A 214681-nucleotide genomic window follows, 5' to 3' on the forward strand; every position below is an offset into this window, starting at 1 on the left:
TACTGACTTTCCTCATTCTATTTTGACTTTTTTCAAGTAACACAACCCCCTTTTTATTTTTTTTTTGAAATGTGTTTTATTTATTTTTTTGACTTCAGGCTCAATTTTTTTAGTTTTTGTTCCCCCCCCCCTCCTCTCTTCTTCCCTCCCCTTCTTCAATTTTGACTGTGTGAAAGGAAACCAAATCCAGGGGGGGAATGGTCTTATTTTATCAGACCATTTGGACTAGAGAAAACCAAATATATTCAAGTAGGTGAAAATTAAACGCATATATTTGATAATAGTATAGTAGCCAGTTACATGCAGTATGACTTCACCCACCCAAAGACTTGATTTTACACACCCTCAAGTTACCTCGCAGCGCTCCCAACGATGCATCCTTTCTCTTTGTCGTACTAGTTTCACGACTCCACCACGAGCACTTTAACGGCGCAGAAAGAACTTTATCTCCAAACGACGTCAGCCAGAGCAATAAGTCGCGTTCACATCATCACTTCATGACTGGTCTTAAAAACAAGGACGGTTTTAACGGGAGCCTTTTCCACCCACTAGGAAAGCTGTTCTAAACTCATGATATACTGTACTTACTACTACTAATACTTGTCTTTAAAAGGTTGTTTTGACGGCATTTCCTGTGTGAAAATTATTATTTTTGATATACATTAAATGGAAAAATGTACATATACAAATATATAATGTGTGTATTAAAAATGTATAGTTCTAATGTATATATAAAAGAAAATAATTAAGCGTGTACTTCCCTGATGATTTGTTATTTTCTTTCGGCATTCCATCCCTGTATGAACAATCCCTGTCGAACTAACACCTAACAAAATATATACCAAAATAAAGGTTTACATTCTAACCCTGCTGTCACCGTGTCGTCATTTCATGATGTTTGGATCTTTTATTTGTCCAACACAAATGAAAAACAAAAGACAAAACAGCTATTTTTTTTGTTTGTTTGTTTTTTACTACATTGTACACTGCAAAACTGCAAAATCTTACCTAGGGAATTATTTATTTCTAGTGAAAACATCTTACTGTATTTATTTTTGAGACTGTTTAGACTTTTTTCAAAATTTTAAGCAAGAAAAAAAACTACTCAATTGTCATACCATTACAATTTATTGTCGTAAAATTACAACTTCGTCTCAATATTAAGACTTCATTCTCCCATTACAATTTTATTGTTGCAACCTTGCAACTTTATTCTCCTAACATTTCCAATTTTATTGTTGTGAAACCATAATTGTATTGTCCTAACTTTAAAGGACTTAGTTCTTGTAACATTCCGACTTTTGCTTGTAACATTGCAACTTTCTTCTCTTAACATTCTGATTTTATTCACGTCGCATTCCAACTTGCTCTCGTAATATTACCAGTTTATTCTCGTAACAATAAAACTGTTCTCAAAAGTATCTGACCTTTTTCTGGTGGTAATGTGATTTTACTGGAGTAAGTTTACAATTTTATTGTAACATTGCAACTTGTAACTTTGTCGTAACCTTAACTAATACCTTTTTTTTTTTTTTTTTTTGTAACTTTACAACTTAATTCTAGTAATGTTCCGATTTTGTTGTTGTGACATTTCGAATCTTTCTCAAAGCATCACAAATTTGTTCTCCGAACATTCTGATGCTATTGTCATAATGTAAGGACATTTTTTTCCTCATAATATTCCAATTTAATTCTTGTAACGTTACGACTTAAATTACGAAAGCATTAAAAAATTTTTTTTGTAATATGACTCCATAATGGTAACATTACAACTTTGTTGAAATAATTTTATTTTTTGTTGTCATTTCTTTTATTATTGCAGCTTTTCATACGTTAATCTTGTAACAATACAAATGTGCTGTAACATTACTATGTCAAAACATTACGACTATCTTAACAACACAGCTTCTTTTTCATATTTCTTTATTATTGCCACCTAAGCATCTTTTGTATAACATTGTGACTATTCTCATAACATTACAATTTTATTGTTGTTAGCTTACCACTTCTCCAAACATTATCGCTACTAATAGCTTATTTTTTTTCTTGTAACATGACTAAAATAGACAAATTTGTTGTGCTTTTCACAAAACTTATCGTAACATTACAATTTCAGTGTAATGTGACTTTTTTTCTTGTATTACAGTTATGACTTTCATCTTGCAACGGTACGATTTTATTTTCCTAACCTTAACACATTTTTTCTTGCAACTTCACAACTTTATTTTGGTAAGATTACAACTTAAATCACATATTTTGACTCTTGTTACATGAGTACTTTTTTCATAACATAACTATATTTGAAACAACACTATTCTAAAACCCTTAATTTATTTTCCGAACATTACATTTTCTTTAAATTTACAGAATTTTATAATTATTTTTTCTTTTCTATGACTATATAACACAGCTGCTTAAAAAAATACTATAATGAATCATATTAATATTTCTATGAAATGTTCCATTGAACTTTTGTCTTTAATTTCCTATAGAATGTCAAATTGCCTCGTTCATGTCAGTGCTAAAGTAAGAAAACATCCCATGCCTCCCAAAAAGCAAACATTTCGAATACGATGTTTTTCGGCACTCGACACATTTTCCAATTGCATTTGTGGAGTGTAATAACTGATTGTTTTGCCTCATTCAATGTTTTGTCAGTGCTGCCAAAAGAGCTTAGCGAGGAAACGGCTTCCATTTGAGTCTAATTCCAACTCCCAATGACTTGTATTGTGTTTCTTAACTGGCTTGGCAAACACTCCACATAAATAATATTGTTTGCAATGGATATGATTCCACCTCACAATGTGGATCATGCAAATGTGTTGCATTACTTCCTATCAGACCCTCTGGGTGGCATATTGAGTTCAATAACTTCTGTACTGCAATCATTTAAAAAAAAAAATAGTAATAAATCATTGGTCTACCTATAAAATGGGCTGCATTAAACTGTCAACACGGTGGTGCAGTAAATGGACTCTTTTTTATGTGACTTACACTTAAAAGATTTTTTTCTTTAATTTTCAACCTTGGAGGACAGAAGATCGTTTTCCTTCCCTTGCAATGCCCTTAACAAGCCTGCAGATGGCGATGTGTGGCCACGATAAAAACAATTCCCTCCTTTAAGTAGAGGACGAAAAGCAAAGCGGCGTGTTTAATCAGCGTGTGTCATTGGCCTCCAATTGCGTTTGTTTAATGGCCTGTTTGCTGTTGCATCCACTCTCATTTACATGCACCACGGAATCCTCCAAGTACGCCACTGATTGATGGCTTTTTAGAAGTCTTGTATGCACCATTGAAAGGAATGTTTTTCTGTACCTAAATCAAGGTATATTGCTATTCTATTGCACTGTGAGATGCATGGAGAATAGAGGCTAACCCGTACTCACTGCCAGCCTTGTATAAAGTACGGAAGTTAAAGGTACAGGTTCCGTAAAAGATAATTTTACTAGACATTTAATTCATCTTGTAGAATATTATTTGTGTAAAAGTCTTAAAATATCTGACATTTGCTGTACGGAAGTGTAAAAGGTCATTTTCTGCTGTCACGTGAATTTATTAGAAGTAAAAGTACAGTGGTGTCTTGAGATATGAGTTGAGTTCCGTGACCACGCTCGTAGCTCAAAACACTCATCTCGCAACTCATCTTTCTCCATCGAAGTAAATGGAAATGCGTTCCAGCCTCCCTTAAAAAAAACTCACATTTTTTGTACAGTAATGTTTTTAATATAGAATATCACATTCTACCAGTCATCAGCAACTCGTCTACGAATAATATAGATCTGCGTATCTGTTATAAAAATGAACAGTTTGCCGACCACTGGGTTAGAAGATGTTGCGTTGAAGTACAATGTGTAAATAATAATAATAAAATACATAATCATTAATGATTATAAACAAATAATTGGTAAATAATAATTAAATTCTAAAAGCAATTTCAAAGTGAGTTATTTTCAACTAATTACATAATTATAATAATTTAGTTAAAATAAAGAATTGTATGTATTTTACATAGACATTTGACCTGTAGCTGTTATAAAAATTGACAGTTTGCCGACCACTGGGTTGGAAGATGCTGCGTTCAGGTGCAACATGTCAATGAAAATATTAGTAACAGTAAAAACATTTACATATACGCTATAACAATTTTATTTACTTTATTTACCCATTTTATTTTAAAATAATAAATACAATTTAAAATTGAGTGACTTAGTTTTATTTTAAGTAATTGCAATTGAATTAAAAATAACTTTCACATTTTACATTATTATTTTTTTTTTAAACTTCATCATGAATGACCTGGCCCATTTGTCAGATTCAAATATAAAATGCGGTCCCTTGAGTGAAGAATTTGCCTTTCTCTGCTTTGAAGTGTTTCTTTTGGGAGCGATGTGTAAAACCCGGTGCTCCCGGCTCCTCTGGTTTACTATCACGTGCTAATGTACAGCAGAAACCAGGGCCCCACAGGGAATATTATTGATCTTCCTCCTCCTCCTCCCTTTTTAATGCGAGCATGTTTGCAGAGCCGACTAATGGCGAGCCGACTTTAGAACAGTAGGTCGTGGAGTGAAAGTCGAGGAACAAAAAAAAAAAATCAAGCATCACATAAAACTGAGGCCTCCTGGTGGACTGTATCCTTCTTGGCCCCCGTATGCGTCCTGCTAATAAACTAGCCTGCCGTTACACACGATCAGTTGCGCCACCATGTCTACATGCGGACGCCACGTTGTCAACATTCGGATTAGGCGCAAGAATGATCGGAATTATGGATTGTGGATGTCTGCATTAAAACTGTAGTGTGTTATTGTGAAGGACACACTTTGGGGCAGGGGGGGTGCAGGCTCAAATTCTTGTCTCGTCTGGCATTAGGTGCACTAAAGCAGGGGTTCCTGGGATCCCTAAAATAACACATAACAAACTAACATGTGTTATATATTGTCATTTTAAAGAGTGTATCCCTAACGGGCGGACAAATCAAACGCTAACCAATTGAGCCACTGAGAACTGGAGTGGGGTACCTCATTTTTGTCATTTTGCAGGAGAGCGATTTAAAGTTTTATGGCTGCAATAAAATCTGTAGGATTTCTATTTCAGTGATTTATATGGCAATGGTTACTTTTTTTGAATAGTTGTTTTTACAGAAATTGTGGTTTTGCTCAGATCTGAGGATTTGCCCAAATAGAATTATTTTGGACTTGGATCATATGGCTTGCACTTTTACCCACAACTGAAATACTGTCATCATCATTACTTTCATACGTTGGATCATCTATGTAGCCTGAAAGAAAAAAAAAATAGGGGTCTAAGTCCTCATTGCACTGGCAACCAGCCTAAAACACTACTTACTTTCTAAGTCTTCTATCAATCTCTGAACTTCACTTTCTGGGATGTTCAAGAGGTAAAGTCTGGTTTCTTGGGCTCTGCCGTCTTTGGATTGGGAGTTGGCCCCGTGTTGCACTGATACATCAGGAAAAGTGCCGAGTGCAATCAAGGACTGCCTATCTGTTAAAATTGGAACTAAACCTTGTTTTAGACAAGTATTCATCTGGAAGGGAAGCCTTTTCTCTAATCATCGCTGCATTTAATTTCAAAATGGCACAAGTGGAGCTAGCACTCTTTATTTCTCAGCGGCTCAGTTACTACCGTAGCTTCTGGCTGATTAAAAGATCTACAAATAAATATAAAATCCGTCCATGAATAGTACCCCCCCCCCCCCCCCCCCCACCCCCCCCAAGAACAAATGGCATATTTTTAAAAAGTATTTAGTCAGATTTTCTAAAGAGAATAAATTCATCTTTTTCAGACTGAAAGACACACAATTACGAGGATAAAGTTGTTTTTGGAATTCTCTTGTTAAGATGTAACTTTTTCCCTTGGTAAATTTGGACTTTAATATAATATTGTGACTTTATCTTACAAAAATACGACTATTTCTGTCAGATTACGACTGTTCATCGTAATACGTCTTTGTTCTTGTCCGTATTATGACGTTTTCCCCTTGAAAACAAATCTGACTTTATTCTCATACCATGAACACTTTTTTGTCTATAAAGAATAAAAAAAAATTGTTATCATAACAAGGAATTATTTCTCAAAAATGGGCAACTTTTCAGGGACAGACAATGGTTTCTTTGTTTAAGTGGCATTAGCATTATGAGGGGGTCCTTGGAAAAAAAAAATCAACCATAAGGGGTCCCTGGACCATTAAACACCTGCACTAAAGTCTTGAACGGATGCACCTGCTAGTTGCTACATGAATACAGGAAGTGCAAATGTGGACATTAAAACCAGTTATGATAATATTAAGAAAATCATGTGCACCTGACGATTACCAAAGCAACTTTCACTCTTGTTGTCTGGGTTTTATACTGTAAATTTGCCACCATTCGCAGGGATAGGGACAGAGCCTTCCCCTGTAGAATGGAAAGCTGTGAATAATAGACACTAACTACAACGTTTTTCATTAGAATTGCCTATATTAACAGTTTTAACTGTAAATGCACCAAAGCTCTTTAGTTCCCATTGGCCAAACACACAGCGGTCCTCGAAAAGCTCCCAGTTCCTTGGTAAAGTTCCTGCACTTTCAAGAGTCCGGGAATCTTTGGGACCTGGTCTGCAGACCTCCAATATGTCCAATTGGAACCTCTTATTTCCAGGAAGTACCAAGAATGAAAGGTGCCTCGAAATGGAACTGCAGCCCCCTTTCACAAGACTTAACCACACACACACACACACACACACACACACAAAGTCTGTGAATAAATAATAATATCAAAATAGTTGCAGGTGCCCTCAGGGGGCTTCTGGTGAAGTTTGTAGCCGCACGCCAACAGTCATTGAAGAGCGTTTTCCGTCTTTGTGACCAGCTGAAGGCTGTGTGACTAATGGATTTACACAAATGTGACATAATGAACATTTGTTTCGAGGAAGAAAGTCTCCCTCACAGTTCAGGATTCTGGGTTCGAATCCAGCTTTGGGAAGCAGGAAAGCTAGTCAGGAAAAGGGCCAACAAGGTAGGTCGGAACGGGACAAAGGAATCGGTGATAGAAAGCATTCAGGTTACGTCTGCCTCAAAGTTCTCGGTTCTGTGTTTGAATCCCGGCTCGGGAAGCAAGAAAGTAGCTAATGAGGGAGATTTAAGGAAGAAAAAGGACAAAAAAGTAGGTCATGGGGAAAAGGGAATCAATTAGAAGTGAAAAGGAAGGAATGGGGGGGGAAAAAACAATAGTCTATGTTTTTATTATTATTATTATTTTTTTTTTTTTTACTTAGTGTTAAGTTTTTGACTCAGGCAAATATAATTGTTTTGAGTGGGATAAAATGTAAGGTTACATAAGTATAAATTAATTTAGCTATTAGAAAATAGTAATTTTTAAAAAGTTGGTCTAACCAGTGTATTTTTTAAATATATATATATAGTTAGAGCCTAGATTATTTTGCAGTTCATCGTCACACACTTGTATTTGTATCTGTCTTCCTTCTTCCAGCATAAAAGCATATCTCTCTCTCTCTCCCTCTCTCTCTCTCTCCCTCTCTCCCTCTCTCCCTCCCTCCCTCCAGCGGTGAAGGGAATGTGGATGCTCCGGAACCCGAATCAGAACCCTCCTCCGCCTCCTCTTCTTCCCCCGGCTGTGTTGTGATAAGCCGCTGCGTGGATCCATCAAAGGCATCCGAGCATCCCACTGGATCACTGAGTAAAGGAGGAGTAAGGGTGGGCTTCAATCCCCCTCTTCACTCGCGCTCTCTCTCCTTCTTCTGCTGCCCCAGCACCTGAGTTTGTGCAGTGTTTTAGCTCCACATCCTCCAGGCGAACCTCAGCGGCGCGAGAGAGCCGAGCGAGGCGCGGCTGAAGCGGCTACGAGCAACGGCGTGTCCCCCGCCCCACAGAGAGCCTCTGGAGGGGTTTGGATATTTTCCCTTTTTTGTCGTTGTTGTTGTTGTTGTTTATCGAGTCGGATAAGTTACGGTGGGACTTAAAAATGCAGGCTTTCTTCCGTCATTTTCTCCGTTCCGTACCATCTGGCTATCGGCTCGCCGCGGCGTGCTGACGCCGGAGAAGGAGGGCGAAGAGCGGCTTGGCGACGAGGAGGACGCGCCCCCCCACCACCCCTTTCCGTGAGCTCTGATGCTACAGCTGGATTCATATAATCGTGGAGGGATTATACACCGATGAGAGTTTGTTATTGATAATTGTGCGTGTGTGTGTGTTTTTGTGTGTGTGCGTGCGCGTGCATCATGCATCTGCACACAACTTTGTCCACGTCTTCTCTGGTTCTGTTTTATTAAGACAAGACAGAGAGAAGCTTGCAAGAAACAAACAAACAAACAAACAAAAACAAAACAAAAAAACGCCGGTAGCATGCACCAGAGACGCTGCAGCCCGTCACTAAAGAGAGCCCGGGGCGGTGGGCTTGTGTTGCCAGCTCATTGCTAAAAAAGCTCAAGTGTTGCCTGGAAGCCAGGCCTTGCGCACAACCAACCAGCTGTGTGGTGAGAAAGAAAGAAAAAAAACAAACATCTGAAGACTCCCAAACAGAAGAAGAACAAGTTGAAGCAGATGGTGTTCCGAAAGTTGCCCGGCGTGTCTGCGTCAGGCATGGGGCTGCGTCTGTCGCAGAAGTTCGTCTTCTTGCTCTTCCTGTCAGGCCTGGTGACCCTTTGCTTCGGGGCGCTCTTCTTCCTGCCCGACTCGGTGAGGCTGAAGCGCATCTTCCTGTCCAAGAGCGAGAGCCAGCCGGCGACAGCGGCGGGTTCCGGCATGGCGGAAAACGATGCAGGCGAGCGCCCCAAGCGGCCCCGAGAGCAGGACCGCCCGCGGGGGGTGACCTCCACCAAGGGGGAGAGCGGGGTCGTCGTGGCGGTCGGCGGCGGGACGGGCGGCCGGGGCGGCGGCGGAGGAGGAGGCCTCGCCAGGTTTAAGGGTCTCGCCCGAAAGATGCCCCCGTCCTACGAGGCCACCGAGGAACGTCTGGCCGGCGAGAAGGCGCAGGAGGACCAGACCCCGGGGTCAGAGAAAGCTTCCTTGCTCGACTCGGGCGCCGCTTTCACCTACAAGAAGTTCCGCAGGTGTCTGCTCAAGCCGCCCCTCGGGAAGGATGGCGGCAAGCCCGGCGACCCAGAGACCAACGAGCGGCGGGAGAAAGTCAAAGAGGTGAGAGCCGATGTTTTGTGTGTTCACGCCATCGGACGGGTTTCTCTCCATGAGCTGTCAAAACAACACAGCAGATAACATAATTAGTAATTACGATCCTGTCAAGGAGGAGGACGTACTGTACGTCTTTTGTGGACTCTGTGGGCCACCAAAGACTTTAAGCGGTCCGCTGCCAATTCCTGTTGCGCATCCAATAACGGAGCTGCAAGAGAGATGATAACAGTCCCCAAATGATCACAAACAGCATGTGACCAACCTCCCAAGGATAAAACATCCCAGATTGCTATTTTTTTCTGGGTTTCTTTTTTTTTTTTTTTGGAGGGGGAGGGGGGGGCGGGGTCATTAAGCTCTTATATTTAAAAGTGACATTGAATTCTTGCCACTAAATAATTGTTAACAGTGAAGTAAAAACAAAACCAAATTGACAGCAGCTGAATGCTTCTATCTTTCGAGCAGTGGCCGGCAGCCATGTATCGCTCCAGGGACCAAATCCAGATATCAGGTACCTGATATCCCCACAGGTTCCATTTTGGGACCCTTGACATTGAATTTATGGATGTGTAATATACTGTACAATGAGTCCCTCAAAGGTTCCACTTTGGTACACCTGTCGTTACACTTGTACAGCTAGGGAACACACCTTTTTACTATTTTTGGAAAAGATACAAATGCTTGCCTTAGAGTGCAGTACTTAGTCCTGTGTGGTACATCGGAGTACAATGTACCTTGAGGAAGCTTGTAGTGTACCTCACTCACGTCAGTGGGCAGTGGCAAAGGTGCAAACTGTTACCAATACTCAACCCTAGGGCCTCAATTTGTGGTGATTGTTTGCCAAAACAGCCCCCCTACCGTACCCCTCTTAACAAAAGTGAACACTCACGTGTACTTTTACGGGTACTCCCCCTCAATGGTTCCACTTTGGCACCCCTGGGAACATACTTTTGACCTTTTGGGCCGTGGAACAGGTACATATGGTTACCTTGTAGTCCAGTAATTGGACCTGTAGGGAACACGGGTGTGTAATGTACCTTGACGGACCCCGATTGTACCTTTGTTTCGGACACCAAAAAGTATGCTTTTAGGCATTAATAAAAAGTACAAATGGTTTCCTGTAATTAACTCTGTGGTTTAAATTTGTGCCAATCCACTATATGTGGAAGGTCACTTGACCAACATGGAACACGGAATAGCTGACTTCCTGTGTATGCATTGCTAGCGATCATAACTAGGATTGATTACATGACTGTTTGAAACCGAACTTGCTAAAATGTTTGTTTTCTTTATGACTGTTGTCTTCGGACAAAGTTAAATACATGTACTGTATATTATTTATTTATACAAATATGACCTCACGCATGTAAACATGAAGCTCAAACAGCGTCTATAGTTATCGTTGATGGCTCTGTGGTGACATCTTTTGTGTAAAAAAAAAAAAAGAAAGACACTGTAGCTGTTTAAACTTCCTACAGGTGTTTTGATACGGTCCCGTTCCGCACTGGGCCTCGGAAAAGGTACAAATGGTTACCTTGGGGACCACATCGGTCTGTAGTGTACATTGAGGCACCTCGATTGCATCCCTGTTCTTGTCACCCGAAATACTTTTGTCATTGGGCACGAGGAAAAAAGCAATAACCAAGACTTTCCCCTGTGGATCGGTGTTGGGTTTGTACCCTTAGACACAGAAAGGGAGCCCTACTTGTACCATTTTGAGCCCTGGAAAACGTACAAATGATTACTGGGCGTAGATGGTACCCAGAGGGGCGGAACAGGACCCCGAATGACTCCACATCTGTACCTACTCAAGGCCGAGCGAGGGGCTGGTGGGGGGCGGTTTCACGGGGCGGAGGGAGGGTATTAGTTTGAAGGGCAGCCATTGGCTGCCGTGCAGCCTTGTGACTTGGCTAAAAGCCGGCTTTCTCTGCCTGACACCCTCTCCCGCAGCGACACATGCCTCTCTCGCCCAGCGGGGACGGGGCAACGTGATAGCGGAGGTGTCGGCGGATGGCAATGGTCCCCGGACCCCTCCTCGCGTGCGCCGACCTCTCGGTGACTCAGAGCTTCTCCTTTGCACATAAAATGTCAGCGTGACTTTGCCCGTTAAGCTGAGCTCTGCACAAGTTTTTCGTTCAGCCGCCGGCTCTGGTCATCTGAGGCTAAAGTGATTTTTCTACCCCTGCACTTCTGTTGCCAATTACATTTTTTGTTTTTTGGAGTGATTTCAGCCCCTTTTCGAAGACACTCTGCTTGCTTACTTGCGCAACTTTCTGTAGTGTGCAAATCGCAACATTTTCCCTTCTGTCTGTCCTGATTCTTTTTTTTTTTGGTTGTCTCTTTGAGGGCTTTGCCACAATTAAAAACTCACTCAACAACGTGAAATTTGGTAGCCATGTCGATCATGAGTAGACTCACAAAAAGTGTCAAGAAGCCATGCCCCAAAAACACAAAGGAAGTCTGCCAGGTTTTTTTGAAGCAGTCATTTTCTCATTTCCAGGGCTCCTACAAAAAGGGAACTCGTCCTCCAGATTTACTACCAAAGAGCCTGCTTTACCTTTGTGAGCATATCTAACATGAACACACCCACAAAAAAAAGTCATGAAGTCATGCCTGAAAAGACAAGACCAAACATGAAAATTCTGCCATTTTAGTTTAAATCTGCCATTTTAGGGCAATTTTGGTCATCACCAGAGGTCCTTCAAAACGGCAACACGTCCTAGAGATTGTGTCCAATTGCTACAAAATTTTAAATGGACAGATAGCAGATGCTAGAATGTCAACTGTTTGAGTTATCGTCATTGCGTGAGGGCAGAGCATGCCAGTGTAATTTGATGAGTCACTGTAAAAACAACAAGTTGTCATGCCTCCACTCTAAAATTCAGCTCCCAAAACCTGTTTCACTAATCAATATGAAATTTGGTAGGCATGTCTATCATGAGTACACCCACAAAAAGGTATCAAGTAGGCATGCCCGAAAAAACAGGAAGTCTGCCATTTTGATTTGAATCTGACATTGACTAGGAAAACCCTTTTTATTTAAACTAGTGCTATGTACAGGTCTTCTTTGTTTCTTGTACATCCGGTTTTACATTTGCCGCTAAGACATTAGGAAGGATTCTAACACTATTGGCTGCCACCAGTTAGAAAGCAGCCCCAACGCTTTCCTCCTCCATGTGTGAAACAAGGGACATTAATGGCCAGCTCACACAAAGTGACCGCCCGCCGCCAGCTACCCCAGGGGGATAACGGGCCGCCGCCGCCAAGCGACTATTGTGCAGTTTGCAGGTTATTTGCTCAAAAACCGGATGAAGATGAGTTAAAAAAAAATCATTTCCTGTTCCTGTTGATAGTCCTGTGATGCCCACAAATACAGTAGTACGTTGAAGGTTGAAATTTTGCCTTAATGTGTCTGCCGAAGTTGAAGCCGCTTTTTGTGAACAAACAATTGAGTAAAAGTTGTAGACTGCGACCTTAGCCTTAGTTTTACATGACATTTGTAGTTGATTTTGTGTGACATTAACATACACAAAACTGTGGGCCATTAAATTTTAATGGTTTAATATAGGAGTGCTTTCTTGAAACGTTCCCTGTACAAGCCTTCAGGCCCTCATTGTCCTGCGACAGTGTGTTGGAAACACACACACACACTGAAATGTACAAAAACACAGAAATACAAAGTGTGTTGGTACACATTACATGATACATTTATTTTAAAATAAGAAAAATCCCATTATTTTCTAGAGATAAATTGATGTATTTTTAATGTATTACTCATTTTATTTCTATTTAAATTTTATTATTTTATTGATATTTTTATTTATTTTACTTATTTGTTTGTATATATTAACAGATATCTCTATTAATAAAGCAATAACTTCAAAATGATGTATTAATTTAGTACATTGTTTTATTTATTCTTCTTTTAATGTATTGATCTTGATAAATATAGTTGATATTTTATTATAGTTTTATAATATATTTAATATAATTAATAAACACATTGAATATTAATAAAATACATTTATAAATGTTATCATTTTATATATCTTTTTTTTTTATTATGTAGCTCTATACAAAAAAAATAAATTCAAAATAATCCGATATAGTTGAAGTGGTGTTGTTATAATCGTCTACTTCACTTGGCCTCATTTTTATGAGTGTTTATGATTTACTTCACATGCAACACTCTGGAGGAGGTCAAAGTGTAACCCAAACAATATCAACAGAGATAAGATGGCCATAACTTGAAAACTACGGTCTTAAACATCCCCCTTAAACAGTCGGAATAACCAGCCAGGAAACTTTTTTTTTTTAACACTGTGACTTCCCTGTAACCCTCGTTCCCCACGCTCCCGCTGAGCCGGAACACATTGCCGCTCATCTTCTTTTTTCTTTTCTCACCCTGGCTGTGCAAATGTCAAGGCGTCTCAGAGGGCACCCGCCTTGTTCTTTCTCGCCTGGGCCACAACTGGGGGGATTGGGGGTCTTAGCAACCTGTCATGCCGTCCACAGCTGCCTCACAAGAAGAAATTGACCATTAAATCTTGTTTCTGTGTGCAATTAATGCGTCTCTTCACACCTCACGGTCATGTGTGCACATATTCACGCCTGAGGTTAATAACATGAGCAGTATGTGGTGTCAAGTGGAATGCAAATTGTTGATATTAAGGTGTAATTACAATCAATTCTGTGGAATTGATTGTTGATGAATCATGTCTTGGAATTCATGGATGTAACTCAACTAGTTTTCTGTCTAAAGAAGCAGAAATCGGTGACGGGAAGCTGCTACATGGCAGTGTTTTTCTGCTTAATGCCATACTGGTATAGAAACAGGAGTTCAGAACATTCCGAGAGCACTTAAAGATGAACAATAATCGCGCAAAAATAGAAGTCAATAATTTATTTTCCCTTTTAAGGCCATCAACGAAAGTTGACCTCACATGAAATGACTGATAAATGAATGGTCTTAGCATTAGCATTAGCTAGCTTGCGTTGCAGTTCAGTTTTTGTATTTATTATTCTCATTAGCATAGAGACTAACTTGAAGGCCTCGCTGTGGGAAAAAGAAAATTCTCAGCTCCACCTATAGGAAAAGTGTAATGGGATGCCATTTAAAGTTGTATTTGAATTTCCATTTGTCAGCACGATGGAAATTGTCGAATTGATCGTCAAATTGTCAATGCATTAATCCGTTGGTTATCATTTAAATTTTTAGCATGTGCGACAATAAGAAAAGTGCAACTGAATGCCACTTCAAGTTGGAATTTCTATTCATCTGCACAATGGAAATTGTAAAATTATCACTCAATCAATCAGGTGACTGTATTTTTCTTTTTAGGACTCCTAACTATTGGGAAAAATGCAATAAGATGTTACTTTATTCATAATTTATATTGGTCTGCACAAAGGAAAAACTGAGCACCCAATTAATTAGTTAATTTTCTTTGTCGGGCACCCGCCTGTAGGAAAAGTGAAATGGAATGCCACTTCAAGTCAGAATTTGTATTTGTCAAAACAATGGAAATCATCAAGCTGCGTCTCAAATTGTCAGCAAATGAATCATTTAGTTGTAATTTTCTCAAGCACTTGAAATATTTATTTGATATTACTTTAAATTGCAGAAAATGCTAAGAAGGTTGTGTTTTTCCCTTGTTTTAAATGTTCTGAACTCCTGCTTCCACGCTCACGTCACTATTAATCCCGCCTGTAGTTCTGCCATGGCGGAGGTCTAATGTCGATGAAGCCCTTAGCTGACGCCAAATTAGAATCCAAATCAGAATCATCTTTATTTTGCCAAGTGTGTCCAAAAACACACAAGGAATTTGTCTCCGGTAGTTGTAGCCACTCTTGTACGACAACAGACAGTCAATTGACAGAGAATACTTTTGAGACATAAAGACATTGAGAAAAACACTGAGCAATACATGCATATAATATAATATAATAAATACATCTTTGGAGCATAATCGTTCCCACAAGTAAAGTCCTCTTTCATTTTCCAAACGAGACTCATCAAATTAGTGCTGAGTAAAGAAGAAAGATGAAGTGGATACTTGTTTTTTTTTTTTCATGGCGTCGTGTGCTAATCAGTATGTGTAGGTGGAAATATGTAGGGGTGGGGGAAAGAGGACACAGTTGGATAAACATTTGTCTGTTCTTTCAAGCAAACATGTACTGTACGGCAACGAGTAACCTGCACGTATGCAAATAAATGGATTCAGGTTGTTTGTTTACACAGTGCAGATCCGAAAAGACCCCAAAGGCCAAAATGGTCACTCTGTGTCCTACAGTAAGACATTTTTCCCTGTTTTTCTATTTCAAATGTTCCCTTTTTTAGATTTTCATATGTATTATATATTTAATTTGTATATTTTTAACATTCATTTTAATATTATATATGTATTTATTAATATTGTTAATTTGTTTCAAACAAGAATGTATTTATGTATATGTATATATATATATATATATATATATATATATATATATATATATATATATAATTTGTTTTTTTAATTTAAATTTCTTTCTTTATTTGTATTTTAAAATTATTGAATGAATTGCGTTATCTTTGTTTTTAATAGTTTTTTTTTATTCATTTACTTTTCATATTATTTTTGTATTATTTTAAAAACAGTTAATTACTATTTTGTCTTGACAATTTATCATTGCATATATATATATATATATATATATATATATATATATAATTTGTTTTTTTAAATTTAAATTTCTTTATTTGTATTTTAAAATTATTGAATGAATTGCGTTATCTTTGTTTTTAATAGTTTTTTTTTATTCATTTACTTTTCATATTATTTTTGTATTATTTTAAAAACAATTAATTACTATTTTGTCTTGACAATTTATCATTGCGATTATTATTATTATTATTTTTGTAGTATACACAAAGTAGTATCTTCAGCAGCAGCCCTGTACAAAGAACTTGTTTGGCTGATGAAGCGCTATCTTGGCGTAGCGGGCCGTTTCCTGAGGCGTTTGTTGTTGGGTGACATTGGGACAGGAAGAGGAAGTACGTGGGTGTCGGCTGACATCTTTTTTTAAAATTTTATTTTGGCTATACAGCACTTTTCACCCCAACCAGCCCGCTCTCTTCGCCATACAGAACTAATTTCAAAACATTTTTACCCCATGGGAAAGAGTGTAACATGAATTAATCCTGTTTAAATTTTAACGTTCCTAACAGCTATACAAGTATAGAAGAGAAGTTAACCACTCAATAATAAGACTAAAATGAAGTAAAACTACTCAACCTTTTGTAGCCAACATTTTTGTTGTCCTTTTCATCTGCCGTTACCCTTTCAGCTATGTGCTATGTATGTTAGCATCTGCTTACTAAACTTAGTTTGTGTTTTTATTTTTTAGAATCAGAGAGAATAAGAAATTGAAGAGACAATACAATATCCCATAAATACAAAAAATATAGGGCGGCACGGTGACAGACTGGTTAACACATCTGCCTCTCAGTTCTGAGCAAGAACTACGGTGACCTTAAGGGTACAGAATTGCTACTTGAATGGATTTAAAAAAAACAAAATGCATTAGTCAATCCTCGGCCCCGCCTGTGTGGAGTTCGCATGTTCTCCCCGTGCCTGCGTGGGTTTTCTCTGGGCACTCCGGTTTCCTCCCACATCCCAAAACGTGCATGGTGGGTTGATTGAAGACTCTAAAAATTGCCCGTAGGTGTGAATGTGAGTGCGAATGGTTGTTTGTTTAAATGTGCCCTGCGATTGGCTGGCAACTCGTTCAGGGTGTACCCCACCTCTCGCCCGAAGATAGCTGGGATGGCCTTCAGTACGTCCGCCACTCGAGTGAGGATCAGTCGTTTGGAAAATGGATGGATGGACAAAAAATATATTGTCTTTATACGTTTTTTTTTTTAAATTTTATTTTTAGACTATATATTTAAGTCATTGTATTGCTCATGTTGTACTGAGCAGCTGAACACTTTCCCATGTCGCAGTTCCCCTGACAACCTAGGAATCTCAAGAAACCCTATATCCTGTTCTATAGTTCTCGTGATACTTTTCTTCTTTGCCATTCCTTCTTATGATGGCAGTACCTTAAAAAAAGCCAAAGAAAAAGCAAAATTCAGGAGCTTTTATGAAGTTTTAATTGACTTTTGAAGCCTATTTAGCCAGAAAATGTTCCCAGAAAATCCAAATTGTACTACTTTAGGTTGCGTTTTGCTTTGTTTTGGGTTTTTGTTGCACATGCTCAGATTGATGGCTCATAAAATGTCTGGCAAGGTCAACTTTCTCTGCAATATGAAAAACACATTGGTGTTTTTATTTTTACGTCTTCCACATCGTTTGGGTTGTTGTAAGCATTGCGTCACGTAAGCAGCTCGCAGCCTTTTCCTGGTGACGAGGCCTGGTAAACAGATTGCAGATGTTCTTCCCTTTGTTTCCCCCCAACAATAAAACATTTTTTCCCCCCACAAACTTCTCATTTAAAATCCGGCCTCAGCAGTTTGTTTCGTAACTTGCAGCCTCCCTCCTGTTTGCGATTCCAGCCTGAGGACTTTTTTTTGCGTCTTACAAGGCTTATATAGGTGCAGCTCGGATTTCATCACCAAGACTCCCCCCATCCCCGCCACACTGTGATGTTGCAATAAGTTCCACGCAAAAGCCAATTTCTCGAGAGGGGGTGTCTCTTGCTGACATAATGGGGTCATTGTGAGTAGACCACCTAATCCCTCCACCGCACCTCTATGTCTGAAGGCTCTCCATGACGCTTTAAAACAACATGTTTGATTGTGGTCCATCCTCTCTGCTAAGATGAAGCCTAAAATATCTTTCATCCATCCATTCCTCCGCTTATCCGAGATCAGGTCGCTGGGGCAGCAGTTTCTTTTTTTATTATTATTTTTTTTATTTTGACACTTTTCAGTTTTGAAGACTATGCAACCAGGGCATGGCATCACGCTCGTGCGCAGCCTAGAACCGAGGAGAGAAGTCCCGAGTCGGCATTTTGGAAGTTCTCGGAGATGACGGGAGATAAAATATGCACAAGTTAAAAAAAAAAAAAAAAAAAAAGTCAAAAAGCTTTATTAGCTGGAGCATGTGTACCTAATAACGAGTCTCACGTACCTAATAATGTGTCCCGTGAGTCACCCAAGCATCAGATTGGATCGATGGTCAATCAACAGTTTGCACATACTCATTAATCGTGTTTAAAGACCTCGCGACACCGACCAATCGTGTCCTTTTTCTGCCACCGGTGCGACTATCTGCCGTCCGACCTTGGAAGAAGAAATCTTTACGGGACACTAATGATTGGCCAGCGCCACCATTTGATTAGCCGCCTAATTGCTGTAATAATGAGCAAATACACCCAGTGATGACTGAAGCTCCCTTTATACGCGCTCGGCTAATGAATGGCTATTAACTCGCTGGTGCTGAAAAAGGAGGAAAAGTCCACTGAAAGGGGAGAAACTGAGCTGTGTGGCTTGGTTTTGCGGTGACCACACTAAAGATAGTCAAAGGCCTAGCAAAATTGTCACGGTCTGATGTCACAACACTGTTATCATACAGTCCAATGACCTGCCATGGCCTGGCAGCTTACTCGAGTGCCGCCGAGAATCAGAGAAAGTCCCAAGCCTTTGTAAAAAACAAAACAAAACAAGGGTGACCACATTAAAAGAAGGTGTTATCTGATGTGGTTGAAATGTTAACCAATAGCATGCTCAAGCACGGCCTAGAACCCAGGATAGAAGTCAAAGCCAACGTTCTAAAGGGTTTTGTCCTTGATTGTAGGTTAATGACTTCAGAAAAGTGTTGTGGTCTGATGTCACAACACAGCAATCATACGGATCAGTGGATATGGACGCGGTTGCATGGTCAAGCGCAGCCTTGAACCCAAGAGAGAAGTCGAGAGGCAGCGTTAGTGCATTCCAAGGGGAAAGAAAAACGATCAAGGGGGATCACATACAGTAAAAGGCAAAAAAAACAAAAAAACATACCAGGGCATAACAGTATGCTCGAATACGGCCTAGAACACAAAAGAGAAGTTGAGAGCCAGCGTTAGTGCGTTATTTACAGAAATAAATAAGAATGACCACCTTTAAGTTTAAAAAACAAAACAAAAAAGGAGAAGATCCTAAGAAAAGGAGCTACCAGGGGATGGCAGCATTCTAGACATGACCTAGAACCCAAGAGAGAATCCTGATACAATGTGTTTTAAAGGGCTTGTAAAGGGGATTCGTCTTCCATTATAGGTGTAACACTTAACTAAAGTGCTGCAGTCTGAAGTCAAAATACAGTAATCATACAGACTAGTGGTCAACCAAGACCTGGTTTCATGCTTGGCATTTTGGAAGTCTGCCTAGAAAAAAAACAAGAGACAAGTCCAGAGTCTACATTTTATAATGGGTTCTTCCTTGATTGTAGGTCAATGGCTTAACAAAAGTGTTGTGGTTTGATGCACAACACAGTGATCATACGGACCAGTGGCCATGGCCCCGGTAGCATGCTCAAGCGCAGCCTAGAACCCCAGAGAGAATTTGAGAGACAGCGTTAGTGTATTCCAAAAGAAAAACAACAACAACAACAGCAAACAAACAAGGACAATCACATACAGTCAAAGGCAAACACAAGGCACATAAAAAAATGCTACTGGGCATAGCAGCAGGCTCCAGCACAGCCAAGAGCCCAAGAGAGAAGCTCCGAGCTAGTGGTCAAAATTCAAAAACTTAACAAAAGTGTTGTGGTCTGATGTCACAATTCAGTAGTCATACGGACTAGTGGTCTACCAGGACCTGGCATTGTACTCGAGCGCCGCTTAGAACCCAGGAGACAGGTCTAAAGTGAATCTTCCAAAGAAAATCAAGAAGTACAGATATTGTGCTAGAAGTGCAAGTGAGAACCAGGCTAGCCCCCCATGTCCCCTCGCCCCCTTTAGGCCCACTCTTGCCCATTGAACACAGCCATGCATGTTGTTTTCTGACCAATTAGGCATCCATAAAAGCAGAGCGGTCCGGACCCGCCGGCTGGGGGGACTCGCAGTGTGTGCTGCTTGCATCTAGGCCAACTTCTTCCTCGCCTCTCTCTTTTGTTGACGGGGGCCGCAAACAGGGGGGGGGTGAAGTAGTGGGGCGAGTGGGAGTCAGTATTTTTTGCTAACATTAATTGTAAAACAGCGAGAAATAAAGGACACCCTGCCAAGGTATATGGCAGAATGCTCGAGCGCGGCCTTGAACCCAAGCGAGAAATCCAGAGTCGGCATTAGGTCGTTCTAAAAGTGTTCATTTTCCATTGTAGGTCAAAGACAAAGTGTTGCGTTGTGATGTCACAGCCTTGAAAAAAAAAGTCAGGAGTTTAGAGCCAGCGTTAGTGCATTCTGAAGAAAAAAATGAACAAACAAGCGGGACCACATTAAGATGAAAAAGGTAAAAATGAACAGTAACACACTACCAGGGCATGGCAGTATGCTCGAGTGCAGCCTAGAACCTAACAGGGAACCCCAGATCCATCGTTCAGTGCATTCTGCAAAAAAAGAAACAGACACGGGTGATCACATTAAAGGTGGTTAAAGGCAAAAACTAAAAAAGAGAACTCTACCTAGGCATGGCAACATGCTCAAGCATGGCCTGGAACCTGAGAGAGATTCAGAGCCAGCGTTGTGCATTCTAAAAAAAAACAGCAATTAAGGATGACCACATTAAAGGTGAAAAGGGAAATGCAAAGCCAAAAAAGACTTTTGTAAAAGAACACGCGACCAGGAAATGGCAGCATGCTTGAGCGTGGCCTAGAACCAGAGAGAGAGAGAGAGAGAAAGAGAGCGAGAGAGAGAGAGAGAGAGAGCGATCCAGAGCCAGTGTTAGTGCACTATAAAGAAAAAACTAACAAGGGTGACACCATTAAAGGTGGGGGAAAAAAGCAACAAAAAAAGGATACATTTTAAAGGCGCACAGCAGCATGCTTGAGTGTGTTCTAGAACGCAAGAGATAACTCCAGACCCAGTGATTGTGTGTTCAAAGGACTTCTTTCTAATGTCACAACACAGTCATCCTACAGACCGCTACTGTATATTTAAGGGAAATACTCCACAGTCTCCGCTTCACTGCAGCGCTTCCGTTTTCTCGCTGCCCTTAAGCTCCTCTAGGATATAGTTTGCCTCGTGTGCTTGTTAGCTTCATGCGTTCAATGCGGCACGGGTTTTGCAGTTTGAACGTGTGTAATGACACAGTTTCACAACAGGAAGTGGGTGGTTTCGGGGAGGAATTCAAGTGTCACAAGGCATCAGAGGTGATGTTTCATTTAAGCAGATGTCAGAGCCGCTCAACTTCTTGCCATACTCGAGTCTTTCTGGGCTAAATTGGATTTTTAAAAAAATTTTTTTATTGTTTGCATGTCGATGCGTTGTTTCTGTGGAATAATGAAGCCACTGGTAACCAGACAAAACTTTTGTCAACATTCGGTACTGTGGTTAGATTAAATAGATTAAAAAGCGATAAATACAATTCATTTAAATTTGATTCTGCTGTCAAAAATATTTGTTCCAATATAGTAATAATATGTGTGTGTGTCTATGTGTGTATATATATATATATATATATATACACACACACACACATAGACACACACACATATTATTACTATATTGGAACAAATATTTTTGACAGCAGAATCAAATATAAATGAATTGTATTTATCGCTTTTTAATCTATTTAATCTAACCACAGTACCGAATGTTGACAAAAGTCAGAGATAGAAAATATATTTTCCTCTTGTTTGTTAATCTGGAATTTAAATAAATATATAATTGTATACATTTGCATTGATTAAAAAAAATGTGCATTGGTTAAATTTTTTTTTTGCCTTAAATCAGATAAGCAGTCATAGTTTATTAATCAATTATAATTGTAAATTTAAAAATGTCCAAATATAAAAATTTATAAAAAATAGATAAAATATATGATTAAATATGAACTTCACCAGCAAAAATAGTGTATTGGCCTCTGATATATTTTATTAATTCATTAAAATTATAGATGAACAAATTAAAAACCAATCATCCATTGACTTAACTGTCAAAAGTGTCAATGAATCAACTTGCAGATGCAACCTGAAATGTGCACTAACCTGCAGGATGCGCGGTCTCTCTCTGCGTCTTGGCTTTGTGTTCAAAGTGGTCCACATGAGAGCCATGCAAATGATCCAATTAGACGTTTTACATGTTAAGCGGAGCCATCCGTCTTGGCGGTAGGAGAGGACCTCCCCCCGAAACACGCCAGTCAGGTGGGCCAGAAGCTGTGCTATAATGAGCTCTTCTGGACTGAAATGTATCTCCACTAATGACCTATAGAGCAGAACCAGGTCAGGGTTTTTATTTTTCACGAAAGCGATCAAGAAACCCTCAGTATGTTCTCTTACAATGGAAAAGTTGAGAATGCTTTGGTACAGTATATTTTTGCTCTTTTCGAAGGTAAAATGACAATTGATGTGTTATCCAGAGAGGTTGGAGGGAAATTAAATGGTCCCTGAAAAAGGGTGCCTTCAAACCAGAAGCTTTTCAGTGTTGAAGCTAAACGCCTGGAAAAACATACAATTTCAAGCACATACTGGCGCGTGTCCTTCATGTGACTACCATGTTATTCATATGCCTGGGTTATGGGGTTGGGTGGAAAAACAGAAGCCAGCTTTTTTTCTTTTTTAGCAAAAACATATGTACAGAGATTTCTGGCACATATTGGCTATGTCTCATAATTGACTCCTGTATTCCTCATAAAACATATACGGGGTAGGGTGGTAATACGGAAGGACGCCTTTTCTTACAAAGAAAACAACATTTAAAGCCTTTCCAAATATTTGCAAACATCCATGTAGGAATTTCTGACACAGAGGCTACTTGCCAGTCATGTGTGTGACAACAATCTGTTATCTGTTATTCATACTGTATGCCAAGGCTACAGCCTAAGGTGGCAGGATGGGAAGGAAAACCTTATCTTACAAAGATTAGCATTCAAGCCTGGCAATTTTTTATTTTTTTTGCAAAAACATACATCCAGGAATATGTGGCACATAATTGGAATGGCCTACGTGTGACAACAATCTCTTGTAGTTTTTATAGGGCATATGTGGTACAATGGAAAGAAGAAAGGAAGCCTATTGTTCGAAAGAACACATTCAATCCCAGCAAAATGTTTGCCAAAACATGCATGCAGAAATTTATGGCTTGTACTGGCTCTGTCCTACATGTGACAACAGTCTCCTGTAGTTTGGATGTGGTGTAGAATGGCAAGACAAAACAAAGCCTTTTCTTACGGAAGAAAAACATTCAAGCCCATTAAAATGTTTACCAAATCATGCATGCGGAGATTTCTGGCATATGCTGCATTTTCCTGTTGAAAGAGGCTGCGTTTAGCTTGTTAGCCAAAATGCTAAATGTTATGTTACTATCCATGGTGCAAGATCAATCTGAACCCAAACAAAGTTTTTACAGTTTTTTGACTGTGAAGTCTGAAGAATTTGCATGGTAGTTGTTCGAAAAAAAGGTCACATTTGTTATCTGTGAACCGAAGGCAGCGCGATAGATCGCAGTTATCGACGCATGCGTCGGGCCCCCGAGGCATCGGATATCGATAGGTTTGGCCTGGTTGCTAACCGACGGCAGGTCCCGACTTGTCTGTAGCCGCGGCGGCTAAACGTTTAGCTACTTTAGCTAATTAGACAATGTCACATGCCGAGATAGAGGAGATATAATGTAGTGTAATGATTCAGGGTTTCAGCGCGGTCGCCTCAGTGTTCTCCATTAACGCAGCAGTGAGCATGCTTTGAAGAGCTGGATGCAGCAGAATAGGGAGGCGGTAGCTAACAGATGTGTGCAATTAAGTGTGTGCTCGTGTCAGTGTGCATGTGTGTTGTTTGTCTACCACGCGGGAGTTTAGAACTTTAGATCGTCTGCTGACTGGAGTCATTGAAACCTTATAGAGGGGATACAAAATGTACATGGCCCTGTTAAAGTATCAAGATTCTGTTTTTTCCCCACCTTTAAAGTCTTCTAAGACCAGTCTGTGTCCAACCCGTGACAACAATCTCCCATGTTCTTCATATGTCTGGGCTACAGGGTAAGGTAGAAAGATTGAAGGAAGACTTTTTCTGGTGAAGAAAAACATCCAAGCCCTACATGTGACAACAGTCTCCTAAATGTTAAACTGGTAAAACAATCAGTGGTACTGCTAGAATGATTAACATCCATTTCATCCAAATAGCCAAAAACATACATGAATCAGTGGTAGTGGCTGTGTCCTACACGTGACAACAATCTACCAGAAGTGGAGTAATACATTCTGACTGAGGAGTAAGAGCTCCATGAAAGGAAGCTATAAGAATTTGGATTACAAAGACATACAAGAAAGAATTTCTAGCACATACTGGCTGTGACCTACATGTTATAACAAACTCCCTGTATTCTTCATATTTCCGTAGCTAGAGAGTATTGCGGCAAGACGGAAGAAGGACGTTTCTTACCAAGAAAAACAGAAGCATTAACATGCATGCAGTAATTTCTGACAGACAGGCTCAGTCCTATATGTAACAACAATTTCCTGTATTCATATGTTTGGGCGACAGGGTAGGGTGGCAAATGGAAAGGAAGAAGCTATTTTCTTATGATATGGTAGAATGGCAAAGCAGACATCTTAAAAACAGCCAAACCCAGTCAAAGTTTGAGTAAAAAAACACATGCAGGAATTTCTTGCATGTACTGGCAGTCTCCTGATTTATTATTATTCTAAAATCATACAGTGTATAGCTATCTTTAGGTAGGTTTTGTTCTGTCACTATCTGGATTACGGGTTACCCCGGCAACAGCCCTTCAGACAGCCCGAGAAGAATGTGGCCGCCAGGCTGCGATGCGACTCCAGCGCTTTGGAAGCGGCACGCTGGCTGGCATGAATTCGAATGGCGTTTGCTGTCACCGAGCCAACTCCGCCGTCATCCGCGTTGGCCCGCCCTCCTCTGCCAGTGGCAGCTCGTCTCCATCAAGAGCCCTCACTCTCTCTCTCTGTCTCTCTCTCTCTCTCTCGTTTGTTTTGATCGAAGCTTTCTCTTTTTTGCTTTGTTAGCTTCCTTGGCTCACTGCGCTCACTTGTGTGTGAAAAGTAACAACACAGGTCCTGCTGCTGGGCAAACAAGATAAACAAAAACACCTTTTGCATATGCTTAAAATCTCTAATGCCTAATGTGTCCAACATGTGACAGCAATCTCCTGTATTCTTCATATGCTGAGGGTCTGAGTTAGGGTAGCAAGAAGGAAGAAAGCCTTTTCTTATGAAGAAATAGACCCTAGCCCGCTAAGTACATGTGACAACAATCTCTCGTATTTTTGCTTTTAATTTATATCTACGAATTTGAATCATGTTGGCTAAATAAAAAACCCATTCTGATTGAATGATGAGAAGAAAGCTAATGAGAGATGCTGCAAAGGGTCCTACAGCAGCATGAAACAAGTTGCAGGAATTTCTGGCACATAACGGCTGTGCCCACATGTGGCAGCAATCTCCTGTATGCTTCATATACCCACGCTACAGGGTCGGGTGGCAAGACGGAATTAAGCCTTTTTCTCTAAAGAAAAATATCCAAGCCCTGTAATTTTTTTCCCCAAACTCTACATGCAGGAATTTCTGGTATGTACTGGCTGGGTCATACATGTGACAGCAATCTCTCACATGCTTCATAAGCCTGGGCTACGGGGTAGGGTAGCAATCCTGAAAGAAGCCTTGTCTCCCACAGAAAAGAAAAAAAAAATCCTCACCTGCTAAATACTGCCTTGTTCTATGTCGTTGTGACAACAATCTCCTGTATTTTTCATATGTTTGGTTGACAGAATAGGGTGGCAAAATGAAAGCATTTTTCTTCATGAAAAAAAGCATTCAAGCCCAGCTACATTTTTGCAAATCGATACATGCAGCAATTTCTGCAAATGTTGATTTTGACTGGAATGTGAACCTTTTGGCTCTTTATTTGTATTGCTCAAATAATAAGTGCATTTTGCAGAATACAAAAACGTAAATCTCATGTGACTTCCTGAAATGTCACATGTATTGCTCGTATAATACAGAGCAGCCTTAACCTATGTTGCAATGTGTTGTGTTTTTGGTTCTGCTGTTTGGTGGCCTTACTGTTATTCCTGCAGGGGATTTTGACCGCCAGATAAACTTACAGGGAACTAAAACAAGGCAGTTGGTTACCCCTGCCCACACACACAGAGGAGTGTAAAGGTCACATGATTAACCCTGATCAGATGAGCTGAGTGTGATATTAGCTCTGATGATTCAATTCTTGCGTGCGTGGTAAAGCTCCTCGTTTTCCTTTTTTTTTTTAAAGCCTCACGCGGCTTGACATTTCAAAGTTTGGCGTCCTTAAATATCTCCGTGTCTCTGCGTTACTGCCATGGCACGAGGGTCAAAACGTGTAGGACTCAGTAAAGCGCCGACCTCAGTCGAGGCAAACAAGTGTACATCTTCATAGATGGGGATCTGACACCTAATGGCTTGGTCCTACATGTGAAAAGTTGGCCAACAATCTCCTGTGTTCATATTCCCATGCTACGAGTAGGGTGGCAAGACAGAAGTATTTTTCTTACTGACTGAGTGAATAGAAGAAGCAGGGAGACTTTCAGCAGCCTGAAAATAGGTGCAGGAATTTATGGCAAGTAATGGCTCTGTCTACATGTAACAATAATCTCCTGTAAACTTCTTCTATGCCCGGGTTACGAGGTAGGATAGCAAGTTTTTTGGAAGGAAAACATCCACTCTCACATTAACACTGTAGGGCCAGGAGGAGGTAAAGATTTCTTGGATCCTGTACTTTCAGGCATTTTTTTGTTTTGTTTTTGTTAGACAGACGCTTGAAGTAAGTAAGTAAATTAAAAAGGATTTATTTCAGTAAGTGTGTGAATCGTGCTGAGTGAGCGGCTTTATGGGGAGTCTCACTTGAAAATATAAAGCTGAATAGGATATGAACACGCCTACAAAATAGGCCTCTTACGCCCAGTATGGAACAGGAAGCATCATTACTAATTTGCAGTTCCAGAGGTGGCGGCACGGTGGTTAGACTGGTTAGAACATCTGCCTCACAGTTTTGAGGACCGGCGTTCAAATCCCGATCCGCCTGTGTGGAGTTTCCATGTTCTCCCCGTGCCTGCGTTGGTTTTCTCCGGTACTCCAGTTTCCTCCCACATCCCAGAAACATGCATGGTAGGTTGATTGAAGACTCTAAATTGACCGTAGGTGTGAATGTGAGTGTGAATGGTTGTTTGTTTATATGTGCCCTGTGATTGTCTGGCAACCAGTTCAGGGTGAATGAGTTCCAGAGGTTTTGTGGTAGTTCACACATTGTTTGCAGCTTTTTCTAGTGTAATTGTTCACATTCAATTCCCCAAAGTTGAATAAAAAAAAATGTGTGGATGTGTTATGTTTTAACATTTTACATGACATTAGTTCTTGTCCTTTGTGTGGCAACAATCTTCCCATATTCTTCATACGCTTTGGTTCACGGGGTGTCGTAGTAGTGTGGCAGGGCGGAAGGAAACCCTTTCTTACCAATACAAACGTCTGAGCGTCTGAAAAGACAGCCAATGAAGTTAGTCAGTTATGTGACTTTAGTGGGTGTGTCCTTACACATGACAACAATCTCCTGTTCGTTTTAAATGTGTTTAATAGGTTTTTGCAAAGAAAAACATCAAAGCCAAAAATGTCACTGAAAAAAAAACAGGCCAATGACAGCACAGTCAGACAGATTTACTTGACTATAGTGGCTTGTGTCCTATGCGTGACAAGAATCTCCCCATTTCTTCATACGCCTTGGTTCACGGGGTGCAGTGGCAAGACTGAAAGAAACCTGTAGAAACAATACAAACATTCAAGCATCAATAAAAAGTTGACCGGAAACCTATTCTTATGATTATACAAAACCAAAAGTACTGGCTGTGTCCTACATGTGACAACAATCTCCCATATTATTCATATGCTTGGGCTGTGGACAACAATCTCTCATGTCTAATATGCGTTTACAAAAAAAAAACCAACAACATATTTTTCATCACTGTAAAACCACCCAATGATGGTGTCGTCAAAACGTTTTTACATGACTTTTCTGGCAGTGTCCTACCCATGACAACAATCTCCCATTCTTCTTCTTCGAGGTAGGGAATCCTTTAATTGTAAATAGAAACATCAACCATTACTAGCTAAGTCCCATATGTAAAAACAATTTCCCATTTCTAAAAAGTCAAATGAGTTTTTTTTCAGCACTATAAAACCACCCAAGAAAATACCGTCGGACAGATTAGAAACCCAAGCTACAGAGACGGGAGTAATATATGATGACTATAAGTGATATTATTATGAGTTCTGGATGGATTTTTTTGTGTTTTTTTGTTTTTGACAAATTGAGTTGTGATATGGATAAATTGTGAGCGGGTGTTCACATATGAGGGCGTTATCTTGGGGGGTGGTCGGAGTGGTTCGTTGTTAAGATTCCCCTACATCATCATGGCCTACGTGAATAATTCATGAGCAGGCAACACGACGGAGAGAGTGTACGCTCCTCACCGATCCAATTGCACACGTCTCGCTTTGAGCTTTCGCATCACTGCCTCGTCGGTTCTTCCCGACTCGTCCTTCTCCTCTTTTCTCCCACCCCGTCTGTCCTTCTCCATATCGCTCTCTTGCCTCGCCGCTTTCATCCTCCCTACGTCTTGTTCGCACTCGCCGGAGCATATTGGAAAAAACGCAAAGAAGAGAGACGGATCGTTTTCTTTCATGTCGACCCGACTCGCGTCATTCGGCCCCCGACAAAAGCAGACGGACGGCCCAGGCGAGGTTGCGCTGTTAAGATTGCAGATTAGAGGCCTACGCTGACTCATTCTCTAATGTTGTAATGTGGACCTTTATCATCTCGCCGTGTGCAACACGTCAGGTTAAAAGGTGGCAAAAACGTTGCTGTGTAAGGCTCTGCTTGAGTGTTGCTTTAAAGGCCACGTTACTTTCCATTTTCATGATCTCAGGACATTTTACCATTTTGAACACGAATGAGGTGTTTTGTACTGAATTCAACTTTTTAATACCCAAATTTTAGGAGTGAGGAAAAATCTCCATTCATTTATTACTGGATAGTGCTTGTCCTCATCAGGGTGACGGGTGAGCTGGAGCCTATACCAGCTGACTTCGGGCAAGAAGCAGGGTACACCCTGGACTGGTGGCCAGCCAATCGCAGGGCACACATTGTATAGACAAACAAGCGTTCACTCTCACATTCACACCTAAGGACAATTTAGTCTTCTATGAACCTGTTTGTGGAATGTGGCCGCAAGCTGGAATAACCAGAGAAAGAAAACAAGCAAGGAGTGACCATGCAAACTTCATACATTAACGCAAGAGCTCAAATGTGTTTTCATGGTGAAAGAAAAGAGTCTACTCTTTCTTTTGGTGCGTTCGGTGCTTATATTGGCACAGAACACAATATTCTGTGGGTCTTGAATGAGCAGTCAAAATGCTCTAAAACTTCTGGCATTATAGAAGCTGGAAGATAATGTGTAGTTGTGACTTTCGGCTTCAGTACGTACAAGAATTCGAGTGCTATCTTTCTTTATTCTTTTTTTTTTTCTGTAAGTCAAGGTCCCACACTACCTGTTTCTGCCAATTGGAAACGCGCCAATGCTGAACTGACTAGTGCAGTGCGAAAGGCGACAGTCAGTAGTAGCAGCAGTAAAGGCACATTCAATAGCTTCTCATCGCATCTCCATTGTGTTGTGTCGGATATCGCAGATAGCGAGCTGCTGATCAATAAGCGCTTAGTAGGCTAACACTCCCACGCTGCTGCTAAAAGAAACGCTGAAGAAAAAAGAAAACAAAGGGCCAAATGGAGGACGAGTCGTTGCCAAAGGCTTTATCTCCTATCGAAATATCCCAAAGTAGCAACTCTCACAACTGCTATCTTCCTGCACACGCGCTCCTTAGGCTGACCTGGCAACATCTTAAGCCGACCACTCTGTTTTCTGTTGTTTTCATTCAATAAGGCCTCTGATAAAAGTTTGTCATCTTCTTTTTGGAGGCCTCAACATGCCCGAAAGCTCACCAGTTTTTGCAAGTGCGTGTATCCTGGTTAAAAAAAGAAAAAAAGTATTTTAGCGGTCGTCATCTAAAAGTCACTCAGTGGGACCCATGTGTGAAGTTGAACTAGACTGCAGCCATTTTGTACGGATTCCAGGGCTCGCACTTTGACAAACAGCTACCAGGGAAGGGAACTCGTCCAAATGAGCCCCAATCAGAAGTGGGTATCCTAGACAGATGGTGGCCGGTCGAGGGCAAATACTTTTTTTTTTTTCTTTTCTCTATGCCATTAAATGTGGCCAGAGCATGGCTTCAAAGTTGGATGACTTTGCAGATTTTTTGCAGAAAAAACAGCCCCCAACGCCTGTTTGACAGATCGACAAGAACTTGGGTGGACATTTCCATCATAACAGGACAGCTCTTATGAGCTCCAATCGGAAGCATCCTAGAAAGATGGGTGATGCTAACTTACATAGCTTTTTTTGCCTATGCCATCTAATGTGGGCTGGGCAGTGTCAAAGTTTGATCATTTTGAGTATTTTTTTTCCCAAAAAGTAAAAAAAAAAAAAAAAATAAAAAAATAAGTAAGGTCAGACACCAGTTTGGCCGGTCAACATGAATTTAGTTGGACGTCTATTAAACATTTCAAGAACGCATGATGAAGATGCACATTTTTGTTTCAAGTAGCCATTTTGGGTGAATACTTTTGCTTTGACGAACTCCTATGAGCGAAGAGTAGTGATGTCTCCTGAAACAGAGAGCAGAAAAAGCCTAAACAACGTTTTTAAACAAAAGCTATTCAATTGGAAATTGCATTTTTTCCCGGGTTTCCAGTCAAAATTCACGATGAGAAACAGCTAACATCAACAGAAGAAGATCATTTTGTTAATGTAAACAGCAGGAGTGTCGTGATTAGGATGCAAAAGTACGTCTGGCAGCGCGCATGTCTGCACAGGTTAAAAAATAATAATAATAAATTAAAATAATAAAAAAAATTAAAAGTCTGCACATATGTCTTGGATGTAGTTTTAGCTTGAGGAGAGCCACCTCAAAGTGTTGAGATCAGGAACGCGCTGCAGGGCAAAAGGGTGATCTTGTAGCTGCACTGGTAGTGGAATTCAGGAAAAAGACATATGGGGCATAAACAAGACTGTTACCGTGGCAACCGCTGCTCGGTATGTGCCCCTGACAAAAGAGGGAGCTTTATATGCAGATGAACCAGGACAGCAATATAGTCATTATCCAACACAGAAGGGAAAATACAATTTTAGTTCGTGTCAAGATTTTGATTTTAAACTCCAGTTTCACCTGACATGAATAGTACGTACCGGTCACATTGTCCAATATTGGGCCAAAAATGCCAAATTAGTATTGGCACGATACCAAAATTGTGACTAAACTACTATACCCGCATAATGTACCGCGACACACGTACTGAAACTAAAACTTCAGTAAAACAGTGTAATAATAGCAGACAAAACAACTTCAAATAATTTTTATTTTTTGATCTATTCAAAATAATAGGATACTAATTAGGATACTCTCTATAAAATAAAATACAAACCGTACTTTTTAAACATTTTAAAATATTTTTGCACAAAACATTGAACACTTAAAAAGTATTGAACATTTGAAATATATATTTTATGTTTTATTTGTAGAGATACGGTTTTACATGTGTATACAGTATGCAATATATAGGTAAATATACGTTCGATTATATACCCGCAGGAGCGTGACAACTTGTAGGCATTTTTTGCCCGTATGCCGAAAATGGCGCTGCCCACTTTATACACAGAGTTAGAGAGTAGCTGCATTAAAAAAAAAAATTGTTTTAATTTATTTACTTATTTTTAATACCAGTACTGAATGTACCGCGGTACTTTTTTAGTACCGGTACACTGTGCAACCCTATTCCAAATAAAGGCCTCCCCCGCCCTCATCTGCATTTGAGTTAAAAAAAAAAAAAAAAAAAAAAACACCACCAGCGGCGATAAGAGGTTTAAGGTCTGCTGAGCTCCCAGCCAAGCAAGAAAAGAAAAATCACTGTTTTGTTCATTTTTACTATTCAGTAGCACTTTGGCTTTCATATTATCACATGTACATGACTTAACAACTAATTTCTCTCATTCCGACTCAAAGATCTCCTAGCTCGAAAAAAAAAACATCAGCTAACTCTTACTTAACATCATAAATAGTGACTTATGATTAAAATGTAGCAAAAATTAGAACTGGTAATGATAACAGTGTGTTTGTATTGAGTGGTTGAAGTTAAGAAATGTGCCACTGCGACATATTCTGGTTCTAGCCAAGTACTTACGTCTTATCACTTGATGGCAACGTATTTCTCTGTGCAGGTAGAGCGTTCAGAGGCCAGCCAGGGAGAGGTGGGAGTGATTAGGTGATGGGGCAAATCATTTTTGAAACAATAGGGAGCTGCTTGCTGTATTATTATTATTATTTCTTTGTTAAAATAATACGTTTCAACCAAGTACTGTATGGTTTTACACTTTTCTAGGTTGTTTAAAAAACAACACACTGTTTAACCTTTTTTTTTTTTTGGTCTCAAATTTGAGGGATGCTGGGATTCATTTTAGGGGTGCATCAGCACCGCCAAAAAAAAGCGGTAAAAAAAACACCTATTAACGCCATTATTTGTGCTTTTGATACGGCGACCGACTCATCAAACGACCTGAAAGTGGAAAGAACTGGTCTAGTCGTTCTCATGTCTGGTGGCAGGAAACAGGAAGTTGAGTCAGCATGGTCAGCACCATCGCTCGTTTATCAGGGTCGGAGTTCACCTCGCAGTAGCACCCGTCCAAAACAAAAACAATACAAGGATCAGGAGTTTCCCACCGCCTGTTATTGACGCTGCAAAAATGCTTTGGAAAGTGTCCACTCAGCCCTTCCTAGTGGTTGTCCCACCCCCCAACATCGTCCCCCAGGTCTTCTTTTATTGGACAACACGGAAAGCGATGGAGATTTATGAGTCATGTGTCGGCGTGGAGAAACATTCCGCATTTCTTAGCTAACGGCGACCTGTAAGTCACTGCTCCTTAAATCTGTAATCGTTCATCACTCCAATCTCTCTCTCTCTCTCTCTCCTTCACTCTCTGTCCCTTTCTCGTCGACCTCATAAAGAGGCAGGCTTGATAACCTTGCACACATTTAATAGAGTTCCAGTTACTCTTTGTCCAGAAGATTGTGTCCACTCTCAACTTGAGGCCGTCTTGTAAAGTGATAAGAAAGTTCGGTCAACACAATATAGCGCGGCACGCAAGAGGTTATTACCTCCGCCGAAGGGACTCCTGTTAGTTTGGGTTTTAGTTTGCAGGATTCTAAACGCGATTGCAAAAAAAAAAGGGCTTGACCCATTGTACAAAACTTTGCACAGGGAATACATTTTTGTATCTTTTTTCCATACAGTTCGTTCACTATTTAATAAGTGGCAATGCACAGACATCCGTAAAGGCTGGATCAATTTCATACTAATATTTACCCCCAAGTTTGGTCAGAAATTAAAACAATTCAACAGAAAAAGATATCTGCGTGATTTGTTTTTCAATTTTGCTGGATCTCTGTGATATTTTTGCAAATTATGCAATATCCATCCATCCATTATCTGAGCCGCTTCTCCTCACTAGGGTCGCGGGCGTGCTGGAGCCTATCCCAGCTGTCACCGGGCAGGAGGCGGGGTACACCCTGAACTGGTTGCCAGCCAATCGCAGGGCACATTGAAACAAACAACCATTCGCACTCACAGTCATGCCTACGGGCAATTTAGAGTCTCCAATGAATGCATGTTTTTGGGATGTGGGAGGAAACCGGAGTGCCCGGAGAAAACCCACGCAGGCACGGGGAGAACATGCAAACTCCACACAGGCGGGGACGGGGATTGAACCCCGCACCTCAGAACTGTGAGGCTGACGCTCTAACCAGTCGACCACCGTGCCGCCTAAATGAGGAACGCTTCACAAATTTGCGTGTCATCCTTGCGCAGGCAAATTATGCAATAATGATAAAAATTATGCACTTTTATGTGTTAAAAGTATTATTTATTTATTATATATATTTTTTATTCTCTGTTAATTATTATTTTTTTTCAAATTACCAAGGATATCTGTGTGAATTTTATAAAATTCTCCGACTGGCAAATATTTTTTCAATTTTTGGGATTCTGTGTAAAAGGTTTTCTTCATTTTCTTTTCATGATCCCTGAGTCAAAATATGCTCTTTTCATTTTGCAAGATCTCTGCAAGATTTTTTGCAGGATCTCTGCCAAAATAAAAAAAATAAAAAAGTATCGGATCACTTTGTGAGAAATCTTCCCCCCAGGATTTCTGTAAGAAAGTTCATTTTTAAAATTATTTTTAATTTTACAGGATCTCTGTATGAAAGTATATTCTTTACAACATTGGCCTCTGCTGGATACTGATTGGTCCACTCAGTCGTGACCAGATGCCTACAGGCAGTAACAGTAATAATGTTCGTGCAGATTGCAGAAGCAATTCAAAGAAAAATAAATGGAGGGAAAGCCGTAAAAGACAAGTGGTGTAGCTTCCTTGTAGGCGTGTCGGTTAAAAGCATGTGTCATGCTCTCCTCTGCAGGCATTACAGACTGATCATATCGTGAGCGCGGGGAAAGCAGGAAAAGACGCGTCTGCCCCGACTTGTTTGATTGTGGAGCGTTTTCATGAGTCAGCGCTCTAAGACATTGTTCACCTTCTCAGCACAAGAAAGACCATGACTCAGCAACACGCGCTCGCACATTCGCTCACACAGGGGGCCCAATTTGGTCTGATCGCCGTCCAGTTCCTTCTTTGAAGTCGCTCCGCCACAAATGTTTCGGCGGCGGCGCTGTAAAAGTGGCGGCATGAATCAATACGACAATTTTCGGCCGTCGCCGGGCTGACACTCAGGTTATTTACTCAGGTGGGATGCGGATGAGATTGTTGGTCGATACCTAATCCTTCCTTGAAATGCAACCCTTTCATGCTTTCACTACCTCACTTTCGCTCTTAAAAGGCAGTCAAAATGGATGATTACCTCCACCAAGCACAGAGTTAGTGACTGGATTGTGAAGCTACTCCACGGGCGATTTTCACGCAACTTTGTAGAGTGGTGCCAAATGTACCAAGGGAGAGTCGTTTTTCCATTTTGCCCACGCCCCATGATCCAAATGGTTTAGTCCTAACCGTGAATAATTAGTTTCAATTCTGTAGGATCTCTGCATGACAATAATTCCTTTCCATTATGCGGAATCTGTTTGAAACCTTAAATGCAATCTTTCGGAATCTCTGTGAAAGTTTAACGTTTTTCATGTAGGATTTAAACCCTACCCCAGAATGCAAATGGTTTAGACCCATCCATTAACAAAGAAGTAGCCTGCTAACTTATTATGAGCTAATTTCTTTCTTTCCTTTTTTTGTGTGTCCTGTTCGGCTGTCAAGCAGAATGGAAGATCTGTATCCGTTTTATGCAGTTTTGCTGTGTCACAGTGGAGTTTTTAAGCTTCCGCTGTTGTTTCTTAGTATTATAATTGAAGTTTATTGAGAATCAGAGTCGAACAGAACACATTTTGGAGGGGAGAGAGAGAAACGAAGACAAAAGACAAAGCACTAATTGTAAACAGGATGAGAAAAGTAAGTCATTACATGATCTACAACAATGAAACATTAAATATGAGTGTTGCTTGTCCTGTCCTTCCCTCACAGGGAAGGACCGGACAAGCTAGAACAGGACAAGCTAGAACAGGACAAGGGTCGTGAACCCCATTAACAGAATGGGAGAATTTCTCTGATTGTTCTGATTTCCTGCTTCCATGTTATATATTGAGCAGTATAATGCTGCCACGGAGGAGTTAGCAAAGCTTATGTAACTCAAAGTTGTTGCCTTCCTTTGACAGCAAATTTCAGATACATAGCTATTCCTGGAAGTTTCCGCCATCCCGGAATTTTAAAACCCCTCCTGTCAACTTATCTTTATGTCAACGGTCCTTTCAACTTTGGATTTGCGTTGACGTATCCTGCCAATTGTCCGAGTCGCCGTATGTCAGCCTTCCCAACCTCCTGGGGGATGATTTGGTAGCACCCGATGTCAGCACAGTTTACGCCGGATTGACTGCCACACCCACGCTGAAGCACCGTTGTCATCTCCGTTGCAATTACGACGGCAAAGTGGCCCATTTGCTTCCCGGCCGGAATGACTGACAGCCGGGACGGGGATGAGGAAGTCGGGTGCCGCCGCTTCTTCCGGCGACATGCCAGCGCAGCTAAATTGGCTAATGGATGTTGTCAGTCCATTTTTATGAAGTGGTGCACGGCTGGCCCGTGAGCTGAGGTGGGCGAACAGATGTTATGCGCATGCAGCCAGATGCTCTCACATGAACTCCACTGTTATTTCTGACCTCTGTGCTAACACTCCCCCCCCCCCTGCCCCCATTTCATACAGTGGTAATTGCAAGTCAGGAGCGTACGACTGACCCAAATGTATTGGCTCAGGCACTCACTGGGACCGATTGATTGATTTGATTGGTTTATCAATGGCGATTTATTTCTGAGCCGATACAACCGTTCTTTGCTCGAATGCAAGTCAGAAAACGATGAAAATACACACTTGAAAAGCTGGAATTAGTGGCTTTCCAGTTGTTTTTCGCAAACGATGACAACATTCAACGACCGCTACAGTTTTATTCCCACTTTGAAGGACATAAAAACCTACGTGAGTATGTGTAATTTCACCTGAGAGCGGCAATGCGCTTAGCCTGCGTCGACCAGTCGTGGTGCCCGATTCTTCTTTGTCATCTCCTGAAAGCAGGCCTGCTAACCTTGCTAAAACGTTATCAGAATGTTCTGAAACATTCCCTGGCAGCAGAGGTCCCCATATGCCAACCATTTTAGAGCGTTTTGACTGACCTTTCAAGAGTTTTGTGTTCTGTGACAATATAAGCATTGAAACTATCAAAGAGTAAACTTTCTTCTTTCACCTGGAAAAAAAAGTTTGTTTCGAACTTTTTCTGTACTTTGCAATCAGCAGTAGAACACGGGTGGGTTTCACTAAAAATACCGGTTTCTCTCCAAAAAGTGGAGAAAACGAGCTTTTTGCGAAAAGGAGGAACATGTCAAGCAGAACAGTGACAGTTTCACTTTTGTGACTCTTAAAATGACAAAACAACAAAAAAAGACAGACAAAAGGCTTTTGATGCCAAGATCAAAAATGTTCAAAGACTCTATACGTAATCATGTGGCACGAATAGTTCAATGTCCGGTGTTTCGCTTGCTCGCCCGATTCACGTGGTGTCACACACGTCTTTGGTGTTGCCTGCTGCCATTTCAAGCCAACTTGCACCGTCTTTATATATAATCAGGTCGCGTGGATGGGTAAATTCACGTCCGGCGTGGACGTACCATTAGGGTAGAGCCGGCATTTATTCATTTGTGCCTTTCAGAACTGGGCAGTCACACAAACTGTTGCGGCTCAGCGCATTTAGATAATTAGATGCATGGGTGGTAAACTATGGCTGTGGCCCCTTACACCTCCATTGCCCCTCTGTGAAACTGCACTCACACACAGCAAGACGGCTGAGATGGCCGTTGTGAAATGGGCTTTCGGTAAATGTTTACGCTGCAGCAGCCATGAGACTCTTATTGTGCTTGTTAATGCCTCTGGCCGTCGAGCATCTCATCAGCAGCCTGAGCCGTTTGATAAAGTCCATTGTCTTCTTATTTGTGGCCAAATCGTGGCATTTGGATGGACACGGGCGGAAGGACGCGACAAGCTGTTGAAACAGCCGAGTCTCTGCGAGAGGAAAGATAAACACGAGACGGGGCCGAGATGACGAGGCCGCTCCGTCTTTAAAGAGCCGCCGTCGCCCGCCTTTGTGTCCTCTCGGAGACGTCTCCCTGCGGCGTGAACGCGCTCGTTACGACCCGACACCGTTTTCTCGTCTGCGCCTGTCAGCGTCCAATCGACAGAGCTGACAAAGATGGTCTTTGTTTTACTGTCTGCTCAGAGAGGAGTGGAGGGGGTACCAGCGGGGCTTACATAGCCAAACAAAAAAAGCAGGGTCGCTTCAGCATGGGCCTGACACTGCAACCCACATATTAGTGCAAAGGACTCTGGGAAATATCACGGGGAGGAGAAAGAGGAGTGTTAAAGTCCACGGGCCTCACATCACTGCTGCTTTTGTTGCGACCAACCCCCTAGCGAGCGACATTTAGCTTTAGCTCTTATTTGTGGTGGTTGCAGGGCAGCAGATGGCACTAGCGGGCTTAAGCCCCTTTCTCACTGCCTGTCAAAGCTGACTTTTCACGTGTCGCTGGGGTGTTGAAGTCCACCCACAAAGTTTCTGGATTCTAAAGTAGATTCAGAGGTGGGTTGGCAGCTGTCTGAAAGGGGCTTTCAGCTATGTATTTATTTTTATCGTGTTTTTCAATTGTTGCTTTCGTGTGTGAAAGGCGCTGCTAGCTGTTGCAGATGACCTGTAAATGCTCCAACTTCTGAGGTAATATCGGAGGCATTACAGAGGCGGAGAGCGTCAGCCTCACAGTTCTGAGGACCGGGGTTCAATCCCCGGCCCCGCCTGTGTGGAGTTTGCATGTTTTCCCCCTGCCTGCATCGGTTTTCTCCGGGCACTCCGGTTTCCTCCCACATCCCAAAAACATGCATTAATTGGAGACTCTAAATTGCTCGTAGGTGTGACTGTGAGTGCAAATGGTTGTTTGTTTGTATGTGCCCTGCGATTGGCTGGCAACCAGTTCAGGGTGTACCCCGCCTCCTGCCCGATGACAGCTGGGATAGGCTCCAGCACGCCCGCGACCCTAGTGAGGAGAAGCGGCTCAGAAAATGGATGGATGGATGGACAGCCCCGCATACTTGCGGTTCGACATTTACAAATTCCTCTGCTCCTGGAGGAACATATCCCATTATTTGCAGAAATCCCTGCTTATTTGCAGTTTAATTTTATTTTTTTTTAGTTTTTTTACCTGGTCACTTAGGTATTCAGGTCTTTTTTATTTTTGTATTTTGAATTTTTCTTTACCCGATCCAACGCTTAGCTGCGTTATGTTTTTTGTTTTTCAAAAAATTTTGGTAGCGTCAGTTATTCAGGGATTTTGGTTTGGATTTTGGCTCTTCGTGGACGGGCTCGGTCCCTGTACCCCGCACAGAGCGGGGGTCCACCGTACTTTCACTTGAGTACTTATTAAGTACCGATACTTGATAATACTATCACGTTTTGAAACTGTTTTATTTTGATCAAATATTGTTCAGAAACATAAAACATTTTGTAGCCTAACATGTCATTGCTGACATTTTAACATTCAACTCCATGTTTTTCTAAATTGTAGCCTGTAACCAACAAGGCACGTCAGTTATATGGTGTCTCAGTTTGAACACTAGGGGGCTCTATGTAAAACAAGCACATGCAGTACATAAGAGACAAAGAAGAAATCAGAGAGGAAGAAAAACAGTCTGGTGGCTCAATACTGTGCAAGTCAGAACATGAATGCAATGTTACCTTTGTGAGTTATAGAATAAAACTGTGAGAGGACAAGTGAAGTTATAGTGTATCACACCAACGTTTACTTCTCTTTTCTTGATGGGCCGTGCTTGATAAACTTGGTACTCTCCGGACAACGGAGTTGATCATCCGGTTTACAGAGCATAATTTACAGTCAGTTAACAAAATGTTGTCATGCGTTTTTACTTTATTATTTTTTTTTATTTCAAGTCAACCCACAAATGTTGCGGCTTCTAAGGTAGTATCAGAAGCGTGATGGCAGCTGTGTAAAAGGGGTTTGAGACTGGATTTTTTTCACATCTTTTGTCCTCATGCTGATGTTCTGTGTTAAAGCTTGTCTTCCTTTTCTGTGTGAAAGGCACGATCACAAAGTGGGTTGTTAAAGGTCAACCTGCAGTTTTTCTGATTGCGACCATCGCCGCTTTCACACTGGCTTTTTCCCACCCCATGTCGTTGTTCTTTGTGTAAGGCACTGTACAACCCACACACATGCCTGCTCGTCAGGTTCCCCGATGCAGAACTTCGCCCTGGACTGTTCTCCAGTCATTCGTAAAGGAATAGTAATCAATCCCATGGCACTACACTGCAAATTGCCCACTATCAGCACATACTGTCCAACCGCTCTCATCCCTTCATTGTGGCTCCCGGTCATGTTTGGCTAACGTGACGACCGGTCGCTAAAAGGAGAGTCTACCACGGCGGCTCTTGGCAGGATTTACAGGCGGACGTGGGGATAAATGTGTGAATGAGTCCGTCTGGAGGACTTTCAGTTAAGCCCTTTCCACTAGGCCAGTGGCTATTAGTCTGGATGTGTTTTGTTTGTTCTCCTCTTTTTGGCCCCTGGGTACTGAACACCAAAGCCACAGATAGGAGCAAACATTTCGCCTTAATAAAGGTGGTGGCGCGATATCACTGGAAGATGATAGCACTTAGTCACAATGCTCTCATCCACTACGGAGCCTGTTTGCTGGGTATCTTGGTATCTTGCTGTGATATGCTGTGATGTACAGTCTTGGATACAGTACAGTAAACAATATACCCTACGTACAGTAGTTAATTAAATTCAATTAAGAAAATGGATAAAGGTGTGGGGAGAAATTTATTTTCACTGTTTAGAGTTGTCATGACATTAACGGAAACCATTTTATTTTATTTATTTAATATATTTTATACATTTATGAATTTTTTTTGCTCTTCGAGTAAAGTAAATGAAGAATGCAAATGCAAAAGCCGTCAATTGCCATTTAGGCGAAAATAGAGAGAGATTGTAGTTCTAGTACTCTCACCTGTTATTATTTTTTTATTCACAAAGCATATTACTTATCATTATCAACGTGATTTTGTAGTTATATGAAAATGTTGGACTTCTTTGTTTTTGATTTTGCGATTAAATGAAATGAAAGACCTGTTTGCAAGACCTTTTCAATAAAAGTAGGTTTTATCCAAATTTGCCCTTTAATTGCTTAATACATATTAACTTACCATTAACCTGTAAACAGTAATTAAAAAAAAGAACAAATTCATTTTAATCAATGCATGAAAAATTCAAATGCGGATTGAAAGATTACTACTGGATTTTTTTTTTTTTGTCTTCTGCTATTTTAAATTCTTCAATTGTTTTATTTGATTTTCACTTATTTTATTATTCTTTGCTTGATGCAATTTTAAATGTTTAAATTATCTTATTTTAATCATGTTTTTAATTTTTTTTATTTCAAATTAAATGTATTTATGTATAATTTTGCCACCTAAGCAGAGTAAATACAGATTGACAGGTTTTTGTAATGTTTTGCCTGATGCTATTTAAATGTTTTCATGTTTTAATTCTTTCAATTTATAGTTATTTTTACATTTTAATTTGTATTTGTATTTTCATATAATTTGTATTAATGGTATTATATCTTTTTTAAATTTCATTATGTTATTAGTATAATCATTTTGGAAATTAGGGTTTTTATTTTTTTTCCCATCCATGGAAAGTAAATGCAGATTATTTTTTTATTTTTTATTATTGATTTAATTTAATCAATTTATCTTAAATTCTGATTGACAGGCTGTTATTGTCTTTTCTCTTGACAGGCCTGTAAGGGCATTGAGAAGGTGATTACATGATAATCTCCGTTGTGTATTGTGGAGCATTTGTTGTTAAGATAGGCTTTTTTGAGGACGCTTGTGGGGGCGGGACGTGACAAGTTTCACGTTGACAATAGGCATATACACGGAATATGTTTGCAATACTGTGATCGTGTTTCCCCCTTCAAGCGGCCTGTTTGTGCACAAATTAAAAAGTGGATGCTTCTCTCCGGGTGGGCTTGAACGTTTATCCTCTGCGTGTGCAAAATCATCACTTGAGCCAGTTACGCCTGAAATCCGCCAAGATTCAGCTGCTCCTTTTTGCGTGTTTCAAGACGGAATGCGTCGTAATTAAGGGGCTGGATTGCTGGATGTTTGCACAACATGAATATTGATGAGCGTGGAAAATAACACGGGCGGCAGTTCATTTATTAAAGCGTCATGGCAATTCGTTAAAATGTGATATCAGTATGGGCGCTCACTGCGTGAAACAGCTCACGGAGGAGTGCTCTTTTATTTTTATTTTTAGATACAATCTGCTTGTCATGCGCACGCAAACGTTGCTCATTCTCCTGATTAAAAGAAACGGGTCACTGCTCTTGAAATTCCCACGGTGCTCAACGCTAACTCGCTCTTCATTTTGTATGACGCCTTTGATTCTGATGTGCACTCATCAAGTGCGATTAAAATGAATCAAATTTTGAAAGTGTTTCCCAAAGGAAATTATGGCGGTAATCCGTTACAGTGTCAAACCGTCGCCCGTCTGAAAACATTGATTATATAGCAAAATGTAACATTCCAAACTGTCACTGGAGATATTAAATAAATTTAAAAAAACATCAATAACACAAAAATCTTTGTTTTGATTTTGCTTTTTTCTTTCGGGAAAAAAAGCTAAAGAAATGTCACCCGCTCAGTACAAATAAACGCCACCCTCAAATAGTTAGGTACATTATAGGGTTGACTGTGGAGCTGATTTGAACTCTGATGCTAGCCAAAACAGCACCACCTAAACAGTCTCTCAAAAAGTCACAACAGGCTGAAGAAAAAGCACAAATACTAACGTAGATTCAATCTTTCGATGCTCGATAAACTGAGGCTCAAATTCAACGGCAATAACGTGTTTTCCTCAAATTATGCTGGTCCCTTTAACAGATGCTCTGCCCCAATTAGTTACCAAGTCATCTATTTCACAATAATCCCCACTTCCGAATCAACGACTCCCCTTTTCCTTCAAGAAAAAAATTAATCTCAGATTATAGATGTGTGGTTGGCTGTGAGTGTGTGCATAAAAAAGGTCCCAGTTAACAGCTAGCGTGTGGACTAGGGTTTCGGGCTGATGTGGCCGCTTTAGAGTGCCTCATTGTCGGCAATGAGTGCGCGCATGTCGCGGAGAGATCGTGGAAGAGCAAGGGTAAAACAAAAAAGTTTGATGTGACAGCTAGCGTGTGGGATGGGGCTTTGGGCCACTTTAGAGCGCCTCGTTGTTGCAGCGTGGAAAAGCCCCGCGACAACCCAGTGGGATGTATTCCAGCCACCGGGAGGCTTTAAGCCGATATATTTTCACAGCTCAATCATGTAGTTGTGTGTAGACATAAGAATGATTCTAGACATAGCAGCATCCATTTTTCCATATTCGTCAATTAATTTTTTGACCGCTATTTGATTTACAGTTGGCAGTTGAGCGCCCGATTTTGAAGCCTTGGTTTATATGCAGTACTTAGCGATTCTTCCTTTTTTTTATTTTATTTTTTTAACATTCAAATTGGCGGCACGCTGGACGACTGGTTAGAGTGTCTGCCTCACAGTTCTGAGGAGCGGGGTTCAATCCCCGATCCCGCCTGTGTGGAGTTTGCATGTTTTCCCCCTGCCTGCATCGGTTTTCTCCGGGCACTCCGGTTTCCTCCCACATCCCAAAAACATGCATTAATTGGAGACTCTAAATTGCTCGTAGGTGTGACTGTGAGTGCAAATGGTTGTTTGTTTGTATGTGCCCTGCGATTGGCTGGCAACCAGTTCAGGGTGTACCCCGCCTCCTGCCCGATGACAGCTGGGATAGGCTCCAGCACGCCCGCGACCCTAGTGAGGAGAAGCGGCTCAGAAAATGGATGGATGGATGGATCATTCAAATTTGGAAGGGTTGTTAACACTCTTATGGTGTGTCATTTAGAAGACGCATGTAAACATTTTGACTGTACAGGGACTTTAAGGCTAAGGGGTTAGGATTGAGTAGTTAACGGTTAGGCTTTATGGTTTCAGGCCTCTTTATACTCCCGCGCTCGCGCGGCCGCATCGCATCACGTGACCAACGAATTGGCCCGCGCGGCCCCTCTGCGTAGCTTGACGAGCACACGGCAAAAATTGTTGCTGCGTGTCGAATGCCGCGGAGATCATCTCTCGTGATTGGTCCGTTTTAGTCACATGCAGTGATGACGTACTCAGCGTGCGCCTTGGTTCTACATACCATCTACGTCGCCGCCTTCTCGATTTTCTAGTCATCTAGGTCAATTTGTTCTGTTACGGTCGCCATTGTTGTTGCTATGTTCCTTGTTACTGAAAGGAAAGTAAAAAACGACTACCGGAAATGGCCAAAAAAATGCAGAGGAAACTCCATCCTGTGGTGTCCTAGCCAATATCAGCCGTAGCGACCCCCCCGGCTTGGAGGTGAACTGCAGTACATTTTCAAAACTGTGCGCGTGTCGGTTGCGCTCGAGTATAAAGGCAAACTACGCGCGGGACAGCCGCAGTGACGTCAGCACGGTTGCCGTCCGCGCGAGTATAAAGAAGCCTTTAGGGTTGCGTTTCCGGTTGTGGTTTGGTGTTAGGAGCAGTACCATCACTGAATTAACATCTCCCACTATCACTTGTCCTTGAAGAACACAAACTAATAGCATGTAGCTGCACCTCCCACACATATGGCCACACACTTGGGCTGGCTGCTCACCACAATTAAGTGCAGCCTGCAGCCTAACCAACTGCTCGAATCCCCCGCATGCCCCCCCACTCACAACATAAAACATGACAAACGGCAGAGGCCTTTCTCTTCATTACCTGGGCTCACATCAAACATATTGACTGATAAGAAAGGTGTTACGGCGCACTCGCTTATTGACAGCCTTAACTGTGCACATCGAGCGTCTGTGCTATCGTGTTTGATCCCCGACAAATTGCAGATGCCGTTGATCGCTGCACTTTTGAACCCCCCGCCCGCCTACCTACTCTGTGGTGGTGGGCGGCCGCGGAGATTATCCGACAGACAGCGCAGATGATAGCGTTATGTTGCTGCACGATGCGCTCGTTTGCATCCAAATCTTCATGACTGTCAAATGTGTCCCCACGCTCGCTCCCAGGTTGCACGGTGTCTGTTTTCAACTTTTCTGACCCAAAACACAACAATATGGTTAAATTTGTCACTGAAACAAGAACCCTGCAACCTAGGTGTTGAAAATTTCCTTGTTGTTTATCAGGCATCATGGTGTATAATTAATTTTTTGGAAGGCATGTAGGCCACGTTTGCTATCGCTGGCGGAGGTTTTGGGCCCAGACATCGTAGCCAAATGCAGAAGTTGTCGCTTACGCTTTCAACCTCCTTGAACTTTTGTCTACGGGGGTGCAGTTTCATTATCGTTTGGCCATTTCATTTCCTGGAAGTTGTACCTTGTTATGCGTAAAAAAGCCTGCTCGGGCTTGTTGGCTGCTTTCCGCTTTCCCTTCTTTTTTCCAAGCGTGATGCATGGAGCTTGTCAAAGACTAGAGTGAAGGGGAGGGAGTTGGAAATAGAAAAGATGGTCCAGATAACCTCGAGTTCAATCTGTGCTTCAAGATGTGGCGGATTAAGGAAAATAGAAGAAGAAGGAGAAGAGTTCCAGACGCTGACATTTGGTTTATCTTTGGCTTCTTTTGTTGTCGTTCAGCACTCGAGAAATAATTCAAGCTGCAAGCGGTGATGAACCCGGCCGGCCCTGCGCCGCCTTTTCATGGCGAATCCTCCAAATGTTTAGCGAACGTTGAGGTCACCCACATTAGATTAAAAAAAAGCTCCAGCATTTAGCGCCGTCCATCTGCCTTCTTCTGATTGTGTCTCAATTCCGGAGGGCACCGGTGTCAAAACTCAAGGCCGATAGCTGTTCCTCTGCTCAATGAACAGGCGAGACATTTTCAAATGGCTGCCTCCCTTAATTTGCAGATTGATGCCACCACCAGACAGTCATTTAACGTAGTGACAACTATGTACAAATCAACAAAATATCAGTTCCAAGATCAGGATGAAATACAGTGAAGCATTCTGTTGTTTTTTAGAAGCACAAAGAAAATTGCGTCGTTCCGCTTGACAAGGGAGCTAATCTAAGATTCAAAATTTCAGCTCTTGTTTCTTCTTTCTGAAGCTTTGGCTTGGTTTGCCTTGAGATCCAGGACTTTTGGGTGTTTTTTTTTTTTTTTTTTTTTTTTTTTAAAATAGGTCAGTTATGTAAATGTTTTTGTTGTGTCCTGAAGCTTTCTTTCCAAAGGCTCGGATCAGTAATAATAGTATTAGTCGTCGTAGTAGTAGTAGTAGTAGTCATAGTACTTTCTTCCTAGCTTGAAAGTGAAGCTGTGTCAAATGGAGTGCATCATTGCAGTGTGTCTACTTCATGTTGCTTAGTAAATGCGTTTGTTATTTTCATTTCAGGAGAAAATATTTACAGAAATTGGAATTTTCCTTTACTTGAAACAGAAATTACAAGCATATAATTTCAGTCAATGTCTTACTATAAATTGAAAAATAGTTGTTTACGATGCACCGACAGCCCGGGTCAGATCCCGAGAAAGAACCACTTTCCTGAAGGCGTCTGTCTCCCTTCAGCGCTTCATCTCATTAAATGGACTCTTATGCTGTTTTAATTAACATTGTTCAGCACCATGCTATGTGTGAAATGTTGCAGACGAGGCATCCTTTTTTTCCTTGCCCGTTTGGGCAGTGAGTTAAGGGGATGTCGCCGATATTTGCCAACTGTGGGCCTGTGAAGCTCTTTTGTGATTAAGGGCTATACAAATAAACTTGACTTGATCTGACGATTATATTTGGTCTATAACAATATATAAAACAATCAATTGCCTCAGACAAGTTTCCGTCTGAATTTCGTGTTGATTAGCTTATCTAATATTAGGTCCAATTGACTGAGCTTTGTGGGGGTCATATTCGGGACCACTCAAATACATCCACTTTCACCAAGATAAATTTGCTTGCAATAAATGCAGCATGTTGGGACTCGCCAAAAGGCCATTCATTTGTTGGGAGAACTGCAATAAAAACGATTCCAAGAAGTGTTGAATAAATGTCAACACCACATTTACTGCTCACATATTCTGCAGTTTTTATCAGAGGAATGACGCATAATCTTGTCTAATTGCGCCTAATCTACCGCATGCAGTTTACTCGACAGAAGCTATTTGTGACCGTCTCCAGGCCACGCGGTTAATGCGATGCTCCTTGTGTAATATTGCTCTCGTTTTATCCTGAGCCTCCATCACTTCCCCATGTTAATATTTTATAGTGCAAATGCATTCAAGGGAAGGAAGGCAGTAGATTTACATATTTGCATTGATATTCTATTCCCCTGCAAGCAATCTATCTTTTCTCTTGACTTAATTGTGTGACGTCTCTAAGGTATCAGTGTAAGTATGATGCTCTTTGGGTTGAGGTTAAAACTATTCATTAGGGCCTGAGCACCAGGCAGTGTTTATTATTATTGTTACGATTAACACAATCACACATTTGTGTGTATCTTTATGAAAGACAGTTTCACCGACTGAAAGGTTGTAAAAAAAAATGTGTCCATTTACATTTATAGGAGCCATTTCCATACTGTTTTGGGCCGGTCCCTATTCCACTTCCAGATAGTACCAGTATAGAGACTAGTGAATTTACAAGGAATTCAATGCATCAGACGCAAAGACAGTAACAAACAGCAAAACCAACAGAAAAAAAAATGAACATCTCCTACGTTTAGTTTAAATTTCATTCAAGAAGAGACTTAGGGCAGCAAGGAAAACTGAGCGCTGCAGCAAAGCGCAGACTGCGGAGCATAGTACTGCGGCGTCCAGCGCAAAGGCACAGCTAAGCTAACATTAGCTTGTTTATTTTAGTTATACGAGATCAGGTAACTCTTCAAACACCCCTCTACAAAGGTACCCAAGTGTATTTTTGTAAATCGCATAGTTATGGTTGAATATTTTGGAACATATTAAAATGCAATATAATCCATGCAAAACGTAAGTGGACTGTAGCGCTTGGGGGAATCGCACCCATTACTCTTGTGACTCCAATAGCTCTGATTGAATCACATGTCCGCAACATAGCCAAACCCGAGCTATAACCGCTAACATATTGTAGCAGGATGCGCGACCAGACATAACGAAAGGCTAATTGTAATTAGCAGGTTAGCCGGTTGGATGAATGGCTGTTGTTGGTCACAGTAACACTTTCCTGTGGGGAAAGTCTGAGGGTAACCACTCTGGAGGCATCATCAGCATACAGGAACAATGAGAAAATGAGCGTGTGTGTGGGCGAGCATATTTTCCTTGCATCACTCATTCTCTCTTGTGTGTGTTTATGTGTGTACTACTTCACTCCTTCCTCGAAAACCCTCCAGGGTGTCAAGTTCATCCCTTTTCTTAAAATCAATTACAGAACGTAGTTATTATTATCAGAGGTGGTTGCAATCACACAATAGATACTCTGCAGTTAACTTAGCTTAAGGAGAAGTAAACGGCTATCCTTGGGTAAGATTATTTGAGCATGAAATGGTTTCAGAAACACAAATTGAGACCAAAGCATTACAATACAGTATAGTTATCGAGCTACTGAATAGGGCTGCTAACAAAATGGAGGGAAAACAAAAAAACATGTTGCTGCATCCGGCGCAGGCTGTCTTCAACTTACTTCTCGGTTCTTTGAGGATGACGAGCATCCATCCATTTTCTATGCCGCTTATCCTGTTCCGGGTCGCTGGGTCACGCTGCCTGCGCTGTCAGTTGAATGTAACAGACGGAAGTAACACAATTCCTAAATGTGCACCTTTATCCATATCATTACCAATTACGGTGTCAAACCTTTATCTAGATCTGGATCAGGGGAAGGGACTGGGGGCGTCGTTTTAAGAAAGGATGTCCAGACTTGTCTTATGCTCAAGTTCCACCAGTGGGACACCGAGGCAGACGTAATGTAGGCCCCTCCAGCATGTACTAAATCTGCCTTCAGGCATCCTCTTGCTTCAGACGTACCCACAACAACAAACCGAAGCAGCAGAGGTCTAGGAGACATCCATTATGAATAGACGCCATGCTTTCAGCAACGTGGAACTAAACTTTTTTAATTATCCCGTGCAGTGATCCCGAAATTTCCATCCACGTACACGGCAACAACGACAACAACAACAACAATCTGCCAGCATGCTGCTGTGTTTACCCCAAACAACAACCTCTGCTCCATTTTTTGCTCAGATTAGCATGTTCTCGGCGGCAGGTTATGCTTCATATTCATTGGAAATATACAATACTGTGGGAAACCCCCAGGCTGTGTTGTTTTCACGACTGTAGCAGGATTACGCTTGGGCCAAGGACCCCTTGAATGTTGTGGTTAGGATAGTAGAGCTTATTTTCCTTGTTTGTGGGTATCAATTGAACTGTCCATCTCGAAAGGATTAAGATGGTACAGTCTGTCTGTTCTAACACGAAGGTGGCTCGGTTACGGGGTTTGATTTGCTGCATTTGGCACAGGGTGTTTTGATGCACAGGGATGTCTTGATGATTGCTTTTTTTCATCCAACGCAGGGTGTATTGAGGCTCAAGTAACACTCCTAGCGTTTACACTAATCACAAAAGTTGGGCATACTTGGCTTTCAGGTGACATTTCAGAATGAACCTAAAATGCATCAACCAATACATTTCCTGGTTCAATTACAATTGATATTGAAAGTCCTCTTCGTCATGTTCTTCACGTTATGACATAATGAGACCGAGACGACACCTAACAGTTGATCAACAGTCCCTCGCCATTGCAAGGCATCAAACGGGATGTTCTCAGAGGAAAGAGGCCACTGAGCTTCGAGTTGTAAAGAGTCATCAGCAGGGTGCAACCCTGACACAGAGAGACTAGAAGAGTCACAGAAAAGCATAGAAGTGGGCATCAGTGCAAAATTACAAGACCTGAGAGAAGGTCAGATTAAGTTCACCTATAAAGCTCATAGTGCACTTTTGGTTCATCCTGAAATTTCATCCCAAAGCCCAATATCCCCAACTTTTTGTGAGTAGTGAACAGTATATAGTGTAAAGTAACGCCAGCATCGTGTGTGTTATTGCCATTAGGAAGGACTTGATGAAGTGTCTTCTTAGGCGAACGTGGCAAGTCTTTAACCTGGACCTGGGTGATGAACCGTGATGCACTAAAGCAACTACCCCCACACACACACACACGACTATCACTATCGACTGCTCGGTCTCAACTCAAGTCCTCCTTAGCGAGGCCGTGGTGACCCAACACACATTCACACCCTCGCCCTCTGCACCTCCCTCTGCCATAAAGAGCCCCCCGACTCGAGCAGTCTATTCCCTTGATGGATACGGTATTGACTTTACGGCCTCTTGCTCTGTCTGCACGAGAGCCGACATGGTTGGTTTCTCGCATTTGGAGGAAGTTAGCTAAAGCAGATGGATGGGAGCAGGCATCCATAACTCTCATTTGGTGTCTGTGCCCCCGGAAGTTTTATGGCCGCCGGTTTGATGGGATGCTGAGGTGGGAGGTGAGGGCGGGGGCGGGGGTACTCAAAAATCCAGCATTCACATTTTAATGTGTCAGCCGTGGATGAGGAGCAGCTGGATAAATATAACGTTTCTGGCTCCCAAAATTTGGAATGGAGATGTGATTAGATGGAATCAAACTTTAATGATGCCCCAAAGCAGTTTGGATGATGCTAACTAGTGCAGGCAGAACCTTTGCTTGTTTTAATCTTGTTTTTGTGGACGATTTCCTGGGAACACACACCTGTCGAAAACCCGTCTCCTTCCTCGGGATTTCTGTCAATCACGGCAAGAATGATATTCATTTTGGAAAATAACCTGGTGTTCTTTTATAACACTGGTGTCAAACTCAAGATCCCACCCACTATGTCACGGCATGGCCCACGAGGGACCGGAAATGAGGGTGCAACTTTGGACCTTTTTTTCCAGTTCAGGTCGCACCCCAGTTTTGTGTTTCGGTGCGGTTTTCTGTCCCTCCGCTATCTTTGAATTGCAGTTTATTTCTATTTTGCAAGGCGATGAGAGGAACAATCAAGTTGATTATTCAACGTCATGGTCCTACCGTGCTGAAGCACACCTCTTAAGGTAATCACTTTCCTGACTTTGTGTCGTATTTCTAGCCATTGAGTGCATTTGTATTTTGCAAGATGGCTGGAAGAGCTACTGCCTTGATTATGCAACAGGAAATTGTTCTGTGCCTGAGCACGGCAGGGATGGCTCACGCTCCATGCCGATTTTAGGTGTGGGCTAAAACTCGTTGCAACTTTGAACTGGTTTCGTGAAAATGTAGGCCTTCCACCGTTTTTTATCGGTCCTTGCTTTGGCACAGTTCCACCTCCCTACCCTGTTTATCGATACATAAAAAATCTTCACTTTCAGAACTAAAACGACAGCAATCTGTACTAAGATAACAATCTTTAAAGCAGCGCTTGCTCGAGGTACACTAATGTGACGTTTACAAATCAGACCATAACATCGAGTGGAAAGTGAAACAAACCAATTCTGCTTGTGAAACTGAATCCTTTATTCACAGGGATGTTATGAAGAGAAATGTTACTATTTTAGTGGGGCTGAACTTTAGACACCCCTGATTTATAGGGAACTGTGCTGTACTTGAGCGTAGCAGAGATTTAGAAGTATAAGGAGTTGCTGCTGTTTGAAATGCTCCTTTTAGGGTAACATGAAGTTTTAATACTGAGTATTTGCTTGTGTGAGCCTGCCGGCGCGTTCACACCCACTGTTCGACTATCAACACTGCTTACCTGCCCGTCACGCAACTGATAACTTTTCAGAGCCTGCTTCACTTTTTAGCTTGCCAAAACTTCCCCCGTGTGCGCTTTGTAACAGCCTTTAATCGACTCATTTGTCTAAATAGCAGTGTGTCCCCTTTAACGATATTGATGGAAGCCGGCCGAGGAGGCACAGGCTGGGCATTTGCTTTTTGATTTTTTGTGCGGCTCACACCAACTCTTAATGGTCTTATTGGATCAATTAGAGGGCCATTCTCTAAAGGCGCTCGGTAACTCATGATTTAGACAGCCTTCATCAGCTTATTGGACTCGTTAATAGGTTTAATCAACCTGCCTGTGTGTGTGTGTGTGTGTGTGTGTGTGTGTGCGTGCGCACGCGCGTGTGTGTGTTTATAGTACTTATTTATTTTGGGAGAGAGGGGTGGTGAATGATCAATACACATTTAAAGTTGTAAAGGTGTGAAAATGTTTCCTTTTAAGTGGCATGCAGGAAGGAAACACTTGCCTGGATTGGTGTTTTTCAATGATATTTGTCCTTTTGGTCGACTACTTTTTTTTATTGCTTTCCCGTGTGTATTTTGAGCTGAATACAAAGTAGTGATTCAATTTATTTGTGTAAATAATTTTAATATAGGGAAGGTTTGTAGTAATTTCTTCACTTTTAGTTTGATTTCTATGATTTCTAGCTCTCCTATGTGATGCAAAACGTTCTTTTGCAAAGTTCAACCTGCTGAATCATGAGTCTAAAACAAATTTAGACCTTAATACTAAGCTAACACGTGATAAATGTTGAAATAATTAGTTTAATGCTAAAATGTTCATAGAATGGTTGTAGCCCTAATTGCGTAAACATGTCAATGTTGATTTCTATATAACGTTAATATTATGCTAATTGCAATTTATTTTGGCCTCCATGTCTTGGTGTTTGATATTAATGTATCAATGTTATTCTGAAATTAAGAGTCAACTGCTGAACTCTTTCTTCCCCCCCTATGTATTATTCTGTCATCTTGTAAGGTTAATGGGGTTTTATGATTTCAAAAAGACCTGTTCCACCAAATCCGCCTAGCAACAAATGGTCATGTGACATCACCATGCAAAATACGAGTATACGTTTTCTTTATTTAGTCCTCTGAAGATCACATGGTAAATAATGTGACTGAGAACCTTAGCTTTTCTATTTAATGAGTTTCTTTTTCTGCTCAGGGGTCACTGGGCGGTAGTTCGACATGAGCGAGCGAGGGGATGCATGTTTCATCATTGTTTGCACTGTCGAGGCTTATCTCCCTCTGTTAAAAAGCCTGGTGTGTCGGCGTGCAACGCTGCAAACAAGATGAGACCAATTCAAAAACGGAGCTCATTTATTGCGTGCCAACTCCCACTCGCCTCCCCCGTGACTTGACGTAGCGCCTTGAGAATTAGCACCGTTTTGGAGTTATTGCATACATTTTCTCTGCTCTTCCCATTCGTTGTTGTTTTGATTTAAAAGTGCCCCGGAGTCAGTGTGTATACTAAAGCAAAAGTACAGTCGCTCATTCCTGTTAAGAAGGTGTTATTAAAAGCCAGTGGATGCGTGATGTCTCTGCATGTTTGTGCGGTGCTAAAGCGCCTTCGACGGCGCGGCGGGATCAAGGCGCTTTTCGGTTTCCTACGTTCTTTTGTACCGCGCATTCCGGAGCGGTGACTCACATTTCTTTTATCTTCCGTATGTTGGAAATGTGGCCAGCTAGGATCCAGACACTTTTGGGGATCTTGAGATTTCCAAATGGGTGCCGTTTCCAGGCCTGGAAGGCATCTTTTGTCATCATTTAAAAGTTCAGACAAACGAGCGAGATAGAAGGGAAGAAGAAGGCGAGGAGGAGGAGGGAGGGAGGGAGGAAGGGGCCCATGCATGTTCACAATTCATTTGGCTCATCTTCACGCACCCGCAGAGGGCCACAGAGGCTAGTCCGACCTGCTTGTACCCTGTGCGATGCGAATGAAAGTAGACACGAACACCCAGCATGGACATTTTGGATCTGTAGGGAGGCGAAATAGCCTCATTTCCCCCCAAGCGGTTTGGTTTACTTTGATACAGTATGTACTTTTTGACTTGTTTCATGGCAGAGTACCGAAATATCAGACCTTTCCTACTTTTCAGCATGCTTGTGCTGTAGTAGTTAATTAGTAGTATTCAATTAATCGTTGTGTTACTTACAACTAGGACTGCAACTAACGATTATTTTAATAATCGATTTATCTGTCGATTATTTTTCGATTAATCAATGAATCTGATAAAAAAAATGTAATTGCTTTCCATCCCTTAATTGAAAAAAAACAACATTATTTCAAATGGACAATGCAGAAAATGCACAAACCTATTGATTATGACTGAGTTACTGGTTTCGTGCGTAACATGTCAGAAAATGGGCAAAAATGTTGATGATTGTTTTCCAAAGTAAAAGCAGATGCTTGCAAAAGTCTTATTTTGATTAAACACAAAGATAATCAGTCTACTTTCATGGAGAACAACAGAAATCTGACCATATTTACTGTTGAGAGTCTTAAATTTAAGGATTTAGACAATTTTAAGTTAAACAAAGTCTCTAAATGATGGCTAGAATATCAATATAGTCGATTAATTTTATAATGGATTTATGTGTCAGTTAAATGTTGCACCTTTATGTTGTACCAATGACATTCTGAAGGTCCCTATTGTTGTCCTTTGTTTGCTGCGTGGCCTTCCTTTTCCTTTGTTTGAACTAATCCACTGTGTCAAGCACCCTATGGTGTCATCACCTACATACGTTGTTTGTATAGCACAACCTACTGTACAATAGAAGGGTCAGCTAAAAGTGTAGCACGAGGTGAATGATGATAACTGCAGGCTTCTTTTATTTACCGCCTCACGAATGCTTCCCCGCGCCTCATTTTTGCGCTAATGTGCAGCTGGCTAATGTACCACGCGTGCGTGGACGCAACCCTTTTGAGAACACGGATGTATTGGGACTCCTTTCCCGTCATCCATGTCGGGCTCATTCGTCCGCATTGACTATACAAACTCTCTCTGTTTACCCGGCGCCCTTCTGGACTGTAAATTCCAAACAGCTTTCATACGGTCCAGTACGTGCCGCCAGCAAAACTGAGAGAATGCCCAGGCTGTGTGCGTTGTAGCGGGTGGACGGAAATAGCCGCGGAAAGGTCAGCGCTAGCGTGCAAGGCGGAAAAAATGGCTTTTTTTAATGTCGTTACTCTTTTGTTTTGCTATAATTGTGTTGAGCCGTAGTAGTAGTGGTAGTTAATCAAGTGGATGCGCCATTACCCTTCACCCAGAAGAAAATGCCTTGATGGAAAAAACTGATTCATCTGGAGCATATGCCCAAGTGCTTTGTTATTAGTGCTTATCAATTTGAGGTTTTGTGTGCGGAACATTTTGGTTGCATTTTTATTAGGAAGAAATTCACATTTTGTGTGTTTATTGAACTAGTCCGTAGAGTAAAAAGTCCACGGCACGCTTGGTCAAGCACGATATAGGTGTAACATGATGTGATCACATCTCTCAATTATTAATCGAGGCCTCAAGCTGTTTGTTGCCACAGTTCAACACTACTGTCAAACTGAACATAAAACGAAGGGAATTACATGTTGTGCATTTAAAACGACCACTTCGGTTTACCGTATGATAGTCCATTTACAAACAATGCAAAAATGCCATGAACGGGCTAACAAATGGCATTGGTGTCACAGTTTTATAACTCTTTAAACAACGGATAGTTGAAAATAAATGATGGAACAACACGTAGACCAATAATATAACAATACCCACAGGCAAATATTCTGTATTCTCTGTGAAGAACAAGTAATATAACTACTTCTTGCTGAGGTGTGACCGTCCCCCTGTATATCTATAATGCTCCCAAGTGGCCAAGGCGCACACATCAGCACAATGTCCATCGAATTAAAGCAACATGCGTGCTTGAAATGCACTTTCATATAATAACTGTGATCGCTTCTCTTACCAGTAATTAATGACAACCACCACCTTGCACATTCAAAATCATTTTTGAAGCTCTGCAAGTTAAATGTGGGAATTGAGGGAATATGAGAATTGGACAAAATAACACTCTAGAATATTGTCCTCGATAAAAACGTAGTAATAACATAATTAAATGGAATGTGCAGTTTGTGCATCATGATTTATTCATTGTGGCTCCGTTGGGTTGCAGGACTTGATCAGGGGGGAAGTATAATACAGTCATGCAGACACAAATAAAGAAGAGTTTCACACCACATAGATGCTAGTCGTTTAGTCCGTCTATGATGTTTTGTATTGTTTGTTAGCATCAAGCTATGCAGACTTATTATTATTATTCACTGTCTCTACCAAACTGCCGCTAGTTGTGAAGTGAGTCAAGTTGAGTTCACTGCCACAAAACTGTGCTTGCATCTCAATTTTTTTTTTGCAAGTCAAAGCAAGAAATGGCACGTATCTTGAAAAACTCAGTCGGGTTACTTGTTTCTTGAGGAGGCACCACTGTACTGTAATTCCTTGTCATTTATTCATAATGACCGCCTCCTTGCACCATAGAAATAAACAATGACTAGAACGAATCCAGAGTCTAAAAATAAACCACGGCACTGCTTGTTCCCATAAAGGCACATGCGCAGTCAATCAATGTATGCATCAGATGATTGTGCTTACGCCTGTTGCAATAATTACTAAATCGACTTATTATTCAATAAATAAAATGGATAAATAAAATGGACAACGATAGTTTTTCTGGGCTGAATAAATGGTCATTGTTGTGGTTAGCCGACAGAGTTGGACGGCTTTGTTATTAGCCGCTAGTGGGCTCATGGAACGCCAACAGACCGGTCCAATACTAAACGGCCTTGCTCCATGTGCAGTGCGTAGATTCACACAACAGAGACACTTAAGGGAAAGTTAAATGTTTGTTATATTCGCTAGCCTGGCTGCGAGCTAACGAGCTAGCCTGCGAGCTAACGAGCTAGCGAGTTAAGAAGCTAAACAGCTCGCTCCACCGCAATAAAGTCGTTTAAAACGTCAGTGCCTCTTAGAGTTTTGTGTATGTTAGTCCCCAATTAATACAAACATGGGAACGTTTGCTTTTTATTAGTCATTACCTCAGTGGCACATGTCATTCAGCCAGTAGTTGACTACAGCGAACGTCAACGTATATTTGATTGACAGGTGAAGGGCTCGTCTTTAGCGGACCAACCACGCAGTAGCCAGGTTTACATGGAGACTTTTTTTGTCATTCTGATTGAAGATCTCTGGTCAACTGTTTACATACAGTATGACGTGATCTATTCCGATCCGGTGTATACATGATGTGCACTACATTGAATTGGAACATTTAAAAAAAAACTTGATAAAAACAACTTATAAGTAGTTAAAAACAAGATGTCTGTCGCATACGAGCTCCCGCGGGAACCGCCACATTTACGCCGTGGGTAAACAATGACATCGCCACACTTTTACGTCCAGACGAAGCCTCCGAAGACAGAGCTTGTCCCGACAATTCTGAATGACATCTACATGGCAAAAATTTACTTCTGATCTGTTTGTCAAAAAGAATATTCCACCCCTGTGAAACTGAGTGAAATTCCATTTGGATTCGGCCTGTTTATTCCGATTGAGGTGTTTATGCATTTTCATTTGGTTTGACCGATATAAATCGATTATAATTGGAATAGAAGGCACCATGTAAACCAGGCTAGTCTTGCAGCTCTTTATTCTTGATTTCAGACACAGGCCGATCCATATCTCAGAGTAATGAAAAAATATTTCAAAGGCAAACAAGAAAGGAAATTATAATAACAACAACAATAATGATTTAAAAGCAAAAAAATAAAATATGATAATAATAGAAAATAATAAGAGCGGGCTTTATTTTTCATGATTTCAGAGGCATTAAAAAAACAACCATAACAATTTTGGGAAAAAATATCGTCTTAGAAATGTTTTTATCGTGACAGGCCTAATTATGCAGTTCCACATTGTACCAGTTATTAATAATAACCATCAACTTGGGCAATAGAAATTACCAGAACAATTCCAAATGATCCATAGATCCATGGCGTCAAATAAAAACGTCCAAGGCGCACATGGTCGTACGCAATGTACGTGTCACGTGATTATGCGACCTCTCGCTAGTTATTTATTACCTGCTCCTTGCATAAAAGAAATTAACAGAAAGAGTAGAAATAATCCTCAGTGTCTGAGATAATCAATCTGCTCTAGAAAGAAAACCTCGCTTTGTCTCATGTAATGACGTATATGTGTGAGTGTGTGTGTATAAGCTTGTCGCCATGTGACTCTGTGTTAGTGTGTCGCCAGATGCTCATTCTGTTGCGACATTTGGGCATATTTTTGCGGTGGCAGTGGTCAAAGCAAAAACATGTGCTGGCTTGATTCGCATGTTGCTCGACGAGTACCAATCGCCCTCCTTTTAATCCGCACGGGCCCATCTGGTGTACGCATGTGTGTGTGTGTGTGTGTGTGTGTGTGCTACGCTGCCCTCATTCAAAACTCTCCCTCCATATTTCCTTAAATCCTCCCAGCTTGCTGTTTGACGTTGGCCTCCCTCCCTCGCTCTCGCCCCCTTGTGACATTTTCATCAAGCCACACTTTTATTGTCTTTTAAGCCGCCCTCTCTCTTTATTACACTAGTCCCTCTTTGACCTCCCTTTTCATCCTCGCTAAGAAGGTCGCCGTAGGCTGAACGACCCCCGGGTGTCCCTCGTAACGCTCTGGTGCCATCACATACTATCCCACTGTGGCAAAGCATATTTCACATATGTTCACTCAAAGAAGGTATTAGGGAAGGGACAAAAAAGGTAACTGCCTCACGCTCGAGCCACACGTAAACAATTTGAAATAGCATCAGACTAATTTAAAATCAAAGCAGAGCAATAACAAACGCTATTGTGATTAGCATAGCATATCATAATAATTGATACTGTTCAAACTGTTACTGTACTAGAATAAAATAGAATGCCTTTTAGTGTCACTATACTCATGTACAGTGAGATTCAAAGCAGCTCCTTCTCCAGTGCAGACATGTATGTAAAATATAAAAGAAAAGAAAAAATATAACAAAAATGAAAAACATAAAATAACAACAACAAAGACAACAAAAAAAAAGAAATAAAGAATAGAATTGTGGTCGAAGTACACTGAATATTGCACAGTAGGTGGATAAAGGAACCATGTGGTCTGTGTGGTTGTTTCCTTGAAAAGAAGACACACTATTGAATTTGCACTTTTCTAAAAAGAAAAGATTGTTATAGATGGTTATACTGTGTATTATTAAATATTTATTCTGTAATGTACTGTACATTTTGGGCAGCACATTGATGGCGTGGCTGGCACAAAGGCCTCACAGATGTGAAGTTCTGGATTGGAGTCTCTGTTCGGGCCTGCCCGTATGGGGTTTGCATTTTCTCCCGGTGCTTTTGTGAGTTTTCTCTGGGTATTCCAGCTTCCTCCCACAATTGTAAAAAAATGCATTTTAGATTTATTGAAGACTCTAAATCAGGCGTTTCAAACTCATTGTAGTTCAGGGGTCACATACAAGCCTAATTTGATGTCAAAGGGGCCGGCCCACTAAAATTATACCATACTTAATATAATAACAAGGAAAACTATTTTAAAACATTTTCCTTTTGTTTTTAATGTTGAACAAAACAAGTTCATTACGAAAGTCTTCAGATTTAAGGACATTTTTAAAATCATTTTACAAAACAACCTCAGATGTCTTTTGCTTCAGTTTGTCACCTACATGTGTGCAAATAAGGCACAAAACAGGTATTTGGAACTGAAAAAATAGTATTGCACTTTAAAATGGAATCCATTTCGGAAGATCTAGGAATTATTGTCATTTCATTTTCCACATGAGCATAATAATTCTCCAAATCATCCATAGTCCCCACCACCACAATGTCTTATGTATTTTTTTCACTTTCAAACTCATCCTGTGGACTGGACTGTACACCCGAGCAGTCTTGGCCCACGGGCCCTATGTTTGACACCCCTGCACCCATTGGTGTGAATGCTTGTGTGCCATGCGATCAACTGGCGACCAGTCCTTGGTGTACCCCACTTCTCTTACCACAAGTCAGCTGGGAGAGGCTCCAGCTCAGAAAGAAATCTAGAATTAATTATTAGTCATGTAATGCTATTAAAAAAAAAATCATCGGTACATACCTTGGTTTTAAGGCCATGGTTCGGTAAGGGAACAAAATATACAACCACAAACCTTTCATAGCATAACAGCTCAAAACATAAATAGTTTGTCTTCATCTTCGGTAATGAACAATGCAGACAAGTGCAACAGCCTGAGGGAACAAAACTACTCTAATGTGTCTGTCCCAAAGACAATAACTCCTTTGAGAAAGTAGTGACATGACACTTAACTCACTGCTGCAGGTTTATTTATGCTACATATTAAAGGGTTAACTGTATGCCAACAGTCACGGTTTTATAATCATGGTCCAGTTCACATTGGGTAAATCCAAAACTTTAAAATTCCAAAACATGTAATCTTTTCTTTTTAGAAAAATGCAGCATGAATAGTTTGTCTTCTTTTAAGAAAATGAAAAATTGCAACACGAACAGGTTGAATAACAGACTGACTTGTTATGGTATAAAAACACCATTCATTGTCATTTGTTATTGCTTTGGCAATCAGACGTGTAATCAAGTTTGACGTACAACCAAAAGCATGTTGGTAGCCAGAGGCTGAGCAGCACTGTATTCGATTACGGCATAGACGTGTGACGAAAGCGCCATGGAATTACACTTGCTGTCCTTCATCAAATGTTTTCTATGTGGGACCTCAATACGAAGGAGTGCTTTCCGACGGAGAGTGGGGAGATTACGGACTGATTCATACGTCAAGGGGGATGAGGTTAATAGATCTCGGAGGGCCGACAAAGGAGGAGAGGCAATAGCCGTAAGGTAAAACAGTGGGATTATCCAGATTTAATGAAGCAAATCAAGCATCCCACGGTGTGGCAATCCGCTTCATGTCCACCGCATAGATTTCCATCACAATGATGTGCAGCGGGGTCATCTCGGACAAGTGGTTCAGGCCTTGAACATGCTCGTATACCATGTCGTTTTAATGGCATGCACTGTAGCTGCTGATGCACCTTATGAAGCGATGCAGTGGAAGCGCCACGGTCCAACACAATCCCTTCTGGGGCACTTTGTTTGCCATCTTGATGTCGTCCATATCTTCAAAACGGGTCCCTTTCATGAAATCACACAGAGCCAGGTTTGGGGTGTAGAGTGGTTGCTCCGGCATGACGACGTTCAGGAACTGTCAGATGCTCAGGGCATTGTGGGCAGGTGCGTTGTCGTGGGGAAGGAGCCTTCCACAACTTTCACCTCTCTTTGTAAACGAGCTTGCTGATCGACACTGAAGAAGAAAACTCGTAGTTTGTAGTTTGAGTTTGAAATATACCTTTTATGACACCTCCTGGAACTGTTCTGGCACACCTCTTTGCCATTAGTCATCTTTGGTGGCATCGCTTAAAAATAAAGAAAGAAATAAAAAAAGCCAAAGAAGAAGCATACACTAAATTTTTCCAATAACTAAGCTGAAGTCTCCACAGTGGTCGGAGTGAAGTGTTTTACTGTACACAAAGGATCTCGCACATATGCTGACTCGCAGAGAAAACAAAAAGCAGGAAGTTTAACTGTCTTCATATTTATTATCACCTGTTCAGCAAATGTGTAAGCGAGCGACAAATTAAAAACTGCTAGTGGAATTTTTGGCATCTTATGACTTTGCCAGTGTCTTTTCTTTTTTTTTTTTTTATTATTCTGCATATGCGTGAACTTAAATCAGACATTCTAAATTCACCGTGTTAAAATATCGTCATCAAAGCAGCGGGCTACTTTACTACAGGGAGAAAAATGTTGGATTTTAAAATTATTTTAAAGAAAAGCACACATAATTTATCTTTGAAAAAGAAGGTAGAAGCAGGTCACTTGTTAAATATTCATCAACCGAATTTTTTTTTTTCCCTACCCCCACGGCAACAAGGTTGTAATTTAAGGCTGGAACTGATTAAATGTAAGATTAGAATTAATTTTGTAACCCTAATTGTTGCAGTAGCTGACATTTAAAAAATGTATAAGAATGGCCCATTATTTTAATTAACTAACCCTAACCCTATTAAAAAAAGTATTTTTTCCCAAAAAAATTCAAGCTAAATAATATTTATATCAGCATCAACCTAAACATGTTAACAAGAAAACAAGAAAATGACTGGATGTTGCAGTTATTATCTTACTATACGATTTTGTTTAGTTCTCTAAAGCTACGCCTCCAAAACTTTTAGCTAAATTATTCTGTTTCATGAAAAAAATGTAGTTGGATTTTTTTTTCTTTTAATGTATATAAACAAAATGTGCCGGGACGGTGGGCGACTGGTTAGCACATCTGCCTCACAGTTCTGGTGACTGGGGTTCAAATCCCGGCACCGCCTGTGTGGAGTTTGCATGTTCTCCCCGTGCCTGCGTGGGTTTTGTCCGGGCACTCCGGTTTCCTCCCACATCCCAAAAACATGCGTGGTAGGTTGAGTGGAGACTCTAAATTGCCCGTCGGTGTGAATGTGAGTGTGAACGGTTGTTTGTTTCCATGTGCCCTGCGATTGGCTGGCGACCGGTTGAGGGTGTACCCCGCCTCCCGCCTGAAGATAGCTGGGATAGGCTCCAGCAGCCCACAACCCTAGTGAGGATAAGCGGTAAAGAACATGGATGGATGGATAAACAAAATGTGATGACACCAACTCAACTGGAATACGAACAAGAAGTATGTTGGCCGTTAAAAGCACCAAGATTAGTCCGTTAGTTTATTTTTTTTTTTTTTTTTTTTACCCAACCGTACAATAAAAGACTAACTTAATAATTTAAAAAATATTTATTAAAGAGTTAGTGTGAGAATTATTTTTAAATATTTCAAATAGATGATTAAAACATAACAAAAATCAAGCTCCTTTAATATTGTTATATGTGTGGCTATTTAATAAACCCAAGCTATCAACTTAAATTTGATTTCAAACAAATTAGTGATGTTAGCTGTTACCCATTTTAAAGCACCAGTAAGTAAAAACGTTTTGGTGCTCTGATGCTCCCTCCAGTGGTGAATGGTAACAAAGACATAATAAACGCTACCTTATCATAAAACATTTATTCTTAAAAGTGATAATAGTCTCGTAAGCATTGACGCTATGACAACCAAATGTTCTAGAAAGACCTTGGTTGCCATGGCAACAACAAAATCCTCTTCTTTTATTATCAGTTTTTAAGGTCATATTCCAACATAATGCTGAATCATGAAGAAAATATCTTTCTTTCTATCTTCTATCATTTTAACATTGTTGTTTCTCCGCGGATTTATGCGACCGGCCATCGATCACAGAGGACAGGCCTCTCTCGTCCTTCAGGCCGCGATGCCTATCACGTGTAAACCAACCTGAAAAGGTTAGTTACGCAACGAGACGCCTCCTTGATGAATGCCGCGCCGCGCCGCGCGTTAATAAGCCAAAGCAGCCTGCTGACCTCCTTTCCTTTCGTCAATATGTGACGCTGCTCTGTCTGACGGGAGGCCTTTTTGTTTGTGTGTGTCTGGGTATGTGTTTGTTAATTTGTGTGGATAGTGGAGTGGGAGTTCTGCACATTTTACACCAGGAGTCATTGCAATCAACAGTCAGGATGATTACGTGGCGTTAGAATCAGGGATTCCCAGACTACCAGGGGTAAGGCTATAATCTTTTCAGGAAAGGGCTACATCAATAGTTTGTCGTATTCTTAGGAAACAAAGTGCAACAGTAACAGTTTGAACAGTCTGAATTGTTGCGCAATTCAGCACCACTCTGTTAGTTTACCGAGTTGACGTTATACTTGACCTTCCTGATCTTCTTGGCTACGGTGGCCCGAAAAGTACAAAAATGCTTTTGAAAAAAATTAAAATTAGTCCATGAAAGGTGGCACGGTGACCGACTGGTTAGAGCGTCAGCCTCACAGTTCTGAGGACCCGGGTTCAATCCCCGGCCCCGCCTGTGTGGAGTTTGCATGTTCTCCCCGTGCCTGCGTGGGTTTTCTCCGGGCACTCCGGTTTCCTCCCACATCCCGATTGTCTGGCAACCAGTTCAGGGTGTACCCCGCCTCCTGCCCGATGATAGCTGGGATAGGCTCCAGCACGCCCGCGACCCGAGTGAGGAGAAGCGGCTCAGAAAATGGATGGATGGATGGATAGTCCATGAAATATCTTATTACAAAACGTATGTGACTATACTCGTGTGACAAATTGATGACACAGACTCAATTCGTAGACAAGAAAGCACTACGGCAGTTCTAAAGTCGCTCTATCACGATATCATTGTTCGGAAAATATCGCAATGATATCACAAGTTACTCTGCGATTCGCACCTCGAGTAAACAGCCCTTGAAAGGATTTACGATGTTTGACGGTGTGTTGACGGTGTTCTGACATGTTTTCCTATCCTCGGCAAAGCTTTGAGTCCCAAAACAAATTCTTGTCCCGTCGTCTCCCAAACGAGGAGCCGCGCAAGCGTGTCCGCCAATTACCGCTTATCTCCGACGGCCCTCCATTTTGTCACCTGGAAAGTGTGTGTTATGAAACTGAGCTCAGCATTTTCACCACCAAACAGCTGCTCGGGGAGGAAGGTCCTGGATAAATTTCCCAGGTGTCTCTGTGTTTCCCGATGCAGAGCGACCGTGCACCCCCACCAATCCTCAATTCTCAGCACTCTTTAATTAGCGGCCTCTATAATTGTCTTTGTTTTACTCGCCCCAAAAAATGTTCCTAACCTTTTTTTTTTTTGTTGTTGTTGAAAATAATTTTGCGTAGGTGTGAATGTGAGTGCCCGCGGCACGGTGGTCGGCTGGTTAGAGCGTCAGCCTCACAGTTCTGAGGAGCGGGGTTCAATCCCCTTCCCCGTGCCTGCGTGGGTTTTCTCCGGGCACTCCGGTTTCCTCCCACATCCCAAAAACATACATGCTAGGTTTATTGACAACTCTAAATTGCCCGTAGGTGTGAATGTGAGTGTGAATGGTTGTTTGTTTGTATGTGCCCTGCAATTGGCTGGTGACCAGTTCAGGGTGTACCCCGCCTCTTGCCCGAAGATAGCTGGGATAGGCTCCAGCACGCCTGCGACCCTACTGAGGATAAGCGGTACGGAAAATGGATGGATGGATGTTAGTATGAAATCAATACTTCTTAATGACACAGACTGAACTTGAAGATGAGTAACAACTATGGTGTTCCTACAAGTCCAAAATAGGTCTCGAAATTGATTTTAAGTCAAAATTCATATATAATATGACAATGAGTTCCCAAAAGTTTTGATCAATATGAGCTAGAGCGACAGTGGCCCTTAAGCTGCAAAATTATTCCTCAAGTTGATCTAAAAAATGATTTTGTTAGTTTAGGGAAAATAATTAACATTTTTATGAATATGTTCATTTGACTGTTTGATATATATATAACTACACAGATTACATAAGTAAGAAAAATGTGGGCCCAAAATTTCCAGAATTGGTCTTTTAATTGATAAAAAAAAAAAGCTAAATTAGTTCATGAAGGACTTTATTTCAAATAATTTTTGAATATTCTAATTTGACAACACACTATTGTTTATTAAACAAGTTCCCAACAGTTTTGACTACACAAATAAGAACTACAGTGGCCCTAAAGGTAGAAATCATCAAATTTTAGAACAGTCATGATTTAAAAATATGTGCCATCATGACAATTAAAAAAAACAAAGCGTCATGTTAATCAGTCGGTGACCATAAATAACAAACAAGCGGATTCCAAGTTTAGAAACACTTGACTTCGGAAGTAAAGTTTTCTGCAATCCATTTAACAACAAAACAAAGTCATCATCTTGACCTTGTTTGACCATCTTGCCGTTTACGTGTTGTTCAAGGATTTTGGGAGCACATTAACGTCACAGTGTGTCCACACAACAGGGTGGCCCCATGATGAATGGACTCTGTGTGCATTCGATGCCATTAACGAGCACAAAAAGCAGCCTGCTGACCTCATTTTTTGCACTGCTGAGGTTCCTAATGAACATCTGACCCTCTGTACGCTTTTTTTTTTTTGCCACCTCACGTTGCATTGGAACGGATTGGTTGCGTACTTTGTGTTTAGTTGAGTCTTCAAGATGCTTGTTGTCGTCCTTGGTTTGCCGCCTTGACTGATGAAGGCAGAAATAATTCTAAGTCGGGAGTAGCAGGGGTCAAGAACCAATGCAGTCTGTGATGGGATCAGCCTGGTGGGTGGGCTGTATTTTGGCATGCTACAATACGTCACCTGTGTCACAGGATGTGATTGAAAAAGCTTCTGATTCGGTTGCGTGCGTGTGTCGTCGTGAAAGATGGCCGGCAAGGGAGAAGGCCGTGCAGATTTACCGAGGGGGGAAATCAATACGGTGATTGAATGATTGACTGTCATCTCGGCCTGTCCCTCCCGAAGGTGGAATCACCGGGGCGGAAAAAAGTAGCGTGCTGTCGCAGGTCATAAATCCCAATCACTCTCGTCTGTATTCACCGCATGTGTTTGGTATGCAAAGAACCCTTACAACCAGCTTCGGATATCTTTAAAGTCAGTGTGGGGTATGGCTTTGAGGTTTTGGTTGCTTTGAGTAGCACATCAGCTTTTTCAGTATGAAGAGATGCAAAATTGCAGCATTATTTAACTTCCCAATGGAGTGAGGAGAAAAGTATGGAAATTAATGCTGCTTGGCAATGAAAATAATTGAACTTACCAGAATGATTTTTTTTTTTAATGTAAGATAATTTACAGAAAAAATGTGAACATAATTCAGAGTAATTAAATGGACTATACAATTATATCATTGAATTTACAGGAATTAAATGGAATAAAACTCAATAAAGGCATTTACAGGGAAAAAAGTGAATAGAAATGTGATTAAAGGAATTTACAAAAACGAGATGGAATACAAATGTCAATATAGTGGATTTTACAGGAACTAAATGGAATTCAAATGTCATAAGAATTGATTGATTTAAGTGAAGGCGGCACGGTGGTCGACTTGTTAAGCACATCTGCCTCACAGTTCTGAGAACCAGGGTTCAAATACCGCCCCCGCCTGTGTGGAGTTTGCATGTTCTCCCCGTGCCTGCGTGGGTTTTCTCCGGGCACTCCGGGTTCCTCCCACTTCCCAAAAACATGCATGGTAGGTGGACTGGAAACTCTGAATTGCCCTTAGGTGTGAATGTGAGCGTGAATGGTTGTTTGTTTCTATGTGCCCTGCGATTGGCTGGCAACTAGTTCAGGGTTCGGGGTACACCCCGAACCAGTCGCCAGCCAATCGCAGGGCACATGCTCTTAAAAACGAGAACATTGTCTGCGACCCTGAGGTTTTACGGCAGGCTGTTTCACAAACGCGGGCCATAGAACTGAAGCCCCGAAGATAGCTGGGATAGGCTCCATCTATTGTCTTTTACCGCTAACCCTTGTGAGGGTTAGCGGTAAAAGACAATAGATGGATGGATATATGGATTTAATTGAACATATGAACACAGAACAGAATTCTTTAAAATAATAACAAAACAAAAAAATGAAACAATTGAAAGAAAGGAAAAGAACAAGAATTTATAGGAATCTGTGGGACTATAAAATGTGAAAAGAAGAGAATTAATAAGAATTAATAGGAATAAAAATGTTACTTAAGCAATTTACAGGGATTAATTGGATTTTTCAACTTCATATTAATGAATTAACTGGAGTAAAAATTGAATATAAAGGAAATTACAGGAATGGATGGGACCCCCCAAAAAATAATGGGCTTGGTTTAAATTTAAACTATGAATAAAAGGGAATTTACAGGTATGAATGTCAATTTTTTTAAATGCATTATAACGGAATAAATGTTACGGTGCCTGTTTGAATGATCGGTGTGAAATAGGAGCACGTCGTCGCAGGTCTTAAATCCCACCGAAATGGTGACCATGAGTGGTGGTGTTCAATATTATTTGTGGAAGAGCTGCAATCAGATCTCTTTTAATCCACTCACACTGGACACTTGAATAAGGACCCCTCTATCTCACAATCTCTTGCTGATGTGGTTACCGGGGCAACCTTCCTGTAGCTTTCCATAGATCACACGCGTCTGTGTCAGCAGTGACCGCCGCTCCCTTGGGGAGGGTGGGGAGGATGCACGCGGAGGTCGTCACATTTCGCTGACATTTCCCAGCTGGTGGTCGCCACATCTTGTTTTTGTCAGTTTCAAGGTTCAGACGCTGATGAAGGAGAAACATGAATATAATATTAACTCATCCTATTCAAGGTCTCAAATATTTGCCATTAAATGTTTGAATAAATAAAAATTTAGCATAGAAAAGATATACAGGTAACTGTTGTTTATAGCAGAACTTGTAAAATGTGTAGTGAACCTTATTTTTTAACAATTATTTTTTTTGGTGGTATCGTAATCATTACACATCTCTCAGAAAAAAAGCTGTATTTGTATTTAATGGCAACCCATTAAACTTTGCTGCCATGCGCCACCCACATGCATCAACAAAACATCCAAGTCCTTGCAATTTGATGTCACCCATATGTCAGTATTTGAAGTTTAAATTTGGGAGCAATCAGACAAAATCTCTCGCAGGGGTTCTTTGTAGGACCCCTAGAAAAAAACATAACAACCCTAAAATCACAGCTTCAAACCAAAATTGAAGACTTTCTGTCTCTTTCCAGGCAGGGATTCTCGGGACTATTTTGTGGGTCTACTCAAGCTAGACCTGCCGACCAAATTTCATGTTCCTAAGGGAAACTTTGCTGACTCATCTCATCGACACAACCCCGGTCTACGACCAGGCACATACAGTGTCTGGTTTCATTCTAGAAGGGCACACAAAGCAATTAGCAATAACTGTGTTATTTTCCTGCCATCACATAGCAATGTTATTTTACAAGCTGCTAAACCACTCTGGCTTTTTTCCTTTTTTTACAACCCCCCAGGAAGCTATCTAAAGTGGCAGAGGTGACCCCCCCCCCCTCAGTGACAGGGGGAGGCATTTACGCCTTAAGAAACCCTTCAGCTTGCAGCGTCCCACCAGCCATAAAGAGGCAAACATACGTGTACGTCTGAGGGCATGGCGGTGAGCACTAAAAGGATGAAACGTGTGTTGCATGCAGGACATTTATTTGGTGCCGTTTATGACACTAAAAGGACGCTTGAGGTGTTTGCTAATCACAGCAGGGGATGAAGGTGATCGCACTAGTTTATGCAAGGGTCTTTAAAACGACATTGCACGCCACTAAACTGTCACATTGGCCTTTATGGATAACCCACATCATGCCATCTTTCTTCTTGGAGTCTGCTTTAATGTGTCAGGAATGCTGCCATTTATTCACTGCATATGTTTAATATGCAAACTCGTGCCACTGCATGGCTTCAAATTCAGTATGGGGGCGCAGGGCTTTGAGGGTGTGTTGCTTTGATTTAGTCAAATTTAAACTGGATTGACGGGATTATTTCTATCTTTTTCTAGTTTTCTTTCGTACAAGGTGGCAGTTATTAATTTCTGGAACGAGTGGTAAAAACACATGAATCATATGACAAGAACATTAAGCTTTTCTATGTGCCTGCCTGTATGTGACCATGTGTGCATTGGAGTTCAATCAATCAATCAAAGTATTTGTAAGTTCTTTTCGTGCAAAAAAAATAAATAAATAAATAAACAACACAAAGGGGTTTACATAAATCAGAATTTAAAAATAAATAATACCAGCCTCTTGCTTGTCCTCAAGGACACAGACACACATGTACACACATACAGCTTAAAAATACTACCGTAATGACCGAATAACCTGAGGCTTAGTACAGAACATTCAGGAGAGGAAACACCATCCCAGGGAGCTGTTGCACCAGGACTGGACCGTAGGCTGCGGCAACAGGTCACCGGAATGGAGCCCCCGGTGCAGCCGTGAAGCGAGAGCTTGGGGACCCCAAGAGGCAGGACCACGACCACGGCCCATCACAGCTTCCAGTTCAGAGGGCTCCGTCTGAGGAAGCACTGGAAACAGTAAAATATGAGTAAAAGATGTTCATCAAACCTAAAAATATATAGACTGAAATGGTAAAACATGAAATAACAAACCTAAAAATATAAAAGCTGGTTAAGTTAAGATACAATAAATATTAATGAAAGAATGAAGAAAAATGAAAAAATAGATGCTAAAATATAAGTAAGTAAGATGTAGGTGTAAAACTACTAAATTAAAAAGGTGGGTCTTGAGCTTGCTCTTAAAACAAGAACATTGTCTGCGACCCTGAGGTTTTACGGCAGGCTGTTTCACAAACGCGGGCCATAGAACTGAAACGCTGCCTCACCGTGAGGGCATTTCCTGACGAGGGTTGACTAAAAGGCCAGAGACCTGGAGGACCTCATTCCTCGTGACGGTTCGTATGGTAAAAGGAGTTCTGAGAAATAGGAAGGCCCAAGACAATGAAGACATTTAAAGACCTAAAGAGAACCTTCAAATCAAGCCTGAAACACACGGAGAGCCAATGGTCCCGCCTTCTGGTCTTCGCCAGGACGTGCTGCCGAATTCTATAGTAATTGTACACTTGAAATACTCTTTTTGAGAAGACTAGAAAGCAGGGCAATACAGTAATTAATCAGATTACTGATAAAAGTATGCATTAGTATTGGCCTTAGAGAGCAAGAGGCGGACTGTGGCTGTATTCTTCAATTGATAAAATCCTTTTATTCAATTATTATTTTGAATGTGAGGGATGAAAGTTAGCTCAGAGTCTAAAATTACACCCAGTTGTTTCATTTGCGGTGTGGAATTTAAAGATAGTTCCCGTACTTTGGTTAAATGTTTTCTCTCTGGGCTTCAGGACTGATGACTAAAACTTCAGTCTTCAGCCATCCATCATTTGTTGTCTACAGTTTAAAAAAAAAAAAAAAAAAAAAAAAGCATCCCCTGGACTGGTGTCATCAGGAGACACAGAGATTACAGCTGCGCATCGTCAGCGTAGCTATGGAAGTTCACTCAGTGACTCCTGATGACAATGCCAAGAGGGAGCATGTACAAATTGAAGAATAAAGGGCCTAAAATTTAACCCTGAGGCACACCATGTTACTTCATAGACTTTCGAGCAGTATGTATCCAAGCTTACCATAAAGGTTCTCTCAGTGAGGTAGGGCAAACGTTATTTGACATGATTATTTCTTATCTTTTGATTTATTTGTACTACGCAGAGTGGCTGTTAACATGAATAATTGTCCCTGACTTTTAGCTGTGGATTATTTCTATTCATTTGTATGACTTGTCTCCGTTACGCACGATACAGCGACTGTCGATTATTTCTTGCCATTTAGTTTATTTCTATTGTGCAAGTCCGCGGTTAGTTAGTACTTATCAACCATGTTTTTTTTTTTGTCCATTCGCATCAGGCCTGCAGGTTTGGAAGAAAGAGTTGAGCTAAAAGATTGCATTTCTCTTTGTCTGTGACATTTATTCCTTGCTGCACTGCAGAGTTTTGCTGTGTCGTCGGTTGAGGTTCAGGATGGCGCCTCTGTCATTATGTTGCTAAGGACACCTCTGCAGGGTGAAATATGTTTCTTGCATTTGAGATTTTTTTTCTTTTCATCTCTGTGTTTGTGCAAGTTTCTCAAGTACCACCCAACAACCTCACTCTCTGTCTCTCTCTCTCGCTCTCTCTCGCTCTCTCTCTCTCTCTCGCTCTCTCTCTCTCTCTCTCTCTCGATATATATATATCCTTTTTTAGTATAAAGTGTCTGAAGGATTCTCAGCGATGGCACAAAAGCACACAGAATGAAACATTGGACAAGTAAATCAATAGAGAAATGTGCTTAGAAAACGTGCTGTTCATGTGTGTAGATTGCATTGGAAATAAACACCTACCAGGAATCAAACAACTGTTGTAGGACCATGTTCTGCTACATGTTATGTTTTAATGCTATCAAAAAGGTTGTTCGACTTTGTGTGCTAACTAAACAGCAAATGATCAGAATCAGAATCATCTTTATTTGCCAAGTATGTCCAAAAAACACACAAGGAATTTGTCTCCGGTAGTTGGAGCCGCTCTAGTACGACAACAGACAGTCAATTGACAGAGAACACTTTTGAGACAGAAAGACATTGAAAAAAACAGTCACTGAGCAATAAAGGGTTGCTCATTTTAAAAAAAGAAAATGTAATAATTTATCAGTTTATAGATCAGGACTGAGCTTTAACTTTGTAAACTTTTGCTTTGGAGGCCATTAGACAGTGCAGGTGTACCCAATGTTGAGTCCTGTGAGTGTAATATCTTTCCAATGTATTGCACGCTTTCACATGCATGACCCATGGGAACATGCTTTTGTCCATACCAGCAGAGCCAGGGCATAAATCTCAAGCAATGTAGTCACCTGCCGGCAAGATGGATAACACTTTGCCCTCCATTTGCCATAATGCTTCATTCTTTTTCACTCACACTATACTGTGGCACCCTGTAGGCGTGATCACAATAGCCGCATCGATGGCTGTGATATTTTTTTTTTTTTTCTTGAGGCTTATCAGCTTTTTGCAGGAATACAACGCCGGGAAGAAAGGATGACAGATACATCCGATATGAGAATTGACAATTTTGTAAGAAGAAGAAGGCGACGGTGGGGTGTTGCTGACAACAAGTTTTCAAGCTTTAGTCACCTAAACTATGTTATTCAACCACACTGAACTCAAACTCAACATGAGGACTACGTATTTAGATTAGCCATTGACATTGTCATAGTTTTCCCTAATAAGCCATGGGAAAAAATTGCGATCAATTTATGAATATTAAGTAAAGTGGTATCTTGAAGTTCGTTTTTCTTTGGTGCCCTAAAGTTCAAGCAAAGACTGTCATCGTAACTGTCATTTTAGCCAGCAGCAGGGTGTATTCAGGCTTTTTGTTGCTTTTCGCGACACTTTCTAAAAGTCAGAGTTAGCCTTACGGGCAGAAAAGACTCCGGTGGTGTCCAGGTTTAGAGCTGTTATAGGATTTATTTTGGTAGTTTTCTCCTTCCCGTTTCTGTTCCATTGTCGTTGGCTTGAAAGGACTCTCATCCAGACTCGGAATTGGCTAGCTTTTTGTTGACAAACGACTTAGATATAGATCATCACATCCGTGATGTTCGGCAAGATTTAAAATTGTACATTCTTTTTTTTTCAGCTGCTTCGTCATGCAGAATGGAGGATCTGTATACCTTTTTATGCCGGAGCAGTTTTTCTGTTACAGTTTTATACACTGCCTCTGTGGTTATTTGTATTATGACGGATATTTACTGAAAATTGCGTTCGGACAGAACAAGCGTTGAGAAGGGACAGACAGAGACAAAAGAGAGGACAAAGAGAAAAACAAGTAAATACAGGAAACTAGTTGTAGGAGAAAACATACGACAACTACATCGTTACCGTGGAGTTGGGTTTTATGCTTAACAGTAGTGCTACACCGTGAAAATGAGGGATAAGACCATATAGAATAGGACAGGACAGGACGGGGACAGACAGGATGCGAGCAGAAGAGGCCAGGGGTGGTATTTTACACTGCTGATGTTTGTGGTCATGTCCTACATGTGACAACAATCTGCTGTATTCTGCATGTGTGGGCTACAGGGTAGGGTTACATTAGTGGTCCGTTTTCTTTTGGAGTTCTACGTCTGTTCAGTAATTCAGGTTCAGGATAAACTTGTGCATGGAGTCCTAGTTAAATAAACAAACCACAGACCTTTATGGGGTGTTACCTCTAGATATACGTCATTAAAAAAAATAAAAATACAAAAATAAAAATACCAACAAAATCAACACTAATAAATAGGGAATTTGAAATAATCTATTTGCTTGAACAATTTACGTATTCAAAATAGAGAATGAGAGCTTTAAACGATTTGATTCATGCTTACAAGCACTATCGCATACTGGAGGGCAAAAGTTCATATTGCAGAAAGAGGAAATGTGAGGAGTCCTCTAAGAGTCTATGCGCTTGCTTGACCGCACTCTCTTGAAATACAAAAGGAACGGATTTATTTGTTTCTATTCTGATCACAACTTTCCCCACCTTTTCAATTTTTTTCGTAATTGTTTTGGATAGAGAGGGGGCCAAACCAGGATTTTAGACAATATCTAATCAATCTATCTAATCTAAGATGCCAACAATAGCACTGTGAACACAATCACATCAAATAATCTCAGTTGGCAGATTAAATACAATCTTGCAACACAATTTTGCACACAAAAAGTGAAAGTGCTCACTTTCAACTTCAGTAAATGATCTATTTGACCTGTTTTGCCAAATGCAGACGTTCATTGTGCATATGCCCTATTGGCTAAAACATGGATGGATCCTTCATAGACCATTAACGAAATAGACGGACAAATGATGGCAATCCAGGAATTCTTGTTCAACATTTGTGCTTTCCGACTCCAACTTGAAGAAACTTCTCACAGAAGAGTGGAAGCTATGATTCTTCAATGTTCACCTCTGATCGGTGTTTTGTCCTTTATAGTACAAGGCTTACCAAGGAAACCGACCAACAGGAGATGAAACAATCGGGAAGGAAATCGGAGCTTGGGGGGGACGTCAGGGGAATCCCAAGGGAAAAGGAAAAGCGGACACGCGCAACGAGCACAAAAAGGAACAGGAAGCAGGACAAAGCGAAACACTCAAACAATTGTCGTGTTAAAAAAGGCAAGGCGGACCCCTCTGCTCGTCTCTATGGGTCTTCTTTAATAGCGTTGCCCGGTAAAGCAAGAGCCTGCAATTTCTAACTTATTCGGCCACGCTCCCAGGATGCATTTTAGGGGCTAAAATGGATTGAAACTCAGGCACAGGAAGCTTTTCCTAGACGCCGAATGGATTTAGCGTCTGTTGGGGGAACTCGGCAAGAAAAGGCGATGGATTTTCTGTGCCGTAAAAGTTGTGATTCTTTTACAGTCATCATTTAAAATCGCATTAGTCGTGTCCTCTTTTATTGTTAACTCAAAGGGTTCATTAATAGCGCCATCCTTAAAAACCGAGACACTTTTTCAGCGTCAGGCAGGCTGAATTAGCAACCAATCAAATATTTCCTTGGTTTGTCTGTGGTCAAGTCCGTCCATGCAGGAAAAAAAGCTAAAGAAGCATTTTATGATGTTAACTTTGACAAGAGGGAGTTTCAATTAAAGTGATGGCACTCAAACACGGGCTTACAAATAAGACAGGTCTCTGTTGACTCGCCTTTCGGGTTCAAATGGAATTCGGCGGATGCTCGGTGATCTCAGGAATCAGTTATTAGAAAGTAGAGTCCCAGAGTGGCTTCTATTGCTGTGAGATAGTAGGTACCACAGAGTCTTGAAGGTGATTGGTTTTTGGGACATTCACAGTAAGGAAAGAGTCAGCCTTGTAGTTTTCAGATTTTTATTGAGGACAGTATCAAATGTGTTTGTAGCCCGTTTCACACCCCCTTCCTAGCAATTCCGCTCATCAAAAATGTAACAGACAGCGGGTGGTTAGCAAGTCAGCCTCACAGCTTGGAGGGTTTGGGGTTCAAATCTTGACTCCGGCCTGCCTATGTGGAGTTTCTGTGTTCTCCTCTTACTTGTCTGGGCTTTCTCTGTTTTCCTTCCGCATTTCCCCCCCCCCCAAAAAAGTAATCTTTCCAATATTGTGGCATTCTTCCCATTACTGGCCTAAATATATACAAATAATTATTTGTTTGCAAAGTTGTTAATGAGTTTGTGGAGAACAAACTTAACTAACTCATCAGTGGACACCCGCTCCGCTCTATGCAAACTTTGTAGACAAACAAGCGAGTCCATTGCTCGAGCATAAAAAAAACCCAAAAAAAAACGGGCTCTTTTCCCTGACTTCGGACTTTGCGAATTTCATTAAAGTGACAGAACGGTGCTGTCAAACAGCTGCGACAGGATGACTGATGTCCTCTGTCGCTTCAAAGGTGACGAAGAGGAAATTTAAGGAAACTTTCCTCCACCTGCGTCCACACAGCTCAGCAAAAAAAAACAATGTGATCTTGCAGTTTTATATTCGTGCCATCTAAAAGTGATAATAAATGTAAGAAGAAGGGTTCCTTCAAGAGGATATTGCTTCTTGTCTGTGCATGCAAAAGGCTCCATTATCTAATTAGACTTCTGATTTGTTTTGTTGGTTTTTGTGCTTCAAACAAAGGGAAGTAGTTTGTTTAGAAGATGAGAAATTGTGACAACCTGAGGCACGTTCACACCAAGTGGTTCAGTTCGGTTTGGTTTGCCACATTCAGAAATCCTGGTCAGAGATGGTAATAAGTAACAAAGTACAAATATTTTGTTACTGTGCTTAACTCGATTATTTTTTTTTTTTTAGGTATATGTACTGATTTGGTGAATGAGTTAAGGTAGATCGCTATGCCTACACCCCGGAAATGCATCTTCCCTTCAAATGGTCTGCTGGTCTGGCTGCTTTAGACTGCCTTGTTGTCAGTCATAAGTGTACGCATGCCTTGCAGAGAATGGCGGAATAGCGAGATTAGTGTGTCGACAGGGGCTTGGCGTTGGCATGGCCGTTTTAGAGCGCCTCGTTGTTGCGGGGTGGAAAAGCCCTGTGACGACCTGGTGGGATATATTTTAGCCACTGGATGATTTAAGCGATATATTTTCGTAGTTTAAACGTAGTTATCTGTTGGCATAAGGAAGATGCCTTTATCTTCTGATCTAGCATCTTTCTTGAGCATCCATTTTCCCAGGTCGTAGTAGTGGTTACATTTGACAGGTGAGCGTGGCGTGGTTTCAGCGTAGTTTCAGCAAATTCAGCAGACACGCCATCAGTGTCAGAGAGTGGAGAGAGCGACTTGATTTTTCACAATTTTGAAGCGTCCTTTTATATACTATGCGATTTTATTCAGAAATCAGGAATCGTTTATTGCCATGTTATATACATAATAGGAATTTGTTTTTGCAACGTAAGGGTTGTGTATACATACTTACTGTACGTCACAAAAATATAGTGCAGACAAAATGTGACAGTAATAACAACAACAATTCGTGTAATGGGAATACTGTAAGTGCAAGTGCCAAAGATTGATTAATCATTCAAATTTGGCAGGGTTATTATCAACACTCTGTGGCGTGTCAAATTTAGAAGACATTTTCACTTTGAGGAAATCAGTACTTCTACTCTTTTTTTTTTATTTTATTTTATTTTATTTTATTTTTTTACAGTATCTGTACAGCTAATTAAGTACAGGCTGTGAGTAATTTTGTCACTCTTGGTAGGTGAATCGGAATATAGTCGGGAAAGTCTGTATTTGCACCTTACAGTATATAAAAAATAATAAATATACTATATACTGTATATGAGTAATGGGCAGTCAAAGAACGAGCATGTTTTTTTCTGGACACTGTCTAATTGCTCCGTGTGTTTGAAAGACTGAAAAGGACAAAAAGGTGCGCTAAGATTTGGACAGGCGAGTTTAATGCAGCATGTTGCTGAGTCAGAATGGCCTTCAGAGACCCACTCAGTGCTGTTGTGGGTTGATCGGTCAGGAAATAGCAGATAGAGTCCGAGTACGGGGAATGGAAGGCGACATGGGTGGGTAAGTTCGTAGCCGCAATAGTTGGGCAAAGCTGATTGTTTCCTTCCTGCAGAGCTATTTTGACAGTACCCCAGCATGATTTATAGTCTTACCATCCACCCTCGGATAAAAGGGGCCTGTCTGGCTTGTAGCAAACATAACAAGCGCATTACAGAATGTTCCGGCGATTGTCAAGTGCATGAGGGCTTGATAAATATTCATGCAGCACCCCTCGTTCCAGTGGTAAGAGTTGACCCAGGAAGTCAACGACTCAATGAAATGCTCGTGCGCCTTGCGCAAAGTGATGCCTTGAACTTTCACAAACGGATTTATATGGTTTATTATTTTTTTGGGTGATTTATTTTCTCACTGATTTATGTTCTCATGCAGTTATTCATAGTAGATACCAAAAAAAAATAATGGGGAGCTGTTGTGCAAACATGTTTATATCACAATTTAAAACAGTTCTGATGTCTTAAAAACATGACTGTGACATACATTTATCAAAAAACGAATAAAAAGGATTACCGGTAAGAATTCCAGTACACCTTTCACCAGGGTTGGCAAACTTTTGTGTAAAAAAAAAACATATGCATTTTTAAAAAAATAATAATGACAAAAAAATCAATATACCAGACTATAGACCTATCCAGTGACTGTCGGCCATTCCAGAATGACCGTCAACCTAACCAGACTGAAACTCATTATGTAAATTAGCCAAATTGTGATGTCATGTTCAGAGCGGCTTGGTCACTGACAGATTTTCAGAAATATGCTGATAGTAAAAGATATAATTTCACACTTGATGGGTGGGCATGCTCTCCAGAGACCTAACTATCTGTGTAGAAGACATTTTTAAAAAGTACATTTTCATCATATGTATCCCCTTTAACGCTGATAAACTCCATCGTTGGGCGTTAAGCACGTAAGATGTGTTTTAATTAGATGTCCAGAAAAATGCACACTGTAGTAATTTTGCTCTCCTGGGAGTGTGTGAGTGTTTGTGTGGGAGCCCAGCTGTCAGTATCATGCTGACTGTACACCAGCACAGATTCCCACACTGATTGCTTTGGTCATTAGCAAGAAGCAGAGAGTGCGAATCATCCAGACTGTTCCAGCAACAAAACGTGTGAAATTCATCAACATCTTTTATTATTTGATGCAATTCTTTATATTCTGACCTAACAGGATTCCTCTGGGAATATTGCGCTATATTGAGTGTGGCTGTTGGGAAGCTGAACAAACTAAATGATTGTGTATTCTTTGGGTGACACTGATGGTGTGAATCTTTTCAAATTTGAAGGCCGTGTCAAGATAAAAGTTGTCAAACTATAATATGAAGGATTGGAGGACGTGACACTTGCGGACCAGAGTGGCTGTGATGTTTCCTAAAAATGGAACTCTGGAGCCACGCTGACTTTGGCAGGATAGGAGAGGGCCAAACCTGAGATAAATGTGCCCGCCCGTCGTGTCGTTTCTAACCTTGACTGGAGAACAGCCACGTTTACTGAATACCAAAATCATAGTCATACTCATTTCTCATATTTGGAATTCAATGATGGCTCAAAATGGAGCTGTAAAAGATTTAACATTTACAGCTAATTCTTCACAGTTCTACCAAAGTAATAATTTTCTGCATTCAGTGACGTTTGATATGCTTTATGTTCAAGATGACTCTTTAAATAATAAAGGAAAGTCTGACCTTTTCTTACAGCTCCAGGATCCATTCTGACTCTGGATGTCCATTGACCATTACAGACACATCTAGATTGACTGGTTACCAATCCAGACTCACTGGCAACCAATTTAGACAAACAGACGACAGTCCAAAATTGACTGGCCACCAGTCAAAATGGACTGCCAACCAACACAGACTCAATGATGAGCTTTCCAGATTAACTGGAAACCAATCCAGACTCATTGCAGATTTATTCACTGACTGGCGACCAATCTAGACTGACTGGTGACTAATCCAGACTAACTGGTGACCTATCCATCCTACCTGGAGACTGTTCCATAGTGCATGTTGATAATCCAAATTGACTAGTGACCTTTATCCTGGCCAGTGACATTTTTTAGACTCATTGGCGAACAATCCAGAAACACTGGTGACCACTGACTGGGAACCAGTCGACACTGCTTAGTGACTAATCCAGAGTAATTTGATACCAATCCATATTGACGGTTGACCAATCTAGATTCATTATTGACCAGTCCAGACTGAATGAAGATTAATCCAGACTGACTGGTGACTATTCCAGACTCACAAATTGCGTTCTCGTTCAGAAAATTTCATGTGAGAAATCCCGAGTTTCTCTGCAATGCCTATCGCTATTAGAGACTGGCTGGCTGCACTCCTGAGCATCATTAATCGTCCTTTGACTTAATTCATTTGCAATGCTGCTTTGATGCGTTGTCTTTCATCTGGAGATCGGCGGTGCGTGACTTCCTTCGGTTTGAGTTTGTGATGATTCATTTTAATGACCGCCACTATGTTCTCTTATTGATCCACTGCAGGCCCGACGAGCAGCCAATTAGTTTGAGCGCAGCGCTGTCGGGTCACCTCTGCGGCGGTTAGTGGTGATGATCCTCACCCGCCCTCACTATGATCTGCTATCCTGCAGTGGTCGGAAGTAACAGAGTACAAATACTTTCTGTCCTTAAGTAGATGTTCCAGATATCTGTACTTTCCTTCAGTATGTATTTTTTGACTACTTTTACTTTACTTTTTACTACATTTGAGAACAATATCTTTATTTTCTACTGTTTACTTTGTTAAAATAGACTCGTTAGATCTTTCAACCTCCGCAGTTATGATACGACGTAAATAGAGAGAGATGAAGTTAACTGTTGTTGAGATCTTGTTTGATTGAGATCTTGGCGACTTATAAGGCGAAATGTGAAAGAAGGAGAATTAATAACCATGACGCGACAGATTCGGATAATGGCCTAATTTAAGAGAATTGTTTGAAGTTATTGGTTTAAAGAATGATTCCTAATTGGCAAACAAGACAGACATCGATTCCATGCTCACGGGAAACCATTCAACTGACTGGTGACTAGCAATGCTGACTGACTGGCAACTACTGTAGACCAACTCGGGGCCAATCAAGACTAACTGAAAGAAATCCAGAGCGACTGCCGACCATTTAGACTCAACGCTTGACAATCCAGATTGACCGGGGACCAGATCCAGACTCAGTGGCAACCAATCCACACTAAGTATCACCCAGTCCAGATGGCCTGACAACCATTTCAGACTCACCACAAGTAACAAATCCAAAATGGACTGGTGACCAATTCAGACTGAACCTTGTCAAAATAGGCTTGTTACTTTTTTCGGTCTTCACAGATGATAACACAACTAAATATGACAAACACAGAGAGATAAAGTCAACCACGATTGAGAATTTGATTGATTGTGATCTTGAGGGCTTATAAGGTGGAATGGCGAACCAGGTAGGATTAACAACCATGACACAACAGATTTGGAGATGCAAAATATACCTCACCCATGGCCTTATTTAAGAGAATTGTTTGACGTTACCGGCATCAAGAATGATTAATGGGTTATGCGTGAGCTTCTGGCATTTAAAAATTATCTTTCAAATCTCCAAAAACAAGTAACGCAAAAGTGTATTTTTTCAGTTCTTGTCATGAGCTAATTTAGCATCAGTTAGGTTAGCAAAGCTATGGGAACACATTTTTATGACACAAAAGCTTTTTTTCCCCCTCTCAATACAAGCACTATGAAAGTTAGAAGGAAGCTTGTGTCAAGTTATCAAAACAGATAGTATATACAATTAACAGTAAAATGTCATCTTTACACTTTTTTTACTTTTAACTTACTTCAAACTTTTAGAGTATTTTTGTATTTCTACCTAAATACAGAATGGGAGTAGTTTTGGCACTTATTATTACCGTATTATTTTCCCACCCAAAGACGATCAAATGCCTAGCCCTAATAATGATCGATTTCATTTGCTGCTTCAGTCTTCTCTGTGATGTGCACTCGGTAAGGACCTTCAAAGAAAGAACAAGATTTCTGACATTTTTTTCTAATCAGTTTTTTTGGTTTCTGTTTTTAAAGCTGCCAGAAGGCTTGAAGACAGGCTGAGGATATATAAAAAGAGAAATTTGACATTGTGGTGTTCTTTGATTGGGTGAAGCAGAACATTGTGTCGGGACGCCGTCACACTCGCTTATGTTTTTTTGTCCCCATCTGGCACCTCCCGCAGATGAGGTTATGAGGTTGTGGTTTCATCTCAGTCTAGTTGTTAGTTCGTATGATTATAAAAAAGAAAGAAGAACAAGCATTGCCTTTTTTGTTTCAAATTTTTCTTAAGATCATCATAAACTGCAAATTAAGAAGCTGATTTGAGCTCAGTTTCAAGTTTCATCGTGTGATATTTGTCACATAGTTTATTAGGGGGTAAATGAGAAGTTATTGGCAGAAGATGAAGATCTGATCCATACAGTATGATTCCAGACGGACTGGTGACCAATTCAGACTCACTGGCGACAAATCCTGAATTTCTGATAACCACTCTTGACGGACTTGTCACCAGTCCATATTGACGGGCGACAAAAACAAATTGACTGCTGATTATTCCAGACCCATTGGTGACCATTCCAGAGTGACTGAGGAACAATCCAGACTAACTGCAACAAATACAGATTGACCACAGGCCATTCCCAGGCTCACTGATGACTGACTGACTGTGAGAAAAAAAAAATCGAATAATTGCTAAATCAACTTAGAAAATAGGTTGACACAACATTTCTGCCTCAAAGCTCCGCCAGGACCCCAAAAGAAAAATTTCTGGAACCCCGAACCATGTTTGTGCCAACAGAACCCATGTTTCACATGGACATTTGTTGCAGTGTTGGGCCACTGATAAAGTTTGCCAAAAACGTCTGTAAGTGATTTTTGAGACTGTTAAATGTGTAATGTAATGTGTAATGAGTGAGCTGAATGGTAGTTAGCATTTTCTTGACCTAAAATGGTAATCGTTAGCGCGCTAATGCTAATCATGATTGCTAACCATCTAGCGTTTAGCATTTTGCTGTCAAATTCTGCAGACCAAATTTATACCATACCCTGTACCAACATATGCAGTTTAAGGATTGAAGTCCATCCCTCTTAAATAGGAATAAAATGCATGTTAGTAGTGGGGGAAAAAAAACAAAATTTTTTATTTGTATTTTTATTTTTAGTGATAGTGGGGAGGAGGCGATTATTATTTGATTAAGCGATCAATAATCAATAGGAGAATCGATTCTGAAAAGATTCGATAGTGACAGCTCTACTGGCGACCAATCCATACTTAGTGCCAACAAATCCAAATTGACTGACGGCCTATCCACACTCATGGCCAACCAGTCCACACTGATCTGGATTTACAACCAACTCACTCCAGGATTCAGTCAGTCTTGGGATGTTTTGAAGTGACGAACCATGAAACATTCCTGCGGTGAGGCGCACACCGCAGGTAATGAAGCATCACTCACCCGGTGTGTCGATGCCGATCGGCATCACCGATTGTATAATTTTGACAGGAACGGAAGATTAGAAACGGTTCAAAACTGATCTCCCATCTTGTGTGGACCAATTAAGTGTTGCCTTTAATCAAGTAATTTCGAGTGAAGTTTTTAATGGCTTCGGGATGAATGTCAGTCCTACTTTATTTCAGAATGCGGCATAATTGCACGCTTGTCCTCGGCAACGCTGATCAATAAACTATCATTCCTGTCGCCTGGAGCTCGACAAATTTAATTACATGTACGCTTCGTCATTTCACTGACGTGTGTGCGTACGTCTTTGCTTTGCAGATGATGAAATTTGCCTGGGACAACTACAAGCAGTATGCCTGGGGCAAGAATGAGCTTAGGCCTTTAACCAAGAATGGGCACATTGGCAACATGTTTGGTAAGTGTTCTTTTTTATTTATTTATTTATTTTTTTTACCTGTCCTCTTCAGCTGCATGGCCATGCAGAATGATGGATCTGTATGCCTTTTGTGCTGGAACAGTTCTGCTGCGCAACAGGGGAATTTGAAATATTTCCTCTGCTTATTATTATTATTTTTTTAATCATTCTGATGTTTATTGAAAATGCAGCCAGATAGGAAAGGGTTTTAGGGAACAGACCGAGGGACGGAACGGACAAGGGGGATAGGGGTGCGAAACACAGCAGACCAATAGTTAGACAGTCTGGATATTTGACTACAAGTAATGTTACAAAGTCAAATGGTGTTCTTATTTGTGGACGGGATGGACACCAGGTGAGGACATAAAACAACTAACCAATAGGACAAGATAAGAGAGGACAGAAAAGGGCAGGGCAGGATGTGGGAAATGAGCAAGGCAGTGCTACTGGATGAGTGGTACAGTGGGATTTTTCACTTTTATAATGTCTAAACACCTGTAAGAACCTGTGAGTTGATATCTTACCACAACCTGTGTTATTGGTAGTGGTCCCAGCACAAGCAATTCAAGCCTATACTCTAGGGTGTCTATGGAACTTGATCACCATATCACATGCATGTTAGTCAACTAGGGTACGGAGTTGCTGTGCCAGTAACTTGTTTTTTTTTTAAGTGTGGAATGATCTTTTCAGAATGTGTTTTCACTCACACTCACTAATTGGTTCACATTCCCAAAAGAGAGCTCATGTCACAGCAATTCCAATGAGACAGACTGAGAAGATGACATGCAAAATAGATCTTTAGTAGCTTTTAGACTAACACTAAAAGTAAAAGAAATTAAGAGGAATTTAAAACTAATCAAATAACAATGTTATTTGACTTTTTATTTATTATTGACTTACTTTTTTCTTTTAGCACTCTTAATAAATACAAATATAGGACTGATCCTTTGCAAGATTTAGACTTAAAGTTATTTAAAAAAGGAAAACAAATGGGGCAAAATCTAACATATATTTTGCATGTTTTATGTTCAAGGTTTAAATAAATAAATCAACCGCAGCCTGATGTGCATTTTTTTGTTTTACACAGTGTAAATTGCAATCAATCAATAAATACATAACTAAATAAATGTCAATTTGGGGAACTTTTATGAGGATTCATGCAGGAAAAAAAGTAGAAAAAAATAGTGAAAATAAATAAATAAATAAAAATTGCATTTTTGTAGTGCTTAGTAAAAATGCACAATATGTCTTTCCAATGTTTCCATTGCTGCATATTAACCATTTATTGACACTGTTCTTGTGGAAATTTAGTAGGAGATATGCAAATAGAATGAAGCACAATTAGGGCAATACTACAATATTTTTGGGGGGGTTGGGGTGGGACCAAGGGGGCAGTTAAATAAAAAAAAAAAATAATAATAATAATAATATTTTTTAATGAAAAATATAAAAGTTTTCCGCTGCAGCTAAGGATTTAGTATGATATATTTGAAAAACTAAAAAGACCAATCAATTTGGATGAAAAAAAACAAAAGAAATGAAAAGAAGACTGCCATATTTTTAGCGCTTAAATTAAAAAAGTAATAATAATTTAAAAAAGGAATTTATTTTGTTCCAAATGTTGTAATGGGATTCAGTGGGATTCATAGTGGAAGTTGAGTTGTCAGAAGAAAACCAAGTGGGGGGTCGAATCGGTGAGAAATCCCTCAATAAAAATCATTTAAGATGATAATAAGATTCTTGAAACCTGGAGTCTTTTTGTCATTTTGCCAGGATTCTGATGCTAGAGAGCATTCACCTCGGGTAAATATACGAGTGGAATATTTTGGTAATGCAGTGGACCATCAAAACAACTTAAAACGTTATTGAATTTGAGTTATGTTGAAACCTTTGAAAACAGCTCTTAAGACGTAGGTTACCATACCCGTCTAAACATAGAATTTTTTTTTTTCTAAAACAGGTCTCGAAGAAGAGGTTACCATACAAATCTCAACAATGAAAATCTGTTTTGAAAACAGATCCAAACACCAAGGTTATACCATTTTAACACTGAAAAACGCTTTTTGATTAGATGAGTATGTACCCTGTTTAAAAAATTCATCATTTTTGAACAGTGGAGAATACCATAGCTGTCTAAACCCTGAAAAATGCAGCTACTTTAAAAATGGCTCTAACAGTAGATGTTGCCATACCTGTCTAAACACTGTAAAAAGCAGCTTTTTCTTTTAAATGTTTATAAATGTGGAGCATGTCACAACCAGGACCAGGAAGCTTTTCTTGCCAAGAAACTCTAACGATCTTTGGCCAAACGTAGGCATTTGTTTTTGTACCAAAAAATCATTGAAAATGGCTCCAAATAATTGCTCTCTTTAACACCAACAAAAGAGGCAAGCCGAAATCGAAAGCAATTAAATTAGCCTCATAGAGTTTTTACATTCTTGCCTTGTTTATGTATTCATAAATTGACTGATCGATGGATGTCTTATTTTGAATGTACGAAAACAATTTCACTTTTGATGGGTCCAAAGGTTTCACTTCTTGTCTTCTAGCTGCTAATTGTCACAGTCGACAACGTGTCAAGCAGCAATAAAGTCAGAATAGCGCATCTATCCACCATCAGAACAATGTGTACTTCCATAAGCTGTTGTTATATATCTGAATAACGCATCTTTTTAAAAACGCATCTTAACAGCAGAGGTTACATACTCGTTATTACACTGAAAACAGCATATTCTTTTCAAAAAAGGGTGTCAAAGGGAAGGTTATTACACCATTCTACAATCAAAATGCATAGTTTTAAAAAATGGGTCTACTGGCGGTGGTAATACAAATACTAAATACTGTAAATGCATTTTTTTTCCCAAACAGGTTTAATAGCAGAGGTTACCAAACCTGTCTGAATACTAAAATCTTTTTAAAAATGGGTCTCAAAACAGATGTTACCTTGCCCATCTAAAAACTGAAAATGCATCTTTTCAAAAATAGGTTGAAAAGTGGAAAAAGTGGATTTATCATAACCATCTAAACACTGAAAACGTAATGTTTTAACACAGGTCTAGTGGTAAAGTTAACCAAACCTGCCTACATACTGAAAAGTGCTGATTGTTTTCTTTTTTTCTATAACGGCTGTAAAAGTGGAGGTCATTATACCCATCTAAACGATTGAAAGCCACAACTTTTTTGGAAATGGGTCTAAAAGTTCTGGTTGCCAAACTCATCACAACACTGAAACGCATCATTTCAAAAATAGATCTAAAAGTGGATTTAATGTACCATACTAAACTACGCACTGAAAATATTTGTTTTAAACACAGGTTGAGTAGTGGTTACCAAACCTGCCTAAATACTCACAAATGCATCTTTTCTAAAATGTATTCAAAAGCTTAGGTTAACATACCCTTTTCAACACTGAACAAGTTTTTTTTCAAAAAATCTAAAAAAGAGATTGTCATACGCATCCAATTGTTTAAATAATCGTTTGTTTTTTAAAATGGGTCTAAAAGTGAAGGTTACCAAACTCACCCAAACACTGGAAATTCCTCGTTTCGAAAATGGTTCTAAATGCAGATTTACCAAATTCGTCTAAATACTGAAAATGTATTGTTTTTAACATGGGTTTAGTAGCAAAGTTAACCAAACCTGCCTAATGACTGAAAAGTAAATCTTTTCTAAAATGAGTCAAAAATATTAGGTTACGATACCCTTGCCTACAGTGAAAAACTATTTTTTTTCTAAAACTGGTATAAAAGTGGATGTTATCATAGCCATGTAAACCATTTAAAAACACATATTTTTGAAAATGGTTCTAAAAGCAAAGGTTACTCAACACATCCGAACACTGACAGCGCATCGTTTTAAAACTGCATCTAAAAGTGTAGGTTATCATACCTGTGTGAACATTGAAAAACACATTTTGGGAAAAAAAAGGTACAAAAGCTGTGGGTTCCGTGATCATCTAGACCCTGAAAAACATCGTTTTCAAAAACGCATCTAAACAAATCGTAAGATCAAAGTTTTCACCTCTCATCTTTTAGCTGCGAATTGCTTTCATTGACGAAGTGTTAATCAGCAATAAAAGCAGAATCCATCCACCATCAAAACAGTATGTGCACTTGCATAGGCAAATGACTTTTTTTGCACTTTCCCGCTTGTTGTCGTGTCCCCGAGAAGCGAGCGACAGATCCAAGAAAGGCCATCATACTACTTAGCAAATGTCACATTGAAGGCGGCGGAAGTTGGGGGGACGTTGTGGCAAGTCAGGCATAAAATATGCTCCTGTGTTCTTAAATGTAATCCTCGAGAGTAAACACGCAAGCGGGATGATTGGATTCCACGAGGAGCGACAGAAGGCTGTCGATACGCAGATAAAGACGCCAAGAACATTCGCGCCTCAAAAGAGAAAAAGAAAAAAGATGTTCGCCGCAGCCTGTCGAGCCTCAACCTTGTCTTCTTCTCGCACGACTTCCTCTTTGCATTGCTTTGCGATGTAACGCTCCCGGCCCAATCTTGTTATCCTCCCTCGGAACAAAAAAAACGTAAGAATACGTTGACTATTTTGAGTACATTTTATCTTGGTAGCGTATTAAATATTAAGTTGTGCTTCAGGCACCTCCAAAGAGGAAAGGAGGTTTAGGTTAGCAGTGGAACGTTGGGTGGAGGGACAGTTGCCCTGTGTGCCAAATTTTTAGGACTGCAAAATTCCAAAAGTACAAAAAAAAACAATAAAAAACTGTTTTGGGCAATATAAAAGTTTAAATGCACACCTTGATGACTTTCTTTTCTTCTGAAAAACATGCCTAACAACTGAGTTTATCATACCCGTCTGAACAATGAAAAATCCATCTTTTAAAAAGAGAAAAGAATAACGTGTCATTGAAAATGATACGTTATTCTTTTAAGTCTGAAACAAACTTACCACATCCTAAAACGGTTCTGAAAGTGGAGGTTACCCTATACAGCCTAACACGAAAAAAAATAACGCAGCTTCTAACAAACAGGTCTAAAAGTGGAGGTTATTATACCCCTCTAAACAATGAAATGTATCATTTTCGAAACTGGGTAACCATACCTTGTACAAACACATTTAAGTGAAATTAAAAGTTGCAATACCAGTCCTCATTTAAATGATTGGCGGGGCACCAATGGCGAGGAGGTCATGTTGTACGAGGATTTATACCCTGTACAAAAATCCAATCAGTATGTTTGCCGTGTACGCTGAGCTCTGACGGTCATTTCTTTATATTTAACTTTCATTCCGCATAAAGACTATAGAGGTCATGTTTTAATCTGTTTCTGATGGATTGTCTGTCTGTACGTCAGTGGGATTATGAACGGAAAAACAAACAGATCAATTTTAAAATGAGCTTTGGAGGAACGGTGAATTTGAAATACATTGAATTAGAGATGTAAAAAATTAACAGACTCATCAAATAAATCAACAACTATTTTGATAATTGATTAATTGTTTCGAGGCATTGTTTTAGCTTGTCCAAATCCTTTGATTTCAGCCTTTCAACAGTAAATCTCTGAATTCTGTAGTTCTTCATGAAATCAGTGATTATCTATGTTTTTAATCAAAATCAGACATTTGTAGACCATGATTGATATTTTTACCTATTTTCTGACATGTTACTATAAATAACCTGGAGCCTAATTGACATGTATTTGACCCTGAAGCAATCTCAACTAGTAGCCATTCGCATTAATCAGTGCTCAAAAAGTAGCTCTCAGTTTGCAAAAGGATGGTGAGTACAAATCACTCCCTCTTGTGTGCTTAATTGTTGCTTATTTGATTTTGTTTAATCATTCGTACCAAATACACAACAATAATCGGTTAATAAAAAGTTATCGGAATTTTTTCAATAAACTTCTATGCGAAATATTTTTGATCTGATTATTCGATTACTCAATAGAATAATCGACAGCCTACTGGACTCTAAAAATATTTGATCATGACAGCCCTACAATGAATATCAATCGGGAGTTTTCATGTCACTTTCTTAGGTATACAGCCTATAAGCTTGAGGTATGGTGACCCAAAAGGGTAAAAATTCTCAAAAGCTGACTTGTTTCTGGATAACTAAAGCATTTATTTGACGTGAAGTAGTTCATAGCCATCCAGGGACCAGATCAGTTTGGATTTGCAACTGTCAGTGTGTTCACTCAATTGTGAAACTTAGCATTCACCGCTGCGTACCTTCAGCTTGTGTTTTTTTTTTAGCATCCGTCACTGGAGCCCCATACACGCAAAGTGCTGTTTGCATACAAAAGCAGTTCGGCGGAACATTAGCAAAAGCGGGACAGTCTGTTGCTCTTGGGTGCCTTTGCTGCACTTTTCTCAGTTACCAGCCTGGGAAACATCTTGACAATTAATCCCTCAAGTCAACTCTTCGCTGAAGCCGGGATTTTATTGTTTTTTTTTTTCTCCCTTGCTAAGCTACAACAACAGCACCGGTGGACTCGAGAGTTGACAACTTCGGATGGCAAGCAGAAAATAACCGGACACTTTTAGACACCAGGTGCCTCATGTACAAAGACTTGCGTAGATTTCCTACTAAAACATGGCGTACGCTCAAATCCAGAAAACGTCGTACGCACAAAAATATCCAGATGTATGAAACTCTGCGTGCTCATGAATCCAAGCACATTTCCTTCGTACATTCCAATCAACGTGGAAATGAGCGCACATGTTGGAGTAGCCGACTCCTCCCTTGCCACACCCACATTTGAATATGCAAATCACATTTATATGAGCCCTGCACCTGAGATCCCGATCTCTGCATGATCAGAAAAAATGAAAATGAGCAAGGTAATGAAGAAAAATATTTTTTCTGAATGTGTTGTTGCTCAATGAAGTGGAGGTGGGGAAGGACTCAGAATTCACTTAACCAGTGTATTTAATGAATCCCTGATATTTGTGAGGACACCTATTAATTAATCAAGGCGATCATTTATGCCACCTATGCCACCATTACTAAATACCTTACGTACAACATTTACAAATGAACCTTGATCTCATAGGGCTGAGTGTAGGTTACTGTATGAACACATTTGTTGTGAGTTATGAAAATACATGGTATTTACCTTGGTGGTAATCAGTCACCCACATGTGCTCCCACCACCCCTGAGAGAACAGTGTCACCCATGATCGCAGCGATTCTCTCCTCGAATGGGGTGAGGCCCTCCGCGCCGATTCCTCCACCTGTTTTGGGCACACTTTGGCAGTGGGCAGCAGTCCTCCGCTTCACATCCACCTCAATGTCTGACCACTTTCTTTTTTTTCCGACCCCACAGCACTGACAGCCACACACACGCTGTCCCATTCAGTCATCTTTCGCGTGTTGTTAACACCCGAGGACAGCGTGCCAAAGAGGATTTTCTTGCGCGCTTCCACTTCACCTCAACTTTATTTTTCCTTACTGCCTTGCTCATTTTCTTTTTTTTCTGATCGTGCAGAGATTTGGATCGCAGGTGCAGGGTCAGTTTAAATATGATTTGCATATTTAAATGTGGGCATGGACAGGGAGGGGTCTGCTACTCAAACGTACATTCAATTCTATGTTCCATGTTCTACGTTTTCTAGCGTACGCCATGTTTCAATAGGTAATCTTTGTACAAATCTTTGTCTTTGTACATGAGGCCCCAGGACTCCTCATAGTCGCTGGCCCAGAAAACTAATTCCTGATTTGCTATCGCAGCGCGCTTAAAAATGCAAACCGGAGTTTCTTTTTCAATGTGTTTATGGAACTAAATCACTGTGGACGCTATCCCATTGTAGCTCCGTTTTGGTGGGAAACAGTATAAGATGGCTAAACCGGAGATTATCGAACTAAACAATGATTTATGCATATATTTCAAAAATAGTTCTGGTCTAGGCATGGTGGTCGACTGGTTAGCACATCTGCCTCACAGTTCTGAGGACCGGGGTTCAAATCCCGGCCCCGCCTGTGTGGAGCTTGCATGTTCTCCCCTCGCCTGTGTGGGTTTTCTCCGGGTACTCCGGTTTCCTCCCACATCCCAAAAACATGCGTGGTAGGTTGATTGAAGACTAAATTGCCCGTAGGTGTGAATGTGTGTGCGACGAGTTCAGGGTGTACCCCGCCTCTCGCCCGAACTTAGCTGGGATAGGCTCCAGGACGCCCGCGACCCTAGTGAGGATAAGCGGTACAGAAAATGGATGGATGGATGGATAGTTCTGGTCTAGTCTAATAGTGGAGGTTACCATCTACAGTACAGTACGTCCAAACACTGCAAAATGCATCTTTTTGAAAACAGGTGAAAAAAGCAGAGGTTATCATACCCATCTAATCACTGACAATGACATTGTTAAACAAGACTAAAAGCAGAGGTTACCATCAGGGTTGTCGAACTAGGGGGAAAAAGGGAGAACTGTCCCAGGGCCCTGGACATTTTGGGGGCCCCTGGTTGTCTGGTAAGGGGCCCAAAGCCCCCCCTCCCCGAAGACAAATAATATCTGTAAGAAAAAGTACATCCACACCCCCTAATATCTGTAAGGAAAAGTAAATATTTAATAAAATATTTTTAAATATGGTAGGTTGATTGAATACTCTAAATTGCCCTTAGGTGTGAATGTGAGTGTGTATGGTTGATTGTTTCCATGTGCCCTGCGATTGGCTGGTGACCAGTTCAGGGTCGACCCCGCCTCTCGCCCGAAGATAGCTGGGATAGGCTCCAGCACGCCCGCGACCCTAGTGAGGAGAAGCGGTACAGAAAATGGATGGATGGATGGATTTTTAAATATTAAAAAACACGTCTTTTTGAAAATCTCTATATGCCGAGGTTATCATATCTGTCTAAAAGGGAATATTTTTAACTGAATAATGTAAAACTGAAATATACCTACAACCCCAATTCCAATGAAGTTGGAACGTTGTGTTAAACATAAATAAAAACAGAATACAATGGTTTGCAAATCATGTTCAACCTATATTTAACTGAATACACTACAAAGAGAAGATATTTAATGTTCAAACTGATAAACTTTATTGTTTTTAGCAAATAATCGTTAACATGGAATTTTATGGCTGCAACACGTTCCAAAAATGCTGGGACAAGGTCATGTTTATCATTGTGTTACATCACCTTTTCTTTTAACAACATTCAATAAACGTTTGGGAACTGAGGACACTAAATGTTGAAGCTTTGTAGGTGGAATTCTTTCGCATTCTTGCTTGATGTACAGCTTCAGCTGTTCCACAGTCCGGGGTCTACGTTGTCGTATTTTACGCTTCATAATGTGCCACACATTTTCAATGGGAGACAGGTCTGGACTCCTGGCAGGCCAGTCTAGTACCCGCACTCTTTTAGTTTGTCCTATAGTACCCGCGAAGCCACGCTGTTGTAACACGTGCAGAATGTGGTTTGGCATTGTCTTGCTGAAATAAGCAGGGGCGTCCATGAAAAAGACGTTGCTTGGATGGCAGCATATGTTTCTCCAAAACCTGTATGTACCTTTCAGCATTAATGGTGCCTTCACAGATGTGTAAGTTACCCAGATGGTTATTTTCCTCTTTGGCCCGGAGGACACGACATCCACAATTGCCAAAAATAATTTGAAATGTGGACTCGTCGGACCACAGAACACTTTTCCACTTTTCATCAGTCCATCTTAGATGAGCTCGGGCCCAGAGAACCGAGCAGCGTTTCTGGGTGTTGTTGATAAATGGCTTTTGCTTTGCATAGTAGAGTTTCAAGTTGCACTTATGGCTGTAGCGCCAAACTGTATTTGTAGTTAGAAAATTGGAGACCCTAAATTTCCCATGGGCTTAGTGTTTAAGGTTAGGGCTTAGGGTTAGTTACAATCAATAGTTAATTATCAAATCTGAATTGTTATTCCCTACCCTTAACCCCTTGTCAGGGTTAAATTATGGTTTAGGGCCAGGGATTATTAGGGCTAGTATTGAGACTTTGGGATAAGGCTCAACCCTAGGGTCACCTATGACCTTTTTATCCCCCACCCAGACTCTCCCATCTCTTGTGTATATATCCCCTTCTTCCTCTTTTGACATGGTCCATTTCCTGTCCTTTTCACAGGCACTTGTACATGCTGTCCCTTATCCCTGGTCCTCTTTTGAAGAGAGATGCCTAAAAGGATCCGAGATCTGTTCATTCTTGTGTGTATGTCATTACCCTCCTGGCAAATAACACATTAACCCGAGTCCAGCAGATGGCAGGGCCAATGTTTGCGATTGTGAGGAGGAAGAAAAAAATAGAACACTGCAATCTGCCACATAGCTGCCCCCTCCCACACTAGTGAGATTTACTGTGCAAAATGATGAGAGGGTTCGGGGGCCACATGCTGCTGAGACCTACTTCCATACACGGAGAGATTCTCATCGGATCATTAAAGAGCAGCAGGGCAACATTTTGCTGAGGCATCTCTTCGAATACAAAATCAGAAACTGCACTAGTGAACCCTTCACCTTTTCCCCCCGTAGCGTGCCTGGTGACCGTTTAAAAGCAAACGTTTATTGGCCATTCCCAAGGGCTCTTCACAAACTGGCTGATAGCTGCTCTTAGATGATGGAGTGCAAGGTAGTGGAAGAGGAGATGACTGGGGATTGTGACTGAGTACAGATCGATGGTCCAAATGATGAAGACCCCCCCCCCCCCACCCCCACCCACACCCACACACACACACACACACACACACACTCCACAGTATTTATTATTTTAGTCATCCCTAGCTAGTTCCAAGTTGTTGAAGTGTAAGTAAAATACTGTAAATACTTAAGAGCAAATAGCATTGCAGGATTAAGGCAAATCAAGTACAGTGGACCCCTGCATACTCGCAGTTTGCCACTCCTGGATTCACTTATTTCTGATTTATTAATTCAGGGATTATTTTTATTTTTTTTATTTTCTTCCCCTTTTTTTCATATTTCTTTTTTGGGGGAACCAAACCCAAAAACACTTATTTGCAGTTTATCCCCGTTTATTCAAGAAATTTTGGGGTTTGACAATTGAATATATATTCTTTTAATGCAATTATAATGGCATCAATTATCCATGGTCACTACATTTTTTTTCAGTTCTAGGTAACCTTGCCTAGTTTTTTTTCTCAACCGCTGTAAGTTCACCACATATCTTAGTTTGTACCATTTCAAGCTATTCATTGGACTTGAACTACTTGAATTTCAATTTAAAAAATAAAAAACTGGAAAAAAATGGCGTGTTCCAAAACTGTTGTCCAGTCAAAAGGCACACTCTCCAGACTTTAACTTTAAACTGGTCAAAACAGTGAAAGCAACACAGCGTACAAGTGCCACAGAGTTATGGGAACTTCCACAACAGAGTTGGGAAGAATTGAAGAATATTTTATTTCCATTTTAGAGCTAATGTTCGGCTGTTATATATGACCAGAGTGGCTACTTTAATGAGTCAAAGGTTTAGAATACATTTTTGTTTGTAGACTGATTCCATGATATCCTTTGTGACTTGAATAGTTTTTGTTCTGTGCTTTCATCCATCCATTCATTCTCAACACCGCTTATCCTGTTCAGAGTCGCGGGGGGCTGGAGCCTATCCCAGCTGACTTTGGGCGAAAGGCGGACTACACCCTGAACTGGTCGCCAGTCAGGGCACATATAGACACGCACAAACACACATTCACACCGTCACTGAGTGGGAACTGAACCCACGCTGCCCGCACCAAAGTCAGGCGAGTGCACCACTACACTCTGTGCTTTCATTTCAGAGTAAAATGAGAAATTGAACTGCATAAAATCCAATTTAAAAAAAGCAGGATATTTTTGGGCATTCTAAAACTTTTGACTGATAGTGTACGTGTTGTGTTTTACAACATTTAACTATATGTATCATGTTGAATGTAATGTGCCAAAATGTGTGCGACAAATGAACGCTACGAGTCATTTACGTTATAGTAATTGAATGTGACCTCTCTTTTCCTTCACCTACATGACACGTCCCCTCCTCTATGGGTTTTGACTTGTGAGGGTGTACAATCCAACACTTGGTGAATTCTGCTTCACAGTGACAGTGTAAGACCCCCCCGCATCAAATAAATTGAACACGAGGTCGCTATGAATGCTTGGCCCGGCCGCCGAGATAACGCCATTTGCCAACATCATATCAGAGCGAAGCTGTTTTCCATATTTAAATTGGGGAAGATGTGCGATCCAATTAGAGCAAAGCTTATTTACATGATGAGAAATCCATCCGTCTTAACAGCCAGGCTTAAAAAGACGAACTAGACTTTCTGGAACATTTTCAACCTAAATTATCTTGCAAACCCAATAAAAGGACATCCATCCATTCATCCATTTTCCATACCGCTTTGACTCTAAATTGCCCGTAGGTGTGAATGTGAGTGTAAAAGTTGTTTGTAAAAGATAGCTAGGATAGGCTCCAGCACGCCTGTGACTCTAGTGAGGATAAGCGGCAAAGAAAATGGATGGATGGATGGATGGATGTTTCGTATACTGTCCTATTGTATCCTATATTGTAACCTATACTACCCTGCCATATTCTGTCCTATCACGTCATATCTTGTCCAGTTGTATCCTTTCCTATTCTATTTTACCTTATCCTATTATACTGTATCGTAACGTAGTGTTTCGTATCTTCTCCCATCTTGTCCTATTGCATCATATCGATCTTACCCATTGTTTCTTATCCTATCATATCCAGCCTTACCCTGCCCTAAAGTATCATGTCCTATGGTACACTGGTATTGTAACCTAACATACCCTGCCCTATCACAACATCTTATCGCATCATAACCTTTACTGTCTTTGCCCTATTGTATCATATTGTAGATCGTATCTTATTTCTTATCATACCCTGTCATATCCTATTGTATTCTATCCTAACATATCATTATCCTATCTTATAGTAGTGCGCCCTATCGTACTTTATCCTATCATAGCGTTTCATATCTTTTCCTGCCATATCCTGTTCTAGTTTGTCCTATAGTATCATACCATATCGTGTCTGTCATACTTATTGTATTGTACCCTGTACTGCTGTATAATATCGTATCCTACCGAACCCTGTTCTATCGTATCTTATCGCATGGTGTCATATCATAGCCTGTCCTTCTGAAATTATATCCTATCGAACTGTATAATATCCTGTCCTACCGTATCATATTATGCCATACCCTGTTCTATATTATCATATCGTACTCTGTCCTACCATGTCAAATCGGATATTGTCCTACTGTATTATTTCAATCGTATATTATCATACCATGCTATATATCTAGTCCTATTGTATCGCAAGTTACACTCCCATAATTCCATTTTCTTGAAAAAGGCTTATAATTAACATCACTAAATTTAATCTGAGAAAAACTCATCCATCCATCCATCCATCCATTTTCAACACCGCTTATCCTGGTTAGGGTTGCGGGGCACTGGAGCCTAGCCCAGATGACTTCGGGCGAAAGGCGGACTACACCCTGAACTGGTTGCCAGTCAGTCGCAGAGCACATATAGACGCGGACAACCATTCGCACTCACATTCACACCGTCACTGAGTGGGAACTGAACCCACGCTGCCCGCACCAAAATCAGGCGAGTGTACCACTACACCATCAGTGACCTGAAAAAAAAACTATTACTCTTCTTCGGGCGGCACCATCCAGTGTCGAAAGTAAGTACAACGCAGGCAAGCACAAGCTTAAGATTCTGATACGGGCTGTGAATAATTTCACTTTTAGCTACGGGAAACCACCCACCTGGTGTAAATCATTGCTCAGTATGTGTTAATCATTATTCCAATCATCATCCAGTGTTGAATATATACCATAAAAAAAATACAAAATCAGCACTTTCTGCTTGACAACTTAACAAGGCAATTTTAAGAGGGTATGAATGAGCTCTCTGTATGGTGTGCACGCACCAGATAGCCATTTGTCACTGAAATGCACGTTGCTATGGAGACAGATGATCTCTTGCACACAATGACGGGGGAGCCCATGGGATATAAAAATGGATGGCCCATAGACGGAGAGCGGGCATATGGTAACGAGCCTTTCGCTCCGCCGGCGGACTGTAATGCGGCATGCCGCCTTGATAGGCAACATTTGTGAGGCGCTTCCTTTCAACTGCCGGTGAGAGATAGTCGCCACTACCTCACTGTTCTCGCAAACCTTCATGGCGGGCCCCTAAAAACTGGGAGCCAGGCGCATTGAGAATTGTCAGGGAGTTGGAGGTGGGTGGTGGGAGTAAAACCTATGGCACTGAAGGCGGCAAAGATGGCAGAAGGTAATTACTGGTGGACGTGGTTGCCAGTTGAATGCTTTTAATATGAATATTTATCATGAAAACTTTTTACAGAATATTAGTGTTGTCGAGAACCAAGTGCAAGTCTTCACCAAGGTTTCTAGACCAAGGTTAGACCAATACTTTGAGGCACAGTACTAAGACAAAGTGCATTCCAAGACTTTTAGGCATCCAGACCAAAATGTTGGGGTGTTAAAGGTCCTATGCCATCAGATTTTCCCCAAAATTTTTTTATAACTTTTGATGTCCTTTGGCAGCACGGTGGCCGACTGGTTACCACATCTGCAGACTCGGCTTCAAATCCAGCCTCGCCTGTGTGGAGTTTGTATGTCCTCCCCGTGCCTGCGTGCGTTTTCTCCGGGCACTCCACTTTCCTCCCACATCCCAAAAGCATGCATGGTAGCTTAATTGAAGACTGGTAGCTTAATTCCCTGTAGGTGTCAAAAGTTGTTTGACTTCAGAGTCACGGGGAGAACATGCAAACTCCACACAGGCGGGGCTGGGATTCAAACCCTGGTCCTCAGAAATGTGAGGCAGATGTGCTAACCAGTCGTCACCGTGCCGCCACATATGAAACAATCTGACCGGCTGTCGTTGGCAAACATTTGGATGTCTGATTTACCGCTTACTCCTTTAATTGGAAAAACTGGCAACGTAAAGCAAAACACAGACTAAAAGAATACCAATGTGGAGCTGTCTTTCGTTATCACCGCCACCAAATTTGTCCTCTTTCTTTCTGGGATTACAGCAAGTCCCCCTCAGGGGAACGTGGGCCCGTCATCAAGCCTCTGCGAAGGGATTATAGCCAAGATGATGAAAATCTAGTTGCTAAATGTATGACGAAGCTGTTGGATTATTGGGGGGGGATTTTGCTCCATTTTACTGTAACACTTCCATGGCAGGCTGATGTCAACGAGGGTGAGGGTCAAATGGACTCAAACCACTTGATGTTTTTCCTTTGACGGCCTAAAATCCCATGTTTGCATAATCTGATCAATGATCAGTCTGCAGTGACGTCATCCGGCGGGGAGATTCGCAAGAGTGGTGACGTCACGGCGACCTGAGACATGTCGTCGTAATCAGTGTTTGGCAGCTTTAATCACCAGCGTTTCCTGCCAAGCGCTTAAGCTGGTGGCGGTTTTAGCCGATTATTAATATACTCAACTTTATTTAGAGTTGCTTCAGTGCACCCGGTCACATTCGGTCACATCCGTCCCAGTCACATCTGTTCATCTTTTTATTCATCACGTTTTAGACTACAATCTTAACACTAGTCATTTCTGGTTAATAATAATTTATCCTAACTCAAAACATTCACTCATTTAGAATGTTTTTAAAAAAGTACTTTCAAAATGAAGGGCCATAAGAATGTTTCATAAGAATGGATGGCTCGCGCCGGAATTAAATTACAGCAGCCGTTTAATGTGAATCTCGATACGATATAACCAGATATAATGGTACGATCGGATATGATAGGTACAATAGTTATGATAAGATAGGACAACATATTTCAGGAAATTGTACAATATTTTGGGATAGAATACAATTGGTTCGATCGATACGATATGATACAATACAATAGGACAGCGTACGATAGAATGGATACGATAGGATAGGGTACGATAAAGATATAATAAGGTAAGATAAAATCGCACAGGATATGACATGGTACAATAGGATACCGTCAAGTCAGTAAATGTGATATGATGAGGGGGTAATCCTATCCCATCATACCATAAAGTATACAATAGTGGTTGAACCGATCAGTCACCAAGTCGACTTTGAAGTTGACTGCTATTATTTCGTTTGAGGTCATTTGTCCTCAGTCCAAAACAAGTCCAGAAAACGGATGCTCCTCACCATGATACTCCTCATCTCCAATTTTTGCTGTACTTCCTTCTCTCGACATTACTCCTCTCGTCAGTTCACCGAAGGGATTTCAGGCTCCCGGCTGCAGGGTTCGCTCACTTGTTAATTTAGGCAATTTAAGGAAGCTTTAACCATGTGTTTGCCCCATGGTGGTTGGCTGACCACACTTTGAGAAAGGGGTTGATTAGTTATGCAGCAGTGTACACATTTTAAATTGTAAATATTGCCGACGATCAGGTTAATTTAATCACGATCAAAAGGTAATTTATGTGCAGCTCCATCCATTTGGTCAATTTACAGTTGACTTTCGATTCACGTCTGCGGCTGTCGCCCAACTATAATGCTCTTTGGAAGAACGAAATGTCAGGGCAACAGGGTGACACAATCTTGGTTGTAGAGGAGAATAGGGGTTAGCCTCACTAGCTTTGGGGGATCGTCTCTAAGTCTTAAAATGTTCATACCAATGGGAGGACGGTGCTGGCGGCGGGGAACAAGAGCAATGGAGCAACGTGAACTCCATCGTTGGCACCAAGATGTTCGGTAATGCAGGACTACATCTGTTCTATTTTTTTCTGCGCTAGCATTTTAGCAAAACAATACCACACCTCAAGACTCTTGTCCGACCGCTGTCATCCAGTCAAAAACTCAGTGTTCATCCATCCTCTGCGCTTGGTAGGGTTTTTTTGTTAGGTTTGAGAAGTCAGCCCCCAAAGAACTCATTTCGACTCATGAGTACTGCGAAATTGTGAATTATTTAAGGTTTTGTGATTGTGTCTGGGCAAATGTTTCCAGGCGAGTTAATTTGGAGGTACATTGTAAAGGATGCTAAGCGACTCAGTGCTGATAGAACTGCTGTCATGGCGACATGCTCATGCTCATTTTGTGTTTCCGTCCAGTTTCATCAAGTTTTATGTTTGCAAATATTCTCAACAGACTGTAGGCACTTACATCCTGGTGAAACCTTATAGCTGGTAGGGTAACCAACAAAAAATCTCAAGAATCCATGCCTGGAAATATGGAGGAAGTCTGCCATTGTTGTTTGAAGTGGACAATTTATGGTCATTTTCCCTTTTTGCTGGCATCCTTCAAAGGCAAACTCCATTTAGAATTGTTTTTCTAAATGCTACCAAATTTGAAATAATTGCACTATGGGTGATGCAGAATTGTGAACAAAAACTCCTTGTGGCTCCTGTCTGACCAGTGCCATCACCTAAAGCTTTGTCAGATTTAGCTCTTAATATTCAGTCCTATGTATTTTCATTAATAATAGTCTTAAGATAATATACACTGTTTTTTCTATTTGACAACTTAGTCTGTCTCTCTTAGATTTGTCATAGTCTGGCGAGTCACTGCACACCCACCGAGTACGAATGTGTTTGATTCCTAGAGCAAAGACTTGACCGCCTGAACTCAGCAGTCCCGCCGTGTCTCAATACCCTTCCCTTTATTGCCGCGCGCTATGTTTTGCCAGCGTAACAATTCCAAGTCGGGCGTCCGCGGCGGAAAAAGGCGGGAAGAGGGAAAGGCTGTGGCAGAATTACAGGGCGAAGCTGCGTGAAATGAATTCCTTTTATCCTGCCAGGCTTGGAGGAACTTTTGCACCTCGGTCGACAGTCGGAGCCGCAGTTCAGAAGTGAGGGGGAAGGTGGGGTTAGGTAGGTCACGGGTGATACCAACTCCCCCCAAGCGCCGTGGAAGGGAAGGAGGGTGATGCCGCAATCAAACGAGGTGCGCTCGCCGCTGTGGAATTGGGTTCATGTGATGCTGAGCGGTGCGGACAAGTGTTTCTTAGTAGGCTAACCGACATTCCTCAAGGCGATAATGCGAAATATTTTTGATTTCTTATGCAATTGAGTGTGAAAATGAGGCGAAGGGGATCCGGGGCTGTAGCTTTCCATGTTCTGACTAAATTGAATCTCAAGCTACTTGCTAAAATTGAATCGGGAATGTTAGACAGTGAATCCTGAGAATATGTGAAGACTGAATGAATCTTGATGGTCTCTCATGTCCATAAAGTTTGTGTTTCTTACCTTGGTAGAGGGCTGTCATTGAAGTATCTTGTCACTATCCTTACGCCAAATATATCATCACTTTGAAGGTTTTTCACACTCAAAAATTCAACAAATTTTGCATCCTGGTGAAAAAATAAGTTTGGAAGGGATTGCAGGAATGATTACAAACAAACAGGAAGTCTGCCATTTTAAGGTTATTTCGCCTATTTCCAGGGGTCCTTTAAAGACGAAATTTCCATAAAGAGTTTGTCAAATGGTACAAATTTGTACTAGATGGCTGGATGACACTCAATTGTAAAGGTATTGAATTTTTGTCACGGTGAAGGCGGAACATTGTAGCAAAATTTAAAATACCTTTTTAAAGTATTTTCCCATAATTAAAACTCACCACATTTTGCAGGCGACGTCATCTTGGTGAAAATTTATGCTTGGTTTGGTCAGGTAGCAAGGTTCAGAATTAAAAAAATTATTAATAATTTTAGCCCCCAAAGACAGTTTCACCTTGCAACATGAAATTTGGTGGGTATGTTTATCACGAGTGGTCACATTAAAAAAATTTTAAAAAAAATCTCAAGAAGCCAAGCCTGAAAAGACAGTAAGTCTGCAATTTTGGTTTGAAGCTGCCGTTTTGGGTCCATTTCGTGTGTTTCCAGAGGTCTTTCAAAGATGATCTAGATCTAATTGCTACCAGGTTTCAACCGCGTATAGTAGACAGATGGATGACACTAAACCATTTGAGTTTTAGTCATTGTGTGTGGGTGCAGCATGTCAGTGAAATTTGATGACTCACCATGAAATTCACCAATAATTGCAGGCGCATTTATCCTGGTGCGAATTTACTTAATAATTTTGATAGGGATCCCGAGCAATCTATGGATTAAAAAAAAATAATAATAAATGAAACATGAAATGTGGTCGGTATGTCTATCATGAGTAGACCCACAAAAAGGTCTGAAGAAACTATGCCCATAAAGAAACTATGCCCTCCAAAGTTGAATTGAGTTGAACATCTCACTGGAGACGACGTCGCCGTGACTGCCGAGACTGATCAGTCGTAGCAACTCCGGCGATCAGTTGACCAAAATATTCCTTGAGCTCTCACCAGGATGATTTCGTTGAGACTCTCCTGACAAGGTGACAACCAATTCACCCGGAAGTCCCAACAGTCCGTGTATGTGTGTTTTCAAATACGGAGATGGAAAGTTAATATTGATTGATTGACTGTTAGCTATGCAGAGAGCGACACATTGGATTCCAAGTGTAATTTATTAATTAATTATAATGTATTGCAAACTGGTTCAGCATTTTTTTTTTTTTTTTACAAATGGGCCCTAATTCATATATAATTTCCAATACACACAGCCATCTTTTATCAAAACATAAGTAGAGCCTGGAATTCAGCAAATGCAGGATGACTTATGTATACAATAGGTTAGCCTGTCTAATGTCAACAAAGCCACAAAAAGCACACCAGCCGTGCACACACACCCCCGGACTGCAGGCATAGTGACTGTGGCTCATACTGCAAAATGTTTTGATGCATGCGCTAATAGTCGACCACACTGGAATCTGGTGCTCTTTGCAGTGCGAACATCAGCTTATGTGCAGCTCTATGTATTTTAGTCTCAGGGACATCTCGGAGACATGCTGGAGACTCCAGGTCTCCGATGAAATGTCACTGGTCACCGGGGACAATTCCCCGGTGACCAGGCTAGTCTCCAGGAGACGCAACCAGCGGAGACTCGAGTCGCCATCAGGTCACCAACTAGTCTCCAGGCCAGTGAGCTAGGCCCTGAACAACACTTGGAATTTGGGGAAAATTCCTCCTAATTCCACATAGCAACATGAAATTAGGTAGTCATATCTATCATGAGTAGAGCCACAAAGAAGTCTCAAGAACCCATGAATAAAAAGAACAAGGAAGTCTGTTATTTCGCTTTGAATATTCCACTTTAGGGTCATTTCGTGTAATGTATAATACTCTGAAGGCTTGCTGCCGCCTTTTAGTCTTTTTAGCCTAATCAGATCTTCCGCTTTTACCTCCTGTCAGATTTTGCTGCTCAACAAAGCATCAGATGCATGCTGACCATCGCTTCCCCGCCGTCTCCCACCGCAACGGAGTGTGTGTGATCGATGCACGGGAGGCTTATGGATAGCGGGGAGGATGTGAGCCCTCAATAACACTGTGTAATCTCATCGGAGAAACTGTCATATCAGCCATCCTGACATGCTCGCCGCACTTTCCCAGGGCGTCAAATTAGACGATTCGATTGAGGTGCGCCGACTCTGGAACGCCAACTCTAATCAAGTCCGGGGCGTTTTGCATTTGGTATTAGCCTTTGATTAAGTTAATGTGTGCAAGACGCTCTTCGGTGTTTGATCACGTATCGATCCGCGGTAAAAGGTCCCGGTCAGGGACCAGTTCAGCGTCAGCTTACTTCTGCAGGTCGCTGATGAAACCGTGATCAAAAGTGCGAGTAGAGATAAAGCAGATAATACATTGTAAAAGGCTTGACTGGAAATATGACTCTAATCACTCAGTATATCTTTATGCATCGTGTCACCACTCATTTAAACACAAATTGCCATGAAATCAATGACTGTGATTGAAGTACAAGTCTTTTGGACAAATCCATGTGGTTCGCTCACTCTGAGCACCAGGCGGTGTGAAAGCCCTCTTGGAATTGTGTTTAAAATTGGTGTTCCCAACAATTCATTGCCTTTTCGGGGGGCTTCAACATACCCAAAAATTTACTAATTTTGTTAATCCAGGTCAAATTTGATGCACGCATCTCCAACATTACACCGGAAACTAGGGTAGGAGTTAAAGAAGAAGAAGAAAAAATTGGACCTTGACACCAGTTTCACATGTTTTTCATAACATGCCACACAAAAAACTCTTAATGACCCATGCCTGAAATTGAAACGGTAGTTGGCAGTTTGGGTATTAAGCGTGGGCGAGTTCTAGGGCACATACTTGATGAACTCCTTAAAGGGAATTCACCCAAATGAGCCCCAATCGGAAGTAGGTAAGCTAGACAGTTGGCTATAGCTCATTTGTGAAGCTTTTTTGCCTCCACCATCTAATGTGGGCGGCGATTGTTGTCAAAGTGTGATGATCATTTGATGATTCTCGCAAAGTTCTAAAATATTTGCCCTCGAACATCAGTTTCACATATCAGCACGACTTTAGGTTGACATGTCTTTTAAAACAGGACGCACAAAAATGTCTCAAGGACCATGCCTGAAATTTTTGCTAATTTCACTAACAGTTGTTTTCAGGTCTTTCTTTACTGCTCTCATAAATGCTTCTGTCATCAGCTACCATTGATGTATACTTGTATGACATCTGTTACACCAGCAGTCTGTATCTTCTACAGAACATTCCAAATGGTTGTTTTGGGTTAGGGTTCTGATTGATTTGACTTGTTTGTCACCCATCGACAGCTCTTTGGTGTTAATGTTGGTTACACCATAAGTGTAGATGTAGTCGTCACAGGCATAACAGAAATCTGAAAATGAGTAGACTACCTCCATTTTTATAATTGTGCGGGAGCGAGATTTAAAGTTGTATAGCTGCAAAAAAAGCTGAGGGGATTTATATGTCGGTGATTTATATAGCAATGATTACTTCTTCTGGATACATGTTAAGACAGAGATTGTGGTTTTTGTCAGATTTGGGCATTTTTTTACTGTAATGGACCGTATATGTCAAAATTGGAACTAAACCTTGATTTAGACCATTATTCATCAGAGAAAAAAATCTTTTCTTTATTCATTTCTGCCCATAACTTTAAAAATGACAAAAATGGACAGTCCACGTTAGTTCCGAGTAGCTCAAATGTTTTCAGTGTACATCTAAAATTAAATGGCCTACGGCTCCAATATTTTTGGAATGTTGTCTGTCGCCATCTTGACAGATGAACACAATGACATTCCTCACTCTCACTCGCAGTTTTCCCAATTGATCTTCTTAATCCCACCACCGCCATAGTGTTTTTTTTTTTTTTTTTTTATCCGCCCGCCGAAACAGCCCCACGTGTCCTGAATAGCAAGCAGCTAGCCCTCGCTAACGCCACACTGACTCATCAATGCACTAACCCCGCACCCACGGTGCCAGACAGCATTAGCGCTAACAAGTCACCCATTGCCCCCGCCATTGATAATTGGATGGCGGTTACCACTGGCAACAATGATGAGTGCGAATCCAGACATCTGCATCAATTAGCATCACCCGCAACACCAAAATGTACGACTTACCTCACCAAGGCATCTGTTACATGAAGATCCCGCTTGTCAATGTGCAAATTTCATTTTAGCATTTCCAGACACTTCGTTAGGTAATCCTGCACAATCAGGACTCAAAGTGTATCAAAGATAATGTTCGGTTTTGAGAGGTACTCACTCAACTATATATTTATGATGCTTGTACCAAGGTCGCGTAGGCCTTTAAAACCCGTGAATGTTTCCATTACACTCAAAGGCAGACATATTGGTACAGCTCTTTTCATGACCTCCGTCAAGCACCAAATGGGGGGCTGGCTGCTCCAAATCTTTTTGTTTTAGCTGTATTTCCAAATATATATATTTTTTTACATTCATTTTTGAGTTTTTTTGTTTGTTTTTGTGGATGGATAAATTCACAGTATATTCCCTTTTCAGTGTTGTAAAATGGTATTAAAGTTTTAGGTGTATTCATTTTTATTTCATTTTATGTATTTTACACAATTTTAAACAGGATTTTGATTGAATTTAATTTGTTCATTGCTTTTATTATTTAAAATATTTTCTTTTACTATTTTTCAATTTAACACGTTTTATTGTTTACAATTATTTTAATATTTATTTTTGTATCACATTTTATATTGTTATCATTTTCATTTATTTTAAATTGTATTATTCTGTTCACACAGAGGAATTTATGTCCTTCTTTCTCCTCCATTTTATTATTTTTTATTCATTTATATTTTTGTTTACTGTATTTGAAATTATTCATTACTATGTTTTAATATGAAATATTGATAGAGGAATGAGAATAAGCGGTAAAGAAAATGGATGGATGGATGGTTTCTTACATTTTTAAAACATAATTTAAACAAGTACTAAACTATAATTTAGTTTCAAGTTAAAGTATATTATTTATTGCAAAATGTAAAATTATATAGTTATGATTTAATAACTTTTTTTCATTATTGTGTTAACTTGAGTTTAGCCATACTATGATATACTACTATGTCACATTGCTAGAGCAATCTGCCCCCTTCCTTGGCAGAGGTCTGCGCTCTGAGAGCCATTCTTGTATTGGATGTCTGTATGTTGTGGGTGTGTACCCGATGTTGTGGCCTGCGAGTACTGTATATCGTTACTTCACCTTACATACTGTATGCTTATTAAGTGTTAATTTTCCACCACACATAGCAGTTTGCATCTATATAAACTGTGGCTGTATTAAGCAGGAACTGGTAATCCCTGATTCAGCTCAGGAGTGGGTGAAAATATTAGGAACAACCAACCAACCACTGCAAAATGACCCCAATAATAAACATGATGTTATGAAAATGCTGAAAATAAAATAAAACACTAGTCACAAATATAACACACGGCATCCTTAAAAGAAGGGATCAGGGTGTATGTAGCCTTGCATGTTTATTACAGCGCTTGTAAACATACCAGAGCAAACATTTATTAGCCTGGCTCAGTCCCATGAGCTCTGTCCATTTGTGTCAAAGGGCTACAGAAAGAAAGAAAAAGAAAAAGAAATGCGCTATTGGCTCACATGGGCGCCCGGAGAACAAACATTGATGGATTGATCTGGTCTGTCTGTCCTGGCGCTCATCAATATTCTTCACTTTAGGATTGCTGTTTTTTTTTTATTTTATTTTTTCTCCTCATATAGAATTTCCCACACGTCTCCCTGTTAGTGCCTCGGGTGGGCCTAAAGTGCTCAATAAGCAAATAATCACCTGGACAACAAAAAAGAAGCAACGTTAAATGGAACCTTGCAAGTCACCCTCTGTGTAATAAGACTCAAATGAAGTCAAATGACCAGTTCACTGATTGCATGGCTAGTACGGTGTCACAGTAACTCAACTCAAAAAAATTTTCTAGAGCACATTAACTGTAGCTGTAACCAAGTAAACTTAGAAAAAATAAATGTAAAAAATAAGCTTTTTTTTTAAATTAAAACACAAAATATATTTTAGATACATTTATAAATATTCTGATAATTTTTACCTTCAAGGTACTCAAAGCACTTTCACACTCTCTCCTCATTCTCATCCTCTTGTTTAAGGACACTTGGAGATGGTCCAAATGATAAAGCACCTGCACAGACAGCTCGTTGATTATTATTATTAAGAGAAATTTACGTTAAGTTGCTTTGACTCTTCCTCCCTAACACGTGGCTTTAGAGCAATGACGACCTGGTATATTTTATTGATTCGTATACAGATGTGACTGTCTTGCACAACAGCATTAACCAGCTGCGGCGCTGTCGGTTATAAATCCCGCCGAGGCGACACTTCGTCACTTTGTCTCGTGTGTTTCCAGGTGGCCTGAGGGGAGCATCCATCATCGACTCGCTGGACACACTCTACATTATGGGACTGTTGGACGAGTACAACGACGCTAAAGAGTGGGTTAGGAGCAGCCTGGACCTAACCTCGGTGAGACTGCCACTTTTACTTTTCTTCACTTTATGGTCACTGAAACAACATCTAACCCTAATCATGCTCAATTTGCTGCGTCAACCCAAAATGGCAGAGTTCCTGTTCAGTTTCCAGGACGGGTCCTTGAGACCTTTCTAAGAATCTTGTTATGACAGACTCACTTTTGCGTTGTTTGGTGAAACTGGTGCCAGGGGCTACTTTTTCTAACCACTGTGCTCATGCTGGGACCACCATGAGCCAAGTTGTAGTGGCCCTGTCAGAACCGGTACTGGCCCCAATTTCAATGATTATTTCATATTTCACATCTTTATACTGTATGATTTAAGCCTTAAAAATATATTACTTCCATGTACTTAGTTGTTTGCATGTAAAAAAGCAAGAACGTGTTGATTTCATCGTACAGTCGTCTTTTGCTATATCGCTTTTTGTGGGTTCAGTGCATTGCAGATTTTTTTTGTTGCAGTGACATCGCAGCTTTTATTCGCGATATGGCGGAATTTTGCTGTGATTATTTTTCCTCACAGACTGTTACTGCTGACTTGCGTAGCAAAAAAAAGTGCGTGCCAGGAGGAAAGCGTGCTACTAAGACAGATTGTCTGCATGATAAAGTATGTGGTAGCCCGTCACAGTGCCATACTAGCACAGGGCCATCGGGCCACCGTTCATGTCGAACCCTGCTAATGTTCCGAAAATCATCAAAATTCGACGCCATGCTCCACGCACATTAGATGGCATAGACAACAATGTAACACATCTTCACTAGGATACACACGCTTGCAAACTTCATGTTTATTCACACAGTGTTTACTTGCGCTACTGCCTCTAAATGAAACTCGTCAACATGACACTGTGAGCAGGAACAGGAACAACAAGGTAAATAAAACAAAAAACAATGTTTTGCCTTGCTGTTCCTTCCACTGGCTGCGCTCACAAAGCATTCCAAGAGGATGATGTCATCAGTATCGTGTTCTCTTCTCGAGTTTTGTTTTCATCCTCGTTTCACAAGGCTTCGCTATAACTCAGATCAACACAAATGATAGCCTCAAAAATTAAAGCACATCGATTTTTTTTTCTTTTCCACCTTGCCGCACTTTATTATAAAGTCCATAAATAAGCATTGCCCTTTCTAGGGTTATTTTTTGTCGATAGTGTGTCAAGCTCCCGTTTACCCACATTGCTCAATAAGAACCTTCCGAATAGAATTATTGTCTTTTCTTTAAATTAGTAGCTATAAAGGCTGATTAGATAAAAACATATTTTAATTTAATTAATTCTATTTAGTTAAATACAGGCGGCACGATGGACGACTGGTTAGCACATCTGCCTCACAGTTCTGAGGACCGGGGTTCAAATCCCGGCCCCGCCTGTGTGGAGGTTGCATGTTCTCCCCGTACCATCGTGGGTTTTCTCCGGGTACGCCGGTTTCCTCCCACATCCCAAAAACATGCACGGTAGGTTGATTGAAGACCCTAAATTGTCCGTAGGTGTGAATGTGAGTGCGAATGCTTGTTTGTTTATATGTGCCCTGCGATTGGCTGGTAACCAATTCAGGGTGTACCCCGCCTCCTGCCCGCAGTTAGCTAGGATAGGCTCCAGCATACCCGTGACGCAAGTGAGGATAAGCGGTGTAGATAATGGATAAATGGATAGTTAAATACAATTAAAAGAAATTTACAAAATAAATTTAGAAGGTAAAATCTTAACATTGTGATTTAATTCAGTTTTTAATTAATTGACATAAACAAAAAAACACATCAAAATAATGAATTCACTATTAAAATATGTATTCATAAAATGAGAGCTCTTGAAAATATGATTTCATTATTTTTTTAATTAAATTAATTTAATTAAATAAATTTAATTGCATGAAAAAATACAAATGAATGAGATGCTGCCAAATATAATGATCTTTATGCGTCTTTCTTCTAAATCAGTAGATAAAAAAAGGTCAAATGTAATTAGAAAAATAAAAAATAAAACCTCTTTCAATTTAATGCAATTATATTTTTTCCAATAGAATTAAAATGTACAAAATAATTGAAATCACTGTTGGTGTAGTGGTACACTCACATGGAGGGTTAATTGAAGACTAAATTGTCCGTATGTGTGTATGTAAGTGCAAATGGTTGTTTGTCTATACATACTGCATGTGCCCATCGATTGGCTGGCGACCAGTCCAGGGTGTACCCCGTCTCGCACCCAAAGATAGCTGGGATAGGCTCCAGCATGCCCTTGACCCTAGTGAGGGTAAGCGGTACGGAAAATGGATGGATAGATAAAACCTAAGAAACAATTTATTCCGCAGATATCTAATCTACATAAATTTAATAATATCATGATATTAAGAACATTTTTATACATAATTACAGTCGTAGCCTCCATATCATGCCGACAAAATTAAAAGGTGAAAGATAAATGAAATTCCAAATTTCACAGTGTTTCTTAACTGTGGAAATGGGATGTTATCATATTTTTTTATTCATAAAATAAAATTCCTCTCAGTGTGTATGTGACACAGATTTTACTCATGATGCTGTCACTGCGTTGACACACACATTATTAATAATCATATCTGTTCATGCTTTATTGTCAATTCTATGCTGACAAGGCTGACAAGTGACGTTCTTCCACTCTCTCTCGGCAGAATGGCGAAGCGTCGCTCTTTGAGGTGAACATCCGTTACGTCGGCGGGCTGCTGTCGGCGTACTATCTGACGGGAGAGGAGGTAAGATGAATAGATGTCTAACGGTGTTATCCCGCCACACTCTCCCCCGCACGGCGACATCCACTTCTTCCTTTTTTCCAGTCCAAAGTTTGATGGATGAAAAGACTTCCTGGGAAGTGTGTGACAGTACAGTACAAGTGTGAGTGTGTGCACTTGTGTAAAAAGATGAACTTAGCTTTTTTTTTTTACACATGCCTATACGTATGTTAGGTGAAGTGGATTTAGTGCCATCTATCTGGTGTTATATCACGTTTGAGCTGGTAGTGGAAAATCAATGGAGTGCGGTTCCACAGGCTAGAAAGGTTAGCACAATATATCTGTAATTAAAGTAAAGCAAAGTAAAATGTAAGTCGCAAAAAATGTCATAAATTTGACACATCACAGAAAACAGTCTTGTTAACAAGGCGGACAAATTAGAATGAATAAACAAATCAAAAGTATGTGAAATCAGGCTTCAAAATGGTCAGAAATTGAGACATTCTTTCAGCTTCCAGACGCCGTGGGGGTGTCACTAAATGCTCTAAAAACCCCGCCTCTCCAGAACTTTCAGCTCTCAATCGTGCCTTCTTTTCTTAGAGGGGGGAGGAGAATTCCCAGTGACGCACATTGCACACGCTCTCTCTCTGAGAGGCTTTCAGTGGAAGCAAGGCTGCCTCTGAGCCCCACGCTGGGACAATTTTCCCTCCGTTACCTCGGTTAAAATTCAGCTGTTAATCGCGCTGCTGTGGCTGCCGAAGGTTGCACCGAAGGAGAACCGTGAGGCTGACGGCCCTAGCACCGTACCTCCGGCGACTACTCTAGCTGCTGGCCAACCAACAAGAGGCCGCCGGGGCGGCGGATCCCGTCCGCTTCTCCACTGCCTCGCTATGTGTCGCGTGTGGCGTCACACCACAGCAGATAAACTGTAGCCCAAATAACTCAAAACGCATTACACTTCAGGGAAGATGCATTTTCTTTTTAGTTTTAGGCATAGGTTGATGGCTAATTGCATGCTATACTGGTGGTAATGGGTCACGTTATTATGAATAAGGAAGTGGCAATTACGTTGAAGGGCCAATGCATGGAATAAGGGTGATTGTTGTTTATAGTGGGGGATGGAACTCATGACAGAAAATATATGCCAGCCTGCTTTCGTTACAGGGCTAGTTTTTAGCCCCGCCCAAAACAAAATGCAGCCATCTGAGATGGTAAAAAAGAGTTTAAAGCTATATCTCAAACATTCACTCCAAAATTGTTCTGTCTTTGCACGTTTTCAGCACTTACCTATAATATAGTTTATGTATTTAGCAACAAAAAAAAAAGACTTACCTGGGGCTTTAAGTACTAATACCAAATACCGTGGAAAATGTGTGACATGGATGGAGTAAGGTTCCCCAGGCTGGCAAAGTTAGCAAACATACGTGAACATTATGTTGACAATAAAAAATTACTAAAATGAAATATCATATACGTATACCGTAACTTCACAACACAGACAAATTAAATTAATTAAAAATTTAATTGACATGAACAAAGCGCTAATACAAACCCCACGCAGGCACGGGGAGAACATGCAAATTCCACACAGGTGGGGGCCGCGGATTGAACCCCGGTCCTCAGAACTGTGAGGCAGACGTTCTTACCAGTCTTCCACCATGCCGCCAGGTTGACAATAACAAAGTACTAATACAAATCACCGTATTAGCTCCAAAAAATAATGGAGTGAGTTTCCCCAGGCTAGCACCATTAGTATAAATTTGTCTACATTTTGCCGATGAAAACAACGTACTAATACAAAACACAGAAATACCACACAGTATATAGCTTTGCAACACGGACAAGCGGGAAAAGAATGGATTGAGGTTACCCGAACAAACCTTCATTATCCGTGAAGAGTGGTTGGAGGTCAGTGAGGCACCATAATGATCATCTCCCTGCAGCAAAGACCCCCCAACCCCAACACTCTCTCTGCACCCCCTACACTGTAGGTGGACTATTTTCCAAAGCGACCACATGCTACAGCTGTGCATGAGCTAATGGAGAGAGCGCCCGCCGAAGTCTCCAATGGCTTTAATAGAAATTGATTCGAAATGTGAATATGTGTACCATCTAGCAGAATACGGTTGACGTAACCCATATTCACAGATGCTTTTCTAGTGCATTCACACATAATTTATTGTAACACAGCGAAGGCAAAGAATCAATAACATACTTAGCTACAACAGACATTTGAGCAAGGAATGGAGTAACGTTTTCCACGCTAGCAAATTTAGCATAAAATTTCATTTTATTCATAAATTTATGAATTTAACATACTATATTTTAAAAAGTATTCAAACAAAATACTATACTGCCAAATCATACATAATTAGGAAATGGAATGAGGCTCCCTAAGCTGTCAAAGTTAGCATATTTCATACCATGAGAGCTGGTTTCACATATTGACATGTGCAGGCTGGCGAAGTTATTATTGAATGTCCTGGGAGGTGCCTTCACATGCTCATGTGTTAACATCAACAATAATTAATATAAGCAGTGGAATGGACTTTGTTTTTGACCGTTAGATGAAAAGTTAATAGAGTGACGTTCCCCTGTCTGTCAAACTCAGTATATTCAATAGCCTGGAAACTGCTTTTACATTGACATCCTAATATTTGTCAACAAGAACAAGAACAACAAGAAAGGACTTAGAGAATCAGTAGAAGGGACTTACCTTGTTTGTTGACCATTAGATAGAAAAATAATGGAGTGAGGTTCCTCAATCTGACAACTATATATATTCAATAGACTGGGAACTGCTTTTACATTAACAAGCTAATATTTCATAACGGGAGTCAGTAGACTACATTTTTATGACTGTTAGCTGGAAAATGAATGGAGTGAGATTCCTCAGGCTGACAAAGGTAGCCTGTGTTTTCATTTCTACTGAGTGTGTGACGAGTCTACTTTTATGTGTTGACATATTTTATTTTTGACTCATGTTCATTTGTTTGACAGTTGTCTTGTCAGGATTTAATTTTAGCTCAGAACCTCAGGCTATTTCTATTGTTAAAAAAGGCATATATTGAGTGTGAAGAGGAAAGAGTGCAACCAAATACATGTCTTTCCTCATTGATACAAGTTCCCATGTCCCGGTGCAGCTAGTTATCTCGCTATAAGCGTGTCGTCTTTACAGATCGTCATTCGCATGGTTTCGCATCAATAACCTCTAATGCAGCTACCTGATTCCCACTCGACCATTCCTCCCGTTATTCTGCACCGACGCCCGATTGATGAACATGAACATGAACACTGACATATGGAGGTTACTTTAACGCCTGCGGTTATGATGCTGACTGCAAAATTGATAAGGATTTGACATCATTCTCTGTTGTCGGGAACTATTTCAAATGAGAATTGCTCAAATGGTACCATGCTAACAGTTGGTATTTGAACACATGGCAAGATAGCAACTTAGGTACAAAAATCCATACAGCAGCTCGATAAGGATTTAAGCATCTGGGTTATTTTTACATAATTTGATCGATAAAGGTAAAGATGTACCCCATTGAATTTCATTTTGAGAATCAATTAATTTTACTGATGTGAATTATTGGTATTTGTTATCATTCAAGAGGTAATAATTTTTTCTAAGTTTAGAAAATGTTCTAAAGTAAATGAATTCGATTTCATGATTTGCAACATGTTTTCTGAAGAATTACATTTTTTGATATACAGTGGAGCCTCGATAAAATGGACCCCGATATAACGGATTTCGGATAAAATGGACCGTCAGGACTGAGCAATCTGTCCAAAAATAGTTTCCACTTGTGACTTAAAATTGCATGCAGAAAATGGTAAAAATAATTAAAAATTAAATTGATATGAACAAAGTGCTAATACAAATGACTGAAAAAACAAATGTCTTTACATTATGTGGAAACGTGGAATAATTGGAGTTAGGTTTAGAGCTAAATTAGGTTGACAATACCCATCCATTTTCTGAGCCGCTTATCCTCACAAGGGTCGCGGGAGTGCTGGAGCCTATCCCAGCCATCATTGGGCAAGAGGCGGGGTACACCCTGACTGGTTGCCAGCCAATCGCAGGGCACACATGAACAAACAACAATTTGCACTCACATTCACACCATGGGCAATTTAGAGTCTTCAATTAACCTACAACGCATGTTTTTGGGATGTGGGAGGAAACCGGAGTGCCCGGAGAAAACCCACGCAGGCACGGGGAGAACATGCAAACTCCACACTGGTGGGGCCGGGGATTGAACCCCGGTCCTCAGAACTGTGAGGCAGACGATCCCAGAAAATGGGACTGATGTATTTCCAGGTCACAGATATACAATAGGACTAGATCCATCCATCCATTTTCTGAGCCGCTTCTCCTCATTAGGGTCGCGGGCGTGCTGGAGCCTATTCCAGCTATCATCGGGCAGGAGGCCGGGTACACCCTGAACTGGTTGCCAGCCAATCGCAGGACACATATAAACAAACAACCATTCGCACTCACAGTCACACTTACGGGCAATTTAGAGTTGTCAATTAACCTATCGTGCATGTTTTTGGGATGTGTGAGGAAACCGGAGTGCCCGGAGAAAACCCATGCAGGCATGGGTAGAACATGCAAACTCCACACAGGCGGGGCCGGGGATTGAACCCCAGTCCTCAGAACTGTGAGGCAGACGCTCTAACCAGTCGGCCGCCATGACTAGATCCATCCATCCATCCATTTTCTGAGCCGCTTCTCCTCACTAGGGTCGCGGGCGTGCTGGAGCCTATTCCAGCTGTCATCGGGCAGGAGGCGGGGTACACCCTGAACTGGTTGCAAGCCAATTGCAGGGCACATAGAAACAAACAACCATTCGCACACACAGTCATGCCTACGGGCAATTTAGAGTCTCCAATTAATGCATGTTTTTGGGATGCGGGAGGAAACCGGAGTGCCCGGAGAAAACCCACGCAGGCACGGGGAGAACATGCAAACTCCACACAGGCGGGGCCGGGGATTGAACCCGGGTCCTCAGAACTGTGAGGCTGACGCTGTAAATTCCAATGCCTACCATGCCTACGTGGCGGCCATGTTGAATGTGGGGTATTGACATGGCGACCATGTGATGCTAGTTATATCTATTGTCTATTTTGCATAGAGCAGAGAGAGCGGCAACTGAGAAGTACAAAACACAAGTCTTTGGAGTATGGAACATGCTATTTTTGGTAGAGTAACAGGTTGTTTTTTTTTTGTCAAGCCGTTCGCCTTTGGCGACAGATTTGGAACTAGGAAGCGCGCTAATTCCTCGCGGCTCATGAAAGCGAGTACTGTACGTCAACAATGTCACCATGACCAAGCACTAACATGGTAAGTTTGGATGATTTTAATTCTTACCTTGTATTTAGGTACTATTTGAATGACAATTGATAAAATGCTAACATGGAAAGCTATGCAAGGCAACAGGTGGGGCTACAACCGTTAAGCTAAAAATGTTTTTTTGGCTAAGTAAAACATGGATTTTTTTGTAAACTTTGTTTTAAAATGTTGTTATTTTGACTAATTTCCCAAGTTGTTGGGTTTCCATCCGCATACTTTTCCCTACTTCAATGGCATTTTGAACACGCCGATGTTTACAGAGGGTAGACTCATGGCTGTTGACAGACGTCAGCTGTCAGTCATGCAGGCGTGCACGCGAGCTCCATGTTTTATTTTTACTCAAAAGGAAGACTGACAACTTCTTATTTTTCTTGTTGATGTTGGTCTATCCAGAGTAGTTACAGTAGCTCTTTCTAAAATAAAATGGCACTCCGTTTGGCATTTATTTATTTAAACTGATTTGGGGAATGATATTGATCCTTATTAATGGTTTACAAAAAAGATTTTATATTCTGTCCTAGGCGGCACGGTGGACGACTGGTTAGCACATCTGCCTCACAGTTCTGAGGACCGGGGTTCAAATCCCGGCCTCGCCTGTGTGGAGTTTGCATGTTCTCCCCATGCCTGCATGGGTTTTCTCCAGGTACTTACTTCCAAAAGCACGCGTGGTAGGTTGATTGGTGACTCTAAATTTTCCCATAGGTGTGAATCTTGTGTGCTAAATGAAAAAATGATTAATTTGTTGCATGAATAATTATTTTAAGTATCATTAACTAAATAACGGCACGGTGGTCGACTGGTTAGCGCGTCTGCCTCACAGTTCTGAGGACCGGGCTTCAATCCCCGGCCCCGCCTGTGTGGAGTTTGCATGTTCTACCCGTGCCTGTGTGGGTTTTCTCCGGGCACTCCAGTTTCCTCCCACATCCCAAAAACATGCAAGTTAGGTTAATTGACAACTCTAAATTGCCATTAGTGTGTAAGTGAATGTGAATGTGAATGGTTGTTTGTCTATATGTCAGAATCAGAATCATCTTTATTTGCCAAGTATGTCCAAAAAACACACAAGGAATTTGTCTCCGGTCGTTGGAGCCGCTCTCGCACGACAACAGACCGTCAATTGACAGAGAACACTTTTGAGACATAAAGACATTGACAAAAAAAAAAACAGTCACTGAGCAGTAAAGGGTTGCTAGTTATCTGGTAATGCCGGTACATTTATTTTTTTTGACAATTGTGCAAAAAGATGCAGAGTCCTCTACCCCTTAGAGCAGTTCGAATGACTAATATTGCAATAGTCCGGTGCAATGACCATTGTGCAAAGGGCGCCGAGACTTCAAGGAGTGTATGCGGTTTAAAGTGAAGAGTAGTGCGATAATCTGGGAGAATGTTGGTTGTGCAAATGTTGCAGATACTCCTCAATCAGTGTGCAAATGGAGCAGATGCTACTCTGGCATGAGTGGCCAGTATTGGTCAACAACAGATATGCAAATAGTGCAGCGTGGCGAGACAACTACAGTGAGTGCACGAGTAATGTATAATTGGCCCCACAGAAATGTGACAACGAACTCAAGTCAAAAAATTGCCAGCATGTTGTAATGGAATTGTAGGTTAGGTGTTTGAGAAGTTGATCGCAAGAGGGAAGAAGCTGTTGGAATGTCTGCTAGTTCTAGTTTGCATTGATCGGTAGCGCCTACCTTAGGTAAGGAGCTGGAAGAGTTGGTGACCGGGATGGAGAGGGTCCGAGAGGATTTTGCACGCTCTTGTCTTAGTTCTGGCAGCGTGCAAGTCCTCAAGGTTGGGTAGGGGGGGTACCGACAATCCTTTCAGCAGTTTTGATTGTCCGTTGCAATTGGCTGGCGACCAGTTCAGGGTGTACCCTGCCCCCCGCCCGAAGATAGCTGGGATAGGCTCCAGCACGCCCGCAACCCTAGTGAGGATAAGCAGTACAGAAAATGGATGGATATTGTGTCCTTGGTGTGAAATGAGAATTGATGAAATGCTAACATACTGACAGTTGGTATGCTAATATTTAGCAATATATCAACTGGAGGACAGGAAGCTCTTCGGCAGCTCAAAAGGATTTTGCATCATGCCTTGTATCCAGGTACTATTAAAAATGAGAATTGATTAAACGCTAACATGCTAAACGTTTTTATGTTAACATATAACAAGGACGCCATTACTAGGCTACTATTACTATTTTGTGGTTTTCACAATAAATGACAAATATTTATTTTTCCTGTGCTTCTAATTGGAGCATGTAAGCTTAAGAAAGACTTCAGTGTGATGGGACCAAAATCAGAATGATCTTTATTTCCCAAGTATGTCCAAAAAACACACAAGGAATTTGTCTCCGGTAGTTGGAGCCGCTCTAGTACTACAACAGACAGTCAATTTACAGAAAACTTTGGAGACAGAAAGACATTGACAAAAAGGACAAAACGGAAGAAAAAGGCCTTGACGCCACAAGGCTGCCATCATGAAGAGCTCTCTAATGAGTTCCTGCAATTGATTTGTTTGTCCCCACTCAAAGGCATCACACCTTTCATCAGTCTCACTTCAGGATTTCAATTGTGGCAGACTCATTTGAGCAGTAGCCAGAGCTTAGAGAAAGAACAGACTTGAAAAAAAGCAGGTGACAACAGAACACTAGAAATTGACAATGTTTATTGTTATTATCATTATTTTTTTAGGCCTGGAGCAACTTGTAGTATGTTTGCATTTTATCAATTCTCATTTCAAATCGCGCCCATTCCATCTGCCTCAGTGCTTTATTTACTCATGTTGCTATCTTATAGTTTGCATGTTAGCATTCTACTTATATCAGTAGGTTCTAGCACACACTGAAAACAGAAAATCTGTGTCGTTGTCGTGAAATAATTGCAAAAGTGTTTTGAAGGAGGTGCATTCAGACAAACAGATGCGCCTGCACCTGCACATCATTTCCATAATGTTCCTGCATATCTGATGGAGACGTAGCGAGCGGTCCACATTAGCCACGTAATAAATATCAATTTGTCGTGCGCGGCGAGCGGAGGTCAAGGCGCAACAAACACAAACAATGTGATTACACGGGAGGTTTAAGGCTGCCAAACAAACATGACAACTTAGCATCTTTTTGCACAATTGTTGTTTGTTGTTGTTTTTTGTCAATATCTTTATGTCTCCAAAGTGTTCTGTAAATTGACTGTCTGTTGTACTAGAGCGGCTCCAACTACCGGAGACAAATTCCTTGTGTGTTTTGGACATACTTGGCAAATAAAGATGATTCTGATTCTGATTCTGATTCTGAACTTTCAAAAACACACACAAAGAAACGTGTCATACCGCCACCTAGTGGTGGTTTGTTTGTACTGCTGGAGTTAATACATCCTTCCTTTTGGGTGGAAATTATTATTATTTAGTACAATAGTATTTAGTAACAATTTCACACACACATTTATCCATCCATCCATTTTCCGTACCGCTTATCCTCACTAGGGTCGCGGGCGTGCTGGAGCCTATCTCAGCTGACTCTGGGGAGAGGTGGGGTACACCCTGAACTGGTTGCTAGCCAATCGTAGTGCACATATGTATAGACAAACAACCATTCACACTTACATTCACACCTAGGGTAATTTAGAGTCTTCAATTAACCTACCATGCATGTTTTTGGAATGTGGGAGGAAACCAGAGTACCAGGAGAAAACTCACGCAGGCTAAGGGAGAACATGCAAAGTCCACACAGGCGATTTGAAACCAGGACATCAGAACTGTGAGGCAGATGTGCTAACCAGTCGTTCACCGTGCCGCCCACACACATTTAACAAATCAATATTTACTTTATTTATTTTTTAATATAAAATATTAATTAATCCATCCATCCATTTTCTGAGCCGTTTATCCTCACTAGAGTCGCGGTCGTGCTGGAGCCTATCCCAGCTATCATCGGGCAGGAGGCGGGGTACACACTGAACTGGTTGACAGCCAATCGCAGGGCACATACAAACAAACAACCATTTGCACTCACATACACACGTACGGGCAATTTAGAGTTGTGAATTAACCTAACATGCATGTTTTAGGGATGTGGGAAGAAACTGGAGTGCCCAGAGAAAACCCACGCAGGCACGGGGAGAACATGCAAACTCCACACAGGCGGGGCCGGGGATTGAACCCCGGTCCTGAGAACTGTGAGGCAGACGCTGTAACCATTCGCCCACCGTGCCGTTATTTAGTTAATGATACTTAAAATAATTATTCATACAACAAATGAATCATTTATTTTTTCATTTAGCTCACAAGATTTATCCATGACATCACACATGATGATGGATATCAATACTAAATGTAATACTAAAATAAAGAAAGCCTAATAAAGACAATTGGTATAGCGAATGAAAAATAGAGCCAAACTTTAATGAGCTGGTCATCTGTTCATTGTTTTCTATCAGGCTTCAACGCTTTCATATCCTGAAACCTTTTAGCTACCTCACACACAAAACAAAATAAAAAGAAGTTGGCCTTGGCAACACATAATGGACATAATGTCTGCAGAGGCTCCTTTCATCTGGTCCAATTCTCATTCGCTCAGATGCTCATTAGCCATTTTCAAGCCGCTCTTTCTCTCTGGATGCATGTTTATCTTTCTTTGTCTTTCACCCTCTCCCTCTGCGCCTCCTCGTTCTGTTCCTGTCCTACTCAATCTGTCTGTCTGTCTGGGTGCCTGTCTGTATGTCTCTCTGTCTACCTATTTAGCTAGCTAGCTATGTATCTAATCTATCCATAGATCTACGTAGCTGCAGTATCTGTCTAACTACCTATTTATCTATTAAGAACACGGGTAAATGTCTTGAAATTTAAATGTTTATTATTATAATAATTATTCTATCTGCACCAGTACCAACACTTAGCAAGTTATCATTTGATCCCTTCGCATTTCAAATCGTACCCGACTACAAGGAGAGAATCCTTATCAATCTGCCTAAGGCCTGGTACACACGTAAGGATTTTTCAAAGTTTAAGATTTTTTAACTTTGAAAGAAGATTAAAAAAAATCCACCATTTAAGGATTTTGGTCGTACTGTGCATGATGTGCTTCGATAATCCCGACACAGAACATCACGCATTCTGTTCCACCACCGTTCTAAAATGGCGTGGCAACTTCAAGGTAGCGCCGTTATTGCGTGCGTCTATTTTACCAAGCTACCGTGGCCATTAATTAAATGAGTAAAAAGCAAGTTAGCCTACTGGTGTGGATCAATTAAAATAAATCATGGATGAAACCCTTTTCAATTATTCAACGCGCGAGCTCGGATTAACTCAAAGTCCTTTTGGAACTGCAAAGCTAGATACAGTACCCCCGCATTAAAAACAAGCACATTAGCTCAATTCCCGAGCGGCCAAGACGACTCTGATTGATCGATCAGCCACGTCATATTCGGCGTAGAGCAATTAGCTAATGGCCTTCAGTGGGAACACCGACGTCCCCTCGGAGGTGACGATTGGGGGAAGGATGAATGGGTACGGAGGGGGTAGGGGTTTTCATCGCAGCGCATATTGCTAACAAATAGCACCCCGTCTTGACGTGAATTTAGCATTACGACTGCACATGATGTACCCGCAGGTAGGATGTCCTTCAGGCTGTCAATTACAGAGACCAGACATCCTTTCCTCAATAAATCTTCAGACACTGTGTAGTAGAATATTGCAGCGTTCAGTGCTAGGCCACAGCTAAGCTAATATTAGCGTGGGAGTAGGCTTTAGTCATTAGTGCCCCTTGGTATGATGGTAAGGTAAACACATTTTATCCGAGAGGAGACTGAGGGCAGCAAAAAAAAGATAGCAACATATAGACTGGAATATGATATCGCAGAGAGAGAGCTACGACACAGATAAGCTAACAATAGCATGTATTTATCTAAAACGATACCAAGGATAGGAAGAAAATTGAGCGTTGCGGCAAATGGGAGAATGTGGAGTATGGTATTGAGTGTCCAGAAACAGCTTTAGAACAGCTAAGTTAACATTAGAATGCGTGTGTTTAATTTAGTTGACATTTTATCTTTTTTTTTCTTTTAAATTACTTAGAGGAGACTGAGGGTAGCAAGAAAACTGAACTCTGAAGCGAAAGGGAGAATGTGGAGTATAATATTGCAGTGTTCAGAATGAGCTGGGACACAGCTAAGCTAAGGTTAGCATATTTGTGTTTATTTTTGTAGATTTTTTTTATCCAAGAGGAGACTGAGGCCAGCAAGAAATCTGAGTGCTGCAGCAAACTGGAGACTGTAGAATATGATATTGCAGTGTAAAGTGAGATTTATTCAACATCTAAGCTAACATTGTATCTTTAAAATTTTGTTGACACTTTATAATATTGCACGTCCAGAGCGAGTTACAGCACAGCAAAGGTAACGTTAGCATGTGTTTGTTTTGTTGATTGATTGATTGATTTATTTATTATCTGAGAGGAGACTGGGGGCAGCCAGAAAACAGAGAGCTGTAGCAAAATGGAGATTGTGGAGAAATATATTGCAGCAGCCAAAAGAGCTAAGGGACAGCTGAGCTCATGATAGCATGTGTGTATAAGCGTGTGTTTTGACAGGCAGAATTTGTGGGTTACATTCTTAGAGTCTCTCGGCATGTTGGTAATGGGATTTTTTCATCAGAGAGGAGAATGAGGGGAGCAAAAAAGCTCTGAAAAGTTGAGACTGTGGAGTATAAAACTGCAGCATCCAGAGCTTTGGCACAGTTAACATTAGCATGTACATGTTCGTTTTTGTCGGCAGGTTGTAAGAGAGACAGATTGTATCCAAGAGGAGATAAAGAGCAATAAGAAAACAGCCACACTTGGAAGCCCGGCGGACTTTACCTGCTTTTGTCAATGAAAAAGTGCCTAGAACACAAATTTGTAACTGACATAAAAATGGAGCTATTATTTCGGCGACGTAATAGAATTGCTCAATTGACCACTTACTGTATTTGATTGGTCACTTGTTGCTGGGTAGAATACATTCGGCTCAATCACAACTGCCCCATAAACCAACGAAAAACTGCAAAAAAGACTCAGTACATCTCAGAGTTCCTTTTCTCCAATTCTCGCTAGGTCTTTGAAGGTCGCTCGCTATCAGTCAAAGTTTTCATTCTAACAAAGCAAGTTTTTTGTTTTTTGTTTTTTAAATCTTTACACTTTTGTCTTTAAAATGAGCACTTTTGTTGGTGAATCTTCTCAAAAGCGAGGGCTGGGGTCTCTTATGGCCCACTTAAAAAAAAATTATAGCGAAAACGCTCGAAGATTTTTCATGTAAGGCTTCCCTTTCGAATATTCATTATGGTATTGTAATTGTTTTTAATCAGCTCATATGAAGGTCATCGCTTCATCGCGCCCTCCACTGGGATTAAAGGGTGAGATTATATACAAATGGTTTGTTATTTGGCTAAATGATAGATTAATTGGTCGGTTCATTGATTTTAACTCTGGTTCATTTTGTTGGCCTGTTTACATTTGGTTGGACTCGCAGGCCCCCAAATTTGGCTCATTACCATCATTACCATGTTTTTAAAAATTCAGCCCCCGAAGCCAGTTTTATATAGCAACATGACAAAAAAAGTCTGAAGAACCCATGCCTGAAAAGACTAATGAAGTCTGCCATTTTGGTCATTTTAAAGGGTCCTTCAAAGACACACTTGTCCTGGAGATTCCTGATTGGACGACACTAAATTGCAAAAACCTAAAGTCATTGCGTGTGGGCGTATTATGACAGAAAGGTTTGATGATTTGCCATGGAGCAACTTTAAAGCCATTTGTCTTCCAGTCTTAACTGAGAGTTTGAAGCAGCATGCACGCTTACCAGCGCACAAAATAAAATAGCCGCGCACTGCCACTCTGTGCTTTCTAATTGCAGCCAAGTTGCGCTGCGCAAATGTTCTTTTTCTCAACAATTTTCAGCTTCACAGCGGCAGGTTTCCCCCCAAACCCCCAGTGCCAATGGTGGATTTCCTCCCGTAGAACAAGGGAATCGAGATTCCTTGTGCAGGTATTTAATAGGGCGTCAAATAGCCTGTCAAACGCAAGGTGTAAACCTCCTTTTTCAGCCGGGGTTTTACAGCCGTTCCCATGCTCGCTGCCATAAGATTCCCACACTCTGAAAAGCTTTTAACCACGGGCTGTTCTTTTAGTCTTTAACATTGCGCATGCAGTTTGGTTCTGGATGGAGATTTAGGGGAACACGAAAGCCTTAAAGCTGAAACTCTCACTATGGTTCATTTTAGGCCTATTAAATTGAAATGCATTTTTATTTCGTATGGTATTGATAAGTGATTGGACCATCTATTCATCCACAAAATTAATCGATTAATTGTTGCAACTCTAAATTTAACGTAATAAACTGCATGGATCGAAAAGTAACACTCCACCTCCTCCAGCTGTCTCACACTTTTTTTCTCACGTAGAGTTGCAGAGGTACAAGGCAACCATGGCCAAATTGTTGCGGCTGCGAAGCCCATACCTCGGGTCAAAAGTTTTCAACATGTCGATAAATCACTGCTTTTGCAATATATAAATGAGCACTATTGCTTTGGATGCGCTTTGATCTACAAAAATGAGAGGTGGAACGCCTAATCCACTAATTAACAACTAATCCATCCATCCATCCATTATGTGAGCCACTAATCCTCACAAGGGTCGCAGGAGCGCTGGAGCCTATCCCAGCTATCATCGGGCAGGAGGCGGGGTACACCCTGAACTGGTTGCCAGCCAATCGCAGTAACAACTAATCGATTATCAAATTAATCGACAACTACTTTGAGACTAGATTAAGCGTTTGGAAACACTATTTAACTTAAAATCGTCCAGATCATCTGACTTCAGCCTCTCAACAGTAAATATTCTCAGATTTCTGTAGGCCTCCATGTAAGCAGACTGATTATCTTTGTGTTTAATCAAAATAATAAATTTGCAAACATCTGCTTTTACTTTGGAAAACAATGATCAATATTTTGGCCTATTCTCTGAGACATTCAGACCAAATCAGTAACTGAATCATGATCAATTTATGTTTGTGCATTTTCTGCACTGTCAATTTGAAATAATGTCCTGGTTTGAATAAAGGAATGGAAATTAAAGTTGTTGTTTTTTTTTTTATCCCGTTCATGATTTATAAAAAAAAAAAAAAAAAAACATAATTGTTAGTTGGAGCCCTAGTTAAATTGTTGAAAATTTTAAAATGTGAATTTATTAAGAATCATGTTTAAGTGCATGTTTTAACAGAAGGGACATTTTCACATTATCTTTAAAGAAAAAACATTCATTTCTATTATTTCTTTGGACATTGATGCAAGTTAATACTGGGGGGAAAAAATAAATGAAAAACGAAAAGTAAAACCTGTTTTGAATAATATGATTGTCATTTGCACTTTCGAAGCGAAGGAGGAAAAAGCGATTAAAATCAGAAATGGAAATTAATTTTTCAAAGCCTTATCACAAGACCTACTATCCGATCGTGTCGACACTGCTTATGTAAACGATAAATGCTAGCATGTTTTATTTGTTGTGGCGTTGTGATAACTGCCTGCTGCTCTAATTTCTTTTTTTATTTGACCTTATTTGACATTTGTCTTTGAATCTGACGCTATTTTATGGTGTTATCACAAGCCAAAAGTGTTTTTGTGCACTTTTCTTTCATTTGTTGAAGTTTCATGTATGCTTAATGTTACTTAGCCATCATGTAGTATATTCGCTGGTGTTTTGCTTGCTAATCCCAAACTGTTTACCTGTCAAGCCAGATTTCAAAGGCTTTCCTTTTATACTTGTGGAAAAAATGCTGCTTCCGCTGCCAGTGTAAAGGTGAATATTATCTTGACAAAGAGGATTTTGTGTTAACACGCCCGGAGAGTAAAGCCGTCACTTTTGTATTTTATTGTATTTTAAAATGTTATTTATTTATTTATTTATGTTTTCGTTTGTTTGTTTTTTGGGGGACATGGCCAGAAATAGCATTACGCTGCATTTTGACATTCTGAGGTGGGGGGTGGGGAGGAAGTGGGAAATGTGGGTTAATATGCACACAAGCTTAAGGCACACACTCCTTGGCGCTGGTCCCAAACGGTTGATGCGTGTATTAAGTCTGGTACTGAACTGGCTTCTTTTTTCTTCTTCTTAGAAAGGTGAAGGAAGGCGCTTTATCAGCGAGTGCAGCCTCAGCTTAGGTGCTCCTTGACACTTTGAACACCTTCTTTATGACGAGAGGAAGCACAAGGCATATGAGGGCTTGTTTTTAAGCATCTAGTGCACTGGTGGGGCTATTTTTAAAATGCATGCATTAAATTATAATCATCTATTTGGGGCTTCAGAATGATATTCAGAATGAAAGATAGTTTGCTGTCCAATGTGGGGCTAGGCATGGTGTCAATTTTTTAAGATCTTTTGTTCATTGAAAGTAAGAAAAAAAATTAGCCCTGACATCAGGTTCACCTATCAACAGGATATCCGGTGGACGTGTCAATCATAACAAGATGCTTGAGAAAGTCTCAAGAGCCAATTCCAGAAATTGAAAAGGAAGTCAGCCATTCTGATCTGATGCAGCCATTTTGGACAAAATCCAGGGCTGGTACTTTGACCAATTCTAACTCGGGATTTCGCCACAAATGAGCCCTAATCGTAATATACAATGCTTTTTTTTTGCCTATGCCATCTAATTTGTAGTGAGCATAGTGTCAAATTTCAAAAATACTTTTTAGAATTCTACGAAAGTTAGAAAAAAAGCATTAACCCCTATATAACCAGTGTCACCAATTGACACCAAATTATCTGGAAATATCTATCGTAACAAGACCCATGAAAATATCTCAAGGACCAATACCTGAAATTGAACAGGAAGTCGGCCATTTTAGATTGAAGCAGCCATTTTGGGAAACTTTCACTTTGACGAAATCCCACAAGTGAATTCGCCCAAATGAGCCCCGATCGGTAGCAGTATCCTGGACAGATGGGCGATGCCAAAAGTTTTTTTGGCCTACATCATCTAATGTGGTGTCATTAGCATGACAATACTGAAGATTCTCGTAAAGTTAGAAAGAAATTATCCCTCAATACTTGTGTCACCAATCAACACGAAATTGGGTGGAGATGTCTATGATTACTGAATTCTCAAAAAAGTGTCAAGGATCTGTGTGTTAAATTAAACAAGATCTCTGCCATTTTGGTTTGAAGTGGCCCTTTTTGAATTTCATTCAATTCCATTATTTGTCCAAGTGAGCCTCAAAAGGAAGTAGGTATCCTAGACAGATGAATGCTAACTTTCTTTTGCCTATGCCGTCTAATGTGGGCGTCAAAGTTTTACGATCATTTCAAAGATTCGCGAGGGCTCGTTCAACGCTGCTTGCAGCTTTAATTGTTAATGTATTGTATTTACGGCACACGATGAAGCATTTTGTGTGGTTTTCTCTACTCAGCATTTGGCAGAACACAGCATTTGACCATAAACTGAACGGAATGTCTGCCATGTTTGTTGGAGCACGCAGAAATAAGGCAACTGTCTGTCTTCCTTTGAGTCCTCCCATTTCTCTGTAGAGCCATTCAGGAGAGACATTTCCTGGGAGATAAGGAACAAAGGGTGTTTACTATCTGCTCGTCGGAAATGAAGAATACGACAATGATGAGGTTATCAACCTGTAATTGCATCCCAGGAGCTGCAGCGTTCCGCCTGGCATCCTCCTCCAGAACACGTTGATTCTCCAATGGCCAATTGCGACGGTGTTCCCTCCCGCTTTCCCGCGAGCTAATGCCGACGATTCCTCTTCCATCCTGCAAAGTGTTCTTTCCGGCCAATTCTACGGAGCGCGTTTTTCCATTATGCCTAGAATTGAACACCTGGTGATCTCAGCATCCGATCGACGTTCCCTCTTTTGTCTTGAAAGTTTTGTATTCTGTCCTAGCTGTGGCTGCATAATCACTGCTCGCTAACACCAGTGTAGGCTAATCAGAGCCGCATGCTAATTTCCCACCCTAACGAGCCCGTCTCAACACCCTGATTGCATTGATCACAATAACCTACCTCGGAACTGAGCGGTAGGGCTTGATTTTCAGTTTTTTCCTGTCAGACTCTCATGAGGCTAAAATGCCCCCTTTTGCTTCCAAGAATGTGTGGTTGCCGGATGCAGCCGGGCCAAGGCGAGTGACTGGCAAGCGTGCCGGCAAATTAGGACTGGAAATGACTTTGTTGGGCTGCCAAAGTGCGTTTCAACACCGTCAATCAGCGACTTAACACAGAAGAACACAACTGAAGCACTTCAAGATGGATTTTATGGCTTGATTAACAATGATTTGTCTCCTCCAAAGCTATAACAATACAAGAAAGCAGCATTTGCACTCGACCTCATGTAATTCTACCAACAGCCTGGCAGAACAACACATTAAATCAAAAGTGTTAGTTCAAATGTTGAAATGAAATCACGACTCCACTGAATAAACTAGACTTAACAAAACATGGAAACAAATGAAATGAAATGAAGAATATGAGTATGTTATTGAATTTAAGCAAAATGATCTGACTTCGCAAGAAGGTCCTAAAGACTTTCTCATGTGTGCTTGTACTTCCAATATATTAGATTTACAAGAACCATCCATAAATCTTTGACAAATTCATGGTAGTGGTAATATATATTACTATAACGGTGTCTTGAAATGAAGGTTTGCAACCAGCTACAAGAGTTAACGCATCTACAATTGGTGAAATAAATACTAAAGACTACTGCTACTGAGGAAGAGTCTAGCTAACAAGCATGGCTAACATCAGCTGGTTTCCGCTCTGAAATTACTTCACAAAGTGACGAAGAGCAGAGTCTGAAACATAAGTACTTTTACTGTTGTACTACATTTTGATTTTATTTAGACAAATCAAATTTTTTATTTTCTTTTTGGGCGGCACAGTGGGCGACTGGTTAACATCTGCGTCACAGTTCCGAGGACCCTGGTTCAAATTCGGCTGTGTGGAGTTTGCATGTTCTCCCTGTGCCTGCGTGGGTTTTCTCCGGGTACTCCGGTTTCCTCCCACATCCCCAAAACATGCATGGTAGGTTAATTGAAGTCTCTAAATTGTCCGTAGGTGTGAATGTGAATGGTTGTTTGTGTTTGTGTGCCCTGCGATTGGCTGGCAACCAGTTCAGGGCGTACCCCGCCTCTCACCTGAAGATAGCTGGGATAGGCTCCAGCACTCCCGCGACCCTTGTGAGGATAAAGCGGTACAGAAAATGGATGGAATTTACCAAATATTCTATACATTATGTTGTTTAAAGATACAATAGATTGTGTTCAATGGAAAAAAAAGTTTTTTACCCAAAGATTTCAAAATACAGTAATCTCCCACTATATTGTAGTTCACACTTTGTTTTGTGTGTTTACAGTTCCATTTTTGTACTGTTTGTACAATGTTTTTTTCTTATCCATTGGACTTGCAAAGTTTGAGCCAGAAAATTCATCCGCTGCTACAATAGCTGCTACAATCCAAAGTGGCCCGGTTCCTGTTCAGTTTTGGGCATAGGTACTTGAGACTTTCTCGTGCATCCTGTGTTATGATCGACATGTGCACCCAATTTCGTGTCCATCAATGAAACTGTTGTGTGGGGCATAACATACTCCTTCTTAAGTGACTTTGTCCTGCTGGTGTCACTACAGTGGACAGTGACTTTAACACAAGGAGACCCTACTCTGCTTTCCCATCCACACTGGAGGTGAAAGGTTGACTGTTATTCAGGGCGACACAACCTGAGATGTGAGCCCCCCACAAAGTCATCCAAGGATATCCGAAAACATTAGCTGATGTCACTCTACTGCCGCTTTGGATCGATGCAAACACCAAGGTGACTTTCACGAAGCTTGTACACTTAAGTTGCGCTCATTGCTTTAAATGAACACGTTTATAACCCAGGAGTGTCGTTTAAGGTCACATTTTTATTCATGATTTTATTGTAGTTGTTGCACGTGTTTGCCATGGTTAAAAATATTACTGCACATACCGAGATAAAAACAATTGGCCGCCTTCACCAATATATTGAGAATTTTTGACGTCATTAGGTGGCAATTTTGTTCTATGTAGGGTTAATAACACGTTGTTATACTCCAAAACTTCTCGCTATTCGTGTTCCAAATAAAAATATATACATTTTAAATAGATTTTTGTTGGATAAAGACATTTTTCGTTTTGTTTTATTTTGTTTAACTTACGGTAGTTTTTAAAGCCTTTTTAATGTAACCTATTCATTTAATAATTACATTTTTAGAATTTTGCATTTTTTGGGGCACATTTAGTTTTTTTTCTTTGTGTTTCAGATATTTTATTTTGGAGTCATAACAATTGGAAATACTTGCTTTTTTGGGATGGAATATTACTGCAATACTGTAATAGTTGCATTTATTTAACTTCCATATTTACTTTTTGTTTGTTTGTTTACCAAAACACAACAAAAAATAGTTTGAGATGCATGCTTTTAGGGAATAAAAATCTAGTTTTTTGGGAAAGCATCAGGAGACTTTTAAACATTTCTGTATTATTTTAATTGATTTACATATTTGCCTAATTTGATTACGTTTTCGGTTCGACATTGAAAATGTTTGTTTACTTTGGTGTTCTCATGTTGTCACTTACGTAAAGGTCAGATTAAGGCATTAAATCCAAATTTGGCTTTAAGATCCACAGCGTCAATCCAACCTTTACATTCCCATGTTTCCATCATTATGTGGTTCAAATATATAATTTATCATACCCGACTGACAAATGTGACAAATGGGTTTTTCGTCAGAGACGACACAGATGTCACTCACGTTTCTCTTTCTGGACAGTTTGTCTACGTTTAGCTTTTCGGCGTCACCCCCCTAAAACTCTTTCCACTGTGAAAACAGATGGAGACACGTCAAAAGTATTGAGATTGAGGCTTCAGACCGCTTAAATCTTCCATCTCCGTGGAATTGGATGCACATGCCCGAGCAGCATTTAATTTCCTCCTGTTAGCCGCAAATGGATGCCGACATCCCAAAATAAACTCAATGCGAGATGGTGAAGTTGTGATGTTACGCAGCGCAACTCTGTGATCACGTTTAATGGGAATGGAAGGTTTGCCCTTCGAGCACAGGTGGCGTTCTTTAACCAGTCAATGGGGCATTGTTGATCTCAATAACAAATATGGACGATGTAGCAGGTTACAGTATACCAGCAAAGCACGTCTTAATCAAATGATCCTCCTTCACACAGTGAAAAGAAGATGTCATGCTGTCTGATTACATGCTAAACCCAACATTCAAGCAAAACTGAAAGTGTTAGTGTTACGTGCGGTCTTAGGTATAGGGTAAACAAGGTTTAGTGCAAGGGTTTATAGTTTTAAGGGTTAGCAGGGTTAGGTTAGGGTTAGAAGGGACTGGAAATTGAGACAATCTTTCTGTATGTACTGTGGTACTCGAAAACGGATGCTACAGTTGCTTGGTTACTCTGAACTTGGTTTGTGGAAAATGGGAGTGACGTTATGTATGCTGTGATCTGAGACTCCAGACCTCCTCATTCATCTATAACCGCTTCAAACAACAAAGAGCATGGATGTTTTTTAAGTCTTAATGTTTTATGGGGGTGGGGAGGGGGTTGTATTGTTTTTTTGTGGCAGTGCCCTCTTGGATAAGCGTTGGGGGCTAGCTATGGGGCTAAAGCACTGGTTCTTAACCTGGGTTTGATCAAGCCCCAGGGGTTCGGTGAATGAGTCTCAGGGGTTCAGGAGAAGTCACACACACTGTGTTGAGATGCTCATACCGTTCGTTAGCTCTTTGCGAGCAATCATTTTCAAGGATGGTAGTCATTAAAATGGAGGAAAGGAACATAATTTGTTGTGAAAATTATATTCGAAGGGCACTTGCCAAGGTGAAGCCGCGCATTTCTGAACTATTCGCTGTAAGGCAACAGCAAAAGTTACGTGGAGTTACAGTTAATAATCACTGAGTTATGTGCGCGTGTGTGTGTGTTTTTGAAAAATACATGTTTTGTCGGTTTTGCTCTTTAAACACTGTGCAACTGATGCAAGGTTCATTTTGTGCACTAAATAAATATATAGTTATACTTTGAATATGGAAAAAAAAAAATCACAATTTACCCCTCTAATTATGAAACTTGTGGGGTTCAGTATAGAGGTATGAACGAGTCGATCGTAAGTGAAGTCAATTCTCAAGTTAAAAAAAGCAACAACTAAACGCTGAGTAAGAATTTTCATTTTTTCCATTCACAACACCGCTTATCCTGGTTAGGGTCGCGAGGTGCTGGAGCCTATCCCAGTTGACTGGGCGAAAGGCGGACTACACTTTGAACTGGTCGCCAGTCAGTCGCAGGGCACATATAGACACGGACAACCATTCGCACTCACATTCACACCGTCACTGAGTGGGAACTGATCCCACGCTGGAAAAATACTCGGAGTTCGAGCACTAGTTCAGTACCTCCAACAAGGTTAAGAACTACTGGGCTGAAGGTTAAAGTTAGGGTTATGTTTGGAGGTTAGGGATTGGGATAAGTAAAGTCAACTTGTTTTATACAGCCCTTAATTACAAAAGAGTTTCAGAGTCCACAATTTAAAGAGATCAAGAAAAGGGTTAGTTGTGGTTAGGGTTATGATTAGAAGGGTTTGGGTATGATTTAGGTTATGGTATGGTATAATATATGTTAAGACTAGGCATAGCGTTAAAGACTTAGGTATAAGGTTTGGGTTAGAGATAGTGTTAGTGGTCAGGTATTTGGCTAGAAGTTAGGATCAGAAGGGTTAAGGAGTGAGGTTTATTGTTAAGTAATAAGTTTAGGGACAATGCATAAGGATATGGGTTAGGATTAGGTATACAGTTTGGGGATAGGGTTAAGGTTAGGGATAGTTAGGGATTAGGACAGTTAGGTAGAAGATAAAGGGATAGTGGGGGCAATAGTTAATGTTAGGAATAGGGTTAGGTATTGAGATAGGTTGTTAGCGGGTTTGTTGTTAGGGTCGTGACGTCACACAGCAGAACTTTGTATGCCTGCAATAGCCTTTAATGGGAATCGAACAGTTGCCCTTTGGTCACAGGTCGCGTTCTTTAACCAGTCGTCCATGACTTTTTTGAGCGACGTTCCTTTCTCCGTCCACGTTCCCTTAGCAAGCAGCTCGGTTCAATTAGCATCAAAAAGGAGTCAAGGCCCATGCAATATCTATGAGTGCTGACATTTGTGGCGAAGCCGAGAATGCCCCCAGAGAACCCCTTAAGTCCTCCCTCCCCGGTTCCCCCATTCTTCAATGCTTTTCTGGGAATATCAGATGCCATTACTCACTATCTAGTAGGAATAGTCCTCCTCCTCGTCTCCAGCCTCCTAGACATCGGGGCGTCTTTGGATGGGTCGCAACTCTTAGCTCTCCTCTTGTGAAGAAAAGTGTCAAAATGATTCATTGTTATCGACATCACCGCTGATGCCCGTGGCTCTATATTTCTATTGGTGCTGAACTCATTGGTCTTTGTACAATTCTTTAGGACTTGTTCATTTGTCTCCGACATACTGATGTAATGTTCCAGTATGGAAACGCCGAAAACACCTGAAACATTTTATTGTGTTTCCGAGGAATGACCTCAGGCTACTGGCCTTAGGTTAAATTCATCTTAGGTGACAAGCTCGAATGCCCTGAAAGCATGACTGTGGTCAGACATTGCCTCAGCGGGTACACAGTCAATATGGCACCACGACTACCACAACAGACCATGTTGCTCCTGCTTTCTGTTGACATGGAAACAAAATCTTGATTCTTGAGGGAAAATAGGAAGCAAAAAAAACAGTTTTCTCTGGTCTAACCAGTCAATGGGTTTGTGAACTCTACTGCCCCATCAGGGTTAGGGTTAGGTATAGGGCTTGAGAATTGGGATATGAATGGGGTGAGAAAGGTTAAGGTTCGAGGGTTAGGGTGTGCATGGTGTGGGTTATAAATTATGGGTGAAAGGGTTAGGTTAAGGTTAGTGTAAAGGTTAGAGGCCTAGGGTAAAAAGGGGTTAGAGAGGTTAGGGTTAGATGGTTAGGGCATGCATGGTTTGGGTTATATGTTATGGGTGAAAAGGTTAGGGTTAGTGTAAAGGTTAGAGGCCTAGGGTAAAAAAGGGTTAGAGGGGTTAGGGTTTAGTTAAATAAATTAAGGCTCTATCCCAAAGGATAGAGTATGTACAGGTAGATATTTTATTTCCAAAATGTCATATTTTGGGGAGGGGACATGATATTAAAAAAAAAATACAAATAAAATGGGAGGAAAATAACGAAAGAAAATACCTTGGTCCTTAGTGTCCTTTGATACTTGTAAATGTGGCCATGTGTGTTTTCTTGGCTGCCCAGAAATCTGATCTCCAGTGTACACACCTTCCTTTGCAGTTGAAGATATGTAGCATTAGGGTTAATGGGGTTAAGGATAGGGTTAGGGGGTTATCCCTTTGCCCCCCACATGTTATGGCTTTTGGGTTATAATTAAATGGGTTAAGGATAGGTTTAGGGGGATAGTATTGGGGGTAAAACTCTTGAAAGGATTAAGTTTAGGGTTCCGGTATTGGGTTAGGGGATAGGGTTAAGGTTAGAAGGGTTATGGGTTCGGTAGCGGGGTTATATATAGGGTTAGAAGATGGCTTAGGTATTGGGTTAGGGCATGAGGTTAGGATAAGATGGTGAATTGTTCGGTATAGTGCTCGTGATTAGGGTTATTGTTTTAGGTATAGAGTTAAGGGTTAAAGTTATGGTTAGGTGTAGGGTTAAGGGTTAGGGTGAAAAGGGATTAAAGCCTCTCGAGTGACAGCCCCCTTAATGTTGGTTCCTGGCATTTAAATATAATTTAATCCACTTGTCCATTGGCTTTAAAACAAACAACCTCCTTTCTCACAAGCTCCACTGGATTTATTCGCTTTTGACATGCCTGTCGCCTCAACCCGGCACCTGGCAGCCTAAGCTGCTCTCGCATTTAGTTTTTGCGCCTTAAAATCGATGAGGCACATCCAACCCGCCGTGAACAACAATCCTCTTTGGCGCCCAGCTGAACTATGTGTGTGCATGCGTGCGTGTGTGTAAGAGGGGAGAATGTCACCCCGACCTCTCCCGCTGAGAAAATGAGTGAAATCACAAGATGTTCCACCCCGCCCAAGACAGACGGGTCGGGTTAGCGCTGCTTTCCATTTGGGAACCATGGCAACAGTGTGCAACTGGAGGTCAGGGACCAATCAGACGAGAGAACGACATTGTCATTTTGGTACGGGGCCATCACTCACACCTCTGCTGCAGGAATGAAGTCAACACCATATGCATCTTGTCCTTCGAGACACTTCACCCCCTGAAATCTGAAATTCTCCATTATGGTTTTCCAAGTCCACCAGGGATTTGTTTCTTGGCACAGAATGCTGAAGTCCGATAGAAATTCAGGGTCGGTCTCAACTAGCGTTACCATCTTCTGTAATCGGATTGGAGTGGAATTCTCAGTCTCGGAAACATCTAGTTGTAATCACACCTCCGACTTCATAGGGAATGACACAAGTGTTACATGTGGGAATGGACAGACAACCAAACAGAAAGACAAGTTAACCACTGTAAATTGAATTAAAATAACTTTTGAAGTCTAGATGTTGCGTTATCACACCCCCGGCTGCAAAGTGAATAACACGAGTGTGTGGCGTGTGAGTGCACAAACTGCATCATCCATACAAGTATAACGAGAAGCTACGTAACGAATGCAAAATACAACTAAAATAAAGTAAAACTACCGACTCTTTTAAGTCTATCCTGCATTTATAACTTGATGTGTGCATGGACAGACAACGGCATCTAAACAAGTATAAGTTAAATTAAAATTTTAATGAATTAAAACTGCTCAACTTCAGAAGTCTAGATACTGCTTAATACCATCCATACAAACATCAGGAGAAGTAAAGCTCTATTAATAGTAGACATGCTGGAGTTTTGTGCAGATTGAGCAGAGCTGCAGATCAAGTTTTGACAGTGATTAACACTGAGTGACAATCAGTGGTGATTGACAGTGATCTACACTGTCCAACGATTGCATGGACAGCGACTTAAAAACCTGGCTAACATTGTTCAAACAAAGCAGCACTGAATTTGAAACTCAAGTTACAACGCAGTGGAAGAATGTATGCTGACTGACTTGCTTTTTTTATTCTAAATCTGAAAAAAAGTTAGTAAGAATAGTGAAGTTTGGTATGAGTTTAGAAGCAGATTTTTTTGGGGTTGAATTTGTTCCTTGGTTGGACATTGAACACAATGCCGATCGGGTAGAGTTACAGATCAGGTTGCGACAGTGATTAACACACTTAGTGTCTTGAAATCGCTGACTTTAAAACATGACCAATGTCGGTCAAGCAAAACAGGAAAGCGGCACGTGACAGAACTCCAAGTTGCCGCGCAACGGAAGAATGCATGCCGACTGAGCTCTTGAAATCCTTCTGTGGGTGACAAGTGACTTGCTGGGGGTAATTGGCTATTATACAGCAGGCTATAAAGCAATAATGATCACTCTCAGTGTTATTGTAGCCCTGCATTACACACACATACTGTATAATAGGAATATAACGATCTAAAATATGTGCCTTAATTGTTTCCTAAACAACAAAGTCATTGCTCTTTTTGGGTGATCAACACACGAGTGTTGAAGACCGCAATATGGAATTTTAAATTTTTCCAATTTAGCGCCGGGCCGCAGAGGAAGCCAATTCACCGTCGCCGCTCGTTTGTTTTCCAAATTGGGCTTTGGTGGCTTCTTCGTCTTCTGTTTTACCACCCGGGCCCCAATCATCTCTAATTTATTGAATCTGCTTCAGCTCTCTCTCCGAAGAGGCTATGATGCATAAATTATCTAGCATACTCTTTTTTTATTTTTTTATTTTCCTTAAAGCACGAGGCTCTGGCGGCTGACGTGAAAAGTTCATTTGTGGATAGAAATCCTTGTCACCACCGGCGACTCACTGAAATATTTACAGGAGTTATTTGTTCAAGAGCATAAAAAATAAAAATTCAGCCTACAAAATGGAAAATTGTTAAGATAATAAATAATTACAATTTAAAATTACATGAATACATTTTAAGCTAACTGGAATAATGAATAAAATGTAAAAAAAAATATTAGATACAAAATGTAGCTTTTTATGAGTAGCTATTATTATCTATTTACTTTTTTAATTTGTTTTAACTTATTTATAAGTTTCTTTTTTACTTTTGTACTTATTTAGTTTTTATTATTACTTGTTTTTTTTTTTACTTTTTAATTTATGTTTTATTATGACTTATATTTTCTATTTTATTCTGTACAGTATTGTATTTTCCTGCAATGGATTAAATGAAACAAAAATTTTACACTTTTTCTTATTTTATTATATTTGGTTTTACTTATTTTTTTATTTTGTTATGTTTTATTTTTACTTTCTTAATTATGTTGTTGCATATTTTATATGATATTTATGATACGGATAAAACTAAAAATATAAAACTGGTGTACTTATTTTGTTCTTTTATTTGTGTTTATTTTACTTATTTTATTTTAATTTAATTTATTTCTTCCCTCATTTAGTCTTTGTTAAATAATAGATAACATTCCAAATATAGTAAAAAAGATAAATATTGTATTTTAACTACTTATTTATTATTTCACTTGTCTTATTTCTTATTTGTAATTTTGTACGTTGCAAATAACAAATTAATAGTTATTTTGAAAATAAATAAAATAATTATGATACAAATATAAAAAATATATTTTTTATTTTTATTCATTTCTTTTTTTTACTTGAATTTTTTTATTATTTACTTGTAATTTTCTATGTTGTGAATAGTAAATGAATACAATTATTAAAAATAATAATATAAATATAATTGGAAAGGAAATATAAACCAAAGTGACATTTTCTTCTGGTCAACACCGCTATTAATGTTCTGACTCTGTTCATGGAAAACAGACTAAAAACTACTAAATAACAAATAAGAGAGAGTTTTAGCCAGCAAGCAGATGATGAACAACAAAACTTTAACGTAACGAAGCGATACCGGCCTTATTTCAAAGTAATGGGTACTCGTGAAAGCTGCCAATACCAGCCAGGGCAAAAAATCTGACATCGAGCAAGTCCTGCTTGCCAGTAGTTGACACATCGGGAAATCATCATGTGCCAAAGAAAGAAAGAAAGAAAGAACGAAAGTAAGAGGTCCTTGTTAACAATTATCTGTCATTGTGTCAGTTGAAATTTTATGTATGAAAAGTACTATTAATATCAGTGAGTACTCAAGAGTGAATGTTCGTACTGTTATCTGTAGCTTCGAACATCCCTAATTTTTACTGTGTTGCAGCATTTCCAATGGAAAACTACATGATTCCCCCCCCCCCCCCCCCCCCCCCCTTTTCTTGATAATGAAAGCATCCTTAAGGAAATGTGCTGGTTCGGACGTTTCTTTTCTCTTTGTCAGACCTTTCTTTTTTCTTTGTCGTTTTTCCCTCCACGTCCCCGAGGAGAGGGCAGACAAACAGACAGAGCAGGTTTTTGCGGCTAAGCTAAAGTGGCATCCCGACCGAGTCTGCTCGGTCGGCGGCGTCCCTCCACCGGGTACCGATGATGTTTGCTCCGCCCTCCCCGGCAGTCACCCGAGCGCTTTTGGAACTGATGGAAAAAGTTGTTTGCGTCCCACTGTGTACCGGTCTAACAGTGACCTGTCGGCTGTCGCGGCTTATCAGGTGGGCAAACAAGTCAGGATGTGTGCGCACGGGGAAGGATGATGACGACGATAGTTCTTCATCGCAGGAGGATGGGTAGCAGGCGAGGAGAGTTTAATTAACTTCCTAAATTACGGACGAGGCCCACGGCGCCGTTCCCGAGCACGGCCTTTAATTTAGCGCGTGAGCAGATGCCAGCCAAGGGCCGCTCGCCTGTAATTAATCATGTTGTCTAGAAACAAGCAAACTACAACCATTGACGGCCTTGTGCTACTTTTAGACACACTGGATGTGTTGTTACCTCCACCAAGCAAGTGTTGACCTTTACATGCAGCTCTCATTGTCGACAAACATCCTGGTCTTTTTAAACTGAGACCCTGCAAAATTTAAAAGTGCATTACAGAAAGTGTGCAACAAAGATTTTAGGAGAGGTCCTGCAAAATAAAAATGTAAAAAAAACACAGGACCCTACAAAATTATGTTTTTACACAGAGATCCTGGGGAAAAAAAATAGAAAATAATAACAGATATGCTGCAAAAAATATTTAAAAAAGAGATCCTAAAAAAAATGACACAAAATTGCATAAAATACTTCGATCGGCTGATCAGCTTTCATGTCATAATTCGCCGATCCGATCAATGGCGCCATCGATCGGCGCCGCAAAAGACATTTACTCTGCGTCGCCGTCAAGTATGAATCCAAAAGCTAGTTTATTTTTTTGCCTTGTCACGTGTCTTGTGTCGTAGTACTGTATTTGTCTGATGGTCAATAAAGTTTTTTTCTATTTTCGATGAAAACACACGTCGTCAGTGTGGGACTATTTTGCTGTGTCTCAGACAAACAACACGTAAGTTATTTGCAGTCTGTGCACAACTGAAGTACGTCGTGGGGAACGTCATCTAAATGCTTCAACACAACAAATTTGATCGGGCACCTGAAGAATGTATACAAGAATTGCCATGTTCAAGCAATGCAGCGTGGGGGGGGGGACGGACGAAACGGACGAAAACTCTGGACAACACCCGTCCATATAGCCGGGACAGTGAGAAAGTTAGAGTAAGCATGTCATTAACAGTATTTGTTAAAGTAATTTAATTGCAATAAATTAATTTAATTACAGTAAGTTAGCACCCATTATTTCTGTCATGTTGTAATGTTGATTTGACTTAAACTTATGTCAATGACCAATTCTTGAATGCCCCCTAGAGGTCATTGATGTTTTAACTTTTGTCTAAAATGCTAGAGAATAATTTGGAAGATACAGTACTCAGTATACAGGACACAAGTATATACAATAAATGAACAAGTCATGTAAATAGACACATTGCTCCATCTTGTGATTGGATCGGTGATCAGTTGTTTTTTTTAAACTTGCTGATCTGTGATAGATATATATATATAGAGAGAGAGAGAGAGAGAGAGAGAGAGAGATTTGTTTTGTGTTTTTTTTTAACAGCTGCAGCATGTTGTTAAAATGACATTATGTGTACTTTGTGGCATTTCCCCCCCCCCCCCCCCCCCCCCCCCCCCCCCCCCCCCCCTGTGTAGACACTTAACCATCGCACCTTGACAAACATTTCCCAAGTTTGGTCTTTTCCTTCATCGATCTCCCGTCCATTGGTTTGCCTGTGAGGCCTTTCTTTGCTCCACTTGCTTCCATCTCTCTTCTTCAGTATCACACTTGACTCGACGCTCTTTTGTTCCCGGACACTAAACGCACTATTTGGTGATTGATGAGCCATTAGCTTGACCTCAACCGTGGCCGTCGAGAGTAGAAAGAGAGAGAAAAATAATTGCTCTCTTAAAGACACAGTGTCCTAAATTGACCATACACATGGTTGCTATGAATGCTTGTGTTGGATTAAAGGCCAATGACAGTTTCAATTAGGTCATTTATGGTGCATAAGGTGTCATAAACAATTGGTGGATGCCTGGTGTGGTACGTTGGGGTTGTCTACAACAATGTATTTTATACTAAGCTGTTTTTTTCTGTTTTGTCCTTCCAGCTATTCAAGACTAAAGTGCTGGAGTTGGGCGCCAAGTTGCTCCCGGCCTTCAACACGCCGACGGGGATCCCACGAGGAGTCATCAATCTGGGGAGGTGAGCATTAGCACCGGGCTCGAAAAATGGACCGCAGCAGTCAGAAAATATGCAACCCGTAGCTTGGGGGTCCCCAGAATAATTTGTAATAAATGATTATGTTGTATCATTTCAAAATGTACATACTTTGAGTACATAAGAATGAACCGCTTCCTCCTCCTTACCTCAGCTTTGGAACAATTACAAGCTCTGATAAGTGACGTATCATCACAAATCTGATATCCCTGCATAAATAAAGTATTTTTTTCTGTTTTTTTTTTAAGAACAAATGGCATCTTAATATAGGAATAAACAAATTTTTTTCTAGAACATAAGGCGTATTTTTTTGAGAATATAGTCCTATTTTTTTAAAATAAAGGTGTCTTTTCCAGAATAAAAGGCATAATATTATGATAATATAGTTGTATTTTTTTAAATTCACTTGTTAAAATATGACGTTATTTCTTTGTTAAACCTCGACTTAAATATAATATTACGACTTGACGATCTTGACTTACGATCTTGAAAATATACGACCTTATTCTTGGTAAGATTACTTATTTTTTTAAAAGGTTAGACTCATATTTACAGTTTTGAATACATAAAATACCATTGACTTACACAGATTCATCATTTTAATTTGGGACTTTTTATGGATGATTTATCTGGGTTGTCATATAAAAGCACTGTCTAAATTGTGCACATTTTTCATTAGGTCAACATGGTACAGTATAGTATGGTGGTTTTCCACATGCTGTAGCTGTCCACTTAAAATGCAACAAACACATTCTATTATTTATTTACATTTCATCATATTTTGTTTTCAGTTTATTATTTGTGTAAAGAGCAAATATGTGGTTCATTTCAAAATAATGATCTATATTGTTAATCCTCTTTTTAGGTGAAACATCCAAGGGTACTGTTGATGCATTAATTAAAAATTCAGAAAAGTAATCAAAATGTTATCAAATGTAATCAGTTATATTACTTTGAGAAAGTAATTGAAATAGTTACACCACTATTACATTTTCAACAGGGTAACTTGTATGTACTTGCAAGTACAAAGTCATCTTCCCAATACTCTGTAGGTGTGAATGTGAGTGTGAATGGTTATTTGTCTTTGTATGCCCTGTGATTGGTTGGCGACCAGTTCAGGGTGCACCACGCCTCTCGCCAATAGACATCTAGGATAGGCTCCAACTCAACCGTGACTCTAATGAGGACAAACTCTATAGGAAAAGGATAAATTAAACATTTTGGGTGTTTTCAAAATCATTATCAACATAGCCAGAAAACGATACCAAATATGATTATGCAAGATTTTCTAATAATAGACTTTTGAAACGTGTTTGGCGTGCTTGGCAGTTAATGTAGCAGAGTGCTCCAGACTGAGTGTTTATGTGATTTCGATTAGGCACTAATCCATGTGCGTAAACAAAAATGGCCTGAATATTATTTGCATACATTTACAGTACACGGACTTGGATGGACTGTTCATCTGTTCCAAAACATTAACGTGTCCTGGCTAAGTGGCTAATAAACAGACAGCAAACACGGCTTCACTGACTTTAAACATGGGCTTTAGCTATTGCTTATGTCCGACGCGTCGGGTGCGAAGCAACCAAGCGAGGTGGACATATAATGGCTCATTTCGTTATCTTCTACTGAACATCAAGAGCAATAGAAGGAGGCAGGACGTTATGTGATGTCTGTGGTCATGTAAGGTGAACGAGTGACCACATACAGTGGCTATAAAAAAAAAGTCTGCAGACCCCTGTTCAAATGCCAGTTTTTGGGGGGATGTACAAAAGTGAGACCAAGATAAATCATTTCAAAATTTTTTTTTTTTTTTCATTTATGTTACCTATAACCTGTACATCTCAATTCAGACAAAGAACAAACAAGTGACAATGTGTTTGCACAAGTGTGCATGCCCTCTTTTAACTGTGGATGTGGCTGTGGTCACAATTAACTAATCACATTCAAAAATTAAATGTGAGTCAGAACACACGAACCGCTATTTAAAGTGCCTCGAATTAAAATAAAGTTCAACTGTTCTAATGAGCTTTACCTGACTTTTTATTATTATTATTATTATTATTTTGCTTTTGCTTTCTAGCGGAAGCCTGAAGGTTTTGTTCTCACACTGACTGTTATTTTAAACTGTCATTCACACCACCACGCCAATTGTAATGGAAACGTATGTTATTGTTTTTGGTTCATCCTTTACCTTATTTTTTTACACTTTGTTCCAAGTACCTGTCAACAAATGTATGTACAGTGCTTAAAGATTATGAGTCATCTACACACTCACTCACAAGAAGCTATAGTCAAAAACTCATGTCCAGCTCACACACAGACTAAGCAGCCATGTTTCTGATGTCACTCACTAGGCCACGCCCCTTAAAGGCACATGGCTTCGTCGCACAGTTGTTGAGTCATTCCAATGTACAGTAATGTTGGTTTATAAATCCAGTTTAGTTCTTTACATTAACTTTTGTTATGTTTTATTACAGTGCTCTTTTTCTTTATCAAAAACGCATAAAAAATGGTCTTGTTTTTTAGGGGGCTGTCACGGATTAATTGAATTTTAATTCATTTCAATGGGAAATATGTATTTGAGTAAATTTGTGGTGATGTGGTGGATCATGTTGATGTAATAAGTGTGATAGCAATTGCCATGTTAGTCAGAATAAATTGGGGACCGCATTCCATGATCTGCTCAGTGCAGTTTCTCCTCCGTGATTGGTCACGATGTCACTCCTTACCCTCCCAGCGAATGGAACAGTGGCATGTGACACTGTTTATTTCTGTTTATTTATTGAACAGAAATAAATCATATTATTTTACTAAAAGGCATATTGTGGACGTGCATATCAGTAAGACTAAGAGCGGATTTTTTTTTTTGTGACTGTAGTATATTTAATTAAATTGACTTTATTGTTTTGACTCCATTATTTTTTAATTTATGTATTATTCATCCATCCATTCATCTTCCGTTCCGCTTATCTTCACTTGGGTTGCGGGCGTGCTGGAGCCTATCCCAGCTGACTCTGGACGAGAGGCGGAGTTTGCATATTCTCGCAGTGCCTGCGTGGGTTTTCTCCGGGTATTCTGGTTTGTTTCCTCCCACATTCCAAAAACATTCATGGTAGATTGATTGAAGACTCTAAATTGCCCGTAGGTGTGAATGGTTGTTTGTTTATATGTGCCCTGTGATTGGCTGGCGACCAGTTCAGGGTGTACCCCGCCTCTCGTCCAGAGTCAGCTGGGATAGGCTCCAGGACGCCCGCGACCCGAGTGAAGATAAGCGGTACGGAAGATGAATGGATGGATGAATAATACATAAATTAAAAAAGAATGGAGCCAAAACAATAAAGTCAATAATAAATAATATTAAAAAAAAATAATTAGATACAAATATAAGAGAGTAAATATTTATCAAAATAAATACATATTAAAACAAATCTTTTTTTAAAGCGAAATACTTGCAGGGGCTATTCACAATACATGTAAATAGTAAAATAGTTTTTTTTTTTTTCCATGTTTATGATAAATTTCCTGTACTAAAATAAAATAATAATAAAATAAACGCTAATAGTAGTCATAAATACACTATCTGCATGCACTTTGTTTTCGAATGTTTTCTGGGTTCACAACGACATCTTGTGTGCGTTGTTTGTGTGTGTGGCTGCTTAGTCTGTGTGTGTTTTGCGTTCTGTTGCAGTGGCAGCAGTTGGAGTTGGGGCTGGGCGTCGGCCGGGAGCAGCATCCTGGCCGAGTTCGGGACCCTGCACCTCGAATTCGTCCACCTCAGCGAGCTCTCCGGCGACCCAGTCTACACCGAGAAGGTACAAAAATATTCAACTGAAACATTATATTATTTAAACAAGCTTTAGAACACTGGTTCTCAAACCTTTGACGCCAAGTACCACCTAAAAAAAATACTTAGCTTTCGAATTAGCAACATCTTAACTTGGTCTGGGGGGACTCGAATAACTTGGCTAAATCGACTTCAAAAGTAGGTCGACGCAGAATTTCTGCCTCGAAGCTCCGCCGGGGCCAAAAGAAAAAAAGAAAGTTCCGCCCGGGAGCATGTTTACGTCGCCGGAACAAATGTTTCCTACGGACATTTATTGCAGACGGACTCAATGTTGATCCACTGATAAATTTTGCCAAAAACTACAGAGGAACGTCTGTAAGTGATTTTTAAGACACTATTATACGTGTAATGTACATATAACACGATGTCTGAGTAAGCTGAATGGTAGTTAGCGTTTTTTTTTCCTAAAATGGTCATCGCTAGCGCGCTAATGCTACTCGCGAATGCTAAGCGTTTAGCAAAGGCTGATTTTATTATTATCTTCAATTCTGTACAGAGTTCATACCATACACTCAACCACCAACACATGCAAATATAAGTGCAGCCCTCAGAAATAAATAATAAACTGCATGTTATTAGTTGAAAGAATAAAATAAAAATGTTTGTCCTTGACACATTCACGTCCACACACGCATTCCATCCTTTTTAGTGAGATAACGCGGTACTCGACCAAGTATCTATAGGGTAATCAATTCTAAAAAGATTCAATCGTGACAGCCCTAATTTTAACCAACATTGAAATAATTTAGCATAGTAGGCCTAAGGATTCATCAAAAATGAGGCAGAGATTTTATTCCAAAAAAGTATATTAGATATCGTACCATTTGGACATAATCCACAAATTTCCAAAACAACTACTTTTCAGTATACCAAAAAGGGAGTTACCAAACACCGCAGCATTGATGTTGGTATTTTATCTAATATTGCGATCATAAACTGTTCTGCACTAACATCAACAGAATGCTGTCCCAAAATCAAGTTCAATTGCTAATTTAATTTGCTAAAAAAAATAATAATCACACAACAGATTTTTAACAAAAAAGGGCTACTCAAGTGTATCTAACCCAATTATTTTCACTCAATATGGACAATCAAAGAGTTCTTACTCGTTGTGAGTTTAATATTGGGGAGCCATAATGCCACGAGGCTCCCACGGAGTCAAGAAAAGGTCAAGAAAACATTCTCATGAACAGACAGTTGACTTGTCCAATAGCGTTAACAGTTTTGCTGTCAAGCTATTTTCAACACTTAGCTCAGTTAATAATTTGTAAACATAACAGACCACTTGGGGACTGACCAATAGTATCGTTTTGTGAGAAAAAATGAAACTGACCAAAGTTGGACAAAGGACGTTTCCGTTCGACAGCGATGACATTATTGTAAGCCACTTAAATAATGATTCTATTACAATGAATTGCACATAAATGACATAAAAATTGCACTTAGATAAATGTTTGTAAACACAAGAGTTCTCAATGGTTAGATGCAAATGTATCATACTTAAAAGTTAAATACAACTGAATTGTACTTAACAAATGTATTGTATTGGGTTAAAACAAAACCACTAGAACATTATGCACAATTTGAACATTTAATTCAGATTCTTCACATACCACACTCTGTAAATCACCGCTTTAGAAGCTTTAGTTATTGATGCTTTGTTTTATGTGTACCGTGCAGGTGATAAACATCAGGAAGCTGCTGAATAAGATTGAGAAGCCTCAAGGCCTGTACCCCAACTTCCTCAGCCCAGTCAGCGGAAACTGGGTCCAACGTATGTACATTTGTGTCACTGTGGTTTAATTGTTAGCATATTTTCCTGAACAACCAGGACAGCGAGACATGTCCTGGTTTCTCACTATTGCTTTCCTTCTGTAACAATAAGTTCTATTTCCTGCTTTATGGTTATCGTCACACTTCTCTTTGTAATCACTGCTACACTTCTGTGTTGACATCACAAATAAAATCTCTTAATGCTTTCATTCCCTACTGCAGCTGTCCCTAATATTGTGGGCATGCTGTAAAACCTCTCGAGCTTCTCTGTGAGTCCACATTGAAATTCATACTGAATGTGATATGTCAGCGGGGGCGTACATGCGACTCCCTCGCAATGTTCTCACAATGCTGCTCGCTGGGTTTGTCCTTGAGACACACGCACGCACACACACACACTCCGTCCTTTTTAGTGAGATAACGCAGACAACTAGCAACAATTAGTCTCTGTATTGAAGCGGAATAGCTGCTTTCCAGCCCCCCTCCTCACCACCCTGATCGTTTTCACGCCTTTTCTGGTAAATCGGAAAGGATCCAATTTTCCGAAGTAATTGAATTTATTATCATTTCAATAAGGCAAAAGCCGCAGGAGCTCTGCAGCCGCCGCTTTGATGCCGGGCATTAATAAGCAGAGCAATTGACGGATGGCTGACGGAGAGTGTTGATGGTTCAGTGAGGAGTACGCAGTGTCACCTACACAAACGCCAGTGCAATCAAGTCCACGTGCAATGCACGCATCCAGACAGTTAACTCAACAAAAAGGATTTTTGTGATGTCGCCACAGAAGTTTACTACTGATGGCAAAGTGGTAAAATGTAATGATTTCCATAAAACAAGAAATGAAACTTCCTGCGGTCTACTCACATCTCTTTAGCAAAAGAGATGCAAAGGAGATTGATTGTGTGATTTATTTGAAAATTCAGCACCCTAAGCCAGTTTCATTTAGCAACATGAAATTTGATGGCCATGTCTATCATGAGTAAACACACAAAATATTCTCAAGAAGGCATGCCCAGAATAACAGAAAGTCTGCCATTTCTGTTTGAAGTGGCCATTTTTGGGTCATTTTGGCCATTTCTATAGGTCCTTTAAGGACAAACTTGCCATAGTAATTTTTGGGAAAATTCAGCCCCCGATGCCAGTTTCACTAAGCAACATAATATTTGGGAGACAAGTCTATGATGGGCGGCACGGTGACCGACTGGTTAGCACATCCGCCTCACAGTTCTGAGGAGCCGGTTTCAAATCCCGGCCTCGCCTGTGTGGAGTTTGCTTGTTCTCCCCGTCCGTGCCTGTGTGGGTTTTCTCCGTGTACTCCGGTTTCCTCCCACGTCCCAAAAACATGCATGGGAAGTTGATTGAAGATTCTAAATTTCCCTTAGGTGTGAATGTGAGTGTGAATGGTTGTTTGTTTAATATGTGCCCTGCGATTGGCTGGCGTCCAGTTCGGGTGTACTCCGCCTCTCGCCCGAAAATAGCTGGGATAGGCTCCAACACGCCCACGACCCTAGTGAGGGTAAATGGAAGAATGAATGAAGCCTATGATGAGTAGACCCACAAAAAAGTATTTAAAAAAAAAAAAAAGACATCCCAAAAAAGACACAGGAAGTCTGCCATTTAAGGGTCATTTTGGCCATTTCCATAGGTTTGGATTGTCAAAAGACAAACTGATTCTTTTTTTTGTTTGTTTGTTTTGTTTTTCAGTCCCCGAAACCAGTTTCACTTAGCAACATGAAATTTGGTGTCATGTCTGTCATGAGTAGACCCACAAAAATGTCTCAAGAAGACATGCCCAAAATGAGATGGGAAGTTTGGCATTTTGGTTTGAAGTGGCCATTTTAGGGTCATTTTAGCCATATCTAAGAATTCTGGTATTTTTTTGTTTTACATAAATAGAAAATATGCAGGTATACTATATGAAGTGACTATATGACCTCATACAACTTACTGTTTGTTCTTCCAAGATCACGTGTCCATCGGTGGACTGGGTGACAGTTTCTACGAGTACCTCATCAAGTCATACCTGATGTCTGACAAGATGGACGAGGACGCCAAGAACATGTACTACAACGCTCTGGAGGTACGAACCCCACTCTACTCAAATATGCTACACAATTAAAAAGCTGTTTTTTTCATGTCTCATTACTCCAGGCAGTGTGACCAAGTTAGTTAATAAACCACAAGCGTGACTGAGGGTCCACCTCAGATTAAAGGAATCCCCCCCCCCTTCTATCCCACCTCTTCCAGTAAGCTTAATAAACCGTGTGTTAATAAGATAAAGCTCATTTACTCTGAATAGCTCATGTTTGCACCCAGGTTATACACGTTTGTATTTAATCTCGCATGTCATTTGGTTCAATAGCACACCCCAGATTATTATTATGTTTTTAATTCAGCCCTCGAAGAAAGTTTGACTTAGCAACATGAAATTTGGTGGACATGGCTGTCATGAGTGGACACACAAAAAAGTCTCAAGAAACCATGCCTGAAAAGACATAAGAGGTCGACAATTTTAGGGTAACTGGCTTTTCTATGGATCCTTCAAAGACAAACCAATCCTATTCATTGTTTTTGTGTGAAGATTCAGCTCCCTAAGCCAGTTTCACCTAGCAACTTGAAATTTGGTAGCCATATCTATCATGAATAGACCCACAAAAGTTTCCAGAAGCCATGCCCCCAAGCTGCAGGAAGTCATTAATTTTGGAGTCATTTTGGCTGTTTCAAGTGGCCCTTCGAAGACAAACTTGTCCTGGTGATTTATTTTTTTAATTGAGCCCCCAAAGACAGTTTCACTTAGCAACTTAAAATTTGGTAAGCACGTCTATCATTAGCAGCCCCACAAAAGTGTCTGAAGAAGTCATGCGTGGAAAAAAAAAACAGGACGTCTGCCATTCTGGTTTGAATTTGCCATTTAAGGGTCATTTTGCCCATTTCAAGGGATCCAACACAGAAGAACTTGTCCTAGAGATTTTGTGTCCGCTAAAAAATGTGATTTATACTAGAGAAATGGGTGATGCTAAATTGTAAACAGTTCGAGTTTTTGTCATTGTGTGTGGGCGGAACATGGAGGTCAAGTTTGCCATTTTGGTTTGAAGATGCCACTTTATGATTTTAGCCATTTCCCGGGTCCTTCAAAGGCAAACTCGCCCTAGAGATTTTGTCCAATTGCTACCAAATGTGAACATTACCTCGACAGATGGGCAAAACTGAGATTACAATTGTTGTCACTGAGTGTGGGGCGGAGCATGGCAGCAAAGTTTTCCATTTTGGTTTGAGGCTGCATTTTTTGGCTATTTTTTTCCATTTCCAGGGGTCCTTCAAAGGCGAACTCGCCCTAGAGCTTTTTTCCAATTGCTACTAAATGTGTACTAATGATACTAGACAGATGGAGGATGCTAAATTGCGAACCATTAATTTTTGTTATTGCGTGTGTGTGGCGCATGGCAGCAAAGTTTGGTGACTCACCATGAAAGACTCAATCATCTAATAACTGAGCTCCACAAACAGCCTTTGTTTAATGCAAGTCCCTTCGTGGGTGCCCACTACTGGCAGAAAGGTAGGCATGCAATCCAACTCAGATTGGATACTTGCATTGATACCCCCGTCTGGCACACTTCTTTAATTTTGCATGCCGTACAAGCATGGTGGTGCGAGAGCCGTTTTAAATTTTAATGTATTTCTCTCTCTCTCTCCTCCAATTTAGCATGTAATAAGGCCATTGAATGCGACATTTAAAATCCTTGTGCATGTTTAACTTTGGACACATCGCTTGACATTTAAGACTTTTGAAAGGTTTTGTCGGCTTGTTAATAGGTGCTGCTTGAAACTTTGAAGATGTGACTTGGGTTCAGACTTTTAATGTAGTAAAGTCTGAACAGTGGAACCTCTGAAGTCCAAAGCACTTGAAGTCAGACCATTTGGGAAAATTATCAAAAAATATGACTTTTATTTTGAAAGAATTAGATTTTTATATCTAAACGGGATTTTCTTTTATCTTGGGGAAATAAATTCTTGTTAAATTTCGACTACAGTCTTGTACCGCAGCTTTGTTCTATCAACTAATAGAATAGAACTTTATTCTTGTATCACGACTACCAAAAATACAAGTAATGTAAAAATGATCTTAATAATACAACTTTAGTTCCAGAAAATATACCTTATTGTTGTAGCATTACCAAAAAATCCTGAAGCTGCTGATTTTAATATTATAATAAAAAATGCAGGCAAAAGTACTATTTTTCTATCTTGATTTTTTTTCCTTTTTCAATTTTAAATTTAAGCAACTCAAAACAACATGAAATTTTTAAATCATTACATTTTGAGTTTAGTCTTGTAAAAAAAAAATAGACTTCTTACAACATTATAAAATTTTTTATATGGCCCTAATACTTCTTATAAGATCATATTTTTCAATTAGTCTGACATTTTCACTTATATGCAAAAACAAAGAATTTACACTACCATTTGCATATGAAATCTTCTTCCCACTAAATCCCTCTAAACCTCCAAATACATACTCTTTATTTTTTGTTCAAAATCAATGCATGGCTGCCACGTAGGTAGGTGTAGAGACATTTTACGGCAAAGCACCGCGCTCATTCCAGATATTCTCTTCGGATTGGTCTTTGGGGAAGGTGCAGACAAAAGGATGGTACCAATAAAAATAAAATTGCAAAATCTTGTACATAGCGGGTGATAAACGGATTCCCTCGGGCTGCAATTATGATAATAAAAAAACATAACATGAACGGCTATTGACAATGACGGTCAAGTTAGAAGCATAGGTGCTAATTACAATTGCGCTGGTTTACCCTTGAGATGCATAGGTTGAGTGTGTGCGTGTGAGCGTGCGTGTGTGCGTACGTGCATGTGTGTTGTCAGATGAAGTAAAAGCTCTGCGTGTGTGTGTGTGTGAGTGAGTGTGTGTGAGTGTGTGTGTGTGTGTGATTATAGCAAGATAGAAGGGCCAAATTGCAGTGCAACTCATTTGGCATGACATTTAAATAAAAGTATGACGCTAATTAAAAGCGAGTGGAAGAAGCACACACTTTCCCCAATTATTCTATTCCCTGATTAGTTTTTCATAATATTATTATGAATACGTTGCTTCATTCAGTCTTGTTGTATTGAGGTAGGTGAGAAACATTGTATTTCACTCGGGAACACAATTTTTGTTGAGTTAGGTCTGACAGTTGTTTTTAACTAATTTTTGGGTGCGGAATCCAAAACTGATCTCAGTTTTTATCTATCACGTCATGTTTTTTAATGATAGGATCCCCGTTTTCTTAAAAAATATGAAAAACTTATGTATCTATGTACAACCCCAATTCCAATGAAGTTGGGACGTTGTGTTAAACATAAATAAAAACAGAATACAATGATTTGCAAATCATGTTCAACCTATATTTATATAGTTATGGAAAAAATAAGTAAATAACAAATAAAATAAGTCAAAATACTTACGTTTGCCTTTTATCTCTTAATAAGATTACTTTTTCCCCCCCAAAAAATGTACTTGATAAATATGACTTTTTAAATTTATATTCTACTGTTAATAGCTCATCTTTTTAATCCTTAAAAAAAAATCTGACTTTATTCTTCTATTCTTCATCCCCGAGAACACGTTGTTCTAGTAAAACTTCAACTTTAATCTTGTATTACAACTTTTTTTTGTGGGAAAATATAATTTGTTGTTGTGTTATGCAAGTAGATGACAAGTGCATGCTTTGTGTCCGGCAGGCCATCGAAAGCAACCTGGTACAGAAGTCACCCGGTGGCCTGACCTACATGGCCGAGTGGCGAGGGGGCATCCTGGACCACAAGATGGGCCACCTGGCCTGCTTCTCCGGGGGGATGATCGGCATCGGCGCAGACGACGGCGCACCCGACAAGCGGCAGCACTACTTGGACCTGGCCGCCGAGGTCACTCACACCTGCCACGAGAGCTACGACCGCTCGGGTAAGAACGCAAATCTGCGGCACGTCGTTATTTATGTTAATTTATTCAATTAGTTTGTTGATCTCATCAAATGCCTACACACTTTAAGCCATACGCAATAGAAGTTGTGTTCCAGGAGCTTTAAGTGATAGCTCCTCAAACACGAGCGTCCTTGGCATATATTGAGTGGAGTGGAATAATTCAAGTGTGCTCAAGTGACGCTTGAGTGTCTCAAATGAAAGGCTCCGCTCCAGACGTCCTTTAAGAAAGGAAAAAGACAATGTTGTGACACTTTCATAGATGCCATTTAATAAGCAAACATTGTATTTATCGCCATTGTTTGCAACGGCCTGATTGGGCCACTGTTTGACAGATAAACACAAGGTTTGCATGTTTGTTTTTAAATGTCCTTGAATCTTTCACACTTTCCCAGTCTTTGGCCAATAGACAGTCTTCGTTGTGCCTTAAAGTTGGGAGGGTTTGTGCAGGTTAGGGTTAAGGTTAGAGCAGTGGTGTCAAACGAACAGCCCGGTGGCCAGGGCCGGCCCATCAGGTGGTCCAATCCGGCCCATGGAAATAGAGAACACATTAACTGTAGTGGCGGGCGATATGGGCAAAAAAAAAATCTCGATGTTTTTATTTTACGACAATGATAATTTGACGATATCCTAAAAAGAAAACAAACAATTTGATAGACACAGTGTTTCAGAACAACAGGTCTTGTTTATTTCGTAAAGTGCTTCATACATCTACTGCAAAACATTGCACAAGAATATTGTATGGCAATACGTAATAATTAATAACTTCAATTTATGTCCAGGCTGTATATAGGAGAATAGGTCAAATTAGGTTTGCACGATCGTATTTTAGTTAAGCTTTTGTAACAAAACAAAACCAAAACAATTAAAATGACATCTAAATGTAAACCTAATAAAATATTTTAAACCAAATGGATTGTTGCTTTTCACTACAGCACACACTGGCAGACAAATTTGGCTAGAACACTGGAGAAAGAAATGTAGCTGATAGCGTTCTCTATGTCTTGCCAATGTTTGCTTTGTCATATGGTATGTGTTTCCTAAATGACTCGGCGAGGGTTTTCTGAGTGTGTTGTGTAGATTTACTTATCTTTTCTTTAGTGGCAGTCTTGCTTCTGGGCTCAACATAGACAACATTTTACGTATTCCCCATACTCAGGGTTGGGAGGATTACTTTAGAAATTTATTCCGATACGCTTACTAGTTACCTATGACGATGACGATATGTGAGGTCATGACCGTGGAATCTTTTTTTATTCCCGATGCCAAATTTAGCAGCTAGTATTGGTAATAGTGTTTAAATAAGTAAAGCAGTAAAGCATTGGTGACGGGATAGTGAGATATTTACTTACAGTGCGGCCATAGGGCTATGCTAGCTAGCTCATCCATTAGCCTCACCAGCAGGCGTGATGACTTTGACACCGCAGCACGTACAGTACATCGAGTGGCCTGTGTAATTTTCCTGTTGCCCAACAAAAAACTATACATGCATTCCATTGAGGTCCATAGCGACCATTCACCCACTTTTTATGCTGCTAAACTCCTGAGAAGGTTCGTCAGAGTCAGCCCACTCGTTTGAGAGTGAGAGTTTGTTTTGCTTGACACTGAGTCACATGACTGAATCATGTCCGCTGATTCGGCGAATGAGGACTTTCCTGCGCTTCCTCCTTTCTCTCTTCCTCCTTTGCCATCCATGCAACCCTTCGGTTGTTTTCTTTTTGAGACAGTATGAATACTCATCCATCCATCCATTTTCCATAACACTTATGTAAAATTGCACATTGTTAATGCAACGTTCACGATTATTATTGAAGGTGATATATATCGCCCAATCCTAATTAACAGCAGTTATTTTAATAAAAGGAACTTTTGTTGCTAATTTTGTCCACTGGAGGTCACATTGATGATCACGTCTATGCCAAATTAAACACCAAAAGCTCAGACATGATTCAGTTACTGGTTTGTTCCATAACATGTCAGAAAATAGGCCAAAATGTTGGTCTTTGTTTTCTAAAGTAAAAGCAGATCCTCACAAAGGTCATAGTTTTATGAAACAAAGATAATCAGTAGGGGTGTCCCAATCCAATCTTTGAGATCGGAAATTGGTCCGATTTCAGCAAAAAAAAAACAAGGACTAGATCTAAAATCTCATATTTTACCACACTTATACGAGCAGTCCATTCCATGCGCCGCTCCAGCATTTCTATCCAGCAGCGCCCGGACGGCATGCAGAGCCCATGTGATCACAACAACAGGTTGCTAATGTGCTAACATAGTAACACGGAGTAAGCGTGAATGTTGCTTGCTTGAAGTCGTTTATTGACACTCCAGTTTAAGTTTACTGTAATACTAACCAGACCTAACAAAATAATTACACCCATTGAATGTCCAAATACATCACAGACTTTGTTTCTTTATTTATTTTTGTTCACAAATCGTGTTAGGGTTAGGGCTAATGTGTTTCGCCTGGCCCTTCATGTTTTCTTTAAAGAATGGGTAATCAAACGTATGAGCACAACTGTGTGTTTTCTCATTTACTAAATAAAAATAGGGTTGTGAATTTCAAAATAAGAGCAAGTAAATAAAAAGAAAGAATCAGAATCATCTTTATTTGCCAAGTATGTCCAAAAACACACAAGGAATTTGTCTCCACTAGTTGGAGCCGCTCTAGTATGACAACGTCAATTTACAGAACACTTTGGAGATAGAAAGAGATTGACAAAAAAAAAAACAGTCACTGAGCAGTAAAGGGTTGCTAGTTATCTGGTAATTTATTTATTTATTTTTTGACAATTGTGCAAAAGATGCAGAGTCCTCTAGTACTTAGAGCAGTTCGAATGACTAATATTGCAATAGTCCGGTGCAATGACCATTGTGCAAAGGGCACCGAGACTTCAAGGAGTGTATGCGGTTTAAAGTGACGAGTAGTGCGATACTTACGTGTTCAAATAAAGTGCTTAACTTAAAAATTATTCTTTGAAAAAAACCTCACAAAATACAGATAATAATTCATGTTTTGATCATATGGGTAGAAGTAAAATCATGCATTGTAAAAATGCATTATACATAGGTAGAAGGGTCTTACAGAATTTCGAGGTCAACTTTGGGGGTGCGTATTATACTGGGTGCGCATTATACACGATTAATTACATTAAGTGTTGGTATTAGGCTTCAAGTTAGCATTAAGGTTAGGGTAGTTTTTGTGTTAGGTTAAATGTTATTTCCAGGTATTATGACTCAGTAATTGATCGAGTGTGAAACAAGACCGCTCACTGCTCCTCTGTGATTGCTTAAAATTGAAATGTCTGATTAATTCGCACCAACATCGCATTTTGTCTTCCAGCCACCAAACTGGGACCCGAAGCGTTCCGTTTCGACAGCGGCGCCGAGGCCACGGCGACCCGGCTGAGCGACAGATACTACATTCTCAGACCCGAGGTCATCGAGAGCTACATGTACATGTGGAGGCTCACCCATGACCCCAAGTACAGGGAGTGGGGATGGGAAGCTGTGGAGGTAACGACACACAACACACAACAAAGCCACAGCAATGAGAAAAAATTGTTACATTCACAATCTGGATTTCTGTCTTCTCCCTTTTTTTCAAGAAAAATGCAACTAGAATAAAGTAGTAATTTTAGAAGAGTGATTGTTATGAGAAAAATGTTTTATCACAAGAATATTTTTTGGGGAAAACTAGATTGATGTTTGAATAATACAAGAGCAATTATAAACCTACAAGAATAAAGGCGTGATGGTACGAGGAAAGAACTTCTGCTGTTTTGAGAAATTGCGTAAACTTGCAAGAATAAAGTCATATCATAATGAGGGAACAATAATATGAAGAAAAAGGTGGTCATTTAACTACAATGAAAAAAATACTTTTAAGAGAAACAGAATCTGAAAACAATAAAGTCATAATATACTGATGAATAATCTGTATTTTTTTTCAAGACAAAAGTGTTAATGCAACCACAAAGTTATGTTTTAAGAAGAAAGTCATAATATAATATAACATTATTGGAATATGAATTTGGGGGGGTTCATGCTTGTAAACGTATGACAATAAAGTCATGAACATTGTCTTAAATAGGCATCATATAATTTATAAAATAAAAATGTTATGAGAAACAATTATAAATGAGAATTTGTTTTTTTTACAGTCTTTTAAAACTTAAATAAATAAAGATGCAAATTCCAAAAATATATTTTAGAGAAAAGTCAAAACTAAAAAATGCAATGTTTAACCAGAAAAAGTTGAATGCTGTAACCATAAAATTTTAATATTATGAGAAATTAAAAGTCTGAATCCAACTAGAATGAAATTGTAATGTTGCAGAAATAATAATTATTATTTTTTCTCACTGAAATCAGTTTGTGCTTGTGCTTTAAAAATGTGAAACAACACTTGTGTACTGCTTCAAATGTTATTCCCTGGATTTTATATCTTCTAACAAAGTAAAAAGTAGTCAAAGATTGTGTTAGGTTCAAGTGGGCTATGAAAGCAACATATAATGAACTACTCACTTTTCATGCTAAACCCCATTAGCATCCCCAATTACCCTCTGGAAGTAGCGCTACACGCTATCATGCAGATTAAATCCCGGGGTGACACTAGTGCAAGGCACGCTATTATTAATGTACATTAGCTGTCATCAAGAGCAGAGGGTTAGCGTGATGGATTTAGCTTTAATTTAGTCAAAAGGGCTGATCGGGCCTTTAATTAGCCAGCACAAAGGTTGAACACGAAGCATTAACGCATCAGGGTCTTGCCTAATTAGCATGCGTGAGGCATCCCTTTGTAGCTAACGCTGCGCTAATCCGCTCGGCTAGCTCGGACACTCTCCATTAGGCTCCTTTGGTTTCGCTAGGGATTTCCTTTGTGCATGTACTTGTCATTTCAGGTGTTCATGCGTACTTTGAATACGATTACATGCGGAGATGAAGTCACTTTCGTACCATCTTTTTCATTGCAAATTCTCAAAACGATCAAACACTGACACCATGCTATGCCAACAGTAAGGGTAGATTATGCCAGTTTTCAAACTGCTAGCAGTATTTGAATGTAGCCTCATTCAATGCCCCCATCTCACTAAACTTGGACAACAAAATAAACCAGGAAGATACCGATTTGTTTAGTTCCGGGTAGGCCGCGAGCGTAGCGTTGCACAAATTTTTGGGGGGGAATGGACAATCAAATAAACATATAAGCGAGGTGATCAACTTACCTGATGACTCCGTGAGAAGGGTGACCTGACATACGCGGTGGTTTTGCAAGCCGTCTGCGTATAGGACACACACGACTGTTCTTTACCCTTGATTTGAAGTAGAGCGCTGTCCATGAGTGATGTTACGAGACCAGCCGAGTCTTCGAAGCGTGTGTCGTGTAATGGAAGGGGCGTTTCATCCAAATGCGTATCGAGGCTTGCTTCATTTATGGGAGAAGGCGGAAGTGATGATGTCCGGAGCCGCGCTGCCTGGCTGGACCACATGACCGATTCGGGAAGTGTTTCATATTTTGTCATGAGGTTTGATACCAATATAAACCTTTCATGCAGGCTCCATTTAAAATGTTTTTTTTTTTTTTTTAACACATTTGCTGTCAGCTCAGTTTGGATAAATATTTTAGAAATTTGTATAGGGTACTAGTGTTTGGATAGTGTTTATAGAGTTTATTGAGTTTGGAGACAGCTTGGACAGTGGAGAGAGCGGGTGAGTGTAAGGGAGGGATTAAAGCTCACATGGTGCCAGATGTCACTCTGTGGTCGCGTGGGTACGAACCTCGCACAGGATAAATAACTATCATTTCTGTAAATCTTCGTAATGATCATCAATTTTTGACGCCATGCTCCCCTAACAGCAGGCAAAAAGGCTTCACCATTTAGCATTGCCCATCTGTACAGAATACCTGTTTCCAATTTGGGCGCATTTGGGTGTATTCCCTTGTAGGAGTTCATCGAAGTACAAGCCCTGGAATGTTCCCAGAATGGCTACATAAACCCAAAATGGCTGACTTCCTGTTCAATCCATCGGTGAAACTGGTGTCACAGGCTAATTTTTTCTATCTTTCCAGAGGGCACTCTGAGTGAGTTTTGAGGAGTCGACTTGGGGACCCCTAAAATGTAACACATTTTCATTGCTGTCTCGTTTTCAGGCACTGGAAAGGCACTGCCGAGTGGAGTCGGGCTTCTCGGGGATTCGCGACGTTTACACGTTGAGCGACAGCCACGACAACATGCAGCAGAGCTTCTTCCTCTCTGAGACCCTCAAGTAAGTCGTTTTTTTCTTGTAGGAAGTCATATTCTGAGTAATATCTAGTTTTTTTTAGGAGGGAATCAGAATTTAACTAAAGGTGTACTATTAGGAGAAAAAAAAGGTGGGGGAAGGGGTTTCAAGAAAAGTTATCTTTGAGTCTTAGGAGATAGTTTATGGTCTAGACTGGAAGAAATATGTGGAATAAATTGTATTATTTCAAGAGAAAAGGTTGTAATGTAGAGTACACCATTATATATAGGCCATAATAAAAAAAATAAAAAACTACAATCAATAATGTTACAAGAAAAAAGTTGTAATATAACATCAAAAACAATTTTAAAGGAAAAAAAAAGTCTGAATCTAATTTGAATAATTGTGTAATGTTGTAAGAAAATATAAAGAGAGAATTTTTTTTATAATGTAATGTAATGTCAATATTCTCAAATTTCTGTTGTCCTCCATGACAGCAAACTGATTATCTTTGTGTTTAATCGAAAGATCTATGCGAACATCTGCTTTTACTTTGAAAAACGATCAATATTTTCGCCTATTTTGTGATGGATGTTACAATCTAAACCAGGAACTGAATCATCAGTTTTTGTTTATGCATTTTCTGCACTGTCAAATTGAAATAATTTCCTGTTTTTTAATAACGATGTAAATTACAAATTGTTTTCTTATCCAATTCATGGATTAATCAAAGAAATAATCGATTAATCAATTATTAAAGTAATTGTGAATTGCATTCCTAATATCTATTCATCATTAACCATTTGGTTTCAGATATCTGTATCTTCTGTTCTCCGACGATGACCTCCTGCCCCCAGAGGACTGGGTCTTCAACACGGAGGCCCACCCTCTGCCCGTGGTCCGCAAGAACTGCCTGCAGGACCCGTCATCCACCGCGCAAGACAATACCAAGCTCTCCGGATGAACGCCAACCCTGTCGAGACCCTCAGCCAGCGTTTGCATCCATCTGACGATGCAGCGCCAAGGAATGCGTTCAAGTTCCTTTTCAATAAAGGGCGTCGTGGTTTCTTCACGCTGTGATTGTATATTCTATCTTCTATCTTTTTCATTTTTCATTTTTTGGGGCGGACAATCAAAGACAAAACTTTTGCGGACACTTTTTCTTTCCTCTGTGAGGAAAAATGAACTCAACATTGTCAGGAAAACCACTTTGAGATTGTCGTTTTTTTTTTAAAGAAATGATTTCGCTTCACTGACCAAAGGTTTTCTTTCTCCCCACCACCTGCCTGCAGTCACGTCTTTGCTATAATAAGCAACGAATTGTAATAATATGTACTGATAGCTCCAGAATATTCCATTGATGTCATGTTTCTTGCTGAAACTTTCTTAAGAATCACATCAGGAAAGTGTCTTATGCATCCTGGGACCATTGTAAAAAAAAAAAAAAAAAAAAAAAAAAAAAAAAAATTACAAAAAAGGACACTTAGTTTTTGTTTTTTGGCTTTTTTTTTTTTTTTTACTCACAGCCTTTCAGATAATGGATACCAAGCTCAAATGTGTTTTCCCGTTCCTGTTCAGTTTCTTTCCGCCAACACTGATTTTTGTTGGTTTTATCAGTACTGTACAGAAAACAATAATAATTTCTTCCTTTTTTTTGGTGATATCTCTATTCTTCTTTTCAGTCGATTTGCTTCCCTCAGGTGTTTCTGTAAGAAAAAAAGGAGGAAAACTAACGTTTAAAAAAAAAAGTATTAAGATTTTAAGTCTACTTTTTGAGGATATTTGAATTCTTATTATTATGACTTATTAATTGTTTGTTTTAACTTTGGTTGTTGAGTATTTTCAAATACTGGTTTAAAAAAATAAATAAGAGCTGTGCAACTTTGTACTTTTAAAAGAAGAAACGTGTTGTTTTTGTTTGTTGACTGACTTTTTAGTCACACGACTAAAAGAATCAACCAATCATAGCAGTGCCGACCAGAAAGTGAGTAATGCAGTTTGTATAGTCTAATTATGGGAGATTAAATTATAGCCAATGCGTCCAAGACTGTTACCAAAGATCTATTTTCTAAACCAAAAATTAAATTCTCAAAAAATTTATACGTATATCTTTGTATGTGTGTGCGTGTGTTTTTAAGGCGCTTGGAAGCGCAGCTATAGTGTTTGTGTGAAAGCACACAGTATTATACCATGGTTAAGATGAATACTCGATTCTGATTGGCTCAGAAAATTACATAATCAGCTGATAATGTATACATTTCGATCATCTCAAGAAATTCCTGTCAAGACATCATTACATTGTTCCATTGCACTGGACGCTGCTGAGGATTTGAAGGAAAAATAAAAAGACAGAATCAGCACAGAGTTAACGCTGTAAGATTGAAACAAACTCGCGGAAGAAAAGGATGAAATGAACGCCAAGAAAACAACAAAATAGGTGCTAAAATGTTGAGACACCTGACACAAAAAATTACAAATACGAACTGAACACTTCACGACTGACGCTTTTAATGACACCTTGAGACGATTTTATGATGCCGTCCAGTCAATGAGGATTGACGGAGAGGAAAGCGTTGTCAGCCTGAGAGCTTGCATCATCCGCCACTTATAAAAATATCGAATGTAACAGGATAAGGGTTTCAAAGTAAGTTTCAAAACAAGGGGTTAAGGTATCAAGACAAAGTTAGAATTTCAGATTAGGGCTTCAAGAGAGTTTTAGGGTTTCAAGACTGGGTTAGTGTTTCAAATTAGTTTCAAGAGAGTTTTAGGGTTTGAAATTAGGGCTTCAAAACAGGGTTAGGGTTTCAAAGGAGGGTTTAAATATAGTTTTAGGGTTTCAAAACAGGGTTAGGGTTTCAAATTAGGTTTTCAAAACATGATTAGGGTTTCAAATTAGGCTTTCATGAGAGTTTCAGTATTTCAAATTAGTGTTTCAAAACAGGGTTAGGGTTTGTAAGTAGGGTTTCAAAACTCGATAAGGGTTGCAAATTCGAGTTTCAAACAGGATTAGGGTTTCAAATTAAGCTTTCAAAACGGTTAGCGTTTCAAATTAGGGTTTAAAACATGATTAGGGTTTCAAATTAGGGTTTCAAAACAAGGTTCAGGTTTCAAATTAGGGTTTCAAAACAGGGTTATGGTTTCAAATTAAGGTTTCAAAACAGGGTTTCAAATTAGGTTTCAAAACAGGATTAGGGTTTGAAAATAGGGTTTAAAAACATGATTAGGGTTTCAAATTAGGTTTTCAAAACAGGGTTAGGTTTTCAATGTAGGGTTTCAAAACGGGGTTAGGGTTTTTAATTAGGGTTTCAAAACTCGATTAGGGTTTCAAATTAGGGTTTCAAACAGGATTAGGGTTTCAATTTACTTTTTCAAAACAGGGTTAGGTTTTCAAACTAGGATTTCAAAACAGGGTTAGGGTTTCAAAGTAGGGTGTCAAAACAGGGTTAGGGTTTCAAATTAGGGTTTTACAACAAGGTTAGGGTTTCAAATAGGGTTTCAAAAGTCAATTAGGGTTTACAAAAAGAGTTAGGGTTTCAAAATAGGGTTTAGGTTTCAAATCAAGGTTTCAACACAGAGTTAGGGTTTCAAATTAGATTTCAAAACAGGGTTAGGGTTTCAAAGTATGGTTTCAAAACTCAATTAGGGTTTCAAATTAGGGTTTAAAAACAAGGTTATGGTTTCAAATTAGGGTTTCAAAGTGCAATTGGGGTTTCAAATTAGGGTTTCAAACCGGATTAGGGTTTTAATGTAGGGTTTCAAAACGGGGTTAGGGTTTCAAATTCGGATTTCAAAAGTCAATTAGGGTTTTGAAATGGGGTTAGGGTTTCAAAGTAGGGTTTTGAAATGGGGTTAGGGTTTCAAAGTAGGGTTTCAAAAATCAATTAGGGTTTCAAATTAGGGTTTCAAAACTAGGTTCATGTTTCAAATTAGGGTTTAAATACTGGGTTAGGGTATCAAATTAGGGTTTCAAAACAGAGTTAGGGTTTCAAATTAGGTTTCAAAACAAGGTTGGTGTTTCAAATTATTGTTTCAAAATCGGGTTTAGGTTTCAAATCAGGGTTTCAACACAGAGTTAGGATTTCAAATTAGGTTTCAAAACAGGGTTAGGGTTTCAAAGTAGGGTTTAAAAACTCAATTAGGGTTTCAAATTAGGGTTTAAAAACAAGGTTATGGTTTCAAATTAGGGTTTCAAAGTGCAATTGGGGTTTTAAATTAGGTTTTCAAAACAGGGTTAGGTTTTCAATGTAGGGTTTCAAAACGGGGTTAGGGTTTTTAATTAGGGTTTCAAAACTCGATTAGGGTTTCAAATTAGGGTTTCAAACAGGATTAGGGTTTCAATTTACTTTTTCAAAACAGGGTTAGGTTTTCAAACTAGGATTTCAAAACAGGGTTAGGGTTTCAAAGTAGGGTGTCAAAACAGGGTTAGGGTTTCAAATTAGGGTTTTACAACAAGGTTAGGGTTTCAAATAGGGTTTCAAAAGTCAATTAGGGTTTAAAAAAAGAGTTAGGGTTTCAAAATAGGGTTTAGGTTTCAAATCAAGGTAACAACACAGAGTTAGGGTTTCAAATTAGGTTTCAAAACAGGGTTAGGGTTTCAAAGTATGGTTTCAAAACTCAATTAGGGTTTCAAATTAGGGTTTAAAAACAAGGTTATGGTTTCAAATAAGGGTTTCAAAGTGCAATTGGGGTTTCAAATTAGGGTTTCAAACCGGATTAGGGTTTCAATGTAGGGTTTCAAAACGGGGTTAGGGTTTCAAATTCGGATTTCAAAAGTCAATTAGGGTTTTGAAATGGGGTTAGGGTTTCAAAGTAGGGTTTTGAAATGGGGTTAGGGTTTCAAAGTAGGGTTTCAAAAATCAATTAGGGTTTCAAATTAGGGTTTCAAAACTAGGTTCATGTTTCAAATTAGGGTTTAAAAACTGGGTTAGGGTATCTAATTAGGGTTTCAAAATAGAGTTAGGGTTTCAAATTAGGTTTCAAAACAAGGTTGGTGTTTCAAATTATGGTTTCAAAATCGGGTTTAGGTTTCAAATCAGGGTTTCAACACAGAGTTAGGATTTCAAATTAGGTTTCAAAACAGGGTTAGGGTTTCAAAGTAGGGTTTAAAAACTCAATTAGGGTTTCAAATTAGGGTTTAAAAACAAGGTTATGGTTTCAAATTAGGGTTTTAAAGTGCAATTGGGGTTTTAAATTAGGGTTTCAAACCGGATTAGGGTTTCAATGTAGGGTTTCAAAACGGGGTTAGGGTTTCAAATTCGGATTTCAAAAGTCAATTAGGGTTTTGAAATGGGGTTAGGGTTTCAAAGTAGGGTTTCAAAAATCAATTAGGGTTTCAAATTAGGGTTTCAAAACTAGGTTCATGTTTCAAATTAGGGTTTAAAAACTGGGTTAGGGTATCAAATTAGGGTTTCAAAACAGAGTTAGGGTTTCAAATTAGGTTTCAAAACAAGGTTGGTGTTTCAAATTATGGTTTCAAAATCGGGTTTAGGTTTCAAATCAGGGTTTCAACACAGAGTTAGGATTTCAAATTAGGTTTCAAAACAGGGTTAGGGTTTCAAAGTAGGGTTTAAAAACTCAATTAGGGTTCAAATCAGGGTTTCAAAACAAGGTTCAGGTTTTAAATTAGGGTTTCAAAACAGAGTTCGGGTTTCAATTTAGAGTTTCAAAACAGGTTCAGGGTTTCAAATTAGGTTTCAAAACAAGGTTGGTGTTTCAGATTTTGGTTTCAACGTTGGTTTTAGGTTTCAAATTAGGATTTCAAAACAGGGTTAGGGTTTCAAAGTAGGGTGTCAAAACAGGGTTAGGGTTTCAAATTAGGGTTTTACAACAAGGTTAGGGTTTCAAATAGGGTTTCAAAAGTCAATTAGGGTTTAAAAAAAGAGTTAGGGTTTCAAAATAGGGTTTAGGTTTCAAATCAAGGTTTCAACACAGAGTTAGGGTTTCAAATTAGTGTTTAAAAACAAGGTTATGGTTTCAAAGTGCAATTGGGGTTTCAAATTAGGGTTTCAAACCGGATTAGGGTTTCAATGTAGGGTTTCAAAACGGGGTTAGGGTTTCAAATTCGGATTTCAAAAGTCAATTAGGGTTTTGAAATGGGGTTAGGGTTTCAAAGTAGGGTTTTGAAATGGGGTTAGGGTTTCAAAGTATGGTTTCAAAAATCAATTAGGGTTTCAAATTAGGGTTTCAAAAGTAGGTTCATGTTTCAAATTAGGGTTTAAAAACTGGGTTAGGGTATCAAATTAGGGTTTCAAAACAGAGTTAGGGTTTCAAATTAGGTTTCAAAACAAGGTTGGTGTTTCAAATTATGGTTTCAAAATAGGGTTTAGGTTTCAAATCAGGGTTTCAACACAGAGTTAGGATTTCAAATTAGGTTTCAAAACAGGGTTAGGGTTTCAAAATAGGGTTTAAAAACTCAATTAGGGTCCAAATCAGGGTTTCAAAACGGGGTTAGGGTTTTTAATTAGGGTTTCAAATTAGGATTTCTAAACTCGATTAGGGCATCAAATTAGGGTTTCCAAACAGGGTAAGGGTTTCAAAACATGGGTAGGGTTTCAAATGAGGGTTTAAAAACAGAGTTAGTGTTTAAAATTAGGGTTTAAAAACATGATTAGTGTTGCAAATTAGGGTGTCAAAACACAATTGTGGTTTCAAATAAAGTTCTAATAACATTATTAGGGTTTGAAATTAGGGTTTTAAAACAAGGTAAGGGTTTCAAATTCGGGTTTCAAAAGTCAATTAGGGTTTCAAAAAAGAATTAGGGTTTCAAAGTAGTGTTTCGAAATGGGGTTAGGGTTTCAAAGTAGGGTTTCAAAACTCAATTAGGGTTTCAAATTAGGGTTTCAAAACAAGGTTCAGGTTTCAAATTAGGGTTTCAAAACAGAGTTAGGGTTTCAAATTAGGTGTCAAAACAAGGTTGGTGTTTCAAATTATGGTTTCAAAACTGGGTTTAGGTTTCAAATCAGGGTTTCAACACAGAGTTAGGGTATCAAATTAGGTTTCAAAACAGGGTTATGGTTTCAAAGTAGGGTTTAAAAAATCAATTAGAGTTCAAATCAGGGTTTCAAAACAAGGTTCAGGTTTCAAATTAGGGTTTCAAAACAGAGTTAGGGTTTCAAATTAGAGTTTCAAAACAGGTTCAGGGTTTCAAAACAAGGCTGGTGTTTCAAATTATGGTTTCAAAATGGGTTTTAGGTTTAAAATTAGGGTTTCAAATTAGTATTTCAAAAGAGGGTTCGGGTTTCAAAGTAGGTTTTAAAAATGGGGTTAGGGCTTCAAAGTGGGGTTTCAAAACTCGATTAGGGTTTCAAATTAGAGTTTCAAAACAGGGGTTAAAGTTTCAAAGTAGGGTTTCTAAACGGGGTTAGGGTTTTTAATTAGGGTTTCGAAACTCAATTAGGGTTTCAAATTAGGTTTTCAATTTACTTTTTCAAAACAGGGTTAGGTATTCAAACTAGGATTTCAAAACAGGGTTAGGGTTTCAAAGTCTGGTTTCAAAACGGAGTTAGGGTTTCTAAGAAGGGTTTCAAAACGCGATTAGGGTTTGAAGCAGGATTTTATTTTCAAATTAGAGTTTCAAAACAGGATTAGGGTTTCAAATTAGGTTTTAAAACCACGACTTGGTTTTCAAATTAGGGTTTCAAACAGGATTCGGGTTTCAAATTAGGATTTCAAGAGAGGGTTAGGGTTTCAAAGTAGGATGTAAAAACTGGGTTTGGGCTTCAATGTATGGTTTCAAATTTCTCTATGTTCTCCCCGTGCCCTGCGATTGACGACCAGTTCAGGGTGTACCGCGCCTCTCGCCCGAAGATTGCTGGCAGAGGCTCCAGCACCCCTAGTGAGGGGAAGCAGAAGGGAAGATGAATGAATGAATGAATGAATGAATGAATATCAACTAACAAAAAAATGCCACATTTTTGAAAAGACCGGGAATTTTTCCTTGATATATGATGACTTCAACCTTGTAAATCTTAGACTCTTAATTTTTCCAGTCATGACTGCTCCACAATGTTGTGTCCTTTTATGTTGTGCGGAGCTTCACCACATCCCTGACGAAGTACTGTGCTCACGTGTTGTACACATTTATTGCTGCATTTTTTTTAAATAAATGATTTGTATACATTTGAAGGGTATATTGTATATTTTTAGCACATCAGCAGAAAGTGAGTCTTTGCTAGTGCGTTGATAAACAAGCCTGTGATGTGTAAGTTTATTTCTGCTCACTGTTGATAATTGCGCATTTCGCAGTTACTTAAGACTGTAACGCGTATCCCATACGTCGTCGCTGTTGAGTTTGACTACATGACAAGACCAATAAGCGCAAACGGGAGGCATCAATAGCGGCAAATGAAGACGCGAGACGGCGGTGAAGTGACAGCTCCACTTCTACGCAACACGATGTGTCTTTAGGGCAATCAAAGAACCGCTTTTCAGAAAGCTCTCAGATGTATTCTGGGAAAAAGATGTTGTACAGCGGTGGCGTTGACAAACAAACGACACAATAAAAACGTCGCTTCTGTGCTCCCGTAAACACATTTGGCATCGTATGACATGGGGGAAAAAAGTTTTCAAGCAACTCACAACTCATCTTGTTTGACAAGTGCCAAACTTATTTTGTCGGCTTGAATTTCATGCATTCACTTTAGAAATTGCCATTGTACAAAATGAAATAGTCGATTAAAAAAAAAAAAAAAAAGTAATTTCTTCAAATAAAATAAAAAATGAAATGAAGTGATTAATTTAAAAAATCTAAATAATTCTTAACATTTGCATTAAAAAGAACTATTTGAGAGATTTAAAAATAATCTTAATATTACAATACAAAATGTCTTTTTTGAGGGGAAAATCTGACAATCAAAAGAAAGAAGCCATTTGATTTGTCTAATACTTATTAGATTTGTGTGCAGCATACTAGCTAAATGCTTCTTCACCATGTTTGCTTTGGACTCTCTGCTACACTATTTGACCTGAGTCTGTCGCTGTCAGAGGCCTACTTGGTTTATATTTCATTAGCATTTCTTTTCAGTTGTTTTGAGAAAAGCCAAAGTTTTACATTAATAAAGGTGTAATATTACAAGAAAGAAATATTTCAAGAAACAAAAAGAGAAGAGTACTCTTGAATTCAACTTAGACACTTACTTGTGTCAGTAGGTGCTGCTGTTTTGGTTAGCAACAGAGTCCAAATGGGCCAAGCAGGTAACTCTAAAATATCCGTGTGTGAGTGATCACATCCATGAACTGAGAAAATGAAACTTAAGCGAACATTAGCGCCACTGAGAACTTAAGTGAGCTAACTACATTAAAAAAAATTTTTTAAGGTACAGTTAAGCGCAGAAATGAATAGATAAAGGGTGTAGCTTCAGATGGTCACACTTTTCCTGATTCATCAGTGCAACACTGGATCAACTCCCAAAAGATGACCAGAAAATATAAATTTGAGCATGATGACATTTTTAATGCACTAAATTTGACTAGTTTCATCCCTCACTCTAAGTCCAGCAAACCAAGTCCAATCTTGCAACAGCTGAGACACTGAGAAGGAGAATGGTCTTACTCCATTTCTGACTGAAAACTAGCCTTAATCAATGTTTAGTTGCAATTTCAACCTATAGGGGGCAGTCCTTTATTGCAATCTGCTCTTTTCCTGACTCATAAGTGCAACACGAGGCCAACTCCTATTTCCAGGCTTCACCTCGGGCAAAAACATCTCCAAAAGTGGCTCATTTTTTTAGATGCATTACATGCATTTCAATAAGTACAATTGTGTGTGTGTGAGAAGATAGTGAGGTGTGAAGAGCCACTGGGAGCTCCGAGGCACTTGTCAGAACATCATGTGCTATCGTGCCTCTCCAACAGTGCAAAAGGTGTGCCAGGTCATCCAGGCCTCGTCCGCTGGCCTGACACCTTGTCAGCGTTTGGGTGAGGGGGGGCGGAGGGGGGGGGCATGGGAGGAGGCATAATCACACGGCACTGATGCGGCTAAAAATAGATCACGTCAGCCACACTCGTTTTGGGCTCTAATATCACTGCCAGGCTGAATTTACCATGGCAGGCTGGAAATAATAGCTCACCTCACATTAGGTTAAATGCAACAAAAGATGTCATCTTGTGTGTGTCTTATTTTTTTGTTTTTTTTTGATACAGAGGACTGGAGACATGTTGTCATTGACTTTAAGAGGAATCCTTCATAATCAGAAAGCTAATAAGCACAGATATTAATTATTACCGGTATTGAAAAACTGATTTAGCATTCATATTTTCCCTCATTTATACTAGAATGACTACCACACAAAGTATATTATCTATTTTTATTGTATAAGCTCTATGGATAATGGTAACATTAATTTTATTATTTAATTATCTAAGTATGTAGGCTCTGTGGTCAACATTATTTGAGTTAATTACTGCTTTATTTTATTATGCCAGCGCTATAGTCAACAATGATTTAATTTAATAAAATTTTTATTATGTGACATCCAAGTGGAATAGTATTTTATCTTACAGTACTTTAATACCCAATATCTTTGTAATATGATTTATTTTTTATATGAAGTTTACAACATTATTATTTATTGTTCTAATTGAATATTATGTTTTTATCATGTAAGGCAAATGGTCAACATTCATTTATTTTATTAATTTAGGGTTAGGGTAGATTTATTTATATTTTTGTTACGTGAGATCCATAGTGAACATAATTTTATTTCAATTTATTATGTAAGATCCATGGTCAAGATTGAATTACTTTGTTAATTTAATTTGTATTAGGTAGGCTTAGTGGCAAATTTAGTAATGCCATTTAATTATTATTACATAAGCTCACCATGGTGAACATTATTTTACTTTATTTTAATGTATAACATAATACCTGTGGTCAAGATTTAATTTTATTGATGTAATTACATTTACATCATACAACATCTATAAGAAACATTCATAATTTTTAGTGATTTAATTACATTTTTATTATGTAAGATACTGTATACCGTCAACAGTATTCTATTTATTTATTTAATTGTATTTTATTATCTAAGTTCAATGATCAACATGAATTCATGTAAGCTCAGTGGGCAAGACTAACATTTTCTTAAATAAATTCAATTTTGTATTATGTAACATCGATGATCAAGACAAAAATTATAATTATATTGTTAGTCATGCTTTTGGCTAGTTCTTTCATTTTAGGGTTTACGTCATCAGCGTAATCCTTTGAATTAGGCACAGCTCAAGATTTTGAAAATCCACATTTTCACTGATGTTTGTGTGTGTTAACAATGCTGTGTCCTTAAAGAACTGTGAGGGACAATGGAGCGTTAGCTTCACAAGCACTGAGGCCTTATATGTAACAAATATAATTTTAATTGAATTAATACTAACATAGCGTATTTTACAACTATACTCCTATGTTATAATATATAATACATAATCTATTACAGTGGGTTTTTTTTCCCATAGGAAATCATGTAAAGTGAATTTGTTCTGAACATGTTCTTGGGTCAGCGTGAACTGCTGCATGTTCCTATCGCGGATCGAATTGACCCATTAAGAATTTTTTTACTTTTTACTTATGTTTTTTTTTTTGTTTCTGTTGGCCTTATTTTGATTTTTTTTCAATACTAAATTACTTGGTATTTTCCATCCATCCATCCATTTTCTTCCACTTATCCGGGGTCGGGTTACGGGGACAGCAATTTAAGCAGAGAAGCCCAGACTTCCCTCTCCCCAGCCGCTTCGTTCAGTTCTTCCAGGGCGATCCTGAGGTGTTCCCAGGTCAGCCGGGAGATTTATTCCTTCTCGCGTGTCCTGGGCCTTCCCCGGGGCCTCCGCCCAGTGGGATGTGCCCGGAAAACCTTAACAGGGAGGCGTCCAGGGGGCATCCTAACCAGATGCCCGAACCACCTCGTCTGGCTCAAATCAATATACTATTCAAATAATGAAAATAAGAATTTGTCCAGGCAATAGTTATAAGCCACATTTTAACATTCCCAACTGTAATCAGAATCATCTTTATTTGCCAAGTATGTCCAAAAAACACAAGGAATTTGTCTCCAGTATTTGGAGCCGCTCTAGTACGACAACAGACTTTTGAGACAAAGACATTGACAAAAAAAAAAAAAAAAACAGTCACTGAGCAGTAAAGGGTTGCTATTTATCTAGTAATGCTGGTACATTTTTTTTAATTAATTAAAAAAAATTTTGACAATTGTGCAAAAAGATGCAGAGCCCTCGAGCACTTAGAGCAGTTCAAATGACTAATATTGCAATAGTCCGTTGCAATGACCATTGTGCAAAGGGTGCCGAGACTTCAAGGAGTGTATACGGTTTCAAGTGACGAGTAGTGCGATAATCTGGGACAATGTTGGTTGTGCAAATGTTGCAGATACTCCTCAATCAGTGTGCAAATGGAGCAGATGCTACTCTGGCATGAGTGGCCAGTATTGGTCAACAACAGATATGCAAATAGTGCAGCGTGGTGAGACAACTACAGTGAGTGCACGAGTAATACATAATTGGCCCCGCAGAAATGTGACAACGAACTCAAGTCAAAAAATTGCCAGCATGTTGTAGTGGAATTGTAGGTTAGGTGTTTAAGAAGTTGATCGCAAGAGGGAAGAAGCTGTTGGAATGTCTACTGGTTCTAGTTTGCATTGATCGGTAGCGCCTACCTGAGGGAAGGAGCTGGAAGACCTGGTGACCGGTATGCGGAGGGTCCGAGAGGATTTTGCACGCTCTTGTCTTAGTTCTGGCAGCGTGCAAGTCCTCAAGGGTGGGTAGGGGGGTAACGACAATCCTTTCATCAGTTTTGATTGTCCGTTGCAGTCGGAGTTTGTCCTTTTTTGTAGCAGCACCAAACCAGACTGTGATGGAAGAACACAGGACTGATTCGATGACCGCTGTGTAGAACTGCCTCAGCAGCTCCTGTGGCAGGCCGTGCTTTCTCAGAAGCCGCAGGAAGTACATCCTCTGCTGGGCCTTTTTGAGGACGGAGTTGATGTTGGTCGCCCACTTCAAGTCCTGACAGACTGTAATTCCCAGGAACTTGAAGGTCTCGACGGTTGACACAAGGCAGCTGGACAACGTGAGGGGCAGCTGTGGCGAAGGATGCCTCCTGAAGTCCACGATCATCTCTACAGTCTTGAGCGTGTTCAGCTCCAGGTTGTGTCGGCCGCACCACAGCTCCAGCCACTCCGCTTCCTGTCGATATGCAGACTCGTCACCGTCCTTGATGAGGCCGATGACAGTGGTGTCATCTGCAAACTTCAGGAGTTTGACAGTCGGTTGCGCTGAGGATCAGTCGTTCGTGTAGAGAGAGAAGAGCAGCGGAGAGAGGACACAACCTTGGGGCGCCCCAGTGCTGATGCTGCGTGTGGATGAGGTGGCCTCCCCCAGCCTCACCTGCTGTGTTCTGCCTGTCAGAAAGCTGTAAATCCACTGGCAGATGGCAGGTGAGACGCTGAGCTGGAGAAGCTTGGAGGAAAGGTGTTCAGGAATGATTGTGTTGAACACTGAGCTGAAGTCCACAAACAGGATCCTCGCATAGGTCCCTGCACTGTCGAGGTGTTCTAGGATGAAGTGCAGTCCCATGTTGACTGCATCATCTGCAGACCTGTTCGCTCGGTAGGCAAACTGCAGGGGGTCCAGCAGGGGACCTGTGACGCTCTTGAGGTGGTCCAGCACGAGACGTTCAAAGGACTTCATGACCACAGATGTCAAAGCGACAGGCCTGTAGTCATTTAGACCCGAGATTGCAGGTTTCTTGGGGACTGGAATGATGGTGGAGCGTTTGAAACAGGATGGTACTTCCCACAGTTCCAGAGATCTATTGAAGATCTGAGTGAAGACTGGTGCGAGCTGGTCCGCGCAGACTTTGAGGCAGGATGGGGACACATAGTCTGGGCCTGACGCTTTGTTAATCTTTTGTTGTTTGAAGATGCGTCTCACATCCTGTTCATGGATGGTTAACGCAAAAGTCAGCGGTGTGATTATGGTCTGGGGTGCGGCCAGATGGGTGGGTGTGAAAGGGTCCTTTTCAAATCTGCAGTATAAGGTATTCAAGTTGTTGGCTAGTGTGCTATTTTTCTCAGCTTGGGGGGATTGTCACTTGTAATTAGTCAGCGATTGGAATGCATGCCAGACTGATTTTCGCTAAACTGTTTTTCCAACTTTGCTGTATGGTTCCTCTGTGCAATGTTAATTTCTTTAGTCAGCTGGTTTCTAGCTCGATTATACAGGGCCCTGTCCCCGCTCTGATATGCGTCCTCCTTAGCTTGGCGAAGCTGCTTAAGTTTAGCAGTGAACCACGGCTTGTTGTTGTTGAATGTGCAAAATGACTTTTTTGGTACAAACACATCTTCACAGAAACTGATATAGGATGTAACAGTCGTATATTCATCTAGGCTGCCAGCTGAATTTTCAAAGACACTCCAGTCTGTGCAGTCTAAACAGCTTTGAAGTTCCATCTTTTTTCACTGTAGGCTTCGCGCATTTAAGTTCTTGCCTGTATGTCGGTATTAAGTGAATTCAGCAGTGATCAGACGAGCCCAGGGCTGCACGAAGTATAGCACGGTATGCGTTTTTTAGCGTAGTATAGCAGTGGTCTAAAATGTTATTTTCCTTGGTAGGACAGTCGATGTACTGCTTGTATTTAGGGAGTTTGTGGTTGAGTTCAGCTTTGTTAAAGTCCCCGAGAATAATGAGGGGTGAGTCCGGGTGTTTTTTTTCAATGTCGTTGACTTGTTCGGCGAGCATTAGCAGTGGGGCGTTCGTGTTAGCTTGAGGCGGGATGTACACGCCAGCCAGGATGAATGATGCGAACTCACGCGGCAAGTAGAATGGCTCACAGTTCAAAAACAGCGACTCCAAATGCGGGCTGCAGTGTGTGCTGAGCTCCGTGACGTCCGCACACCATTTTTCCTTGATATAGAAGCATATCCTTTCGTTCCCCGCCCTTTGTTTTCCCAGATGATTCCATGTCGCGGTCTGCTCGATGAATATGGAAGCATGACGGCGCCATCGGGTACAGCGTCGTAAAGCCAAGTCTCCGTAAAGCACATGGCAGCGGAACGTCCGAAGTCTTTACTGGTCTTTAACAGAAGATGAAGCTCGTCCATTTTGTTGGGTAGGGAGCGTACATTCGCGAGGTGGATCGACGGAAACGCCAATCTGTGTCCTCTCTTGCGGAGTTTCACTTGGATGCCGGCTCGCTTCCCTCTGTGGCGCCGCTTCCGCCTCCATGCGCCGAAAACCGCGGACGCCGCCCCGGTAAGTAACTTGGGGAAAAAACTGAGTGGATTTGCGAAAATTGGTGCAAAAAAGTCCGGAGTAGCCTCCTTGATGGTTAGCAAGTCTCCCCTTGTGTAAGTGAGTCATGTAATGTCTCCAAAGACGAACGAAAAAAATCAAAAACAATACTAGAGAGCGCGTTACCGAGGCGACCACACTGGTAGGCGCCATACAAGTGTAAAAAAATAAATAAATAAACAAGTTTATACATGTGGAACAAAAGTAAAATAAAGTAAAACCACTCAACCTTTTGAAAACTGAGAGGGAACAGGAAGGAGCGATACTGTCACTTAGTGGCCTTTTATTGGTATAACTATGTGTACAATAAGTGTGTTTATCTTAGCATGTGCTCTGTATAATTTAATTGTGCATGTGATCGTTAATATATCACATTTCCTGTACTACCATCGCACTTCTATGCTACAATGGATACCTTCTCGTACAACAACAAAAAAGCCAAAGAGGAAACACTTTAGACGCTGGCTGAGCTAAAGTTTCACAAGATTGCGGAATTAATGCAATTTCAAAAATTAAGATACTGTTTAAAAAAAGTCCAAATAAAGGCCTCTTCTCTAATAAAAGCCTCTATTGTGTGCGCTCAATGACAGCCTGTCTGGGGGATAAACAACAAGCACGTAGCGAGAATCCGAGAATGTCATTACTTTAACGACGGCATCATGCTAATTGGCCGTAAAGCCATTTTCATAAATAAAAGCCTCTTTTATATTAATTATTTTATTACAAGCGAGGCTCCGTCTGTCGAAGCACCGCAATGATTCTGATGAATGAAGTCGATGGAAAGTGGAAATGCGAGGCTCATAAACAGGCCCGTTAAAAAGCCATTTGATGTTTTCAAAGCATGAAGATAAGCTAAGCTAAACTAGCATCGGGTCTTTGCAGAGGCAGCTCACAATTTAACTGATTTAACAACTCATTTTGAACTTGACCTAAATCCAACCTTTTACAACCGCACCTAGAAATGGCACACAAAAAAAAAAAAAAAAAAGAATTTTTGGGGGAGTCGATTTCAACAACTGGGAATAGATTTTTGGCAAGTTCGACAGGGCCGCCAAAACCGCACATTTTTCAAATTGCTAAAAAAAAATAATAATAAAATAAAATACACACTTTTTAGTTTGTGAGTGCAGGGAAACCTTCCATACACACACAAGGGGTTCCAGAAAACACACACAAAAAAAAAAACTGTACTTGTTTTTGAGGAGTTGATTGTTCATCCATTTTGATAGGTCTGCGGCTGTCGCAAATTTTTCAAGTTGCTTAAAATTATACTTTTAGGTCCAGGAGTACTTGGAAACCTTACACAACCACACCAGGGGCCCTGGTCAGACCCAAATATGGCGAAAGAAAATTATATTTTTCGTAAAGGATTTTCAACAATTTTGATGTGTGTGAATTGCTTTTCAGCCATTTTGACAGTTTGGGGCTTTTACATTCAGAAGTGCTGAAACTTTCCATACATAGAGCCTTGGTCGGACCCATAAATGGCCCAAAACTGCACCTTTTTTAAGAGTCAATGCACAACAATTTTGACAGGTTGTCGCAAAATCACAAATTCTTCAAGCAGCTAAAAAAAATATAATAATAATAATAATAATAAAAGGGGTTTAGAGCGTCAGCCTCACAGTTCTGAGGACCCGGGTTCAATCCCCGGCCCCGCCTGTGTGGAGTTTGCATGTTCTCCCCGTGCCTGCGTGTGTTTTCTCCGGGCACTCCGGTTTTCTCCCACATCCCAAAAACATGCATCAATTGGAGACTCTAAATTGCCCGTAGGTGTGAATGTGAGTACGGATGGTTGTTTGTTTCTATGTTCCCTGTGATTGGCTGGCAACCAGTTCAGGGTGTACCCCGCCTCCTGCCCGATGACAGCTGGGATAGGCTCCAGCACGCCCGCGACCCTTGTGAGGAGAAGCGGCTCAGAAAATGGATGGATGGATGAATAATAAAAGGTCCACGAGTGTCGGGAAACCTTCCACAAACACACAGCAGGGAGCTTGGTAATCAAATTCTGGCCATTTTGACAGAGTAGTCATTTTGAGAGGTCCGTGGCTGTTACAAAATATTTTCCAAAAATGTATAAAACTCCTGGAGTGCCTTGACACCTTCCATACCCACACTGTGTGGAAGAACCCAGGAATACCTAAAAAAGAATTACATTTCACCAGGGAAGGGAAGCGCAGTATTGATGGTCCAACTGTGCATAATGTCATAGTGGATGACAATACATGCAGTACTTTCTAGGAATAAAACCTGGTGGTACTTGGCATAAAAAGTTTGAGAACCACTGATTTAATGTCTGCAGCGTCAGACTTTCAGTCTGTTTCCCGGCAACTACTTAGCCATCAAGGTCACTTGCAATAAATAGGGGATAAATTGTAAAATCGAGTCAGTTTTGACAGCCCGCGCACCCGTCTGTCTTATCACAAAGGCCCCGTTTCATCCGCGCTACACCAGGTACCTGACGCCAGCTGCAGTCTATTTACACCGCATCGTCGTTGTCTGTGAATTTACAACACGCCGGAGTTGGAGGCGGACGACAGCTTGTTGGATTAATCAGCGCATTACTTTGACTGGAGTGGAGGGAGGTAACAAAGTTGACTGTGATTGAGTGACTGGGTGTCATTACTGGACATCAACTTGAAAGGACTCCGTCTGAACAGTTTTTTTTTTTTTTCCTCTTTTCGTTGTCACTCAATGTGCTAATTGCTGTGGTGAAAAGCGAGCAACATGGTACAGAAAGCATGGTAGAAAATGATATGAAACAGTACCTTTGATCACAGGTGACAAGAATACAGCTAGCGCAATACAGCAGCCTCAAATAATGATATCCTACCGTATCACATCGTTATATGTTTTGCAATTTATTTGATAAACCTCGCGACGTGTGGTATCGCCAACATCAAATCTCAAAATCGCAATTTATCAACACACGAGCATCAAATCTAGATATCTCAATGTATCGTACATGCCGTATTGTCTGTTACAAAACAGTATTGATACACAAGCATGCGATATCGATACTGTAATGCATAGTATTGTTGTCTAGTACAATAAAAATCGATACATCTAATCAAACCATATAATTGTGCTGTGATACACTAGAATCAAGTATGGATATCGCGATGTATCTTAAAGTTGTCCATTGCAAAACAGCAGAGGTACCCGCACGCACAATACAAAACGATATTGTGATTTATTGTATTGTCTGTTGCAATACAGTATAGAAAGACCAGCATAAAATATAGATATGAAGATGCATCTTATTGTTGTATGATGCGGTCAAGTGTCGTTCTATGATATCATAGTGTTGATACACGCGCATCAGATACCATTAACATGTTGTACCGCATCGTTGTCTGTTACAATAGATAGAATATTAATACACCAGTACGAAATATCCATATTTCAGTTTATTGTATGGTTCGTAACGTCGTCTGTTGTGATATATTATTGATACACCAATCTCAGATCTTTGATTTCACAATGCATTGTAATTCACAACTTTGAATACAGTATATACAATGATACAGGATATCGATACTGCAATAGACTGTTTCGTTGTGTACTACAAATCCAGGATTGATACACTAGCCTCAAATATCGATACTGCGATGTATGTTACAAATACAGTGGTTCCTTGACTTACGAGTCGAATTCGTTCTGTGACCGAGCTCGCAACGCAATTTTACTCATCTATCAAATACATTTTCCCCATTGAATTGAAATGTGAATGTGCTCCAGATGTTTTTAATAAAGACAAATAGCACTGTATGGTGTAAAAACATTTTAAAGGGGAACTAAACCCTAGATGCCAAAACTTCCCGTTATAATTTAAATATATATATGCATATATTCTTATATATATCTTCTTATATCTTCATATCTTTCTTCATGTGAGGGCACAGTACCTTAATTGCTAAATTGCATTTTTCACTTCAGATGAAAAGGAGAGGATTAGAAGCTTGCTCGTAACTCAAATTTTGAGTCTCAACACACAGCAAAATTATCGACCATACGATCGTTCATAACTAAAAAAAAACATTAAGTTGCGGCACTTGTTGGTCAAGGTACCGCTGTATTTTATAAATAGTTAATTCCTCGGAAGAAAGAGGAAACGAAATCACAGAGGAAGTGATCACAAACATACAATTGTGTACAGCTCCTTGGAAATAACCTTTGGTAATGAGCCACATGCTGCTTCACCGTGACATTGCGATCTTATCACAGGGGCCTGCTCTGGTAAATTTCCATGACATCTCTGAAATGCTAACCTAGCAGCATAGCCATGAAGCAGCAATCCAATCGTGGTTGCTAATTCCACTCTGGGGCTCTGTTCAAGTGCTAAACATGATCAGTGGCACATTCAAAGGCCAATTTCTTTTCATCAAATCTTATCATCTGCTTTCTCTGTGAAGCCGCCACGGCCGCCGAATTGGTGATTAATGGCGATTCCCACAAGGACTCCCGGCAACATGACGCACGGCACGGCATCTCATCATTTTGCTCTCTCATATCTCACACCAACGTCTCCGTTTGATCTCTCTGTGGTGTGAGCGGCAAATCAATGAGGATCCTCCATCATGGAGGTGGGGATGATCGGGAGCCAGGCTGGCTGATACAGTTGGTACCTTGACTTTTCACAAATCGTTCGAGTTATGAGCTGTTGCTTGGTCAATTTTTTTGCTTTGTGTTGCGAGCCAAAACTTTAGTCATGATCGAGCTTTAGCTACACCGCCGCTCTAGTGGAAAAAATAAATAAAAATGGAGCAACTACGACTGTACTGTACAGTACTGTAATGCCCCCACATGTGGGCAAATAAAGCCACAGTCGCTGATGCACTTTCATCCATTGATCGAACGGGTCAAAAACACAAATACAAAATGAGATCATGTGCAAAGAGCTCCTGTAGGCCACAACTCACACCCAGAGGCTCACACACATACTAACCGGACATTACTGACTGGGCCACGCCCCTCAAAGGCACACATCAATAATTAAATATTACAGTACATTGAGTACTGTACTGTAACCAAATGTTAAAATGAGTAGGCAGTCCAGAATAGGTGTGTTTTGAGTTTGTACAATGATGATGATGATTATTATGCATTATTATTGTTGTCCAATGCAATACAGTAATTATACACAGGCATCAAATATCAATACAGTATCGTTGTCTGTGGGGGATACAGTATGGCTACATCAACCTCATATATTGTATTGATATCACTATTGTCTATTTCATTGTCTGCTGGGATACAGTGTCGATCTACCAGTATTAAATATCGATATCGCAATGCATCATACTGGTACTGAGCAGTATCATTTTCCAGTGCGATACAGTATCGATACATTGGCATCATATCTTCTGTTGTAATGTACATTTACCAGAAAACGCTGCTATGCATTCACATAATGACGCCTTTATCTCGGTGAAGCAGCATGTCGCTCATTCCCACAAGGTTATTAAACCAGGATTAAACTAACAAGACAACTCTGGATGCACACAGTATATTCCTCTTTATGCATCCAGGAATTATTCAGTAGGGCTGTCATAAATGTTCCCATAATTCATGTGATCCACGTGCATGAATTATGCCTTAATCCAACATAAGTTTGTATACATCGCGTGCCCCCATGCTGTGCTTTCTCACCCTTTACGTAAACATGACATTATTTGCTATTATTGCGCCGTGTAAACTTTTGAGCTTAGTTCTTCACTTCACTATGGGAAGCCACATACATTTATTCGATAGCCTTGATATCCAACTTAAGGTCCATGTACTAGTAGGCTCTTTGTCCTCACTTGCAAGCCAATTCATTGCACTAGTAGAACGACTCTCTCACTAGTCACGTTTTTTCCACTATTAAATTTCGGCACACTAGTTGGACAACTACATGTAATGTGAGGCAAAACTACTAGTGGACATCATAGTGCTACTAGCAGGATCTGGAAGGCTACTCGTGTGTGACGCACGTCTACCAGTTGTGCCTAGTAGTGTTACTAGTACAGCACCGAAGTTTGATAGTAAGTGAAAAAAACATGACTAGTCAGAGTCAGTCATTCTACCAGTTCGCTGAGTTGTCTTACTGGTCAGGACAAAGAGCGTACTAGTACCTGTACATGGACCTTAAACTGGACACCTCAAACAGCTTTCCATAAAGACGATTCAGTTCACTAGTAGAACGACTAGCGCATAGAATGACTGTCTTACTAGCATTTTTTTCCTCACTACTGCCTTCCATTCAAACTACACGTCACTTGTGATGGAAAACTGTCCAACAGTTGACATCTGCACGCTACTAGTACTACAAGTAAAGCACGAGATATTAACTCGTAGAATTTTATAATGTCTAGTCTATGACTAGTAGAGCTAGTAGCATGGAGTCGTCAACTAGTTCACAGTTTTGCCTCCCGAGTAACATGTCATTTTTGTACTAGTATGCCCAAATTGTTCTACTAGTGACGATAAAGAGCATACCAGTTAATGGACCCCTTAAACTGGATATCAAGGATATCCACCACAAGGTCCATGTACTAGTCCCGTTACCATGGCAACCACAAAGACAGCGTTGCCCCCATTACGAGGCCAGTGTGTGAAAAGTGAAAGCCTGAAGTCAAGCTCCAACGAGAGATCGATGTATTTTTGCCCCTCACAAGTTAATTTCCCTCAGGTGTCTCAGCTTAAATAAATGCTGAAGGTGCCCCGTGTGGAATGGTGATGTATGGCGATAACAGATGGGGGAAACACTTTGATACATCGAAACGGCACTATACAGTATACAGTTACTGCATATAGACTAAGTGGTAATGTTATCTCTCATAAACCTCCCCCGCGTGTCCTGTTTTCGGTTGTATTAAAGAGGTAAAACACTTGACTCTGCTTTGTGACATACGACAGAATGTGAAGAAAAAATTTTTTTTTTATTTGCTTTCAATTGCACAAATCCAAATAAAATACAATTATTTCTGTACATTGCATTTAATTGTTATTAGAGGTGCAACAATTAACCGATTAATCGGCAACTAATAGAGTAGCACATTGACAACTATTTTGATAATCGATTAATGGCTGAGAGACCTTGTTTAACTTAAAATTGGTCGGCTGTGGCTCATTAGTTAGAGCAGGTCGTGCAGTGATCGAAGGGTCACTGGTTTGAATCCCGGCTACGACTGTCCGCATGTCGAAGTGCCCTTGGCAAGACACTGAACCCGAATTTGCTCCCAGTGGAAATGTTTTGTTTTTATCCAATTCATCGGAAAAAAAATAAATAAAAAAATAAAACAAATCGACAGATGCGTCAATTATTAAAATAATAGTTAGTTGCATCCCTAATTGTTATTATATTCTGCTTTAATACTTTGATCTATTCTCTATTCTTATATTTTAAGCACAATAGAACCGTAGAATGCTATTTTTCTCAAGTTCCCAAAATTTGTTGGCGTTTTTTGCCAGGCTTCAACAGATTAATGGCATTTTCATTCATTTTGATGGGGAAGCATAATTTGATATATGAATGTTTTATAAGTTAAGAGTATGGTCACAGAACAAAATAAACTCATAAGTTACTACTGAACATTCAGCTACGTTGCTATGTCGCAGTAACAACCATTTGAGGTCCTACGGTTATCCTACTTTTCCTAACCGGTACACTTTTACGGTGCAGCCACGAAAAGGAAAAAAAAAAAAAAAAAGTGAGGAGTATGCGGATGATATTTCATCGCTTCCATCTGCACTGTTGGAAGACCATACCATGAGTACAATGCACATTTCTCCACCTACTGAACTCATTCAAGCACTATATTGCACTGATGACCCCAGTAAAAGGCTTTTACGGTAGGTAGGTTGATGGGCGATGGGAACAGATGAACTGGAGTGGTGGTCCCGAGCCAAAGCGCTTTGGAGCATTGTGGGTAATAATCATAACAATAATAACACAGCTACTCACTCAGTGGGCGTTTGACGTCACAATGTGACCACTTAATGAGGCCGCACGGAAATCTGTGACGCCAACGCTCGCACTTTTAGTGATGGTTAGTCCCCGCCAAACCTGAATCACTGGGCAACGGACAGCAGCTTTCACAAAGAGGTCCTGCAAAATTGCAGCGTGAGAGTCATCGTAGAAGACGATGCGATAATAAGATGTCTATTCCTTTTACGCAGTGCCCAGTGAATAGGCGGCATAATTTCCGAAACAGTTGTGTGCTTCTACATATTTTGATTGTTTACTCGAGTGTAGTGCAAATGGCAACTCTGTCCAATGATGGCTTTTAATGTCACTTTAAAATGTATTTGTTTATTATTAGTTTTCGGGGATGTGGGAGGAAACCGGAGTACCCGGAGAAAACCCACGCAGGCATGAGGAGAACATGCAAACTCCACACAGGCGAGGCCAGATTTGAACCCGGGTCTTCAGAATTGTGAGGCAGATGTGCAAACCAGTCATACACTGTGCCGCTCTCTTTTTATCAAAGGTTTGTACTATATTTTATTGATTTTTTTTATTTATGCATGTTTTTAGTTTTTATCTTTTTTTTATTCCATGTTTTTTAGATTAATATATTGTAAATATGTATTTTGTATGAATTTAATCTAATTTACTTAAATGTATTATTTATTATTTTAACAATTTTTTATTATTTCTCTTTTTTATTCATTTTATTCTACTTCCATTTTCTATTTTGTATATATTCATTTTGTATGCCCGAAGATAGCTGGGATAGGCTCCAGCATACCCGTGACCCTAGTGAGGATAAGCGGTACAGAAAATGGAAAATGGTTTGATATCTTTTATTCATTTATTTTATATATATATATACTGTGTGTGTGTGTGGTACAGAAAGTATTCAGACCCCCTTATAACACCACCACACATAAGTCACATACTTCTTTAACCATCTGGAAGCAGCAAGGCGTGTTCTACTGGGATACAGCAGCCAATCATAGTGCAATGGCGCGTATCCTGGAGCCAATAACATTGGAGCAGCGCGTCTTCTGCAGGAAAATGCAAGGGAATCCTAATAATGCATGTGGGAAACCTTCGCATCAATCTGTGATATGTTACGTTCCATTCCCGGTTTGTGTCACTTGTAATTTGTTTTGGCTTTTGTTAATTTGTTTCGTATTCTTTGAATTTGTTTTCTGAAATGTTAAAGGGTTTTGTGTTTTGTTCATTTGATTTCTGAAATGTAAGTGTTTCGGTTGTTGTTAATTTGTTTTCTGAAATGTAAATTTTTTTTGTGTTTGTTTCCTTTGTTTTCTGAAATGTAAAAGTGTGTTGGCTTTTGTTAGTTTGTTTTCTGAAATATAAATTTGTTTTAACTTTTGTTAATTTGTTTTCTGAAATGTAATTTATTTATTTATTTTTTTTTTTGTCAATTTGGCTGAACTTTAACTTTGATGACAAGCGCCTCAAGAATGTTTGACTTTACTTTGACGACAACACGCTACGAATGCGAGTCAGTTCAATTAACGCAACTTCCTGTGTGTCTTCTTCCAACTTCCGAATATCTTTTCCATGTAAGTGTCATCGAATTCTTCTGGCTTTCTAGCATTTGCATTAAGAGCGGAAGCGCGAAAAAGCAGCAGATAGCAACGCATGCTCACCATTTGTTCGTGTCTCGACGAGGCATTGTTTGGAGGGAAACAACAGGCCGGAACGGAACGAGGGGAGACAGCGGTGAAATTAATCCCAGTCGGTTTTACACTCCTGCTAATCAGATAGCAGCCAGAGCAAGAAAGAGGCGGCAAAGCATGGAGAGATTTATCAGTGCAAAGTTACAGCCGACAAACTCCACCAGGAACACAACAAATACATTTGATCAAAGATAAAAGCAGGCTTCAAGTCCCTCAGATGCTCAATGTTTTATGTTGTGGATGAACCAGCAGGGGTCAGTAAAACCAATGCACTTCAAATGAAATGTTTACCCATTAAAAATAAATTTGTATTTAGGCTTATTGGAGGTAATAATTATACATCCATCCATTTATATTATCATTAATATATTGCTGGTGTTGGGCAGAATGCTTGCATCTCCCATACCAATGCTTTTCAGGAAGTGTTGCGTCATTAAAATTGCATCATCAATGTGAGCAAGCCATTTTCAGCGCTGTAGATTGGGCCACGATTTGTTAAAATAACAGCCCCACGTGGAGTGGAAAAATATGAAATTGACCAACATTTGGATATAGGAGGTTTCTGCCCGACTGTGACGACTTTATTTTTTGTATACAGTAAACCACCGCTATATCGTGGTTCACGCTTTGCGTTCCCCTAATTTGCGATTTTATTTATTTATTTTTTTAAATTGCACGATAACTTTAAAAAAAAAAAAAAAAAAGGCAATTGATAGTACAGTTAGTCTTTCCGAGATGCAAACACCTTATTTTTTGTACTGTAGGCGTTATTTATTTTGATATTTCTGCCATTTTTTTTGTCTATTCTTTTTGTGCTCGCTCTCTCAAAATGTCCTGTGTTTAAATGTGTGTGTATTGTTTTAAGGTGTGTAGAAAGACCCTAAAACGATTTCAAGTTAAAAAAAAAGAAAAAAGTTCACAATTTTTTAGAATGAGAAACAAGTTTTTTTTATTTTAAAGCTTACAGTGATTCTCAAAGTGTGGTATGCATACTAGTAGTGGTACGCAGGCTCCTTCTGGTGGTACGTTAAAGAATCACTGTCCAAGTACAGTTTAGTAATATTTAACTTAAGTACATCAGCATTTAATCTTTAAGAAGCGTTTCTTTTGGTAAATTTTTTGTTTAACCGATATGAACAAAACATTAATTGAATCACTCTCTAAGTACCGTTTTTTAATTATTATTCATATATAGAACCAATAAGCACAGAGTTAATGTTGAGCATAATGTTACAGTGGCTTACGAAAATATTACATATCGTTTTTAAAATTGGTCGTGATGGTGGTAATTTGTGTAAAAAGTTTGATAATCCCTGTTTTAAAATATTTAAATGTTTTTCTATATGGACTCTGTATATTGCAGATTTTTCACGGAAATCTACTACGTAACTTCTGCGGCGAAGGGGGAATCTCTTTGTATGTATGTGTTTTATGGCATCATTAAAAACCCGTTTATATACCTTTTGTGCCATTTTCAGAATCAGAATCATCTTTATTTTGCCATGTCCAAAAAACACACAAGGAATTTCCCTCCGGTAGTTGGAGCAAATGTTGCAGTTACTCGTCAGTCAGCGTGCAAGTGGTGCAGATGCTACTCTGGCATGAGTGGCCAGTATTGGTCAACAACTGATGGTGGTTAGCCATGTGTTTTTTTTTTCTAATGTCAAATATGTGCCTTGACCCAAAACAAGTTGGGAGACACTGCGGTGGTAGTAACGAAAGCACTTCTTGTCACTGGGCCAGTGTATCCAGAAATGTACTTTTAATTCTTCATCCTTGGGGTATTTTGACGAACACAAGTCACATCCATGTTATTAAGTTACCTGAAAACTGTTTCCAATTGTGAAAAAAAGCATAATGTGTCTTACAGGCCCTAGAAATGCTCTCAAACTGTAAAAAAGAACAAACAACAAAAACAATGTGTCCCACGGTGAGCAAAAGACTCCCCAAATGCTTGGAATACAGGGCCAAAAGCTGCCAGATTCACTTGTTGTTGTTATTATTTTTTAATGGCCAAGAACCCGCTGAGCCTCAGCTCTGCCGTCACTTCTTTTTTTTTTTTTTTCTTCCCAGAAAAGATTGCACACTGGCGATAAGATGTGACAGCTCGGTCGCTGCTCAGCGCTCTGCATGGGAGACTGACGGCCAGAGCAGATAGGAAAGGGGTGGAAGAGGGAGGGGGGATACGTGACCTTTTTTGAAATGGATTTCTGTAAACTCACACTGGAGGCCGTGACATTCTCTTCATGTTTTTAATTTGCCAGTACACACTTATATTAAATAAGGAGGCAAGCATACCCATGGGCTAAATAGTCTGTGTTGTTTTCAGAGGAAAAGGTCAAGTCAGACTGATGACTTGAAAGCCTTTAACAGGTTGCCAACCATATGTGGTACATGTCGTTACACAGGAAGCATGTATTATGTATGTATGTATTTTTTCAAAGTATTATTATATCATTTGTGCAGATGTAAAGGACAGCTTCTTTCGTAATTTAAAACACTTCCCAGGTGTCTCAATCACAGTTTTTGTCAAAATACCTCAAGGATCAAGAATTACAGGACAATTTACATAATGCACATTTTTCAACCTGAAATTTACATATTTTGAGGGCGGTACTGAGTCATGCGGATGAAGCATAGCTCACCTACTACTGCAGAGCCAATGCCTCACTCACAGACACATTTTAGGTAAAAGGTAAATAATAAAAGATCAGTTTGTTTAACTTCACACATGGTGATTCAGAGACTATTTGCGTACAAGCAATTAAAAAGCATTTTTTCTACATAAATACTTCATCTTTAAAATAAAAATAAAATGTTGAATATCTTGAAAATATTGAAAAAATATTTTTAAAAAGACTAAGATGATAGATGGAGTGTTGAAGACCCAAGTGCAAAACGCAGAACAACCAGAAAAGCTGGAAAGGATTTTAATAATCAATTTAAGATCAATTGTGACAGGTCAATTTAGAGCCAGGATACAGAGCAGTTCACTACTCAGTCAAGAGGGTCAGGCTTTGAAGATGGGGAATTTGTCTTGGGCCAAAGTGTTGCAATGTTCCATAATCGACAGATAGCAGGTCAGGAAATTCTCAGATTTCATTGTTGTCTTAATCCACGATTTACTGAGAGCAGAAACAGGGAAACTCACACAAACCTCATCAGGCAGAACTCCCAGTCGTGGACAGAAAGAAGAGTGGATTCATGGGGTAGCGATATAGCGTCTTTCACTGATGGCTGTCGGACACTCTGCGACTGATTACATCATCAACAAAGCCATAAATAGGGGGTGTATCACTGTGGCTAGTACAACATGATTGGCTGTTTGTCATGACAAAATGGCAGACTGTAACAAAAATAATATATTTTTAAAAACACAATTTCATCAATGGCGGCACGGTGGGCGCCTGGTTAGCACATCTGCCAGGTTCTGAGGACCTGGGTTCAAATCCGGCCTCGGGAGTTTGCATGTTCTCCCTGTACCTGCATAGGTTTTCTCCAGGCACTCTGGTTTCCTCCCACATCGCAAAAACATGCATGGTAGGTTAATTGAAGATTAAATTGCCCGTAGGCGTGAATGTGAGTGCAAATGGTTGTTTGTTTATATGTGCCCTGCAATTGGCTGGTGACCAGTTCAGGATGTACCCCGCCTCTTGCCCAAAGATAGCTGGGATAGGCTCCACCACGCCTGTGACCCTCGTGAGGAAAATGAATAAATGAATATTTCATAAAATTGAATCAAATTCTCCAATTCATTAAAATAGTTATTTAAAACGTATTTTATAAATATGTTTAAAATGTTTATAAGTATTTTAATGTATGTATTTAAAAATACATACAACCCCAATTCCAATGAAGTTGGGACGTTGTGTTAAACAAATAAAAACAGAATACAATGATTTGCAAATCATGTTCAACCTATATTTAATTGAATACACTACAAAGACAAGATATTTAATGTTCAAACTGATCAATTTGATTGTTTTTAGCAAATAATCATTAACGTAGAATTTTATAGCTGCAACACATTCCAAAAAAAGCTGGGACAGGTGGCAAAAAAAAACTGAGAAAGTTGAGGAATGCTCATCAAACACCTTTTTGGAACATCCCACAGGGGAACAGGCTAATTGGGAACAGGTGGGTGCCATGATCGTGTATAAAAGGAGCTTCCCTGAATTGCTCAGTCATTCACAAGGGTCCGAGCTTATCTAAGATGGACTGATGCAAAGTGGAAAAGTGTTCTGTGTGCCGACGAGTCCACATTTCAAATTGTTTTTGGAAATTGTGGACATTGTGTCCTCAACACAACGTCCCAACTTAATTGGAATTGGGGTTGTAATTAAAAGAAGAAGAAGAATTTCAAAGTTGTTGGGTGGGCATGCACTCCAAAGACCCGACTAGTTGTATACAAGCTATTAAAAACTACATTTTACAAAAGTATTTGCTCTGTAAAATAAAAATGTGAAATATTTGTTTTTAAAATTATTAAAAAAAATGAATGTTGCATGAAAGAATGTATATAAAATAAACCATCGATTCACCAATAATTTTCCCAATAGTTGATCAACAAATTTTTGTCAAATTTTGGCATCCATTAAAATGTTACAAATAAATGTACTGGATATTTTAGTAAAAAAAAAAAATGTAATATATATATATATATATATTTACAAACACAAATATTAAAATGATTAATTATGTAAATTAACAATATTTTTACATCACAATCTGACAGAATTCTGAAAGCCCAGGTCACAGAAATATATTTGGAAAGGAGCAGCTCACAATGTCCCCTATTAAAAAATACCATTGAAGTAGCAGATTAGTATTGAGTCGACTCTATAGGAGGAACTCTCTGAAAGTCTTAGAAAATCACTCTTAGAAAAATGCCGACCTGCTTTCTGCCACGTGAAGATGGATGCGTGCTATGCAAGAGCAACTGCGAATTGCTTTGAGCGAGTGGCCTTGAGCACGTCGTGACAGATGAAGTCCGAGCAGAAGGAGTCAAAGACTTCACAGTGACCGACGTTTTAAAGACAGCTTATTTACTTGTGTGATAAATTGAGTTGAAAAAAGGACAATGTGACGCAGGCAGATGGAGAAGTCTTTTGTTCTGTTATTTACCTTGGGCTTTATTTCATTTCAGAGTTGGCTGCTTTTGAAGGGCGGCATTATGTGTTTTAAGTCGGCCGTGTTGTCCAGAGCGGCTAAGCGGCTTGCTGAACGTGAAACAAACCCACAGGAGAGGACGCACAGGCGCGGCGTGCAAAAAAAGCCTGTTGCCGAATGGCTTAGTGACAAAATTAATGGAGGATGTGACGCTTGGCTGACGACGATGTGAAAGTTCTTTCACCAAAACGGTGACGACTTGACAATTATTGATAATATAACTCCTGATCATGATGGAGATAATCAAGGCATTTCTAATTTTGACTGAATGAGACAATATACAGAATTTCTGACATATAAACAGTGTGATTGTAATCTGTGCTGCTGTGTATTTGCAGTTCGGCCTTCACAAATTCCCATATTCATGGATTTTTTTTTTAAACTATCCTCCATTATTTGCTGAAACTTGTCTGTTCACTGTTTTTGTACCCAGGCCTGTTTTTATTCTCAGGATTTCACTCTGAAATCTCCACTTGCATCTGTGATCTGATTCTCTATGGTCTGCAACATATCAAATGTACAGAAGCGTATGTGTTGATTTCCCCTTGAGGAATTAACATGAGTATAAAAAAAAAGTAGTACAAGTTTTTGTGAAGAAATGTACAAATCTCACATTTCTCTAACAGCTATCTAGTGTTGTGACCTCTACAAAGGGTCACAGATTACATTTGAAAAAAAGACAAATAGCAAGCAAAAGCATATTTGTGCAATGGAAGAATAATGTTCATTTCTCACTTCGCTTGGAAAATGTCATATTTTCTAAATCGCATCTACGCGAATAAGAGGAATTCTGACTCTATTCATCCGTCACTGGTGGGGGATCAGTAATATGTGCTCATAAATTATTGCTCAGGTGCTTCATAGCCACAACTTGGACATTCACATATTAAGTCTGAGCTGGAAAACTAAGGTGATTTCTTACTATGAAGCCAATTTCATGGTGTATTTCCATGATTTTCATGCAGAGCACTGGCCTCACATTACACCCCCACACCACCTTCAATGCCACAATATTAATTATAATGATCACGTGTTAATTGACGTCTTTGGATAATGTGTAATGCACCACACAACTCATACCAGTGAACAAAATGAGCGCTTGAGCCACAAGCACCCAACAGATGGTTATGACATACAAAAGCATTGCTCATTAATTCATGCAAAAGATCACCGTAGCAAAAAAAAAAAAAAATCATTATGTGGCCGTTTGTGGGCATGTCGTCGAGAGACTTCAATCTGTTTTTTGCTGTACTTATTTGGGACGACATATATTCTTGACTCATTATGGCGGCACCTCTTGGCCTTGGCTGCTGTGTTTAATTAACTTTCCGGGATTTATCTGTCATGCGTCACCAATCAGCCAAGAAAGCAGCGGAAGATTGAGATGTTTTCAAACGGCCTTAATGTCATTGTGCTCTATTTATTTGGCCTGCTGACCGATGGCCGTTTGATTGTGCGATGTATTTGGAGCGGAGCCACCTTTGTCTTTGATACGTTTACCCTTCTGTACAGCTGCATACTCTAGAGCTTTGGTATTGTCTCAGCCCAAACAATTGTCAGTTCCAGAAAATCAATAAGAAGTTCATAATCGGCATGAAAGATAGAATAGATGCAATACAGTCACAGCAAATTTGGAAAACTAGTCATTTTTAGCCAGCAACAGTGAATTGAGTACAAAGAAAATTGAGTCGTGGACTCCTAAACCTAAAAAAAAAAGCTGTGTGAAAAATGTGGAAGTAGAATCAGGTTCCTTCTTTGTACGTTAAAAAGGAACAATCCACAGACTTCATGTTTGTACGATCAATGTCAACGTCAAAAGTTATTACAAAGATACGCCATAGTAAGGTATTGTAAGTACTTAGTTCAACAATCCACGGGCTCCCAAAATCCTGGGTCAGGTACTTCCCAAATTTGTAGAAGAAAGTGTTTGGGACACTTGAAGAGCTAACGCCTAAAAATGTGCAAGTATAATTTCATTTTTTCTGATTACGGCCACTGAAAAATCCCAATTTGGGTACTTTGGCCCTTAAAAATGTGGGTAGAATTTCATTTCAATACTGAACCCGCTTATGTTCAGAAACAGTTTCAAAGGGAATGATCCATGGTTGGTTCAATGTGGTTTGCATGTAGACAAAACTCCAAAATGCACTAAAGAAATCATATATTCTGTACATGGACTCCCAACAGCTGTGGGTGGTATGGTAACAAAGTAGAGGACATCATAGGCTAATATGTCCAAAGAAATAGCACCTGAAAACCAAGCGTGCTGAAGATTGGATTAGGTAAACCGCCACCACCCCTGTGTCGACTGATCAATGATGTAGCTCAGCATGGGCATGGAGATGCGAGCTGCGTCTGATTTGCAGAGACAGTCCAAAAGATTATTCAATGATGATGTTTTTGAAGAGAGAGTCGCTTCGTCTCAGTTTGCGGGCCGACGCCATCAAAGCGTTTTTCGCCCCTCAGGGAATGCCTCCACTGGTACCAGGGGAAACGAAAAGGAAAGGCTCTCGCTCACAATAATGCTCAGGGAGGTGTGAAGTGAAACTAAGGTGCCACAGTGGGCGAAAGGTCCAACTGCACAGAGAAGCATGCACTTAATTGATTATTGCATTTTTGTCAACTTGATTTATGAGTCACATAGGTCCTTGAGGACCAGGCAGACCAGGGATGCACAATTCACTGAACAGGTCACCAGCTAAGGAACATTACAAATATTACCTTGAAAGAGGGTTGAGATTAGGGATGGTCCTAGAAATCGAAAAATAAATTGATTGTTAAGGAGTTGGTCGATTGTGTGGAATTGATGTTTCAAAGCATATTGAAGCACCCGTTCGTCTACTTTCTATAGCACTGGTCCTCATTAGTTTCAAGGTTTCCCTTGCCTGAATGCGGGTCACCGGGCCCCCCCTCTGGAGCCAGACCTGGAGGTGGGGCTCGAAGGAGAGCACCTGGTGGCCGGGCCTGCACCAATGGGCCCAGCCGGGCACAGCCCAAAAGGGTAACGTGGGTCCCCCTTCCCATGGGCTCACCACCTGTGGCCATAGGGGTTGGGTGCAATGTGAGCTGGGCGGTGGCCGGAGGCAGGGACCTTGGCGATCTAATCCCCGGCTACAGAAGCTGGCTCTATGGACGTGGAATGTCACCTCTCTGGCAGGGAAGGAGCCCAAGCTGGTGTGTGAGGTCGAGAAGTTCCGACTAGATATATTCGGGATTGCCTCCACACACAGCTTGGGCTCTGGTACCAGTCCTCTTGAGAGGGGTTGGACTCTCTTCCACTTTGGAGTTGCCCACGGTGAGAGGCGTTGCGTGGACATCGAGGACAGTGCCTCTGGATTAGCAGACTGGGGTGGTGGTCCCCCTTTTTAAGAAGGAGGACCGGAGGATGTGTTCCAACTACAGGGGGAATCACACTCCTCAGCCTCCCTGGTAAGGTCTATTCAGGGGTGCTGGAGAGGAGGGTCCGTCGGGAAGTCGAATCACAGATTCTGGAGGAGTGTGGTTTTCATCCTGGCCGTGGAACAGTGGGCCAGATCTACACAATCGGCAGGGTCCTCAAGGGTGCATGGGTGTTCGGACAACCAGTCTACATGTGTTTTGTGGACTTGGAGAAGGTGTTCGACCGTGTTCCTCGGGGGAGTCCTGTGGGGGGTGCTTCAGGAGTATGGGGTACCGAACGCCCTGATACGGCCTGTTCGGTCCCTGTACAACCATAGTCAGAGTTTTGTCCGCATTGCCGGCAGTAAGTCGGAGTCGTTTCCGGTGAGGTTTGGACTCCGCCAAGGCTGCCCTTTGTCCGCGATTGTTCATAACTTTTATGGACAGAATTTCTAGGCGCAGCCGAGGTGCAGAGGGGGTCCGGTTTGATGGGCTCAGTATTGCATCTCTACTTTTTGCTGATGATGTGGTTCTGTTGGCTTCATCAAGCCGTGATCTCCAACTCTCACTGGAGCGGTTCGCAGCCGAGTGTGAAGCAGCTGGGAGGAAAATGAGCACCTCCAAATGTGAGACCATGGTCCTCAGTCTGAAAAGGGTGGCATGCCCTCTCCAGGTCGGGGATGAGATCCTGCCCCAAGTGGAGGAGTTCAAGTATCTAAGGGTCTTGTTCACGAGTGAGGGAAGAATGGAACGGGAGATCAACAGGCGGATCGGTGCAGTGTCTGCAGTGATGCTGACTTTGCATCGTTCCTTTGTGGTAAAGAAGGAGCTAAAAATGCTCTCGATTTACCGGTCGATCTACATTCCTACCCTCACCTATGGTCATGAGCTGTGGGTCATGACTGAAAGAACAAGATCCCTGATACAAGCGGCCAAAATGAGTTTATACTTATACTATACTTCATTCATCTGATGAGGGATATTAAATCAGAATCAGAATAATCTTTATTTGCCAAGTATGTCAAAAACCCACAAGGAATTTGTCTCTGGTATTTGGAGCCGCTCTAGTACGACAACAGACACAGTGAATACGTTTGTCACATAAAAACATAAAAACACAGTCACTGAGCAATAAAAGGTTACCAGCAATGAGGTAATGCCTATACATTAAAAAAAAAATTGGGGGGACAATTGTGCAAATAATGCAGTCCTCTGGCAATTTAGAGCAGTTTTTAATGACTAATAGAACAACAGTCTGGTGCAGTGACTATTGTGCAAATGGCGCAGAGACTTCAAGACATTTATGCAGTTCAAAGTGACTAGTAGTATAATAGTCTGGAACTATGTCAATTGTGCAAATGGTGCAGATACTGTACTTCTTAGACACGAGTGGCCACTATTGGTCAACTACAGATATGCAAGTATTGCAGAGTGGCGAGACTACTACAGTGATTGCGCAAATAATGTATAATTGGCCCAACAGAGATGTAACTACAATCTCAAGACAAAATTGGCAGCATGTTACAATGGAATTGTAAGTTAACTCTAAGAACTTAATGGCAAGACGGAAGCTGTTGGAATGTCTGCTAGTTCTAGTTTGCATTGTTCGATAGCGCCTACCTTAGGGAAGGAGCTGGAAGAGGTGGTAACCAGGATGTGAAGGGTCCAAGAGGATTTTGCATGTTCTTGTCTTAGTTCTGGCAGCGTGCATGTCCTCAAGGCTGGGAAGGGGGGTACTGACATTTTTTTTCAGCAGTTTTAATTGTCCGTTGCAGTCCGAGTTTGTCCTTTTTTTTTGTCCAATGCTAACTGCAAATAGATAACATTTCCTGATAAACACAATACAATTGTGGTGAAGTCAGAGTTTAATTACAGCAGAATCAGCATATTAATATATTATAATTACCATGCTGTAGCTGAACTTTTAGCAAATCTGATTATAAATTAAGGAAATTGCTTTTCCCGCTTAATTAATATATTCCGAAGCGGAAAGCACTCCTTTTTAAACTTGAGTCCTATTATGATTAGGACTGCTTTGAGTGAATCTAATAAGCTCTTATTTGAGGCCAACTTGTACAGCTCCACTCTTATTGGGCAAAATAGAGGTTAGTCATTGCAGAAGAACTGCTGATTGACCGTGATGTCATTCAGCATGTTGTATCACATTCCAAATAAATGTTAGTTATATTACTTTGTTGTTTTTTGTTACATTTAGTGTTTCTTTTAAATTGCGATTGCTTATTTGGTTCAAATTCATCTTCTGGAAGAATGGCAAAGCATTTCATATCTACAATTGATTGATTTCATGGAAAAAGTACAAACGTTTGATGAAAAATAGGCCCATTCAAAATCCAAAATTTATCCCACACCCAAACATAAACGCTAATTGTAATGTATCCAACCCCATAAAAACGGCGTCGCTACAGCCACACTTACATCACTGCTGACCAACACTACGTATTAGGTTAGTGCGCTCATCTCTCCACCATTGGGCATGGCGAGCACGGGGTCAATGCCAGGGCTTGTCTTTGGGGGATTATTATTTTTTTTCCAACTGAAAAAAAAAAAAAACTAAGAACACCATTGTCTAAGGTTACTGTAACCCCCCAGGGTTAACCCTAACCTATAATTTACTGGAAAGTAAGCCTATGAGAGGCCCAAAATCATAACTGTAATTCAGCTAAACCTACCCCCCTAACCCTAATTGTAAAGGGATAATTACCACATAAGGGTAACTACCACTACAGTAATCTCCACTAAGGTGACCCTAACACTTCCTACCCCAATCCTAATTGTAATGGGTAAGGATTTGAATTACCCTCACTAGTGCCTATTAAGATGATTAGGGCAAAGGTAGACACAAAGCCCAAACACAGTCCGAATATACATAACCCTAACTCTATATCGAACCCCTAACCCTACACCTAACCCCAACTTTCAAATATCACTAACTTCAGTTTGGAAGTATCTTTCCCCAACATGTTTTTCACGTTACCCACACAAGCGTGACTACAGTAAACCGTATAATATCAACATGCACATAGTATCTATGAGTGTGTAAACGTGAGAACCAGAAAAACATGCCCAGGGCATACCTTATCTTACATATTACCTTTCACTTTCTCTTTCTGGGGGATGTTGAAGGGGGCAGGGAGGTTGACTGGGGGGGGTCTCATGCTCTAGCTGGATGACCTGCAGGGACTTAAGACAAGCAGAGAGAGAATGACTCACAAGGAGGTAAGGCGTATTTAAAAAAAACAACAAAGAAAATTGGGCGGAACATCCAGTGAGCAGAATAACAGGAAGCAAGGTGCTAAAGGTACACGTGCACACCTGAGCAAGACCACTCCTTTCAGCTGAGCGCACTGGGGATGGTCGGCGGCAGCAGCGGCGTGAAACCCAAGGCGACTTTTAACTGTTATTCCAGTGTCATGAAACACTTTGGAGGACATTTATTGGCAGAACTTTGACAAATACCCCTAAAAAAAAAAAGATGTGGTCTGTCAAAGTCATTATTCTGCTTCTCTTCTGCTATGGTGAGTGTGTGTTTGTATTGTGTATCATTCATTCTGTTAATTTTTTATCCAAAAATGAACAAGCAACTTCTGATTTTGTGGTTTGTTTTTTTAATCTTATAAAAAGCAAAATGCGTGGAATTAATAGCAAAGATGAATAATTTTGACAAGCCATGAATGGGAAAAGCACCGTTTATGATCAACTTTTTCACCTGATATGATATTGATTAACTCATTACACGGCTAATAAAAATGCAAATTGTCCAAATGGACTGGTCCTATCTTTTGTCTTGCTCACCGACTGCGAGGGCAATAACGGCAATGCGCCCAGGGCTCAATTTAACAATTTACAGTTGTGAATGTGCGACTTATTCAATAAACGCTTGCACTATAAAATACTGCACATAAAGTATATGGCTCACAGCAGTTTAGTTGAGACGAGAGCGGCAAAAGAAAAACAGTTTTGAGTTTCAGCAGAGATGGCAAAAGTACTTGTGTTCTGTACTTGAGAAAAATACAGATATTTGTGTAAAAACAAAAAGGTAAAAGTAGAAGTTCTGATTCAACTCCTTCATTTGCTAATTATAACAACTGAAAAAAATACACTTGACCTGCTTGATTTTTTCAGAATGGTCTGATATTTTTTGATTACCAGAAGCTGTAATAAACAAAAGTATTTGCCGCACATCATTATTGGAGCCGACAATGCATATAATTCTCTTCAATAAGGTTATGGACGGATATCTTTCGTCTCTGATTTTGTAAAAGGGAGCATTGTGTTTCGATTATAATGTGTTTGGAAGCCCAAACCGAAAGAAAATGCTCCATATAATCACCTCAACCGGAATAAACTGTCCGAATCCAAATGGAATTTCATTTGGATTCACAGGGGGGAAATATTATTATTATAATATATAATATTGCCAAAGCAATCATAAGTTAATTTTCGCAACGTAAATCGTAAAGGTATGGCTTACTCAAGAAAAATGTGTCACGTTACTGATTAATCATGTTTGTTTGAATCAAAGGTCACTGATAGTGTAGTGGTACACTTGCCTGACTTTGGTGCGGGCGGCGTGGGTACAGTTCCAACTCATTGACTGTGTGAATGTGAGTGCGAATGGTTGTCCATGTCTATATGTGCCCTGCGACTGACTGGCGACCAGTTCAGGGTGGAGTCCGCCTTTTGCCTGGCTGGCTGTTTGAAGCAAGCAGACAAAGACTAGGAACTATCATCCAGACAAATGACACAAATAGACTTTGCCTCCTTTTTTCTCCTGCAGCTTCTCTTTCCACCAGCAATGGCAAAGTCTACTTTCATTCCAAGAACTTTTACAATGTGCTCCACTGGGACGCAGCGGAGTCTTCATTCCCGGACCAAAAGGTCTTCTACAGCATACAGTACAAGAGGTTTGGAACCAGGGGTATAAATATTGCATGACACACATGGATGTACAGTATGTGTAGATCCATGAGGAGTGGTGAATAAAAGTGTAAACACCCTGTTAGGTCATGTGCAATGTGGTAATTTTCAAGATACCTTAAGAACAACAGAGCAATGGTGCTCATAGTAATGTCTTTTGGCTGTCTCAGACAAAAGATACATAATCATGGGCAAGGTTGGGTGTGGGAGCTAAAAAAAAAAAAAAATAGTGGTATATCTAAATAGGAACAGATTTAATGGCATGTTGACAAAAACAAACAACAACCCATTAGCACTAAATTCTCCAATAAATGAAAGCTTTTCAAGGATAGAAAATAATATGTACAATAAGATAAAGAACATTGAATAACATTGAATATTTTCTTTTTTGGAAAGTGCAATATCAATATCTCTTTAGGAAACGAATGACAAGTCTAACCATAACAGTGTGAACAGTGAATTATGATGCTATAATAACATTAATAATGGCTTTTTCTACTGCTTGTTATTGGCCTCATCTGAAGAGGCCAAGAGAGGTTGTATAATATACTTTGTACTTTTTAACGTTTTGTTCATGCTGCACTCATATTCACGTTTGCGTAGTGCATTTTCTAAGGCACTGTATTTGTTCACAGAGTGAGAGATAGTTACACAAGTATCACTTTATAAAGAGATTGTTGGATAATTATGTAAAGTAGGAGGAAAATGTCAACTTGTCAAAAACCTCACTGATGCTATCTTCCAAATCACGTGCAACAGGACTATGTGCCTTTAAAAGGCAACACAGTTGAATAGACGCATGTCAGCATTTAACTTTGACCATCTTAAATCTTTTAAAAGAACACACATACCAATGTTTAATATTTGAACAAATGTTTAAAATAAATACATTTTAAAAATCGGGGCCTTTGCTGACTTTGATGACAGTGGAGGAAAAATGTTAAAATTTTCTCACATTGTCAGTATGCGTCTACCCCGCTTTAAGTTAGTCTGCCCCAACCATTTTCTGAGCAGATTGGGGAGCAGAAATTTTTTTTAACAGATCCTACACTACAAAATTATTACTTCGGATGGGCTTTTTAAAATATCAGTTGTGCCTTGGCTTATTTTGATTGCAAGGGAGGGGAAATGCTCAAAGTTTGGCTGACAGTCACTGAGTAACGCGGCCAAACGCGACTAAACTGAGCAATCGCATACAAATTGCAGATGGTGACTCACACCCCCACACCTGGTGAATGACCTTCCCACACATACCAAATTGCTACAACCAAACAAATGCAGCCCTTAGAATTCTTATAGGTAAACCACATTTTAAGGCGCCACAAATACAGTACTGTGCTGTATTATTATTTTTTACTGAACCACAAAAAAAACATGGTGCGATTGGCAAGGAAGAAACGAGTTGCACTAGCCGCTGCAGCTGCATTATAATTTATAGAGACTGGGCCGGATCGCGAATAGTGAAAATCCCCGGATAATTGCCGCCCATTATAATTGCATTTGTTGGCAGTTTATTCACACTTATTCAATAAGTGTGAAAATGCAAGAAAAAAAAAAAAAGAATATAAATTATGATAAAACTCATTCTGCATTGGTATGGCTTGGCAGTTGCTTCGTACACAAACATAATTTTTGTTGTGAAAGCTCATGTGATACGACATGACAGTTCTGATTGGCTGTTACATGATTGGGACACTGTTCACCCGCGATTCAAATTTTGAATTGTAGAAAAACTAGTTCCCGACAGTTGGCCACTCACGAAATGTAGTTGCAGAACCCAGCACACAGCGTGACAGTTTAGTCGTGTTCGGCTGAATCGCTCGGCCTGCGACTCGGCCTACCAACCAGACAATTTCTAATCTGATTTTGTACACTCAAATGGTTTCAGTTATGATGAGGGGGAAATTTACCAGAACAAGAGTGAATGTCAGAACATCATCGCACTTAACTGCAACCTGACCGCGGAAACACCTTCGCTCCCCAACGTTTACTACATGGCACGGGTGTACGCCAACAGCCAGTTTCATGGATCCACCACCAGGTTTAAACCTATTGCGCACAGTAAGTATTGACATTCGCAAATGAGAGTTGTACGTGACCAGTGTTGAATGACTGATATTCTGTGTCCCTTGCAGCGACTCTGGGTCAAGCCAAGTTGTCTACAGGCGTGACGCCAACGTCCTTGGAAGTCAGGGCCGTGCTTCCGCTGGGACCGGATGGCGTCTCCCTGGCGGACATCATCAGGAGAAGCAAAAAAGAGAATGTCAATACTTCCATTCAATACACCTTTCACCTCACCTCCCCCGAGGTGGCTGTGCAGGTAAATACAGTAAACTCTAACTACCTATTTGCAGTTCGCTAGTCACTAGTTCACCAACAGTGGTTCCTTGACTTGACTTTATTTGTTCATTGATCAAGGTCATAACTCAGTCTACTCCTGTACAGTAGCAAATCAATTTAGCACACTGAAATGAACTGAAATACCAATCCATTCCAGTCATGCAAAAAAAATAAAAAATAAATCACTCGTTTTATTTTTTTGTTACCTTTTCAATAGACAAAAAAACAAATCTGTATTGTATTAAAAATAAAAATTAATAAAAGATTGTACACATAACTACATTTATATATGTTTTATTGTATTTACTGTGCCTACTGGTAAAGTATGTTGAAGTTGTGCCTTTAAGGGGCGTGGCCTACAGAGTGACATCAGGGGCTGGTGTTGGCTTAGTTGGTCGGGTTAGTCTGGGCGTGAGTTATGGCTGACAGCAGCTTCTTGCGAGTGTTCTCATTTTGTATTTGTTAAACAGCTCGGCAACTGTCGCTCTCCTTGCCCTCATGCGAGGGCATTACAGTATCTTAATTGCTCCATTTTCATTTATTTTTTTTATTCCCACCTCTTTTGAAGCTCGCTCGTAACGACAACTTTGGCTTGCAACACAAAGCAACCCCCCAAAATAAATAAATTAATAAATCGATGGAAGATTGAATCAAGGTACCACTGCATTTGCATTTTTTCCCCCATGTGGAACCTATCCTCAGTGATTAGAAAACTGCTATTGTCAGAATATCTGCATATTTTTGTGCTCGTTCTGTGATACCCTAAGACGCCACAGGATAGCATCACAGCCCTGGCTAATGGGAAAGTAGTAATTGGTGTAAAGGAATTATGTTGAAGGTTGTTAGAGGATGTTACAGAGTCTTTTCCTTATGTCTATTAATTAATTAATGTATTTATTTTGACAAAAGATCGGTTTGAAATTATATTTAAGTGTGTTTGGATCAGTGCCCTGCGACTGACTGGCGACCAGTTCAGGGTGTAGTCTGCCTTTTGCCCGAAGTCAGCTGGGATAGGCTCCAGCGGCCCACGACCCTAACCAGGATAAGCGGTGTTGAAAATGGATGGATGGATGGATCATAGTTTGTGGTATATTTACAGTTGAAACTATTAATATAGAGTTATTATAAACATTACGCAGGGTGTCAATTACATGCCTTTGGATTGAAAAATGGAAACATGGCTGAGCAATTTCTTTGTTTTTTCCTTATTTCTCTAGCACCATCTTAGCCTATCTGCTCATCTTGTCATCAACTTGAAATCCAACCAAAGCAAGTACTGCGGTTATGTAGTCTACAAGCCTTTCTGCGAGTGGGGTCGCCCGGAGAGTGAGAAGGCCACCTTCTGCGTAACGCTACCAGGTGAGCACTGAGCGGTTAATTTGAGAGGTTTTTCTACACAGGATATGAGGTTTTAAAAAAAAATAAAAAATGTCTTGGTTGACAACTTATGGTTTTCAGACCGTTTCAGACCACAGAGGGTTCTGGCTACAAGTCTCCATTCAAACCTCTCTGGCTTTAGTTTGGATGTTTGTCTTCCGCATAAAACAAAACAAAGCATATTAGGATTAGGGATGAAACACTTCACAAAGCAAAGCACATCATGTCAATGCCAAAATGTAAGCAGAGGTGTAGTGTTACACTTCGGATTAGTGGAACATACTCAAATGTTCGGCAAAGTTGTCGGCGTGGGAAATGGGGTATTTGTGTTTGGGGATTTGTCTGCTGCATGGGCCACCTAAACGGATCTACTGCAGTAATGCAATGTGTAATTAGATGTTTTGGTGATGAAGTGCTGCCTTCACCAGGGAAAATTCAAACATTGTTTTTACTGTTTTTTTATGGGGAGTCTGGGTTGTTTGAGTTCAAGTAGCCGCTCGCCTTGTCGCAACACCCTAGCTCTGCTCCCAGTCATCATGTTGACAAAAGCTGTACTTGAAAAATGCATAAATTCCGCTTTAATGTGGATATAAAATTGTTACTTATATATTTATTTGATTTATTTTATATTACAATAACGCAATCAACCAATAATTTCACAAGATAAATTAATAGAAAATAACTAAATGAAGACATTTGAATTGATTTTAAATTTAGGAAAAACAACTTTTCAATTAAAGCAACAAATATGACAGGATTCTAGCTCCTGTTAAATCTTCAGTGTGCTGGATCAAAGAGGAGCGCCATACTTTGTGGTATTTCGACAAAAGCGTGTCACGAAAATGTCATTGAGTCACACAGCAACTGCTTTAAAAAGGTAAAATAAAACACAATGTAAACTTTAAGACTGCTAACATGAGAAAGCAAAAGTGCCTGTGACCCTTATCTCTCCTCCCTTGTCCCATTGTTGAGACTAAAGCTAGCGTGCAAAATAATCTCCTGCCCGAACGAACGTCACCGCTAACTCCAAGAATAACAATAGCTGACAAAAACAGCTTCACACTGTACACACACCAATAATAATACAGAAAAAATCTACATTCCAATTCCCTCAAGGAGGCTGTTGTGCAGTTCTCTGCAGAGATAAAGCTCTGATTTTGCACCAGCAAGCACTTCCAGACAGCATACTGCTACATGCAAGAAGAGTAACAAAGTACAAATACGTTGTTACATTTGGCCTTGATGGTTTACCTCATCATTAGGAGCTCCTTTCTTCTCTTACCTGCTTGGTACAGCAATTAGTTATTATTATTTTCCTTTTAGTCGGGGTCTCCAGTCCTTTATTTTTTTTTTGTTTCTCTGAATAATTTTTTGGTTGGGTCAAAATAAAGCTTGTGGCATTTGACCTCACCTTTTGTCTCTAGCTTGCATCCTTATCCATGTTGCAATCTCCTGAGCCAAGGAGGATGTAAAACCTTTGTTACTGTGCTGTGCTAGTTTTTTCAATCTCCGCGGATGACAAAACGACACAACAGCAGCGACATCGAGGAATGCGAACAAGGAAGCAGTCATGACATTGACGCAACAATCAGAGAAGCAAGATTATTACCCATCCATGGCCTTATTTTTTTATTATTATTGTTAGTGGCTAAAAGAATGATTTGTGGCGAATGTGTTGTCTTGTTTCAGTCTAAAAATCACCAGCTTCTAGCGTTCAAAACTCCTACATCTAATCTGAAAATACACACACAGCTAAAGTGTTTTACGTAGTTGTAAATGGCAAATTTTGCATTTTACGTTAGCAAAGCTATGGGAAAGTGTTTTAATAGTGTGGGGGTTTTTTTGCTCTTTTTTCCCCCCATCTCAGTATGAGCACTATGCAAGTTAAATATTTTGTGTGCAAAGATTTTTTTTTTTCCCCCCATTGTGCTAAGTTATCAAAATGTGGCACGGTGGACGACTGGTTAGCAAATCCGCCTCACAGTTTTGAAGACCGGGGTTCAAAGGCTGGGAACCAGTTCAGGGTGTACAGAGTCAGCTGTGATCGGCGCCAGCACGCCCGTGACCCGGGTGAGGATAAGCGGTGTGGAAAATGGATGGATGGAAGTTATCAACAGCTATTGTTATCAGTATTACAGTACTATTGTATAGAGTAGTTCTACTTATAAGAGTCTTTTTTTTTTTTTTAACACAAGTATCTGTACTTCTACTTTAATATAAAGTACCTTCGCCACCTCTGTACATAACTGACAGTAAAAAAAGTTTTTTTTTTTAAATTTCACTTTTACTTTATTTAAAAAACTGCAGGTAAAGGTCAATACTTAAGGTATCAAATCAGTCTTTCTACTTTTACCAGTTTTTTTTGTGTGCAGCGGGAGAACTTTCACCACCTCTGTATGTAATTGACAGTAAATATTCCTCTTTTCTTTCTACCTCAATACATTTTACTTTCACGAGGCTTTTTAACATTTTCTTTTTTTTTTTTTTTTTTTTTTAAACACATCACTGTCCATCTACAGTACTTAAGCACAGAATGTATTTAAGTACTTTTTGCCATCCCTCAGGTGACCCCTCCAAGATTTTGCCATGGCCTCTCATGGGCGCCGCCCTACTCGTTGTCATTGTCATGGTGTCGGTTGGAATTGTGTGCGTCTACGTGAAGGGCGGGACGGACAGGAGGCCACCACGGTCATTGGTGAGCATGAGCACTCATGTTCTTCCTTTGCTGTCTAAACCAGTGTTTGCCCAACCTTTATTGCGCCAAATAGTATATATTTTCCATTAGAAAAGTCTCACGGTACACCGTGAAACAAAATTGTCACAAAAAGTGGACAAGTGTTAATAATGTAGCTTTTCCCAACTAGAGGACAAACATTTAATTCTTCTCTCTGTCACTGTATGTTGCTGTTTTGGATAGTTGAACATAGATTATTTGTAGGAAGTAAACAATTTCAGATTAAGTGAAAATGTTAATTCCCATGGCACACTTCATGATTTGTGCCATGGCACAGTGGTAAGGAATCACTGGTCTAAAATAAACACCAGGAAATGTGTCAAAACTGGAAAATTGGGCCCCATAGCACAGGACTTGGCCAGAGTTGACGACAATGAAAGACTGTATAAATATATGATTTTAGTCATTGCAACAGTTGTTTGGTGACTCACAAGGCCTTTCTTGTGGTGACATATTTGTGTATAAAGAGAACACAATGGAAACATTTCCTTTTCTCATGTACTAGTGACAACTAGAACAGCATTCAGTTAACCACACAACTCCACTGTACAGTGGTACCTCAATTTAGAAATGACCTGACTTATGAGTTTTTCAAGATACGAACCGTACCTCAGCGTATATTTTTGCCTTGTGGTGTGAGCAAATATTTGAGTTATGAGCGCTAAATGGTGGCCGTGAACTTCCCAACATGCAGCAGATAGTGGACAATTCTTCAAAAAAAGAGAACATTTGATTGCTTCAAGCTGTTTATTGCCATTTCCAGTTGAATTTTAAACATAAAAGGAGAATTACATGTATATTCAACCAAGCTACATAACTTACGAAAGACTGCTAGCTTAATGCTAACACATAGACGGACTAACAAAACTAGCATCAATGTTTCGGTGGTAGACAGAGCTTTTGACAATACTCACAGGCATATATTATTTATCGTCTTCATAAAACAACTAATATCGCTGCGGCTTACCGAGTCACTGAGTTGTGAAACTCTTCTTCATGTGTTATGTATGGCTGTATTATACTGCCTCCTGGTGGCCAAGGCAGTCACACTTGAAGGAGCACAATGTCAATGGGCACTGAAGCATGAAATCATGATGCACAAACTGTTTAATTCCTTACATTCTATTTAATTATGTTAATATTGTATGTTTTTAATGAAATACAGTACAGACAAAGACAGCAACAGCTCAAAGCTGACCAAAAACTCATTTAAAAGCTGTGAAAGAGAAACGGGCTCAAATTCTAAAAGGGCCGCCGGTTTTTCACCTGTACTTTGTTGCACTGTGCAACTCCAATTCAATACCAATCGACCTCTACAGCCGCTTCAGACATAGACACTAAACGACACTTGACAGTGGTACCTTAACGTATGAGTTTAAGCTGTTCAGTGACCAAGCTTTTAACTCGATTTACTCATATATCAAATCAGTTCTCCCTATTGAAATGCCATTAATCTGTTCAAGGCCCCAAACAGAACAATAACACTATTGGATTAAAAAAAAAAAAAAAGAAAATTTGCCTTTTAGGGCTGTCGCCTAGTGAGTCAGGAAATGGCCAATTCGTCTCTGTGAGCCTGTGGATGCAAGTTTTAGACTACTGTAGCTCTTTGTGAGTGTTTTCATTCTGTATTTGTCCATTTGAACCATTTAATGAATAAAATAATAAAATAATTTAAAAAATAATGTAAAATAAATAGAATAAAAAGAATAAAAATACATCAGTGACCGTGTCTCTTTTTTTCCACTTTACTTGAGCAGCTGCGTATCTGAAGTTTGCTGCTAAATTAAATTTTGCTAATTTTTTTTTAAACATGACCAAGCCACAAAATGTGCAAGTTGGGAGTCTCGTAAGTCAGGTGAATTTGTGAATAGCAAACCGCAAGAAGGCAGGCATATGTTTACTGATGGATAGCTACATAGCCAGATAGCTAGAAAGCTAGATTGATAAATTAATAGATACTTTATTCAGCAACAAGGGAAACTGACTTCTCTGAATGTGTCCCCTGCCTTTTTAAAACAGGAAATACATACTGCCAGAGAAGTGCCAAATTTCCAGCATCTGCCAGAGAGGAATCTGGTTATTTCCAGCGCGATGATCTCTGCTCAAAACGAGAAAATCTCTGTGTACAATTACACACCTGTAAGGCCTAAGCCAAACGGGGCTCGTGTTGGACCTTCTGGAAACTATTCCCCGCAGAACATCCCTTGCCAACCCTGGCTGGGCGGTACTGGCTCATCGGTGGGGAGGCCAAATAGCCAGGCATCCAACAGCCAGTTTTCTGTTGTCTACAGTTCCGTGGTGCCAACTGTTCCGATGGAACACAACAAGCTCCAGAGGGTACTTGTAGAAGATGAGGAAAAACCATCACCTCTCCCGCAAAGCACACCCTGCATGGACATGAATTCAGTTGGACAGCTGCAGTTGCACACGGTGCGAGACGCCAATGGACAACTTAAGTTGCCATCCCTCGCTTTCCAGGTAGAGAGCTGTACTGTGAGAAAACCCCTTCTATCCGAACTCTTTGAATCTGAAGAGGAGGCCTCAGTTTTAGATCTGCTGAAGCGCTTGGATAGCTCTGAATCGTCTGACTCCGGGTGTGTCGAGGGGACGCTAAACACGCCGACCCTGACCGACTGCAACCCAACTCAGTTGGCTCCACTTGGAATTTACCTGTGCAACAATGTACCAGCCAGAGAAGCCAATCCGGCATCAGGGTACAAACAGAAGTGGATGCCTCTAGACATCATGCCAAACCACAATCAGGACTACATGAGGAGAAACTACCCTTGGATTTTTCCTGGAGAAACGGAGGACAGGGAGTTAAATTATTATGCAGGATCAGGACAAATATTTCTTGACGATTGGGTGTTGCAAATACATGAGTAATCCTTTACCGTTTTCACAATGTCCTACACGCATTAGATGATGCTATTTCTGTTAATGTATCTTTCAGTGAAGTTTGACCCAGAAAAATTACGAACCAAGAACCTTCAGCAACTCCAGGATAAATGTGCCTTGTGATTGACTGGTGACCAGTCGATCGTTTGTTTATACGTGCCCTGTCATTGACTTGCAACAAGTCTGTTTGTCTTTATGTGCCCTGCAAATGACTGGTAAATCCATCCGTTGTTTGTCTATGTGCCCTCAACTTGACTGGTGACCAGTCCAGGATGTACCCCACCTTTTGCCCAAAGTCAGTTGGTGTGCTCCACTTCTCCTGAGACACTCATGAGGAGAAGCACTATACAAACTAGATTGATGGTTTACTGGCTCCTCTGATACAGATTCACAAGACTTTGCTTTTATTTTAAATAGGTAAAACTAATTGAACTGTTTTTCCCCCTCTACAAATCAAGACAAAGAAGTGGCCGAAACGCAACGTTTCACAGGACTTGACAAGGCTGGGCTGGATTTGCAGACAAGTTGCACTTATTGGTGAAATATTTGGGGGGGTTCCATGTCAACATTGTGAAATCCTGTAGGTGCTTATGACAGAGTTCCCTACCTACGGCGCGACTTAAACTAGAATTTGTATGGAAGTCCGAACATCCCGTAGTCTATAACCAACCTATGCTAACTAAATACGAAAGTCAGAATTACTGTAAATATTTGTATGAAAAACACTTATCGGTCAAAAATATAAAAGAAATTTAAAATACTTCGTATGATGGTAACTGAGCGTACCTTCTTGTGTAATGTGACCACATTTTCTTTCACCGTGCGCTGTTCGTAGACTCAAAATCAGGACTCCCTGTATGCTACTTTTATGTGAATGGAGGGCAGATGAGTGACAAGTGGAGTTTGTTCAACAAGAAGCTTGTGTCGTCGTACAAACATCACAAGACACTCATTTGCAACGTTGAAAGACTACAAATCAATACAATCACCTTCAACCCTGTGGACTGGTTACTGTTTAACTATAAAGTTGTACAAGACAAACTGTTGGGTCACTATGAAGAATGGATAATAATTACCAAATAAGTTTTCCAGTGTGACTGATTTTTATTTATTTTTGTTTTTGTTTTTTTACACAGTCTACATATTTCAGTGTTCATGACACAAAATGCAAAAAAAATTGATCTTCTGTTTACTGTTAACTCTGTAGACTGGTTTGTTCTTTTCACTGTTTGCTGTTCCTACAGCCCTGGTTAAATAAAGCGTGTCAACAAACTGAAAAGGTAAGGGTCAAGGTTTAAAGCAACGCTGATAACAGATATAGGTTACACTATCGCTCATGCACGTGCTGTAAAGTAATGATGGTAGAGTGTGCTAGATAAAACAGGGATGTGGCTCAAAGATAAGTCAACAGGAGAAGCTGAATCTAAGGCAAGTGGGCTAATTCAGCGTTGATGAAGACGTCTTACCGTTAAAGGATACTTTTTTCCCCCCACAATATGACACAGTTCCCAGGCATCTTAAAAAAAATGTCTAACATGCTTTTGTGAAAATATCTCAAGGACTAAGAATAATAGCACACTTTACACAAAGGGTGGGAAATCCTATGGTCCACGGGCCACATAGAGCCTGCTCTGTTCTTTAATCCCACCGACTGACTATTTATATACATTGAGAGTTTAGTAATGTTATTTAAAATCTCTCTTTTTATTTATCTCATTGATTAATCTAAAAATAATCAAAAAGGAAAATTTACATACTCTGCATTTATGAAATTGTGTTAAATAATTAGTTATTAAATCAAGCATGAACGATCTAATAACAGGAGAATCAATTGTTTCATCATCAAAATAAATAATGTTACAGATACAATATTTTAACTTTTGAATGAATTGAATGAAAAGGTTTGCCGAAATTGTCCCTGTTTTTAGCTGGTGCTTCAGTCTCGTGCAAATGAGCCACTACTCACGCAGAGTCAACGCAAGTACGACTTTGCGCTCCCGTGACAATCGGTTGGAGCGAGGTGGTTGCGTTGAGGAGCGCAGCTATGTGTGCACAAACAGAAGTGGCAGCCCACAATAAAAAAGTGGAAAAAAGCGACAACCCATAAAGACGGTAAAAATATAGATTGTATTTTCACTGGTGGAGGCAATACCACCAAGCTGCCGAATTACACCTGCCAATTAGTGTGGCAGATGCGACGCATGCAGCGGACATTTGGCCAAATAAAAATATAGTGGTGCCTTGAGATACAAATTTTTATTTGTTCTGCGACCAACTCACAACACTCAAATCATCTTATCCATTTACTTAAATGAGTGCAAATGTCAATCTGTTTCAGCCTTACCCCAAAAAAACTACAATTTCTGTGACGCTTATTTTGATGAGAAAAAAAATAATATTGTACTGTAAAAACATACAGTTATGGAAAACATACAGTAATGAAATAGAATTAAAAATAATTAAACAGTTTTTGTCATGCAGAACCAATTGAATGGCCATTGTGCTGCTCCTCGTGTTCCCGCCTTGGCCACCTGGAGGCAGTATAAGACGGACAGACGGATATACTATTTCTTGGGACGTCTCGACTCTTTGCAGCTAATCAGCACGGTTCTAATATTAGTCATATGCAGAGAATAATATATAACTGTGAGTCGTGTTATATTGTTTGTCTTCAACGCATTGCATTAACCTAGCGGAATGAAAGGCAAAGGTATTGGTTATTTAATTTCACATTTAATGGATGGGCAGGCACTCCAGATACTCAACTATTTGGGTACAAGCTTTTAAAAAGTAAAATTTCCATATGTCCCTTTTAAAGGCCTCTAATGTTCTAAATTTGCTGCGAAGAGTCCCCCATACTTGACATTTTAGCGGAGGACTTGTTAAAAGGTATTAAAGGTATGCAGTCTTCAACAACCAAGACGTAGTATAGCAGATCTACATGGACAAGAAGTTAAATCATCATCAAGAGTTGTAGTGAAGCTCCTCTCAAGCCTGTCCTTTTATAGTTCTTCTCAAACAAATGCCAAGTAAAGCATTGGTCTTTCACAAGCCTTGATTGAGCAGCAAGCAGCGAAAAGAAGTTCAATAACTGCTCTGAATGTACGTGATCAATGAACGCCGTGATGAAACATGCTAAGGCTTAAACAGAAATACGCAGAGCCCAGCAAAGGAGTGCTTGTCCCGAGGTGGTTGCGAGGATCAAAATCAATGGGTTATTGGTGGTTTGATTCAGGCAATGCAGTTAGAAAGGAGATTTGTCTTTGCAATTCTTTACAAGGGATGTTTGGGTGTATACACTTTTTTTATTTTGAAAATGTGTAAAATAAAAGAACAGTTACGATTACAAAAGTACATTTTAAAACAAGGCAGACAAACAATATACAAACAAAACAATCTCCACTGCAAACAACAGACAAAGTAATAAAAACAACAACTATAAACTGTATTTAACCCAATTACAAGAGATGATTAACTTGCGTTCTCATACGTTTGAAAGCGAGAAGGAAGAAGTATAACTTATCTGTTCATACCCCTATAGTATCCACTCCATTTTGAATATTGCAACATAATTTCATATACTGCTGCCATAACAATGTATTATGTACAATATATTACATGCAATAAACTTATTTATTAACCATATTTATACAAGTATACTATTAGACTGCATGTATACAAGCAGTTGTGCCAATAATTTACTGTACTTATTATAGCAATAATTAATCTAATGTCAGTATTACTACAGCTCAATTAAAAAAAAAATTAAAAAACAAGAAACAGAATTTGAAGATCCTTAGCTAAAAATATTACATGGTACCTTGAGATTAGTTTCATTTCAATGGCATTTCTTTTTCTTCTGAGAAGTTTTATTGCTCCGATGAAATCAATTTTACAGGCCGACATCCAAGCGCATCCTGGCAACGTGGAGATTTATGATGTTTTTTATTTGCTTCTCCTAGGTAAATTAAAATATAAAACAGAGGAAGAAAAAAAAACTGTAGTCTTATAACCTATAGTCTGCCTTTAATTTCCATGAGCGCAGGTCTAATTAGAGCTGTCCAGTTGAAATTGGAAGTGTGCATTTATAGTACTGTATGACGATGAGGTGTTACAGGTATAAGGTTGAGGAGCTAACCCTGGGATTACAGAGCTGTTAAAGTTGCTCTCTATGATCGTTTAATAAAACCGAGATACCTGCTTTTTTCTGTTATATAGACTGACCGGAGAAATAGTCAAATCACAACTAATCAAAGAATAGCATACTGCTTTATTCTGACAAGAGCTGCAACTACTGCCACCCCGTATTTAGCGTACTTAAAAAAAAAATTCACAATTTTTAGCCTTTGGTTATGGCCAACACCATTTGGCCTTACTGCACATAGTTTTAGTGCATGCAAGCAGTTTTAGCTCCATTGAGATCTCCGTGGAAGGCAGCGTCCATTAGCCTAGCCCTGAGGAACTGCATGGATGCATGTTCTCTCCGTGCCTGGGTGGGTTTTCTCCGGTCACTCCGGTTTCCTCCCACATCCCAAAAACATTTGTGGTAGGTTGATTGCAGACTCTAAACTGCCCGTAGGTGTGAATGTGAGGGCGAATGGTTGTTTGTTTCTATGTGCGCTGCGATTGGCTGGTGACTGGTTCAGGGTGTACCCCGCCTCCCGCTCAAAGATAGCTGGGATAGGCTCCAGCAGTGCACGACCCTAGTGAGGATAAGCGCTAAAGAAAATGGATGGATGGATGGATGGATACTCATTGTGCATTTCTGGGCATAAGTGATAAAGAAACAAGACCTTCATAAGAGAAAGTTGACTTTTTATACATTAGCCAATGCTTGATTTGACAGCAAAAATAAATTGTATTATATTTTAGTGCTATGCACTACTGATTACCATTGAGAAATCAAACGTCCTCCCAGATCAAACCAAATCATGTTATAATTGGAAGCCGGCATGTAGCCGGAAGCAATCGCTTTGCCAAGTGCCTTTTTTGGCTTTTTTTGTAACAAGCCCTTAATAGGGACAAGACTGGAAAGTAAGGGAAGGTTTGCCAGGGAATCGATGCAAGCTACCTGGACTCTTTGGAGGTCTGGATCTAGGATTGGTTGTAGCCACTCCAAACAAATTTCTCGACATGTTGATTAGACAAAATGGCCACATCACAGAGGGTTCCCAGTCTCACTTGAGATGAAATGCAAGAGCGTCCGACGAGGGAATAAATGTTTGCAGGGCGGCCAGGCCAAACGCCGCCTTTTATTCATAATACATAAGCACGAGTAGGGAACAAGTATTATTGATTAATCAGAATCATCTTTATTTGCCAAGTATGTCCAAAACACACAAGGAATTTGTCTCCGGTAGTTGGAGCCGCTCTAGTACAACAGACAGTCAATTTACAGAACACTTTGGAGACATAAAGACATTGATAAAAAACAATTGTGCAAAAAGATCCAGAGTCCTCGAGCACTTAGAGCAGTTCGAATGACTAATATTGCAATAGTCCGGTGCAATGACCATTGTGCAAAGGGCGCCGAGACTTCAAGGAGTGTATGCGGTTTAAAGTGACGAGTAGGGCGATAATCTGGGACAATGTTGGTTGTGCAAATGTTGCAGATACTCCTCAATCAGTGTGCAAATGGAGCAGATGCTACTCTGGCATGAGTGGCCAGTATATGCAAATGGTGCAGCATGGCGAGACAACTACAGTGAGTGCACGAGTAATACATAATTGGCCCCACAGAAATGTGAGAACGAACTCAAGTCAAAAAATTGCCAGCTTGTTGTAATGGAATTATAGGTTAGGTGTTTAAGAAGTTGATCGCAAGAGGGAAGAAGCTGTTGGAATGTCTACTAGTTCTAGTTTGCATTTATCGGTAGCGCCTACCTGAGGGAAGGAGCTGGAAGAGCTGGTGACCGGGGTGGGGAGGGTCCGAGAGGATTTATCACGCCCTTGTCTTAGTTCTGGCAGCGTGCAAGTCCTCAAGGGTGGGTAGGGGGGGTACCGACAATCCTTTCAGCAGTTTTGATTGTCCGTTGCAGTCGGAGTTTGTCCTTTTTTGTAGCAGCACCAAACCAGACTGTGATGGAAGAACACAGGACTGATTCGATGACCGCTGTGTAGAACTGTCTCAGCAGCTCCGGTGGCAGGCCGTGCTTTCTCAGAAGCCACAGGAAGTACATCCTCTGCTGGGCCTTTTTGAGGACTGTGTTGATGTTGGTCGAATCGAATCCTTTTTGACATTATGCCGTCCACGTCGCACCCGGACAAACTCATTACGATTTCGTACCTTGGTGCTCTGCAAGGGAACACATAAGTGATCTCAATGAATACCTTGGTGGAGGGCAGCTGAACTGGAGCGCAATATTTGTATTTTTTAAGAAACGACTATACCAGCACCTTAAAACACAATTCCACAAAACGTGGTAGAAGGGTTGGATATTGACATTTAAAATGTCTTAAATGGGATGTGAGAATCTGTTTGGAATGTTCTGAACTCCTGTTTCCATCCTTGAATGGTATTGAGCAAAATAATGCCGCCAGATGTAGATCAACTTCCCATCGTGTTTGCTTCGAGACTCGTTAATTGAACAATTCCACATTATCGACCAAATTCTTAACGATCGATTAATCGATATTTTGATTATGCCCATCTCTGGTATAGGCCAAGAAAAAGAGTTCGAGGAACTGCCATATCATAAACTAAAGCGTACTTTTTAAATAAGTCTGTATTCTAATGTTCTAAACTCCTGGTTCCATTTAATCAACATTTCCACACGATTTCTTAACCATCAATTAATCAATCCATCTTTTGTTATGCCCATCCCTATTACAATCAAAGACAATCTCTGTAGAACTATATGACATCCACCCGAATTGTCTTCCTTACTAACAGGTTGCCAGCCAGAAGTACCCAGGCACCTATTCTTACCAAAATGTATTAAAAAGATCAACTCAAATCTACATAACAGTCTGAAATGATTTTTTTTTTGCTTGATTGTTAGACTTGGATTTTTGCACACCATCTCATCCAACTCTACTCAAGTTTAATGGAAAGCCCCTCTGAGAAATTAAAGATAGAGCTTATCCCCGGCGGATCAGGATATCTCACTAATAAAAGGTAGCCCCTCTCAGCTGCTTTGTCCTGCTAGTTATTCTTAGTTGGATAGTCATTGCTGGTGTCATGATGAGACGGGCGGGCCTGGAAACTCAAGCTCATATTGTGCGGCATATATTCCACAGGCGGGTGGGTACCCATTTAAGAGCTTATAAATAACACTTCAACCTTCCATTGAGTGATGTGTCCTTGAATGATGCCACCAAACCAAGAAAAGTAGCATTTGAAGAGAGAAATATCCTTTCATTTTCAGAGCCGTTGAATTTTGACAAGCAAATCCGGCACTTGTATTTACAAAAAATTAAAAGTGTTTCCTTCTGAGTTTTCATTGGATTTATAGAGAACACTCAAATCCTAATGAAGTCTAGCAGTCCTGACTGAATTGGACAAAATAGTCGAGACGTTGAAGAACTTAAGAAAAAAAACAAAGGCGGTACAGAGGTAACACTGCGATGTACTTCCATCAAACGTTATTTTGATAACGGAGTGGTACATTAACCCTCGCATATTTGCGCTACCAAAGCCCTGTCCAAAGAAGAATCTGTGTCAGGGAAGTTAAAACAAGATGTTTACATTTGTACATTATATAAAAAGACATAGCCCCCACCCCGACTGTCTGACATGAACTCAGACTAAACGTGTCCTGTTTTAGGTCAATTATTTCTATTTGCTAAATGTCATAATAATGACAGAATGATTTTTTTAGGCAATGTTTCATCACTATGTGCCGTGAGCGAATGGCCAAGGCCACTAGCCGCTAACGCCGGCGAGATAAGATGATTTATGAAAACATCCATCCATCCATTTTCAACACCGCTTATCCTGGTTAGGGTCACGGGGCGCTGGAGCCTATCCCAGCTGACTTCAGGCGAAAGGCAGACTACACCCTGAACTGGTCGCCAGTC

At 40.2% G+C, this 214681-nt stretch overlaps 2 protein-coding genes and 1 long non-coding RNA gene across 11 annotated transcripts; 2 read left to right on the forward strand and 1 right to left on the reverse strand.

The window, feature by feature from the left end:
- Positions 1-7595: 7595 nt before the first annotated feature.
- On the forward strand, positions 7596-160781 carry LOC133480195 (mannosyl-oligosaccharide 1,2-alpha-mannosidase IC). 6 transcript variants are annotated; one of them, XM_061777952.1, is made up of 12 exons: positions 7596-9148; positions 83287-83383; positions 108081-108196; positions 110844-110924; positions 140965-141058; positions 144762-144889; positions 146602-146695; positions 148659-148774; positions 152434-152653; positions 156014-156186; positions 158825-158940; positions 159709-160781. In XM_061777952.1, exons 1-12 carry the CDS (start codon positions 8555-8557, stop codon positions 159857-159859), a joined length of 1980 nt encoding a protein of 659 aa, XP_061633936.1. In that variant the 5' UTR covers positions 7596-8554; the 3' UTR covers positions 159860-160781. The 6 variants fall into 6 exon arrangements, with proteins under 6 accessions (XP_061633936.1, XP_061633937.1, XP_061633942.1 ...); XM_061777953.1 differs by having other exon boundaries at positions 7597-9148; positions 140965-141059; positions 144766-144889; XM_061777958.1 differs by lacking the exon at positions 7596-9148 and adding an exon at positions 55001-55022.
- A 605-nt stretch (positions 160782-161386) lies between these two features.
- Positions 161387-195847, reverse strand: LOC133480197 (uncharacterized). 3 transcript variants are annotated; one of them, XR_009789217.1, is made up of 6 exons: positions 195709-195847; positions 195488-195576; positions 194812-194929; positions 193996-194184; positions 186986-187083; positions 183353-183901 (listed from the first exon to the last, which is right to left on the reverse strand). It is a non-coding gene; the product is annotated as an uncharacterized LOC133480197 (long non-coding RNA). The 3 variants fall into 3 exon arrangements; XR_009789215.1 differs by lacking the exon at positions 194812-194929; XR_009789216.1 differs by lacking the exons at positions 183353-183901; positions 186986-187083; positions 194812-194929 and adding an exon at positions 161387-166726.
- On the forward strand, positions 195722-207753 carry ifnlr1 (interferon lambda receptor 1). 2 transcript variants are annotated; one of them, XM_061777961.1, is made up of 7 exons: positions 195722-195911; positions 197174-197300; positions 199202-199374; positions 199449-199633; positions 200871-201012; positions 203595-203725; positions 205784-207753. In XM_061777961.1, the coding sequence occupies exons 1-7, from the start codon at positions 195869-195871 to the stop codon at positions 206648-206650; spliced, it is 1668 nt and encodes a 555-aa protein (XP_061633945.1). In that variant the 5' UTR covers positions 195722-195868; the 3' UTR covers positions 206651-207753. The 2 variants fall into 2 exon arrangements, with proteins under 2 accessions (XP_061633945.1, XP_061633944.1); XM_061777960.1 differs by lacking the exon at positions 195722-195911 and having other exon boundaries at positions 196969-197300.
- Positions 207754-214681: the final 6928 nt, after the last annotated feature.

This window comes from Phyllopteryx taeniolatus, chromosome 6 (genome assembly GCF_024500385.1).
Source record: "Phyllopteryx taeniolatus isolate TA_2022b chromosome 6, UOR_Ptae_1.2, whole genome shotgun sequence".
NCBI classification, from domain to species: domain Eukaryota; kingdom Metazoa; phylum Chordata; class Actinopteri; order Syngnathiformes; family Syngnathidae; genus Phyllopteryx; species Phyllopteryx taeniolatus.

Excerpts from the sequence above, each read along its gene's own strand:
- LOC133480195 (XM_061777952.1), top strand. The coding sequence starts at position 8,555 with ATGGTGTTCCGAAAGTTGCCCGGCGTGTCTGCGTCAGGCATGGGGCTG. Across the intron at positions 83,384-108,080 it reads GCACATTGGCAACATGTTTG|GTGGCCTGAGGGGAGCATCC; the intron begins GTAAGTGTTCTT and ends GTGTGTTTCCAG. Across the intron at positions 144,890-146,601 it reads ACCCAGTCTACACCGAGAAG|GTGATAAACATCAGGAAGCT; the intron begins GTACAAAAATAT and ends TGTACCGTGCAG.
- ifnlr1 (XM_061777960.1), top strand. The coding sequence starts at position 197,011 with ATGGTTGTCCATGTCTATATGTGCCCTGCGACTGACTGGCGACCAGTT. Across the intron at positions 201,013-203,594 it reads CTTCTGCGTAACGCTACCAG|GTGACCCCTCCAAGATTTTG; the intron begins GTGAGCACTGAG and ends GCCATCCCTCAG. Across the intron at positions 203,726-205,783 it reads GGAGGCCACCACGGTCATTG|GAAATACATACTGCCAGAGA; the intron begins GTGAGCATGAGC and ends TTTTTAAAACAG.